Below are 288,358 nucleotides of genomic sequence, written 5' to 3' on the forward strand. Positions count from 1 at the left end.
CATTAATCATCTAAAAACAAGACAACTATATATATTTATATATATATATATATATATATATACACTTACAGTAGCCACAATGTCTCCAACACTCTTTAAATCCATATAAATTTGCATTTCTATTAAAGGAAACAGCAGAGTGAGTGACGACTACTTAGCTAGTATGTTTGTTTTTTTTTTCCATTTTATTGAATGCATTTTTCACAAAGGGTTCACCATGCTGTTTGCCGCGTGTTGAGCCCCCGAAGCTCCCATGCTGCTTCCTGACGTCATCACTCAAGGTGTTTTTGTTATTGTTTTGATTGATGGACCCCGAGGGGCATGAATTACATACTGTGTGTTCAAATGAATCCATCTGACAGAGAGTGTGATTCTGCTCCGTTTATAGTTTGCCATCATCGGCTATCAAATAAAAACACCAAATCATCCTCCTCTCAAGACTCAACAAAAGGTGGAGGATGTTCACAAGGAGATCCGGCACATCGCAGGTGAAGAGCGGGGAGGAAATGAAATGAAATGAAATAACATAAGAGGTGAGGTATTTCACAATAAGACTGTTGAAGTTGACAACACGTGCTCTTCTCCAGAGGGAATTACTGTATGTGGTTCTTGATCGGATTAATGCTGCAATATTGGCACAAGCTAATGCTGTTTGACTTATATCTTACGGTCAGTTTACCACAATGGTTTTGGTGAAAGGAGTAAACAACAACGTCATTTAAGGATACATCTACACAGTTTTAAAAAACGTCTTAGGCTCCGTTTTTAGTTTGAAAACGCTGTGTTTTTAGTCTCGATGGGAAACGGTGGAAATGATGGTTCTTATTGACCACGACTAGACTTTCAGCCGTTAATGAAAGGCTCTGTTACTACTTTTAGTCTCGTCATCTTCGAATTTTAAGGCGTGTTAGTTTGGATGCAGATTACTTCCTGAGCTGAAATGCCTGTCTGGACACAATCGATGCCGTTCTCTAACGGAAATGTAGTGGTATGAATACAGCCTCGGTTCATTATCTAAAGCTCATGGTGCCAAGTGCGTTTAGGGTGTGGCGAAATCCGCTTTTGCTACTTAAGCGGCACAAAAAAAACCGGCTGCGCAGTTAATCATTGGTATATTTAGCACTGGGTGTAAGATTGGGCCATTAAACCAAACCACTGACCTGAGAGACTGTAAAAATGTTCTGTCGAGCTAAGAGGAACAGGGTCGGGTCATAATTATCTGAAGGTCCACCCACATGACGTTTGTTGATTAACATTATAAATCGTGCATTCAAAAAAAAAATTAATAATAAAAAAAAAAGTATGCCTGTTTTTGTTTTATATGTCTTTATAAGAGTAGAAAAAGTCCGTCTGTCTTTTCTGACAGCACAGCATCACCATTTCATCATCATCATAGCTGTGATGTGCACGCAGCAGATCAGCTTTCTGTCTCTGTCACAGTGGGGACTTTTTCTGTGGCCTCTTCATAACCCTGCCGGGTGGATAGCAGTCAAAGAGGAACCTGAGACTCCCGCTTGTTCTCCAAGCAGCGTTTGAATTACATAATGTGGGTGAAATCCAATTGTCTCCAATCATCTCAGGCTCCCGCGTTATCCATCATTTTTATTAGTGCGGCAGTGAGATAAGACTTTGTTATGTTTCGCAGAGAATCCATTTTCACTTGAGAAAGAATGACAATTAAATGTGTTTCAACAGCGAGGTCACTCGAATTACAAAGCTACTGGACCTCTGCTCAGGTCGGCGAGACATGCATCAAACGGAAAAGACCATAAAGGTGATTTCAAAGCGGTCTGCTTATGGGGGGTTAAAAAATGTTCCTTCAAAAATGGAATTGGGATGACTTAAAGTGTGGCGCAGGCCCAGCAAAGAGGCTGTTGAACAGCACAGGGATTTATAAAATTGAATTTCAATGGCACATTGAGCAGTTCATTGAGAGCGTGCCAAAAGTGAGAATCCTATGACAGATTGAGACAAATCACTGCCCAAATGAGCTGACAACAAGATGCCTGAGGCACAGCATTACTATTCAATTAGCATTTAAGAGGGCTTTGGGGAGAATTGTTTTGTTCTATTTTGCAGATAAAATATGAGTATCTCTCGCAGATTTCTCATTAGGGCCACTTTGAGGGTAACTCTCGCCCCATTTATCTTCTCCAATGTGGACCCCTGGTGAATTGCAAGCTTCAAATGAAGAAGAGAAGAGACGCACTATTGAGTTACACTCATTGAACCTCAGAGTGGTAAGTAGTTAACTTCTTTCCCTTCAGTTCCTATCAGGATCGGCTGAGTTCATTGTGGGCGCCTGCAAACATGATTGCGACAATAAAAACATCCTCCCATTGCCAGTTTATTTAAGTTCTGATGAGTAACTCTGCCGGTGTCTCATGTCCCCTCCTCCCCGGCTTCATCATTCCATCACAGCTCATTTAGATTAATGTCGACCGTCTGTAATTTTATAACGCGGTTTTCTCGCCCGGCTGCTTGGTCTTGAAAGCGAGACCTCGAGCTGCAAAAATACCCGCTCTTATTTTCTTTTAAATCCAAACTCATCTTGGCCATCAGCTTATGCCACTTTAGTTCTATTTTGCATGTATCCATTATGCAGCCTTATAATGCATGAGAAACCTTTTCTCCAGTCTGATGGAGCATTAATCACTCTAATATGCCTTTGTTCTGATTATGGCAGTGGCCAGCTATGACGCCTGGGTTAGACTCCGTCCTGGGTTTCTCTGTGACCAAGAAGCCAAGTAACAAAAGAAAATCAGCAGAGAAAGGGCCAGTTAAAGCCCACGACAAAACGAGGCTTTAGCGAGCACACTTCTATTCAGTCTACCTGCATGCACCCTTTTTTTTCCCCGCAATCAATTTGATTTTCTCTTTTTAATTATGGCAGGATGATGATGTATGCTGCACTAATAAGACATGAATGGGAAATGAAAGGTCGGTGAGACCTAGATAAATGACTCCCATTATTCCACCAATCGGATAGGAGCCCCTCTATATGTTCTAATTTGAATGATAATAAAATTCTGAATTGCTTTGTCCTAGCAGGCCACTTTCTCCATGATAAGCAGCCTGGCAAGGTAACCTTGTCCTGTAACCCAGACTCCCACTGCCTTCTGAGACCTGTAATTGCTTTAAATGAAGGCGCAGAGAACACTCGTCGTTTAAGCCTGCATCTCGTGACTCAATTCCATTTTGATTTGACATTTCTTTATGAAACTGTAATGATCGGCAGCTCTCACTCAACCGTTATTTTTGAAGATGCGGTTATTGTTAAATAATGTATACGCACTGTACTTGAAGACACATTACGTCGGAGATGTCAATGTCAGACTGAATGAAGCGCAAGGCATCCGCTATATGTGTTTAGAAGTCCTAAATGAATACTTTATTTTTAGCCAGTCCGTTGGCAGCGATGGATAAGGTGGCTTTGTGGAGTATAAATAATAGATCACATTGTCCTCGTCTTGGAATACATTTGAAAAGCAATGAAATGTGATAAAGTGTCTCATCCGGGTTGTCTGATATTTGTGGCAGTCACTTGTGAGTTGACATGCGGCGCGCTGTATAGGTTACTGATGGCACAGCAGTGCAGGTCTCAGTGGGTCTATAGCACAGGAAAGACCAAGGCAAAACAAGTCGATCTCGGTGTGTAACTGTGGAGCGCGGTCGCAGCGGCTGTCTGTACTTAACACGTCAGACTATGACTAAAACTATGACTAAATAAGACCTCTGCCAGTGACAATGCACTTAAATGTACAATGCATGACAAAACAAAACACAGTAAAGCTTAATGGACTTGCGATCATCTTTCTTAATTTGTTTTTCCACTTATTGGACATCTATACAGTTGTTACAGTCAGAGACTGTGTTCAAACAAAAACTCTCGAGTGTCTACTATAACTTAACCCAGCTTTACTTTGATCTGTAGCTCAAATGAATTTATGAATCAGTTGCAGCAAGTTCCACCTTGACAGACAACATTACACTACTGTTTGCACATGTATCCACATGTAATTACAACAAGTCGTTCATTTTGACACCTTAAATACATTTAAACATTACTGTTTAGTGAAAGCTTTATTTTTTTTGTGTGACATTACTATGTTCAAATAAAGAATCTGAGTCGTCTCATTGTAAATTAAGTACAAAGAGGTTCGCTGCATAATTTACCATCATTTAAAAAGAATACAGTCACTCTAATCACCTCGTTAACACACATTACCAGATTATGCAATGAAAACTTTAGATATACAAATGATCACACTGTCAAAATATGTAAAAATGATATGGCAGGGCATTTTGCAGCATTTATTATTGTATGAACTATTCATCAAGTCAGTTTGTCGTTTTTTTCTTTATATTTCTGTCTGTCTCGTGACATTTTTCTGCCCCTGTATGATTAAATTAATAAACGAATAAATGATATTGAATGAATTGGATTGGATTACATCAATTTCCTTATTTTGAAATGTGTAAAGTGAACACACACACACACACGTTTTTAGTGAGGACACTAAATGCCTAACCCAAACATAAACCTAATTCTAACCCTAAAACCAGGTCTTAAACCATAAACAACCCTCGTAAAGTGTGACAGATTGTGAGGACCATGCACACACACACACACACACACACATGGATTCAAACAAATGAAACAGAAAGAGCCATGAAAAATCATTTCCTATTAGTTACTCATTTACTCAATACATTGTACAGTATATACAACCCAATTCAATATGGAAACAATTTTATATACACAAGTCAATACATATACATGAACACCTGTTTAATTTGCTGTAAAAGCAGCTTGGCAGTGATATGCCAGAGCCAATGGACCGGCTTTGTCTTGTGATTAACGGGGAACAACAGGTCATTCCGTGGATACTGGGAAGCATCATAGCAAATAGGAGAAATGTGTTTTTGTAATAAAAAGCAATGGTGTGGTTTTGTGGATTCATTTATTTTGATTAGGTCCAGCATTGTTCCACTTTATGAAATTAATTGAATTCCTCATGCGTTTAAGTAAATGGACGAACAAATTTATCAAGAGCCGGCAAACTGGTCTAATTCAGCTGTGCTATGGATTTTGCCATGGTGTCTGTGTGTTTGTGTGTGTGTGTGTGTGTGTGTGTGTGCGATATTTTGTCTGTTTTACAACTTTAAAGGTTTAAACTTTGGGTTTTAAAGTTTGGGTTAGAATTGGGTTTCTGTTAGGGTTACAGGCATTTAGTCGTGATGTGTAAGGTTAGGGCCTCGGGACTGCATTATGTCAATGAGCGTCGTCCCTGAGAATGCTGTACGTGTGTGTGTGTGTGTGTGTGTGTGTGTGTGTGTGTGTGCGTTGTAACAGTGTTGCCTGGTAACGTGCCTTTAGGTGTCACCATGTTAACTAAAGTTAGTTGATGCCATCGTGCACTGAAGCTTCTCCTGAGTTCCTGTTGACTTCTGCTTCTCAGCTCAGTCGTGACACCTCTGGAAAATGTCTAAAAACAGTTTGTTTGTGTTGTGGAGCATGTGCGGGTTTATGATGACGTGCTTTGTTTGTTTTTTTCACACGTTGAAAACTTGAGGATCTGGAATCTGTTCACGGATTATAACACCAGAGAGATTATCCCACAGCACTAGAGTGCTGCTCACAGACTGATATTCATCAGCATTCTTCATCTCTACAATTGCGGTGTTTACATTATCATTCTGTACTCCTTTTTTTCTTAAATCTTCAAAATGGTAATGTGTGTTTAAAATACAGAAAACATCACAATGCAGAAAATGGATCTAACTATAATATAACACAGGAGAACACCACTGTTTCTATAGAGCAAGATTTGACCCATAAAAGGAAGATAACATCATGTATTAGGTTTTATATATAGATATAATACAAATCTATATATAAAAGAACTATAGTTTGTTGCATTTATGAAATTTAAGGACTATACAAAAAGAAAACTGCTATCTTTTACCTGTTGAAATAAACCACAGCACTAAGTAGATCTACAGTACTTGAGTCCTCCCGTTATTGGTGGAAAATTGATAAAATATAAAGAAACCCACTTTGAAATAATTAAAACCATGTTTGGATTGTATGTAGTTCAGGCTTACGAAAAGCTGTATGTGTGTATGTGGATGCCAAAATGCAATATAACATAATTTAACGTGCACAAATGCACATGACTTAATTTCAGTGTTGAGAATGGCTTCCCAAATTTCAAACACAAAGGAGGTTTTTAAAACCCCGGTTCTAGAGGGACGTGAGAACTGATGATCACAAATTAGTTATTCAGGTTACTTCATAAACTACTATGAATATAAACATCATCTGCAATGGTGTATAAGTTACGTAGAGTCAAATTGGAAAAAAGGAAAATAAACAGAAATCTTTGCAGCAGATTTCTTGCAGCAACATTTGCAGCAGGTCACAGTTTTGTGCGCGCGCGTTCCATCCGTGTGCATTTGTGCGTCTAATTGTATCGTCTGTATTCGTAATGTGCTTCTTGCCGGCGCATATTGCATTGTCAGATGTTTCTTAACTTGCCCATGTTTTATTTATTTGCCGCACTTTTATAAGCCGAGCATGCGTTGCCAAAAGATTTTTTTTCTTTCTAATCCATCTGCCTGTGTTTTGTCTGGAGAACGTGTTTTCTTCTGTTGCAGTGTGTTGAGCTCTAACCGCACTGGTGGTTGAGTGTAAGCGTGTCTGAATTTAGCAGTCACCACCACTTTTTAGACAATCAGCTCTAAAAAAAAAAATCAGCTTTTTACAGACAATGTCATTGTCAGTATCTTGGTATTAGTAAGAAACAAAAACAAAAACGTGATTAACAAATGATTTATTGAGTATTTGTAACACAATTAGCAATAAATAAAGTCAGGGGGAGGGAAAGGAGCAGAGCTTTTCTTTTTCTTTAACATCACTTGCTCTTATAGGACATGATATGGTGGTATACCTGTTTTTATCTCTGAATGCTGCTCTGATATTTTCTGACACAGCCTTCAAACTATTATCTCTCTGCTTCCTTCCTCCTCACCCACCTCCACTTTCTCAACGCCCCGGAACATAAAAACACTCTCCACAAGTCCCTGTCTCAGCAGAAAATATTGTGAAATATAGTGATGAGGCGACACGGGGCGAGGGAAGTAGTAAAAACAACAACAGAAAAATCTTGGAATTTACTGCTTGCAATTTGTTAAAAAGCAGATTTAAAAAAATTTTTAAAGTCTTAACTAAAAATAGAAACACAAACTGTTTATGTGACAATATAACCATTTCAATTTTTTTTAAAGTGAAGAGGAATGAAAGTGTGCTTTAATGAAGCTAAATTTAATCCGAGTAAAGTAGTGATTATGCAAATTCCTCCACACAACAATGGGATCATCAATAAGAGTGAAATGCTCATTAGACTCAGCAAGCTTTAATATATGGATGTTATAGCTAATACACAAAGCAGATTGGTAAGCAAGCCCACTCATGCACAATTTCTCCGTTAATCGCTCCTCCTCTGTGTTTCAATGCATCAGCCGCGACGCATGTCACATCACATGCTCGTCTTACAAATGACATTAACATCCGCGGCTTATAGAACCAGCGCATGATAAATATAGAACATATCGTCGCACCATTGGAGCCCATTATTAAAGAAAAGGTCTCATTTTTATGGAAATCATCTGCTAAGCATTGTGACATTCAAAGAGTCATAATTACGTCGCACTTTGTTGTGCGATAAGACAAACACTATTAAAAGATCAACACTCAAGCCGGAGAAACTTATTGTGTTTGGCTCAGGTTTTGTGCCTCAAGGGAAATGAGACATTTCTGTTTTTTTTGTTTCCTTGCACCTCACTGGAGACTCACACACACACACACACACACACACACACACACACACACACACACACACACACACACACACACACACACACACACACACACACACACACACACACACACACACACACACACACACACACACACACACACACACACACACACACACACACACACTCACACACACACTCACACAAAGACGCACACAGCGAGATAAAATGGATGTTATAAACATATAAGAGCAGGGGTCTGAAGTGTAGGAGAGACACAATGAATACAACATTTCTTGAATGCTGTTCCCTGTATCTGTTTGCACTTGTATAAATCAGGCACAAATAACAGATTATGACTGGTTTGTAAGACATGTTTTAATGATAATAAAAACCGGCTGCATGCGCTCGAAATATTTGGATGCGTGACAGCAAATAGCTGCTTTCATGATAACAAAAACAGCCGCCTAAATGGCATTTATACAAACCAGGACAGGTGTCACACCAGTTTGAGCGATAATTACAAAAAACAGAAATCATGTGAAAATTGCTGTGTTATTAATGCACTGACCTTATGTACCAACCTGAAAAACAACGTTTTTACATCTTTTCTAAAAAAGAAAAAGAAAAAAAACTCTTATTTTCATCTTTTCCAGGGACTAGTAACTGTAAATAAAATCATAGAATTAAAAACTATTTATTGCAAATGAAAACCACACAGAAGAATATTTCTCCTAGGCTGCATAGGGCTCCAAAACATGTCAGATAAATATTGTTTTTTGCGTGGAAGTGGAAGTGGAAGAAACATTTGAAAAATGAAATATTTAAGGGAATAATAGGCTAAAAGTGTGTCTGCACAAAGGATGAAGATATTAACATATACTGAACAGTGTTACACTGCTGTTTCCAGTGAATTATATTGCAATCATTTCCGTTAACCCTTGGATGCACAATTAAAATCAATGCGTTTTTGCAATAAACTGGGTTGTTATTCTTCAAAATCTTTCAAACGAAGAGTTGTAATATTTTCATATTCCAGGTATTCCTCATAAAACATGTTTGTGACATGAGGCCATTTGCATTTTAATTTATTTTTTCCATTCATTTCAACTAAACGATCACCTGACCCTCCTCCGACAGCCTCCAGCACCAAGGTTTGGTTGGAAACATGGAGTAATGAAGCACTCACTGCTCCCTCCTCTCTTTTTTTGGACACTGTTCAGAGATATTTGTTATGAGCAAATCAATCACACTGAAAGAGCACAAAATAGAAAATTTTGAAAAGTTGAGGTTGAAGCTGTGCATTTGCGTTCATCCCAGGAGAAAATTGCACCCTTGAGTCAGGGTTGTAAGAACTTCAATAAAATGTTAATGACATCCATGATAATTGATCCCTATAGGAAGATTTTACAGCTGGCAGCGAACAGCATCCTTATTAATCACACAGTACAGGCCAGTGGGCCACTAAAACCGCAAACTGTTGTGGTTGATCAGTGTATGTGTGACATGTCATCACCTGCAAAGCTTTGTGATGTGACGTGGAGTATAAACGGTTCACTGTGAAGATAGATATACTCCGTGGCCTCTTTATTAGGGAAACCTGGACGCCTCAATGCATTTAAACATATAGACATGGTTGCGATGACCTGCTGAAGTCCACATGGAGCATCGGAATGTGCAAGAAAGGCGATTTAAGTGACTTTGAATGTTAGAAAGTCAGCAGTTTTCTGAAACACCAGCCCTTGTGAGATTTTCAAGCACAGCTGTCTCTATAGTTTACAAAGAATGGTCCGTTTAAAGACAATGTCCAGTGAGCGGCAGTTCTCCTTGATTAAATTTGATTCTTGATTTTAAGGTCAGGATTCAATTCTCAATCTTTTCTCTTACTCTTTTAGCACAGATGGGTCTAGTTACAGTCTAGGATCATTGGTTTTAACTAATTTAATTTTTTAAATCCGATTGCCCACATGGTGTCATGAGTGATATAATGTCCATCCTTTGTGTGCAATGTACCACACCTAGGGCCTTATTGTCAAATGTAAATAACTTATTAACAATATGAACGTAACAATAGCCAGTAAATGCTTAAATCCAGGGTTTTCCCCCATCAAATGAGGTATGTCTGGATGTCTGTCTGTAGATCTGAATCTCACCTGAAATCTTGGAGTACCATGAGCTCCAAGCAATGTAAATCAACCTTGTAGGTTTATCTGTCTCCACCATCCCTCCAATGAATTGCCTTCCTCACCAACTCACAGCTGAAAATAAAAAGAGGCAAAGCCTTTTCTTTTTAAGAAGTCGCTGTAGCGGCAGAAGAAAATGAGGAATGCTTAAGGGAAGTGGCTGAACCACAAAAAGTAAATTACAACGCTTCAGATACAGTATGGAGCTGTGAGAGTTTCTGAGCTGGGCTTTTGCTCCAATGTATTGACTTTACCCACCAAGATAATGACTTTTTTGGGGAGTGTATGAGGTCTCTGTGTCTCAACAGTGGGTAAGTTTCAGCCTTGGATGCTTTCTGTACTGATCTGAAGAGGATAACATTCTGATGGTGGTCAAACAGACTAAAAAATCCCTGAGTTAAAAGGAGTTTGAAAACACCAGAGCAACTTATCAGAGGGTGTCACTAGCTCGTGTCTAATGAGTCGACTGAACCCACGTTGCTACAGGCAGCTCATCCTGCCGAGCACAAGCAGTAATTCAAAACTGAGACAGTAATCGGTTAATGGGGAAAAAAAAAAAAAATCAATGTGGTCAATTTGGCAGCTTTGAGAAACAAGACTGTAGAGTGCTTTGGTGGCTGAGTTTCTAGAAAGAACACCACATATCCACTGCGTCCATAGTTTGATTCCAGCCACAGACCTTTGTTGCATGTCCATTTCCTGCAGTATTTCCCTTCACTGTCAAATAAAAGAAGAAATACCAACAAAAAAATATAATCTTGTGAAAAAAAAAAAATAAGAGGAAACATGAGTATGAAGAAAATATATTTTTTGTCCTTGACTGCCTCTAAGTTTGATTGCAGTTTGCTACAGGGGATGTTTTATTTTTCACTTGTGAAATGATCAGCACTGTCATTGTGAAATTACCTCTCTGCATTGTCTTAGACCCTCAAGCGTCTGACCTCTCTTTTCTATTCTCAAAGCTCACCGGCAGAGGCAGCGCGTCATCTATTTATTTATTGTCACAAAAAGCAACAGATCTCCCTCCTGCAGCATTTTAGATCTCTTAAAAAAAAAAGAAGGAGGGGGGGGGATAAAAGAGACAAGTGAATTCATCCAGAGGCCTGCAGCATCCAGGAGTGCTGTCTCACTTCTGATGGGCATCTGACGGTCATGTGGGCAAATAGGTACCGAGAAAAAGGGAAGTACAGCAAGGGGTTGTGAACTTTCCCTCTGTGTTTTTGAGTGGCAGAGTGTGCCCCCTCTCATGAATACCAAGGGCAACCTACTTCCATTATTCATCACCCAGCTGTTCTAAGGTGCCCGTATTTACACTTATATTGCAGAACCAGCAAGTGGCCTTTTCCCTTTTTAATACAGTTGCTGCGAGTACCTCGGCGACTTCTGCAGCAGAAGGACCAGCCCGAGTCGCTCTGGGGCCGAATGTGCGCATTGACGGGTGGCAGCCTGGCAAATTTATAAACAATGCCCGGTAATATCACATTTGCTGTATGAATTATTGAACAGAGTTTTATGATGCTTTTTAAAACCTTGAGAATTTGATTATAATTTGATTACAAGCCAGCTAGTTCCTGAGGACATCTACTTGATTATGTTATTCATATGGTTTAAACCACAGCGCTGGCCCTCGCTTTGGGGGATGTCTGAGGAATAATGAACAGCGGAGTTTACCAGAGCAAAAATCTCAATGCAGTATACAACTGCTGTGATCAACAGTCATTACATGGCCACCGGCCAGCAGTCCAGGCAGATGAATAACACATGAATCCCTGTTGATGAAACACTGGAGAGTAGTTACCAGTACCCAGCTGTCTCATTGAGATAGTATTCATCGCCAAGTGGAGCAGATCTGGTAAGCATACAGGCGAAGCAGGTGGTATGTAAGCCTCATGATACCACAGAGGCGGCTGCTAACAGGTTTGAAAATGACCTGGTCTGGCAAGCACACAGAGATTGTTCCTCCATTTCCTTAATAATTGCTCGAAAAAGACAGAGGCAGTTTGTTGGTGTGTCTTACACCGGCTGAGTTTGCTGATCACAGATATGCTCTCACTCGACGGCTTTTGAAGATAGTGTTGCAGAGCTGTCCCTGATGGCTTTAAAAATCTATGGCTGGCTACAGGACCTTGAGCTAGTCTATCTTGTGTAACGGTCAAGACTGCCCATGATTTTGGATTACACCCCCAATCCTGTGCCGCCGCCCCCCTGGGATTCAGGATGAGAACATGGTCCAGAGCAGAGACAATATGAAGTTACAGAACGAGACACAAATCTTGTTTATTGCATGTGGCCAGACTGTACGGGAGGTTTGGGCTTAGCTGGAAATAGCCATTTGTTGCTGTTGTTTTTCATCAATTTCCACCAGGGACACCTTTGGCTGACACCCTCTGAGAGACTGTAAACACATTTTGATGTGAATTATTCTCCTATAACACGGGGAGGCATGTCAGAACATCCGATGCTCCTTGTTAACAGTATTAAATTAACAGTTTTGCAGCAAAGTGAAATTTGATGTGTGACAGCAGCACACTGGGGCTACTTTCTAACAAGACAGCCTTGAATGGAGCACTTAAGTGTCTAACTTCCCGAAAGTTCCCAAAATAAACTTTCCAATTAAATGAAATATTTCAATGAAACTAATTTGGACCAAAAATCATAAATTAACATAATTATTAACATTTATAGATGAGACGTAATGAGTTATCATGAGTTATCAGTTTCTGAGCTCAAAATTAGTGACTGGGCATTTTCATTTGTGTCCCCATGATTTATTTCATTAGTGAGGAATTTCTCAACCCACAAAACCCTCGCAGCCATTTTAATCATCAAATTCAGAGACACTGCACATTATTAAATGCAATATTTAAAAATTAATAGGATAAACATCTCCTGATGAAACATTTTTCAAATTAACAACCTGGTTTTTTATCTATTTTTTTTCGATTTGAACATTTACAACAACTGAATAAATTAATTATACATGTCTATTACAAAAGGTTCCGTGGTTCCATAATAATTTTCAAACTGAAACATAACCTTAAAATTCACATTTCCCTTTCTTTCCCTTTTTTGGAGGAGCTACTGCAGTGCTAATGGATCCCCTGTGCGAGACTGTGAGGAGCAGACAGCTGTGCATCAACGTGTCTGCTCAGGTAAAACCAAGATGCTGATACATCAGAGATAAATGGGTCACGGCCGCTCAGGGGGACACGGAGAAGCAGACGGAGATGCAGAGTTCGAGAACAGTGGGAAAAGAAGGCCTCGGAAAGGTGCAGTGCATCATTTGCATGGCTGCCGCTTAAGTTGTGCTGCTGTAATTATTGTCGTCGGTGTCGTTGAGTCACCTGAGAGCGGCGGAGGTGATAATGTCATGGAAACTGCCTGGCATGTAGGGCAGCAGCTGCCTCATTTCTGAGCCGTTCCACATTTTTGCGCAGCGTCGTGAAGGAGATGTCATCGGAGCAGAAACCTATCTGACAGCTGAGAGTGAAATGAGGTGAGAAATCAAAGTCACATTCTATTTGAGAACGTCTCCGTGGTGCCTATCTGCACGCTGAGATCACCAACACCCCCCCATCCCCCGTCCCCCGTCCCCCACCCTCTCTCTCTCTCCTCAACTCCTTCCCTGTGGTTACACAGGATTGGCCCCAGTTCTTGCTCTGAGAAATAACATGTTATTCCTGAGCACAAGGAGCACAGATAAACATCCATCATGAACATGTCCTATAACTAGGTGCTTACACCCTCGATGCTGTGTAATAAATCAATTTTTCAATTCCTGGTAAAATAGTTTTTCTAGTTAGCCGACAGTACTGAAACGAAGACCAAAAACAGTCATCTTTGTTTAAAATCCCGGCCAAAGTCAGCGTGTACTATTTCCCCCACCTCAAACTGTCTTCCCTCAATATGGTAAATAGATAATAAAGCCTAATTCACACTGTCTGTGATCTATGTCTACATTTAGGCGACATGAATAGTTAAAGAAGCTTTGTTTTGAGCTTGTTACTTTCAACATGACCTCCCCCCCAGAGAAACTTGCATGTACACACTTTATAGCTCGGCACCAACAGGGAAGTAAGTCGTTGTTGGGCGGTGGGGAAACGAGCAGGATGGATGACTCCTTTCACAGTCTGACTATTAGTTTTCATTAAGCGGTCCAGGAAAACCTGGAGATTTATCGTGCACATTTTGCTTTAAATTCAGCCCTGCAGGGTTTCACCTGATTGCTGTATGGAACAGACAATGATCATCGCCCACCCGTCTCAACACTCCACTTCCATTTCCATAAATTCTCGCCGTCTGCTGGAGACCAGGAGCCTGTCATAATCTGCCGTGTCACAGCGAAGACATCCACCCCAGTTGGACTAGTTGCTCCAATCCCCAGCTTATTCTGTCAGGGCTTAGCGTGGATCACAGCTGACAGATCTGCACCTCGCGTCGTTCACATCTGAACACGTGTCAGTCATGACTGTTCAGGGACACTTCCCTGGGAGATAAAAACGTCTTTATATTTGTTCAGTCCGGGCAATATCGGGCAAATGTTCCCGCATCAGTGTCGCGAGCCATTGATTTCCTAGATGAGCCAACAGAGCCAGCGGGTCACTCAAAGTTGTAATATTCTTCAAATGAGCAAACTCTCACTGCATTTGCAGGAAAACATGACACAGATTGACCATTATTTACCCCGAGAAATAGTGAGATGAAAACGGAGGTGAGAAACTTTTGAGATGATTTGATTCCTCCTCTGTGAAGTGAGGCGTTAAGATGTTTACTTTGATATTTGTTTTTCATGTTTTATGACTTTGAGTAATCATTCGCTCATCTTTATTCCTCACGCCTCTCGGAGAGGGTGTGATTGTTGTCATTATGCACAGCCATGTCAAACAGCACGTCCAATGATTAATCTAAACTGGCGTTGTGATATAGGGTTTCCTCACCCACAGTGAGATCGATAACTTCTTCCTCAGCTGGGTAATGTCTGAGATTTCATTAACCTATTTAGAAAGACTCAACTGTCCTTAGTGAGTTATTATAAAAGGGTAAGAAGGCCAAACACATCCTTTAGCCCAAGATGACGCGCTCTCAGTTTGGCATTTTTACCCTCATTGGCCGTTAACCTGCAGAATAGAAATGACGATGATGATTTATATGCATTTCAATCAATAGCAGATAAATCCCTGTGTTTAGCCAATCAATAATGTTGCGATCCATCAATTGTATTTCACTATTCCCGTCAGAGCCGCTCTCCTCCTTTAAACAATATTTTGTATTCACTGCGCCAGTCGTGAATAAATGTTTTGCTTAGAAATTCTAAACCTCCTGTTCTCTTGGCAGCCATGTTACTTCAGACTTCCCTCATGATTTATTCATAATTCTTTGGTCCACGCAGCCAAACTTATAAGCAGCAGAACTGATGTATTTGATTTCTCTGATCACTCAGATACTGGAGCATGTTTTTCCACCTCTCAGTCTACTGTTTCATCCAGCCCTGATGAGAGAACTCCATCCTTTTTCCACAACATTAGGCTACAACCCATTAGCATTGGAGGGGTCTCTCTATTCGAGCCAAGCAGCCTGGTGCGGCTGTGAAAGAGGCCTGCTGTAGCCATCATCATGTGCATTTGAATGGCCTTGTCTGTGAGTCATTCCACCCAGTGAGCAGCTTCTTACTGCCTGTTCTCTGGGCGAGCAGCTCCACTTCTCCCTCTCTCTCCCTCTCTGATTGTTGCTCCTCTGGAGCTGAACCGCCTGCTGCTACTAGTCCCGAGGGACCGCCTGCTTCATCCATGAAAAAAAAAAAAAAAAAAAGACAGAAATAAAATAGACGAAAGGGAGGGAGTGAAAATCAATTTCTCATTAAACAAATTTGTAAAAGCTACGTCAAAAGGTGGTCAACATTTGATTTTTCCACAGGTTTCGCTTGGATGTGACCTTGAGAATGCCAAGTGCTTTCTCGCCAAACACAGTGCATGACCATTGAGGGGGAAGGTGTTGCTTCTACTCTTGATTGATAGTTGGGTCGTCGCTCCCTTCTCTTTCTAAGATGGAGAATAAGACGTGGTCTGAGTCAGCGTGACAGTCCGATTGTGTGGGGCTAAAATCTGGGTTTTTTGCTGAATTGAAAGACATGTAACATTTTTATGCATTAGAATATCTGAAAACAACAAGGTTCGCTACAACAACACTCTTTAAATCCATAGAAAACTATATTTATATTCAAGGCAGGGTTCTAGCCAGGATTTTATTTTAGTGTAATGGTAACGGCGAGGGACCGCAGCGACCAAGCGGGGGGTTGGCGCGGAGCTTTTGAAAATTTAAGGTAAAAATTGGCAATTCTAAGGGTACCCAAAGGGGGAGCATTGAGAAACAACCCTAAAACAGAGATAACAAATGTTTTATTCAAAACATCACAAAGCAGCTCAAATCTTATCTCATTAAGCACATACACGGTTGGTACTTTGAGCCCCATTTATAGAGTCACATTTAAGCTGAGAACTGGTCGAAGCATGCTTCTGAAGTTGTTTACGCCGGTGAAATTGATACACTTCAGCAAGCGGCAGTCCAGGTGGCCCGGCCTTCCAAGTATGGTTCATGTATGCTAACGTCATGATTAGTTCTTGGAATCTAATGGAAAGCGTGACGCTGCTGGGGATGGTTTCCATGGGCTTGGCAGTTGCTATGCAGTGATTTACTCACTGTTACTGTACTGTTATTACTCCAGGAAACTTGATACCCCTGCACCAGACAGAGTAGCAGCACGTCTGCCAATCACAGCGCGCAGACGAGGCGGCAAGCTTTCAAAGAGACATTCATACTTCGCCCCCGATGATTTAAAGTCCCTGTTTTTACGGCCCGCATGCGCCATTGTATTAAGGCCATTGCAATTCCATCCCAAAACAACATTTTTCACATTTGATCTGGCATTATAACACAATTCAGCAAATCAGTGGAAAGGGAACTTGGCTTGTAACCGGAAGGTCGCCGGTTCAAGTCCCCACCAGGTCGAAATGGCTGGGGCTGGGAAAGGGCTGGGGTACCCCTGAGCAAGGTACCCAACCCCCATTGCTCCCCGGGCGCTACTCAGTGTGGCAGCCCACTGCTCCTAATTCTAGGATGGGTCAAAATGCAGAGAATAATTTCCCTAAGGGGATTAATAAAGTATCTAAAATTTAAAAAAAATAAAAAAATTTAAAAAATACCATGCGCTAGCTACAACCCTGCAAGGTCATGGACGGTCTCGTCATCCATGATGTCATCCACTATTGTGAAATGACCACGAAAGCTTTACAGAACTTTCGCTTAATTTAAAGAGCACCACAACAGGCAAAATCCAACACACGCGACTCGAAGCTATAGCTGCGTGACTTCTTGTTACCTCCATATCTACCACAATGCACATTCACAAGCACACGTGGAACATCACAATGAGGAGGGGGAAATTCCGTACTACTCATTAGCCACTGTGTGTTTTGTTTTGCATTTTGGTCACAATTGGATCATGACTACTCTACTGCTGCTTGTTGTGCAGTCTGCCACCAGAGCATGGTACGTTCTGTTACTGTTTTGATTGACAACAGAACAGAAATGTCATACTGTGAGTGAATGAGAAGTAAATAAGAAGGCGGTTGTGTGAGGAAGAAGAATGTGAGAGAAACTCTCAAGTCCCGTCACAGTCCAGAGGAGGGAATGTCCTCTCTTGGCTGAGGAGTGAAATTATCCATCCCTATGTGCTCATACATCTTTTCTTTTACAGATGACCACCTTCCCCCTTTGGAATTGACAAGCACAATTTATACTCATTTCACTTCTTTCCACAGGCCACACAAGGGCTCTTTCCTGAGGTGTACCTGCCACGACTATCAATAGAATGAGTCGTCATGGGCTGGCTAATGCAGCCCACTCCCCCTGAGGTAATCCTTCAGAGACATCCCACGGCCTGTAAGAAATGTCAGAGCGCTTCTGCAAGGTTTTATCTATACTTGCATACAGAAACGGAGATATATCTTATTTGAACGGGATTTAATCTGAGCTCCTTGGCAGTGGTGAGTGAAAGTGTTGCATGTAGAACAGAAGGATGGGGCTGGGAATGCAAAAAAGTTTGTCTTTATTTCGAGACCGTGACTTCAGAAAAGCTCATGCCAGATGCATCGCAAACTGAAGTGACAGATGCAGTGGTCACAGGTTTTTCTCTGCTCAGATTACCACTTGTACTGTCACATGAATATTTACTGAATGCTGGAGCACGTGCTTTAATGCGGCTGACTTCATATAGGATGCTGGTCTTGTTACATTGATAATTCATTGTTCTCAGTGAGGCAGATTGGCTCAAAACCTATGAATAAAACTTGCTGAAGCATCTACTTTCACAAAGCTCTCACTATTTCTGGTTCCCTGTGGTGTAAAGGTTCCACTGGGAACTAAAGCACATACATTAGAGTCTTCTTTTTGATTGCACAGGCTAACAAAGCCTGGAAAACTGAAGAAATACTGATGGTTTCCGTTGTTAAAAATCATTAAATAAAAAACTCAAAAGACTCAACATTGTTCCTTTAGTCCAAAACATGAATTACAGATCCATTGTTGAAGAATTTGTGACATCTGAGAGTGCAGAGAACAACAACAAGAGAACTCCTCCGCTTAACACTATCTCTCCCAAGCCTGTCAGGGAACTTCAGTGGCCTTCACATACCAGAAAGGACATAAACACTCTTTTACAATTCTCTCCACTCTCATCTTTCTTATTCATTGGTTTATGCATTGGGTTTATGTGGACAGGGTCGCTCACCATCATTTCTAAGTTCCAACTTCAAAAAACACATGCTTGTGCAGGCTGCTGCAGACACATGTCGGCTCAATATCACAATATCTGTCAAACAAGGCCCTTACTAAGAGTATAAGGGTTTGCCTAAGGCCACTTTAATTAAATGACTTTTATTTCAAACATACAAACTTACTTATGGGTAGTACATAGGGCTGTCTGAATTAACGTGCTAATCGCAAGTAATTAAGGGACGACCTAATAACATTTGTTCATGTTGCTCATTCATCTCCCCAAACCTAATACACAGTCTGTGTGAAACAGTGAGAGCAACTAAACTAAACTAAACAATCAAATGAATCTCAGTCAAGTTCGTAAAGTAACTCTTTGCATTCATTTGCTTCCCAATCAAGATACAATTATACGGACTGATAGGATTTTAAACATGTGATAACAATGTGATTCATCGTGATTAACTAATGAACTTTTGCAACTGATCGATTAAGAAACTAAAATTATCCCTCGACAGGTTTGGACGTCCAAGCAGTTACTGTAGGCTGCTTCTCGACTTAAACGCGCCCATATGTTTTCCATTTATCGCTTGCTTTAACTATCATAGTAAACATTGTCTTGCCTTGACATATTTGTGTAAGTTATGTTACCTCTCTGCAGCGCTGAAGAGAAACGCTGGCACCCTTTTTTGACAACTCCTCCTCGTGATGCTTCAAGGCAAGAACACAAATCATTGATCGGCTGCCAAAAACTACCGAGTCGCGAGTAAATCAAATCTGTAAAAGCAAACATGGACACATGGTAAGAAAGATCATATAAATGTTGCTGTCGCCTCCAAAGAGGTTTGTGCTCAGCAGCCAGCTCACTAATCCCAGATGTTACAGCATTGTACTGTAAGTGTGCCCACAGACGGGGGGATTCATATTCAACGTTTCTGCTGAAAAGTGACAACGAGTGTCAAATTGTGTTGTCTTTTTTTGGAGGAAATATGGTTATGTACTGTACATTGGTTTTGTAAAGTTTAGTTCCATGTAAACACCTGCACAGTAGAGGTCATTGTTCTCCTCCCTTGAACGCAGCCCACGGGGAGATTATCAGTGTACTGTAAGGCAAACATTTGTCCACATGGTAACAATAAATGTGAAATTAAAGATTTGTTGTCACAGTAATACACAGAGCCAATATCCTCACACAGACGCAGACTTTGTCACTCTCTGTGAAACCTAACCTTCTTTGCTTATGTCAGACGCTGGAGGCCTGAGATCTAAACTGTGAGTCATAGGACAACGCGCCTCGTGTTTTCTTTCACAGAACAGGAAGAAAGATTTCATTCTGAAGACGAGTGGTGAAAGACATGTGGAAATATTAGGTTCCACTTTAGATCAGTGGATTAACAAGAAGTATAAGTGTTATTAATAATGAAGATTTAGAACACCTGGTATGGCTGTAGTATTTTTGTTTCATGAGCTGAAATAGAACTTGCGCATTTACCTGAGTGAGCAAAAGGTTTTTAAAGATATCACAAGAAAACCTTCATTATGAAAGTAAAATAAAACAATAAGACACATATTTCGTCAGCTACTTAACAGCTCTTTGCTCCGTCTAGACCAGTTAACACTAACATGCCAAATGAAATATAACACATCAATAACACAAAGCTTATCAAACGACCACTCTTTTATTTAAACATTCTTTGTGAACGCTCCGCTTTTGTTTTAACACTTATTCTGAATTTGCAGCGAAAGGCTCTTCGCTTTTTCCTGACTGAAATACTCACTTAGTAAGTCACTTACAGGTTGATGAAGCATCACCTTTCTATTTTGAAGGAGACCTTCAAACACAACGGGCCCCAACTCCTCACCTGATCTAATATCAGGCATGTTTTCATCTGTTGAATGCATGGCCGCAGATACTTCAGCAGTGGAATCATTTTCAGCTCACTAATCCAGCTCTGCACAAAAGCAGCACAGCAAAAGCTCAGCTTCCACCACTCTGTTCTCCACAGGTAGAACAAGGAGCTTCCTCCGTACATGGGGTGCATTTATTATGGTCCAATAAAGAAACGTTTCATTAATTCAACGAATATATAAACACATTTATTATTTCATAAATCCTCACTTGGTGATATACAAAGCTAATCCTCGGAGGTCACAATTAGAGCTTTTTCTGTCTATGTCTCACGTCCTCCTAAAAGGTACAGTATGTAAAACTTAGACTTATTGGTAAAGTTGCATGTTACAGGCTGAATATCCCTCACCTCACCCTTCAGTTAGCAGCAAAACATGTATAGTTTGTCCAATGAAGCCTCTGTAGGGGTCACACTGCTCCTGATAGAAATGTTAAAGGCTCATTCTGGGTAAACTAAATATTATACATTCACACAATCAGGTGATGTGTGCACAAAAAGTATAAATATTAATAAAACCCTGGGTTTACTGGTTCTTGTTACATTATTCATATTGTTGATAAATGATCTAAATCAGGCAATAAGGCGTCAGTGTGTGGTACATTGCAAACAAACGATGGACATTATATCACACATGACACCATGTACACAATCACAATAGGACCTAAAAAAACAAGTGAGTTATATTGACATGAAACCATTGATCCTAGACTAAACTAGACAAGTCTAGAAATGGCAGACCCATCTGTGCTAAAAGAGAGAGAGAGAAAAGGAATCGAATGGAATTGAATCAAATAGAATCAAGGGTTTGGAGACACCCCTAATGATTATTTTATCTTCAATTCATGCCCAAGGAAAAATAATTTCGTCTAAATTGTACACACTGTACCTTTAACGGAAGTGCAAAAGCATTCACCTTCTTTATTGACCTCTCTGTCTGACAGATGGCTTCATAGCTGCAAACACAAGTCCACAGAGAGGAGAGATGATGCCTCAACGCAAACAGCACACACACAATCAGCCCTTTAATAGCTTTTTCTTTTTCTTTTTTACCTTACACTGACTCAGCCATGGTAGCTGTTCTTTGTAATAACCACAGATACATTATGGTGAGCGTGCGGGGGGTGGGGGGGATGAAGAAATGTTCAGGAAAAACAAAGCGACGCTGCCGGATGATGCAGTCATCTACAGGAGCGAGGATGGGTCAATAACAGACGGAGGGACAAACTCTTGGCCCTGTTAGCAGAGAGTGGATTTGAGATGGGGATGAGCATCCTCACGGAGAGTTACACACTCCAGTTCGTATCTCACAAAAACACAATTTGTTTCATAAGGTGAGAAATGTATTATTGTCAGGGGCAAAGATCCTGCTTTGACGCTCTGGTATCTTGGACAGGATCAGAGGACCTGGACTAAACATAAAATCATATTATTCTATTACATCTTCATTTATTAACTGTGCGTTAGTGCAGCGGTACAGAGAGGTAAATGCTTCACGCAACATATTCGGCCATAGCTACAAAAAAGGGTAAAGATATTTTTAAAGGGAAAAAAAAAACAATATCGCCCTCTTTTCCTCTCATCTCATTACTCTCTCTCTCTCTCTCTCACACACATACAGTGAAATATTTGCAGTACTTTCAGGCCTGTTGTCTGGGAGACCATTCCTTGTTTAGATTTGTTGTCAAGGAAACAAAGATGGGAAGAAAATCTGTTCACAGAATTTTTTTGAAAATCCATCTGCTAGACTGGAACAAGTAGAAAAAAAAAAAAGAACATTGTCCAGTTGAGCCTAGTTGGACGAGTGCTTCTAATAAAATACATCTTCCAAGGGGACAGACGCTTTATTGATTTTGCTCCTGTGTTATTAATACAAAAATTGAACACGGTTGTTGTGAATAACCCAGTGAATTCCTTTTATTATCTGTTACCCACTGAGCTGGATATTGCTTAGAACACAATCTACCCTATACCTAGTTCAGGTAACCCTCTGAAGTTTAATTACCACATGACTGACCGCCCTTCTTTATAATTCCGGATAACTGGACACCCAAATGCCTGTAATCACCAATGATTACCAGTGAAAGGTTAAGCTGACTCAATCCCTCAACTCAGCTGGCTACAGAATCCAGGAAAACACTACAAAGACTGGGGGATTTGGGAGTGTGCTCGTTAGGGATGCTGAATGATCAGATTATTGCTGTGGGAGAGTAAAAGCATGTTATGCATAAGAAGTCACAGCTTTGTTTAATTGCAGCTGTGTTACTCGGGAGAGCAGCAGCAGCAGCAGCAGCAGCAGCAGCTGGACGTCGGAGGTAACACACAAACTAAATATTGTGCAAAAGATTCAAAGGAAAACAATGTGGCCTTAATATATTCCCACAGCCCAGTTTCCTCCATTTGCACACATCCACTGATCCTGTCGCTTCTTTGCTGTTCTACTACACTGCCCCCCCCCCCCCCCCCCCCCCCACAAAAGTTGACAATCACAAGTTGTGCAGAGGACGAATCGTTCATTCGTCCGGCGCGAGTATTGCCTCCGACGTGTCCTGGCTGCGAGGTTCAGGCCGTCGCATGTCTGGGATTTCAGCTCCGCCGAGGTTGTTCACCTGGTGTTGATCTGTGGCAATCAGGACGGATGGTGGCAATCAGATGCGGGACAGACTGCACACCAAGGACCTGAAAGACTGAACCCCAGTAATCTGCCACAAGCGCATCACGACTCATTAACGCTGGAGCAATAACAGTTCTTTGAGAAGCCTCTCCCGTGGTTTCTGTAAAGAGCAGAGGCCGAGGTGCCATCACATGCTGGGATGCTTCTGCGTGGCCTGGAACTCATCGGCTTCCCCCAGGTAACATTGGAGAGAGAGCGCCCTGTCAACACGACCAACACAAGGGGCTCATCTTACAGAGGCAGACAAAGGGGAGAGGAGGAAGATGACAGGGAGGGAGGGGGGGCGGGAGGGGGGTGAGGCGGCAGAAAGCAGGAGGAGTCCAGGGCATAGTGGGATGTGACAGTGGAGGGCATCGCTAAGCCTCATTTAGAATTCACTCCCTAAGAAGCAGCTGTTGCATCTTTTATTGGATGAACAAAGAAATGGCGTGCCATGTTCATACGAACTGTCTTAAGAGAAGCATCTGAAGGGACAGGGGAAACAGGCGTGAGTGTGGGATAAACAAAATTTTCATCGAACGCGCAGCTCATTATTCACTGCTCGCTGCTCGCTGCTTGTTCACTCCTGTACAGGCTCTAACCCCGTCTTTGTTTGGGTCAAAAGCCACCTGAGATGGATGGCCGGGAGACTTGTCTCCAACACCTCCAGACAAATCAATACTTTAGATCCTACTTTATTTCTGCAGTGCTCTTCTTTTCTCTTTCTTTTTTTTGCAAAATACACTTTTGGCACTCTTGTTCAGTCTGGGATTTATTTAATTAAAGCAAGGAATCATCGACCATGAAGTCTAATTACTGTAAAACAATATCTAAGATGCATACAATGAAGAAGACTGCACACTGCTGTGGCGCAGAGAATACATTACTCGGAGGCTCTGGAAATGGAAATAGAAATTGCAGTTACAGCCTCCCACTTTTGGTCAGCAGCCGTGAATCAGAAACTCATTATGATTTCCTTGCTTAGCATTTTAATACACTGTGAGTGTAAATAACACGATGCTCCACCACTATTTTTGAAAGCTTGTGGGCAAATTTGTCTCTTTAGAGTTGAACAGATTCGCAGAGAATGAAACTTTTAAACAAGTGAGCACAGGAGAGCAAATCGAGGGGCTGCATAGTGTTTCTATATCCACTAACAAGCGGAAAAATAAAGAACGATGCGGGTTACAGGTACAATTCTGTAGTTAGCATTTTAAAAATGGGTTTTATCCACGTCTGGTGACCTGCTCCTGAAACCTATGCATATACAGTCATTCTACAGTCAAATTAGCCATTTAATCATGGATTTTTAATTTTGTTGCACGCCATCATGTTGGTTTTAAAAGGGTGAACATATTTCACACAAGAAAATGTAAGATAGGTCTAGAGAGAGAGAGAGAGAGAGGAAGATAGTTCCACTTTCTGAGTTTATAGAAGAATATTAAAATAGCTCTTTATCAATTTGGTGTTGCCCTCGCATGACACTGTCCAACTCGGAACTCACACTGCCACACTTTCATTCCACACATTCTCCTCTCATTTCGTTCTTCTTCGCTGTTAAGAGTTGGCACGTGATTTACAGCGAACACTTTGGTCAGAGATGCAGCTGTGTTCTTACTGCAGGAGAAAACCTAGTCTCACATTTAGCCTCGGGTACCGTTCAAAAGTGGCCAACTCCCAGAGTTTTTCCACTTGAAGCGGTTTATGAGATTTTGCAGTGGTACGATCCATGACCTGTAAACAGATTCTCTGTTTTATGCTGATTCTGTGTGTAAAATCGGATTTTTTTCCCCTAAAGCCACTTACTCTGCTTGCCGTTTTCTCTTACACTGGCCTTACATTATTCTTTTATAAAGAGCCACACAGACCATGTTTATTTTTCATAGATGCATTGTTGATGAAAGAGAATAAGTAACTATGAATTGTGTTGAATTTCACCACCTGCACGTCTAACACCGTGCAGTCAGAAACATTGAGTTTGCAGCAGCAGTGATTTACAACAGGAGAGATCAAATCAAACCACTGCGATGCCGGGTTAAATATTAAAAATATGCGGCAATTTATGAAATGTATAAAAAAATATAATTACAGCATGCTAACGCACCGACATTTGCAGGAACTGAAATGCTGACCATAGTGAAGATAATACGCCGTTTTGATTTCATGTAAATCTCACGGGTTAAAACATAAACGTCTATTTCTCCGTTTCATTTCATCTGTTCAATTAATCAACTAAATCAAAAGAGGTTTTTGTTCGTCGACGATAACGAGCTTAGCTCGACACACACACACACACACACACACACATTTAATGAGATGTTTTCATGTCCGCTCACAGAATGGCAAAGCCGGTGGATGTCCACAGGTTCAAAGGCAAAGCTAGTTAGCCTTTCTCAACTCCCGACTCACTCACAGTAGGATGGGCAAGATCAATGGGAAAGTAATCTAAGAAATGTCAACCTTCTATTTTGTTTTGCCCTGACAAAGGCTAAGCAGATAGAAGAGGAATCATCACTGTTAATTATGAAGCCCATTAAGTTTTGATCCGTGTGAAAGGCCTGTCAATAGAAAGGTGCCATTATCACCCACCCATGGCCTGTTTTCCTTGAATTAATTTATAGGAATATGTCATGGTCTGTGAGTAACTGCTGCAACGATTTTCACATGGCAGGCGCCGCCGCCGCCGCACATATGGCACAAGAATAAATAAGTACTAAAGGACACTTTGAACGCTGTCGTTGTTTGTGTTGTGGCTGATAATAGAATAGAAATAGCTGCTTGTCAGGCGGTGTGATTGCAGAGGACTGTTTGTAAGAACATCTCCACTGGGCATATTTCAGGCATGCTTCACGTTTCCTTTCAACAGTTAATCACAATTGAAGCAGCATCACTGGTACTATATAGTTCTCTTCAGCCGTGCTGAAGGATGAAATATGTTCCCGGGACTAAAACAGAAACAAATTATTCACATAAAATGGAAATCGAGTGTTAATGTGATAATATTTCTCCTCCTCTCGCAACTAAAAGATACAGCAATGCATCATCCTCATCTGCGCGGCACCTTGAATCTACTGCTAGGTCAAAAAAAAAAAACACAGGAGAGTGATGATTCTCTTTGTTTGTGAGGCAGAAGAAGACAGATTTACATTTGTCAGCAAGCATGATAACAAGATTAGATTTTCCAATTTGATGTTTGGTCAAATGGTGTCAGCTGCTTCTATGATCTTGATGAAAAGTAAGTGGATTAGTACATCTGGACTCTGGAGAGGTGGCGAGTTGGCCGAGAGGGGAAGAGGTCGCCCAATTACCAGGGTTGTCAGTTTGATCCTTGCCAGTTGGAGCCTGCTAGTTACTGGAGGTTAGCCGGAGTCAAATCTGTAGCTATAGTCCACTCACCCCCTTCACCACTGCAGAAAGGTCCTTGGCCAAGAAAACAGAGCTCTCTAACACTTAATACTACATGGTAAGTACGAACGCGGCCGCGAGACGTAAACAAGAACTGATATGACTTGACAGAAATTACACTCGGGTGGCAGTTTGTAAGGTACACCTCTTCCTATAATAAATCCCGCCTCCGTGAAGGTTATAATGTTCAGGTATTTTAATTGTTTTACAAAGTTGTTTGGAGGACTCGCAGTGCAGTGGAGTCTATGTTATTTAGCTTGCCCTTACTGATACATGCGAGAGCTTTTTAAGAATAATTAAATCAAGGCCACCTGTCTGAGCCGCTCTCAATCATATGTAAATAGAATTTGCGCTCGTTATTCTGTGTTTTGCCACTAGAAAAGCATTGTGGCAACAAGAAAAGAAAAAAAAGTCATCCTTTATGTAAAGACCTTTGCATCTGAAGGGTCTCTTCAGGTTTTTTCAGTCACTGACAGTAACATGAAAGCCAATGTTGGCCCACTGAGCACTTTTATTCAAACTCGTATATCTGCGCAGCTATTGAATCGGTCGCCATGAAATTTTATAACGACATTTACAGTGTGCTTTGCTCATAATGTGTGAAACTATTGACATTCAGCCTCTGGCTTTCCTTTTGTGTGGTATGGGCCTGATAAATATGACACGAGATTAGCATCAGCGCAACGGCACAGTCATTGTCAGCATGTTGGCAGGCTGATGTCAACATTTAGATTACATGTTTGTTAGCTTTAGTGCAGCTGTCATCGCCGTGCCGCACGTCAACGCTTCCAACAAACAACATAAATACCATCAGGTTCAGTCGGATATTAGAGCGAGTCTTTGTGCGTCTCATCAGAGAAGCTGAGCGAACGCTTCCGCCTGAAAAGAATGGGAAAAGGCTATATGCACACTTTTTGTTTGCATATGCATAAAGCAGGGGTGAGCAAACTTTTGGCTCAGGGGCCACACATTGACTTTTAAAAATGTGACAGACGGGCCGGGCTGGGCACCAGATGCATACATATCAAACAATACAATACATTCATTTTATGAACAGTTCAGGCGACCCCCAGATGATCGGTTACATTAGTTTGCCCACCCCTGCTCACATGAAACAAATAGTCACAGAGCAACAAGAAAACCCTCAGTTTTATTAATAATGTAGAGTTTTTAGTCTGATAACTGGACAAAGCAAATATGTGTCGGGTACCAGAGCCCACTAAGTCATAAATACAAAACATTTTAAACATGAGTTTGCGTGTCCTCCCTGTGTTTCCTCCAAAAGTCCCAAAATATGCAATATGGGGATTAGGACACTCCTTTCGCCCCTACGTCTGCTGGGATTGGCACCAGCACCCTCCATGACCCTCATGTAGAGGATAAAGTGGTAGAAGACAGATGGATGTCCTTCATGGTAAAGGAGAAGCATTCAATGATCATGTCATCAGGTGTTGTGTTGCATGAGCTACAAAAAAAAAAAATCACATACACTGTTAAACGTCTACTAAATTCAATCCACTGTCAACCAAGCTTATACAACGCCAATATCAGCCCCTCACAACTCCCTCTCTCTGTTTGTCAGTATAGCAGTGTTTAGATCGTGGGCCTGCACTGGCTGCACACAGGAAGTGATTAGTTTTGTGTCCAGACAGATGGAGGCAACAGCAACTCTGCAGCTGTCACACTTTACTAGTGCAACGTTGCTGTTGCCTCTGCTCTGTCTGTCTTGACATAAAACTAATTACCGGGTTGAATTACAGCTGGAAACAAAGAGAAGTGCCCGCGCAAAAAGTTTCAGAAGGGAATTCTAGTGCTCAAAAAGCAGTTTAATGGGATAAATGCTTCTTGCGGTGTACTACACCTGATAGTATTGCTTAGTCTGTTCTCAAACAGAGGCAGAGATCAACGTTGGCAGCACTTTTCAAAAACAGACATCAAATCAAAACCAGCTGCGTGTACATAGCGTCATCGCCACCTGAAGCCAACCAGAAATGTTTTAGTGATATATTGTTTGTAGTTGGTGATTTAATAGGCCTTTAGTCACAAAGGATGTTATAAAAATGGAGATCGCCCTTGCAGGGAAAAGGGTTGTTCACCCCTGTTGTAGCCTGAAGGCCCACTGTAGTTTAATGGGACCTTGAGTATGCAGGCACTTTTCATATGTGACAGGACAATGCACTTTGTTTTCACTCACCAAAGCTGTTGTCATGCATCGGCACAGTATTGGTTCGCAACTGTAAATTAGTCACTTATGCTTATTTTGAATGCTGCTGTTGAGGACATGAGTCAGCTTGCTTGGACACTGAGGACGATACATCGATATGATATCGAGATTGTGACATGAGACACGATATTGTCGTAGGTTTTGGATTTCATCATATTGTGATCAAGTATCTGTGATGACTTTTTCCAGGTTTCAAAGGCTGTTCTCATCATATTTATTAAATTCAATACATTTGTGAAGTACACTAAATATTATTAATTCATCATATATACATTGCTATTTCATTCTAAGCCTAATTATTTGTGTTCTAGCACAGATTTGACCATATTTACACACGTTAATATCCTTCATTCGACAACATTCAAAAGCCAAAGAAATAAACCAGGTGTTATCTGAAATTAAAGGTAATAACTGTATTTTAAGCATGTTATGTGATCATACAACAGTAGATATTTTATTTATATTTGCATGTGTATTCACTCTCCTTTGAGATGCGCAAACATCTGAGAGAAACAACCTGTGTGCAGCTTTATATCCAGATATATCTTGTATATACGGATAAAACCTAAATATAATGAGATATTATTTGTAAGCCATATCACCCAGCCTTACCTTTAAACCTGACAGAAATATTGATTTGATTTATATCGTGGTATATTGTGATTTTGTTTACCCATATCGCTCAGCTCCAATGGCAAAAAGGTCATTACACCAAAGTTACTGTGTTATTGTGATAACTGTCGAAAGATTTAAAGTTAAACCAGCTTATTATGGTTTTTAATCGTTTTGGGCCCCGTTTAGAACTGGTATCAGAGCTCCAGTGTGTAACTTCTGACAGCAAAACACTGCTAGTGTCGTTCCCCCACGGATGACTCAGTATCTCACTACCTCACTAATGTTTCCGAGATCTTGGGTTGATCTTTTGAGCAACATTCACTGACATCTCACTTTAGTAGTGTCAGTCAGTCAGTCGTGATGTAAAACCCATCGCTCTGTGTCAAACACGGCTACACTACAAAACACGGAGAGAGTCGTGTGATGCGGCGAGGCTTCATCTGCATTGTCTGAACTGATTCTGACAATGGTTTGAATGTAAAGGACATTGAAATGACAAATGACAGCGTTAACATCAGTCTTCAGTGATCCCATCACGGCCAGATAATGATAAGTGCGACTAGTCACACCTGACATAAAAACGTGTCCGGGACGCATTTCCTTAGGCTTCACACTAACCTCACGACTGTTTGGGAGACAAAAAAAATGATGTTTTTAATGAGTCTGACTCGACAGATGTGTCTGCTGTCATCATGTGTGTGTGTGTGTGTGTGTGTATCGTTGTGTGTCTGCATCTCTCCCACTCCCTCTCTCTTTACGTCTCTTGAGGGGGGAAAAAAGAGAGGAGCTCACCTCGCACTGAAAAACAGTTTAACCTCGAGAAAAAAAGAAGTTATATGGCATTCAGATTTAATACTGTGGTGGTGGCTGCACATCAGACCTGTACTAAGCCTGATCTGCCCGTGATTGTTTCTCTGAGGACGGATGTTAAACCCTTTAGAACGGAGCGTATTGCAGACAAGGTTGTGCAAGTGCACTTTGCATTACTGTAATTACGCGGCCGTTTGTGCAAATAAATTAAAAATAAAATAAAAAATTCCAACAGTTTCTGAAAGCAGAGAAGTCGCACGTCAAAGCCAACATGTGGTTATTACATTAATTTTACTCGTGCTGTTGCAGGAAGCCAGCGAATCAGCGTCTTTGTCGCCAGAGATGGACAAAGTGGGAAAAATGCTTTTGGACAAAATCTGGTGTTACAGTGGGTATTTTTGAAATTAAAAGTTTTTGTTTTTCTTCATATTAAATTGTTAATACACTGCAGTAAACTATAAATAATTGCCAAATATTGAAAGTTATTCTGGGAAAAATGGGCAAAAGCACTTATTCACAGGATCGTTTTCTGGTCCTTTTATGGTTAAAATAAGCACACACACAAAATAAAAGTCCAGACGGACATTTTGAGGCTTAGGTGTTAAAGGGTTAATACCAGGTAAACAAGGTCTTTAAAGGGCAGAAAACAACAAACACTAGTTAATCAAAGAACAATTTCACAAGTGCAAGGAAAATATAGAAAGCAATTACAGGTGTTATACCTCGAAACCCTATAGCATACTAAAGTTTTGTGATATAACTATTGAAAACTGTCCTATCTAGTCACCATGGTAATACTAATTGTAGCTTTTTGCAATAAATAAAAAAATAAAATGTAATGTAATAACAGGACAGAAGTTTTCTTTATTTCTAAAGCCTGTTGTCATCTCCGCTCTCATCCCAAATGAGCAGACGACAGCATCTGCAGTCTGTGCTAAGATAAAGCTCTGAGGACTTGGAAAGAGATGCGGAACAAATCTTCCTCCACACACACACACACACACACGCGCACTCACACGTGAGTAAACGTGTGAGGTCATAAAAAGGTAAGACATTGTCCCTGTGAAATAGGGCACATGTCACAGCACAGCGCCATCACTGTCAGATGAGAACATTTTCTGCTGCTTCCATATTAAACGGATGATCAGAGCAAAAGAGAAATCCTTAAAAACAAATCACTGGCAGACAGACAGGATATTACACTGCGTGAGTACTCAGACAGTATTATGCAAAGGCGGAGGGTTCGGAATGACACTCCATTATTCTTCCAGTCTGTGTAAACTGTTGAGAAATACAAATATTGTTTATGGTTCATTGCACAGGCAAATAAAAAAAAAATGGGGGGGGGGTGGGGGGCTCTTTGTCTTTTAAGTGCATTACAATTGGAATTCGAAGCTGTTCAAATGGAAGGGTCATTAAAATGTTATCTCCTCACTGTACAAAGACGCAACGCAGGAAATGTTTATCTCATCCGCTGTATGTAATTAGACTGCATTTCCCCTGCGAGTAAGACGTTTATAATGTTAAGTTATTTAATTATGGCGTCTTCTGCTAGGTTAAGGGAATAGTTCAACATTCTGGGGAATTGTAAAAATACACAATTCACGGATTAGCTTCTTCGAGTGGAGTCATTGGTGTGACTTCGAAACGGCAGAAATATTTTATTTTGTGTTATTGAAGTTCATCGTCATATGTTTTCAACGCTGTGTTGTTCATTACATGCATTTTCATTTTCATTTGGCAGACGCTTTCCTCCAAAGTGACTTGCAAGTGATCAACATATTAAGGTTACAGTGTAATAGGAGTACATTCAATGTTAATAGGAAACATTCCACGAGAACAACAACACAGTCATTAGAGTTATGGCACAGTAAGAAAACATTAGGAGGAGATAAATATGAGCTCTAGGTAGGTTCAAGACCAAAAAAGCAGGAGTAGAGTGTGCTCAAGACAGTCAGTCAGTTAGGATATTTACATATTTGATGCTCATATTGAATTTACCAGTAAGAGTTTCATAGAAATCATATTTGTATTCTGCCTCTACATCTGTTAGGGATGAGGATTTCTAGCAAGAAAGCTATTCAATGGTTTTATTCCACTTCTACTACACATGAGAGTTACTGGAAATAATGCAGGGTTCACAGCGTGTTGAGCAAAGGGGAACAGACCGTGAGATGCATTCAGAGACCCTGGTAAATGTCATCACTTCTGCGGGATCTGCAGCGTGTTGAGCTTAGAGAGAGCAGCTTAAAGACGCATTCAAGAAACGTTCATTTTCATCCCTTCTGTCAACACACATGAAGTCCACTAACAAAATGCTAGAGTTTTTTTGGTTTTTTTTTTTACATACAAACTTGATCATATTGTATATACATATTTACATAACTTAGGGGATACCTGTCTAACTGTCATCCAAGAAACACATAAGTTTATCTCCCAAAATGTTTCCTTTAACCATACAGCATGTTGACATCATTCAGTCATTCATCTTCGACCACTTTATCCCCCCCATGAGGGTCATGGGGGGGTGCTGGTGCCACATAGAGACAAACAACCGTCCACACTCACATCTCCAGTCAATTTAGTAGAGGGGGAGAAAACCCACGCACACCCGGGGAGAACATGCAAAAATCAAGCCACTAAATACTGGTCACATATCAAATTTTTTGTCACTTAAATGTTAAATGCCATAAATAATCTTTGTTTATTTATATCTTGATCATTTCATGTGTGTGTAAGACAGAGAGAAAGAGAGAGAGAGAGGGAGAGAGTGCTATTATGATGACAGCCAATTAATTCAGCTCATTGGGGCCCAACCACAGTGACTCGCAGGCTGCATCAGTCATGCAATAAGGCCGCACTGGCATCAGGGAACGCACATGCGCTGGGCCCCCTCCCTCACGCGAGGAGGGGGCCCAGCGTGAAACAGCCTCACGACTTAAGGACAGCGTCGGCCGCGGTCGAATGCAGCCTGTGAGTGTCAAACTTCCAACAAAGCATTTAACAAGCACAACAGAGCACGGTGCTAACAGCTCATTCAAAGGCTATCACGGAGTTTACCCCCTACAAGCACACAAACAAACAAGTCTATTATGGTTGATGTAATGCCGCATTCAAAGGAGTTTTTTTAAAAAGGCAACTGCACATTGATATAATTATGGATGTAAGGTGGGTCACAGAGCAGTGTACAAGTAATTAAGGCTCCACTGTATGCTTGCCTCTATTAAATCTGACCACACTTGGACTATGCAGAATAGCAAGGACGCTGGGGAAGAAATCTGCAGACAACACTGCAAATGTGAAGGACTCGCGCACACACACACACACACACACACACACACTGCAATGCTCTCTGAATACATTTTTTACCCAATCAATGTTGACCATGAACAGCCTGCTGAACAGCTTGTAATGTTCTACGTGAATGCCAGGATTGATCGCAGATTATATATTAGCCGTTTAGTTCATTTTCCAAACGTCAGTGTGTGATAGTCACCGAACTGTGTCGCATCGGAGCATCTGCTTTATCTTCAAAAGGTCAAGAGGGAGGCCGTCAATGCTCGTCTGAGTGTCTTCTCATTCAAACGCACAGTATTTAACACTGTTTGAGACTGAGCTGTCCCACCAAAAAAGGAAACTCATACACATTTCTACCTGTTTCTTCAGACACAAACACATGCAGATTAATGTATATGTTCATTGTAGTTTAGAAATCTAGAGGTCAAGCTCTATCAAAACCTTACTGCTCCCAACTTCCTGTCCCTGAACTCTAGTCAACCTATTAGGGTTGGAGTTATAATCTGGACTTTGTGAGGGTCTCTAATAACCAGTGACGGGAAAGACTAATTACTGTTTCAATCGTTACAACGCTGTTACCGTTATTGACAATAAAATGTGGCGCGTTGCTATAATTAAGCTCACTGAAGCTTCCTGGTAAGCCAATCAGAGGCGGAGTTGAGCAGGCGTTCCCATACACATACACATACACATACACACCTGCACACTCGCAAGACATTATTTTTCCCCCCATTGAGCTAAAACGCATGAATTTATATGTAAAATGTACATTATGTTCAGGAACAGAGTGTTGACGGCACACACCCATAGACCGTATAACAGATTAGAGATAGTGAAACTTCGCTGTTTATTATGCATTCCAACACTTAACTTCACGCAGCAGCCCATAATTACAACAACAAATCATTTCTTCTTTTTATAAAACATAAAAAAGGTATGACAGCACACACACACACACACACCATATAACTTTGGATTGTTGCCTGGTTTGGTTTCCTAAACAAGGCAAATGAAGTGGATTAAAGTGTTTAGATATTGTACAGGACAGTTTTGTCTTCTCTGCATCTGAATGATCTGTCTCCCAGTGTACATTTTAGTTTACTTTACTACTTAATATTGTGTAAATCTGTTGAATACTCCCATTATTAATAGTGATATGAATAATTCTGTTGAGGTGTAAAATGAAAAGCCTGTTGTTGGTTTCCTTCGTAGTTTCAGTTCCGGCGTTCTTGTTTCACGGAGGACAGTATTATGTGCAACAACGGGTGTGTTTACTGTTCTGCTGCGTGTGCATATTAGTTGGAGGAACACATTTCACAGAGGATTGGGGGTTACATATGTTAGAACCACTTCATAAAGTGACTTTATTACTGTTCATAATGTAAAAAGCAATTTTCGGTTTCCAGGTTGTTAACGGTAATTCAAACAACTTTAAAATTTAACTACTTATCCTCTAGAGCTGCAGTGCATGCATCTGGACCAAACTTCATCATTTTACAACTTAACAATATTTTATCAAACTTTATAGCTTAATATTAAGCGAGAATCTGGTAAACGTGTAATTAATGACTTAACAACATCACTGCAGGAGTGATACCTTTTTAAAAGTGGAAGTGTTTCATAAAGATTCATGACTCTCACGTTGCGAACGGTGTAACATCATCAATTAAGCCTTGTTCCCGCATAACAATCCATCAAGTTGGGATTTGTTATGTTAATTAATTGTTAACAAATTGATGGTGGCCCAGATGCTTTGCAGCCCTTTGAGACCATTATTTGACAGGTTTGCCTGTAATTACAGGGCAGGATGGAAAGATAAGTCGCACTGAAAGAGGATCGCCTAAGAAGTTGTAGCAAAAAAAAAAAAAAAAACGGCGGATGTAAAAATAAATGAATACGATCACTCTGGTGGTCTGAGTCTGCGGTGTCATACGTGCCTGCAGCTTGATGGACCGCAGTACTGCAGGTTAGATGCAGGACGTCTTGGTGAGAAACAAATGATGAGGACGACCAGTAGGGCTGACGTGCTGCCTCTGCCAGTATTCTGCCTACAGAGGGCCATTACCCAAGGTCTGCAGCTGACAGATGAAGCCCTCCTACCGGTGCAGGGCCACGCTGTGATTTACAATATTTATATTTAACCAGAGAGAGATTAATTATCGCTGCCAAATTGACAGGTCCAAAGAGGTGAGGGACATTTCTGTCTGACATTGTCATTCCTCACTGTGCTTCCTGCCAGAGGGCATTGCTCCTGACCTTGGTCTACCAGGCACGTTGGGCATCCTGCGTCCTCTTCGTGCCTACTCCTCCCTGGACCTTTAATGATCCTCCTCTATTCTTTGCAAGGATTGCACTCACTCGCTCACCGCTGACACGCTTACAGCCCAACAACAGCTGACAATGTAAAGCTCACCTATGTTTTTTGATCATGGATCACGCTTTAATATAGACTCGTGTTCAAGTGTGTGTGTGTGTGTGTGTGTGAGAGAGAGAGAGAGAAAACACATCTTGCCCCAAGCGAAGAAACAAAAGAGCTATCACTCCACTCTGTGCTTTTCCACCCTCTTGGTTTACTGATGCCCTGCAGATGTCCTCGGCCACTTTTTATATCTAAGTACTGTACATTGAGTGATGACTTTTATTTTTTTGTCTTTAATGGCGTACACACCGTTTCTGTTGGTATTTATTCTGTGATCCATCATGCGGCAGACAGGATTGGACCCATCATATCTTTGATGTGTTTACTCTATCTGAGGGTAGGATGTAGCAACATAAGCCCCATTTCCACGACGTGGTTATACTGCATTTCTATTAGCGATAGTACGGGGTACTTTTCTTAGTGCCTACTGCCGGGGCCACTGATTGGTCGTCACAGAAAGAGGCGTGAGCGAGACGTCCGACACAAGAATCAAGCCGAACAATGCCAAACTGTAGATCAGTTAAAAAGACTTAACAATCCTAAAAACGTGGGTTAATCTCCAATACATACCAAAGGAAATGTCTAAAATCTCAACATTTAACAGGAGGAGTCGGGTGTATTTAGCGACAGCACTGCTGAAAGCAGCGATCGAACCCTGTCGCTGTATTTCAGCTCAGTGACTGTGTCAGACGGCGTCTGTGCTCCGGTCACGGAGGAAGTACTGAACAAATCTTTTTTTTAATTAACGGATTCTAATGATTCAGTTACACTGAAAACAACCGCTTTACAAGTCACTCGTTTGTGTGTGTGTCGCGTGTCAAACACAGTCAAACTGTGTAGAGTCACGGCTCACGAGGCGACATGAGGCGAGCAGGGACCATGTAGTGGAGACACGGCAATATACTGGTGAAGTTGCATGTTGCAGCTCTTCCTTCGCTTACAAGCATGTAGGAGAATCTATGGTGGCCTTGAGTTATCATTCAGTGCATTAGAAACATGATGGTCCAGCATGGCGGCCTCTATAGAGAAGACCTCTCCAGATACAGTATAAAGGGCTCAATTTGTGGTAATAAAAAAAAATAAAAAAATTCATACATTCAGGTGATTGTACACTCCGAAAACATTCAGCCCAGTGGAAATTAGTTCACCTAAATCTTACACATTGGACCTTTAATACTATGACATAAAATACATTTTCCACTGCGCAGATAATAAAAAGCCATAATATATCTATGGGCTCTGTGTTGTAAAAGCCAGGACAGTCCACACTGCAGACTCAACAACAAAAGCTGAGCCTCTAAAAGTCTTTGCATTTCCAGTTACACTGCTGCATACTGCATTTCATATCAAATCATTTAAAAAAAAAACCTTAGTGATCTTCTCATTGCCCAAATGTTTGTTTGCTTGTTTGTTTGTTTTTGATTTCCCGTGCAGTGACCGAGAGCAACGTTTCCAGGAATTCGAGTTAGATTTTCATCAGCAAGTTCAATTCACACACAGTTGTTGTGTTAGTCAGCACTTAACGCCGATGTCGCCCGTCTGTCAGTTCACCTTCTGTCTCCAGCTGAATAAATCACACGAACATAATTTAGCTTGTTATGTACCACAACAGGATCGTGTCACTGAACTTCCTCTTTGATGGGGAATAAGAGAACAAGTTTGGGAAATGCTCTTTGTTTAATGTTTCCTCTTTACCTCTCATCCTATACACAGTCTTGTATAAAGTACATAAAAGGGACACTTGAGTGTCTTTCCAGAAAATGACTTTAGTAAAAGTTGAAGTCACTTTTTATAATATTAATTAAAGTCTTAAAGTATATGACATTTACTGTAGTTTTCTGATATAAAATGTGCTTAAGTTTTAGAAGTTAGAAAGTGAGGAGTAAGGATTGAGCCACAGTAGCTCAGTGGTATAGCAAGTTGTCTTTTGACTGGAAGGTTGTAGGTTCAATTCCTGGTTGTCTTCTTCTGATTCTATTTGGTAGTAACGAGCAACAAAGATAGTTAGAGGAAATGTAGTGGAGTAAAAGTAAAAGTTGCTAGAAATACAAATGTACAGATACGTACATTTTGTACTTAAGTACAGCCACAAAGTATTTGTACTTTGCTGCATTACCACCCTGCCTGTACAACAGTTTCCACCTCACAAGTACACACTCGAGATCTCCTCAACTTTCTTTATCTCTTCCTTCGTCACCCCTCACCTTTGTCTCCCTGGTCTCATCTATCTGCGTTCAGTGCTTCTCACAGATGCTCACCTATGGCACTCTCCCCTGACACCATCACTTGCACTTTGTAGACTAAGAATCAGAAAGAAGGACAAGGTGCTAATGACTTCCCTTCAGTTCAGCCCTGGGGCTCGAATATATATATATATATGTCCTGACTAAATGCAAAGATTTACTACGTTAACATTTTATCTTCTTCTACACATGGGACGACGAGGGCTGGACAGGAAGTGCCATGCAGGACCCATAACCACCTTTACTAATCCAGCTCAAATTACCGATGGAAATCACTGACCCACAATGAGAGCGATTTAAGATGCAGCTCAGCATTTGCAGTCTCACCTCTCTCACTCTGTGTTTCTCTCTCTTTACCACCCTTACGTCACACCACCAACCCTCCTCCTCCTTTCTCTCCTCTCTCTATCCAAAGCAAGTGCTCCAAAAAGGAGTGATCACACCAATCCAGAGTGTCAGCATGGGAACAATTGACAGGCAGGTGCAGAACATTTCATAATGAAGGTTATTTATACATGACCCCGTGCAGAGCTGGACATGCTGCCTCATTGTCACCTAGTAAACACTCTTTTTTTTTCTTTTCTTTTTTCACACTAAAATTAGCAGGTGTAATAGGTTGTTGTTTGTCTGCCCTGCGGTAAAAAAAAAACAAAAAAAACAACGACAACAAAGTGGAGCTCAGTGACAAAAGTACAGTCGTTATTATTGTTGCATCTTTTACTTCAGGCCTTCGTTCAAACTCAATGAGAGAGTTTTAATGAACTAATCAGATTTGTTAAAATAAAGTAAGGTTCAGTAAAGACATTTGTGGTTAAAGGATATGCTTACGGCTACAGTACAAATGTGCAGCTTAGGGTTGCTCAGGAAAGGAGGCCAGAATTTTACTAATGCCGATCGGTGCCAAACCCGGAGTGAATTTGTCAAAAACCCATTTTAAACCCAGGATTTGATGATTTTGGGTATTTTTCCCTTTCCCTTTTACACACACACACACACATAAACACTCGCATAATTAAAAGCCACAAATATAAAGTTAAATCTGACATCAGTGATGTCAGCTCAGACTGAGACGTCAGTGACTCTCAATCCAATTACATTAATCAACCATAGAAAATCCATACTGAGGGCTGATGAACAATCTTTACTGCCAAATTACAGGGATGGCACTGTTATAATTGAAGCCGGTTGTGGCTGTCACTTTCTGCCTAATGAAATCATTTTGTTGAACTAACCCTCTGACCGTGATTATGACTGACATAATTATCTGTCTTTTTTAAAAGAATAAATAAAATAAAACATATTCCTAGATCGACACACTCTTCCGTCAGCGTTGGAAGTCTGCGTATAAAAATAGACGGCGCGAGAGATCAAGTCAAAGAGGACAGACTGATTTTCAAGGCCGGTCACCGACTTCACAGGCGCCGGAGACATTAAAAGGTCATACGTTTTCACGGGATCACTCGCTGAACACGGCGCCATAACATCTATACTTCAAAACAGCTCTCACTCCGTGCAGCGCGTTTAATTCAGTCGGCAAGGTCAAAGAGGTCATTGGACAAAGTGCTGCTCATCTTATCTCACCAACGGCCACATGCTGCTCCACGAGCGGCTCATCCGCCAACACAGTGCACTACTGCTCTCTACTGACAGCTGAAAGAAGGATTTCTTTCATTTGATTTGATTTTTTTTGCCCAAAAAGAGAGTTGCAGCTGCAATCACATCGTGTCATTGCCCATATCATGAGGGATGTAATCCCCAGTGAACTGAGCAGCAGGGTCTTATTATTATGAGATACACATCAATCTCACAGTAAATGGTTTTCTATTTGTTGACCATCACTGAAGACACACATATCCCCCTGCTCTGTGTATCTCCTGCAGGATCTGTGTCTGGGAGACGCTTGATAATAAACCTATCAGCTCTTAAAAGGATAATTTTGTTTGTGTGGAGTTCCATACTTCTTTTGGGACTCAGGCTGCAGAATCATATTAGTCTTACTTTAAAAGGGAAAGGGGAAAGAAAAACATCACAGCTAGTGATGCTGTGTTGTCTCCCTCTGGTGGTGTCTGGTGGCATTACAAGCTGTTCAAGCACAAGTCTCCATTTTCATAATCTGTACATTTTGACAGGTGTTACTGATAACATTATGGCTCTGCTCAGCTCATGTGAGGCATTACAGTGTGACAGTGAATCAGCATGGGCCCTGAGAGGGAGGAGGCTAAATGGAACTCAGACATCAGTCATTTGATTATTTTCACCTGTGATTTTCCAACTGTGACTCCTTAAAATGTCCGTCATGATAAATCCTCCCACTCTACAAGCTGTGAGGTTTTCAATGTGTAATCTGTTTGCGTCCACACTGAATTAAATTAAGAAAATGCTTAGATTCAGTGAAATAAACCAGAAATACGGGGGGGGGGACATGTAATCACAAAGGTTATAGGTTATACACATTTAAACAGCACCTGAGGCAAAGATGGTCCTATTCCAAATCCATCAGTAATCCATTTAGATTACAGATTAGGTTACACCAACAACCAAACTGTCTCTTCCAAATAAACTGTATACTGTATCTCATACCAGCACATCTGGTTTTTGCTCAAGTAGCTCAAGATAACACCGATAAAACTATTTTCTCCTAAACACAACACAGGTCCAAAGCCAAGCAGCATTTCATACAAACAAACACTTAAGTCACAGGATTCAACAGTGTGTTTCTTATCTTTCAACAACAAAACAGCAGCAGCAGCAGCAGCAGAGAGAGGAAATGAACAGCAGTGTTCATGTCTTACTTTGTGTGGCTCAGCTGTAGTTCATGTATAAATCCATGGTTTGGTTCCAAGCTAATGCTTCCTCCCTGGGTTTTGAAAACAGGTGGCATCCACACTTCCCTCCTTTGAGGTCTTCTTCTTTGGATTTTAGACTAAAAAGACCCTCCAGTGGTGTAGTGCTGCCCTCTACTGGCAGTCAACGGTTCCCCTCGTTGTCAATATTGTGATTATTACTTTGTTTGTTTTCAAACATTTGCTGCTTTACACGCCTGCTGCCACTGTAACAAACATGAGTGAAGATTATGGGATGTTGTCATCATCTTGATACTGTTGTGTGCTTAGTTAGTGACACATGATGAAGGGTCCAGTGTGTAAGAATTAGTGACATCTAATGTGGAGACTGCAGATTGTACCAAAGCCCTCCCTTTTTCCAAATGCATCAAGGAACTATGGTGGCCTTCACATACCAGAAAGGATATAAACACTGTTCTCCACTCTCTACTTTTTCACCCTCTCTGTCATTCCATTCTTCTTCTTTTTTTAGTTAATGCATCAGGATTGGTTTGGCTGGTTTGTCCATTCTCGCTGGCAAACATGTGGGTGCAAGAGGGCAGCCTCTGTAAAGCAAGGCTCTTACATGTTAAAAAAAACTAATTATACACTTATACAAACATACTTGTGCGTTTTATATTAAATGTTTGCCAGTAAACCCTCCTAAATGCTACACACTTCATGCTGACTAAGTTTGCACTGTCAGTGTTTCAGTGTTTGTTGGTTTGTGAGTTGGTGGTCAAATATGTGCTCACTCTAAATGTTAATACATTTGTAGACAGTTCAACATGCTTACAACTTCTTAAATTTAGCAGTTCAAAGTTGTACAATACTACAGGGCTGTCTTTTTGCACTATGCACCCAACCTTGTCATTTATGATTTTCGAGAGTATGTGCGCTACATGTTTTTCACATCTTTGTCCTTGTTGGAGGTTATTTTTATTTTTCTTTGCATCAAAAAAACATCATGTAAACAACACAATTGCTCGAGCATCCATTACACATTGTCAGTGTTCATCCACCGCTGACAGCTCTCAGAGGCCCTGATGGAGGTCCCTCTCTTCATCCTTTGATGGACTGGGTCCATTCACCCTACTCCACTATCTGCCATATGGTGTGCTGGTGGAAGAAAAGAGCGCTCTCTAAACTGCTTTTTTTGTCTGTGCGTGTCTGTCATACATGGAGGAAGGCCCATTAGAACAAACCACTTCTCCTTGAATGCTAATTAAACACTGTGATGGTTTTCTTGAAAGCTGCACCACAAGATGACTAACAACCTCAAAAAAAAACAGTTGGAGAGAAATGTGCAGAGAGAAGCCCAGAGAAGTATTCATATCCTTCACTTAAGAAAAAGTATGAAAGCTTCGGCACGCATTTACTCTGCTAATGTGTTTTTTTAAAAAGTTGTCAGCATATTTTACCTACAGCATTGAACGACCCTGTCCAACTTTAAGGTTGTTATATTAAATATACATTTTAGATCGTTCATAAAAGTGTATAATGTGCACATTTTCCATACAGTTCTACAAAAATAAAGATAGCCTAACCCTAACCCATTATCAGTCAAACACACTTTAATTAATGTCCTTAGTGGAAAACTGATAGCATAAATAAACATGAAAATATATTAGATGATTAGAATCAGGGAGGAATAAAGGTGAGAACTTAATTTTAATTTAAAATATTGGTATAACTCAGTTGATTTTTGCATATTTTAATGGGTTTTCTACAAATATTTTGTCAGACTTAGTTGCAGAGATTGCATGTTTCTGGTCGGTGTCTAATAACTCCTGTGATCAGTGGGGCAAGTCTGACTTTAAGACCTGCTTTACTGTCCCCTTCAACCGTTGAGGGGCCTCCTATATCATGTGTTTATAGATGGCACCCTGCCGAGACTTGATCGCTGAAGCGCCTCAGTGAGTGGAGCACAGCGCAGCTCCTCTCACATAGTACCTTATTAATATTATTATAATTAAACATCATATTCACAATTTAAAAAAAATTAACACATTATTTTTAGGCCCGTAAACCCATCACCGGTTCTAGCTCACTGTTAGCCTAATGTAAGAAAGAAGTCCTCTCCTTTTATTGTCCCTCCCCAGGAGTTCATCAATTAGCCTGTTACCACAGATAACATTGACTTAATGAACCGAAACTTTAACTAGAATATTACTTCCCTTTTCCCAAATTAATGAAGCTGCTAATTGTCCTAATTTGCGTCTGAAAAAGCCAAGGCATTACGGTTTCTCGCTTTGCTCACTAGAACCACCTCTTGTAGCTCGGGGTGTGTGAGGAAAATTACAGAGTGGACTTCTCCCGACATCAAGAGGTTCACTGTTCCTGGTGCTCGATGTGTGACAAAGACAAAAAAGAAGAGGAAACACTCCATTGTTAGGGAAAATGGATGAGCCTTTAATTACAACCACCATGGTGTCTCACTGCTTAGTTCACTGAAGTCTGTAGTGGATCAGCTACTAACTACTCTCAAAATAAATGTCATGGTAGAGTTAAAGTTTTAAAATGACTGAAAGACAGTGGGATGGACACAGTCGAGGAGGACAGAGGTGGAGTACTGAAGTATTCTACTCAAGTACTACTACTACTATTTTGATACAATTTGACTAAAAATGTACTCAAGTTAAAGTAAAAACGTAGCTTATTTAAAATGTACTCAGAGTAAAAGTTACTTATTTACTTTCTGTGTTGTGAAAACAGGACAAGGGGACAAATATCTCACATTAATTGTTTTTAATTAAAGGCAAACCTTTAAAAATGAAAGTGCTGACAAAATGAAGTATGTAAACACATAATGTATCAGTCAAAATGGGTCAAAGGTCACAAATGCTTTATCTTTCTCACTCAGGGACCTGAATTAACGCCAATTCACCTGTCCTCTTTATTCACCTGTCCTCGTTGTTCACCTGTCCTCGTTGTTCACCTGTCCTCATCATTCACCTATCCACATCATTCACCTTTCCTCATCATTCACCTATCCTCATCGTTCACCTGTCCACATCATTCACCTTTCCTCATCATTCACCTATCCTCATCGTTCACCTGTCCACATCATTCACCTGTCCTCATCGTTCACCTGTACTTCCAAAAAAACATACTTAAGTAAAAGTAAAATTACTGAATGATTATAAAAAAGTACACAAAAAACCTACTCAATTACAGTAACGCAAGTACTGTAATTGGACTACACATAGATACATGTTATCCTTGCTCTAAATATTCCAATATTTCCTAAATTACAAACAATCCAAATAAACGTAGGCAACATTCCTCTCATTTAATTACACATGAGAGACCAGTGTTACGTTCCACGTGGCATGTGTGGATGAATTGAAGTTCTAATACGGCATCACAGTGTATGAACAGGTGGACAATGAAAGTGAGATACGATACTTCAAAGTAAGACTGTAAAAGTAGTGTTGAATTAATTATAGATTGCTTGAGGGAATGGTTCCTCAACTGCAGTTCCCCGGAGATAACTGAGTGGGTTTTTAAGGCGTCCCCAGTGAAAAGAGGACTGGTTTAATTTCACTATTAAGTCTGCTTCATTTAGCAGAAATTAGAACAGTGGCATGATGTTTAATTATTATTATTGGAACAGATCTCTCTCTATTAAAAGCCCATGAGTGATGAGCAAAAAAAAAAGAACAGAAACAGTGTAAAAACAGTGTAATTCTAGTTCACAGTTGTAACCATGCACAGTGTATACACTCAGATGGTTATTTAAAGTTGAATAACCGCCGTGGATGTTGTTGCTGCAGGGATGTTGTTGTTTTTGAACGGTTATAAGTCGTGGTTGTCTGTAAGAGGTCAATGAAGTGTTATTAAGCCAACTATAAAATTGTTGTGACTTTTTGTACACACAACCACTTTTTTGTGTTCAATTGTGTATGGGTATTTTATTGTATAGTCATTGTAGAGTGTTACAGTTACAGTTACAGGACATACTGTCCAAGTGGAGATATCAGAAGACTATAATGTGAACACAATTTAAGAACCCTATACATATCTTACTGGTGTCAAATTTTGTACTTTTACTTAAAGTATATATATATTGTATGTGACGTCTTCCACACACTTGTGCTGAATGTGCAATATGCTGTTAAATGTATGTGCAGTAATGTTTTGGAGTGCATAAGAGGTTTCCAAGCAATATGGTGATGAGTGCAAAATGTGGCCATATGGAATGTTGGCAACTGGCCTTTTCTCCCCACTTTCTTTCTTTCTTACTTATTCTTTTTATTAACTGTGATTTATGTAGCTTTTATTTATTGATTGTGATCAATGTGGCACCAGTGAGGCAAAAATGAATTCTCCTATGGGGGCAAATAAAGTGTTTACTGTATATCGTAAAGAACATTTTATTATTTTATTTATTTTTATTTTAATGCATGGGTCACAGAAAGTTAACATAACTTTGTGTGTGTGTGTGTGTGTCAGGAGGTCAGTAGAAGTTGACCTCAAATGTTCCTCACACCTCCTCGGCCACCGCGGCCACGCCCACACTCACGCCCCGCACCAGATGGGAAATGTAGCCCGCATTTTTAAAGTCCGCACGCAGGTCTGCAGGCTGTTGCGCTGGCAGTCGCGCTGAAGGCATGAAATATTCATGTCGCCCCCAAAGTTGAATGGACACCCCAGGACGGAGAGCGTGCCGATTTATTAAACTAAGACCAGGCCTCATTAAACTGCTGGCGGCGAGGAAGGTCACGGTGATTTTCTTTACCAGTCCTTCAGTACATACAAAAACACACAGAGAGAGACAGAGAGAGAGTGGAGGGGAGGGGGGGTCAACGTCACTGCGTCATCTCAGATCTCCCCGCGGACTGAACCCCCCCTCGTTATTAACGACCTAATGAGTGATTAGCTCCAGTGTCGGAGCGCTGAGCGTCACGGAGGAAGCTGAGTTGTCGCTGCGCGCAGCATATGGGAGACGTGGACGACACTGGCTGTGACAGCGGTGTGTAGAGTTTGTGTCGGTTTGTCAGTGGGTGCCAGGGGACACCAGCTGATAGGCACAGGGCAAAGACCCCCCCACCACCACACCACCACCACCCCCGCCCACGTGACCATAAATAACTGTAGTCTAATTTATCTTCCTTGATCTGCTGCCACTTATAGGGCGATTAAAGCAATAATATGTGATCTTCTATTTACTGGGTATAGAAAAAAAAAAGCAACATGCACAGACTTAAAGGGCTAGTGTGTGAGACATTGAATCACCCACCTCCTTTTTCCAGAAAGGATGGGATTCTTCTTTATTTGCATATTACGTTTTCACTTCAAAATCCAAAACACACACTCTAGAATGAAAAAATGTAGAAACAACTGAAAACACCTAGAATTTCAGGCCATTTTTTAACTTCCAAAGACCTTTTGTGCACATTATATGTATAACATCACTAATGACTTGTGAAATGTGTCTAAATTAACTAATAATACTTCCCATAGCGATACTTATACGTTTTGCTATGGGAAATTTATGAAAACTAGTGTGCAACAACAAAGATGTCAACAACTATGCATTTTAAGTTGTCTTTGTATGTTTCATACTTTCAGTATTGTTTCATTGGTCTTTCTGCGTTGCTGCTAAACTCTTTTGATCACATGAACAACAAATGGGGGGGGGGGGGATCCAAGAAAGCTGTTTTCATTAATAAAGTCTCTGGTTTCCATACTACATATAAAAGGCTTATTTTAAGGGACTGATTATAGAATAGAGAAACTAAGTGATTCTTATTTTAAAATGATTATACAGTTACACAAACATATTATTATAGTTTTACAGCAATGTCATGAAACTAAAAAAAGTATTGATGTGCCTGCCTGTTACGCCATAAAACTAAACTTCACGTACAATTGTATGTACAGTTTCATATTATTCAGGCTTTAACTCCGCCCGAGTTTAGCTCAGTCATGTTTACATCCAGAGGAGTCACTGATGTTTATGACTGAGGAGACACTGATGCACAAGTATTAGAATATGTATTGTTATGTTTTCAACGTCTTTAACCGTTTTAATCTTTCCTTTATATATTGTTTGTTGATTTTATAGTGTGCTGTGAACATAATAATAATAATAATAATTATCATAAGAAGAAGTCCCTTATGCCCCATGCATGTTTTTGATCCCTTGCCACTTCCTAAAAGATTTATAAGTTGCCCTCGCTCATCTTATCAGTTCTCATGGACGTGATACCAGCAGGTGTGTCTCAGGCCTTGTCTCCCACCTGTTCCTTTTATTATTCTCGGGCAAATAATCATCGTCCACGTTTTACTGCTTGTTTGAGAACAAGCCTCTTTACCCTGACACGTCCTGTAAGGGTTAGAAACTATTAAGGCGTCGGTTGCTCATGAGAAACACGTCCAAGTCTGTTTTCCATGGACTGGTGGAAATCTCTGATGATGATGATGATGATGCAGCCTTGAATGATAATGTGGGTAAAAAAAAATACAAGTTCACTCTGAAAAGTTGCTGAACTTACTAATAAATGTGAAAGCATTTTTGGCTTGCACACTTGTTACTTTATTGTTGCTGTTTGTGGGATTAAGACAAAGTGACACGCAGCTCAGACTTGGGTTCATCAGATCATTAAGCTTCAGAAACATTAAAGCCACGCTCCTAAATGATTAATACTCTCAGTTCCCCCTCTGTGTGAGGATAATAACAAGGTCGTGATTGAGTTACAATGCACAATAGGAAGGGGGGGGGGGGAGTCGAGCATTGTCTGGTTGTTCTTTGACAGGGTCAGAGGGGATTGTGTGATTGGCTGCTGCGGGGCTGTCAGAGCTGAGTCCGAGCGCTGGGGAGTGACACTTAGGTGACTGCATGAGAGGAGGCTGGCTGTATATAAAATGCTGGCGCAGTGCAGCCCACTTCACAGACGAGGACATCAGCTTCTGTGTGACCTTTTCCCTGCATTGTGCACGACCTCAGGCCAGTACAGTGATGAGTGCAAAAGCAGAGATTTCAAGCTGGTCCGAGTACCCGGAGGATTTCGCCCTGCTGCAGCAGCGCAGCCTGGCCCACATCAACTCCAAAAGTTGGATTTCTGCAAACCCAATCCGTATGTTCTCGAGGAGGGACGCGCACGACGTGGGCATCCCACTGGAGAAACTTCATCCATCAAGTGAACTGCCCGAGTGCGCGTCGGCTGCAGGGATCACAGAGACAGACTGTGAGAGTGCAGGAGAGGGAGACAAGACGATCCACTACACTGGTCCACAGAGACACCGGCGGGTAGCAGCCAACGCCAGAGAGAGGAGAAGGATGCACGGCCTGAACAAAGCGTTTGACGAGCTGAGGAGCGTCATCCCGTCAATGGAGAATGAGAAGAAGTTGTCCAAATATGACACTCTGCAAATGGCGCAGATTTACATCACTGAGCTGTCGGAGGTCCTGGCCGGCGTGGTTCAGTCGGAGCGCATGAGCTCACCAGACAATACCTGCAGGAGAAGTCTGATCCAGACTCTGCTGCCTGCGGTCAGTGCGCAGGACCAGCTGATGGGAGGACAGCGAGACCCCGGTGCCTCCGTGGGCCACCTGTTTATACTTGGACCTACATCTGACCGGGGGTCAAATAAATCCATGGCCTCATCCCACTGCAGTGATGGCGAATCCTCGCATCTCAGTGACATGGAGGAAAGCCACAGTGGGAGACAATGACAGAACATTGAGCACTGATTCCTGACAATTTACACTGCAGTGACTCTTGTAGGAGAACCAAATACTACAGCGTGTAGAAATGTCCACCATAGTTCCTACATGTATTCTCCTTCATGATAACTAGCACTGCCAAATGGAAAAATAATGTAGAAACCACTGAAACACCTGAGAATGTTTGACTTCAGGCCACCTTGAACTTCCAAAGGCCTTTTTATGCACTTTATATGCCCTGAACATCACAAGTGACTCATGACTTTTGACTAAATTAAAAAATAATTATTTTGATATTTATGTTTAGCTATGAGTATTTTATGAAAACTAGTTTGCAACAATAAAGATATAGTTAAGAAACAACTATGCATTTTACGTTGTCTTTGTGTCTTTCATACTTCAGTCGGCAACATATTCAATACATTTCTATATTTTCCACCATGTGAAGCAGACAGTTGCACATACGGCGTGTTCAAAAAGCAAAAACACAATTAGGGTTGTTGGTCTTTTTGCATTGCTGCAAAACTCTTATTATGCACCGTGCACATCAAATGGGGAGGGGGGGGGGAAAGTCCATTTCAAAGCTGTTTTCATTAATAATCAGGTTTTCATTCAGCTTATCAACTAATTGCGATGTCACAGGGACCCACATCCTCTCTAATGTTCCAGCAGTGAAGAACAACATTTATTAAATGCTGTTTTTTTTCCCAAAAACAATCCACTGAGTAAAGCGACAGGCTCCACAGATAAATACAAGAACATCCGCAAGCCAAACATTTGACATCTAATGTTCCCAGTGAAGGGTGTTTTAAAGAAATGAAAAGGGGGGAAAAAAAGATCCCTCGTGACAATCCATCATGGTTAAAATTGCCCCTCCTTGTCTGTCTGCTAACTAATAGCCTACTGAGTAAATGTTGGGCTGCCCACACCATAGGGGAGAGGTGGCTGGAACTTTGCCAGGTCCTTAGAAATGATTTCTGCAAGCCTGTATTTAAAACTGCTGGGGTCCTCGGTGGGGGTGGCATGGGCAGAGGAGCTGATGGTCCCCTCCATCTCCTTCATGTCATCCATTGCCTGTGCCTGAGTACTGAGCCATGGCTGGATTAAATTATTCACATGGGGCTGACGCTGGCATCTAGGCTTGGGGTAGAGGCTGCAAGGAGGAGAGTGGGGATCGGGGTGATGAAGGGGTGAGGAGAAAGTCTGCAGTGGGGAGACAGAGGGAGATTCAGCTATTTTCACATCCCCATAGATGCACTCCGAGTTGTCCTTCCTGATCACACGAGGAGAGAATCTCCTCAAGTTGTAGTAAATGTTGTCATCCATGTCACCGTCCAGGTGCAGAGCCTCCAGGGAATGACACTGCTCATCCTCCTCCTCCTCACTTTCATCTCCCACAGCCTCCCTGCTGTTAGAAATGTGAGATAGTGGCATCACGTTTGGTACAGCGGTGTCATTAGAAGAGCATTGGTTGGCAGGCTCGTCCCCTGTCTGAGCAGAAACATCTGCAGAACTATAGACAAGAGGTGCAGCGGGCTGGTTAGTTGAAGTTGGGAGGACATCGGGGGACTGGGCACATAATGATCCTCTGTCGATGCTGAGAGGCTGAACAGATGAGCTCCCCACTGCAGAGCACTGCTCTAATATAATCCGGAAGACCTCAGGAGCACGAGTGGACAGGAAGATGAACAGTCCTGTCCCAGACTGACAGCGACGGCCTGCTTCAATGCTGAATCCCCCCTGTAATCACAGCCATTAATACACATCTGAGCAGAACAGTGTCTTTCTTTCTTTCTTAAGCGAAAACAGTTGTTTCAAATGTCTAACTATTGCTTTCAACGCCCCGATGTGTAAGAACTAGTGACAGCTAATAATGAGACTGCAGGTTGTAACAAACGGGGGTCTCCTCTCCCAATCATGCACAGTAGCTGTCACAATGCAGAAAGGATGTCATACTGTAGAAAGCACATGTTCTGACTGGTGTGTCAGTTCAGGCTGCTGTACCATGGCGACGCCATATGGCAGCCTCTGTAAACCAAGGCTGTTGCCCAAACTACATATTGAAAGACGTTTTCTACAGCTAAACAATTTTATTTTTTAAATGCATTTATATAAACATACTTTTCATCCTAAATGTTACAAAGTGGACCTTTAAAGATCTGTTAAAAAAATGTTTAGGTTGTCACTTAAATTAAGTTTCAACTTTACCTCAACCTGTCCGAATTTGCGCAATAGCCTGTACGGCCAGTAGTAGACCGTGTGACTAGTATTGCAGGTCAGCAGTATAATGGCCTCTTTTTCTGGGGAGACCAGATACTCCCCAGACAGTTTGCACCTCCTGGATGCTTCTGTGCTTAGGACAGTCACTTGGTACCGGTTTGGAGGAAGGATCAGATCTAAACACAAGAGAACAAACACATCAGCATACCAAGACTGCACATGAAAGCAGAGGATAATCCATACGAGGTCCAAGCAGCGCTTGATTAACAAATCATATAAAGCACATTTCATGTGCAGAAGTATGTATCCATTAGCAGATTTTTATTTTCATTTTTTTTAATCCATTAGTATAAGCCTCCTGACACCATCTGAAGAGCAAATTTAGATGAATGAAAGCTGAAACACAAAGTGGATCATTACACTGTGGCGATGTTTACATTGGTTTGTCTAAATCATATTTGCAAACTGCTCCCCATAATATGTCAACATAATATAATAACGTCAAGATGTTCAATTATGTACTTAAAATCATATTATCTTCCGAGGTGCTCCACCAATGTACACATTAAAAACCCTAATAGAAAAACCGCTGTGGCAGGATGCTCATTCCTGAACCAGGATTGTGTGGTGCTTTTATAATGTTATTTTCTTTAATGCTTGTTAGTCAATCGGCAGTTTGTATTACCAGTATTCCAAGATGAGTAAAGTTCATTGTTCTCCATGGTCAAGCAATTTCCTCTCTCCAAACCACCTTTGTCTGATTCTTCAGAATCCTTCTGTAAACACAGTAGCATGGTAAATAGGACGTCGAGTGTAAACCACCCTCTTATCGCTGCTTTATGGCCTCAGAGAGGTAAGATGCAAGAAGCAGCCTAGCTTGTGCAAGCACAAGAATAGGAGAAGTGAAGAGGAAGAAGTTGCAGATACAATATTCACTTCCCCATTGTCATATTTGTCACAGATTGTGGATAAGACATAATAACCCTGATAAGCGGAAAAGATTGGTTGAGTCTAGAGCTGTGTGATACCTGGAACGCTAGAAGACAGAGGGCACTCAGCCACTCCTGGCTTGTTGTAGAGGCCAGAGTGTAGATGCACTGTGTCGTGTGAAGGTAGAAAGCAATGCATCCTTCGGGGCAGGACTCCTCTGTTGCAGGGGTGACACTGAGGAAATCACTTAGACGCACAACTTTTCTTTCTGGTGCTTTGTGGCGACCCAACTTCCTGTGGTCAATGTTGTCCGTGTGTACACTGTAGATTTCCAACCGGCCAATCCCTGTGGAACTGGGTTTGTAGAGCACCATCCATACTTTCCGCCATGTTCTCTGGGGGTGAATAGGTGACTGTTTATAAATGGTTCTTTAGTACAGTTATGAACTAACTGGTTTAGATCTCAAATTTCTTTTCAGCAATGATGTAACAGCTATAAACAGTGACCTGCGCTTGCAGAGTTGACAGCCCTGGTTATTTTACAGTCTTTTCGCTTTGTTATGGTGCAGGGTGGATTTTATTTGGAAATACCCATCCAGAGCACCATAACTTCCACCACAGAGGTTGCGCAACACTTGTGCTTTAAATCATGCATGCCTTGATTATGGTATTGCATTACTAATGCATTCTGCATGTTGCTAAAATCTCAGTTTAAAAATGCTCTTTAATTTCTGAAAACATACACATGATTTTAGTGTTAACTAAGGGAAAATTTGATTGATTAGGTAAACCCTGAATGTTTATTATAAAACCGTATACAATAAATACAAGGCACATGCAGTTCAGAATTGTTAATCTAAGCTTAACTAATACTGACCCAACAGTCACACCTGAGGTATTTGTGAAACAGAGCTTTAATTACATCCTAAAAGTGGGCACAGGTAAAATTAGATTAGTTACTAGTGAAGAAAACAGCCAACAAAATGTATGCTGGCAAACTCCCTAGTTATTAAGAGTACCGTAATACAGATTTAAAATTTCAACATTTCACAGGGAGAAAGACAATTCAGTGACAGCTTTTTAACAGTGAGCTAAACTACTAAAACCCATATTTGTGAAAGAATAAGCAATACTCCCCTGTCTGACGTTAGGGATGGTAATATGAGGTTCAGATAGCATTTGCCAAGTACTTGATAACAAAGCCCTTCAGTTGCCACTTTCTTCACACACCAGCATTATAACCGTGAGAAAAACAATAATTGCTGAATGACCAAAAAAAAAAAAAAGGTTTCGATCTTACCTTTCCAAACTTGAATCCCTGAAGGTACACCAGCCCTTCCTTGAAGATGAATTCCATTCCTGCAAGTCGCTTCACTGATGCTATTACTGATTGGTGTTCTACAGCTCAGTGGTTTAAATTAGGTTTCTTGTGCCACAAGAGTAACTGTATTTGTTACATCATCATTGATTCGGTCTTACTCGTTTATGTCCATCAGGGCTAAAAGTGAAGATATCTCACATCTGCAGGTCAACTGTTGCAAAAGAGAGTGTTGCTGTCTTCTTGACTCAAACTTCCCTTTGCAGTATTCTGCTTGTTTTAGCAACTTCCTCACCGTACAAGAGCAGCACCACACCTTTCTATTTTTTCCAGATAAGAAAACGAGCAACAGATACAGAACAAAGTAGTTTTATTTACAATTTTCATTATTACCAAAAATCTATGTTACAAAGGGTACACTTATAGAATGGGAAACATTGAGGGGGAAAACGGTGCAAGATAGCAATATTTTTAACTGACTGAAGACAAAATAAAGCTCATGATAAAAATAAACTTCCTTAGTTCAGTGACTCTCAGTTCCGTTCAGATTTGGAGAATCTTCCCACAAATAAAAAACTCTTAGAAGTCCATTGAGCTATGAGCCAGGTAGTCTTTCCGCCCGATGTTGGTCACCTGCTTGGTCTGCATGGCTTCCAGTTTAGGACAGTCTGTGATACGATGACCAAGACCACCACAGAATGTACAACCTCTCTCCTCTGTAAAAAGACAACATTGAACATAGACAAAACAGATCAGCGATTGTTCCACACAGTCTGCTGTACTGCACATCCGTTTCCGTCTGGACGTGGCCTTAGTCTTGTGTATTAGCAAGCTGTCATTGAGTTTAACTCCAACATAACTACAACATGGGTAATGTAACGCTCAAGCATGTCTTGAATAACAGACCTTGTTCACAGGAGATATTTGTCAACATGAAATAGTACGTAAAACTCAGGTTTGCACTGACTGTATGTCGCTTTGGATAAAAGTGTCTGCTAAATGACATGTAATGTAATGTTTTTACCAGTAAACAACCAATGAAATGGTGGCCGAAGATTTTTGCACAGTACTGCACACATCTGTAAAATAGACAATTGGGCAAAACGGTGGACTGTGCGCAAGACCTACCCCCGATATCCAGCATGGTCTCGTCTCCCGTCTGGAGAACCTGGAGAACAGGCGGAACCTTCTGCTTGGCTTCAACTAGCAGCGCTTTCAGGTCCATCAATACAGACTCATCTACAGGAAAAGGAAAGACACACACCTACTGTTAACATCTATTCACTGCATTAAACCAAGATGAAAATGTATGTTTTATTTCCCTCACCACAGCCTTTATTGATGAACGTTGTGGCAATACCCGTCTTGCCTGATCGTCCAGTTCTACCAATTCTGTGGACTGAAAAAAAAAGAAATGTTTTTCAAACCAGCTCCACTAATTAAAAAGGAAAAATCAAAATACTATTCTACTGATTTTTAAGAGGCTGGCTCTTACCATAGTTTTCTATCTCCTCGGGCATGTCATAGTTCACTACGTGCTGTATAGCTGGGAAATCCAGACCTTTGGAGGCAACGTCTGTGGCGACCAAGACATCTTTCTTTCCTTCTTTGAATGCCTCTATGGCTTTTGTTCTTTCCTCTTGATCTGAAAAATGATCATCAAACATCAAATCAAGTAAAATGTATTTTCAAATACAATAACAAATTCAGAACTTCCATTCTGCAGTTTTGATATCAAGTTCTGCAATGTTTAACATTTGGAAGCAGGGTGCCATCTTGTGGTCAACAATGAGTGACATAAAGGCTGAAGATCTAACCTGAGGTGAACTTGATGTTCGGTTTGGAAAAATTCCAGATGTAATTCTCCGCAGACAGACTACTATGTATGTTAATGATTCAAATGGTTCTGTGTACCTTTTCCTCCGTGGATGGCCACTGCCTCCACTCCTTTTAGCAGCAGATACTCATGGATGGCATCCACATCAGCCTTCTTCTCAGCAAATAACAACACCTGTCATATGAGGATGATACATTTAGTAACTTTTGAGATGTTTGGGCTTTGTCGGTTAGTTACATGTCAGTGTAATAAAGTATAAGTACTGACTGGAGGTGACGTTTTCTGCAAGCACTCCAGCAGGTACACCATCTTGGCTTCCTCTTTGACATATTCCACTTCCTGCACAAACACAAAAGTCCAGTTCTCAACATGCACCAAATCTCCAATTCACACAACACCGGTCTGCAACAAAGAAAGATGAACATACCTGAATGACATCCAAGCTGGCAGCTCCAGCCCTACCCACATTAATAGTGATGGGTTTAACTAGCGCACTCTTAGCAAAGTTCTGGATCTTCTTGGGCATAGTAGCACTGAAAAGCAGGGTTTGCCTTTGCCCCTTGAAAAAACAGAAACAAACACATTTTAGGAATAATTTTGCATCATAACATCATCTAGAAAACTCACTTTTCATACTTTCATTTCGGTCTGAAAAAAAGAAAGGCCAACATTATTGGTCAGAATATAGACATCTTTGGATGTGTTTAAAGGATGAGCCCCTGTCTCTCAAAACATCAGGACCAAATCCAGTTGTTTTTTTAGGTGGTTAGGTGTTTAATAGCACCTGTAATGGTGCATCACTGTCTTCTTTTGGTCTTCTGGAAAAAATCATCCTTTTTCTCCTCCCATCTTTGACTTCCTCTCTCCTCACTTGTTTAAAATTGCAATGGCCAACAACAGCTTTGTCAGAAATACGTTTTTCTAATCAAGGTAAGGATTAACTTTTCAAAACATTTTAGTCTGCATCCTTCTTGAAAGGATTTCTATAATTTACCCTGTCAGACACCACAAGGCTGGTTTGACTTTATAATTCACTCTGTTGATGAGAATGTGGCGGTTATTGTGAGTTCACGCCATAAAAGGAGCACCTCACCTTGAAATAGGAGAAAATGGTTCTGATGTCTTCCTCAAATCCCATGTCGATCATCCTATCAGCTTCATCCAAAGACAAGTAACGACAGATGTCCAGACTCACCATCTTCTTCTGCAGTAAGTCCATTAGTCTGCCTGGGGTGGCAACCATCATGTGGACCCCACTATGATTGGAAGGAAACACTTTCAAAACTTGGCACAATTTATGACTTGGACTTTTAAAAATACAGTAGTGTTAATGCCAGGCTCTTTAGGTGGCCATGCAAAAAATTAGGTTGAAATGCTATCTGTAAACACATCAGGAACAGAACTTCAAATATTTTATCAAAATTGGTCATTACAGATAACAGATAAATGGAGCTAAATCATTGCTTTTTGTTTAACACCAGTTTACGCTGTAAAGTCAAACAGGCACCAAACATTTCACACAAATCTTGTCTCTTACTTACTGTTTCACGACCTCCATCTGTTCCTTGACAGACATTCCTCCAATGCAGAGGGCAGTGCGCAGCTGAGGAGCTCCCTCCTCCTCCAGCAGTTTACAGTAATATTCAATGATGCCATGCGTCTGCCTCGCCAACTCTCGCTGGAATAACAATAAAAAGGTATTACAAATCAGATTTACTTAGCTGCAGAAAAGGCAAGGTAGTGCATTTAATGGTCATGTTACAGTACCGTAAGAAATGCCATGTGATTATTTGGGTCTTTTATGGTCCCGAACAGTAAAGGCAACACTCAGTTTACATATTTATAGACTAAACAGAATCCTAACAGTGAGTTCAGACTCCATGACAAATTTCAAACTGTGTTTTGAATAAAATATGTTTGTCTTACTGAAGGACAGATGATCAGTCCATATGGTCCCTCTCTCTTAAAGAAAGGCAGCCTCTTTTCCTGTTCCAGGGAAAACATGATGATGGGCAGAGTGAAAACCAAAGTCTTTCCTGATCCAGTGAATGCAATGCCAATCATGTCACGACCTGAAAGACTAGACACAAACAAGGGTCGGGTCACGACTTCAAAAGAACTCAACAAAAATGTTCAAATATATTGTGTATTCTGCGCATGTTCTCCACATGCTTGCGTGGGTTTTCTCCAGGTTCTCAAAAACATGCAATATGGGGATTAGGTAAATTGGACACTCTGAATTGACCCTAGGTGATAATGTGTGAATGGTCGTTTGTCTCTCTGTGGTTTTGTGATGGACTGACAAACTGTCCAGGGTGTACCCTGCCCCATGACCTTCATGTGGAGGAAAAAGCGGTAGAAGATGGATGAATGGATGGACGTATATTCTACTCACACTGTGGGGATTCCTTGGATTTGAATTGGAGTGGGATGCACAATACCCTTCTTTTTCAAACCCTTTAGAATTGCTGCAAACACAATAAACATATTGTTGTTGCCAGTTATTTATCACATGTAAGAATTAAAGTCTTTGTAAAGAGAGTCAAAGAGTAATTTTACGAGCAAAAATGGGAGTTTGTTGTAACCTGGTGGAAGCTTCATTTCCCTGAAGCTTTTGATTGGAGCAGGGATTTCGTCTCCGTCAACCAGGATGTGAAACTTCTTCCTGACCCGCTCATGCCGTGTTTCTGGCATATTAAGGATATAACGGGGAGGCTTCCAGCTAAAATAAATAAATAAATAATTAAAACCCAAAATGAAACCACACAATCACAAAACACTTATATACTTATTTGATGAAAAAAAAACTCACTTTGTTTTTATTGGATCATCATATATGATACCTTTGGCCATTTCCTTTACAGACATCAGAGCTGACAGAGGAGAGTTCAAAGTGCACAGAATTAATCTAGCAAGTTAAACCATTTCTGAAGTAACAGTTGCTTTACATTAATTTGATTATCTTTGAATTCTAAGTTTAATTTTACCTCTGCCTTCAGCAACACTCTCAAGAATCTTCTCTTCCTCTTTCAGCTGTTTCTCTTTGGCCGACTCTTTCCGGGCTGTAGATATAAAAGCATATCATTGAACAATTAAGTCCCTGTGAATTGGACACATTAAAATGAATTAAAAACAGGCAACTGTCAAAATCCAAGCTAAATATTGTTGGAACTCGATACCTTCTGCTTTTTCCTTGAGGTGCTGATGCTGATCAAGGAGACTGACATTAGATCGTGGACCAAGACCCTCATCCTCGTCCCTCTGCTCCTCCCCACTGTCCTTGTGGTCCTCGTCCACTGCCTTCCCTCGCAGGCGCAGCATTTTCTTTAGCTGTGAGTTAAATATTTAACAATATGTATTGAATCTGAAATTGTTTTAAACTGTAACTGACATTAATATCCAGTGGAGATAGAAATTAAAAAACATACAAGGGTCTTTTAAATATACATGACCTTCACTGGGCAATAGTAAATAAATAGAATTTTAAGATCCTGCCAAAGACACTGCACAGATTGGTCAATTCCTGATCCACCAAATAAGATCATCACTGGCCCTGATACCCAACCTGGCAGAATAGACTTATCCTTTATGTCCAAGTGAACAATCACTTACCATTTGTTGTTTTCTTATCTTGACTGGAACGTATGGAACATAATCATCATCCTCTGATCCTTCTGAGCCCGACTGGGCAAACTCCACGTGCAATCTCTGTACAATCACATCAGCAACATCACTTATGTTACATTTTAAGTTTGTCTTCACTTTCTCCAGTATAAATCCTTCAAAGAAGACTTATCCAATACCTATACTACGATACACACATACAAAAAGCATGAAGCAGCAACCACGGTTGTAAAAACAGATTCAGTGGCATTATTTAGATACAATTGATCTTTATCTGTAATATTCTGGTATCTGTGTCATTGTTTGCTTCTGTACACTGCCTAAACATTTTACATCAACGCTGTCTGTCTTGAATCAGACACATGGCTTGTATCCACAAGATGCAAAGCCTTAATAGAGGAATATACCAAATGGCTCTAATCGTTAATTAATGTTGTCGATTAATTGTACAGATTAATGGTGGCACCTACGGCTTCGTTTCACTTTATAGTAAACAAAGCATGGCCAGAGAGAAGCTAACCTCTGTGAGGTTAGATAACCATGTGAGGTTTTGTCGCTCTCAGACTTTTACATTCTGACTTTACAAGCGTACTCTACCAACTCCTCGCTTAGTTAAGACGTATGAAGACACGTGTTCGTTATTGTAACACACAGACTATAAAGGGTTACTTTAATAATGTTCTTTATTACATGTCGTGCGTTTCTCTGAAACGTCGTAGTTACGTAGTCAATACTGTTAACTGTTAATACGGCTAACTAACAGTGAGTATCTGCTGCACTCCAAGCTTCTATATTATTCAGCAGCCGGAGTTTAACAGTTGAACCTCCAGTTTAAATACTTGTGAGAATACATTAGCTATGGCGACCAGTTTTCGACTAAGTGAATAAATAAATGGTCAGATGTTCGGCTAGCTAGCTGACTTTGGCTAGCATTAGACCGCGTATAGACGATAGCATGAGTCTTGCTTACCTTCCGAGGTCCATTATCGGTCTCCATTTTATGTAAGTATACAGTAACGTTCTCTAATAACGCAAGACACGGTTCTTATCACTAAATGTTGTTCATACAGATAGAAAAAAGCAGCTGACCAGTTTACGCATGAAAGGAAACTGTGACGCTGTGTACGGAAAGCCGGAAGGATCAAACCTCAAAGAAACGCAGGGTCCAAAAAAAGCGCGATTCAGTCTGGAGCAGGAGGAACAGGTGGTGCAGATGGAAGATGTCATGGAAACCAAACTCAAAATTGAACTTTGAAAGCAAACACCACACTTTCTTTTTGTCAAAACTGTATTGTTTTTAATCTTTCTGACCGAAAGATTTTTCACAGTATCAAAAGTGAATTTAAAAAAAAAGAAACAAGCCAACATACACTGGCTATTATTGGAATAGTATAAATCTACATTCGAAACATTTAAGATAAACCTCTCTACTTGTATATAGCCTGAAAAGCATCAGAGATATCATATGAAAACAAAATCTCAGCACAAATTCAGGAAAGAAACCATCTCAGAAAAAGCCATCAGCTAAAACATAGGACACTGGTGTACATCCTGAGGCCCTGGTCCCAAAAGTGTCAACTCTCCTGGGATCAAAAGATAATCAAGACTTGGACTTCACATAGGCTAGCTGAGGCGGACGGTGCCATTAAGGTCAGAGAACCTGGGGGGAGACATGACAAAGGCTCAAAAAGGCCCAAAATAATCACTCAGTATGTACAAGCATTAAAATTGACTGTCAAACAAGGCGTGAGGGTTCTATTGTTAAAATGAACAATGCACACCGGTGTACCGGCTGGGATGTGTAGATTGAAATAACAATTTGGGAGTGAGCAAAAACTGTGGCAAAAGACTTGTTCTATTGAGTGTGTACGGAATATCACTAAAACAGCATCGCTCCAAGTTCAACACCAATTCTTGATACAGACGCAACAGACGCATTTGCCAGATACAGGACAGGACAAAATGACACTATCATGCATTGGTACCTAAGTGGAGTAATATGTTCTAGATGCCTCCTGTGAGCACAACGTGTTGTACAAAGTAAATGGATATTTTCTCACAAAGTTCTATTTATGTTGTTGGTGTACCAAAAGCGGTCAAACATTTCATGTTTGTGTTTCCGATAATTTCGTACATAAAAGTTAACAGTGAGGTCATCATGTGCTTTTTAGTTCATCCATTACTGATTCCACAATATTTTATGATTGATCAAACTTTAAATCTAAGAAAAACTCTCAAATTAAAAGTTATCAACCACCACCAAAATGCACTTTTGCAATTTGCCTTGAAGTAAATTCAACACAGTTGTTCCCTGTATAAAAGTGTTTTACCATAACATTTAGGTTAAATGTCATGTGCTCCTTTTTTGTCAGTTGTGAAAGTATAAGAAAAATGGTCTGTAGTGTCTACAGAGGCTGGTGTGGTGAGTCGTAATGTGACAGAGGATGAGCACCGAATCAAATCAATTGAAATTCAGAAGTTTAACAACGTTAAAATGTCTCAGATTTTGTGATAAAAACATTTATTTCATGTAAGGTAATTGTTTACATACTACATACGTAAGCACATGGATGCAGTGGAGTCAGACTTTTTCCATTTTGCATCTCTCATTTAGTGAACATTGCAATAAGAGCAAAGAGTTGGCCTTGAGAATGATCCCTGGCTTGTTAGCCACAAGTTACATTTCAGTCTTCTGGATGGAGTATGAATTTGAACCAGGGTCCCTTGGCTTTGTAAAGAAGATAAGAAAACAGGGAATGAGAGAAGGCTTCAGGCCAAACAGGGTTGTACTGAAAGACTGCAAAGTTCTTTTCCTTTCTGGCACTCGTCAGAGTTATTGAGCTGCATTGGAAGGAACCTTTTTGAGGCTGAAGTTGGACCAATTCACTGCTACCTTCTGGCGAGTTTGTTTTGCAGAATCCAGGCAAAACCTACAGTCAACAAAGAAACAAACAAGAGGAAGGAGAAATAAAAGCCAGTTTAAGAGAGATGCATTTAATTCAATATCAACATAAACATTTTGCAGTTTTTTCCTTTAAGGTACTTAAAGATCTACCGCTATATTATACTTACCGTTTGAAGTATTCCACTTCCCGATCAATCTCATCCATTTCAGTTGGGTCCACATCTTTCGGGAGAAACACATCATCTGAAGGAAATAAAAATTCAAAATTAAATGCTTAAAAGATTGAAAATGAGGAACAATCATAACAATAGTGTTATAAGCAGATTTCGTCCCGTACCAATAGCACTGCTGGATTTTTCATTTTTGTTCTTGTTCTTCTTATTTTTCCCCTTGGCTTGTTGCTGTTGTTGTCCATTTGCTGGAATGGTGTGATGAGTTCTACTTTCTGCATCCTGCTCAGATCGACTTCCCCGCGTCTCCATGTCACCTTTACCTCTTTGTGCATTGTGGAGGCCACCATTCGCCCCATTTGCTGCATGTTTGGACAACCTGCCTTCCTCAGCTTTCTTAAGGCCATTTCTCTGGTTGTCTGTAGAATGCTGTGGTTGTTTGTTCCCAACCTTTGAGCCGTTAGAAGCATTTTCTTTAGACTCACTGACTTTCTGCGATTCGTTCCTGGAGACGGCTTTGACTGATTTACTGGAATTGAGCTCAGGCACAATTTGCTCCTGTTTCTGCTGCTGCTTTTTATTCTTCTTAGACTTTGCACCACCATTCCCAATAACTGTGTTCTTGGGATCAGGGGTGTCCTCCTTTGATTTAGCCGTGGCTAAGGCTGGCACCTGTGGCAAATTGTCAGATCCAGTAGACGTGCATCTTTCTGGTGAGCGAACCCTTATGAGTTTTGAGAGACTGGGGGTAGTGTGCAACCGCTGGATGTCCTTTGACCCAACAGTTACTCCCGATGCTGTGGTGGTGGTGGTATTAGGGGAAGACACAGCATTTGTGTCCTCCCATCCATTAACCAGATCAAGGTGGCTCTTAAAGGATCCCAGTGAAAGAGGGGCAAGGTCGAGGTCTATCTGCTGCAGATCAGAGGAACCATTGAGATGAGACAGTAAATGGTTGCCCTCCAACGTGGCTGCCTTCTTTGGGAAGTCATTGACATCCAGATTGAGGTCATACATACTAAACGAGGCCCGGATTGAGTCTTTGATAGTGTTCTTAATCTCTTCCAGCCGACTGGTAAGAAAACTGTTGACACGCTCAAGCTCCAGCTGAGGCCAGTCCAGCATTCGACTGGCTTCAGAACCATCAGGTAAGGGCTCATCGACAGGCTCAGATGGATTGGAGTGGGGGTCACTGCCTGCAGCACCCACGTTGCACTGCTGTGCTTTTTCCTGAAACACACAGAGTATAGGCATACATACTTTTACAGACATAATTCATTAACAGGCCTGTGTAATTTTTCTGGCATTCATCAAAGCATGTAGAACATCATGTGCATCAAAACAGACCAACAAAAAGCAACCAAATCTAGTTGACCTATTCTTTGATACATGCATCTACAAATTAAAGCAGTAACTTTAGAAGTCAATTTTAGGTACACCATTATTGGCAGAGTCTGTCATTTACACTTGGATATCAAATAAACTCTCTAATAAATCTCTCTCCAAAAAAAGACACACGGGACAAAACATTCATGTGCGGTTGAATGATATCACCAACAGTGCCAAACAAACATTTTCTGCTGTAGCCAGGTTCAAATCTTAAACACATATGACATATACTCCAGGTAAAAGAAAAGTAGCATCTGTTGTTATCATACCTTCTTCTTTTGTTTGTGTCGAGCCCTTTTGGCAGCCTTGGCACTGTTGACAGGTTTGGGCTCAGAACTGTTGATGAAGTCTAGCAGCTCGTCCACGTCTCTGTTGTCAATGACACCAGCCACAGTCAGGTCTGAATCTTGACGCTGAGGCAGCTCCTCTTTACGCCGGGTCAGACGTGAGCGGAGTTTCTCTCGGATCTCAGCGTAATTTCGGCTTGTTGGTGCAGCTGGAGGCTGAGATCAAAGAATATACACAAATATTGATATCTTGTCATGATGTCAAGGGTGATAAAGTCTTAGTTACTACTACTGAATTTCAAATTACCGCATTGTGTCCGAAGAACTCGCAGTAGCAGCAGTCACAGTACTTTCCATCCTTCTGGTTGGTGGAAGAAGAGGCACAGGAGCTCCTCTCAGAGCTGCTGTCTTCATCTTCCCCCTCCTCCAGTTCAGATGAAGGATGACACAATGTCCCATTTGTCATTTTGTGCCCCTTACATGCCTGATCCCTACAAATCAGAAGAAAATGACATAATGACACAAACACCCAAAAGGCTTTTGGATTCTGTGACAATTTTGCATACCCAGAAAGGAAGTGTGAAGATATCTGTCCTCACCTGCAGGCCCCAGCTGTCAGATGACCTACATTGGGAGGAGCCACTGTTCCTTGACTGTGCCCATTACAGGGATGGTTACAGCCTATTAAAGACGTGCCCAGTTTGCTGTGTTGTGTGTTCACAGCAGGAATGTGGGAGTTTTTGCACGGGCTGGGCTTATGTACAGACGTTGGGCTATCTGGACTGGGCGAATTAAGTTTGGCTGTCGGGCCGTGGAGATTTGGTACCAGCGGGGAGAAAGGAGCGTGGGCTGCCACACCCGTGCCCGACGAGGAGGTTACATGACCGTGCTGCGCAGAGTTCGGCTTTGGGGGCAGGAGGGAGGAATGCTGGGATGACAAGCCGGTGGGACTGTTGGGGGGAACCGACAAGTCTGTGTGTTGATGATGGTCACTGGGGTGGAAGGCTTCACCTGAACGATAGCAAACATCAACACAAATTAACATCAATTAAGCAAGTGATCAAGCAAGTCTATGTAGACTTCAGCTACTATTTCTGCTCCACATGAGTCGGGCAATTACCACTAGTGTCTTAGTTTGTAACATTTATGGGCAGAAATGGAATGTGCTACCTACAAGAACGTTTGTAGAGGTGCACAATGGCTTCAAAATTCAAGAAAAGGAGATGTTTTGACAGCAGCCAAAATAGTCAAACCAGCCAGAGCGCACGTTTTATGTTTTGAAGTGCAAGTTTATTATGCAAATAAAGAAGAATGACATCCTTCCTGAAACTGAAATGACACAGCTCTATTTATGGATTAACCACTTTTCTAGGAAGTTATGTTTAAAGCTGAGTGCACCTGGTGCACAACATTTGCTTCGTCAAAAAATAAAAATAAAAATACAATATGGCAAATTGATCAATATACTGACTGCATTTTACTGTCTCGTATAATGAAAAAAACATGAAATTATAAATTTAAAATACATTAGCAGGAACAAATGTTAAACAACTAACTGCCAAAACTGGGTTTTGATTAAATTAAATGCCACAGATCCCCAAGAGAAGAAGAGTACTTACCCGGGGGTGTTGGTCGACGGCACATGGTTTTGAAGTGCTTGGGAGTGGTTTTACAAAGGTCTGCTGAGGTAGACAGAGGGTTCCCAGCAGAAGATCCACTGGAATTCTGGGACGATGGATGACTGTAGGGACAGACTTTGGTCCCTGATGTTTTAGCAGATTTCCCAGGAGCTTCGTGAAGTCCTCTTTTCTCATGACAGACTGAACCCGGTGTTACACCTAGATGGAGGTGAAGAGTAATTTCACAAAATGTGATAATGGTTAGTGGTAGTAAAGACATGAGTTGTGATATCACAATATGTTGCCATTGATAGGAGTAATGACATTATAAAAATAATTCACTTCATACTTACTTGTTGATATATGTTAAATATCGAATGGATAATTTGTCTTTTATGAGAAACATAAAGCCCCTTTGTTGTCGTATGAAATATAAAATACGACAGATCGTTCTGAATTATTTAATATAACAACCACCCATAATGCTAACAAAAGTTACTGTAATGTACTACAGTAATCTACATTACAGTTACCTTAGTGGTAACCATGGTATGTAAACACAACTCATACCCATTGTTTCAGTCAGCACTTTAATAATTAATTAGATATTTAAACATTGAGCATGCACCAAGCATACACATCTTTACTTATGAATACTTTCACTAATATGATCCACTTGAGCAGTTGCTAAACTAGAAATACAACCACACATGTGGATCAGGTGATCTCCACAAGATGGTTTGATGAGAAGCAAAGGATCACAAGGAAATAAATGGCATTTCCCTAACCTAAAATAAACATGTCACCCATTCACATTTCCACTTATAATATCAGTACATCTTTCAGGTTTATTCTCTTCTCTTGCAAGTGGCCAGGTAGTGCACCGGAAATACTTACAGAAGAACACACTCAACACTGTCAGATCATTGAACAGTAAGGGTAGACTTTAACAAATTCTTCTTATTTTTTGTCCTACTATGAAGGGAGTACATTTGATACATTTATAATCTATACTTTTTTTGTAATCTAACATGATCTCAAAGTAGGAGAATTTGCTCCCATTAAGTTTCTTCTTTGGAGAAGTATGGGTACTGCTCTCTCAGAAGGAAATAAGATCCAGTCCATGACATGACCTAGACAGTATGTTGTAGCTTGGCTCAAACACTGTATATTCACATTTCAGCAAGAAGCCAGATTTTCCATGCTTGATGTTTTAACCTCTCTTAAGTATAAAGGAACACAATGTGCCATTTTGTTTAAACTAGTGGTTGTATAATCACAAAAATGTTTATTCATGTTTCCATCCTGTAGCTTATAAATTAAGGGGCGGAGCTTTTGACTAGGTTCAGTATACTCGGTTCATTACGCGTGAGTCAAACTACAAGGACATTTTAGTTTGTTGAGTCAGTCACTGTGTCAGGTTATTATTGTCAAGCATATTTTGCTTACATTAGCATACTTTTTTGCAAAGGTCAATCACATGTGACTTCCAAGGAGAATATAACAAGCATTGTGTCTGAAGCTGTGTGTGACACTTCTGTGGTATCAGCTTGCATTATCAGTTAGAGGCGATCACCCTCTCTGTGTTTAAAGTTAGACTTAAAACCTACATTTTTGATAAAGCTTATAGTTAGGGCTGGCTCAGGAAAAAACGGTCCCTTCGTTATGCTGCCTTAGGCCTAGACTGCTGTGGGAACTCCTGTGGTGCACTGAGCACTCACTTTCTCACACTCCTTGTATGAATATATATGACAGTAACCTTTGTCTTTCTCTCCCCTAGTTTGTGTTTTTCCTCTCTGTCCACATTCTGCAAGTACAAGTGGCTCCTGGGCCACAGGGACCAGATCCAGTTGCAAGGCTGCTAGTAGTAGTAGTATTGTCATCACCATTGTTAGGCTATGATTTAAAGTGAGATCAGTAAGAGTTTTTGCAAATAATGCTACTGCTTGTATAAAATGACATAATATTGTAAATATATCACGACTGATTTAAAACTACCCTTAATACAACTATTGCACATCTGCTCCTGGTCTCTCTCTTCCATCTCTACCTCAGCTAGGGTGGCCATTTCCATAGCACCAAAAAGACTATTTGATTTATGATACATCACGGTGTATGCGTAACAGAACAGGAAAAAAGTATTTGTATTTAATCACAACGAAACATCTGTTTCAAAACCGGACAACTGAGAATACCTTGCAAAGGTGTCCGTGCAGGGAAAGGTGAAATTGACACAAACTTGGAGTCTTTTGACCATTCAGAATTAAAAGATGTTTTACGTTTCAGCATCTCTGTTGGGTTAGCCGCAGCCGGCAAACAGGGCAAACAGCAGCAGCTTTTCCGTGCAAAACCAGCATATGGAAGCCTTGTTTACGTTTTTAACCCTTGATATATTAGACATATTTGATTGACACTGCTTTAAGCCAGTACTTACAATCCAGACATATGGTCAACCTTACCTCACCCCAACCTCTTTCCTTCTCTCACCACTTTCTGTCCCCAATTTTTACTTTCGCCCCAACCGGCTGAGGCATATGGCTGCATGTCTTTGAGTCTGGTTCTGCCAGAGATTTCTTTCTCTCTACTGGTGCCAAGTGTTTGTTCATTATGTGGACTGTTGGGGTTCTCTTCACTTCTCTCACTCAAAAATATTGTACGGTTTCTGCCTTACTATGTAAAGCTTGAGGCAATGTGTGATTTGGGGCAATACAAATAACATTTCATTTGATTTGATACAGGCTGTTTATTACTTGAAAAACATCCTATTAAAAACTATGGGCATGTCCTTTGATAGTCCTTTGCTGTTACTCTTCCACATCACTTTCTGTGAGGATGCCGTGACACATCCTCACAAATATGGCATTGGTTGTTCATTTATTATTTCATTTCATTACACCTGATGTCCATTGATAATTTCCACACAAGGTGATAAATATTCCGGTTGGACTATAATCAAGCACATATAATGGTGTCTGACCTTGATAAACAAATCACATAGTGTACTTGTTATCATTGTTTTATTCATATTAGTTGTTCTCTTCATTTTTAACACTTACTCTTTGTACTTTGCAATTATATGTGTGTTTTAACAAGTCCATCATTACACATATAATTCCAGAAACAAAAGCTTCTGCAGAAATGCTAAATTTTGGAAGATAATCATATGTGAAAAATGATCACATCTCATGACTAGTATGAAAGACATGTTTTGACGGTCAACATTTTATTTTAAAATAAAACATTCCATAATTATATTTAGCAAACCACTAGACCAGGCATGTAACATAATATGCTTAGTTCTGTAGTTTAATTAAGTGTGGCATTGTTTTGATTTAGGTAGAATTGGAATTTCATAATAAGTAGACAGAAATGCTAATAAAGCACTCACCATGACATGCTCTGAATCTAATGTAATTTGTGCGCATTTGACTTAACAGAAACTTACAACAAAGCCTGAAATCAAAGTTTGTGTTATTTGAATTGATTACTGCCACGGTTATTAAATGTTGTGTGGACCCATCTTCTACCCTGTGATGACTGACCTTGTTGTGAGTGTGATGAAGTGTTGTGGTTGCAGTGCTCCCCTCCACTAGTGTGAGCAGAGTTCCAGAGACCTGACAGTTTGTGGGCTGACAGGAAGGAACTCGGATCCCAGTCCACAGTGCTTTGCTCCGAGTAACCGTTCCCACAGCTCTGGGATTTACAGGAGGAAGAGTGTGACAATGGCATCTAAAGGAAAAGAAAGAAAAAAAACAACACACCAAATTATTTAATCATATGTCGACCAACATGGGCTCACTTTCTGGTAGTGTGTCTTAATTTGACTTAAAAAATAAACCATAGGTCCAAATTCAATTATGTCTTGGATGTGGAATTATTAAAGGCCAAATGTCTTTTATGTTTTGTGTTGCTTGAAGAAATGCTAAAACTGCCTTCATGGCAAGGTGATGACTATTCTCAATGTTCAAAATGTATTTTAGGGAAAAAGTGCCACACTGGCACAGACCAACTTGGTGTTCTCATCTTGTTTTCAGAAAGCTGGCTTATACACAATGCCCCAATCAAAATCTAGATAGGACAACATATCCCTTCTTATTAACCTTATTTGAAAGTAACTTTTTTAAGGCTGCAGAGAGTGATAATGCCGACACTTTGGTTCCATCTCCCACTTCACCTGCCACTGTCTCACCGCATTTCGTTTACAGACACTAACACAATCATAATTTTTGCAGTTTGACGACCCTACCCACGTTGTGGAGGTACTATGACGTAACGGAAAACACGCGCCTGATATCAAACAGAGTACAGTCGAGTAGTACTAGAACCGTATAATGGAAAAGTGCCAAATGTCTCCAGGGATATTACAGTCCATTTTCTCAAAATTGAATAGGCAAAATAGGATTTCAAGGATAGCCAGCAAACCAGCCACACTGACTGGCACAAAAGCTAATACAAAAATCAAAACAAACAAATAAACCAATAAGAGTCTGTGCAGGACAATTACATTCATAAAGACCGAATAAGCATATACTTTTTTTACCTATGTGCTACACGTAGCTACAGTACTAGCTGTACTAGTATTACCGCATTGGCACACTGTCCAAACTAAAGGCAAAAAGAGAAAGACAACCATTTCAAGTGGGAATCTGCACACGCCAAAAAATATATAAACCAGGCAGCACTGGTGCCCTACATCTTTTTCTTATCTTGGTAGCACATTGATGGAGAGTAACAACAAGTTTGAGCCAAACAACAGCAAAACGCCCTGAACACCGTGGTCATGAGCAGTCAGTAATAATAAGCAAGTCACCATTTGCATTTCATGTAAAAACAAAGGAAAGGGTATCTACTGTTGTTGTCGTAACAAAGGGAAACAGACTACTTCTCAAGTTATAACAAGGAGAATACATGTTGAAACTTACTGAATCCAAGCTGATAATTTAGTGTGAAAGCACATGAAAATGGATTACTCTACGCAGTGAATGAAGATGACATTACATCAGATGACAGAACCGAAACAAACAAGTTAACAAGTTAAAACAGTGGTAAAATTAAGTTGTTAAAAAATCAGATTGCTTTTATTTACCGGTGTCGGCTGCTCCTGCGTGCTCCGTCTTTCCTCCTCCTCAACACTCTTGCAGCAGCTTTGACAGATCCACAGAGGCACCTCTCCCAGCAGGGACTGAGACAGCGAGGGCACGGCATCAGCAAGCTTACGCCCAGGCGCCTCCCGCAATAAGGCCTGGGAGAGCGCAGGCACCGCATCAGCCAACTTGGTCCCGTGGCCCCCAGGGAGTCCATTCACAGAGCTTGCTCCCCAGTCCTTAAATTCACGGTGGCACAGGAGGCAGCAGGTGTGCATGGGCTAGGTATGAAGAGAATAAAGAGGTAACCAGTCAGTCAGCCAAGGTATGGTTCTGAAACTTAAACCCTGACCCGGTTTGCTTTTCCACTATGGGTTGTTTAAGCTGGGTGGCATCAGCTTCGTCAGCTACATAAACAGTGTAACATCTACCAGTAAATTCAAGGATTAAGAATACAACACAGTAACCAAAGAGCAACACCAAAGGACACTCAACAACAACAAAGGACACTCCGTATTTTTGTGTTCTTCCTTGGCTGTTTTGTAATAAACAGTATGTCTACAACTGGCGTATTTTGTTTTTTTCCAACTCCATTCCTGTTTTTGCCTGAAAGTAATGATTCTCTGACAAATAAATGGTCTGCAGTGTGTCTAGCTGCACCGTTTTTGGGACTGGATCTTGTATTAAGTACCCCAAAAGGGTCCCGAAAAGCAGGACAGTGCACTTCACAACTTTGACAATCAAACAATCCGAAAATGAACCAAACTATACCACTTGATATTGAGGTTTAATACATATTTTCCTTACATTTAAAGATATCTTAAAATTATCTGATACGAACCTCAAACTCAGACCCATTACATTCATAAAAAGATGGTCAGTTCGTTTCTTAATTAAGAGTAGCACATTTCTGTCTTTAATGTAAATATTTTACATTTTGGTGCGAGACGTGTATATACGGCCAGTCAAAACACATAGTAAGAGAAGGCTCGGGGAGTTATAGCGGTGCACCAGCCTTCAGCTTATAACATCAACTGAACTGCGATGTTGCTAACTGCTTAGTAGCCAGCAACACTGGCTGATCGTAACTCTGTGATACTATGCACTAAAACCTCCCACACATATGCATTCGCGGACTAAAATAAACAGGTGAAACGGTGTCGGGGACTGTGTTACCCTAATTACAGTCCCGGTGTATGTATTATAGCTGGCTAACAGATTAGCTCATAGCAAGGTAGTGGTCTCTGTGGATGTGTTCAAGTGTAGCACGCTTGCAGCACGCTAGCTGTAGCCCGGCTAGCCTCCTGGCTAATGCTAGCTAGCCTGGGCGAGTTGTAAACGCTGGAAATGAGACGACCTGACCCGTAGTACAATGTCACCTGTCCGACCAGAGGGGACGGGCTACAACGCCAGTCACACTGACTCAAAGCCGGCTGGCGTTGGCGATTCTGCTCGCCAAGTTGTGATCTATATTGTTTATTTATTTATTTATTTATTTACATCTCAAAACGACGCACAGCTCTACATCAACGACTACTCCGCTAAGACTAAAATAGCTTTCCCCGCTGCCCGCGTGTGTATATACCCTCACCTCTGCAGGATCTGGCTGCATTAAATAAAAACACAATGGAGGGATGCTGTGATTAGTAGACGGGTGTTATCATATATGCTAGCTAGCCTATTTTAAAACGAAAGGACTGCCTTGCTGTTAGCTACCTGGTTCGCTCTGGTAGTGGCCAGCCTATCCAGCCCAGCATCTCCACCGCCACCGCCTGCTGCATCGCCGGGAGAGACGGGGCTCTTCGGTGCGGTCTGCTGTCCAGGCACCATCTCCTTCTGGGCGACCCCTTGCTGCTTGCTTTTCTTCCTCGCCATTGCGACAGTGTTTATGATTCGCTTTGGCCAAGTTTGCACCAGTTTCGGATATTAAAGGAGCACACTTTCGTTTATTCTCGGACCTCAAAATGTTCTCTATCTCCTCCAGTCAAGACAACAGTCAATATGGCGGAGGGCTGGCACAGTCGGGAGTTCATAGGTTAAAGATAGTGTGGGCGTGGGAGCTTCACTCGCTTGCGGGGACTGCGACTGAAATTGTAAGCAGAAGGTGAAGCCATGCGTCGCCATTTTTAGTTAGGTCAAACCTCCCCTCCCACTTTCTTCTGTCAATTCGAAAATACTTTATTTCTTCCCGTGGGTAATTTAAAGGCACAGTTGTCAACAAACACAAAACATTTCAACTACGCTCTAAAAGGTTAGTCAATAATAACAATTAAATTATAACGCACAGCCAGTATTTACACAAGTATAAAGCATACTGTATATGTGTGAGATAACTGAGAACAATTAAACTGAAAATACTGCTCATAGTAGTTATTCAAACCACCCTTTAAGCACTTGAGAGAAATAACTTTTGTTATTATAGCCATTTGTTTGCAACAAATCTGTATTGTATGTAATAATAATACCTAATTTCTGTTGAGGCCTGTATACGTTGTGAGGGGGATAAATACTAGGGCTTCATCTGAATTGGAAGGACATACTCTGGGAGTTCTAAGTCACAAATCTGCCTTTTCCACAGGTCATGGGTTAGAGTGTCACAATTTCAGTTTCAATATGTATATCATTACGGGCTAATTAAATGCTGTATTAATATAATTTTTTAAGTTTAATTCACCAGTGTGAAGGAATTAGTGATGGTGAGACTGCTCATCATAACAAAGGGAGGACAGCTGTGCTCAACCCTCCCTCCCTTTCCCAAGTGATTGGGGAATATGGTGGTCTTTTTTTACAGATAAGGTACAGAAAATACAGAAAAGATGTGTGTTAGGACAAATACTTCTCTCTCTGTTTGTAGTATGACCTGCATTAAAATGCAAAATACATACTCTGGCTGGTTTGCCTATTCGGTTCGCTGTAGAAACCTGGCAGCATATGAGATGACTTGTGCAAACAGGTAATAAATAAAATTTCTGCCAATAAAATGCCACACACTGGACCTTTGACCAGGACGAATGAAGGACTATCTATCTTATGTTAGTGATTCCTGTCTCTCCTGCCTCTTCTGCTCCCATTCACTGCAATCGTATGGCGCTATAATCACACTGTGTCACATCTCAGTAGTTTTGTATAGATGTCTAAAGTCTAACAGGGGGCAGACAATGCAAGTGAGGAGCCTTAGTCTCTTTATGAACCTGCCCATTAACTTTATTTCATTCATTCATTCATTCATTTTCCTTATTATATACATTTGTCATAGACATTAAAAGATACAACACATGTAATACAACAACATGAAAATGTTTAAAGTGCTGCTTTCCTGCTTTAGGCACAATATAAAATGGAAAGCATATTGTTTGGTGGAGGCCAACATCTGTGTTATAGGACCATAACCAATTAATCTGTTATGGAACCTTGATTTGAATATACATTATATACTGATTATGATACTATTAAAAGTAGGAGGTTGAATGTGAGAAAAGAGTGGATCAATTCTCAAACCAGCAACTGCTTTGGTCACAAGCCAAGTTGTCTTTCCACTTGGCGATGGCAGACTTTAATGTTCTTAACTGAGATTAAAGCGCTGAATTAGTTTGTTGGATTAAATTTGTTTGTCCAGATGGAGACAAATTGCCACTGATGAAAATATGGATCTGAAAGTGAGGCAGGTGAAAACTGGGTGTGATGTAGCATGTAATGTTTTATTAATGTTCAATTAAATATAGTAACTGACTTGTCTTTAAAAAACTATAGTTGTGACTACTCTATAGTCAGCTTTACTTAAATACTTATGCTACTCCCTTAAATGGAGTCAAATTTTGAAATGATCATAAATAACCATGAAACCAATCACCAAATGTATATGAAAATGAGTAAATTAAGTTTAATCACAGTTTTAATCAAACTAACACTTAGACTTTCGCTAAACCTGTTTTGTGAACCAGGGCCATGTTGAGCAGATTAAATAAGGTCATGTCATATGAATACATGTCTGAAAAACAAAGGTGCAGACAGTGAAGGGGAGGGAGGGGACGGGGGCTTGACAGTGACGTTTACGGCGTTTTGCGATGCCTTCAATTACTTTCGGAAATTGTAATCCTGAAATATAATGTTTACTTTAATTGTGTCTGCTGCAGCGCTCATATTCTATACTATATGCTTGGTGAGAATACGTAATATCATAGTAGTCTACATCACAATTAACTCGTCATTTTACAGGCTCGGGTAAAGTATTGCAATACACAAACGTTGTGTGGTGGTTATTGTCACTTTAAACTAACAGTAATTCACAGCTCAGGTTTTTGCCAACAATAAATTACAACACATGACAAATCGTGTAAATAATATAGAGAATTAGAGTCTATTCCAGGGGTTCCAAACTCAAATTGACCTGGGGGGGCCACTAAATTTACAGTTTAAAATTATATCTTGATAATCCATCACGATGTTGCGTTTAAAAACATGTAGGATGATATTGCACACCATTTAAAATTAAAAGTGTTTGTTTTGATATATAGTTCACAAAAATCTGCAATTAAAGAGATAAAATAACAAGCTTATATGAAGATTATTATATGCTTATATGACGATATGGATAAAATATACTGTAGATGGTATTAATGTGATCTTGATGTACTAAATAAACAGGTGTATGTTGATCAACCGATACATTTTCTTGGCATTTAATGGATATCTTTAAAATATTTGATGAAATGATAAGACATATCTCTTAAAAAATGTAGTCGTGATGCAAAATGTAGATTTAAGAGAATACAACTAAAAAAGACGAGAAGCATGAGGACGAGTTTCAAATGTCCGAGGTTACTTGGGGTGCGTAAAGGCGGCGTCGTGTGTTGAGTGGGGACGTAGCAGCAGCAGCAGCAGCTGCAGCAGTCACACTCAGCTTCATCTCTCCAGGCTGCTGACGCTTGAGCCGCTTGAGCCGCTTCACCTCGATCACCCGCATCTGTTTTATTTACTCCCTCAAAACAAGAAAAGAAAACAATCAACAATGGAAGGACACGTTTGCAACATCCAGGTGCTTCTGCGGGCCGCGGAGTTTCTTGAGAGAAGAGAGAGAGGTGCGTATTTTGGTGGGAGCTGTCAGTCTGTGAAGGGGGAGGAAGTTACTTATCGTTAAACAACAGAATGCACAATGAAGCGGCTCCAACTGGACACACAGAACACACTTTGCATACACAATACAGCTCAATATCCCGGGAATTTCTGTGATATTGTTGCAGGGCGATAGTTGCAGGCGATCTTTCCCGTCTGACTCAGTGACCTACATATCGGAGGCATCATTGTACTCAAAGGCGCCAATCTGGGCCAGTTTGAAAATCAATCTGAGCGCTCAGTCGATGAAAGAGCGGCAGAAATAAAGGACGACGACTGTGCAGTTTTCCTTCAGTATTCAGCTCTGCTAACGCTGCCCCGCCAGTTTTAACCGATTCGTGTATGAAAGTGTTTGCATCAGGGCGGATAATTGCTGCGTGATGGCGCCAAAACCAGAAACAAACCGTCCAGCAGAAGATGCTGATGATGACAGCAGCAGCAGTAGGATGTCTTTGTCCTCAGTCTGCAGAAAACACACACTGTTATAATATTGTTATTAGTATTACTTATTTACTTACTAACTTTATCTAAACAAAACTCTAAGTGCTTCACTGTGCATTAAGTCCAATAAAAGCAAAAACATACAACAAAACAAAACGCTTCCAGATAAGTAATAACATAGATATAACAAAAGTAGCTGCTGTTACTTTTTAATAGCACTATTATATCATGAAAGCGTTAGAGCTGCTTCGTGATATTAAGAAAATATGTTGTGATAAATAATCAAAAACATGATTGTTGTTGTTTGCAGCATTCTGCACATAAAGAAATAGCCAAAAAAAGAAAGGCTGAAGCTCAAGCTTAGTACGTACCCATCAGCGCATAATTTACAAAACAAAACCCTTATAATTAAAACAAGAAAACTTCTCCAGTTTGTGTGTTTTTAAGTTGGAAAAGTTGAAGTAGTTCATTTTAATTCCTCTGTTCCACACATCATCCTTAACTGATGATGAGTTTTTCCCCTGACTCTCTCTCTTTGGTTGTGAACAGATTCTGTATTATTTTCATTTAAAACATACATCTTAAAAGCGCACACGTCCTCTAGGTCGTAAAATGTTAATGTCTGTAGGTTCAGGAATAATGCATTACTTTGGTTTATTATACGTAGAATAGAATGGGTGATGATTTTTATAGACCTTTTTGGCTAAATGAAAATTGCTTTTGGTGTTTCAAAGGTATTAGCACAAACTTCAATGCAGTAGGTTATATAAGGCATTAAGAGAGAACATTGTATATGAGTATACATCGTAATGTCCCCCTTAAAACATTTTCTGCCACTCTAGACAACAAAAAAAAACCTTAATACCTAAAACAGTTAAATTCATATCAGAAAACATGTTAAAGTTGTAATGTGTGTATATGGGTGTTGTGTACCTGCTGTTTCACAGTTCAAGCACTCGTTGTAATCTGTATATATATATATATATTTTGCTATGTCTATTATACATATTGATATCACGTGAACAATACATGTTCTGTATTTATTGCACAGCTAAAAAAGTGCTACATGTCATTACAACACAGCTGATTTGTTTGGTCTTTATTTGTTTGTTTGTTTGTTTGTTTGTTTCCTGAACAGAGGCAGAACACGGATATGCTTCGCTCCTGCCTCTCAGCCCAGGTCACTCTGATAAGAGGAGCAAACAGAAGAGTAAGAAGATATCTGCTGGTGGCAATAGGTGAATACATTACATAACGCAGCAACTGACACACACTGAGGGTGTGGCTGCACAGTGTGACACGCTGTTCTGATAAAGAACCCTTTCAAACACAATTAACTCAGAAACTGACATCACCAGGCAGCAGTTTCTGTCATCTCAGTGCTAAACAACCTCTTTCTCTCTCTCTCTGTCTCTGTCCCCGTTGCTGCAGGTCAGTTCACAACGAGCTGGAAAAAAACAGGTAATTCTTTTGTTTTGACCATAACATGAAACCTAGGTCAGACTTTATTGCGATCTTTAACGCCCTATTCAAACCTCACGAGTGGATGCTTGTTGTTGTGCTTCGCAGACGAGCTCAGCTGAGGCACTGCCTGGAGCAGCTCAAGGAACAAGTGCCTCTCTCGTCCGACTCCATGAGGAACACCACCCTCAACCTGCTGCGACGAGCTCAGCTTCACATAAAGGTAGACGCACCAACAGATGCTCTTATTGATGTTTTGGAATAGAGTCAAAAATAAAAAAATACACAATATTCTGACAGAAAAATAAGAAATGTTAAATACTAATGGACTGTAAATGTAAGTTAATGGCACATGACCTTTATTGCACAAGGAGGGGGAGGTGGGTTGGTGATATTGCACATTGTCTTAATTGCACAGGGAGGAGTATGTGTGAGTTCAGTGTGGTTATGGCTTTAGGGAAGAAGTTGTCCCCGAGTCCCCCAGTTTGTCCCAGTTTCTGATGGAACAGTAACTGTAATGTTTGCCACAGGGGCAACAGGTCAGACAGGGGGAAGTCAGGATGTGTACTGACGTTAATGACGTTTCTTAGCTCTGCTGAGGCATCAGGAGGTGTAAATGTCCCTCAGGGAGGGGAGGAGGGGGCAGCTAGTGATCTTCTGTGTTTTATTGACCACCCTCTGGAGCTCATCCCTGTCCCCTCCCTGGACTGCAGTCGAAGGTGCAGAGTGAGTAGAGTAGTGGACTTGGCACACATGCCAGTGTTTGGGTGGAAGAGGCACGGGGGCCAAGTTCCACCGTCTGTGGCTGGTGGGTGAGAGAATCTTTGATCCGGGAGCTTGTGAGTTGGGAGAGACCTAAGTCTGATAGTTTGTTGAGCAGAATATCGAGGATGGTGGTATTAAAGGCTGAACTGTAGTCAGTGAAAACGCATCCTGACGTTGCTTTCTCGCTGTTGCAGATGACTCAGTCATTCAGAGTACAGGGCTGTGGCGATGGCGTCCTCACTCAACCTGTTCCATCTGTTTCCTTGTGTTACTCCACTTTTGATGTCCAGTAACACGTTTTACCATCGAGTTTTTAACATGTTGCATTTAATGAACACTTGGTGCTGGCAGGGTTGGTAATTAGAAGATGGATGGATGGATGAATAGGATTGGCTGGTGCTTGGAAAGTTCATTCCTGACACTGCTCTATTCAAAATGAATTTCAATTCAGTGGACATTTTGCACAATCTGTCATTTATGTATTGCATATTTGGCCGTATTGTCTATAATTTTGCTCACTTGTTCTCCTCTCTCTCTCTCCCTGTCATACCAGAAGCTGCAGGACCAGGATGAGCGCGCCGAGCAGCTGAAGGACCGCCTGCGCTGGGAGCAGAGAGAGCTGCGGGTTCGGCTCGAGCAGCTCCAGAGAGGCAGCGAGAGGATGAGGAACAACAGTCATGGGTCGACTATGTCCTCGGACAGGTCCGACTCCGACAGAGGTGCGTCTCGCAGACACGAAAAGCGTCTCATCTCGACCTCTTTGTCATTTATTCACTCACTCATTCATCTTCTGTCGTGTTATCCTCCACATGAGGGTCGCGGGGGCGCTAGTGCCAATCCCAGCTGACATAGGGTGAAAGGCGGGGGGCCACATAGAGACAAACAACCATCCACTCAGGTCAATTTAGTGTCCAATTTCCCCAAATCTGCAGTTTTTTGGACTGTGGGAGGAAACCGGAAAAGCCGGCATATCAAGATTTATTTCAAAGGGCCGTACAACAGGTCTTGAAGACTATAATCTCTCTTCCTTAGAATTTTGAGCTCTAAAAATAGCAACCATGAGTCCACAGGCTTTGTTCTGTGCAGGTAAATAATAACGAAGCAGACGTCAACAGAGCAAGGTGTGATGTTTCCAGAATTTGTTTTAAGCTAAGCTTAAGAAATTTGGGGCAAACAAACTTGAACTTCAGAACAGAGCAGTTAGAATAATAAATGAAGTTGGACATCTGGTGTTTAGGGGGTAAAGTTAAGGAATGAACTCAGTGATGATTTGAAATGGTTTATAAAAAAAAGTCAGCTTGTGAATTGACAGTTCAGTACTATTATTATAATTAGATAAATAGGCAAAAATAAGCCATGCACTTCAGTCTATTCATTCTTTTGTTATTGACACGTTTGTGTTAAATGATCTTATGATATTCATTCATTCAAGCAAATTGGCAGTCCACGTTTACTACACTCTATCAAGCGATATCCACACTACTACATTTTCATTTGAAAACAATGCTCTCGTTTCATCACAGAGGATGTGGAGGTCGACGTAGAGGGCATCGTGTTCGACTGCGTGGACTCTGACGGACTGAGCATGACGCACACAGATGCAGATCACTGTTACTCCAGCATGGACAAAGCCTGGCTATGACAGAGCAGTAAACTCTACAGGAACTCCCTTTATGTCACTGAGATGTGAGAGGAAGAGGTGGTAAACATTCCAAAAAAAAACACACAGCAAATGGAGGACGAGACACAGCGGAGAAAGACGTTACTGTACAGCTGAACACTTTTTTTTTTCTTTTTCTTTTTGAACAGGAGTCACTTTTGACTTTTAAATAATGTCAGACAACAAGCTAAACAATAATGTTGGGTATGAATGAGCTGTGTCCATTTGCACTGAATAGCAGTTAAAATCACTGAGCTGGGATGGATGTAACATAGCACATGCACATACATATACATGTGTGTGTGTGTGTGTAATTGGCATCAACCGCTGATGTTTGTTTTTTTTCCTCCTAAGCCATGAGGCGTCTGTAGCCTACAATGATCCAAACAGTTCACTTGTCTTTAAGGACTTTTCTTAATCCACATAAGGGCTTCTAATTTATTCTCTACTACAGTATGTCTATACTGAATTCTGCCTTAAATCAGATTTGGTCTGGTGATCTATACAGCTTCCCTTGAGCACTAAGTTTATATCTCCGCAAACATCATGTGTAGCATGCACTTAAACATTAACCTGTGCTATGTTTTTTTTTTTTATCATCAAGTAAGTTCAGTCATGTGTTTTGTTCTTTTCCTTCTGTTGCACAAACTGATCATATTATTATTATTATTATTGCACTTGTTTTCAATCTCCAAAAAATTGTGGGTACATGAAAAGAAAACGGACGAGAAATGAACTTGTCACATTTGCACAATTATGTCTGGCAATTACATTAAACCGCCAAATATAATTTCTGGTGCATTCTTTTTTTGAGACTGCAGTGCGAGATGAACGTAGAGGAAGGTGCAAGAACTGTGTGAAAGAGACAACGTGTGAGCATTATAGGAGGCTCTTGCACAGATCTAATGAGTTTTATTCACTGTTAAAAATCAACTGATCTCTCTTAGTGTCTGTCGTCACGACTGTACACTTACGCTGCTTGTGCATTTGTCATTTAAAATGTTTATTATGCATGCAACACATTCACCACTCAGGCAGGTCATTCCTACTTGTAACGATAATGCAATTAATGCTGTATTACAAGTATCTATTTTATTCATTGCTATGTATTTAATAACTGAAGGTGCTTCACTTGTATATGCAAGATGCCTTATTAGCTTTTAATAGTATGTATGCATTCTTCTGTCTCCGCCCAGTAATATTATGTAGCATTTTGTACTGGTGTAATCTTTTTTTTTTTTTTTTTTTACTGAATAAATATTTTCTATATTTATGAGCCGTTTTATATGATTGTTTTACCGGAATTAAAACTCCATGGTTCCTCTCTTACCCACGAGTCATCACAGCAAGATGGTTACAAAAACACTGTCCATTTATTGACAATTTGATATTTAATTAATCAAGTAAGAGCAAAGCGTCGCATGGGTCGTATCATCTGATGTAATCTGAATGTACAATACAATTTTGACTTCAAATATACATTTTAAATTCAAGTGAAGATGTTGATTTTCCATTGCAATCAAATTATACCACAATGTCAACAGGGCTGAGCATTTATTCTGCCAACAACATGGACCCTTCTTCAGTCAGTGAACCTTAGCATTAAGTAGCTGGTGTTGTAGGATGATTAACTAATGAACTAAAAATATAACATGAAAGTAATTAAATGACTAAATCACGCAACAGTGCATTAATTATATATATAGATATATATATATATATTCTGAGACAATTGGACCTTAATAATCAAGTAATTATAATAAAATAATATGACAAATTAACATTGATAGGCACATGGGTCGAGCAAAAGTCTGTGGAAAGGTATCAAGGTAGGCAAAGACCTATCTTTTTTTTTTTTTTTTATGTCAACTAGTGCCGTAAAGAATTTGACCAGTACTTTCTTTCTCCAGGTCAAACTGGGATGATCTAATCCTTAGAAAAGGTCTGATATATTTGGCATGGTACAGAACGGGAGGCTGGAACAGGCTCTTGATCCCAGCTTCGGCCTTTTACGGTCCACCCACCAATTTCATTTGGATGCTTCCTCACAGAGGTGTCTACCCAGGACTGGGATCAGTTTATCTCACCCTGATGCTGGTCTGAACGATGAGAAGATGGGAAAGACAAATCTGTCTCAGTGTCAGCAGCTACAGAACCAGTGATTCAAGTCGTTTATCACACAAACTGTTTCTTTTGAGCATGTGAGGCCAAGTCTTTGGCTTTCTCCTTAGCTGCCATTGCTGTCTCTCTTGCCCGCTCTGTAGCTGTTACTGCTAAGGTTCTTGATGGAGTTTCACCTGCAGGAAAAAGCCAATATTTACCTTAATTTGCATAATCAATGTGCTTACATGTATTGGGGCTATGCCTTGATAGACTTGGAAGAGTCTCATAAAAAGACACACTTAAATCAGCCACTTAGGTTTCAACAGAAAGAAGGTGGCTGGATGGACACACTTGAAACATTTTGTAATCAATATTTTCAGGTTATTCTGATAGTAAAATGTGTGACATTCCAAATATTTTACATTTAAGATCAGCCCTGATTCTTAGCAGCCTACCCTCAGAGCACTTATGAATCTCTATTTTCTATTTCACAACATATTAATAGCAATTATAACAACAAATGGCAAAAATGATTAGGGTCATTACTTACACCTGCCTTAGTCTTAGTAACTGTCTCTGTTATGCTTTATCTTATATCTATATATTAACTATATTTGGTATAAAAATAAATAAATTGAATAAAGAGTTAGTACATTTACCTTGCATTTTGGCCAACACGTATTCAAACCCTTTCATTGTCTTTGTAACACTGGTCTTAAACCTTGCAAGACCAAATTCCTAGAATGAGAAGACAGAAAACACCTCTTGTAGGATGTGTACCATGTGTCAACAACAAATCGGTGCATTATCTTGTCAATTACAGATAAACATATCGGCTGTTATGTCACCATTTCAGATGCCCCACATCACTTCCCTGTGCTGTTACACATTGTAGTGCTCCACTGACCTGAATACCTCTAGAGAGCCCATAGACATTGGACGAGATCCAAGCTTCTCTTTTCAGCTCTGTCCAACTGTTGTTCTCTGGGTTAATTTGATACACACACCGCTCTTCCACAGACTGGCACAGAAAGCAACAAATTAAGACAACAACAAAACAAAAAAACATCAACAACAACATGTCATTAAATTGTGCAATGCTGAGTGCCTAAAAAATATAGGCACTTAGTTACCCTTAGAGTCACTAGAGGTTAAGGTAAAAGAAAGGTAAAGGTTAAAGGAGGTAGTAATGCCACATTGTGGTAAAACACCAAAGACGGAGTTACCATTAGTCGAGCGTGGCTGATGTTCCATGAGAGTGTGGTCATGGTCCTTTCCTGAGGGTCCACGATGGAGTCCTCAATGACGTACGCTGAGCTGGCCATGTGCTTTGGAAGGTACTTTTCCATCCAGCGAGGTGCTCGACTATGTTTGGTCAACAGACGCCTGGAAATCAGGCAGTTGGATGGAGTAACCTCCCGGAAAATGATGTCCTCAGTCAAAACATGATTACTGTGGGAATCAAGGAATTACAATTAGCAAAGACAATGTCTGCAACATGTGATCATTTTAACAAACTTTATTCAACTGCTGGACTACATGATATAAGTACTGATATATTTTGAGATAAGGTAGCAACAATGTAGTACATATAAATGTATGTAATATAAAGAAATGAATTTTATTGAAATTGAAGATAATGTAATTACAATCATCATACCATTTTGAACCACCATGTTTAAACAAGAGCCCACAATAGACAAACTAAACATCTTTTGAGCTTTGATAATAAATGAAGGCTACATAGGTTCACCAATACACAACCTCCCCAATAAATGCTGCTCAATTTTACAAACGGCACCTTTAAGGTAAAAAGTGCCTTTTAGTCTTGTGTTATTACACATTATGGTGTAAACAGCACTGATTAAGATGAACCAAGATGGTTAGTTTTGTGTCACGCATCAGTTCAAAAAGGTTTTGCATGCAAAATTACAAGATTTAAAAGTGGTTATATGGGCATAAACATGATTAAATAATTAATCCCAATATCATTCAGCATCAATATAGTGATATTACTGACTAAGTAATGTGCTTGGCAGCTCTCACTACTGCTTATCACATTACCACAAAAATTTGAATAAACACAGCAACTGCTGTCAATGCACACACCTGTAAGGGTTGGGATATCGTTGCCAGAAAGCAATACAGACTTGGTCCCAGGTACTTTTGAGTAAACCTGCGCAGCAGAAATATTTCACCATTGTTCCCTCTGTTTACTCAGCACCCTGTGCACATACACAAACAGAATGAATTAGTACCTGCAGTAAGTTTTACGACACTCACAATCGTTAACAAGCAGGATAGGTGATTTACAAAGAGGTGACCCAAACTGGCAAACTGTTCGGAATGTCTAAATTATTGTCTATTTAAATGTATTGTTTGTAATCTGTCTTTTCAACTTGTATTTATTGTGACATGTGTTGCCGACCTCTTCGCCAGCTAGGTCGCCCTTGTAAAAGATATCTCGATCTCAGTGGACTTTACCTGGTTAAATAAAGGTTACATAAATAAAAAATACTTTTCAAACTGGTGGGCATTGATCATGATTAAGTAAACTATCTTAAGCATTTTGTTAATGAAAAAATGCCAGTGTGCAAGGGCATGCTCAAGCAAACGTCTTTACAGGCAGATTTACCAAGTGTTTAAGGGAAGATATCTCTGTTAAAAGTATATTTAAACACCACTCTATCCTGCACACTTCTTGACAAACTACAACAAATCTAACATACAAAGACTATTGATGCATTAAACACTGCTCTGAGAATTTTACCTAAGAGGCTTAGAAAGTATAGTACGAGTGAACTATTTGAGTTTGCACAAGTTTATTTTCGAGCTGTATTATGCTATGAAGCTTGTATTTAAATATATTCAATGTTTACTTTGTTCCGCATTTTTATCAAAAAATATTTTAGGCACTGCAGTTGAGAGACAAAAAACATAGATGTTGCTGTTCAGTATGTTTATTTATGTCAAGCAATTTAGTGCATCACTTGTTATCAAACTGTTACATTTTTATTTATCAGACAATGAGGAGAAAAGACAGCAAAACATTTTGGCATTAAATAAATAAATCGGCATGGCTGCCTGTATTTCTCAAGAACACGATCAAATGCAGAAAGACCCATGTCAGTCGACCTCATTTAGTAGTATATAAACACACACACACACACATATATATATATATGGAAATGTGGGTGTATGTATATACATTTTAGGGAAACTGTACAATATGGCGTTTACACTGCCATCAGATTGGTCTATATATTGCATGTGGTATGTATAAACCAATTTCACGTACATCATAATTAAATTAAGTAAATATATTACTATAGATTCATCGTACATCAAAGGCACAAAGAGGCACATTTTTAAAGAATTTGCCAGATAAAAGCGTCGTGATGACACAAAAACAACTATCGCATTCAATGCCTTTGAATAAAACACAACAGCACAATTAGACACATTTATGGTCACACACTTAAATAGACATTAACACAGTGAAAGAAATAAGTTAAGATTACGAAAAAAGAACACCGTCACGTTCGTCACGTACGCACTGCTCAGCTTCCTCTTCTATTAGCATAGCATGAGCTGCTAGCGCCACTAGCCTAGCATGAAGCAAACCACATGAATGAATGACTACAAGTTAGCACCTAAAAACTACCACGACAGGACATTGAAGCGAGCAAACTCACGCAGCGGGCAGAGAGTGTATGTTACCTGTGTGACGAAAACATTCAAGAGGTGACTGTTTCACATTCGCGTGGGATTAAACTTCACCGTTGTTTCGACATGTCAACCGTGGGTGGAACTACAGGGAAGGTCAAATATGACGACACTTCCTGTGTAACTGCAGTCAAAAGTTAAATCCATGGTTTGGACATAACCTCTCATTCATATATTAGAGGCATATTGAAGGCATCAAAATCACAAACTAACAAATTAAACAAACCAAAATATGTTTTATATTTTACATTCTTCAAAGTAACCACCTTTTGCTTTGATAACAGTTTTGCACACTATAGGCCAGGGGTCTCAAACTCAAATGACCTGGGGCCACTGAGCATCTAGTCTGGCTAGTTGGGGTCTGGTCAAGGGGAAAAAGAAAGAAAGCGACTCTTCACTAGGTGACGATATTTCACAGAATTTAAAAATAAAGGTTTTTGTTTTGATATGGAACAATATATAATTCATAATAAAAAAACCTATTTATGATGCAAAACAAATCTATTCATGAAAGAAAACATACAAAAATAACTCATTATAAGCAGTGTTGGAATGTAACAAAGTATCTGTATTTATATAGAGCTTTTCTAGTCTTGATGAGCTGCTTTACACTACAGTTTTGCCACTTACCCATGTTTCATACTCCACTCAAACCCTTCAACATGGGGTTAAGTGCTCAAGGACACATATAGACTAGCAGGGCCAAGAATTGAACCCACAACCTTCCAGTTTGAAAGACAACTCACCCTACGACCCAATCCTAACTCCTCCCCTTTTTAAAACACTTTTACTAATAAAACTTAAACACATTTTTACCACAAAATTACTTTTTTATACGTAAGTACAGTAAATGTCATATACTTAAAGACTTTTACTTAAGTAATATTATAAAAAGTGACTTCAACTTCTACCTAAGTAATTTTCTGATAATATACTGGTAGGTACTTTGTACAAGACTGATTATAACTTGATATTATGTGGCAGGCAGATGAAATTGATTAGTGGGTCGTATGTGGTAGGACTGCTGGTTAAGTGCTGAGGCTGGTGTCTCTGATGAACTCATCATCCCCTGCAGCAGAGGCAAGTCTTTCTTTCCTGGGACAGTCCTCATGAGAGCAAGTTTTGTTATAGCATTTGACGGTTTTCCTAACTGCATTTAAGGACACATTCAATTCTTAAAATTTTCCAGGCGGACTGACTGACCTTCATGTCTTCAAGTAATAATGGACAGTCGTTTTTTTTTCTTTACTTAGTTGAGTGGTTATTTGCATAATATGGACAAGAGCAGTTGTTGAATAGGGCTATTCACTGTAGAACTGTGTACCAACCCTAACCCCACACAACAGATAGTCCCAAACACATAAGAAGGCATAAAATTCCACAAATTAAGTCACTACTGTCAAATGAAAACCATTCTCGGTGACAACCCCATTAATCTGACTGAGGGAACACCAGTAGAGTGCAAAACCTGCCATCAAAGCAAAAGGTGGCTACTCTGAAGAATACAAAATACAAAGACATATTTAAGTTTTCAATTTTCTTGACTACATAATCCCATAAGTGTTCCTCCATAGTCTATTAATGTACAGTGTAGAAAATAATAAAAATGAAGGAACTTATTTTGTTATATTTTGTTGTGTTTTACATTTCGTTGTGCCTTATTTAAGTGTGTTTTGTTATTTTTGTTATTTTATTGTGTGCCTTTAAGCCGGGAGTCACTGCAAAACTTTCCTCATAATGACCATTAAAATTCATGATTCTTCTTGATTCTTGAAAAGAACAAAAACTATACACTTTGAACACTAGAGGTCACTATGTGACAGTACAACATGCACATAAAGAGCAGTGGTTTCCACTTTTTCAAGATGGCAAACTATCAACCTCGCAATTTATATTCTGATAATTAAACAAGGCTGTGAAAAAAAATTAGCAAATGTATTTATTAATTTGTTATTTTGCTCCCCCCCCATCAAAAAAAATAAAATATTGTTCTTTTGAGGTTGACTGTCATTGGGGGACTTCAGGGGATCTGTTTATCTGTTATGGGAAGGAGTGAATTGCCACAATAATCGTATTTGGGTCGTATATTGTGAAAACAAATAAATATTTGATTACATAAAAGTGCACCACCTAGAAAATTGTAAATTTTTCTACAAGACAAAGGTAAATCAAACACAAAAAGAAAAGAAACATATCCATGGTAATTTTGGAGACCATGGTAATCACATATCGCCTTGAGCACACTGTAGCAGAGAACAGATGCATCATTTGTTCTGCACAGCTAAAATCAACCCTGAAAGCATCTCCAGTATGTGGCAAAATCCTTACACATTAGCTCTAACACCTAATGGGCCTAAATGCCGTGGAACTAAGTATAATATGCCTCTGCTGGTCGTCCTGCTAAAGGCTCAGAGCTGTTATAATAATCTGCAGCACATAAAAAGGAGTATAGGCTAAGCTATGCAATCAATAATGTGGGTGTCAAGAGAAACACGCAGCACAAAACACCATATATATTCTGTCTGCTGGAGAATAAATCACACTGTATAGGCCACATTTGTCTCCAATAAATACTTTACTGAATGTTATTTAGACTGTTGTGGTGTTTGTTTAAAATCACGTCTGAAACTTTGATTATAGGACTTGATTTAGTCTTTTTTCTTTCTTTCTTTTTTAAATGCACCTTTTGTCTTTGGTTTGGCTGTTTCCCAGCTACAGATTTTCCATAAGTTTTATTTTTTTTACCACAACAGCAGTTTTTGTAGCATGCCGTGACTTTCAATGATATACTGCACCCAGACATAATTTATCAGATATTTTACTATTCATTCACATGGAGGCATCATTTTTCCTCAATGTCAAACTAATGTTCATGTTTCCCCTGTCACAAACGCCACCAAAAAATACAGTCCATCAGTAAAGTGTAATAAATAAAACGTTGCATGTTTTAACTTCTTCCAAAACACCCTACCCAGTGCCTGATCCCATTCTCTAATGAAGACATCAAGAACTTGTTGCTCTCACTTCACACGGTTCACCGCTTTTCAATCACATTCCTTTGGACACAGAGTCCTGCTGGTCCATCTGATCGGGAACGGCTTGTTGCCAGGTGAACACAATTAACTTCCTGGCGGGACAGAAAATCAGCAGTAGCCGGCTCTGGATTCCTTAAATGCACAATTCAGCTAGAACACTGTAATTACTGAAAAAATAATTGGTTTAAGCTCGATCAAATGTTTCACCATTTGACCATAGAAGTGTAAGTGTAAACACACCGAAAAGCCCCAGACAGGCAATGCATATGCAGCTGAGAACGTTATTATTTGGACATTACTTACAAACAAAACACATTATACATTGTACCGAGTTACTTAACATCTGAGTAAACATTTTTCAACACAAATTTCAATAGGTTTGACGAATGTATTTTCACTAGTGTCATTCACAAAGTAAAGACTGTTACATAAGGCGATTTACATGCAAAGCCCTCAGAGACCAAGATATGTAAGACCACACCATTCGAGTCAAAAGGCTACTTTTGAACCACAAGCAACACGAAACAACGGTGTATTCAGTGTGTTCAACAATATTATACAGTACAAAAAAAAAAAAAGGTGTTCCTCTCATACAGCAGTTGGAGGGTGCCCACCATTACGGCCATTCAGAGTCATCCCTCTTATGGAACGTGTCCGGAACGAACCCTCTGGGTGGAAAGTGTCCGGCTTATCCTCACAACGGAAGACCATAAGGAAGCCGTTACGGTAATTTTTATTCATCCACCCATACAGAAGAGGGTTGATAAATGTGGAGCACATAGCCACGATGTGGAACAGCGTGTATATCAGTTTGTACTCCTTGAACCTGAGAACCAGGTCCAGATCACTGGCCAACTGAAACACATGGAAGGGCAGCCAGCAGATGACAAACACCACCACCACCAGCGCCAACATCTTGGTGGTCTTTTTGCGGCGGTTGATGCTGTCATTGCGACTGGATGGACTGATATGATTCTTCAGTTTGACCCAGATGCAGATGTAGGCATAGCTAATGACGGCTAAAGGGATAATGTACTGTAGGAGCAGCATTGAGAGGCTGTAAATGACTCCATCCCTGCTGGTGCCATGGGGCCACTTCTCAGAGCAGACAGCAATACGCAGGTTGATGGAAGGTATCTCTTCGTTGCGGTACTCTCTGAAGATGGCCAAGGGTGCAGCCAAGACAGCAGACATAGTCCAGGTGAAGGCCATGATGAGGAAGCTGGAATGCCACGTGAGCCGCCGATTGAGGTGGAAAACGATGCAGCGGTAACGCTCCAAAGCAATGACAGTCATGGTAAGGATGGACACGTGCACACTGAGGGCCTGGGCAAAGGGCACCATGTGGCACAACACAGCCCCAAACTTCCACTCATCTAACAGAGTGTAGACCAGAGTGAAAGGCAGGCACAGAGTGTTCACCAAGAGGTCCGCAAGGGCCAGGTTCGCTATGAAGAAGTTGGTCACTGTTCGCATGTTTTTGTAGTGAATAATCATGTAGATGACGAGAGCATTGCCCAGCAGCCCCAGCAGAATGATTAGCGAATACGCCGTTATCAGCGTGATCTGAACGCCAAGGTGCTTGGTGATGTCAGTGTGGAAACCAGGTGGGTGTACACCCATGCTGTCATTAAGCAGAGCCAGGGAATCGGTTCCACCAGCCTCCCCTTCCTCTTCTGTGCTGTTGGATGTGTCTGGTGGGCTCATTTTACTGGGAAGAAGCTGTGCTGGCTCCTGCAAAGGAAAAAAATGTATAATCATTTTATTGCCTGAGACACACCAAGCAGAATGTTATTCATTCAAGGTCTAAAAAGGAAAATCATTAAATTGTTTATTGTGGAAAAATGTATTTCTTTCCACATTTATAATGCACATAATAGTAACCAACCTACATTTAAATATGTACATACCAGCTAGAGTCTCATGAGGAACATGATCCCTCACTGGCTTCCTTTGGTCAAAGATTGTGTTTGCATGTAAATTTAAAGCCTGGGTTGAGGCCATTTCAGGGTTTTCATTTAATATAAGCCCTTCTCTTTTATGCTGTGCAATGCCCTCAATCACCCAAAAAAAATAAACCTTAAACCTTCCTCTCAAAAGGATTACAAGGACAAAATGGCATCATACCGCCAAGTATGTTATTAATCATCAGGGACTTTTTACCCTCATCAGTACTATGTGAACTGCAAGAGATTTGACTGAAACCAAATCTCAAAGACAGCAAACCTCCACCAAGGCTGCTTAGTTTCCAAATTCAGATCACTACCAAAAGAATCAAAGAATGCCTTCCCCTACCCATGACCCACATCTCCAGAAAATTCCAAATCATTCATTTACTGTTTGAGTTATGCTGCTCACAAAGAAACCCAAACGAATGAACCAAAAAGACAGACAGTGAAAAGTGACAACATATCTTCCTTGGCAGATGCGACATAATCATCCTCCTCATATCACCTGGAAAGAGTGGTTTTCTTTGAGAAGGACATATGATTAGTCCTCTAATACATGCCGCATAATTATTACAACAACTGCAGAATATCGCATTGAGAAAGGAGACGTTCTTTGGAAAATGGGACATGCATTTCACCAAGATGGCAATGGCTAGGAAACCATCTTGCTTTGAATGCACTGGTTCCCAAATACAAAGAAAAAGCTCATACTTCTTGTGCTATTCATATTCAAAAAAATGCCTTGCCCATGGCTTATAGCAACCAGTATTCATTTGAGTACAACAATGTGCCTAAAGGAATAGCCATTTTAAAGGCTGGACAAAAAAAGTGACAGAGGAAGCAGGAGTCAGCTAGTTCAAACCTGCATCATTAGAGTCGTGGCTGCTCGCATATGCAGCCTGCAGTTCATTAATGGAATAATGTGTGGTAAGCCAACACTCTATACAGAGAGACTGGTGCTGTATGTCTGCAAAAAACGATCTTTCTTTGCAGCATATTTTCTGTTAATTAAGTATCTTGTCACTCTGTTGTCAGTTTACCTGTGAGAGGCCGGATGAGAGGCTCTCACTGGATGCTGTCTTGCATATTTAAAAACCTAAACCAACGCCAGTGTTGACTCTTCACTTACATAAAGCAGATTAATACTAATGGCATCAAGTGACTCAGCCTTTCAACAAATGTAGAATTCACTGTCTGTCACAACAGGCCATTTAAAGGTCCAGTGTGTAAAATTTAGACAGGATCATTTTCATTTGGCAGAATTTGAAGATTGAACAATAATATTTAGAACCGAGTCAGCTCTACAGAGGCTGCCATTTTGGCTTCACAAGGGTCAAACTAAAGATCTTTTGAGTTTTGATGCTGACTGAAGGCTACACGGGTGCTCCAGCACAGTTGGAAGTGACAGATATTCAGCCTTCACACTGTAACACTGACTGTACGAAGCTAACAATAAATTACATTACATTACATTATTAAAGAGGAGAGCATTGAACAGACAATAGATTCTTTTTATTATCATTTTTTTTTATATTACGATCATTCCTATTGTGTTTTACACTATATGACAATAAACCTACCCTTGATCCTTGATTGTAGAAGAAGAAGATAAACAACACACAATACATGCACATATATATTTATCTATATATATACGTAGTATATATACTATATTGCCTTCAATTCCTTTGTTCACTAACATATGCTGTATATTGTGGACAATGTGTTTTGTTGATTTGCTCTGTGCACACAACATCTATTGCACGTCTGCTCATCTTGGAGCAGGGATCAATCCTCTCTGGCTCTTCAGGTTTTTCCCCCTTTTTTCCCCATTAAATGGTTTTTGAGGGCAGTTTCTTACCCGGACCAAGGGTAAGGAACAACGCTCCATGTACAGATAGTAATGACCACAGATTTGTGTATTTAATCTGTTCAAATGAAATTGATTTGAATTGATTTACAATTCACATCTAATCTCAACCAGAGCCTCAAAAATGAAGTTCTGTCTCATTAGGCCCAGGCTGAGGACTACTGGTCCTGGGTTAACACACACACACATACACACAACCCCCTAAAACGAGATGATGCATTGCAAACTACAGTGTTGATAACCAGAACGCATGAACATTCTGCCTGCACCCTCTGTCACCACAGTCTCACGGGGACGCGCAGCGTGGATTTATCAGGCAGGCTGAAGGCGATATGTGTACTTTTCCAAGCATCAGTAATATATCAAAGCACCCATTTCTCATCAGCGATGCAAATCCTTGACTTGAGGCGCTGTGAGGAGTCTGTTCCCGTACAACTGCCGGTGCACAATCACACCAAAGAACCGGATTCTAATGAGCGCCAAATTATGAGATAACTCAATCCAACTCAAATGCGATTGATGCTCCGTTCGTGCGTAATTTGTCGCCTTTTGTTTAACTTGCTGAATTGGCATTCAGCATTCAAATGTCTCCATATACGCTCCCGGAGCCTATTCAACCGACCTGACAGGTGCACACACAACAGTGTGGAACACAATGAATGTGGATACTTGTTCATCTTCCTTTTCTAAAGGTTTTTTCCCCCTCTCACATTACGCACCTGCAGTACTTTCAGTAAGTGCAGATTACGCGGTCACAACACAACAGAGAAACGAATACCTTGCGCGTCGGGTTTGCCATTTTTGTCACCAAACTAGACTCACAAAAACCCTCTCAAAGTCAACGAACGTCATCTACATGTTGATGGACTCACCTTTTGGCCCTGTATCTCCTTTGGCGAGCGAGTCTTCACTCAAGACTGGCGTGGAAACGCGGGTGGAAAACCCGAAGCTCCTCCCAAGCTGGGGCTCACAGCGCGCATCTTGTGGCTGGAGCGTGCGCTCCTGAGGCAGGTCTGCAGGATTCAGTCTGTCTCTGTCTCTGAGAGCGTCCACTAACATTCGCACCAGCCAGAGATTCTACTGTGGCTGCATGCAGGCAAGACATGCAGACACTCTGTGTGTGTTGCTCCATATACACAATTGAATATCACTGTTAGTCTATTGTGTACTTTTATGTGTTTATTGTTCACCTCTCTTCCAGTAATATGTCACACTTTATTACTGAAAGCCACTTATTTCTCTCTTTTCCCTGTGTCCGGTTACAGATTTTTGAACTTTGAACGACGATACACTGTAAAACAAATCCTCATATATTGCTTTATTTGGGGCTCAGTGTCACTGTCACATCTGATCTATGTTCTTCAGTCAGATAAACAGTGGAGTATAGTTCACTGTTGTTGTTTTTTTATTGTGTCAGATGTGAAGCAACACAATACAGTCCCTGCACGAAACCGCGGTCAGACTGAGCTGTTTCCCTCCGAAGACAGTGACCTCACAAATCTTGCTCCTGTGACCTCTCATGGAGAGATTAAATTTCTTGCTGAATGCATTGTTATTTTTTTGCGAGGGCAGTTTGAGAGCCAGGTGACTGTGTTACATGCCAATCATTTTGGGGGGGCGCGAATTTCAATTCAGATTTCATGATTCAAAGAGTGTCATTGACATGAATTGATTTATTACATATATGGTTATATGGTATTGGACCTGAAGCCATTTTACCTCACATGAAATCTGAAAAAAAACAACTGAATAAACTTCGGTATATCTCTCAAGGCTGTCTTTTTATGTTGGTTGAGCCGAATAGGTTTGTAGAATAGCTCAAAGTATAGGACAACTTCAGTAGGTGCAAGTAAAGCAAAAATTACACACTTTGAAAACATCCATCCATCTTTTACCACTTTATCCTCCACATGAGGGTTAAGGGGGGCACTGGTGCCAATCCCAGTTGACATAGGTCCATCACAGTACCACATAGTCAACCATCCACTCACACATTCACACCTATGGTCAATTTAGAGTGTCCACTTTGCCTAATCTCCAAATCTGCAGGAGGAAACACATGGGGAGAACCTGCAAACTCCATGTTGCAAAGGCAATAGTGTTAACCACACTTTTAAGAAAGAATAAATTGGATTCTAATGAAACAATACAAGTCTCCATGTGCTGCAGCTTGTTCATTCACCTTATCAGACCTGTAACACCTGTACAGGAAACATCAATAAGGAAAGTCCCGAAACACACTGTCACTTAAAATCAGGCACAGATAAAGTAAATAGAGTCTGAGTCAAACACCAATTCTATCCTCTGAGACAATGTGAAGTCGATACGATAACAGGAGATAATGTTTACCTTGAGCCGCGTTTCTGTATTTCTCTGGAAGTTCTCAGTGTCGTGGCTCTGATTCATTACTCAGGGAGGAACATTGTGTGAGAGCCTTGAATGCTTTTGGTGGGGTGCCACAATTTGCACTATAAATGCAGCGGCAGAGATTACCACTTATTGATTAGGACAGGCTTCCTCTCCGCAGTTTACCCTTTCAATTATGAGGGTCGTTCCTCTGACATGCACTGCAGGGTCACTCAGCAGTTCAGACTTGACAGGCCACTCTGATTTACATTTATCACCAATAAAGTGCCTCAAAAGTTCTGAAAAGAAAAGTCTTCACAGAGTCGATCACTCGTTTTAACTGCAGTCCTTGGCACAAGCTCACTGAAGGACTCCCCTCCATATGGCTGGGGAGTGGACGCTCCACTGGCCTCAGTCTGATCACAGCTTTCTGTCCAGCTCCCATGAGATGACTGGTGCCACTGCAGTGTCCTCACATCACGCAGTTTACACTGGAGCTGTTGTGCCTCTCTCACATGGGCTGCATACTAGTGGTCAACCAATTCCCCAATCCAATTTTGTGTCAAACTTGGTAGACAGAGACTGTAGCCTGTTGCAGATGACAGCATTTAATTCTTTAGTGATTTAGATGCAGAGTTAAAAGGATGGACACTGTTTGAAGGGTGCAAATTGGATCCAGTGGTGTAAACATTAGTGTGCAGTGTTCCAATTATACCTCCTGTTGTGCTGTTTCATTTATTCAAAGACAGGGTCAATGTTGGTGTGAGGAGTAATTTATGATCTCAGCCTGATCAAGTTGTGCGTTCATATATATGTTAAATAGACGGACACACTTGGAGTCACATGAAATGTGAGTGTTTATTTAAAAGCTCATGTTTACAGAGATTAGTACAGACTTTAAAAATAGGCTCTGGGGAAGATGGTTATTTTCTAAATGAAGTGGAATATATAAGTGCTTAACAAATTTATTAGACCACCTGACATAAAAAGGCGAAAACATATGAACTTTATTTGGCAAATAACTTTTTATACCCAAATTTGAGCCGGCTCACTAGTCTTCTTCTCTGAGAAGTCAGAAATTAAGTAATTAAGTATAACTTTCAATCACTAAAACTTTTTTTTTCTGTTCAGGAATGAAAGTAAATCACTATAATTTGACATTTTAATCAAGAAATAATAATGTGCTCTACTATTTACTACTGCCTTCTAAGTTTTTTTTGTAAAACAGTACATTAGAAAATTCATGCATAACAATAATATTTATTTTAGCATTAAAAATATCATTCCGGTTGAAGAGCTTTTACATACTGGTGTATTAACCATTATTATAATATGATTATTGTATTATATTATTATATGATAATTAACAATGCTGTTAGATATTTAGAGCAGCTGTGGCATAAACCTTACATTGGGTGGTGGTCTAATAAAATTGTTGCCTGTATATATACAAACTATTACAAATTGGATCATTTGAACTAGGAAATGTATATTAACCAGTGTTTTGAAGGTTTAAAGCTGTTTTTATTGTTCAGTCTCATCTTTATACATGTGCCTACCATTAACATTATCAATGTTGAATGTCACATATACTCTTCCTGGCGTCCACACACATCAAAACATAGACATATCATAATAACCACAACAGCATATCAAAAACATAAAAAACATCAGTATAGAATGATACCATGAAAGGCACTATTAAAATTTTTATAGTGAGGGCCATGTAGGTTATGATAATAAGCAGCAGCTTTGTAAATTGTAAAGCAGCAGCTTTTGTTAATGTCTGTTTTTAAATTGTCATTTTCATGGAAGATGGATTAAGTCAGAGTGAGAAAAGAAGAAAACTATCTGGCCTGTAATAAAATAATAGAATGTTTGTTGTTAGAGTGATGGACCAAAACAGGGGCGGGGCTGTGTTTTGCACATGCGCAGTACACGTTTAGCCGTCTTGAGCTTGAGAACAGCAACAGACACAGGAGTGCAGAGCAGAGGTGACAGTTCCCCGAACAGCTGATAAACGTGAGTTTAACAAAACGTTGGTCAGATATTAAACGTTTTTACCGCGTCAAACATTTGATGTAGTGTGTTGATGTTACTGAAAGTTGTTTTACTCGCTGTTGTACGGAGCTGAACGTCCGAAACCAAACAAAACATAGGATCTAACGCTGCTGTTACACGACAAAATAAGAAGCTAGCTTACTGCGTCCCGTGATAAATCACTCGCTTTCTAAAGTTTCCACGTAATGTGGCTCCTGTTAACACTTCAAATGGGTGCAGAGTGAACGCTGAGGAAGTGTGTTGGTGTTTCTTTGTGTTGGACTTACAGGAGACACACACTGGGCAGCATTAATCATATTATGTAATACTGTGAACTTTGTGTCCATACTCTGATTTTAATCATTTGCAGCTGACTCATCTCTGCACTGTACACTTGTTCTCAGAAAACGCCTAATCCACACTTTTGCTTTCATTTCCTTATTGGGATGGAAAGATTAAAAAAAAATAATAAATAAAAAAATCTCATGAAACAGTATTGTAAAGATATTAGGTCCACATGATGATATATATTGTGATGCTGTTATAGTAATATAGCTTTTAAAATCCTCTAGAGCCATGGTTTTTAAACTGTGGAACGTGTACCACTTATGACTTATGACTAGCATTATGACTAGCACTATGTGCTAGCACTTCATAGTTTGGTTTACTTGAAGCTCTTTCTTACTTATTTATACCCAAATGTTTAAATGCACTTATTGTAAGTCGCTTTGGATAAAAGCGTCTGCTAAATGACATGTAACGTAATGTAATGTAATGTACCACCAGTGTGACGAAAGCTTTCTCTTGTGGTACTTAGAGGAACATCAGAAATACTGTTCAACTGTATATATGAGGAATTTTAAGTATATAAGAGTCACCATATCTTTTTGCTTTTTAATGAAAAACCTCTTTCTCTTTAACTCCCACAGACGACACTCCCCTCGGTCTCCCGTAATTAAGATAAGAGTTTGGGAAATTTTTTGAAGGCTTGCTGATAAGTTTTAGTTTTGCTGTTGTTTACAATGGCAGGGCCTGCTTTCTTGTGTATATACTTGTTTCGAGGCTTGCATTTCGTTGCACTTTAACCCTAAGGTGTTTTGAATAATTTATATGTTATTATAGTTTGTTTTCAAGAAGGAAGAAAATCGATTAAAATCATAAATTGAGTTTGGTGTGAGGAAACCTTAGCCTTTGAACTATAGACTGTATACAAAAATAGATGTGTTGCAAAACAAAAGCCTGTTGTGAAGCCGTGCGATTTGACTGGTGCGGTGTCAGTTTTTGAAACTGGAAAGAAAACTTTGCACATCCCTTTTTTGAGAAAGAAAAGAAAATCAATCATCTAATAGCAGGGAGGCTTGCACACTGTCTGAACTGAAGAGTACATTTATTACTGCAATGTTTTAGTGGTAGGGAGCAGAGTGTGAAGGATGATTAGCACACATGGGATGATGGTCTCTATAGTTCCTACTTTCTGCTCCATTCCACTCCACCATTTTTTGTTAGATCATGTCACAGGTCCATGACAGTAATGATACGCCTTTTTCTCGTGATATTGTGAAATTGACGATATCATTTCATCCCTACTCCCTCAGTGTGACCTCCGAGGGCAGGACTCATCATCATGGCTGCAGCTGCTGCTGTCCTTGCCTCTGCTCCAGCCACCAAAGGCAGCCTGAGAGAGGATCTGACGTGTCCCATATGCTGCGACTTGTTCCGTGAGCCGGTCATGTTGGGCTGCATGCACCACTTCTGCAAACCCTGCATCTCCAGGTACTGGAGAACGACACACGGGCCGGTCACCTGCCCACAATGCAGAAAGGAGTTCACCTGCAAACAGTTTCAAACCAACTATCTGGTTGCTGCCATGGTGGAGAAGGTCAGGGCCACCACCTCACACACTTACATCCAGAACCTTGAGGTGAGTTCACTCCCCTCACTCTCACCCCCCCGTGCATATGTTTACCCATGATACTGTCTGTCTCCTTCCTGATCCTTATTCTCATTTACAGTGTGTCAGATATTTTTCCCTCAAGCAAACTGATCAATTGACATTGATTGATTTTTGTTCCTACTGCCTTGCATTCTCAAGTGACAGACATGTGTCCACTCTCATGAAGGTTATTGATATCTATATAATACTTGTGCTTTTTGTAATTGAAAAGTGTCAATCAATCAGGAAAAAATGAAAATGGCACCTGTGTTTTCTGCTTCCAAACATTAATAAGATTCAACAATGACATTTGTAGGCCAGAATGTCTCTCATGTTACATAAGCTAAACAAACTAACTCAGCTGGTATGGTTAATTAATTGAATTAAATGATTGCTGTCTATTAAAGGCTGTTTTTACACTAAACATTAATGAAATTGTGTTGTTTATCATGGATGGGACAATATCACTCTTTTGTGTCTGACACTGATATCACAAACTCGAGTATCTACAGATACTGATGTTAGTCCGATACAGACATTTTAGACCATTTATGAACTATGAAGCTGTGAACAACACATTTGTGCTGAATCATTCAAATTGTGTAACAAATATTAGAAATAAGAAATAAGATTAGAAATAGAAATAAAAAACAGCCCAAACTTGACTCAGCTAAAGTGCTTTTGCTGATTTTAATTTCATCTGTGCATAGTGAAGCATGCAATATAGAGGATTTTTGGATTGTATTGGATCCGTTACCACTCATTATTGATTGATATTCAATACCGATCAAATAACAACGTTAGGTTGATGAATCTATATATATATATATATTGATGAATCCCAGATTTGTATGTGAAACTTAAGTATGCACTGTGTGCTCTGTAATCTTGTGAGTTCCACAAGTTGAATGCAATCATTTTGTGTCTCCAAGTACTTCCACACCTATGTTTGCTTCACTTAAGTTTGAACATATCTGGTTTCAATTGCTCAGGACAAAGTTCACTCTGCGCTCACATTTTATATTACTTTGTAAGACAGGATATATTGTAAAACCAGAATAATAAAACAACCTGCACTTTTGGATTTGATGAAACTTCTGCAAATAGTTCCATCTTTGTAATATTTATGAAGGAGAAATATTAAAGCATTCAGTATCAGGCAGAATCTTATGCAACAGTATGGTCACATAGCTCTCTGACTAAATGTAAAGCTAAAGCACAACAGCTGAACTAGCTTAGCTTTGCACAAAGACCAAAGGTAATCAAATCCACTTTCGTACACCTCTAAAGTTCAATAATTAACAAGTTCTATCTTGTTTGGTTAACAAAAAAGTAATTATGGGATGATTATGTTTTTTGGTGGGGCACATCATGTAGTCTCCACGAGCTGTTGGCTAATTTTTATGGTGATGACAAGACATTTACAGGGAACAGGGAAGTGGAAATCATCCAAAAAAAACAAAACAAACAAACATGAACATCTGTCATGGATTAAGAAGAAAAACAAATCCACAGGTCAAACATATTTCATTTGTAGATACTACAATTATGATGCTAAATACAAAGTAGAGAAGCCAGAATCCAAAATGTTTTCATAATACATTTGTTAAATTTTTTAAGAGACACCTATTTCAAAGCATTGAAAACATTGTAAATGAACTTCAGGGACAAGAGAGAAGATGCTCTGATTGAGTCTGTGTTTTTTTATTTTTTATTATTATTACTTCTACTGAATCATTGCTTATTTATGTTGTTTTTCTTTGGAGCAAGACACAGAACAATATACTATAGTCTCCACATTACTGTAGATGTCCTTCTACAACAAGGTTACCTCCAAATCTCCATTGTTCACAAAACTTGTTGTGGCAGATGTTTTTTTTCCCTCCTTTTCCTCTGTGGGGTTTCATTTTGAAAGTTGGCTTCCTTCTTGTCAATATCACCACTCTGATTTTAATATCCCTGATTGTGACGAGCAGCAAGTGTTTCTGTGCAACATCCGTCCTCTACGCCGCGTCTGATTGGCTATTATTCATGATTTGATTGAGGCTATGATCACTTGATTGAACGTTGGCGTGCCGCAGCTACTTAGTATCATATTCACGATGTCATTGCATGTTGTTTGTAAGCCTTGCGTTTGAGCTCCAGATCATTACGTGGTCTTTTGTACAGCAGGCCTGACCTGCTAAACACTCCTTTTAATGTCTGGTTCGGCTCATTTAGAGATGCGGGTTCACAGTTCCTCTGGGTAACATAGAGGAAAGTTTAGGGTTGTAGTTTTCCTCTGTAAGCACATCGTGAACATCCCCCTTTATCCACTCTTGTCTGTGAAAAGGGTTTGCTTGTTAAATCTTGATACAGTTCAGACTCGTTCACAACAGCAGGACCTGTATATCTGGACCTGGCTTAAGCATTCTGGAGGCAGGACACTCACGCAGTCACTCCCTGAATGAATTATCCAGAGCTTTTCATGCCATCTTCTTGGATATTATCTGAAGCGACCTTTGTTAACCTTGGTGTTCTCACATCGGGCTCCTCCACACGATTTTAGGAGAACATCCGCACGTCAGTGGATGTTTAAAAAACAGCTGTTAGGGGGCCTATCCAGCAATAAATGTCAATCAGAGGCAGAGCATGGGCAGCTCTTCACAGAATATGTGTGTATGACAGAAACGCAGCGTCTATAAAATCAATATGCGGCAGAGACTTTCGGTGAAAAAGTGTTTTATTACACGACATTTAATCTTCCATGATTTACTCACCAAACAGTAAATCTAATGCCATTTGGTGGGTGATAAAATTGGACCCTGCACTTGCCGATACAGTGCAGTTTAATTCAACTCCCCAAAGTACTTCCAACTCCAGTTAGCTCAATATATGCTGGTTATTTGAAAAATAAAAAACATATTTTTATATTATTTTTGAGTTTTCTTTATTTTCTGCATTGCCTCTGCCACAGTTTCTGACACATACATGTTTTGCATATTGTCGTACAGAAACAACTGAGAGAGACTTTGGAGAACCATTGCCTGCGGAGGGAGGACTTCGTCAATAGTATTCGCAAAGAAAAAGACAAGATGGAAACAATAAAGGTGCTCTGCTCCGGGGGGGGAAGGGATGGTGGCACTTAACAGATAAGAATACATATGTCCCTCTAATGACTGTTTGCAAAATGTCACTGTGCATATTTAGTTGTGTTTGCAGACAGTTTCTGCTCTGATATGTAAAAACATAATGGTCTCATGCTTGGATGCATAAACGCCGTCCTCGCCGTTTGACTTGGTTGTGTGTGTCGACAAAGGAAACCCTTTCTCCTGTCTCTCCATCTCTACTCCATCTCTACTCCTACCATGTTTACATGAGGAAGAAACACTGAAGCACTAACATTGCTTGTGTACATGAGAAACTGTTGTTTGACACGGCGATGTCTGTATTGCTAAGTGGACCTTTATTGCCGCTTGCTTGTTTCTCCTTTGAAATGAGTTCTTGAGTGAGAGTTGGACCTGTTAGTGGTCCCGCGTCTGGATTGAAGTGTAACTGATTGTAGCTGAAATAAAGAGGGGTTTCAGTGTTAATCATCAGGTGGCATTCCTTAGTTTGTTTTGTAGCCTGGTCTTTGTTTATAAACTGCTTACATTCTGCAACTTAAAAATACAGACTTTACGAGTGTTCAGAGAGTTTATCTTGTTGAGCAGTGTATGAGTAAATGTTTGTACGGATAGTCACATGGAGCTAACATGAGTCATGAACACAACACGGGCGTTGCTTATGGTCAATAAGAAAGAATTCATGCAGACAGCCTTAAATATGGTAGAGAGCGGATAATGTGATGCGTATGATTTGCGAAAGAATGTTAAGAGCTTAGATTCTGCTTTTACTGCCAACAGAAAAATCCACATTATGTATCTTAGGTGTAACGCCCATGTGTCCTCCTCTCAGAGACTTGGAGCAGATCTGCAGGCTCGCGTCAGAGGTGAGTTCGGCGCTCTCCGTCAGATACTGCACGACGAGGAGACGCGTATGCTGGAGCAGCTGAGGAGAGAGCAGGAGGAGGAGCTGGAGAAGGTCCAGCACCACCTGGAGGCCTTCAAGCTGGCCATGAGGGAGGTGGAGGAGAACATGAGAGTGCTGGAGGAGGCGAGCGCTACCACAGAGAATATGGTATTGACTGAGGTGAAATCAAAGTTTATATTGTCACAGCATGTCATGTAATTTCAGTTGAAACTGGTTTTCTTTTTCTTTCTTTTTTTTAAACGGGATTTTCTTTCATTTCCCTCTGTAGCTCCCACAGAGGTAAGTGTTCATTTTGGTATTGCGACCACCTGTCATGCACCTATTTCATTTCTACATAACTTTGAGCTGAGAATAAATGATTGTAGGTTAACATTTTCTTTTTTTCTCCTCTTCTCTCTATAGACAATGTCCACAGGTGGATAGTGCTCCAGAGTTTGACACAAATGCATTCAGTAGCAAATACTTGGCACCTTTGCAGTACATCACATGGAGGAAAATGTTCAAATCTTTAAAGCCAGGTAACTTTTGAATGGTCTCTGGTGAAACTGAATAACAGTAAAAACACCATTGTTCAAATGACAGGATATTTATGTACAAAATATCACCATTAACATTTAATGAATACTTTCATCCCAAAGGTCTGTCCCCATTAACGTTTGACGTTGACACAGCGCATCCGAGCATCAGAGTCTCCAGGGATAAAACTGTCGCTGTCGAATATGACAGCGTGACGTGGCACACAGACAACAACAAGCGCTTCCTCCAGTGCGTTAACATTCTGGCGTCTCAGGGCTTCTACTCAGGCCGACACTACTGGGAGGTCGAAGTGGGCTCCAAACCCAAATGGGACGTGGGCGTGGCCTCAGAAGCCGTAGACAGGCACTCGCGGATCCAGCTGAGTCCGGAAAGAGGCTACTGGACCCTGCGACTCCGCAACAGGAATGAGTACTCTGCCGGCACCCAGCCCTGGACAAGGCTGCAGCTCAGCTCTTCCCCTCAGAGGCTCGGTGTGTTCGTAGACTGCGAGGAGAGGTGGGTGTCCTTCTACAATGCCGACGACATGAGTCTGATTTATACGTACACCAACGGGCCAAGGGGCAAGGCGTTTCCCTTCTTCAGCCCGTGCATTAGTGGCAGCAGTCAGGAGCCTCAGCCAATCAGACTCCTCCACTACCCACCTGTCGCAATGTCCGGCTAACAATCGATAATCAATGAAAGCTTTTCAGCTTGTAAGAGAAGTCCATTTATGTCCATTGTTTGCATTAGGCCTAGGGTCATACTTATTAGCCATTTTTGTCCACAGAGATGTGCTGATGGTTCCTTTCATACTAAAATGAGGATCTGTATCAGTCATCAAGTGTACTTGATCTCACAGGCTGTTCCAGTAATGGCAGTTTCTCAACAGCAGTTTGTGTTTTCTTGTCTTCTATAACTACAGTTCCATGCACAGTTAAGTTGAGCTGTGTGTTAGCCTCTGTCACGCTAGGTTGTGATACACCCCCCACCCCCCACCCAGCTTGTTAGCAGGCAGTGTCCGGCTTAGCTGGTCGAGCACTACTCTGAGTCTTCCTACCATCCGTGAATTTAGAAGTTTTAGTTCTATGAGCTGAGGGAGCATAAAATTGATCTCCTCATTAGCCCCCAAACACTGTACCAGGCTGAATTTCGCCATGGTTTCTGTCGTATGCTTCTGTGCACTGGCTTATATTTTTGTCTTGGTCTACACAGGAAGGTGTGAATTGTAGCAAATAGACCAGTCCAACCAAACTTCAACTGAACTTCAACTTGCGAAAGTGAATCATTGTGGTAATTGGACTAACATGTATTTGAAGTTTGGTTTTAGTGGGATGAACACTATTTTTTTGATTACATTTTTTTAATGTCATGTAATTGGTGGGTCGATCATGTACAGTCAGTTTGTACGATCACAAAATGTGATACGTCTGCGAATGGTCTGTGTGCACTGCTGTGGACATAGGCAGTTGACATAACCATGTTGTGTCACATGGAAAGTATAACCCAGACCAAGATAACACAAGACTTTTATCATTGTATCATGTTTTTTTTTTATCATATATATATATATGTACTGTGTATATATATGAAAAAAAAATCATTATACTCTTATCATTCTGCTGAAGCAATGTAATCAGAATAATTCTATAACATGTTCTGTAGGCTCACGTGTAAAGTTTTTACAATCGGCCTGGAGTTTAATCAGCGAGCAGTATAAGTGAATATAACTTTTCTATTCTGTTTGATTCAATGCTTTTTACTTTAGTTTACATACATTTATATTGATGTTTCACGACACTTTATGAGTTAGATTTAGCTGCTTCTATCACACCATTGCACATTCATTTGTATTCTATAAATTACATGTGCCAAGAACATGAGATGTAATGCACTGGACTGTTGATTTGTTATGTTAGTGCAAGAGGAATTACTTAAGTGCTTTTCTTCAACTTGCATTGTGTTCATATCAATCATATTGCACATTCTCTGTCACGTACAGATCAAGCAAAGTGCTGATGTAAGAATAATAAAGCAGATCCACGTTTTCATCTTTAAATAAACCGTCTTGGACTCTTTTCTGCAGCTGTGTCTCTGCACACTCAAGTGACCTCACTCGAAATAATCGAGGATGTTATTAAGCACCATCAAAGCACTGAGCTTGATGTGGATCCAAAGTCAAGAGTGACGGTGGAGGGTTGTTGACTCTCCTGCACCTGGACTGGGACTTTTGAACACATGAGCGAGCTCTGACACTTAAACAGTGAGAATAGGCGGGCGCTGGGTTATCTTCACAAACACACGAGAGCCCTGACGTCCTGTTTCCTGCTGTCAGGTGAAGGGTCAGATAAACAGAGTGACAGTGGTGATGCCTGTGTGCTGCTGGACGGCCCTCGGGGGCACGATGAAGCCGGATGCTGTTGCCTTCTCTGCTGACTGGAAAAGTGGCACAATGAACCACACCAGAGGGGGACCCATGCTTTTCCTGCACAGGAGCGACATGGGTATAGGGTGCGTTTACAACCCACATGTCACACACTGGTCACTCACTTCAGTGTACAAATGCAGATTGAAATCGTTCAACTCGCTCCTTCTATGCTGTTGCTGTTAACGGGCCACTTCACCCATAAAACATATTGTTTTTTTTTTTTACTAATTTCCAGAGATAAATGTGTTATTCGATCATCAGACAGTGGATCTGAGAGGCGTGTCTCATTCCCACAACAACAGAGGAAGTTGGGATTGAAATAAATAAATAAAACTGACAACAATTTGACGTCAAAGTCACTTCCTTCAACGAAAATAAAAGCCATACACTGCTCTTGAATCGCAGATCTGAAGAATAAATAAAAATAACATGTCAAATTCAATCCAACTCTGTGTTGGAATGTGAATTAAACCAACACATCAGCATCATAATGATTTCAAGTTTGTGCTTCACTTGACCAAGTGGAAATAAAACGGGTGAAACAGCCCTTTAATCTCATCCTGTCTATACAATTATTTTAGTTTTTGCTTAAAAACATTCAACGTCACCTAAATTTAACCTATAAAAAAATAAAAACAATCATCACGGTAACTAAGTAACTAAGTTACCGTCACTAAGTAACATGAAGTATCTACCACATAACATTTCCATGGTGTAGTTTATGTGCCACAGATCACATTTAATTGAATTTATTTGAACAAAAGTATGATACATATTAATAAACAATCACATGTATTCATGCCTGATTACATCTGTAGTCGAATATGCTGTTCAAGTAACACGATCAACACATAGCAGCACACAGTAATGAACACACAGTAATACACAGCTATACATGGAACACATGATGTGTTCGTGTAAAGTGCCAGTTACAGTATGTGAAGTGTAACTGAGATTTGCACATTATCTGTACATATTACACTTGGTCTGTTTAGATAACATGTTCATTCTATATTTTCAATAAATTAATCTTGATATGAAAGAATACACAATATCGTATCATCTTTAGCCCACTTTTTGTCAAGCTTTTTATGTTTGTTTTTGAATGAACGTGGGTTTCCGCCCCACATTTTGACGGCTAGGGTCAAATTCATCTCCATCCTCCGGCTGCTGTTTCCTGTGCTGACCCTAATGTTATCCTCAGCAACCTGCTGGTGAAGAAAAAGTGAAGCAAACTGAATGGGTGGAGAAAACCAGCTTCAAATAAATAAATAAATATAATATAACATGATAATAAGGCCATTAATAGCAGCCCTCCAAAGAATACAATAACAAAATGTTTTAAATAATAAAACTTTTAAATGGGCACAGCTCCCCCGTGATCCTCATTTGAAGGATAAAGCAGGAGAAGATGGATGGAAAATATTCAAATTATGGTTTGAGGTTCAATGTATGTCAATATGATGTTTATGCATTGCACAAAAATAATTATTGAAGTATCACACATGTAATCAATTAGTTTGACCTCATATGAAACATTTCTGTTTGTTGTTTTCTGTCCCTATAATCGTTTAAAACCACAGTTGACGAGTTCCTTTAACTTCCACTTCAGAGCAAACTCAATTTTGAATAATCCCACTTTTGTTTGTTTGTTTGTTAATAAATTCCGGTCCTAATTCAAAGGAAACGTCATGGATCTGTACAAGGACTGACCAGCCACATGGCACTCAGTGCACCGGCTCTATGACTAATGAGTTGGTGAATAATTTACATGAACACATGCTGCTTTGCCGTTCCATCTTCTTGTCGGGGCGCAAACTCCGATCTACTACTGAGAAAACTCTGGCTGCTGCAATCAAAACAAAACCAGAACAGGGACAGCCACTTCAAAGCAGCTTTGGCACAGTGCATTAAAGTGCACAGGCCCACAGTGAGAGAGTGAGCAGGCTGCATGCGTGCTCCACATCCTTCCTATGATAATACCAGTGGATCTGTAATGTGTTTCCTGAGCTGAGGATGGGCCGGATAGAGTGCTGGCACTACAAGGACGAGTCCTTGAGCCCTTAGTCTCAGTCTCTCAAGAGCCAGCAGGATTATAAACTCAAACCTTTTCATCTGACCCATCCTGCATGAGGGCTATTGTGCTTCTTTTTTTTTTTCCTTTTTTTTTATCATCACTGTTGTCTCAATGCTTAAGTGTGCAGTTTATTATATTGGACACTTGAGTGTTTTCATGCATTCACCCTCATCTGTTTCATACGCATAATAAGATTTGGTAAGTCTCTGGACGAGGCTTTATTAGACAATCAGCACGATTTAGTGTGTTCATTTTCCCCAGAAGCCGAAGACGCCGCGCGGCGCCGAACCAGGGGGACATTTTGATTACAACCATTCAATCACAGCGTAGTGGTTTCTGGTCAGGGAGGTGGGGAAACATATTCCCACAATAACACAAAATGATTCCTGTTATTCCACACACTCCTGATGTTATAGGTGCACAGCTCAGAAACCACTGTGGGTAATCCTAATGAGAGATTTGGTCTCATGTGACTGCTCAGCACTTCTGAAAGCTCAGTTACAGGAGACACGCTACAGTCAGCCAGTGTTGTTGTTGTTGTTTTAATGGATTTTCGAGTGGAGATTCGGCGTGCTATTGATTTTACGGCACGCTCATGGTGCTGGAAAGGAGAGCTGTCTGCGATTGATCATGCTGGCTCAAATGGGCTTGCTGGTTCTTCTGTGGCTCCATCACAGGCCTGACTGGAGGTCTGTACAGCTGTGTGTGTGTGTGTGTGTGAGACTTATCACCCAACTGGCCACACTTTGTATCCTCCTTGACTTTTCACTTCTCAGTGATTATGGTACATGAGTTTTCAATTTTCTGAATCCCTCTCTGGAAAATAAAACAGGGCAGACAGCAGCTCTCTACGGGCACGCTGCTCTCTCAGAATCAGATTTTCATTCACACTCTGAGGATTCCCAAAAGAAGATGGATGTTGGGTACAGAGGGGCTAAATGGACACGGACAAAGCTGGAAGAGCTTTGCACAAAGTGTAATGTTGTAGTTCCTCAAACCAGATGTTCTTTAGTGCCAATGCAGGCCACGCAGACGTGCTCGGGCTTTGACAGAGGAGACATTGGAGACATTATTCGATGGTTGAAGTTCTACGTTGTGTTGCTTTAAGTCAGAGGCGAGACAAATTGTTTGTAGATGAAAGAATCAAAATAATATTCCTCCAAAATGTCCCCGCTGAGGTGTGTCTTTGTTCCTTTGTGCTTGCTCCATGTGGTGGTTGTTCCTCCTGTGGTGAATTTAGTTCACTTCAAGGAGTAAAATAAATGAAAAAGCAATAGCAAATTGTTTTATGCTAAAGTGAAAAAGGAAAAAAGTTTTGGACAGCATCTGAAACATCGTACTTTGCTGAGTCTACTTTGTACAGTGTGAAACCAGTGTCAGCATGATTTTTATAGGTCTTATACAGAGGATGTGATGCATTAAAGGACATTTTGTCATGAAGGTTAGGGAGACGCCTTGTAAATTATAGTGGAGAGAGAGAGAGAGAGAGGAGGTGGACTGTAATCACTGAACTTGAATCACTGTAATGGTGCAGTGCTGTGTCAGGGGTCAACTCATCATGCAGATGATGTGTTTCTGAACCAATGTCACTCCATTTTATCGACTTAGTAAACAAACTCGTGCTTAAAACAGAGCAAGCTGAATTTCTTTCTTAATAATGAAGAAAACAGGATGCACATAATCAATTTGTGATCTTTGAATCCTGGCTTCTCTTCACTCTACGCAGTTTTTCACTGGTATCTTATTCTCCTCACGCCTCAGAAGACAATCGTTAATCTCAACACTGACGCGACGCGCATTGTGTGACAGCCAATGTGCTCTTAATAAAACGGTTTAAAGAGTTTATTTGAATAACACAATGTCTTGTGTGTTTAAATTGTGACAGTAATACATGTGTTACCCCCCCCCCCCCCCCCCCCCCCCCCCCGCAGCGCAATGACCTCACTCTGCTGCACATGCACACACTTGTCTCCCTGTATTTGTGGGGACGTTTGTAGACGTGATGCCTCCCCTCACCGCTCACCCATACCTTCAAACCATCAAAACAAAATGCCTAACTTTGCTTTAATGATGTTTTTCTAATCGTTTTTTTGTGTGCAATTCTAACCCTTAAACCAGGACTTAAATCACAAACAGCCATTATGAGTTTTAACAGACAAAATGTCCTAAATGTCCCAAGATGTCCTTGCCTCCTGTGGTTTACAAGATGTTGCCCCTCACAGAGATATACATACAAGTCAAGTACTTGTCTGTTTTTTATTATTGTTCGTCTCTGTGAAGTGTCCTAAATAAAATGCATTATTATATACACACACACACAAATGTGTTTTCATGTCTTCGTAGGGACACATCATTGACAAAATGCATTCCCTTAGTCTAACCTTAACATTTACTCATTAACCGTAACCATCACAACCATCGCACCTTAACATTTAACTTAACTCCTAAACTCAGTTCTAATCCTAACACTAAAACCAGGTCTTAAACCATAAAAAACATGGGGCCCAGACAAAATGTCCACATGAGGTCAAACATGTCCCTACAAAAATAGGTTTTTAGGTTTATTGGACCTCACAAAGATATAAATACAAGTACACACACACACACACACTCACAGGTGAAATGACAATACACAAGATGATTCAAACTACAGTGATGATGAATGTTTGCACAGCAGTCCTTGTCAGGACTCTGCACTGTCCTCCATTTATTTGTAACCTTATCCCTGTCCTTAACTAAAACCACTTCATGTCTAATTCTAACCATAACTCTAAATGTAAATGTAGATTTATGTGTCATATTAACGTCGTAAACCATATAAAAATAACGACAACAATTCATTTCAACCCACTTTATTTTTATGTTTCATTTAATTAGATTTCATTCTATTTAAATACACCAAAACAGTCAAGTCAAATTCCTTGTATGTGTAAATGTACTAAAAACCAATTCGGATTCGGATTCTAACCAATTACAAAAGGTTAGAATCAGAATTCAATTCAATTCAATTCAATCTAACATTAACCAGTTCTTAAGAAATGGGATTCTGCCCCATGAGGACCACAGGACACGCCTAACCATCACAACTAAGTGCTTAACCCTAACTTTTAGCCTAACTTAAACCTAATTCTAACCCTAAAACCAGGTCCTAACCACAAAAACGCCATATTTAGGGGGGGTACGAATGTGAGGACCAGACAAAATGTCCTCACTTATAAGTTTTTGGTCCTCACAAAGACACACACACACACACATAGGACTCGGCTTGTTTTATGGAGTAGATGGATGTATGTGCACGCGCCTCAGTCATGAGTCACGAGCAAAGGAAAGGGAAATCATTGTAAATCCCATTCAGTGCCTTATGCATCCTATCTCCAAATCGGGGGGGGGGGTTCTCTTTCCGTCAACATTTCGGCTCCGTCCTCTCTGTGAACAGAGCACTGACCGACACACGGACGCACACATACACACACACACACACGGACACACACAGACCGCGACTCACTGAGATTCACCTGAGTTTGTTCTCCATCCGCGGACTTTCATCCAAACCTCCGCGCCCGCTCCACTGGAGTTACTGCGCGTTCTCCTTCATTATAATCACCACTGTCAACAGCACTTACATTTATTTAAACTTTTTAAATATATATATATATATATTATATATATATAAAACCAGAAACCTCGCTCAGCATTTCTGGACCGGAGATCTGGAGATGAAGACATATTGTACGTGTTTCTGTCGGACGTGGATTGGAATAGCATTTGCCACAGGTGAGGAGACTTTAAACTCTCGGAGTCTGAAAGTTTGGAGCGCAGAACTTTTTTTTCTTTTCTTTTTTTTTTTAATAAAAGAAGAGCTCGAGCCGACTGTTTACACTGACTTTCAGTCATTATTGATCCCACGCTGAGCTTTTACTTTTACAGGGCTCACACTTTTAGAAATGTTGAGCTGGGGGGTTTATGTGTGCTGAAGCTGGGACCCACACTTGTTGTTGAAGCAGTTTCATGAATCGTCATTTTTAAGTTATTTCAAATTTCGTGCACAAAATATAACAACTTTAACTTTTAACATGAGTGTACTTTGCATATTTCAAAAACAGACACACATTTACACACTGTTTACATCATTATTAATGATTTAAATCACATTTATTTGTGATTATAATGTATGCTGTTTACCTTTTTATTACCATCTTCTGTTATTACCTTTATTTTGACTGTCTTCTGCCGTCGTATTGCACATTATCCCATTGTGGGACTAATAATGGATTATCTAATCTTAAATCTACTGTTAATGTCTGAGTTAATGAGTCACTAGGAGGTGACATGCTGGTAATTGTGTTTCATCATTAGTAGTCGTGCTTCAGTCATTAGCAGTAAAAAGCTGATTGTGTGGTGCATAATTTGATTGCCTATATATCCACATGTAAGCAGCATATTAAGGTCCTAATAATCAGAGGCAGCAGTGGCAGCAGAGCTGACTCATGTGGAGGACAGAGGGCAGATTCCTTCAGATCCCTGAGAAGAAATGTCAGAAAATGTCACCTCCGTCGGAGGCGAAAGCGACTTGTTTCCAGCTTGTTTTCAGAGTGATCTGCCTCCAAGCTTTGCTGCGTGCAGAAATGTCACGAGAAACCCGCACATCTTCATGTCATATTACATTTGAAATGAGTCAAAGCACCATGAGTTCACTGCCCTGTTGTGCATTAGCTGGCCCTGCGATTGATCCTATCCTCTCCGAGTGCACGACAGCTGAGTTATGCGGGCGGCTTTGCTTGTGCGGTGATTTAATGTGTATGTTGGGAGTTGTTCCTTGTGTCAAACAGCTGTCCATAAAGCCCAGGGAATATGTTTGTGTACTTGGGAGGAGGAACAGATAAACAGTGGCCCTGTTTTTGCCTCTCATAGCATCGCACAGCTATGGCAGAGGAACCGCAAACATTACCGAGCTTCTGTGATGACAGATTGCGTTACGTGTGGCAAATTCTTCAACTTTCTTCAACTTTCTTCAAGGCTTTGCAGAAGTGATGGCTCGATATCAGTCTGAGAGTTTTTGCTTTTTCTTCTTCTTTTATTTTGCGGTATGACCACATACAGACGGTCACTGCAGCGTCATGGCAGACGTGGATTTCTCTGGTCACACGACGTTGGTGGTGCACGTCTCTCTTTGTAGACCGTGCTTAATGAAGCGTGTATGTGGTATTTATGTGGTTTTCGGATCCAAACCATGGTTGGTGTAGTGATTAGCACCGGATTTGCGACCCAGTCGGAACAAGGGCCTTTCCGCATGGAGTTTGCATGTTCTCCCTGTGTGTGCGTGGCTTTTCTCCAGGTTCTCCGGTTTCCTCCCACAGTCCAAAAAACGCCCCCTCATGTGGAGGATAAAGCAGTAGAAGATGGATGGATGGATGGATGGATTTTGACATCTGATACTGATTCTGACAATCATATCAGCCCATCCTTATTTTGCTGGACCCTTAAAAAAAGAGAGAACATTCACAAGAAATACACACATCAAAGCTTCCCAATCATCCACAGTATGTGTCTTGGAACAGCAAATCTTCTTTCATCACACAAACCCGATGCGCCGTGTGTGGTTTCATCTGTGGAAAACCTTGTTTGCCCTGTTACTTCAACCACACAGGCTCCCTTCTTCCTCCTCAGCTGATGCCACTGAAACCACTGAGTAGAAGAACAATAATCCTGCAAGCAGGAAGAACCACTAGTTTCATATTAAAGACACATTTTTCAATTACAGCCTCCCGGTTTGGACCCGTGTGTGTGATACAATCAAAAATCATGATTTGTTTGCCTGCTCTTTGAAGGAAATCATATTTAAAGTTGTTTGTCTTGTCCTCGGCTTCAAGAAACTCCAAACAAGTGTCTTTCAGCAACAAATACAAATATTCTTGTGAGCTGGAGACTTGAGGAGAACATGATGAGCACACTGGGTTCACATTAGTTTGATCTGAAGGGAAGATTGGGGGTGGGGACGTGGGGCCGGTGTAAATGCAGCAGCTGCATTTTTGGAGATTTCACCGTGAGCCATTTTCTACCATCCTCCTGTCACGCTCTGTCTCTGCTTTGAATTAGAGCCATTTCAAAAACATTCATGACACAGCGACAGAGCTTCTGTCTCATTTGAAAAGAGACGCCTGGGATCAGCTTCCCTGGTACAGGATATCGCTGAAGTGAACTGTGAATTAGTGATTGAATCACCTCCTACCAGTCAAAGAAGCAGCTTTTGAAATCAATGATTTTTTTTTGTTTCTCTCTCTCAAGCTGAGAACTAAAGCCTGAACGATCTTTGGCTTACTGCGGGTCTCGGGTCCATGATGTTGATGTTGCTTTTAGCTGAGTGTTTTCTGTACGCATACCTCTGCTTGATCAGATCATTCCAGAAATCTGACCCTCAACTTTGGGTATTATTCTAGTCAACCACTTGTAGCGGCATAGTTGCTTTTGCCAACAATAGCCCCCCATTCTCAGCACTGATCTCAGGATTCAACCTCAGGAGTGGACACTCAGTGTCTCTCCTTCAGTATCTCGTTCTATCAGCTGGACAGCAGCCATGATGGAAGAGGAATTCTGCAGTTCTCTGCAGTGAAGTCCAAATAAATACAGTCCTGAGTCCTGTGCCTCACTCATCGCGGGCATGGGGTTAGTTCGAGCCTCGGGGCATTTAAATGTCTGCTCACTCACTTTCTCATTATGTTTGAGAACCCACATCCCAAATATGGCTCGAGCTGAGAGATAAGCTCTTTCAACAGCAGCAATGTGCAGCAGAAGCCAAATATGTTCAAGCTAGTGTTGGAAAGTTGATGAAAAACATCTGTGGTATTTTGGTTTCTGCGTTTCCGACCGGTGGCCACATTTTTACCAGAGGACTCTAATAATTAGTCCTCATTGAAAACTCTTTCAAACGGGTTGCCATACACATTCATCGTGAACCACTGCACACATCCAAGTGCTAATGGATGCTTTGTATATGAAGCCCAGCCCCACACGTCCTCCCTCGGGATGGATTGTAAGAACTTTGTTCTTTTATTTATTCCTCGAACACCGCAATGAGTTCAGCGTTGGACCAGCGCTTTGGTTCTGTATCTATGACGGACCTCAGTTCTACTAATCCTGTCAGGCTCATAAACACTCAACAAGAGTTCATTTAGTTTGTGTTGAAATCAAGAACCTCTTGAAATTCTACTGTCTTTTCGTGGTTTTTCCCACAAAGTTTTGAAACCTTCAAAAATCAAAGACTGCAGCTCATTTAAATTTGGCTGCTCTCCGCTTTAAAGTCATCGTGTGCAGCAGTACACCACTCCCCTTGCTCCTGCAACACTGGGCACACGCTGAAAGTCCTGTTCTGTAAGCATGTCAAGCATGCTGGATCTCCTCCATCGCGGAGAGAAGGGAAAAAACAGCCAAAACTTCCAAGTAGGACAGGTTAGGATGGATGATTTTGTTGGTGCGGCTAAAAACCTACAAATTCAATGTTCTGACCACGTTTTAGGTCGTTCGTCAGCAAATGTCAAGGAAATTGCATCTTTGGTTTTGGACGTAGCAGGCTCTGCTGCTGCAAAGACTGCTGTATGGTCTCTTGGTTGTAGCCATGACAACCAAAAACTCTTCACTGGAGATGATCTTTGTCCTGAAAGGTGGGCCATCACTGTCCTGTCCCACAAAAACACGTCCAACACAGGTCCACATGTTGAGTGCATGACCAAACTTGGAAGACTCACTGATGAGACCATTACAGTACTTCAGTGCATGTTTATTCTCATTAACCACTTTGACAAGCGCTGTTTCATGACTGTGAGCTTCTCACAAACTGTTAAACGGATTAAAGAGGAGTTAATCTAAGAGATTACTTGAAATGTGGAGTTCTGAGATTTGGTCTGAAATTGTTCAGAATGAACATCATTTTTCCTTTAGAGAGGAGGCACAGTTACAGGGGGCACACAAATGGGTCTAAGTGAATCTTTTAAGCTTCACATAGACGGATCCAAGAAAACTCAGGTGGAACTGTCGTTTGAGACGGTTTGATTCAAAACCAGCAGACCACGAAACTGCCAGACACTCTGAGACAAAACTCAAAAGCGACGAGAAACTCTAGGCAAATAAGACTGGCATACAAAACAGGAGGCAGGAACTAAGGGGGGGGGGATGGAAACAGACATCAGGTAAATGTACGTAAAAACAAGTGGAGTACAAGGTTCAGGAATGCAAAAGATCATAGGTGGAATGAAGGTTCACTGACAGGAGCAGGACAAACAGCTGCTCTTTTATACTCTGAAGGAAGTGGAGGTGATGAGCCAGATTGGTCACAGGTGAGCCTCAGGTGAGCCTCAGGTGAGCAATCAGCCAAGCCCAGCACCTGGGAGAAGGACAGAGGAGGAGGGAGAGCTGAGTGAATCTGCTAAACTTCTTCTTATTGTAATTGGCATTTTATCTACACGGTAACAGAGTTTAGGAAGCACTGAAACACTATGTTTAATGTGGGACAATGATGATGATAATCTCACCTCTCTGTTGCTCTCTTTGTCGTCGTCGCTGCTGTTGTTGTTGTTGTCATCCTCCTCTCGTGTTTCTGGAGATTGTTTTGTCCATTTATTCCATGAATACTTGTTTGATTATATACATTATACACATGAAACATGTGCCCTGTGATGTACCACAACGTTTAGCGTCGTATTGGGGTGTTTCTCCTGAAACCATTCGGTGTTTATGGAAAACCTTTTCAAAATGACAAAGAAAAAAAAAGATTGTTGTACGTTTTGCTCATCGACGGGGAGTGATTTACATTTCAAACACTCCCCTGAAGTGTTTTTGAGATAAGGACAAGTGCGTAAGTGGAGGGTTTAAGTCGCTGCACCTCGGTTTTGAGCGTTTCCTTATCAACAACAACAAAATCATTCATAGTAGTTTTGGGCAGGGGAGAGTTGTTTAATATGAGGTTTATGTCCAGTGTGATTTTTCTTATTTTTTTTCTTTGACGAAAACTGCAAACCTCTCACATTTTGATGCGGAGGTGCTGAGAGTAGCTCTCGGGAGCTGGATTTATAAGACTAACAGTAGTTTAGAAGTGTTTTCAAGGAGTAAAAAGACTCAGGCTTGGCGATATGGGGAAAGAATCTTATCATGATATACTTTTTATGTAATTCAACATCGATAGATATCGCAAGATAAATTTAAATCAATATTTTTGCCACGCGATATGGCTTATAAATAATATCTTGATATTTGTAGATATAGCACTTCTCACACCTTTTTATTTAATTGATGTGTTGTAGGAGTTATTGAGTGACATTTTAACTCATTTTGTTGATAATAAATAAGTATCAATGCAACAGGGGCCGTCATTACAGACACCTTATCACGATATGACGTCATCTTTTCTGGAGTCACACTGAAGTCTGACTGAATAACTCAACAAAAGGAACATTTTAAAGAACCATTTCTTCATGCTCACCTTCACATGCAGTGATCCGAGTGCATGAAATGAGAACGAATCCTTTGCAAACAAATGCAAATGAAGCGTTAGCCACAGCAGGTAGAGACTCTCTTAGCATTCTCGAAATCACTCTCCGACACTTAAAAATGATTACCATGCAGAGGAGGTTTAACCTATTGATTTATTTTCTCCTCCTTTTCATCAAGTTCGCACAGGTCGCTGTTTCTCACTGCAATCAGCAAAGAGACAGTATTCATTTCACTTATGCTTTTCTCACTCGAGCACTTGAGCTCTTTCGGTTCACTCGTGAGCCGTCACACACACACGCGCGCGCTTCTACCTGGTAGATGGAATTATTCATACGTTGCTTGTTAATTGAGACCGACGATGAGCATGAAGGACAGATAGAGAGAGAGAGAGAGAGAGAGAACCTTTTCTTTTCGTTGTGTCTTAAGCGGATTGGATTTGGAGACGTGCTTATCATTACAGGAAAGAATATAGATTATCTTTTGAGTTGACAGCTACAAAAACCTCGACGCTGTCGAGAACAAGTGGTGCTGCCAAACACTGCAGGGCAATTGCATTGTGGCATTTATTGGTTGATCACCCTCTGCTCTTTGAGAAGACAGAAACTGGATCTTGGGACACAACTGCTGACAGGAGGATATTACAACACACCGAAGACCTCGTGTCGCTTAGAAACAAGCATCATTATAACACTTACATGGAGAGCCACTATTTCTATTACATTCCAAGTGCTGCTCAGTCTCAGCTAGCTGTGTGTTGGAAGTCCATTTACTCCAATCACACCTCTCACGTTGCCTTTTGAGGTCACTTGAGGTTCATGGAGAAGAAACTAATTGCAAAGCCTGGGGAAATTGCCATTTTTTTCCGCTTTCGGCGTTGTAATAGTCGACCCGGCACGCAACACTCTGACCTTGTTTTCTGCGGCTCCTGCTTCAGTGATTTAGTTTGTGAATCTACTGTGAGATGACACAGTAGCAACGACTTATTCATGACCCACATCTTCAGGATTTAGATAACAAGAACAGTTATGGGGCTCCTTAAAGTTTGGCCTCAGCACAGTCACAGCATGAGTTCCAGGAGCCTGTCACCTATTTGTTTTTTGACATCTATAGCGCCATGTATGAGAATTGGACCGTGTACCAGAATATACGCTCGGTTTCTTTTCTCAGTAGGGGAAACCATTTCTCAGTGATAAAAAACGATGACATGCAAAAAAAAACCCGGTTCAGCACAGAGGAAGAGCTGGAGCTGTCCGGTGTGCCTGTGCGGCAGATACAGGAAGATTTAGTCAGGGACATAGGAAGCAGGCCCAGATGGTTCATCAGCGCATCCTTGATTTGGCACCCCTCCTCTGGCAGGATGTTGGAAAGGCCTAACTCCTCCACGAGTGGAGAGGACAGCGACGTTCTCTTCAGTCGGAACAATGAAATCAAAGCCCGAGCTGCCAGTCAGTCCGTCGCCTGGCTTTGGCCTGGCCTTGTGTCTCGGTGACAAAGGAAGGGAACCTGATTTTTTTTCAGACAGAGTGGGCGTGTGGTAGCCTGAGGCTGTTGGACTTCACATCCAGAGAGCAGGTCTGCTCCGTGGCCTGCCTGGCCTCCAGTCCCTCGCCGGACATTCATGGTGTTGCTATTTCAGAGCGTCTCCGCCTCACCTCATTATTATTATTATCAGAAACTGTGTCACTAGAATAACCGTTTGCCACCACCCATAGATTGCTCTTTGACCCTGACAGGGAAAATGAAGTTAAATTCCTGTTATTACATTCGCAGTCAAATCTGTTCAAATCCAACGTATTTATAAAGCACATTTACAAACAACATTGTTGACCAAAGTGCAAATCTTATTGCACTGGTAATAACAGTGGTAATAGTGTAGTAATTTGAAGGTTATGTTACAGTCGCACCTTTAATTTTCCAGGTATTTGGTTATGAGAACGCTCCTGCCAGTTTAATAACTGCACATTAAATGTTTAAAATCATCCATTATGCCCCCAAAAAACAAACTGTTACTAACTTCTATAGGAATATGATCATAATCATAATATTACTTCCCTATACACTGTTTCCATATTGTTACTGTACTGTAATGTGAGGACTTTCCCACACGTGGGGTCAGCATATAATTGTACAACAACAACAACGCAAGTACATTAATTACAGTTACTATATCAGTGAAAACCTTTGTGTTTTTCAATGACTCCCATGTTGTGTCCTTTCTGCCAAACTGAGACTCTGGAAAAAAAAAAAAAAGGAGTTTTATTTGCTGATACAAGGTTGCTCTTTTCCTCTTCCTGCCACGTGACTGATCAGAGACTAAACTACAGAGGAGCGAGGAAACACTGAAGGCAGCGTCTCCCTCGCTGTCCATGAAAAGGGGAAGTGAAAGAAGCGTCAACGTGATAAAGAAAACAGGAAATTTGCTCGTTGAGCTCCTTTCACACGCGCTTGAATTGCTCCCCCGATCTCGTAGCCCTGTGGAGAGAGGAACTCTCATCTCCATCCGTACCTTTGAGGCGCGACACTTTTACCTGCTGAGCATCTGCTTGTCAGTTCGGCTTTGCATTGTTAATTGACTTACGGCGAGGCGTCTTTCCTGTGTGTGTGTGTGTGTAAAGATTTATCTTTACTCGCCAGGTGTCCTCCATAGAATAGGACGCCCAGGTTTAGGGACTCATGCGACAAAGTCCCCGCTGTAAGTTGTGGAAAAGAGTACGGCAAATGAATGTATGGAGACCAAAGACATGAAATATGTGGGTATTTATGAGTTACAATTTCATGCTCTGGTGAATTTAGCAAGTCCATCTTACACCTGCATCAGTAAATGTCTCTACAATATTAATGATTGCCTTTGAGAATGTCTCTGCAGCTCGTTCCCAGTCTAAGATAAAATTCATTCAAACTCTCTGTCTGTCACTGCAGCCTTGTTTACTCTTTTTCTGTGCAGAATATTACATTTGCAGGTCAAAATAGGTAAAACGTGCACGTTATACACATTTTGTGGGAATTTAAATAGTAAAACAGCTACATTCACTTACATATTTTATTGCACGAGAAAGTTAACATTACACCGACTAGTCCTGCACGTTCGAGTACACATTCAGTTATCAGCAGAATCAGCGGGAGTGGAATCAAATGATTTGAGAGGCACGTTCATCTGATTCATGTATTTTTCAGCCCCACACTAATAAAGTCTGCTGCGTTCATTTTTTATTACTTTTTGCGGGAGGGTTGCTCTGTTTTATAGGATACAGCAGAGGATCAGGCAGGAAATGTGAGGGCAGAGAGAGAGAGAGAGACTGAATGATGTGCAGGAGAGGTTTCCTGGCAGGGGACGTTACAGTTGCATGGTTCACTTTTCGAGTGCATGAGATTTCTGTGGCTTTAGGTCAAAATCGGAACGCGAATGTCCGCCTCACTGTGCACCTGTGTATGTTTTGCAGGAGCCTGGGGATTCACTTTTTTTTCACTGTTATCAATTCCACATTTTTCCAGCATATTTCATGGTAATAAATTGTTGCAGAACTCCTCCATGGCGCGGCAGCGGTTCTCTGGTCCTTCACAGCTAAGTGAGGATCTACTGAAGGTATCCCTCCGCCACGCTGTTAGTGTTTACACATTTCACTCGACTTCGCTCCGTCAAGCCGGTATGTGGCGCTGACACATCAAAGCGCCGCCCGGCTCGCGCGCTGAGTGAACAGGCGCAATTGTCGTTGAGAAGTTCTGACTTCTGACACTTGGCTCGCATGTATACGTACATCTGGCACTTCCATCATGACAGAGGCATGCGGCACAGAGAAAACAGAGCGAGCAGCTGTGTGAGGCCATATGTCTGATGTATTCATCGCTATCTCATTACATGGCTTGCATGGCTGTTAACAACATGAAGCAAAACGGCTTTCACTGCCTCTTTCTTATGTGAATTACATTTTTACCAAACAAAAGCGCTTCCTCTCACTTGCCGCTGGTTCAAATATATCGATATCGGTTACTTTTCAGGTCGTGTTTGCATGGCGCGTTCAGCTGGAGGTGGTGACTTCCCAGCGGCTTATGAGCTACATTCGATGAGCTGTTACTTTGAGTCAAAACCACAGCTAATGACTGCCAGGAAATAGTTTCGCTCTGAATCTGCATTAACGGTTACATTTGGAAGTCCCCAGTGATCAGATGTCAATGCAACGAGCTGAATCACAATGTTTAGAGAAGCCGGTGGAGTCATCCTGAGCACAATGTGAAACGAGCTCCATGATTAGAGGCTGATTTGACGCATCTAAACGTGTGTGTTTATGCCTTCGTCATCCTGTGATAGCAGAGGCAATAAATCAACATTGGAGGACTCTTTTTGTGTGTGTGTGTGTGTTAGAAGCTATTCACCCAGAGCTGCAGCTTATCTCTGCACCAGCAGCTGGAATGCATGGGAAAAGAAGAGAAACCGGCTCAAATCTTTTTTTGGCTCGCTGCCCCGCGCTTCCATTTGCAAGGTAGTTGTGAATGAGCCAGTGACCATTTGATCATAGATGATCTCTCTGATGTTGATGATTGGAATATGGACCCATTTTGTATATTTGGCAACAAATCACATTTAATTTACATAATTCCACACTCAACTACTGTGTTTTTCCATTTCTGTTGCGTTCTTTGTTAGTTCCTCCCAGCACTTTGCCACTGATGTGTACTTTATGTATTTATTATTTTTGTTAACTGTATATCGTCATCGAAGCTGTCATCTGTGGATTTAACTAAAACGATGACTTCTCCCGTCTCTCACAAATGAAATGTTTTTGTGTTCCTCCGTGAGCAGCTGGACTAACATTACCCCCAGTTTGAACTGCTCGAAATGTCATGAATAGCTTTAGTGTTGCATTCATATGATGTTATATAAAAAAAAAAAAAAAAAAAAAAAACACGGCCTAGCTTTTAACAGGACGCAGCTGTCATGACCCCCGGACTTTACTGAAATATTAAATCATGAATTTGTTGTGGTTAATTTGCTTTTCTGTTTATTGGATTTCTTTGTTAATCATCTTCACATTTTAAGTTGTTCTGCGTCTTTTTTTCTTCTTCCATGTTTTAGCTGTAGGGTATTTGTGTGTGTCTTGTTAGTTCCCTTGTTAACTGTGTTATTTCTTCCTTGTGTGTCTGGTCTGATTTACTTCCTGTCTTTGGCCTGTTTACCATGTCTTTGATTGTCTGCCCCACCCTGACGTGTTTCACCTGCGTTCACTTATCCCTGGCCCTAATGCGTTTAGTCTCTGTTCTCTTTGAGTCTCTTAATCTGATCTTCTCTGCTGGTGTCCCTTCATGCTGCTGTATTTGTTCCTTGTGTGTCCTCGTGAAATTGAAACCCTTTCTTTCTGCTTTGGATTGTTTTTTTCATCAAAAACTCTGCATTTGGGATGTCAAGTAGGCCTAAACTTAATTTCTCTGAAACCACTGGATCTGGACAGGCTAGAAGTTGGGTACACACCCTTTAACCCTTAGTGTTCGTGCGGCAAAGATCTGTGCCGCAGGTGCACCTTTGGTAAATTGCCGTGCATGGGAATAATACACAACTCCTTATATGGACATCCTGGTCATCTGGACATCCATAGGTCACATTCAGGCTTTAAAAAGTCGGTTTTTGAGTCAAAGTTATGATTAATTTCATATCAAAGTTTTAGTCGTGATATAAAGTAGCAATAATTGTGCAGAAGTCACAAAAAAACCCGCTTTTTTTATTTTTGTTTTGCGCAGTAAAACGAGCCAAGCGAACTTTGAACTGTGACATATTTCCAAATTGCACAAATTCAGTCCGATTTTAAACATTTTGAGTACTTTTTGTCCAGGTGTGTTTATATAGTTGGTGAAAATGAACTAGTAGTCTAGTAGACACTCTGTATTGCACTTATTGTAAGTCGCTTTGGATAAAAGCGTCTGCTAAATGACATGTAATGTAATGTATTGCACATTCTTATAGCCTCTGTACAACTTGTATGTTTAAACATAGTAATGGGAAAAAACAGCCTAAATGCTCTGTGTTCTAAGGATTAATTTCAAAATTTTTAAAATATAGCAAATAAAAGCTCTGCTCAGTCCTTGACCATCTACATAACTGTTTGTGCTGACTGGCCTCCAGCTGAAACTGCCGTTCAGGAACTTAAGCTTTTAACAATATGTGAGGAATGTTCACTTTTTTTGACTTTACTCTCTAATGAGTAACAAGATAAATGAGGTAAGTGAGTCATAACAATCTGTCATGAAACACAGCATGAAAGGTCACGGCGGGAGAGCGTGTTTATTATCATGACAAGATACGTTATCAGCCATGAACTTGGATAAATTGACGTGTTTGGTTTTTGTTGGCGTTCGCCTCACATCGCTTTACATCTGAGCACCGTGTGCTTCAAATTATAAGTGACAGAATGTAAACACGTGCTAATGGAATTATGTTTGTTTTAAGCCATTTTCACGTAGCCGACAGGCCGACATGTCTCCCATATGTGATGCGAACATGGCGCATACGTTACATACACCGGACCCATATGGAAGATATTGATTTCCTAAACTAGGGTGAGAGTCACCTCCAGTATGTGAGGTGCACAAATGCCCTCGCATGGAGTTTCCCCGGGTTCTCCAATTTACTCTCACAGTCCAAAAACATGCAGAGGTTAAAAAGAAACTCACAAGTGAATGGTGGTCTGCTGTGTGATTTACTGGCGATGCCCTGCCTTTTGCCCTATGTCAGCTGGGATTGGCTCCAGCCGCCCCGCGACCCTCATGTGGAGGATAAAACAATAGACAGTGAGAGAGTGGGTGAGTGAGTGGGTGAGAAAAGACCTCCAAACACACATGTGTCAATGGCAGGTTTGGTCCCTCAGCCATGTGCAACTCAATACACGTTAACTATGACTTTACGGCACCTGTTTTAAGAGGTCCACTTAGGATGACAAATGATGTGTAAGACGTCCAAAGATAAGACAAATAATGTGTTTTGCACATTAGCCTCAGGGGTGTGGAGCACACAGTGCACAGGCATATTTGCTATAAATTCTATCAAATGTTTTTTTTTTACTAGACTTCACAGAGACTCTCGGCATGACTCTGTGTGGGTGTACCGCTGTCTTTCTTTGCCTTCGGCTGCGTCGACATATGAGTCAATCTTGTTGTACGATGGAGCATTTCAAATGGCCAAAGCTAACATCTTCCCTTTATGGCGAACGCCCCTCTCCTCCAGGTTTCCCTCCCCAAACACTGACACGTCGACGTCTCGTCTTTCAGGGCATGCCAGTCAGTCGTGACATTTGTTGGAAGAATTACCATTTACTCTCTGTCTGTCGGGGGGGGGCAATCTCTCAACAGATAGTGAGGCGAGCATCTGTCATTGACTCCAGTAGGGATTCAGATCAGAGCTCATCACGTTGTGTCTGTGCAAAAGAAGCGAGGAAGAATCATGTCACGTCAGCCTGTAAACTGGATTTCTATGACACCCCTGTTGTTATAGTACATTTCTGTACCAAGCAACAAGTTTTAATGACATCTGAAAGCAGCATGGAATCATGGGAACTGTCATGTTGTCTTGTTCGGTTTCAGTGGGAGAGCTTTGAGGGCGGCACAAGCAGGTAACAACAATAAGTAGTCGTGATCCATTAGTTACAAATACACACAATAAAATGAACAAACTAAAGACAAAAAAAAGGAAAATGTTTTAAAATAGGAAAATGTTTTAAAATACTTATTTTCTGTATGACAAAGAATTCTAAAAGATGGAAGTTTTTGTTTGAAAGTTAGAGTCACATTTGTGGGTCATGTGTTGCTGTGTGTGTTCAATATTTTATACTAATAATATGACGATGATGGAGGAGGAAGGAAAACATGATTAACTTCTGAATTAACAGGCCATTTGTCTTTCAAACACACTGAATGATTGTTTTCTGACAATGTTCCTGTATATACACGGGATGCATGTGGTGATTTGGTAAATCTAATGATTAATCAACCTTTTTTTTATATATCTTGTTGTTGTTGTTGTTGTTAAGTGTTTGAAGTCCAGCACTTCGTGATAAACGTAGGACTGAAGGAGGTGAACTCTGAGGTGGTCTGCTCTTTCTTAAGACAATAAAGATGTCAGCTGCACTGACAGGAAACTGACAGCTCCTGGGGTTGAGTTCACAGGCTGCGCATGTTTCTCACAGCATCATGTGTGTGAGAAAGAGTGGATAAAAGTGTGCTGTGTTGTGTTGTGTTGTGTTGTGTTGTGTTGTGTTGTGTTCTGTTGATGGGACTGAAGCTGGTAGCAGGTTCATATTTGAGCTGAGACAGTGCAAAGAGCTCTGGAGGTTTAGGGAAGGAATATCGTGCTTTATGTCATTCCCAAGTAGGGAATGATTTGTAGATGTCAGTCAATCCGTTTACATGCTTGTTAAAAGTCCAATTTTAGTCAGACTAAGACAATACTTTGGTTTTCTTAATGTCATGTAAACACATACAGTAAGTCCGACTAAAATCGAGCTAGTCTTAGTCAGACTAACATACGTGGATAATGCTTGTGAGAGAAAATTCTAACCTTCAGCCAACTTTAAGTTGAATTACTCACATATTCTTATAACCAGACCTGGTGTTCAATATTAACAGCCATAACTTAGGATAAGACACAAACTAGGCACCTTTCAGGGTTTCCTCCCTAGATACCGAGGCGCCAGGCATCTGGACCAGATACTCTATCTGGAGGCTTAGTAACTATATGTATCAGAGCTGGCACGCTGCTCGCGAGAATCTGCCATGTGATGCCTCAGTTTTCCTCGGATCTGAGCTGTCTACTATAAAATCTTTCAACTTCACTCATCACTGACTCCAGAGGTTCCATCATAGGTCATCTCACCTGATAAACAAAAATCTTCATAACAAATGCGATTCATAGTCCGATTATTCCTGCATGTATGTGCTTAGTCTGACTTGAGTGAGACATCTACCAAAACTTCCTCCCCGGTCTTTGACCTGGAAACTCTCCCACGTCATACGACGGAGGCGTCTTTCTTCAGACAACATGGCAACCACAATTAACAATGAATGTACAGCAGGTACGATACATACAGAACCACAGCGCCATCCATCGCACTGTTTGCTGTTTCATTCAAACTGATTCATGAAGCACTAAATCCTCAACATGTATTCGGACTCTGCGAATTGTCCGATTGCCTGTCTTAGTGAGACTACGCCGTAGCTCGATTAAACTCTGCATGTAAATTTACCAATTCTATATAAGCTATCCTACCGCTCTGTCCTCCAAGTGATATTTATTTTTTTTCTCACGATGTTGCGTGCTATAAAACATTATGAAGGACATCAGGGACGTACTCCGCACTGTCTCTAGCAGAAAAGAATCATGCATCAGTCAACAGTTTCTGTGGTAAGACAACTGTGGTCATGAGAATAATAACTGGACTCGGGTTTGTTGTTTCTGTCATGCTTGGTGTTGTTCTACAGCTGCACTTTTGCCCTAGAAACATTTCGCCGTAGAGGGACAATAAATTATTTGATTTTATTTGCAACCTCGGAAGGTTGCAAATTTGCAGGGATTAGATGATTTACATGTAGTTGTAAATCAAATAAAAAGAAATAAGATAAGCTGAGCTTCTGCCGCAAACTTGAGAGTGGTATAAATCCTCTCTGCAAAAAAAACTGTCAAATGAATCCCTTAAAACTGAAATTTTATAGTAACTTCATAAAATATCAACAATTTTGTATGAATCTTTTCTCAATCATAGTTTAGTTTAATTATAATAACAATGAAATCAAAAGAAAACAAGTAAGTTATATAAATAGCAGTAAAATCAGAATCAGAATACTTGCAAGAGGAAAAGTAGAACGGACATTCATTAAATAGTGTGGTTTTATTTGGCCGTATAAACCCACAGACCACATCAGGAAAAGACAGTGTTTGATTTTGGAGAGTAAAAGTTTATAACACCAACAATAACTGTGTACACTCACATCATCACTATATTCAAGGTTTTTCTGTGAGTTTCTGTCTGTTGTTGCGCTAATGACGGAAACTCAAGCTGATGGGTCTTCTTCCACTGGGAGCAGCCTTCACAGTAAACATGATTAACACAATATTTACAGAGGCATAACCGTCCTCTATTGTGCTCCCTGGGCAGCAGGATGTGCTGGACGCTGGTGTCCACAACGCAGCAGGTCATGACTGACCGGTGTGAGCTGTTGCATGTTCTCTGCTGCCGATGCCGAAGTCTGTTGTCCATCCTGTTCTATAATTGCTTGAGGATGAGTGATGGAGAGTAAACATGTGTTGCACCCAACCCTGACATCTACGGCATGTTTGTACTGTACGTCTGTGGACGGTATAATGTTGATGAAGTCACCGCTCTATTTGTCCTTGGGTGGATTTTGGCAGCTTTGTTGATTCTCCCTGGAAACTCGGCGTTTAATGCTGCAATAACTCGGAGCCACTTTCAACACAAACAAGTATGTGAGGGGTGAAAAATGGTGAAGGTTTTCCTTCATAAAAGCAAAGAAAGCCTCTGCACCTTCATGTGCACTCCCTCGGTTTGATGATATCCAGGTGGGGTTATAGAGATCATGGTGACATTTTCACATATGATATACTGTTGCATGACTAAGCACTTTTCACAGCCTGAGGGGAGAATAAAGTCAGTCCGGACATCGTCGTATTAACTAAGCAGAAGTCAGTGAAATCAATGCATGTGTGATGAATCAAGGCCAAACGGTCTTTGTGGATATAATGAGAGGAGGAAGCAGTTTAGTGGGTGGGCCGTGACTACTCTGTCTGGGTGTTCTCAGCGTGGAGCTTTACAGGTTGTAAATGTAATGAACAACGTGCTGTCCGAGCCGCTGTCGTGTCCCATTTCAGATTCCTGATGTGTTGCGGAGATTTGACAGCCCGAGCCGCAGCTCTGTCAAAAACGGGCTGTGTGTAACATGAATCTAATGCAGTTGCCATGTTCACTCCCTCAGGTCTGGTGACTGGCTTTTCTATGACTCCGCCCATCCTCGACGGCTCCAGAGAAGATCTCGTGATTCCAGTCTACGAAACACTCACCATCACATGCAGGTACAGTGTGTGTGAGTGTGTACGTCTTATCAGATAATGAGGACACAAATTGGTTTAAAGCCATTGCTGTGAGGACATGCTAACATTGTGGGGACATTTAGCAGGTCCTCACAACTTTAAAGGGCCTTTTTGAAGGTTAAGACTGTATTTTACTTTACTGTGAGGGTTAGAATTAGATTAGGATAAGGTGTGTAATTTAATCAAACCTAGATGTCCACACTAGGATTGTGGAGCACTGGCCTGGGGGAGTGCCACCTGTAGCAGCCCCCTCACTGATAAAATAATAAGGTAAGTGAGCATAAGATATGGAAGTAGGTTAGGATGGGTTAAAGGTTAGCTTTAGGCAAGGTAAGGGTTGGCATTAAAGAGAGGAATAATAATGGACAGGTACAGGGAAAAATGATGAATTCAAACAGAAAACTCAAATAAAAATGAAAAAGGGTTGAGTAATATTTAATAGTTAAAGGAATACTTCACCGATTTGCATTTAGATTTGTATTACTAGAATAGGGGTAGTACCTTTGAATAATTGTGCTCCCCAACCTCAGTTTCAAGTATTTTACTTGTATTTAAGTACAAGTCTGAGATAGGCCTGCCAGTACTGATAAAATACCTATAATAATTACACAACATTTTATTTATATAGCTCTTAAAGGGTGCTCAAAGATGCATCACATGTATTAAAATGTTATAAAACAAACTGCCAGATTTTCAGGCATTTTTCACAAATTAAAGGTGGCTCTGAAGAGGAGGGTTTTGATGAGTTTTCATGATTTTCATGTGATTTCATTTTATACTTGAATCCAATGACTATTCAGAGGTACATGTTATATTTCATAGTACATTTAGTTAGCAGGAGACTGTTTATTTGCATGTATACAAATCTCAAGTTATAGTTCTATACATTTTCTGACATGTTATAGACCATTTGCTTTGAACTTTTGCTCAGCAGAAATAACAAATCTACATTTTACACAGTATACTTTAGGAAAAAAAAGTATAAATATATGTAGCCTGTAAGTACCAGTAAATCTATTCCTTTAAATCAATCAACACTGTTTTGCCACCGCAGTCTCAGCAGTTCCAGTTCAGCTGGTCCAAACTCAGGTGGCAAAATAAAGATAATGCAGACTTTTCCTTCCTAATCCTAAAATTATAGTCTGACCATCACAACACAGTTGTGGCTCGTGTCCATGATGCTCACTCATGCCGACCTAAGCATGAGGAACAGGATGGTGACGTCACTTCATGATGTCTTTAAAAGGGTTCTCTGAGAGTCACATTAAGTCATGTGTTTGAAGACAGAGTTTGAGCTGTTAGGCGTGTATTTCTTTCGTCTTATCTTTGCTATAAATTATTGATGAACTAATTTCAGTCTAGCTCTGACATTTGGTTTGCCTTGTGTTTTGACTGAACGCTGGTGTTATTAATGAGGCCCCAAAATTACATCTTTTATCCCGGAGGCTTTAAAATCTGCACAACACACGGCGCAAAGCCAATTTGCTGCAAGACAAAAGCGGCATCTATCTTGACCAAGTAGCCGTGGCATATAAAATCACTCATAATAACCACCTTTTATCTCTATGAAAATTCTGCTGCAATGTCCGCTGCGAGCTGTCGTTCCATTCATCGTTTGGTTTCTGTCTTTGGAAAACTGGGGATACTTTGCCCAGCACAGGTCTGAAATGGTTTGCATGTAAAGCTCATATTTTCAGTAAGAATCTCCTAGGAGAGGAAGTCAGTTTCATTTTAGTCAACTCTGTCTTCACAATGTACAATTCTCTCAAATCCAGATAGATGGATCAGACAGACACTATTCACAAGGGCTAGAAAATCACCCACATAATACTTTCATTGCCCTTAGTGGTTTTTCCACTCATCACATTTTGGCACTGTGTCTGAAAAATGTGGATATTTGTAGTTGGCTGAGGCAGGTGGTGAAAGCACAGCTATCAGTTTTCAGGCAGCCATTACTCAACCTCGCTCATAATGCCTCCAGGTTAACATAACTGAATTTATGTGGCAAAGCACAAAGCAAACAAGGGATGTGTGCACGGATAGACACACACGCACACTTAGGCAGAACATGACATCCATTCAACTAATGTGAGTTTCACAGATGCTTTATTAAATTAAAACACTAATAAATTGTATCTATGTAGCCTCAGCTTAATCACAGTCCTCGGCTACTTTTGTTTTAAGCTGCGGTGTGTAGCTTTTTTTTGTTGTTATCATTATTATTAGTATTCTGCCTCTGTTTGGTCTTCGTGGACAGAAAATGATGTAACACTGTTTGTATGCGGTGTCCAGGCTCTGTCAGACTTGTCTGTGTACACTGACAGCGCAAACGTGGGCGCGAGCAAAAGCATTTATCCCGTCAAGCGTCTGAATGACAGTAGAGCTGGTAGAAGGCAGTTCTTAAACTTTATGCCGACTCCTCTTGGTCTTTTCAGTCATACTCCAACCTGTTTGCACAGGCAATGTTGCCTCTGTGTGTCTCGATATAAAATGAATCACTTCCTGTGTGGAGTGTGGAAACGTCTTTGGGTGACACGAGATCTAAACACCACCGTACTGAGCTGATAGCCTAAAGGCCCTGGTATACTTCCGCGTACATGCGTGTCACATTATCTCACTTCACCATCGGGTGGCGGTACAAGTCTGGACGTAGGGAATAGGACGCATTCCTACCAAAGAAGAAGAGAACAATGCTACAGCAAACAACCGTCGGGCAGGGGAGTCGGGGTGTCAACCGATTTGTGGGTTGCCAGGTTGAGGCTCGGATGACTATCCTTGGCGACTACTTCTTCTTCTGTCGAAATAGTTTTTCTGCTTTGTGGGCGGGGCTTAATACTCTACCTACCAGTGAGGCAGAAGTTGACTTGTTGACGCAATTCGCGGGTCCGTGTGCGGAATTATACCAGGGCCTTCAATCAGCATCATTGGACAATGATTTAAATGTAATGGACGTTTTTGTTAATATTACATTACAAAGTTACACTTGAAATAAGTGAGTGAATAACCTCTTAAGTTACAAATATTATTGATTATTTATCTTTCTGTCCTTTTTACCCTGATATGTTTTCAGGGGACAGCGCACTCTGGCCTGGGCCTGGCCTGACAGGACTCTGGCGGGAGTGGAGCTGACTGACCGTCAGACCCAGCTGTCAACGCCCAGGGACCCTAGGCAGACGGTCGTCTTAGTGAGCGAGTGTCCAGGACAGCATGGGTTGCCGTACTGTAAGAGGCTGGTCCTGAACCGAGCGCAGGCCAAAGACACGGGCTACTATCGATGCTATTACAAAGACGTCAAAGCCATCATTGACGGCACCACTGCAGTCAGCGTTTATGCCTTCATCAGGGGTGAGCCAAACACACACACACACACACACACACGCACACACACGCACGAATGCTGATGTAAGCTTACTTAAATTGAAATTGAAATTGAAAACTGAATGGCTCTTTCATCTTGCTGATGAGTCATAAAATCTTGATATTAAGGACTGTTTAAATTCAGAATCCCATGCATGAAATCAAGTTGTCAGGTTGGAAGAAACATCTCGTTTTCTAACCGTGACGTCGCCACAGTATGTTGTGGTGAGTCTGCACTTTGTGAGCTCTTAACTTGTTTTGGGATTAAAGTGAGCATGTTTCATCTCCCATTGGCTCAGCTCTGAACAATTTAGTCTGTCGTTTCTCTTTTCCTTGGGAGCCTCGGAAAGAAGCCGACCTCCTGATTAAATATGACTCCAATATCAAAACATGCCCCTGTGTTATTAGACCTGGAAGTTGTTGACTTTGCCTTAGCTACACACTGGGAGCTGGCAGGACTGAAGTTTAGGAAATTAAAGATGCAAAGCCTCTGATAAAGACAGGAATGAGCACTGTTTTAATTAGAGAAAGGATATGTTATTCCATTATAAACATTGGAATATAGCAGCATCTCTCTTTTAAATCGCCTCGTGAGGATTTTTATATGAATTGTCAGAGTTTCAAATCTGATTATAGAGCTGCAAAATAAAACGGGTTCTTGCAGCCAATCTTTTCTCTCCTGGTTTCATGGTGTGTCACATGTAAAGATCCAGAAGCGCCACTCCTGTTCCTTCGATTTTCAGCTGTCTGCAGGACTTAAGTGCAGCCTCCGTGTGTGTTGCTGTAAGTGCACAGAGAGACAGATGGCTGTCATGTAGGGGAATCTCTCCGGCCACTCCAGTCATGTGAAAAGTCAGTTTAACCCCACAGACAAGGTGCAAAAACAGTTTCCACAGAACCAACCAGGGGGCTAATCAGAAGCAGATGAAATCACAGCCCCAAATTAAACCCAGCGTGTGGGGAGATTAGAGGGGATCCAGGCATTTGGATTCAGTTATACTGGCAGACGTCAGCCCTTTGTGCTCTAAACACACATACACACATGTACACTAAGGCCCTGGATTTATTACTGTATTGTAAGCAATTGCATGCATCCTGGGTTACATGCAGACACACAAAGGCACATGTAAATATGTAATATTATGGCCTCACATACATTTTCATATCTAATCTCCCTCTCTCTACAATGGGACGACGGTAGCTCAGGCGTAGAGCAACTCGAAGGTTGTGGGTTTGATTCCTGGCTCCGCTAGTCTACATGCCGATGTGAATGGGTGAATGGCAAAAACTGTAGTGTAAAGCAGCTTTGAGTGGTCATCGAGACTAGAAAAGTACTATATAAATACAGACTATTTACCATTTACTATAACCAAAACCAGTAAAGACCTAAACCTAACCTTAACCTGACCACAATTAAAATCTCAGCCCTGAACTTAACCAGTTCTTTAGGAATGAGGTTCTGCCTCATTAGGATCAAGTTTGGTCCCCATGAGGACTACTGGTCCTGATATTGAACCCAGAAAAGGTCCAAAATAGCTACACACACACTTCTTGCCCTACAAAAACTGTAAAAATGGAAACTGAGAGCACAGTTGAGTATTATTTCTTTTAGTATCAGGAGTACGCGCACAAACGCCCTCTCGCAGCAGCTTCAAATGAATCTGAGAAAAAGTACGAGAACAATAGACTGTAGTCACGTAACATCTATGCAGCGTGTGCTCGCGCTGTGGGTGTATAAGGTTTTGTAAATGGAAATTGGTGAGCATTTTCTGTGATGTTTTTCATATCCCTGTTCAACAGAATCCGTGTGACTCTGTGTGACAGGATGAAACACAGCAGACACATTTCCTCTGCCGTCTTAGAGTCAAACTGCAAAGCTATTTAGAGGAGGATTAAAGCCCTCGGCTGCCTGTTTCTCTGCCGACATGTAATTTAGTTTGTGGGGACACTAGAGAGAGCTGCTGGAGCTACATGATAGTTGTGATAAAGCCTACATTTGGGGTCATTATCAGGCTGTGAAATGTCTACTTTCATAAAGTTACCTCCGTAATAGCTGCGATTATCCCTGTTACTGTCGGGGCAACCCTTTATCGGCTCCCTGCTTCTATCTGCATCCAGACCCAGAGCAGCCTTTCCTCAGGAGAGACAGCCACAGCAAGGGCCATGGAAATGCCCTGGAGACCATCTTAATCACTCGCTTCTCCACACACGTCATAGTGCCATGTCTGGTCACAGTGCCGGATCTGAACGTCACTCTCCACGCGGTTTGTGCACACACCACAGTCTCCTCTGATTCTCCAGTTTAAGCCGTCAGGTGATGCTGAATAATCTTTTTTTTTTTTGTCATCTCAGTATCCCACGCCTCTGGAGGGGAGCGGGATGACATGGGACAACAAGCGAGGCTGGTCCATTCCCAGACAAATCATAGACAGTGCGCCGATGCTCATCGGCGTCACGTGTGTTGCTACTCTTGGAGGCAAAGAGCATCAATCTGCCGACTACCTGATCCACACTACAGGTAAAAAAAAAAAAATTCATATCTGTGTTATTTTCTCCCGTTATCTTATTTGTTGATTAATGCAACAGTTGTGTGTGTGTGCAAAGACATTGTTCGTTTGTGTGGAAGCTTCCACTTCAAAATGCAAAACACACACTCTAGCTCAGGGTTGTCAAACTCTGATGACCTGGGGGCCAATGAGTGTCGGCTCTGATCAGGAGGGGGCCAGAAGAGAAAAACAACTATTCAGTAAATTCAAGTAAAAGTGCTTGTTTTGATGAATAAAACACATGTATAATGCAAAACAAATGTGGCCCGTGTGCCACCAGTTTGACACCTCTGCTCTAGCTGGTTTGTCCATTTGGGCTATAGAGCCCAAGTCTTTATATACTTATACAAACAAGCTTATGGGTTGTATTCTTCTTGCTTCTTTGGCAAAATGTTTGCTCTTTTAATGACGATAATAAAGCTCTACTCCCACCATGTTCAATTTCTGCCAGTAAATGCACTGGACCTTCAAAAGCGATGCCTTTTATGTGTGGATGTGTGAGTGCAATTAAATAAAAACGAGAGGAAGAGAAGTTATAATTCAATTTCACAGTCACTTCTCAGTTTTTGGGGGGGCGAAAAGCAAATCATGCCCACTGCTGCTGACCTAAAGCTGCATCAGGCAGAGTGAGTCTTTACTCTGAAAGCTAATGAAGCATTTAAACAATCAGGCAGTCACACTCAGTTGCTCAGACATCAGCAGCATGTGTTTTTCTTTCACCCCCTCTCATCTCCAGGTGGCTTGAATATCAGACCGTGGTTGCTATCCAAAGCTCCCCTGCCTTTTCTGTCTCATCTTGAATTGAGACTCTGGCGTAGTTCGTTTTAATTCCCTCCACTAATAAGATCATTTAGCACATGAATGCAAACAGTTCTCACTTGTGACGGACAAACTTTTTCTAAAAGTGGGACGGTTCTTCTGGTCCAAAGGAAAGTCATTTCCTTTAGTACAGCAAGAAAGGAAAAACTGCTGACAATGTCACCATGACCTCTTTTACTGTCTCCCTCCCTCCCTCCCTCTGTCCTTCTGTCTCACTATTTCTCCCCTCACCCTTTTTTATTTTTCCCTCCTGGACAGGAAGTCAGGTTTACGATGTCAAGCTGTTTCCTGAGGAGCCAGTGGAGCTGATAGTCGGGGAGGCTCTCACCCTGAACTGCACAGCGGTGGTGGAGTTCAACGCCGGAGTGGACATTCAATGGTCTTACCCTGGCAAACAGGTACAGAGTGTAGCAGCAGCAGTTGTTCACCCATAAACTAAACCAAAGCCTGACTTTAGAGGTTGTTTTAAGACGACTCGATTTCCTCTCGCCAGACGAACAGTTGGGCGGACACCAAACCTCACCGTGAAGCTCTTTCTCATGCCACAGAGGCTGTCAGTGTCCTGACCATCCACAGTGTTAATGTCACAGACACCGGCCCATACATCTGCAACGTGACCAGCACCGACACGACACACACCCAGCAGACTCAGGTCATAGTTCACGGTAAGCGCTAGCTGGGTACAGTTTGCATTCACTTTCAGATCTGTCCGTTAGTCGAAATGTCATATTAAACCTGTTCAATGTTTTACTCCTGAGAAAACACAGACGCAGGACCACACACATGGCGTTTGATCAAGCGGTTTCAGGGACGAGTTTCCAGGGATTTGGGATCTCACAGAAACTTGCATGAATTAACGTGACTTCAGAATAAATCTAAATCTTATACTTTATTAATCAGAGAAATTATTTCTCTGCATTTGACCCATCCTAGAATTAGGAGCAGTGTGGGCTGCCACACTGAGTAGCGCCCGGGGAGCAAGACATGGAACATGGAACAGCAATGACCAGATCAGGACTGAAATCTGGCCAATTATTATAGTGTGGGCCAGGATTAACCATATCTGTTATTAACTGCACAAGTAGTTCTGTGACACAGTATGTTGAAGAATCTGAGCTAAATGCTAAAATCAGAATGCTGACAGAGTTCAATCAAAGTCAAGTCAATGCTAGTTAGCATTAAACCAAAATGGAAACATCATCAACTTTCATTGAAACCCTATGAAAGAGTTAATGAGATATTGCTGTTTCACGTGGTGACATGAACCGCACAGACTAACTCAGTCATGCTAACTTCTCTCAGAGAGACCATTCATCAGCCTGGACTACAGGTCTGGGCCAGTGGTGGAGGTAACCGCTGGCCAGAAGTCGTTCAAACTACGCGTAAACGTGTCCGCCTTCCCCACTCCTGAAACACAATGGTAAGATGAGACCGTCCTGTGTGTCCATTCAGTGTAATTAGCCCTATCCAAAAGCATAATTAGGCTGTGTGTGTGTGTGTGTGTGTGTGTGTCCAGGTATAAAGATGGAAAGGTGATAAACCAGCGCCCGGAGTTCAAAATAAAAAGGATGAGGATGCACCTTAACCATGTTTTGGAGATCAAGGACGTTTGTCAGGAGGATTCTGGACTTTACACGGTGGCGCTGAGAAACAATGCTGCCGCTCTGGAGAGGAGACTCAACATCACGCTCGTTGTCAACGGTAACTTCTGGCCTGACTCACGCCAAACGTTTGTGTGTCTTATGTATAAAATTAGCTGAGGTAATCCTTTACATTGTTCCGGCAGCACGAGGTAATGAACAGTAATCCTGCATTATAAACACCAGAAAATATTGAATAGTTAAGATAATTAAAATGGAAGAACATGTACAGTTTAGACCAGAATATAGTGTATACATCCTGAGCATACAGTATAAACATTGCACTGATATAAATATGATTATTGGAGTAGCATGTGCTTCATAATAAAATGTTAAATGTGCAGCATTTAACGATCCTGTAAAAGTAAATGCTCATACAGTGGAGCTGATACCAGCACAACAATGGAATACGGTATCTATGCAATTGGTTTAATCATGGAAAGGCATGTTAAGTATGTATACTGATGTTCTATTGTGAGGTGGATCAGGCCAATCTATCCCAGGATTCATTGTTGTGCAACGGCGATGACGCCTGTGAACGAACAGCCGCTGCTTTAATGAGCTGCATTGTGTAGACAATGGACGCAGCCCCTGAAAAGGTCCACGTCTGCCGTCACCCACATTCACTTTTTGTTTGTCCAAGAAAAGAAATCCCATGTCTTATTTTTCACTCGAGCCGATGCTCTTTTGTAGCATCTTCAATAACTGACCTTTTTGTTTCAAAGAAAATGACATCAAAAGAACAAAGACATCTCCATGCGCGTTACCTTTTGACACTGACTGCGCCTTTAACACATCAAACACAATAAGTGTTATGTGCTGCTGGTACTCCTAGCCAGGTTTTCCCCAAAGAATTGTTGGAAAGTCTTACGACGTGAAGTTTTAGCTGTTACTAACAAGAAGAAATGACACGAGCTATGATGCACGAAACCATCGCTGTCACATTTTTTACATGTTTTATCTCTCTGTTTCCTTCTTCCTCTGTTGTATTCATTGTTAGCTTTCAGCTAATGTCACTCCATCCCAGTCTGTGCTTGGTTTTTACATGTGGTTTTTATGGTAATTTCACTCACGCTGTTGCAGGAAGCCGGCGTCTTTGTCGCCAGAAAGGGGAAAAAGTGGGAAAAAACACCCATAGTTTCCATTTTTTGCATGCCAAGACAAAAAAAATTCACATTTTTTTATGTAAAACATGCACTAAATTGTAAATAGCTGCCAGATATTGAAAGTTATTCTGGAAAAATGGGCAATAGTACTTACTCACAGGACATTTTGTGGCCCTTTATGTCTTTGAAAATTTCACACTTAGCAACTGCTGACTGTCAATCATGAGCTGATCAGGGTTGATGAGCTGTAACTTTGAGCGGATTATCAGGTTGCAAAATCATGTGGTGTGAACTAGGCTCATATTGTAGAGTAAACTGGGATCAGGCTGTGACCCTGAGTGTCATAGACGGCGCTGCAGATGAATTGACTGCATCTCCTCGTCCCCAGTGGCCCCGCAGATTCACGAGAAAGAAGTGGCAGAGCCGTCCAGTCCTTACCCCAGCGGCAGTAGCCAGATTCTAACGTGCACTGCCTACGGTCTCCCTTCTCCCAACATCAGCTGGCAGTGGAGGACGTGGGGCCCGTGTGTACCCAACAACACCCAAAGCAGACAGTAAGAAACACTTCTCACACCCACACACGCAGACACAGGTTGGTGTGTGTGTTTTTTGTGTAACCACTCACGTGGGAGGTTTGATCAAACGGGACAGAGAGAGATAAGAAGAGTGGGATGTGATGTGTGTGAAACATGGTGGGCCAAACAACAAACAGAGGTCGGCATGAAATGAGCGGCTCTGGGCGGGGGGAAGAAGAGAGGGAGGAGACGAGGAGGACAGATGAGGACAAGAGAGAGAAGTGGAGGTGGATGAAAAGGAGGATACAAAAGATTAAGAGGACAAGGTGGAGAAGTAAATAGAGGAAAGTGTGTTTGAGGTCAAACATGCTCACAGTATTGTGCCCATTCCAGAAATTTGATCTGGTTCAGCTCTCTCACCTTTACACAGACACACACACACACACACTCAGTGACTTATTGTGCGGCTTCGCCCTTGGCTTTTTCTCACTTTACTTTCTGTGGATATGAAGTAGATTTCAGTTGATTCTTATTATCCTTTAAGGCCGTGTGTGCTGCGACCTCTGCCACAGAATATTCCTCTAATATTCAACTGCTTCCTCCATCTTCCTTCAAGGCTTAATTCCTTTAGTTATTGCTGTTTTCTTGACCTTTTCTAGCCATGCATCACAAGCGCACAAACACGGCGCCCATCCTGTTCTTACAGACAGCACACACACACACACACACACACACACACAACAGTGGTCCAGTCCGGTCCAGTCCATTGGTGCCATTGTCTGCATGGACATCTAATAATGACATTTCATGGGCGTTGACTGAGGCACAGCTGTACTGACCTTTTCTTGTTTATATGAATTGAATTTTATCTGGTAATCTAATGGTCAAAACATGAAGTTTAGGACTTTTGCAAAAACAAAACTATCCACAACTCAGTCTGGCAAAGTTCTCAGATCGAGACCAAATCAATCAAGTCGATTATGGTCTGTTTTTACAGATATTCAGTGTATTTTATTCTCTTCAGTTCAGAGCATTATTGTCCCTCAAGTGGAGATTTGTATTGCATTTGGCAATACAAAATGTATTTTATTATTTTTTTGAAAACACAAAAAAACAGGACATAACGACATATAAACACACACAGCCTAACAAAATTGAACTTAAAATAACCCTGATCTAATTTAAAGGTTATAAGAACTGTCAATAAAGTGCAATTAAAACAACCCCAGTGCTCTTAAGAACTGTACAACTTGTAAGCATTTTGAATTTAACTGAATTCATTCAGAAGTGGAGCTTCACAACTCCTAAGTCTATCAAAGTACCTGAACCTAACCACATTCATAACCTCACAGTGGTTTTCATCATCTTGAGTGAACTCAATGTTTTTGTTTGGTTTACTACTCTCACCCAATGAGGACAATGTATCATGTTTCACATTACACGGACCCATTTGAGGACAACATGACATCATGGCTGGTTTTCAGGATGAGCTTTTAGGAATAGTTCTAATGTTCATTAAATGCAATCACTTGCTGATGATCCGTAAATGAAAATTGAAGCGACAGCTCAGAAAGGGGGGGGGGGGGGGGGGGGGGGACAGAGGACAGAAAAAACTACCCCTGCTAAAATAAAATCCAACGACCAGGAACACGTAGAATCCAAAAACAGATTTTTCAAAATGACTCGAGAGCAGCTTGCATTTTTTGTATGAATTCAGGTTTGCCTTGTATTGACACTACAATAAAACGTTTTAATGTACAGTATATGTGTACATTTAAAAAACTGCTGTTTTTACTGTCTGTAATGTACTGACAGTTTTTTTCTGACTGGGAAGTGAAGTTTGTGTTGCTTTATAAACTGTCCTCTCCCTGATTTTACATCACATAGCACCACAGGAGTTATTTATTTAAGGCAAGGAACAATGCATATTAATGAACATTAAAATGTAAATATGCCAGGCTGGAGCCTGAGGCTGATTTCTTCCTGTAGTCCCAATTGGCAGGTTGATGTTACAAGGGATAAACATGAAATTACATTCAGGGAATCAACAACAAAAGGGCATGAAAGCGCACAGAAATACAAAAGTTACATAAAGGAGGAAAGCTGATGATTCACTGTTAATTCATCCATCACTAAGCTTAAATGTGTTATTGATGTTGATGTTTCACTCAGCAGCTAAAAATGTTGATTTTTCTCTATGGACTCTGGAGTAAGAAAACGTTCCACCTGCACCTTTTGTTAAGTGGTTAAAATGTGTTCATATACTGTGTCTGTACAATTTACTGGATGTATTTATGGTGTAGTGAAACTGGCCCTGGTTAGTAAATATGGCTTTGCATTTCCAAAAGAAAATGCAAAAGGACATTTAATTTTATGTTTCATCAGTTCACATTTGAGGGTCTTCATAATAGCGACTGACGCTGTAGTTTTTCCATCAGTTGCCAGGACACAACATAATTGCCTTGGCTTTGGGATGCACCCTGACGCTCCGATGTGAAATGCAATCCAGAGCGTGGAGAGAGAAAAAAAAAAAAAAAAAGAAACTCATAAAACCTCAGGACGTCTGATCCTCATTCCCACTGCCCACTCTGTGCCGCGCATGTTGATGAGAGGACATGTCATGAACATGTCTGTGTTTGTCCCCAGGGTTCGAGGAGACAGGAAAGCCCATAGTGACAGGATCGCCGACTGTCAGAACTGGCAGGACATTAACTCGGAAATCGCCATGAATGAAATCGACGACGTTGAGACAGCTGTGGAAGTGGTGGATGGGCGACAAAAGGTTGATCCCGTTGCTCTTTGGAAAAATTCACTTTTACACATTTAGAAGTCAATCGTATTATAATATGAACGTGTGACTGTCGGATTTATGATTAAAGCATAACCTGCGAAGGAAGAAATGTATGTAAAGGGACTTATCCATGGACGGTGATGTGATTTTTATGTAAGCGTCCCAAATTTTTGAGCTCCAGAACCAAATTTGTCAATCAAGAACCATTTCCACAGTGGAAATATTTAGAGCAGTCTTCCTCTGCAGACTTCCTGTGGGGATCGCTTATAAACAAACCCAGAATCACATGCCAAGCGCACATTTGAGTACACACGCCTGCGCATGTACTGTATAAACCTCAACAAGAAGAGGAAATTATTACACACACACACACACACACACACACACATACGCTAAGTAACTTTGCCTCTGGTCGTCCTGTCGGCGCGGGGCCTGCTTTGTCTCAGCGGCACAGAGACTTACATGACAGCAGAGTGCACTTGCTTTTAAGATATGCTCGTTTCTCTTCCTGATGAATTAATGTCCACCTTCTCCACCTCACAGATAGTGAGCAGGCTTCAGATCCGCAACGCCACCGTATCTGTCATGTACAAGTGTTCCGCTGAAAACAAGGTCGGCAAAGATGAGCGGCTGATTTACTTCTACGTAACCAGTGAGTGTGTTATTTCACCCGTGGGCTGATTAACGTGACGACCTAACAGAGTGTGTCGGCTCCATCAGAGCCCCCTCTAATGCATGTATTTGTCTAGATTTGAGGAATTTGCCTTCATCCCATGTAACAATGGAGGGAAATAGAATTTGATTCTTGGTGTTCACAGCTTTAGAAAATTAGATTTAGAAAGAACAGAGGCAGCATTACTCTCCGTCAAAGAACCTGGGTTGGTTATTCCATGGGCCTCCTGTGCACAAGCTGAGGGCCGGCACCTACAAGCAACAGCCCCTGTTATGTTTATATATTAAAGGTCCAGTCTGTGATATTTAAGAGCATTTAGGTACCTTAGTTGCTTTAAAGAGGCCATCTTGTGCTACCATGTTTCTAAAGAGGCATGAATTGTTTTTAACTAAAGGCAAACCTTTACAAATTCAAGTGCTGACAAAATAAAACATGCAAACACATAATGTATCAGTCAAAATGGGTCAAAGGTCACAAATGCTTTAACTTTCTCACTCACTCAGGGACCTTAATCAATGCCAATTGATGTCCTCATCGCTCACATGTCCTCATCGCTCACCTGTCCTAATCACTCACCTGTCTTCATCACTCACCTGTCCTCATCCCTTACCTGTCCTCATCACTCACTAATCTGTCCTCATCCCTCACTGCCAAAGTTTCCAGTGTGTGAATGTAGAAAAGTACATTACTTCCAAAAAGACATATTCAAGTAAAAGCAAAATTACAAATTAAAAAAATTACTTTAAAAGTACACACAACGAAAAAACTACTCAATTACAGTAACATGAGTAATTTCCACCTCTGGAAGCCACCATAATTCAATGACATGCAAGTCTGCAGTCCCACCATTAAATGTCACTAATTCTTACAAACTGGACCTTAAATGATCAAAGTCTGAGCTTAGTTCCACCCTACATTTGTTCATTCATTTTCCTGATTCAGTAAAACAGTCTGCCTACATTAAACTTAACAAGTTACCAAGCAGTTAATATTTGTAGAGGATCTAGTCTGTTTGTCCTGTCAACAACACAATGATTTCAACCAACAGCAGAATACTGGACTCAGAAAATCACACGAAAACAGCTGTGAACACCAAAACGAGGAGGGAGCTCCGGTAATTTGGAGCTCTACGCATGGCATTAATGACTCATTTATGACAATTATGTGGACCTGACTAAAACTGTAGTGATGCAACCGGCACTGAATGTTGTTGTTGATGTTTAAAAATGTTTGTGAGCACCACAAATAAAAAGTTATTGCTATATATTCAAGTGAGGTTGCAGGATTGCAATTATCAGGCTAAGAATAGGAAAGGAGTTAAGGGGGGTTGGTGTTAATGTTTCATTAATGTACCCGTCATACGAGGCTACATTTCACCTGCTCCTCCCTGTGTCTTCACAGCCATCCCTGAGGGCTTCAGTGTGGACGTCCGGCCCTCTGAGAATCTCCTGGAGCAGGAGAAAGTGTCCCTGTGCTGCAGCGCTGACAATTACACCTACGAGCAGCTGCGGTGGTATCGCCTTGACCCGCGCGCCCTGAAGGACGAGCAAGGCAAACCGCGGGAGCTGGACTGCAGGAGCGTGCATCGCTACGCCGACATGCTTGACGGACAGCTCTCCTTCCAGGAGCCATCTAACAGCTGGGTCCTTGACTTCACCATCGCCTCGGTGCAGCTCCAGGACGAGGGTCATTATGTGTGCGAAGCTCAGAGTCGACGCATCGGGGAGAAACAGTGTCTGTTCAGATACATCTCAGTCAAAGGTGAGAGATAAAGGAGATGAACACCTCAGACAAAGACATACACTCTTAGCCTGGAGCAGCAAGCAGTCAGTACTACCACAGTTATTAATATCGAAGAGCTCAACCTTTTGCACTGGGAACATGAGATGGAGCCGAGTCTTGACATGCTGGTGGATCAGGGAACACTTACAGAGTGCCCACGCAGCCCACTAGGCACATCCACACATAATGGCGAGAGTACCTTAGTGACTGCACAGCATCCGTGTGGAAGTACAGAGCTGAGACGCTGCAGGGTTTGAAAAACACAAACAAATCCATTTTTCATCCATGTTGTGCTTGATGTAACCTTGCATCAGTGCCTTGAGGAGAGATGTTTATTTTAATGGGAGTTTTTGACGTTTGCTCTTTCCTCCGTCCTGCGAGACCTTTCAGTAAATACCATTTACATTACCCGGGCTTGAGTTGATTGTGTGCTGATCACACAAATGCAGACAAGTGACAGATATGTTTCCCCCCCCTCTGCCTCTCCCTCTCCCGCTCTGTCTCCTGTTTTCCTGTGTTTTTGTATGCAGCCCTGGAGGCGCCGCGGTACAAGCGCAGTCTCACCAACCAGACGGTGAACGTGACGGAGTCTCTGCGGATGGAGTGCGACGTGGAAGGCAGACCTCTGCCCCACCTCTCCTGGTTCAAAGACAACCATCCTCTCCACCAAATGTCAGGTGTGAAAATACACCTACACCAGGCAATACTTGTTTTCACAACAGTGCACCTGCCGAGCCAGTAGCTCCAAACACACACAGGTATGGGCAGCTATACTTCTAAAGACACTGCATTGAACCTAACCCACAATGCAAATGGGCAGTCTGTGACCAGGTGGGAAGGGAACTACTCAGGTGCTACTCTTAATTCTAGGAAGGTTTCTAGCAGAGGATTGGTTAAATGCAGAGAAGGAACTTCCCCCCGCGGGACTGATAAAAGGTGTCATTTATTTTTATTTAAATCTTAGCCCCAAAGATTTGAGCTAGGACTAGGTTTTCGGTCTCCATGAGGACTACTGGTCCTGACAAGGTCAGAAAATGTCCTGAAGTGGTAAACACGTGCACACACACACATACAACAGCTACTCATGAAGAGGTGCATGCTGGATCTTAATTTGCAGATTTCGCAGGTTCTTTTGTTCAGGTCAGTTTCCAGGAAAGTCTTCTCCATTCTGGCTTTGTATCATTTGTGTAGTAAAACAATAAGTTGTGTTAATATCGACACAAATACTGACAACTTCAAGCAGATGGTACCATTTTTTTCTTTTTTTTTTGTGGCCAAGTTGCATTATGATAAATAGTAATCATACAATTACAGAAACACACACACACGCGCATATACTTACACAAAACCACCCACGCACTCATTGTTATACTTGTGCAACTTGTCCAAACAGACACACACACACACACACAGACAAACACCCTACAGGCTGATGGATTTGGCTCATTAGTTTTCTCAGTGTGCATATCCTCTTACATCTGAAGGAGATGAGGGAGAGGAGGGGTGGGCAGTGTGGGTCTTCTGAGTGACAGCTGTTGCTCTGGGTTCACTCACAGGGGCTCCTGATATGTAGCTTGACATGTGTGTGTGTGTGTGTGGGTGGGGGGGGTTATAAATGAGCTCTGTCGTGGCATCCAGAGGTGTGACGAGAAATGTTACCAAAGATGTTGGGGAATTTATGACGTGAGAAGTAAAGTCACAGTGCACCGACCCGCAGCCACAGTGTGTGTGTGTGCGTGCGCCACTAATCACCCCGTGCCTCCTCGCAGGGATCCAGCTGCAGGATTCAAACCGCACTCTCAGCATCCAGCGGGTGCGTGAGGAGGACGCCGGGCTTTACACCTGCACAGCCTGCAACCAGCGTGGATGTGTCCACTCCTCAGCTGCTGTGAAGGTCATAGGTGAGACAGCCACACAAACACACACACAAACAAGCTTGCACTCCTATCTTTGTTGGAACACTTATTGCTATGCATTACATTCTTAGCCTCTTAAAATAACCGCGCGCAACTCTTTGAAAGACGTGACCTGACGTGGGGACAAACCAAACATGTTCTCACGAGGTCCTCACAAAGATAGACGTACAAGTGCACAGAAATACTCAGAAAGCGGCTGATAGAATACAGTCACTGGAACACACCGACTCTTCTCTGACACTCGCGTCACTGACATGTTTTTTCGCGTGCACTCAGGCTTGAAATCACACTTGCCCTCGAGCTCAGGCCTTCAACACACAGGCTGTACAGGTCTGCACCTAAATCATTCACCTCTTTTTTTGTGCTTTTGTTACACGGACAGTTCTCCACGTTTAATGTCAAAGTCACTGACTTCTGGCACGTTTCATGTGCGGGATGAATAATTTAGCAGAGTTATTAAAGAATGCTTGATATATTGAATATATGCTTATTTAGCACCCTGGTGTAACCTAACCCTCAGGTGACTGCAGGGGGAAATGGTGAGCTTTTTGTAATACAGCCCCCTAATGGTGTAAAAGAGTAAATAGATTTGTGTCATTTTCTCTGTCAAGGTTCAATCGACAAGGCCAACGTGGAGATTGTGATCCTCATCGGGACTGGAGTCATTGCCGTTTTCTTCTGGGCCATGCTCATCATCATTTTCTGCAACGTGAAACGGGTCAGAGTGGGCCACACGTCTTCCGGGTCTCCTCAGTCTGTGATGGAGACACTTTCACCTCTGCATCGCAGCATGACACAGTTGGCACGCAAGCGCAACCTGTTTGACCTCAGAGAGTCTGCAGCTGAGATCTGAGCCCAATTAGTCACTCCAGCTACAAACATTCATATAATGGGGCTCAAACTGCTTCTTATTTCCCTCTATTGTCATGTCAACATTCTCTCAAATTCTCTCTGGCATAATTCACACGGTGGCACCATCATTATCGAATTCTCTGTTTTGTGTTTGCGCTCGTGTCCGCTCACGTCCATCAATGCCCCTGCTTCTTTTCTTTTCTTCCTTTTCATGTATTGCATTTTTGTCCTTCTAACCTTTTCCTTTTAGATCTTTGCGTTTCCGCCCCCTCATCTGTTATTTGCAGCTCGACGCCATCTCTTCACCTCACAGCGCTCTTGCTCTATTCTCTCTGTGTACCTCAGGTTAACCCAGCGGACATAAAAACCGGCTATCTGTCCATCATTATGGACCCAGGGGAAGTGCCGCTGGACGAGCAGTGCGAATACCTGCCCTACGACTCCTCACAGTGGGAGATCTCCAGAGACAGACTGCGATTGGGTGAGCCGTCAGGAGAGAAGAGCGGATGAACTGATGAATGGTTGGATTAAGTACCGCATGAGAGGGGAGGAGGAGTGTTTGTGAGGGAATATAAGGGTGTGGAGAAGAGTGGGTAGATGGATGAAACTGAATTACTTTTCCATTTTCAGAATCCATAATGCCATGAGTTTGGTTTGCAGCCAGCTGGGTAAAGTGCTAATGTTAAATATGTACTCATTCCCAGCAAAGCTTTTCTTTAAAAAAAACAAAAAACAAAATGCCTCGTGGTAACACATCGATCCCACGATGGCAACTTATGAGAGCATGTTGTTTTCCAAATGCTGCAATTCAGGTTATAATTCCGCCGCTTTTGGTCTCTATGGTTTCCAGATGCATTTACGTTCTGCAACTGCTCTCAAACCACAGCTATTCCAGTGAGACTAAAAACAAGCCCACATAGATCAAATTCTATTGTTTACACGTTTTTTCCTTCCTTTCTCCTGGCGTAGGAAAAGTTTTAGGCCACGGTGCCTTCGGGAAAGTAATTGAGGCATCGATCTACGGCATCAGCAAGAGCAACAGTTTGGACACGGTTGCTGTCAAGATGTTGAAGGGTGAGATTTGTCTTTTTAAACTGTATATGTGCAGCTCTCGAACAGATTAAGCAACTCAAATGCAGATGTGTATGCTGTGAGTGCAGCACATGGCTCGGTCAGAGCGCACGCATTTAAGCATTACATAAACAACGAGAATGGGTTTTTTTTTTATGCACGATGTCGAACTTTGTGTGCGATTCAGACGGATCCACAGCCAGTGAGCACAAAGCCTTGATGTCAGAGCTGAAGATACTGATTCACATCGGCAATCACCTGAATGTTGTCAACCTGTTGGGAGCCTGCACCAAACCAAACGGTGAGCACACACATGGATTACACCTCTTTATACATCCATCCATCCATCCATCTTGTACCGCTTTATCCTCCACATGAGGGTCACGGGGGGGGCTGTGCCAATCTCAGCTGACATGAGCGATAGTTGGGGTCAGATCACCAGTGCCTCACAGGGTCACAGAGACATTCAACCATTCACTCAATTTAGAGAATCCAATTTACCTAATCCCCATGTTGCATGTTTTTGGACTGATGGAGGAAACCGGAGAACCCAGAGAAAACCCACGCACACACGGGGGAGAGCATGCAAACTTACTTTATATTCAATACACACAGTATAAATTTACTTTCTAAATTACAGTGGTTAATAATAAATAAATAAAAGTGTGGTCCTCAGCTGGTGTAGCACATCTACTTCAAGGTTTGCTGTGCTCATTCTCCTCTAACCTCCTGCGTCACCATGGCATTTTCACCCTGAAGAACACCTCACGTTCATCTGTAAACGCACTTTCAGATTCTCCTCCTCGTCTCTTATTTTAAAGGATATGATGTGCATTTTAATGTGATAGACATAGGGTTGTTTTGGCTTATTTAAATGAAACTGTAGGTCACATATTTATTGTTTACTACAAATATACACCTGCAGTTTTACGTCCCTCGTGCTGTGCTTTGCCGTCAGAGTGAATTCCTGTTTAATGAAGGGTTTACATCACTGCATTCACCCCCCGTACCTTTCACACATTTCTTTTTAACAGCCCAGCCACATTAAGATGCAAAACAACTGCCTTATTTCCTTGTCGGCTCTCGCCATTTGACCTGTAAATCATTTTGAAAGGTCTACATCTGAAAATGTGTATCATTTTCACCTTAGACCACGCTGATGTTCTCAGACAGAAAGCAGACGCAGCACTTTGTGATTAAAAAATATTGTGTGAGGAAAGGAATTTGTCGCTCGGTGAGCGCAAGAAATCATTTCGGTGTTTTAATCAAGTGAAGTGCGTTAAATGAAGATTGTGGCTGTTTGGGTTTTTTTGTTTTTTTTTTACTGTTGTGATTGAAATGCGTGTGTACCACCAGGTCCGCTGATGGTGATTGTGGAATACTGCAAGTACGGGAACCTGTCCAACTTCCTACGAGCCAAGAGAGAGTTCTTCCTCCCTTACAGGGTATCAGAAGACTGCATGAACCTTTCATCATTTTAGTTTAATTTTATTTCTATTCTTTGTCTTTTCTTTATTAAATATAATAACACTCACAAACTCAATGAAGGCTCGGGTCTCTTAGCACTAAAGACTGAAATGCACGTACGTGTCTTGAGACATCCTCTGCTGTCGCCTGCAGGTATGTTTTTTATACTTGCTGTGTCAGGCCGTTTTATGTTTTTTATATACTGTGCATGCATTATCTCTTGTGCGTCCGTTTTTATTTAATTTTTAATAATTTGTTGTAACTGTATTGCACAGTTTATGTCTTGTACTATGTCTCCATGTTTCCAATTTACCTACTTTAATTGTACATTTACGTTTTTAGTATCTGTTTTAGTACCGTGTAATGTGATGTCCTGGATTCTCTTTTCACTGAACAGTTGAACTGTTCTGCATATCTTTTTTGTTTCAATTATATATTCTCTTTCAATGGTGAGAGTGTTGTCTATCCAGGGATTTCAGATGAGAAATAGCCTCTTGGTTAACTCTGGCACATTTTCAATGTAATTATTTATTGGTTTAATTTAACACAGACTCTTTTTTTTGCCGTCGTTTCCCCCCCTAAGGATCGCTCTCCGAAAACCCAGAGCCAGGTGAGACGGATGATTGAAGCGGGTCAAATGGACCAAAAAGCTCGTCAACCGCCTTCGTCTTCTTCTCCCTCCTCTCCCTCCTCCACCTCCTCCTCCTCTCCAACCACCTGTCCCCAGACTCCATCATCCAACACAATTAATCAGAGGCCTGATGTGGAAAAAAGTGAGTTTGTTTCCACACACGAGAGTAAATTGGTAATGCTAAGCATTAGCGCCTCACACAAAGGTTCTCAGTCTGTATCCTGGTGTGACTGGGTCCTTTCTGTGTGTGGAGTTTGCATGTTTCTCCGCGTGTGTGTGTGTGTGTGTGTGTGTTTTCTCTGGCGACTCCAGGCTTCCCACAGTCCAAAGACATGCAAATTGATGTTCGGTTAATTGGAGAGTAAATTGCCCGTAAACTGTACGTGGGAATGGCTGTTTGTCTCTGAATGTTGGCTCTGTAAAGGGCTGGTGACCTGTCAAGAGTGGACCCTGCCACTCTTGTCCAATCTTTGCTGCAATTGGCTTCGGATCCCTCTGCAATCCTCAAAGCTTATAGCTGTATAGATACTGTGATAATAGATAGTCACTCATTCTCCTTTTTTCTCTTTGTGGTTGTCCCACTCCCTCTGTTTCCCCTTCCAGTGGACGACCTGTGGAAAACTCCTCTGACCATAGAAGATCTCATTTGCTACAGTTTCCAGGTGGCTCGAGGGATGGACTTCCTGGCCTCCAGAAAGGTTAATTGACATCATTTGAAAAAGGCAGTTCATGAGGTCGGCTTTACAGGCAGCAGGTTGTAACCTGTGTCATATTTTTCTCTGTTCTTGCTAATTCCAAAAGTGGACATTAATAACTGGAGCTGTGCAAGGATTCAGTATTGCAACCAATTATAAGCAACTTATAGTGTGTACTTCCACATACTGTGTAGATGTGCTGTTAGTGGCCACATATTCTTTTATGATGCATAAAGTGATGACTTATATTTGTATTCAGCTACAGTCTGACTGTCTGATGAATAATGAAGTCAAAACCCGCGAGAAGAAAAAGCAGTTATAAGTGATAAAGATATTAACGAACTGATGGGACTCACATTTGTCTCGCCCTCGAGGCACGTTTACGTGACAGCTTTGTGAATGATGTTGGATCTACTGCAGTGAGCCGGCTGACGGAGACACTGTCCAGTAGTGGTGCAACGGATCATCATTGATCCGTGATCCGTTCGGATCAATATCTTCGGTTCGGCACACACGTGATCCGCGGATTGATTTATGAAAAAAAAAAGTTGTGCGCACACAGCGTGGTCATGTCGAGCGGAGGAACGGAGGAGCTTGAACGCCGCGCGTCATTTAAACCCCTGTATGGGAGCATTTTGACTTCCCTGTCAAATATAATGACGAAGGAAAGAGGTTAGTGGATAAAACTGTGACGGTGTGTCGGCACTGTGGCACAAGAAAGCCACATGACAGTGGAAACACATCAAGCATGGCCACGCATTTGAAGCGACATCACCCCGGTGTTTCACTGACAGGAGTGACAACGAAGACTGCTCAACAACCGCTTTTCATCGCGGCATTTAAGCAGCCCTTAGTTACAAATCAGACCGGGCTAAAGCCATCACAAACGCTATCGTGTGTTTATAGGTGCAGACATGAGGCCATATTCGCTTGCGCAAAACGAGGGCTTTAAACACATGCTGAAAGTGCTTGAGCCACGTTACGACGGTGCGCCATCTCCAGCGAAAATACTGTGGCAGACTTTTTTTTGCTGATCCGCGGAACGATCCGATCCGTGACTCTGATCCACGGAACGATCCGATCCGTGAGTTTTTTGATCCGTTGCACCCCTACTGTCCAGTCCACCCACACTTAAAGGAATACTTCACCGATTTTTGTATTACTAGAATAGGGCTAGTATTTTTGAAAAATTGTGCTTCCCAAACTCAGTTTCCCCCGAGTTGAGAAATATCTTCATTCTTTTCTTTGTTACGTGCCCACCGGTGACACTTGGTCCTGTTAGCGTAACTGTTAGCAAAGATGGCGGACACTGTTTACATTCTGGGAATGAGGTCCTGTCAGCCTACGAGTGGGTCTAAAAAGTACTACAAATATTGAAAAGCAGTTTCAAGCCTAAATCCCTGTGCCTAAATCAACACCTGTGTTTTGGTTTCCCTAGGTTAAATGAATATGGCTCATACACTCCAGCCCCTAATTGCGTCCACCAGAGCAATTACACCAAATTGAAATGAGACAAATACCAAAAAAAATAGCCCATTTTAAATGGGAAACAATTACTCTTTAGCTTCATTAAGCAAGCATATTTTGGTTATGGGTTGTTCAATGATGTTTGTTTTGGTCTTTAAAAGAACCACACGTACCAGACCTCTCTTATCAGGGAAGGTTTCCAGGACTCTTCCTAGCATCCATGTTCCACCAGGTCTCCAGGAACAAAACTTCTCTTCTCCTGGTTCCATTTTTGACGCTCCTGTAAAAGTGCTCACGGATCCACCTCTTCCAAAAGAGATCTGAGATGTACTGGGTTTGTTTCCACCTACTCCTTGTGTAAACATCCCTTTTGTCGAACAGTCCTGGTGGGAGAACTGGTTTTTCTTTGAGGAGTAGCAGATGGTTTGGCGTCAACGCCTCAAGGTCGTTGGGGTCCTCCGACAGCCTTGTGATGGGGCGATCGTTGAGCATAGCTTCAGCCTCACAGAGCACGGTATGGAACCCTTCGTCATCCGAGGTTTGCTGACGGAGCACAGAGCACAAAATCTTCCTGATCATCCGTATCATGCGCTCCAATCGCCACCGTGATGGGACCCAGCTGGAAGGTTAAAGCTCCACTTGATTCCCTTCTTTGTCCTTTGTTTAATGTCCTCACGGATTGCTGCCTTGTTCAGCTGTCCCCCAACTCGTATAAGTCCTCCTTCTAGAACCGGATCCAATATGAAGATACTGCTACTTCTCTGCACTTGTGGCTTACCAGAGGTTAGCGCAGCAAATTCAGTGGGGAATTTCTTTCGCTGACAAAAAGTGATTATGGAGGTCTCAGCCTCCAAGAGATCTTCCAGCGTCACCTTCTGAGTCCCAAGTGATGTTGAGAAAGCTTGCATCTCCTTTTGCACATCCAACCTTGCTGTTCCATTAGCACTGGTGTTTGCAAGCTCCAACTCTTTTCTTTTCTTACTTAGTTTGAGCAGAGTTCCTTTCAGCTTAATGAGCCATGCAACTGCAACCTTCGATCTTTGCCAATCAGAGAAATGGGTCATCAGTTGTGATGTGGTGTTGGTGTCAACAAGTACTGCATTGACCGTCAGATTTCTCTTTACTTCTGGGTCGTCAGCAGTGACACTTATATCCACAGGAAATTTTGGCCACATTTCTTCAGGTTCTCGTAGGAATTCTGGGCCTTCCATCCATCTTTGCTTCACAAGATCTTCTGCCTTCAGTCCCTTCCATGGATGGGATATACCACACCTTCCCTGTTGTTTCAAACTGGTGCTGCGGCACTTCTTCGGCGTAGCCATTGTTAATGACATCAGCAAGAAAGTTGTTGTACTCCTCATGAAAGCTTACATCTTTCTGAAGTCTCCTTTTCAGACAATGAACACATTGCATGGCAACACCAAGGTTGTTTGGCATCAAAACATCTTTCCCTTTGAAAGGCAGTTGAAACGTGTAGTGTCCGTTCTGAAGCTGAGCAGAGTTTTCCCCTTATCTCCATCAACTTATTTTCTCCCCTTGACATTTCTTCCTGTTCTACAGAGGCTTGCTCATTGAAGTCGTAGTTGTACTGGCTGGTTAACAGTTCTTCAATTCTGTCAATAGCGATTCGGTTGGCATAGACTGAAGGGTGGTCACTTCCACAGTCACTACTTCCCTGTAACGGACCATTTATTACCCACCCCGGCAGGGTTCTGATCGCGTAGGGTCCATCTTCACCTTCACGACTGTTAATCACCTCCCAAGGCTCCATCAACTTGGAGGCGTTTGTGCCATTAACAGGTCAACATCAGTGTTTATGTTTGGAATGTTTACATCCTCCAAATAAGGCCACTTTCTCAGCTCCCTTTCGCTGATGAAGTTAGCTGTAGAGACAGGCATCTCTTTGTGTACACACTTTGGGAAGTGGATAGAAGCACTCATCAGAAAATCCTGAAATCTCCAGATTGTCAACAATGGAGCTTTCTACTGCATTATTATGGCCCAAGGTGCGGATATGAATTTTAAATTTGCGTCCTTCCACCTTCAACTTGTCAATGAGCTTCCTGGTGCAGAAAATTCCTGTACTTCGTGGGTCCAGAAAAGCATAGGTTTCAATAACCTTGTTTCCCTTCGAGCACTTCACCGTAACAGGCAAAATGGGAAGAATTCCATTGCAGTGGCCAGCCCCTGTAAGACCACAAGCGGAGGATGTTGTACAGCTGTCAGAAATCTTTGACTGCTCAGTATTCTTCTGATCCTTCAGAGTAACCCTTTCCTTCTCTCCAATGTGCAAAACACTGGGGTGCGTTCGATTGCACTTTTTGCAAGTGATGCGCCTGTCACAATAGCTCAAGTGTCCTGTGCACAAGCAACTGAAACACAGACCTTTCTCCTTTAGAAAGTCCAGTTTCTCCCTGTGTGTCTTTCTTCCCAGTTTAAAACATTGTTCCAAAGCATGACCATCAACATCACAATACAGGCAGAAAATAGAATCAGTCTTGGTAAAGGGTGTCACTTTGTTCTGAGCCTTTTCCTTCTTGTCACCATCTGGTTTGCTGCATCCATCCTCATTCTTGTAAGCGTCTGCTTTGCATCCATCCATCCTCAATGACCACTTGTGTTGCAAAGCTGTTTCTTCTCAGCTTCTCATGTTTGTTTGCTTCATCAGCAGGCAATAAACCAAATAAAGATGTATGTACCTGTTGTATTTTGTCACACAACTCATTGAACATGTTAAATCCATTTTCAACCTAATTTGCATGCTCTTTATCACCCATCAATTTAACAATCGATTATTTTACTTTGGACAGTTTGCCAAAAATAGACTTTCTTTCCTTTTCTAAAGTGCTTATTTTTTCAAAGCTTTGGGTGTGCTAATTTAACCACACGTTTTTCAGTGACAGATTTTACCCCTGCACCCACACCAAGCTCAGTCTCATGGCCAAGTTATTCTTTTTCCCTCTTCAGCCATAATGACCACGCAAAGTGAATTGGCTTATTAATCAATACGCCCGCAAATAGTTTGCGTTGCGCAACAACTCGTCTCGGCGCGCAGTCTGCTACCAATGCATTGCAATTACCATGACCATGGCCATTCATAATATCAGCGCTGATCAACACATACCCCAATCCAGCGCTGGCCGGCTTTGATGAATAGTGTCCCGGTGTGATGATGTTGGTATTTCGCTGGCCCTGTAGCTCGATCGGCAACTCCAAACATTTGCCCACCTCACATCCGTGGTTTCCGAACGAACACGTAAATACCCAACGTTACAGATCCGCGTCCCCGTCGGAATCGAACCCCGGTCTTCCGCGTGACAGGCGGAGATACTGTACTCCAAATCGAATCAGGTTTTCGACCTAAATGTACTGGCTAAGTTCTAAACGAAGCAGTACTGGTTGCTAATACGGAGGATTTAGTTTAGACGTGCGCCCTGTGCGCTCGAACATAGCAAAACGTAAAGTCCGGTAATATTACAATTATCTCGCAGGTTTATTTCCTTCATAAACATACAGCAGGAATAACTTTAACACATAATACACGTAACAAAAACAACAAACCGAATTGCTCACTACATCAAATCACTAAGGTCTAAATCAGCCTAAATCAGCAACACCTGTGTTTTGGTTTCCCTAGGTTAAATGGCATAACTTGGCTGACTCGAGGTCAACTGAGCCACACAGTAAATACAGCCCCCTAGTGGCACGGAGCAAAATTACATGAACATAATACAAAATGAATATGGCTCATAAATACAGGTTGCACACTTATTCTTGTTTGGACACTTGCATGGACTTCCATTTGGACAATTGAATCCTAACGTTCACCAGAGCCTCAGACATTAGGTTCTGCATCATTAGAACCGAGCTTCAGTCCCCATGAGACTAAGACAGGGTTTATATCAGAAAACGTCCTAAAGGAACAACACAAGTACACACACTTTTTAACCTTTTAGCTCAGGGGTCTCAAACTCAAATGACCTGGGGGCCACTGAGAGTCTAGTCTGGTCAGGAGGGGGCCAGTCAAGTGAGAAAAAGTCCAACTGTTCATGATATATGCTTAAAATCACATCAATATTCCATCATGATATTGCAATAACATTTGTCATGCTGTTTCGAAAAGAAATGTGTGTGTATATATACAGTATATCACAATAAAAACCTTATTATATGCAAAATAAAAAAATGTCAAAAGCAAATATTTTAACTGGAGTGGAGGGCCACATGAAATAGATTGAGGGGCCACATGTTTGAGACCTCTGTTTTAGCTCATCATGCTTGTAATTCACAAACACACACACCTGTCTGCAGTGTTGTGATGTATGTGTGATCGCGTGTGTGTCTGCAGTGTATCCACAGAGACCTGGCAGCACGGAACATTCTCCTGTCAGAGAACAACATCGTGAAGATCTGTGACTTTGGTCTGGCCCGAGACATATACAAAGACCCCGACTACGTCAGGAAAGGCAATGTACGGCGTCCCCACACTCAATATACTCACCTAATAGACTTGAGTTTATTATTCATCTCCTTTTACTGCGAGAACTATTGCACTTTTTTTTTCTCTTTTTTAATAACCCACATAATGACTACATTTCATATGCAGGTGTCTGGAAAATATCTTGTAATTGTTGTCTGGTGTTTTAATGCTCCCTCAGGCTCGTCTGCCTTTAAAGTGGATGGCTCCAGAGAGTATCTTTGACAAAGTGTACACCAGCCAGAGTGATGTGTGGTCTTTTGGAGTTTTGCTCTGGGAAATCTTTTCACTGGGTAATGACAAAACCAACTCATTTCATCCTTTCAAGAAAACAGGGTTTTGATGTTCTATGAGTCTCTCTCTTCCTGCCAAAAGCAATTTGCAATTTAATTTGTATGCTAACTTTTATCTGCAGAACAAACTTAAAAAACACACACACACACATATAACATAAAGTCTCCTTTCCCATCCCTGCTGCATGAGTGAATGCTTCATCTTCCTTTACTCCACTTTCAGGTGCATCTCCTTACCCTGGGTTACAGATTGATGAGGATTTCTGCAAACGGTTAAAAGATGGCGTCAGGATGCGATCGCCAGAAACTGCCTCCCCTGAAATGTAACTTTAAGCTTTAATTTATCAATTCACTCATAGTTTTTTTTTTTCAGTCAAATATTATTTGCAAGCTGACATTTCTTTAATGCTCTCAAACAAAAACTTCAGGATACTGTATAGGGTCAATTATTTTTAAGACCCTGAATGTTGTGTAGGATTTTGACGGTGCTGCTCTCTGCTGGTAGATATGGAATCATGCTGGCCTGCTGGCAGGGTGAACCCAAAGAGAGACCACCGTTCCCCGCTCTGGTGAAGATCCTGGGAGACCTGCTGCAGGACAACAGTCTTCCTGCAAGTTCAATTTATCAAGTTGTTTTCTTTTTATTCCTAGTTTGTTTGTAAGTTTCAGGGCTTTAACGACATCTTCTCCGTGTTGCCTCCAGGATGGGAAGGACTACATCCCTCTGAATCGCTCACAGAGCTCAGAGGATGACGGTTTCTCACAGGCTTCATCGCAGCCTCCGTCTGAGGAGGAGCTGAGAGTGGCCTGCAACACGCTACCCACCAGGTACTAGTACTGCACATATTACTACATGAAGACCATCTGTATTTTCAAACACACCATTTTTTTTTATAATTATGTTTTTTCTTCTCACTTTCTGATCAGGTATTATAACTGCGTGCCCTTTACCGGCTGTGTCTTTGTGGGACCCACCAACGCATGCCAGCCCAGAGTGAAGACATTTGAGGAGTCGCCCCTGGAGATGTTCCCACAGAAAGCTCCTCAGGTAAGCGCCCTGTCGTCTCATCACGTGACCCGGCTGCTGACATTTTCTGAATGCCAGTCGACTTTTAGAATTCTCTCCTCAGATAATCATCTTTAAAGTGACACTGGGGGTCAACGTAAAGCTATTTTAATTCATGTGATGTCAAACTGTGTCTCTACTCAGGACAACCAGACAGACAGCGGGATGGTTCTGGCCTCTGAAGAATTTGAGAGAATTGAGCACCAGCACAGGGGCGCCGCCTTAAAAAGGTAATTTTATATATTATTATTGTTTAACCCTCACAAAGAGATGTATAGATAGTGACAGGAAGTGCTTACTCACTGCGAACCGTTCTCTCTTTATCGGAAACATGTAGAACTGAGTCAGAGTCGTTCATGTGGAGTGAAACTGCAGTAGATCGATAAAGGAAGTGAGCGTCAGTGCCGTCTCGATATGTGTATGAGGCTGACAGTGTGTGAGCAACAGTGTGAGTCAGTAAAACCAAACGCCTGTTCTGAGAAAAACACGGAAAATTATGAAGCAACTTACATTACGAATTTAAAAAGAACAAACTGTTCCTACAAGTGACGAATAAGAACTTTTTTCAGGTCTGCGACAGTCACTGAAACAAAAGCAGGCAGCATTTAATTATTCTAAAAATAAAACCTGTTGTTTTCATAGCTTAGAACAAGCCTTTCACATATATGTATATATATAGAGATATATAGATATATAACTATATATAGCATCCTCTCTGGCAACAGCAGGGAAGATCTTACCATTAAATGTCACTTGTTCTTTACACACTGGACCTTTTGAGAGCAGCAATTACATGATTTATCACATGAATAATGTAAATGCAGGATCAGGGGTGAACATCAGTGATGAAAGTACAGTTTACAACACATCAGCAGCTTTATCTGTCCATTTTGAACCGTGCAATCCTGCTCGTGCACATGCATTTGGAAATGTGTTTGATACCCTGCACTCAAAGTGGCTGATGTTGTTTTGATTGTTTCTTTGTTTCCCTGTCCCCAGTCGAATGGACAGCAGCAGCAGCACGGAGCCTCTCACAGCCTCCCATGGTTCTCTGGGTCAAAGCAGCGTCGGTGCCATCAGCCCGTGGCACCGCCCCACCTTCTTCAGCCAGCTATCAGGTCAGACCTTCTACAACAACGAGTACGGACATCTGTCCGAGGGCTTCTGCGACTTCTTCTCCTCGCCGGACACTCCCTGCCTCGCCTCCTCTAACGTGTAAGCTCACCTGAAACGCGGCCTGGAAGAAGTGAAGGGGTTCAAAGCAGCTCAGCTGACGGGACATGTGTAGGATTTCACAACATCCCAGTGATGACATGTAACTAGTCGTTTATTAATGATCAGGTTATTGATCCTTATGGCCGGAGCTGACCTCTACTCATCTCAAAGTTCTTGTTTGCCTTTCGACAGACAAAGCTGTGCGTGTGCTTGATGTTTCTCTAACCAGCCACTGGGTGGCAGCAGGATGACAAAAACACATCCTCAGTATTTTCTATTCACACATTTATATTTTTTATCTTTTAATATACAGAGAATTCATATGTTTGTTCAGATTATGACTCATAAGGGAAAAAAATAAAGAAATTTATCGTCTCTCTTTTCTCCGTGAGTCAGTGTTCCAGCATCCCCAGGTTCTAGGTCCAGATCTTGTAATGCTGTGACAAATTACAGGTCACCATTAAGCTACAGCCTCTGATGATCCGCGTAATGAACCACTCAACCAACAAAAGCAGACATTTGTGGTTTCTGTGTCATGCAGTGGAGGTGGAGACGCTCGGATATGTGGCACCATGGACGGGGAACAAGTGACGGAGGTAAACAGAGTGATGTAGGCCGAATGAAGGAGTGACTCACACTAAGCACCGCTTATCAGTGCTGGACGTCAGCATGATGATAGCTGTGGCAGCTTAACACCCCTTTTTTACATGCTCTCAACACATATGACAAGCTGCGGGGTTGTGGAGATGAGCAGCGTCTTGGGTGCAAAGTCCACTTTCACAACACACAGACAGAATTATTACAGCCACTGCAGCTTAATGAGCGTTACGACATCCGAGGGTCAATGGGCAGTGTTTCTTTCTATTTTTTGCTTTCTTTGTCGCCATGGGAGCCTGAAAAGTTTGAAAACTTCAGATATTGAGATAAACTTCCATCTTACTCGGGCGTGCAGCTGAGGAATTTTGACCGGAGTGCATAGAAAAAGGGACAAATAACAAATTAAAACAATTACCATATCTCTCACTGCATCTTAATCCAATTCTGCTACACCTGTGAGGAAAATGGAGGACGAGAGAGAGCAAATTATCTTATTGGCCTCCTGTGAAAAGTCTGCTTACACCACAGATAATGGTGTTACATCAAGGAGGTCAATATTTTCTCAGGTGGTGCTTGGTATAAAAAGTTTGAGAACCACTGATCTAGAGAAAGAAAGTCTACAACAATCAGTGTCTTCTATGGTGCCTTTACTTGAGGAACACATAGCATTACATAGAAACTTGAGACAGAACTTAAAACGACCTTAACAGAGCAAAGACTGGCTCTGCTGGCCCGTTAATTATCACCAATCTCGAGCAGAAAAAAATCTGCAGTGACAATTGTATGAAAGGAAAAAAAAAAATTCCCTATTTACCAAAATCTTACAAGTTCTTCATGGAATAACTCTTAAGTAAACAAATTCATGTACCTATCATGGTGTTTAAAAAGAAAAATCACTGAGATGGAATAATCCAGCATGGATGAACTATATTGTATTCAAGGAATGATAGAAAATAAATGATCCCAGTGTAAAAAAAGCAAAACATCTACAAATACTGTAGCAGTAACATGAATAAAAGAATGTGTATGAAAAAAAAAAAGAATGACTGGTTTTAGTAGCAGCCACTGATACGGATTAATAAAAGGTGATTATAATCCTTCAAGATTGAGGAGTAAACCCAAAGGCACAGTCTGAATACTGGAGATGAAATAAACACAAAACAACACTTCCTTCAAATAATCACACCCTTTTGCAGTATTAGGGAAATAAACACAGTATAATTAAAGTGATTTTGTGTTTGACTCAAAGTAGGAAATGACGGGTAACATTTCACTTAGTGTTTAACACTGAACGTCAGCACAAATCTCGGCTATTTTCTTTGACTTGATTCTAAAAATACCAGCCCTCACCCACACGATTGAACCCTGACACCGATACTTAAGACTTCATCTCCACCGTATCAAAACAGCTTCCCTTCTCCTCCGCTCTGTCTGAAGATGCAGGAAGTGGACATGCGATAGTCCACGTCCGCACGTCAGTCGGGCTGATGGAAGCTGAGAGGAGCTTTGGTAACTGAGAAGCAGTAGTTGCGTGGTAGCCTGGTAGTTACATCGTGTGCTGGTGCCGCTTCACAAGGAAGTCGCTTTCAGGCAGGACTGGATTTAGCTAACAGGCTATCAACTTTGCACTTTATAAATAGAGGATGTGGGGCGAGAGCAATGAGGAGCCATCCTCATGACATCTTCCCGATCTGGATCTTCTTCCAGGCCTCTGAAGCAGTGAATATGCAGGAGTCGATGATGCCCGCGACTGTGAACGTCCCGCCGACGATGGCACAGATCTGCAGAAGAGCGAGTCGAGTCTGTGAGACGTTTCCTCAACAGATTATAAACGGCTTTAATATCAGCCGGGTTTTAATCGAATTGAATCACAATAATACATTACGCCGAGGCCTCGGTATGTGCCGGTATTCAGCATAACTCTGGTGCTGCTTGACTCAATCTTTCACCATGACTCATAATCACGCTATAAGCACAGTCATCTCCTACGCCTGCCTTAGGTCATGATATACTCAGACAACACACAAAGACAAATAATGGTGTAGCTCATCAGCTAAGCAGCCAATCTACTCCTGACCACATCATCAGTCAGCAGGAAACGTTCCTCATGAGGTAGTGCGGGCAAAATTCTACAAACTAACAGGGTCAGGTGGGAGTGGAGGCAGGAAGATGAACACGGGAGATAACAGGGGAAAAAATGTTTTTCCTATAAACAAACAAAACTGTTCGGAAAATACTTTTTCTGTCAAACTCCAACGGTGATTTTACTCACTGTCGTGACGAAGCGGTAGAATGGCTGTCTCCTCTCTGTGTACTTGACTGTGATTGGACTGAGGTCGTATCTGAACCAGATGGCCGGGATGATTCGGCCCGTGTGGCTGTAAGCGATATATTCCTGTGTGGATAAGGAAGAAGAAATAAAGACATTTTTCACCAACATTGTGAAATCAAAAATCAATCATTCCCCCAAACTGTGGGCCACAACCTCCTGGTGGGCTAAGTGGGTACTGCAGGTTGGCAATGAAAACATTTTCAGTTCTTTTTTTAATTAAGCTCTAAAACACATACAATATTATATAATAATTAATTTAAAAAAAGTTGCTCTGAAAATTGTTATGTTTATTATATTATATGAATCCATTACTAAATTTATAATCTGTTTGAAAGTTGTTTTTAAATGTGAATATGTAACAAAGAAATCATTTAAACTGATTCATTTTGTTTTTTCGGGCCAAACAAGACATTTGAGAACATCATCACTTTCAGGTTTGAAAAACACTGATCAACATTTTTCCACATTTTTGGACATTTTACAGACCGAACCCTTGCTTGAGAAAACAAACGCTAGTTGTAGCCCTAAACATTATTTTCCAACAGTTTATGACGTGCTTAATACATGTGAATACTGGATCATAGTCTTGTGCATTGATGACAGATGTGATTTTAGGTTGTGGTGGATAGCAGCTTTTAAAATGGGCCAAAACATTCTAAAGTTTGAGAATGGCTGTCATGAAAGAAACCGTTGAACAAAAAACTGTTTACATTCTGGGAATGAGGTCCCGTCCGCCTACGAGCGAGTCTAAAAACTGCGGAATTAGCGTTGTAGTTTCAAGCCTCGGACCAAGTGTCACTGGTGGGCACGTAACAAAAAAAAGAATGAAGATATTTCTCGACTCAGGGGAAACTGAGGTTAGGAAGCACAGTTTTTCAAAAATAATACCCCTATTCTAGTATTACAAAGCTAAATGCTAATCGGTGAAGTATTCCTTTAATTGAAATTGATAATGAAACACTGCACACTGAAAACAGACTTTTTGCTGAAGTCCAGGTCCTGATGTGTGCCTCAGCTGGACCTGTATTTATGCACTGGCCATGAGGTTTTGGATTTTGGTCAGGCCCTCATCCTCACTGCTTCACAGCTGACCTGGACTGTTATTACTACAAACTCCAAACCCGGATGTCAGTGCAGTCAACACAGTTCTGGGATGTATGTGTGTGTGTGTGTGTGTGTGTGTTTATGGTTTGTTGACATCTAGGCAACTTTTCCAGTCACTGTGGGTGAGCTTTCAGTTCTGGGTGGGTGAACAAGTTAACATGGCAGTACGTGCTCGGGCCATATGTTGGGATGGCCACGCTGCTTCCATGACGAGTGAAGAAAAAAAAACATGACTCAGTGGTATGAAGGATGGAAAGAAGAAAAAAAAAAAGCAAGGATACAGAACCTTGTTGGCGACGGTGTACTGGTAGGAGAACCTCTGTCTGCCTGAGAGATCTTCATACACTGTTGGGACAATCTTCAGTATGTAGTCATGTGAGGCCAGAGCTGCAAAAACAAAAGTTGTTTCATTTTTTAAAAGAATGTGGGTTGAAATGTCCAAACATGGATGTGGTTGTGATCATGACGCATCTGACTGGAGTTTTTTTTTCTTCTTCCTTTCTTAGGTGCAGTGTCAGCTGAAACCAAATCAAGGTTCCACTTGATTTGGTTTCAGCTGGCGTCCACCAGGCGTCTTCATTTCACTGCATCATGCGAGCACAGCCTTACTTAAAAGTCACACCGTGGTGGTTGTGATGAGTACATGTGCAGTGTGTGTGTGTGTGTGTGTGTGTGTGTGTGTACGTACGGTTAGATGACAGCTTGTCAGCCCCTCCCAGTGCGTTGAAGGCTCCTTGCACTTTTTGAACCTGTGACAAAAGAGAGAAAAGGGAGATTAGTGTTGTTCCGGCGGATTTGCTCAAACCGTCCAGGTGCAGGTTTCTGTGTGAGATCTGACCTGGAGCTTTTCCCCAAAGGCCAGCTTGTGGATGGTGTGGGTCATGTCAGGGTTTTGTGGCTGCGCTGTGGCACTGTGTGTCGAAACATGGAAGTTTCCTGGTACCTGGAGACAAACAGACAGACAGACAGAGAGACTAAAGTGGGGAACAGCACGAGCACCTGTAACACATTAACTTAACTAGTGATCAAGCCTGAACGCACTCGCGCTTAGTCGGAAACTAAATGGCCCTTTTGCCTCCGGAGGTACAAATCTATCCACTTTAACGCGTTCACAAATTTGCAATTATTCCACGAGTGAGAGTGTTAAATGTACAACTGCTGGGTTAATCATTTTAAAACGCAGTGACGCACAGAGTAGTGGTGTCACAAATAAGCCATCACAAGACCCAAATTTCACTATGCTGTCAGATGTAAGCAAAATCCTCGAGCTATTTCATTTAACATAACTCAATTTAGTCAAGAGGGAGAAGTAGGTCAGCCTCATTTGACTCAGACAGGGATCAGGGCCCCGTTTGACTCGCCTCCAAGACAAATAGGCGACGTACATAGTCCACAAACTCACGTCCCACAGTCTGATTTTTCCTGAAAGTGTTTCATTCAGTGTGTTTCCTTATGTGATGAGGCCTTACTTTGTTAATGGTGAACTCTCCCTCAAAGCGACAACCGTCGCCTTGGTTGAGAGGGATCTTCATGGAGTTGTCAATGAGACCGACCTCATGGCGGCCCATCTCATCCTGGATGTCCAAGCCCACCACTGAAAAAAACAACAACAAGAAAAACAGCACACAATTAACAATTAGACAGATAACTGTGTTAATCACAATTAAAATATATAAAGAACAAGAAATAATCTTTTGCATTACAGACTAATCTTGAATAAATACATTCTTCTTTATTTTCAAATAACTTATTAGAAATTTGAGTCCAATAATGACACAAACCCCCCACTAATATTTGTTTAAAACAGACTATAATTAAAGATTTTTTACAGCTCTATACCAAACATTTGGTGATTCCCTCAGATCTGACCTTTAAATAAAAAAATAAAATGAAATCACAAGTTTAACCTAGTGCTCACATGTCAAAAAAAACCTCATTACAGACTAAACAACTTGCTGTTATTCAATATCAAATTTTGACATCGAAGGAGTTAATCACATGAGTGTCATTGAGCCAATAGGAGGAGTAGAAGAAAACACAACTTAAAATGCGTGTGAAGCGATGAAAAAATGTCTCTTCTGACGTCACAGGAAAATGTGTTACTTACCACCTATGCCAAATTTGAACGTTTAAAAAAAGTTAAGGGTTTAAAAATGAGGTTTCTATTCAGGAAACATTCAGCAGCTGAATGTTGCTGTTCATGTGTATTTGTAGAATATCAACATACTTTCTGGTATTAAACCACGTGTTTAACCATCATGTAGAGAAGCAACATTTTCACCATTTTGGTCTTTTACACTGTGTGTGAGTGTGTCTGTGTTGTGTTTTGAGAAGCTGGCACTTGTTTAATGTCCAGATGATGTAAAATGCACGGAATAAATATAAGACCAGACAGTTTGCTCTATGTTTGACTTCAAGAAGACGACCGGTCCAGCTAAAACAACACATTTACTTTTTAGTGTAATAAATTAAATTTTTCCACATCCAAATATCGATATTGATACCATATCAAAACTTTATCTTTAATCACTACCCAGCACTACCACCCTGCGACCTATAATTGATTAACTTTTTCGAATCAAAAAAACTTAACAGGTAGATTCCATTATAATGAGAATAACCATTAGCTGCAGCTTCTTGGCCACATTCAACAAGCAAAAACACACTTTGACAGAAAAATAAAAGACTCATTTTCAATATCCTGTAGAGCATAGCCCACAAAGTAAACACATCGAGTCCAAACACATCTTCTCTCTCCGTCCGTCTGTGTTTTTCCATCTCGACTGACCGCACACCCTCCCCCACCCCCGCCCCCTGCAAGCCGCTGTGCACTGGCACACTGGCAGTGGCCTATTTTCAGAGGCTGCTGTGCTCAGGGTTGGCCAGCAGTGCAGAGAGGGATGTCTAGAGGATCTGTGCTAAAAACATCCACATAGCGTCGGTCTAACCTTTGACATTCAAGACAAATTTGACCTCCCGCTCAACCTGATCTCCTCTCGATGCCGATCTCAAAATACAGTGCACAAATCAAAGTCTGCCACTGAAAGTGTGGGAGCTGGTGTTTCTCCTTTTTAAGACTTTTGAAACATGTATAGTGTGTGTGTGTGTGTGTGTGTGAGTGTGTGGATGGGATTATTATTGTAAGGGTTTTACATGAGGCTCTACTTTTCCATGAAGTCACAAATCAAGACCAAGCGACCTGTAAAGGTCATTGGAGGGAGACGTGTTTAACTTTGGAAACCGTGGTGCAGAGCAGAGCAGATAAATAGTCAAGAGGGATTTTTTTTCCATGATGAGAAGAATGTTTTCTCTCTCCCAAGTAAATTTGTAATGTGTGACAACCTGTTTGCAGGCCTGGAAAATAAACTGTTGTATAATATTAACTCGCAGTGGCGGGGAGGGAGGGCTGAGGACCATTTTTGCTCATTACATGCAGCTGCACTGTGGTTACACCAACGCGCTTCGCCTGATATTTCAGAGAGCCCCACATTTCTGCAGAAAAAAAAAAAACAAAAATAAACAAAACCAGCATACATGTAATCACCGTCAAACGCTTTCATTGAAAGCGGCAGGGGACGTCCTTTGTTTAGAGAACAGATGCCAAAAAACACATGGGCACCAGCTGTGTCGGCTTAACCGAGTCTCTCTGACACAAATCTGGACTTCATTTTTTCTCATGAGTCTTTATTGGCTTCACCATTTTTGGATATTGGTCCAATTTAATGACTGTGTGTGTGTGTGTGTGTGATTTGTCAGTGGACATAGTTTCTGAACAGAGTCATGATGAGCAAATAGCCGGTGACGGCTCCGGCCTGCTCACTTCATTGACATCAAGGTACAGTAGATGAGCCAACAGACTTTATATATCAAACTCAGATCACAGCTGTGTGGCAGCACGAGAGCAAACCGAGCATTGGTGGAGCATTGGTAACTGGAGCACTGGTTGCTGGTGTTATTTACAGAATTTTAAGAATACAACACGGCAGTGTAAACAAGCGAGTATGTACCGGATCTGTTCTTCAGCGCAGCCACTCCCAAACTAATGCGGCACACTTTACCGACCAATTAGGTGATTTGTGTGAATACATTCAGTGACACCGGCTTTACTGGGTCCACGGACTGTTAAAAGAAAACCAGGTCAAAAAGTAGGGCTGTGCAATTAATCAATTAAATGATTTAAATGAATTTAATTAAACACGCCCCGTGTTTGTGTGCCATCTGAAGCATTTACTGTACATCAATACAATTTTGAAATGTGAACGAAATGTTTTTGTATACAAGAGGCACTTTTTTTTTTTTTACTTTATCTGCAAAATGTGAAGGTTAATGAAAGTTATGTCTGCACTATGTGAGTCCCAATGTGAGTTCCTCAAGAGAAGGCTTTTTTATTTCATTTCTGAAGTGAGTTTGAAGATGCACTGTGCAACAAGCGGAAGTGAATCTTTTCTGTATATGTTCAAAACAGGAAATATGGTATTACTACTTCTATGTTTTCAATGTACAGTACATAATGTATTAGACCTAATATTATTAATGCCAAAAGAATAGTTATTATTGTTATCCATGAATTTTCATGTATTGTTTTACAAAAAAAATAAAAAAAACAGTAAAGCACATTATTATTTATTGATTAAGATCTCAAAATATAGTTGTTTACGTGCATTCCTGAACAGAAAAAGTTAGTTTTAGTGGTTGAATGATCCACATGCAATACCTTCAATATGTCAATATGTCGTGTTAAATGAGAGGGAAGTATAATACTGTCTGAAAAGGGAAAAACAAACATAAACAGTGTGGGAAAGACAACACACAAAAAGGAAAAAAGGGAAGTGTTGCAGAGAAACTGAGAGTTGTATGTGTACATATATATATATGTATATACTCACAATCACAGTGTAAGTTTGGCAAACTGATGTTTAAACTCACATCTATCTTCCCACCACTGTCTTTATCAGGATCATCCACATACAATTCATTTACACTGTCATGGACGGAGAAAAGAAATCAAAGGTTAGAAAAGCGGAATACAAAAGCAAATACGTTTTTTCCCCAGACATGCCCCTAGCAAACCACATAAAGAGTCAAAGGATTAATCCTCTGCCAAATTTCAAGTACAAAACACTTGTGTGTGTCTCTCTGTGTGTTTCATTTCCTTCTTGTCACACCCTCCCCAAAGTAATCCCTTATTACACATGGCCAAGAGGCTGACTCATACACAGAGCCAATTCCCAGTGACAAAATTGACCCACGTTCACTGGTTACAACAAGGGTCAAGCAAAATACATCATAATGTGAGCAATAATGTTCACAATTAAGTCAATTTCAGGTGGCAGCGGGGTAACAGGATGTTATGTGGTAAGCGGCAGTTGTTGGTGGGGGGGGGGGGGTTGGTACGATACGTACATTTCAGTGGCTATGAATCCCGTCAGCTCAGACAGGAACAGGAAAATTATGAAGACACAGCAGAGGATGGAAACTGTGGGCAAAGAGGAAGAAAGTCAGATTGAATGTCTTGTTTATACTCGAGCCACCGCTGAGCTTACACATGGCACTTACTTTCATACTAATCTCACGTTTCAATAAATGACGCAATCCAAGTGGCTGACCTAAGATCCTGACATTAATGAAATCATGGCAGCTATAAAATCTTTTCCTAAATAGCTGTTTTACTGGCGGTGTCAAGTCTGCCATTATGTAGGTTTTTAAGCATCTTCTCACACTAATTAAACATTTTATAGCAGCACAACAGGCAGCCATTACCGCATATCTGCTTTGAAAAAGGTGAGCTCATGCCACGTACAACCTTTTAAAACTCGAACAAATTCGCAGACAATTACCCAAGACCAAAAATGGCTGTTCTCGAGAAGCTTGAAGGATTTAACAAAAAGCTGTACAGGGAGCAGAGAAGGAATATTAACTTTAAAAATGAGGTGTTTTTTATCAAGTCCGAGCCAAGATAAAGTCTGGGTTAGAAAAAGGGGAAGGAGTCAGGCTGCCTGTTTCATTTCATGTGTCAAACAAATCAGCCAAGTGTCACATAAAAACAATGTCACATGTTTTCGCGTGTCCGTGCAACTGTGGCCTATCTGTGGCGAGAGTCTCGATCAGAAAGCGTGTTTACATGACGACTGTCTCCTAGGATCGCACCATCACATGACCTTGTGGTTGATGAAGCGTCACTGCCAACCTTGTGGCTGACAGAGGCTTTACATAAAGTGGTGTTCAACAGGGAGTGTCGCTATGACACACAGGTCACCAATTCAGGTTCATCCAAAGCCTTTTGAGCCTCAGGGTGCAATGGTGATTACCAAATATGAGAGTAATACACTGCTATTGGTTTAGACTTAAACAATAGGGGAAATGATTCATTGAGATCTCAAAATTAAAGCCTGTACATGAGATGAAAGGGGCTCAGAAGTTGCTTTATTCTAAAAGCCCTTTTTTATCAGAGCTGTGACAAATGACTCAGATACACTAACACGATGAGTCAGTCTGAAACTAGCACATTTCAATGACCAGATGTTCTATTTATTTTTGTTCTGCTTAAAAAGTTCACTTTTTTTTAGGTCAGTACAAACAGGGCAAACAAATATTCAAAAACATTTCACAGATATTCAAAAACAAACAAAAACATTATAAATCATTTGCTATTGGGTCAAACAACTGATATACATTATGTCTACAGTGTGTTGGGCTCTGGCAAACCACGGTAGAAAAAAAAACCAGATGTATTGTTCAAAGTAAATACCATAAAATTGAACCCACAGGAATGTGACCCTAAACCACAATAACAAAAGCAGATGGGGTTAAATATTTGACCTTTTGTAAAAAGAGGGAGCCTGTTTTCTGGTTGCCTCTGGTTGCCTGGTTGAACCAGGCAAATCAAAATGTAAGCAAAACTGCTGTGTGTGAAGCAATTCAGTTCTCTAATATCCAAATCACATGCTCTCACCCCTAGACAGAGGATGGAGACAGGAAGGGAGTCCACTCCATACAGGAAGAACTTCCTTATGGGTGGAAACTGTGTGCGTGTGTATCTTTAGAAATCTCATTCTACTCCTTGTCATCCACAAAAGTGTTTGAAATTGATTAAAACTGTTCCCTATCTGTCAGTGATTACACTGTTTGTCCACACTGTCATCAGTTGATCATTTGGTTCTCCTGTGCACTGTCATCACATGGCCAATGAATAATCAACAAAGAGAAACTGACGGAGCCAAAAATGTGTCATCAGGTGTTTTCTATTCTATTAAGCTGTGAATAATGAACACAATCCCTGATTAGACAGTGACATGTTTATGACAAACAGGAAACACATGACCTGACAGGAAAAAACACACACTCAGATCTCCACTGATGACTTCTCAGGTGCCTGTAGGCAGTGAAAGAGCATGATCATTAACATTCTTATCATACTCAGTGTGCTAAAACAGGTACTGCGCAGTTAAGTTGTACCTTTTAAAGTGGGACATGCTGGTACTTGAAGTACAGCTGTCATCCCCTCCCTGTTCCTAAAACACTCATCATGTCAGTCATCTAAAAACAGCGCACTGATGGAAATACACTGTTTAAAAACAGTAACTGAATTTAATGTTGTGGCTCATTAGTGAACATCTGTGACCTGTGATAATCATGAATGGAGACGAACATTAATATTTCTTATAAGTGAGAAATCCTTTCTAGCTCACCCACATATAGTCCTTTCTGATTAATTATTTATAAGTAATATTAATGTAAAGTCATTATTTTTCACTAAAAAATGGTGCAGACAGAAAATACGAGCTAAAAACTCAAAAATATTAGCTAAAGAGTCATAATTATGGGATAACAAGTCGAAATTATAAGACAAAAAAAATCATATCTTATGGTCAAAATTCAAAAATATCAAATCTGTGGTGGCTCACACCAAATATGACCTAAAAACTCGAAATGATGAGCTAAAAAGACAAAATTATGAGCTTAAAGGTCATAATTATGGGATAAGAAGTCAAAATTATGAGACAAAAAGTCAAAATGACAGTCGAAATTCGAAATGATAAAACGATAAAGAAAATGTTTCCTATCTGTGATGTTTCTGACCACGATAAGTTTGTCTCCAAGTAAATAGTGTTACTATCTTTGAGTTACAGCTTTCTTCTTTACTTTTTCTCTGGTTATTTTGTTTTCAACTAAAATAAACACAAACTGTTATGCTACTGAAAAAATTTAAACTAAATGCTACCCATAGCCTTGTGCCATTTAAAGCTAAATTAGCAAGTAAAACAGTAGTAGCTAATTCGTTTTTGAGCTTAGCAACAAAGAGTCTGGCTTTGTTCAAAACAACAGACCAGTGGCACCTGAAATTATCACCAACACACAACATTCAAGTGTAAAATAAATATTATGTGTCAATTTAACACTTTGTCACCTCAGACTCACGCTAGTTGTTTCTCTTATCAGTCTAAGTAAAGGCTAAACTACAAGGAGCCATTTTCATATATTTAAGCACACATTCATGAGTCAGTCCTTTCAGCTAGCAAGAACGCAAATAAGCACATTTTAAAATAGTAAGAGAAGCAGAAGTTGGACTTTATTTAACCAAAACTGAACCAAACATTTTTGCACACTGTTGCAAATTTTATTCAACATTCCATGGTTTTAAATATACATGTGGGCAATTTGTTATATCAACATATCAAAAAAACCCTGTCAAAAGCACAGGCTCATAGTTTTGGCCTGTTGTGTGTGTGTGAAAAAGTACTCACTGAAAGCTCCTGTGTATGTGGGCTGGGTGAGATCTTTTGGCACTTTCCTGTAGATATCAAATCTGAGCGGGGAAAGGAAGAAAAAGAAGGAAAGGAAGAGTGAGGAAAAAAACAAACAAACGTAAACACACTGCGCGCTGACAAAAGAAGCACATTCTGTACCCATAAGGCTGTGCGATATTACAGAAGAGAGGTGGAATGTTTGCTGTGGACCAGTGCCATCACACTTAACATGTCCACCCACACACACACACACACACACACACAAAACCATTATACCTCTTTCTTTGAATGTGTGCTCTGTCATTCTGACCTGACCCCAAAAAAGGACTCTCAAACATAGACACGGGAAAACGCACACATATGAAAGGAGACACACAGCAATATAAACACATTGTTAGGTTTACATGGCGTTAAGTGAACTAATACAACATTGGACAGTAACTGCAGCAGTGAAATATCCAGTCGTAGATGCTAAAATCTTCAACATCATTTTACCACCAGTGGATTGTGTGTAAATCGGTGAATCAGAAGCGCACACAAACAACTGTGTAATATTGTTGCCTATTTGGGGAGCTAAGTAGGGGGGAAAACTACTCAACACCAAAACTATTCAGGTTCATGAGTTCTTACGCATGTCCTTTTTGGGCAGTGAAATGTTTTTGACCCCAAACTTCACTGCCGATTGCACAACCACCACCCACTTTCTCTTCTCAGCTTTCATCGCACACACTACGCTCTCCTTCATTCCTCGTCTCCATCCAAAAACACTCGCTTCACATTTCTCCCACCAAGAGGGTTTAGGGATATAATCACAATTCCAGGTCTGGTCATAGTTCCCTGCTCTCGCGTCTTCATTTTTTTCAAATCAACTGCACAAGAAATCCTTGGATCCTAAACTCCTCAACCAACATTCTATCACCTCCTGGTCTGATCCACATCTCTAACTTCTTGCTCCCATGCCCCGTTAGTTTTAGATCACTGTGCTCTCATAGCAGGACTGGCAGGATATGTGGGACAGACAACCCAGGGAGCGGTTGCCGGTATCAGGATCAGAATAACTTGACAACTCATACTGTAACACGCTTCCTGAATGTTAAGCTTCCACATGCACAGACAAAGTCTCCTTCCTCACATCCTCTCCACCCAGACTCAGTATACTGATCTCCTGAGACGACCAGACAGGTGGAGCACAGTGATGTAGCGCCACTTTCGTGTGATAACCTTGAAACTTTTGTTCATTATCCTCTTTGTGACTTCAGTTCAAACACTGCAACCTCGCCAATCAACTGTGGATTGTCCTGTGAAGAAAAGACACTCCTTGAAACAGTGTCACCTCTTTTTATTTAAACTACAGGACTGTGTCAGGCGGGTCAGGAACAAAACAATACATTTATTTGTTAAATGTGAGATGTGATTACACTTTTAATACAGTGGCAGTTACTTGAAATAGAGACTAAGAGGATGTAGAAGAAGTACTTATATACCATTGTCATCTTCACTGTATGGATACAGTCTGTATGTGTAGAAATACATAAAAAATCCATGTTAACTAGGGCTAGATGATATAAGCAAAAATGTAATTGTAATTTTTTTTTTATTAGTCGATTTTTATCATAATTGCAATAAATGTCGTTTTTACACCAGAGTGCAAAACATTTCACACATCTGAGCTAAAACTTTCAATTATCAGTTAGGTCTCACATCGTATGAATTATAAATCACTATATACTGAACATTTTGTTTAGATATGGGACAATATACTATTGCTCATCGTGATAAAAAAAACCACTTCAATTACCATTATCGTGTAATCATGAGTGGAGTGAAAAAAATTCATATAGAAAGGTCTACCTCACAATATACAGTCTCGATGATTTATTTATTTATTTGTATTGGAGAGACTCATCTTTCACCATGGTTTATTATTAGGGCCCGAGCACTCACACAGTAGTGCAACGACTTATTGATCTTAGTTAAAATCCCTTGCTTTTCACTAAAAGATACATGTATCCCATCTGCTTTATGTTTAATAATCAAAAAAAGTATATTAACTCATATTTCTCCAGTCAACGCAATATCTCTTTTGGTCGGGATAATCGTGACAGGAAGCTTTGATATCGTCCCACATGCCTACATTACATTTGTTATGCTGATACGTTGAAAAAAATGATATTGTAATTGCTAAATTATTGTCTAGACCTACTGTAAACCTATACATATGAGCAAGGACATTACTCCAGTTTTCACTTCACACCTTCCATGACAAGAGAATTGTACAGGTGAGTATTGTAGATACACAGAATATATAAATTACACTAGAATTACGAAAGGAAATACATTGACTTCAACATATTTTTCCAAGTGTAACATGCAATCTAAAACGTACTGACTTCACTTTATAAATCTTTACATTTAAGCCTTTATATTTACCAACATACTCTGTCCTCAGTATATTTGACTTATCCTATCACACCTTTGATACACATATTTATTTTTGGGTTGAATGAGTACTCGGTGTCACTTAATTGCCCTCACTGAGAACACTTTGTGCCATGAATATTGATGAGGTCTCTTGAGAGTTCACCTCCTGGTCAAAAGCCTTTCGTAATTTCCTGAATTACAGTCAACACATCTCCCTCTTCTGTAAAAGGGCGCAGATGTTTTGTGTTCAGTGAGGACATGATGTACCAGTACCCCTCTGTTGACACCATCGAGTGCAAGTGCGGGGCCGTATTTCAAAGAAGGAGCCCTCGCTAAATGAACCAGATCTCGCAAATGAATGAGAGCGAGTGAGTCAGCGTCTCATCCATTATACGCGTTTGGTTCAGATTCATCCTCTCACATGTGAGGATGTGGGCAGCAACATGTGCAATTCTGTGAGTCAGTTTCTTTCCCTATAACTACAGCAGCATCAGCGGGAGCCAATAAACAATGTCATGTGCAACTCGGTCATAAAAACGTTATATTCAATCATTCAGTATACATAATACTTGAAGTGGGCCAGTACTGTCCAATACACACTATTACTATTTTGAGTACCAGCTTTTTTTAATTTGCATCCCGGCACTTCTCACATGATTTCTGTTTACTTTATCTGTCCAATTAATTTTTATGTTCATTATGTGAAATTCACCTACTCTCGCAAGAGTCCAGTGTTTGTTTCTAGCGTCTGGAGTTTTTATTTTTTTGTTAAACAATAACAATGTATGCTTTCTCTATATAATTTTAAAAGGTGAAGGAAGCACCAGTAAACATTTTCAGACATTTTCTGATTTTAAAATGACTAAACAACTAAACCCTTAATCGGGAAAATAACTACTAAAATAATTATTAATTATTAATAAAATAATTAAAACAATTTAACACAGTTGAAATGTATAGTACTGAAGTATTTGAAGTGTGCCTCAACACAATAACAGACTGAAGGAGAGCTGAAACAATTACTCGGTTATTAATCGATCACTAAATGAATCGTCAACTATTTTGATAACCGATGAATCCGTTTGAAGCTTTTTTCATTATTAAAACAAGATTTCTGATTGTTTCAGCTTCTTAAAAGTGGATATTTTCTGGTTTCTTTGCTCAACATAACAAAGACATAATTAAAACTGAATCATTTTGGTATGAGGATAAAAACAAGACATTTGAGTATATCATCATTTCCAGGTTTGGACAAACACTGAGCGACATTTTTCGACATTTTCTGACATTTTATGGACCAAACGATTCCTCGACAGATTACTAGATTGTGAAAATAATCGTTAGCTGCAGCTCTAGACTGAAGATTTTAAAAAAATGACAAGAAAGGTCTTGTAATGTGATTTGCTGATAGAAAGAACGCCATAACAATGTTGAACAGGCAAAAGGGATTTAGTCGAGCAACATTCTGTAAATACATACCCTACACTAGCATATGGCATAATTTATGGTAATCATGACTAACACCCTGGTGTTTCTGAGAGGGTGAAACAACCAGCTACTTGGTCAACTGAGTTATTTCCAGGTGTTGCAATGCAAGTTTTGTAAGATCACTGTCGGAGAATCAAGACAAGTGAAGCATCCAAACAGGACATGACCACTTCATAACTCAATGATATGTCTGCTCTTACACGGACCTCAAACTCAGGTAATCTACTGGAGTGGCACAATCAAGAGAAACACCACATGACGTGATGTGTGCCGGTAATTCCCTTTGCTCATTGCATCACGGCTGCGCTCTCCGGGTAAAATGACAGCAACTGTTGCCAGTCTGAGACTCAGACATGCCATGTGTGAGCTAAGGCAGTGGTCAATTTCATAACGGTCACCATGATTACTACAAATCCCTGAAATATTCATTTTTCAATGACGTAAAACAGAGAAAGCAGCAAATATTCACAGATGAGAAACTGGAAATTGTTGAGTCACTCTTTTATGATGAATTATTATTATTGTGCTGTTAGGTCTTGAACAGAAACTGATTACAGGCTCTGTCAAGCAATACTATCAGACATGGGTGAGGGAACATTTATGTGTATAGACTGACAGTGCAGGGATAAGAAGAATTTATTATTATGTCAAACTGCTGAATGATCATATTTTTTGAGCATTGAGTCGAATTCACTTTTGACTGAAGATTTTCCATGTGTTTTTGTTTTTTTCAGTCATACTCCAACCTGCTTGCAGCTAGTGCAATGTTGCCATTACCTCATCTGACTTGGGGCGGAACGATTTTGAAATATCCAATTGTGATTATTTTGACTGAAATGACTGTTGCAACAACACATCATCAGTAGGGTAAACATAACCTGTCTCGTGGAAGTCTAAACCCAGCTCACGTTCCCCATTTAAAATACTAATACACTGTGTGCAAATCTGTGTGAAATAAAGATGTTTCCTTCTGTGTGTAGAATATGATGTGTAGGTCAGGATAATATTTAATCTAAAAATGGTATCAATTAATTGTTCAGCACCAAATTTACACAATTAAAAAGTTTAGAAATTGGGTTTCAAATCATGTCAAATTCATAGATGGATAGATTGATGTCTTGTTTTGTTGGACAAAACACCTTCCTATAGTGTCTGGGAAGTTGTGATGGTGATGCCTTTTTTTTTTTAAACAGACTAACCAATTCTAACACCTGTAATAAAAATCCTCTCAATTTTGACAAAGACTGGAGGGTTTATGTGTATTCAGAATGTAACATTACCACAGAGCGGCCAGTATCTGCCCGGTAACAATGTGCTCATTCAACAAACATCCTGTCCTTTATTTTGATTAGGGTGTGCTCTATTGTCAGTTTCAACAGCCCCACACAAAAGGTGCGACTATCTCTGCGTACAATATACTATAGATGAGCTGAATGGATGTGCACTGCCTGCAGTCTGGTGTATTTTTGACAGTTGTTTATTGGTGGCTAATGGTCCTGAATGTATATTGAGAAGATAGGTGAAGGTGATGTCACTGTAATGACTATTGGTCACAAAATGGACCACAGGTACATGAAATTCAGATGAGATAGAGGATTATTGGCTGAAAAAGTATTTAATCTGCACAAACAAAGTCAAAAAGAAAAGAAAAGCTGCACAGATTACATAATAGTTACAACTATTCTCACTTGTGCCACATGGACACATACTGGATATAAATCTAGGACCACATACTGCGGTGACACAACTGTGATTTGAAAATTCAAATCTATTCAATTCAATCTCTTTTTCTGTGTCCATGCAGCCCTGAAAACAAACCTCTGAGTCACATCATGGGAAAAACATTAGACATGAGTCACTATAACATGGCAATCAGAGTAGAACCAAATGTTGATGTTGTAATTTACATGCAACACTCCACAGGGCCACTTTTGTGCAAATTGTGTCTATTGCAATTATATCCATACCAGAAGAAATGAAACCATGGTTGAACACATAATGTACATATCAGTCGTAGACGTTTTGTAGAGGTGTCGTAGAGGGATTAAGGAAAAGGGAAAGAACAAGGATGAGAATCAAAGGCAACTTCTATCTGTGGTAATAACTTCACTGTGACTAGTATGGATTGTAGATATCTGTGACATCATTCTTATTACTCAAATCACAGTTTCAGATATCTGCAATCCAGTTTTTACTTGTCAGAATGGCGTCACTGATGACGACAACATATCAGGAGATCTTGAACTTGATTCATGGCTAGCCACAATGACGTTGTAGATATCTGAAACTGCAATAAGAGTCCAGAACTTAACTGTAGATATCTATAATGACACAACCCATACAAATGAATGGCAAACGTAGCAGTCAGATATCTGCAACTGTAGTTTTGCAACTTTGGTAATGAAAATGAATTTGATGTGAGTTGGAAAATTGAAATCCACATGTCCTCCCCATCCATGTCACCTGATGCAACATACACACGTATGACGCAAGTTTGCGTTGACTTTACATGTAATTTGTTCAAGCAACAGGTTTTCACTGTGTTTGGTGTGAACATAGATACAATGCCAATTGTACTGTTCTACCTCAGTTATAGGGAATGTTTCTCTATTTTTAAGTTGTGTTTGAGGTTCAAAATAATTAACTAGTTTCCTCAATTTTCATTCAGAACTCGAAAATAATCATTTACCGTGATTATTATCTGATTTTATTTTCCTTAATCGCCATATGGACACAGCCCATCCCAATTCTGACGTGTTGCAGATTATTATTCGCTAAAGAAAGTTTGCACAAACAAAGGAGAGACCGCAGACAAACACTCATTGAGCGACATACCTGAGGATCTACTCTAGCTGCTCTATAACCTAAACGACAATGTGACCCATTCATGGCAATCGTGGGCTGCTCGTTAAAGGCGATGCTGGGGCTTCCCCCCCTCCCCGTTAATTCATCCACAGCCCCGCCGCTGCCCCGCACGTCATAACCCCGGTGAAGGGAAGAAGCCCCGTACTCACCTCCTAACATCGAAAGGCATGGTGACGATGATGTTTGCACGTTTGACTATGGAAGTTAGCGAACAAAGCTAAAAACAACGGGTTCCAGCACGAATCTCTTCAACGCTACCGGTTGTTCGTCGGTACCGGGCTGACGTCAGCTTAGGACGCTTTGCAAAAGCTGATTGGCTGAGAGTGACTTCCTGTTCACGATGATTCTTCTTCCGCCCAGAAGCCGTCGTCGATTTCTTAAAGTGACAAAGCGGTTTTCAACATTTTAACGGTAGACCGTATACTCACTACAAGGAAAATGCAACGTCATTCTTACAAGTTAAAAGTAGAGTAAAGTCATTATGACGTCACCTTTGTCATTCATGTATGGGGTTTGTCATTATAGATATATCTATAATTGGGCTGTAAATTGTAGATATCTTTTATTCCAGTTACAGATTTACAATATCATTATGACTAGATACAATTCAAGTTAACCGCTTTGGATTGTGGGATGTGTCGTCCATGTTTGGGTCTATCGGTGTCGGTGGTGAACATAAACAAAAGCTGTGTTGTCATCAACAGTCACTTAGACTGATTAGCATGCTTAAAAACAACAAGGGGGAGGGGATTACCAGAAACTACAGTTTGTGACTAGTCAAAATACCATTACAGGTAGTCACACTTAGTGATGAAATGTTAAAAAGGCTTGCCATGAAGACAGAGGCCCGTCAGTCTGCACGACTGTTGTAAAAATATATATTTAATGTATGGTAATAATAATAATAATAATTTGGCTAAGCAAGTAATACATTTAGATAGACCATATTTTTTCCAAAAGGATGTTGTTTTCAAATACACAATTCAAAACATAGTGTACATATCTTTGTTCTGTTTCATTCACCGAGTGACCCCCATTAATCCCTTGAAAATAATAATAATAATAATAATAATAATACTGGAAATTAAACTAAGTACTCTGATTAAGTACTCTGAGTATTATTTTAGGTTTTATAAGGTTGACCTGATTAGCCATAATTTGATTTAGAGAACATTGTGAAAAACCATAACAAATGTCATTGTAACACATTCTTCCTGTTTAGCATGCACTACACACACACACACACACACACACACACACACACACACACGCACACTATAATTATCCAGAAAGTTGTTGTCGGTAATTATATCATTACATGTATTATTACCTTAATTATTATTATTGTTGTTATGAAGAAGAGAACGTCCCTAACCTCTTACTACTCTTAGTACACCGACCTACATACTGTATGATAAAAAAAAGAAAAAAAAAAATAATACCTTTGAACCTTGGCTTCATGAACATATGTTGCTAGGTCAAGTCTTTATGCAAACAAAACAGAAAGCATGTTGCTTCATTGAGGAAATTGCCTTGAAAACCTTTTGAAATGACAATTTGTGTGTCAAATGACTCTGTTCATCGACAGCAGGAATCGATTCACACAAAAGTCTGAGAACATTGTTAACTTGATAAAAAATAAATTTTAAGTGGTGGTCAGTTCATGTGTAAGTTAATTCATTACATATGCTTATTTTGCTTTCACTAGGCTCAACATTAAACAGATGAAAAGAAAATTCAATGCTTGTTCTAACGCAGTTCAGAATTTTACATATTACTTGTATCCACATCCGATATTGGTGCCTAGGTATTTTGCACAGATTTAGACTGTCACAACCCACAGTGAGGAGGCAGAGAACTTCAACCGTCACATAGGAAAATCCAGAAACTCCATCGTGTAAGGTTTTTCCCATGAACACGTAATTTGTACGTACAGTATTTGAAATGAAATGGCTCATGTAGCTAACTGCCGTTGAGACATCAAAATAGGACAGACACTGTGTTTTCACAACGATTGCTCAGATGTTGCCCATGGCGACAATGACAGTAAATAGTCAGGGGTGACAGCAAGTGACAGCGAGTCCACACCACAGGAAATGCCTCTGTCATTCTCTGTTCCACTTCCCTTTCTGGATGAGAGCTACACTTGGTTATGGGCCAAAATGATGGGAATTGAAAACAAAGCAACAACTCTGGCCCTACATTTAAATACTTTGTTGCCCACAGTCCACCATAGAAACATTTAAATCTAGGTTATTATTGTGAGAGATTTGCACTGATCACTATCATTAACAGTTTCTGTTTGTACAATATTCTGAGACCAAACATGCCAAATACCAATGGTCATTTACTGGCTAAATTTGGTGTGTTTCCCTAGGTGATCATTGTACTCAGCTCACTCTTTTTCAGGTGTTTAATTTCATGCACCTTCGTCCATGACCTGGGGGGATGATGCATTTACACTTAGGACAGATTGTTTGGGTACAGCCTGTCTTCAGACCCTCCTTCCTTGTATAGTATGTAACATTCCTGCCTTGTGGCAAGTGCCTCACAGTTGACTCATCTCACCGGAGTGTGAGGTTTAACCGGATGGATAGTTTTTGCACTCTGTTGTGATTGGTTGAGTTTCTGTCTTTTGAGCTTCCCCTCCCCCTCTTTCTTTCTCACATAACACCATCCATTGCTTAAAGTAAAACACAAGGCCTCAACAGTGTGAATGTGGATTCAGCAGGTCCTCACAGTCCTCTCATGTTCAACTTACAGAAAAGTGAGAACGACGTCACTGTATGTTTATCCTCATCTATAGGGGCATGAGAAACCACGCTCCTACATGTAGTGTGACAGACTCGAGTCAATTTAATACAAGCATATTTTCTTATATGTATGTGTTAGATTAAAACACAATCAAATGAAACAGCTGTAACAGGATTCTGAAAGTAGGGCATGTTTACAACACTACCTGTTTTTAAGCTTGCTCAGTAAACATTTGTTTCACAACAAAACAATCCCGGCATGTTTCTGCTGTGTGTAGTTCGAAGACACAAGGCATGAACACACCCTCTTCTCAGCTGGCGCCTGTCTTCTGTCAACAGCGATCCTCCGGGTTCCTTATTATGAGACAGCAGTGCTGTCCACTCTGAGTCAGTAAACCACACCAACAAATGAAAAGGGTTTCCCAGGGTGACTGCCATCATGTGTTTTTCCCCCCTTCTGATATACACTGATTTTGGGAAAACCACCCAGCTGTTTCAATTAGGTTACAGATACAACATAACTTACAGGTCAAGAGTTCTCCATCTGCTGTTGTCTTCCTGGTACACCAGTGTTTTTGTTTCTCAGCATGTGGAAATTTACTGGACTTCAGATTTCTATACAGTGATTAACTTTTATGGTCCGCCTTTGCTCTCGGGGCATTGAACACTATGTACCTCTGACTAATAAAAACAAAGAATAAACTTTTATGGTGCCTGTGGCAGATATTTACTTATTATCTTGTTATTTGTCAAACTCTCAGGTGAAGAGGCAAAATTGAAATCCAATTAAACACTAACATCATGGAAATTTTGACACATTCCTTTTATGCTGTCATACAGATGCAGACACTTAAAATGATAAAATCCAACAGTTTGACAAGTATAATAACCTGTGAGAATGTAAACAAAATTCAGCCAATTGTATACCCAATATAGGAATAAGTATGCAAGTGCCTAAAAAACATGTCAAAAATATATCAGAATGAATAAATTTACCTAGAACTAAAACAAGGTCTTTAAAAGTGACTATACTGAGGACTATGTGGAAACTAGTTTAAAAAACAAACAAACACAAATACACTCACTCACTCACTCACTCACATGAACACTGAGATCATCACCTATGACTAGTGATCTGGGCCCAACCCATAATGTCCTCATAAGTGAATTCATACTTTGTGCCTTTGACCTTTGTGACCAGATACATATGGGCATAAACCAATAAACAATAAACAAACCATATCTTTGTTTTATATTGTTATGTACTGTTGAGAAGGCGAAACAAACAGACAAAAAACAAAAACATATCAATACAGAAAGTAAGTAAGAAAGAAAGTAAGAAAGAAAGAAAGAAAGAAAGAAAGAAAGAAAGAAAGAAAAAAAGAAAAAAAGATAGAAAGAACTCTTGACACCTGACACCGCGTGCCCGCGTACGTGCGCTACGCGTGTACAAACATGTCACGCAATGTGCCCGAGCCCCGTTGTGTCCGCTGAGCTCGGGGCGGGCGCGAGCAATGACGTGAGCAGATTTGGCAGGACGCCAGGAGAGGCGGGTCCTGACGTCAGTGACCTCGTTCACAAGCACGGTCGTATATAAACGCCATTCACCGCGCTGTGAAGCAGAAGTTACTCACTGTTCAAAAGTTGTCAGAAGAAAAACGATATCTGGATACAACTCAGAAGAAGAGGGAAGGACTAGAGTCGATAGTCTTAAGCGTTTGTTTTTTAATCTTGTTTTAGTAACGAGGTTATTTGTTTTTAACCGGAACAAAGGACTTTAACGGTCACTTCGTAACTAGAGAAGAAATTATTTTTGACTTGTTTTCCTGCCACTCGCGCTTTTATGTACTTGGATTTACTGCTTTTATCCTGCCGTCCTACTATGGTCATAATGGAGGTCCCCACCATCGACTGTGCGTCCCTGCGTGCCCAGTTGAAGGGCGCCAACCCGGGCTGTCTGCTGTTGGACTGCCGATCGTTCCTCTCCTTCAACTCGTCCCACATATCGGGCTCCACTAACGTGCGCTTCAGCACCATCGTGCGCCGGAGAGCCAGAGGGGGTCTTGGCCTGGAGCACATTGTCCCCAATGAGGACACTAGGAACAGGCTGCTGACCGGAGAGTATCACTCTGTGGTGCTGCTGGACGACCGCAGTCTGGAGCTGAGCCAGGCCAAGAAAGACGGCACGTTGATGCTGGCAGTCTCGGCTCTGTGTCGCGACCCCTGTGGAGCCAGTGTTTTCATTCTTAAAGGTCAGTTTAAAAGTGTGTTTTATTGTGCAGCGCAGTTGTTTTACTGTCTCCTAACAACGGGGCAACACATGCGGATTACAGCTGTCACCAAACCAGCTGGTGCTGCGAGTAAACAGTGATCCAAAATAGCCCCATGAGCAGTTGGCACCTTCTCACAGACCTATACTTAGTGCGGATGTGTCTCTGTGCTGTGATCTGATCCCGTTCTCTCTCTTCTTTCGTCTTTCTTTTTTAGGTGGCTTTGAAATATTTTCCACTGAGTATCCAGAGATGTGCACCAAACCGTCCCCTCCTCAAGGTCTGAGTTTGCCCCTGAGCTCCAGCCGCCCTGAGAGTGCGGACCCAGGCTGTAGTCCATGCAACACTCCTCTATATGATCAGGTTTGTGTGTGTTTACTATTGATAGATAGACAGACATACTGGGGAAATGTTTGTGTTATTCCCAGATAGTTAACAAACTATTAATATAAAACATCTAAACACAAGAATACTTTATATAACATATTAAAGAGGATATACAAATAATAAATTACTACAGCAGCTATACAAAGAAAATGAATACAGTATTTGAATACAATTTGAAATGTAAGGACATATGATGGGATTATGTTATGTCATGGAGCTCCAAATGTTATGTCATGGAGCTGATGTTGACTGTCTTGTTTGTTTTTCCTCTGTCTATAGGGGGGTCCTGTTGAGATCTTGCCTTTCCTGTACCTTGGCAGTGCTTATCATGCCTCCAGAAAAGACATGCTGGACTTGCTGGGAATCACTGCTCTCATTAACGTCTCTGCAAACTGCCCCAACCATTTTGAGGACTCCTTCCTCTACAAGAGCATCCCAGTGGAGGACAACCACAAAGCCGACATCAGCTCCTGGTTCAATGAGGCTATCGAGTTTATTGGTGAGTGTGTCCGCCGTTTTTACACCTTTCTATAAGTCAACTGCCCCAAATGTTTGCACCTTTCGCTACTGCCTCCTCCTTGGGCTCATTGGTTACAAAAGGTTACACCCCCTTCCCCCTCCCCCCCTCCTCACTCTTTGACTCCCAGATTTAAATTTTAAAAAGTTCCCTCCAAAACAGACCAGCTGGCTCGGCACAGACTCCCCACTTCCAACACAATAGTGGTTACATCATCACCACCTCTGAGGCGTAGATAAAGGGCTGCCCCCTTTTAATGAATCGTGAGGCTGTGGCCCCAAACTAGTTTTGTAGTGGACAGGATGGCGGGGCTTGAATGGCCCCCTCCACGCCACTCTTTGTTCTGGCTAAACAAAAGGCAATTTCTCCTCACTCACTGTCGGCCTTCCTCCCAGATCAATAGCCCCAGCAGGGGCCTGTTCCCCTCCTTTGTCTCCTCTGACTGCCTCCTTTGGGGATAACCCCCCACAAACTCACACCCCGCACCCCTATTAACGGTGTTCCTGTGTTTATAATGAGCGCTGTTGAATTTAAATAGTAGCTGAAAGTGTTGCAAGGACTTTTGTGTTGGTGGTTTCCTGTGACAGTGTTAAAACCCTAATTCTAGATCTTATCTTCCATACAGTGCACTAATCTGGCTTTCTCCTTTCTTTACCCTTAGACTCGGTGAGAAACAAAGGAGGCCGTGTTTTTGTACACTGTCAAGCAGGCATCTCCCGGTCCGCCACCATTTGCCTTGCCTACCTAATGCGGACCAACCGCGTGAAGCTGGACGAGGCCTTTGAGTTTGTCAAACAGCGCCGCAGCATCATCTCCCCCAACTTCAGCTTCATGGGCCAGCTTCTCCAGTTTGAGTCCCAGGTCCTGGCCTCGTCGACATGCTCATCGGAGGCCGGCAGTCCGGCAATCGGCAACAACAGCACGGTCTTCAACTTCCCCGTCTCCATCCCCGTACACACCTCTGCTGGTCAGCTCTCATTCCTCCACAGTCCTATCACCACCTCTCCCAGCTGCTGAGGAGAAGAAGTGGGCAACACAGACTTTGTTTGGACTTGAACTGCACCACAGGAGTGACTCGAGTCAGAGCACAACACAAAACACGCAGTCCTGAATATGATTCGTTTTGTTTTATGGTGATAATTGTATATCACAAGAACGACAGAATGTGAGCTATTGATCAGGGTTCAACTCTGATCTGCTCCTTACATCTCTGTAGGTCAATCTCATAATTTCAAAGGGAGATTTGATGACTACCAATGAGCAGTATTGATGTTTAACCTTTTAAATGTGAAAGTCATCCGCAATTCAAAAACCTAGATGAATTGGGATATGGCTGGAAAAAAAGTTAAGTTATTCCCTTTTTGAGGAAATTACGAGTATCTGAATATTCTTTATTCAAGTGACATTTTTTTTTGTCATGAAGGCAACTGCTTTTGATAATCACAACCAATCCTTTAAGCTAAACAAAATGGAGAGGGCTAACAGTTGTCTCAGGAAAGTTGATACATCCTCTCACATGCCCAGCTAGCTTTCTGTACTGGTCAAAGAAAGCAATCTGAACCTGTTGTGCAAAAAGACATTGGAGTTACTTCTTCACACGACGAACAATGAATGTAAAAACCCCTTCTTCAGTGTAGATGTGGCAGAAATCTTCACGTTCCGTTGGAGAACTGTGTGGGGTTGCCAATTAAAATGCCAGCATCTGCCTTCCAAGACATCATCGCGAAACTTTGACGATCCTGACAAATCGGGGAAAGTGACCATTGAATACCTCATGTTTCTGTACTGTGTACTGTGGCGCTGAGGGAGACGGGAGCCCCGAAAACTACTAACATGGGGCCAGGTAGTCCTCAGTGTCTGGATTCTGACATATTTATTGAACTAAAGTAATATATTTCTTTAACATATCTATTTTTTTCACATGTTTGTCTAAATATGTTTTTGATACTGTTGAATAAATCTCATTTGACTTTTGTACTCTGACATCTGCTCATTTTTTCATCTGTTATATTGAATCACTTAATTTAATAGAGGAAAACAAGCAAATGCGCATATTTTGAGTAGCCATGCCAGAGACGTCTTTACACCATCCCTCTATGCTTTCCCATGCAATGGAATCCTATATCTGCAGAAGGATTTTGCCCTCATAAGACGCATGATGTCATAGCATCAGCCATTGTTTGGGCCACACTCCCTTTCCCTCTGAACCCATCTGAGACCAGGGTAACAGCAGGAGGCTTAAAGAATCAGCCCGAGGATCCCTCCCTCCGCGGCCACAATAGGAGCAGCTGCAAGGCGTTTGGGAAAAGTGTGACAACTAAAGAGCTTTCAGGGCTCAGTCAAGCACCGGCCTTGTGTCCGCTGCCTCACACGCCAATGGGGAGGTGGAGACTGACACGGCCGTGAAAGGGAAAGGAATATGTTTGGGTTGCAAATTAGCTGAAAACATCAGCTGTGACCCTGAGTGGGGTATGAGAAAAAAACAAACTTCCTTGAGTTTGTTTTTTTGACGATGATGATGATGATGCCCTGAAGAACTTCACTACAACAAAACAGCATTTGTGGGTAAATCACTGCCATGTTCGGGGAACTTTCGCAATATGTAACGACTGAAGAATGTATCCTGTCACCAGTCTCGTATCTTCCAGGACTAAAAATGTTTGTCCCTGAAAGAAAGCACCACTAATGACAATGCCTCTGTGATGAAAGGCTCATTCATTACGTCACCAGCTTCCTCGGAGGAGCTGTGGTTTTGGTGACATATGTGCTACCCCCACTCCCACCAGCCCACCCTGCCTTTGTGTCTTTAGATTCCCTGTTGTCAGGAAGGAGGTTGGCAGGAGTGTGTGCTCCTGTCTGCGTCTGTGTGTGTGTGTGTGTGAAAAAGTCGTTAGGCGTCTTTTATAATCTGACGAGGGGAAGAAAGCCCTCAGTCAATTGCCAAGTCTGGGACATCACATCACTGTGAGTTGATGTGTTTGTGTGTGAGACAATGTCAAGGCGCTCTGCAACAAAAGCTTTTAACTCATGCAAAGAGCAAAGGTCAAACTCTAGACTGTCCTTATCATACACCCTCACATTTTCATTCACTATCTGTGAGACACTATTGACCATAACGTCATTTAGTCGTCAATTGACTTACTCTTACTCAACTTCAAAGTAACTTTAATTTACACAGTCCCAAAGAAACAATGATTATATAATGTGTCAGACTAAGTCCCATCCCTTTAAATCACATGAGTAGGAGCTTTCGGTGTTCTGTTAGTTTCGCATCACGCTGGTTAAACTGTAAACTACGTACTTAATGGTTGAAAGTAGCATATTTCTATTGGTGATCCACTAGGTTCTAGTTCTTTCCTATATATATACATGGAATCACATAGTGCTTTATGTGTATGAAAGGTTTGCTCATACACGCCAGGTCTCCAGCTCTTTGCACCATAAACAGTAGCGCTCTAGGTCAAGATGGTGGTTACACAGTAGATGCCATATAACTCCATTACATTCACAGAAGAACGTTGAACAGCAGTTACATCACAGGGCAATGTTTTACTAGAACGTGTGTGTTTACACATGACACCTACTGTACGTCTGTCTGTCCATCGGTGGAGGAGATATGTTATTTCAGCCATGCAAATGAAACCATTTTTATTTTACTTGACTTTTTATGAAAGAGTGTTTGTGTTGTAGAGTTTGCTCTCCTGACGTCTTCGCTGGGATCACAGAGCTCACATGTGTCCAGCATCTGAGAAAAAAAAAATGTTGTTTCCAATCATCCAACAAAAACACCTACATTTCTTGACCAACCACACTTCACTGATGTCCATATGCCATGTAAGGACCCTCAACCCAGTTTACATGGTTGCTCCTTCTGCACTGAATTCACAACGGAAAATCAAATGTTTGAGGGTGTGAGTTGTTATTCTAATCAATTTAATAGTTCAGGAAGCCACAAACAAACAGCTTGTATTGTAATAACACTGAGCATCAAACCCCCATCGTCTATGCGGAAGAGCTCGCAGAGGAACAGGAACGCACATCAACGGTGTTTAAACTGACTTCCTGTGTGAAGTGGTGATGTGGCTGCTGGGTCTGATTGCAGGAGGGTGCCGAGTAATTACACCCCTCACACTTAATCGTACCTTGAAAATGGATTAAGTCTCTCTCTCTCTCTGTCGCAGTCTCACGAACACACACACATTTGTTCTCACACTCACAGTGTACTGGTGCACTGGGTGAGAAGATTTAGGCCACACATTGATGTCATGGCAGAATACTCACCTTGCAGTAAATCTGTAAGAGGATTATGACTGTGACGAGGGGGCCTTTGTAATGCCCAGCGGCAAAGCATTGTTTCAGCGCTTACATAACCCTTCACACATACACATATTGGACAGCTACCCTTATACGGACACTGCCTCACTTTACTTGGACATCCTAACCAAAGCATATTACCTAACCATAGTCAATGCCTAACCCTTACCCTAACCCTAACCTAACCAAAACCATAGCGTGTGACTTTTAAATGTAAACTTATGTCCTGTACATTCAAATCATTCTCAAAAGAGTTCACATGGCTCTCCCTGTGTTTCTCAGTATCGCAGTGTTTAGATCTTGTGTCGCCTGGTGGGTTAGGGTTAGGGTTAGGCAACAGCAACCGGCAAGATGACTGCAAAGAGGTTGGAATAAAGTTTCAGAAATGAACGCTACAGCTCAGTAATCCAATCCTTCAGCAGTTTGATGGGATCAACCAGTGGTCTGCAACCTCTAGTATCAGAACACCCCCTCTCTAACAAATTCATCTGGAGCAGCAACACCTATTTGACCCACAAAATCGCTGCGCCAAGACTGTGGAACAATCTTACACAGCATGTTAGACACGCCCCTTCACTGTCCACTTTCAAAACACATCTTAAAACCCATTTTTACTCTTTGGCTTTCAACCCAGTATGAGACATTGTTTTTTTTATTATCTTTTCATAGTTTTATTGTATGACTTTTTCATTTGCGTTTTTATTAATACTTTCTACAGTATGTTATTGTTTTATTGTTTGTTGTCTAGGCCTATGATGTCATTTATTTATCTCTGTTGTACAGGACTTTGTTTCAGCTGTTGTTTTTTAAAGTGCTTTATAAATAAAGTTGGATTGGATAACATCATGTATAAACCGACAAAAACACTGCTAGGCCTATTTTGTAATAAAACACAGACCTATGTAGACCTATGTATGTCCTTCCATTGTTATTATTTGTGTATTATGCTTGAGAAAACCTGCTGGCATAAGTATGTGGATCTAAATGTGTACTTCTTCACGTAAATGTTGGGAGTATTTCAAACATCGGTCTGTTGATGTTGGGGAGGTTTTTAAATGTCACATTTGACGTAGACAAAGGACGTGACGCATGGGTTTAGTTGAGGAAATATTAAAACACTTTAATCTATCGCCTTGATCTCTAAATAAGAGGTGTTCACCTTTCTTTCGAAAACTACAGGGAGCCACTGCAGAGGGGCTGAAGAGACACAAACACTCCCTCAGTCAGGTATGATAGTATTGCTTGACAGAGCCAGTTTTCATACAAATAATATGACATCATATCGGTTCACGCAGACTAAACAGAGTTAACGAAGTTACAGACATACATCGAATATACTGGATAAATGAACTGGGCTCTTACAAGTATCTACATCTACCTGACGTTCTGAATTCTTGGCAATTCCACAACAAAACTCCGTTCCCGCAGACAAGCTGCTGTTTCGTGACAAGCGCCCGAGATAGTGAGATCTGTGACATGATAGCCGAGGACTTGTATAACACAAGGAATGTCAGGATATTGCGAATACGGCTGCAGTGAAGTGGCTTTTCCTTGTCAGCACGGCTCCCCTTCCCATTAACAACCCTGTCTGGAATGTTAGACGGTGGTGGAGGGGGAGCAGGAGCGATGGCAGGAAATCTCATAAACGATGCATGCATGATATATGTTATCTGTTTTTATGCTTGTGGTATTTTCTCATGGCTGCATGCACAATCGTTTTACAAATGACTTGTTATCACAAAAAAAAAAGCAACAGATATTTGAATAACAGCCAGATTTACGCGCATGTAAAACCTCCTACAGCCTCGTTCACCCCGGTGACTGTGAACAGAGCCTGTATTTTTCCACTCGCTGGAGCTCGAGGGTTGTGTTCACAAGCAGAAATCAGATCCTCTGTGGAGTATTCAAGGAATGTCTGGCATCCTGTCTTCTACGTTGAGTGCTACACTGTGGGCTGGTGATGTCATGACATATGAGCAGATATATATTGCAGAGCTATCACCTTTCATACTTTTCGTCTTCTTCTTTTTTTTAAAAACAGAAATTAAACTGGAAAACTAGAATATTAGATTGCGCAGTGTGTTGTTGTAGATCCATAGAGCAGGTAAAGGAAAGAAGTTTGGGTTTTATCAGTAAACTGTGGCCTGAAAAGGTCATTGACCGCCATGCTGTGGTCAAAGCCAAGGCAAGAAGCGATACAAAAAACAAACAAACATCTCTCCATCTCAAATATTGCTGAGCTGATTCATCCATTTGACTAGTGTGACATACAAATGTACTGATTATACTGCATCAGTGGCATGCACAGTCAATTCAAGGCACAGGGGGCCTCAAATGAAAAAGGGCACCCCAAATAATTATTAATTGAAAAAAAGCTGACATTACAGTGGCAAATCTTGTACTTGTACTCACCTGCTTTCTACAAAATGAATGCACAATACATTAAAGCTGCCTCAAGTTACCTTTAATGAAAAATTGAGTCCACATGTGTGCGTTTTAATCCGGTGTTTTAAGTGGGTTTGACGGTAATGAATGTGGGGCTTTCCGAATGCACTGAAGTGCTTTAGAGTTTCATCTAACACTGCTTTTGATGCAGTGGGGATTTTTGACTGACACGCCAAGGACAAACAAGTTCAAGAATCACATCTTTTGGGTTCCTGACGTATGAAGCAGATATACCAGGAACATAAATCATTTGAAAGGTGTAGGCAAAAGCAAACACGGGACGTCTAAACTCTGACCCCCCCCCCCCCCCCCCCCCTTTTTTTTTTTTTTTTAGTTTGTGTGGCTGTCTAACAAGCTGCAGCAGGTCCTACATGACAGTGAAATGATTACTATTCAAACGCGCTCACCGCTGGTCCTCGCAACATTACAGCACTTTGAGAGAAAAGAGACGGACTGAAACAGTGCAGCGAGCTGACACCTATGAGATATGTTTGTCGCGTGGTTACAGAGAGGATGTTTGTTGTCATTGTGTCCATCTTTCACTGAGGAAAGTGATCATCCTCCTGTGTTGGTGACAACTAAGCTCCCGGCTCAACAACAGATAACAGCTGCCCCACTTCTTTAGACGTGACGGTGACGTACAGTGTGTGTACTGTCAATATATTTACTGCAAGCTCGACAAACATCTGTAGCTTACATTTTCAGTAAAATTGTTAAAAAGTTTGAATGTGACGTTCAATTCTGTGTTTAAGGGGAAAATGTCTGGCTACTTTGAGTTTTATATATATTTATATATAATATAATGGCTATTTTTCTCTTGCCATTAGATAGCCGTTTATGGCTGGAAAACTGAAGGTTGGGTCACTTCCTAAATGACTCACTCCCCACACCAAAGTTCATAGAGGAAATCAGCAATTTTACATCAGCAAGGAGTTGTTGCTCCACTGCTGCCTCCAACAGGAACTTCAAATGTATTATTTTGTGACTTCAGGTTTTGAAATCCTTTATTCAGATTAACCTAAGTGACATAAACTAACCAAAGGAGCCAGTGCTAACCCTGGGAGCTAAAAAAGCAGATTTTCTGGTGAGAACCAGTGTTGTATAGTAAGTACCTAAAGAGATACCTGAGTAAAAGTACAGGCATCTTACCAGAAAATTACTTTGGTAGAAGTTGAAGTCACTTTTTATTATATTACTAAGTAAAGTCTTAAAGGATATGACATGTTCTGTACTTACTTAGCAAAAGACATTTTCTGATATAAAATATACTTAAGTTTTAGAAGTAAAAGTATTCAAAAAGTAAGGATTGTGGGATTAGGATTGTGCCATGGTAGATCAGTGGTAGGGCAAGTTGTTTTTCAACTGGAAGGTTGTGAGTTCAACTCCTGGCTCTACTAGTCTATATGTGTCCTTGAACAAGACACTTAACTCCATGTTGAAGCGTGTGAACGAGTATGAAAGATCATCAAGACTAGAAAAACACTATATATACAGACCATTACCAACTCTTCTTCTTATGATTTTATTTGGTGCCAACGAGTAACAAAGATCGTTAGAGGAAATGTAGTGGAGTAAATTTAAAGTTGCTAGAAATGCAAATAATAAAAATAAAGTACAGATGAGTCAATTTTGCACTTAATTACAGTAACAAAGTATTTGTACTTGTAATCGCTTTATAAAGACGGAACAAGCTTCAGTTTGAAGTCAGTGCTGACAATTTGAGAAAACTATTTCAGAAAACCTGAACTTTCCCTTTAACCTGTCATATTAAATTGGATTAACCACCTCTTTACCGGTTCACCTTATGATCATTTTCAACATCTAGTTCCATTTTGCTGCAGTAATGCGTGCATAGTAGAGCTATTTTAAGAACATGTGATTTGTAAGATGTAAATATCTGCTGGGCTGAATAAGTGTAATTCTCTGATTCAGAATGTGGTGAACACATGTGGGATTAACACCAGCGCCTCCCCAGTGGTAGAAGATGAGTGAGAGTGAGTGAGTGAACACAGGAGAACATACAGATCCTCAAAAGGAGTCCTCATACTGACGAACATCTCCTTCCACATTTACTGAGTGTGAGCGCCATCTTCTGGCAAAACACTTAGTCTCCAGTAGAAGTAACAGCCTCCACATAAACAGACCTGTGTGTGTATCTGGACTGTTTAAGTCAGGGCTCTGCAACCTTTGTATATAAAGAGCCATGTATGTTCCCTCTGAACCCATATAGAATTAATCTGGATACAGGTATACTTTATATATAAAATAACAATAGTTTGTTGCATTTATGAGATTTAAGAACTAGAAAAAGACAACTGTTGACATTTCATTGCTGTTTATACACAATGAAATCTCTCCGTGTTTGAAATAAAACACAGAACTATGTAGACCTTGTCCTTCCATTGTTTTTTGGAAAATGAATCAAGTTAAAAAGTAACCCACTTTAAAATAAATAAAACAATATTTAGATTTTATGTGGCTCACGCTTGACAAAACCTGCCTGACAGAAGTATGTGGATCCAAAGAAGTACAGGACTCCACGTGTACTTCTTCATTTACACAATACTTCAATACAAAGCTTTTTAATATCACGTTTGACGTAAACATTGGATGTGACGCACAAAATACTAAAACGCTTATTTGTCGCCTTGATCTCGAAGTAAGTGGTGTTCACTTTGAAAAGAAAAAAATGAAAAAAGGAGCCACTTCAGAGAGGCTGAAGAGCTACATGTGGCTCTAGAGCCGCAGGTTGCAGACCCCTGGTTTAAGTCCATCAACAACAGATGAGGGGACTCTTATGACACAATCAATATTCCTTCTTTGACATCAGAAGCCTCAGTGGTCAACATCTGGAAGGTGATTTTATTTGTGTGATCAGCAGATGTTGCATCAGCCTCTTCCTGATAAAAGTGTGCTGTCACATGATCACTATTCAAATTTAAACTAAAAAAGGCCAAAACTGCTGAGCTAATCTGCATGGACAAAGAGACTGGTCAAACCTGGGTTATTCTGATTCAAACGGTTGCCTTTTGACCAGTACTGTTAATGAGTAACTATGCTGGTGCAGGGGCTGTTCAGAGGGACTTGAACAATTTGCATGTACATTCACTGACAAATGTGAAAACGTGTTAATGATCAACTTTGTTTTTAACTGCAACATAGGAAAAAAAATACGAAATGCTACTTACACAGCCTATAAACTGTAAGTAAAGCTTAAAGGGCTAGAAGTGTTAAATTCTTACATTAAAGTTAATAAAAGTCGTGGTGAACATTTTTCATGCTGGCAAGAGAAGAAAAAGAACAGGCGTTATTATGAACACTGGTAATAGCTGCACTCCACACAGGCATATTGGAGTGTTGTGGCTTCACACCCTGGAACAGAGCCATCATTTATTATAAACACCAGCGCTCAAAATGTCTGTTTAATGCCTATTTAAACATGCACATTTGTGAACATCTGGCTGGTGAACAACAAGCTCTGTTTTCAAAGCACTGCAATTATAACAATATGTCTGCTCTCTCTCTCTCTCTCTCTCTCTTATTAATTATAGTTGTACCATATCTATTAGTATTTTGAGCATTTTTGACAGGCTGGTACAGAAGCGTATATTTTGCTGCCACACCAGCAAAATAAAAGCAGATCACTATCACGTTATAACATGATGAGTTTATTGTGAAAACAATAAATTTTGCACATTCTTTGATTGACAGGAGACATTTTTCTGTATAATTATTTTGGTCTTTTTATACAATTCTAATATTTGGTTAATAATGAATCATTACAATGTAATGCTAAAATAGTTTAAATAAACATTTTCTGCATATTTACAAGTAGTTTGTATGCAAGCCTTAATAGCTCATACTTATGACTTAATAGCTCATACTTATGACTTAATAGCTCATAGTTATGACTTAATAACTCATAGTTATGACTTAATAACTCATAGTTATGACTTAGTCTATCATAGTTATGACTTAATATCTCAGAGTTGTGACTTGATATCTGATAATAATGACTTAGTATCTTCTGATTATGACATACTATCTCATAATGATTACTTAACTTACTATTATGACTTAGTATCTCATAATAATGACTTAGTATCTCATAGTTATGACTTAATAGCTCATAGTTATGACTTAGTATCTCATAGTTATGACTTAATATCTGATAATAATGGCTTAGTATCTTCTGATTATGACATACTATCTCATAATTATGACATACTATCTCATAATTATGACTTACGTTCTTATAATTATGACTTAGCCTACTATGTCATATTTTAATTTTCAGGTTGCAGAAACAGGCTTCCATAAGTTTGGGTATCAGTTTGATAATAATGAAACACTTTTGTCCCTTCTCCCTCTCTCAGCGTCGCCACAGCAGATGATCCGCATATTTATAAACAGATATTTTAGCCATTTGAACCGCTGATATAACTTTGTATTTTCTTCATTTTCCAAGGACAACATAACTTGGGTGTCTCTGCTTAACTCAGGGAGGATTCATGAGTGTGACTGTGAGGAGTGTTTGAGCTCATGTGTTTGTTTCACGGTCATTCCTGAACGTGTTACTGCAGACTGACACGTTTCTCAGCTCACCTCACAGTTGCCTGTTCGCGCTCAGCCCTCAAGGACAACAGGAACGTTACTAAGCACCGCCCACTTCTCGCTCTATCACACACACACACACACACACACACATGCGCGTGCCAACACTCTCCCTCCTCTTAGGTTGTTTTTTTATTGGACAGAATGAAAAGATAACAGTGGCCACGTGCTCATGTTTACATATTTTCAAATTTCAGGCGGGATTTTTCGTCTTAATACTTAAACACAAAAAAGCAGAGAGAGGCAACACACTGTGAAAAAGAGCAACTGCACGAGAAGATACGCTGTCAGACTTTACTTTATTCATTTAATGTAGTATTTCTTTTTTGAGTGGAAACATTTGTCATAGTCAAACATGGGAAATAACCAGTCTTCAAACATGTGCAGCCCCTTCAGTCTGTACGGTTTACCTGTCTCCAACAGAGAAGGTAAGTCTAATTTCTTCATGTTCCAAATGTGCTATTTTCTTAATGATTTGACTTGATTTTGACTGTGATTAAATCAAATCAAATACATTTTGATTACACAGAAAATCCATATTGATATGAGCCACAATTATTGTTTGCTCTCAAGTCACAGTGAGTATTCTTACAAAAATGCAGTTATTACATTAGCCTCTTACATTGTAATTTGTGTGTTGAGTGTTAGAAGATAATATCCATTTGTCATCATTTCTGTCCATATACACTCACTGGCCACAATATTAGGTACACATGACATGAGGTACACATTTATTACATTAGCCTCTTGCAATGACATTACATTTCTATTATAATTTAATTTGTGTGAATCCTTCCTAAAATACATGTGTTAAAGGTAATATCAGTTAGTTTCATCATTCCTGTCCATATACACTCACTGGCCACAATATTAGGTACACATGACACCGAATATGATGGGAGGAATGGCAGACAGTGTGGTCTGCTGCTGCTATAGCCCATCTGCTTCAGGGTTTGACATGTTCACGAGCTTGTCTTTCTATCAGCCTGGACCAGTGTGGTCATTCTCTGCTGACCTTTTCGTCCAGAGAACTGCAACTCATTAACTGGATATTTTCTCTTTTTTTTTGACCATTCTTTGTAAATACTAGAGATGTTTGTTTGTGCATCAAAATCCCTGGCACCAACATCCATGTCTTAAATCAACTTTATTCTCCATTCTGCTGCTTCTGATTTAAACTCCAGCAGTCTGTCCTCACCCTGTTTACTTGTGTATGTGATGGGATGATTAGATATTTCTGTTTACAGGCAGTCAAACAGGTGTACCTAATAAAGTGAATATACTTGTATTTAGGATACATGGTTAACAGTTTTCTTCAGTCCTACAGTTTAGCACAAAATAAAACAGTAAAAGCACAATCACAGTTAATTGCAGGTAAATTGATGACATTGAAATTATAAAGAGGATAAACAGCCAGCACACATAATTGAGTGTTTATCAGTACAGTTGTTACAGTAAACTTATTTTTGCTCAAATATCTGTTCCTGAATTTTGAATTTTCCATTTTTGGTGTATCGTACCACATCTTATATCCATTAAGCTTTGTTATTTGTTGTTCTAGACAGACAGGAAATGCCTGTCACTCGTTTGCTGCTGCTGCTGCTGCTGCACTCAGCCCCCGTGTGACTGGGAGAGGTTAAAAGAGGCCGGTGATGTCATAGTTTTCCCAGGCTCCTGTGGAGTGATGGGAAAAGAGAGACAAAATAGTGGTGAGAATAGAAAAAGGAAGGTACAGGATAAAAACGGTCATAATGAGAAACATTCCATCACAACTTTGGACAGTCCCTTACTAGTTTACGATAAAAAACCCTCAAACAAATCATTTTCATCATTTATTTATTTTAGATATTTTTTTTACATAATAATAATTGAATTTTTATGTCATTTACTTTTATTACATTCAACACCAAAAAAAAAGCCGTACTTAGAACTACGTGACCACCAACATAGCCATTATTCATATTGATTGACTTCAATGTTGCATGCCTTTCACTAAATCTTTTAAATACACATGAGCGCTCCATTGAAATCGAAATTGAAGTTTTACTATGCGTCACTAGGTGGCGCCACCATTTTACTCTGACCTCTCCAAAGTGTGGGCTGGGCAGCAAAGAGAGCTCAACACTACAGATGATCTGACTCTGGCTAAGAGAGAGATGAGTTCACTGGATGTTTGCAGCCAAACGTAGCTCTGCTTGTATTATTGTTAGGTCATAAAACGAGTGACATTGTTTCAATCAAAGCATCCATTGTCTAAATGTAAACCCACGCTCAGTGAAGCAGCTCCATGTGTTTTCACTGGAAGAGGCCGCTTCAGCCTGGAGCAAGCAACAGGTGTGGTTGTGTAATCGTTGTCCAAGGTCTGTTCCTATTTTTGACGGTGCTGCTGCCGCTGCGGGGCCCGCCTTTGAAGAGCGCTTGTGCTTAATATATGTGTGTTGATGTATGTTAGAGCTCTACATCAGTGTTGTCCTGCACTGATAACATCACACACACACTGACTGTTAGAAGGAGGAGGATGAGAGTGGAGAACACAGTATAACCCAGACGATTGAATTACAGGCCGGGCTTGGTCTGGTACTCAAGGACCATCATCGCGGACTGCTTCATTTGTTGTTTTCAAATCTCAAATAATTTGTGCCACGTTGAACGAAGCATCTGAAATGTACGTTTGAATGTATGGAAATAATGTGTGTGTGTGTGTGTGTGTGTGTGTGTGTGTGAGAGAGCGAGACACTTCGATCACATGCAATGAAGCTCCTGAGAACCCATAAGTGGAGGCAGTTAAATCAGCGTCGTCTTAATTATTCAAGACTGTCTGAGTGTGTGTGTGTCTATTTGTGTGCAAGCTTGTGTTTTTGTGACAAAGAAATTAAAACAGATGACCATTTCATTTAAATCAACATTTTTAATGATGAATTAAATGCTATGACCAGGTCATGGCAGTGGCACAGCCTTTCCTCTTAGTGAGGCTTCAGGTCATTTTGAAATAGAGGTGAGAATCACAGGGTACCTATCAATATATTGTGAGACAATCATATAGCGACACATCACGATGTCTGTCTAACTGAAGAAAACAAAACGTCCGTGAAAAGTTAAAAGTGCAGGATTTCTCTATAAATTCACAACATAGAGAACAAAGTGCATAAAGTCCTTGTATTGAACGTGGATGGAGCATAGCTTTCTCCACCATTATCCCGCTGTAAGCTCCTGGCATATCGATTATTGTATTGCGCGAGGAAGGAGGACGATATATCACCAAATCGATATTTTGACCCACCCCTATTTTGAATATTGATAATAACAACAATACTAATAATACAATCTTGTTTGTACTACAATGTTTATTTGACCTAAACTCCTAATGAAAGATTTACCATTTCTAATGTAGGAAAACATTTCCATACACTTTCAGTTCAATGTCTTGTCTTTTCCCTTTAATTAAATGAGCTTCTGGCAAAGAAGCTAATTATCTAATTATCTAAGTAAGAATATATATATATGTACATATATATATATATATATATATATATATATATATATATACATATATATGTATTCTTACTTCCTGTATATATTTATATACTTCATGTTTATATATATATATATATATATATATATATATATATCCCCTGGAAAACTAGAACTTCATATGACTGACTGGTCTATGTGAGTCAGTGGGAGTTGTAACATCAGTATTTTTCTCGTTTTCACCCAAAAAGTTGGTGGAAAGACACTCTATGGTTCAAAGATCTATGATCAAACTATTTTTAAATCCTGCAGCACCTCAGCAGAGTGCGTTACCATTACCATTTTTAAGAGACGCTGGAATCAGGAGACGTTTTGCTTTAAAAGATCATCAGCGAAAAATTAATCAATCAAGTTCTTGCCAATGCATTTTTTAACAGTGTCAGCCCTAAATTACATCTTTAGCTCAATTTTCAATGTGACCCATAATGGAGCGCAGGGAAATCATTCACCATCTTCCATTAACTGCGGTGAATGGAGTCACTCATCCAATCCCATCTGGACTGTGTGCCGCTCGAAGGCTGGCAGCGGACAGCTCACATCCCTTATCGCAATCTCAGCTTCCGCCGCTGAAGTCACACTTCAATAACGCTTTCTCCTTGTCTTGTCCCCTCACTTCCAAGCAGGGGAGAGAGTTTGGCCGTCCACAGGACTTTGAGCCGGATGTTGCCCGTAAAACTCGGGCCTAATGTGTGGAAACACCTGATAAGGGTTATAATGACAGAAGAACAATTGCTGACAAAGTCAGTCCGAAAGTGAGAGCCAGATTCACTGTCCTATAACCCAACATTGTGTTTTTCGCAATGTATCCCAATATTCCACCAATTCCTGCAAACTGTTTTGCGACGTGATGAAAACAATTCAGCCATTTATTTGCCTGATGGAACTAATAGTCATGTAACATGTTAGATACACGTTAAGAAAGGAAGTTCTCATATTTACAAGTTCCAGAAATAGCTCCGTCAGCCAGCACTGTCAGTATATCAGTGTCCTGTCCGAAGCTGGGGCCCTGCAGAAGTTTCCCACACGTGTCACAGGCCAATGTCATGACAAGAGAGGGAGAGAGAGGGAAAGAGGGCCAGGGAATGGGAAGGGGGGAAGATTAGGGGGGAAATAATAAGTACGATAAATGGGAGCTTGCGTTAACAGACAAAGGGACTGGGCTGGTGGTTGGGCAGATGGCAGCAGTGGGACATGGAGAACAGGAAAAGGGGCACAGATGGGCGGAAGCACTCAGTGGTGTAGACGTGTTAAAGGTGAACCAAGTGTCTGTGAAACTGACCCCGATATTCACCTCCTTCCAAATCAAATGCAGAGGTTATGCAACGTGGTGTTAATGGCGTCCATGGATTCCAGGATTGTAAACTCTACCTGTTGTTTACCTGTTTCGACATTATTAGCTGCATACTGTACATTGTAATGTCCCAGAGTGTCCTGGACAGGAGATCAGTTTACAGAGTTCTTCCCTGACAGTTGTCTTTGATGTCTGGTATGCAGGTCCATCTATGAAGTGAGGCTCCAGATAGCGGCGAGTGTCCAATCCAGGCTCGCTAGATTTCAATAGTACTAGAGCCAACTTTGAACTTGGCTCACTGGTAACCCTTCACGGCCTTAGATTAAAGAAAAGACACGGACGGATTCTGCACGAAACTCTTGGTGATGAAATTGTTTTTATTTCACTTCATTGTTATTTATTTGAACATTTGAGATTGCTTTGAAGGAATACAACAAAGACAAACTAATCATCTGTTTCATATTGCCATCGAAGGGAAAACAAAGATTTTGTATTTCTCCAAAATATATATAATATTTTCGGTCCCTTTGCTTCCATTTAAGGAAATAACCCAGTTATATGTTTATTTTTGTGTTGGACTCTAAATGGGTTGGCCAAAACAAACTAATCTGAATCATAGGAAAACAGAGGGTGTCTGGCTCTTTGCCTCGAGATCTGTCCCTGTTGCTGCAAGTCAGCCATAAGGAAGAGCTGCTTTTCCATGCACATTGTTTATTTTCCTAATTTCTTTGACTTGGTATGCTATGATAAGACTGGATTCTCATTATCTGCTTCTCCCTCCTTGTTTTCTGAACAAGCTCTGACACGAACAGCTCAAGAAAAAGAGAGGCATTTTGAATCCATAAACGTTATAGAAATGCATCTATAGGAATAAAATAAAATGGAATCACAATAAAACATTTTGAATCCTCAAGATTTATAAAGACAGTTTTTTCAACCAGAAATGCACAGACACTTATCCCCCAAATCCACATGTTTTTGGACTGTGAGAGGAAACCAGAGAAAACCCTCACACACAGGGAGAACATGCAAACTCTATGCAGCAAGACCCTTGTTACGACGGGTTGCGTCGTAACGGGTCGCGAACCTAGATCTTCTTGCTGCAAAGGCAAGAGTGCGAACCACTACACCAACCGTGTGGCGCTCTATGGAAACATGAGTTACAGAATCGACACCATGCTTCTTTGGTAGAAGAGCTGAAACTAGTGATAGAAGTAGGTTGATTTTCCCATTGACTTCCATTCAAACAGAGTTAATTTTGTCAGTTAGCCCCATGTTAATAAACTTTATTTGTATAGCACCTTTCATACAAGGATTGCGGCTCTAAGTGCTCTACAATGGAAGGAAAATAAAATTTAAAAAAAGAAAGGAGATGCAAACACAACAATAAAACACAACACAGGGTTGAATAAAAAGGAGCCAGTTGAAGGCTAGAGTAAAAAGATGATGGTGTCTTATTTCCTAGGCTTCACTCTTCAAACCGAAGGAATATATCCACAACAAATTGTGTATATATACACAATCTATGTCTGAATCCCTGAGATGGAGACATGTCAATATGAACTTCTGCCAAAACACTGAAGTATAGACTCTCCGCATAGATGTATTATCCTTCACAAGACACTCTCACTTTGCAGTCACAATTTGTCACTATGATTAGTGATCACTGAGGTAAGACCTCATCTAGCACGGAAGAAGGAAGTGTGGATGTGCTCAGTGAAGGGCATCTGTCCAGAACCGCACAGGAGTCACTGCACACCTCAGCTTCAAGTTGCTCCATAGGAACTGGGGATGGATGGCAGCTGTTTCCCTGGAGACCTGCACTCAGAGAGCCTGCTCTCTAATTACCGACGCCCACCCAAGTCACTCGCAAGGCAGGGAGCGTGCCTCAGCTCAAGACCTAAGCACAGCAATAATGAGCATCTCTTTGATTTTACATTCCCACTTTGCTCAGAGAAACTGCTGAGAAAGAAAAAAAGAGCAAAACAGCTGCAGCTGAGGCCATGGAAACTGGAAAGGAAACAACAACATAATCCTGGCATGAATACACAGCTGTCATGACAGGTAAAATGTTTCTCCTGCTGAGGACAGACATGAATAGATTGTGCAGTAGCATCCACTAATGTAAGTGACATTATATCAACTAAAGGAACCCCAGCATGGCTTCCTTGCTCTGCTCAATTCTTGTCATGCTACAGGAAGAGACAACACTTATTAAAGCGTAATAGGTTCTGAAATCACGCTTGACACAGAAAACAACAGCAGATTATTACTGGACCTGCTGCTGCACTGCTGCTGTTAGCTGCTTGGATGTCTGTCGTGACAGTTGACACGAGTGACTCATGCGCCCAGAGCTCTGGAAGGAAAACGCTTCACTTATGTCCCCCAGAGTGTCAATGATGTGATGCACAGTCCAGTGGAGAACAAAAACTGCTGCGCGTTGCAGCCTCTTGTTTTGGCTTGGTCAGAATTTAATTTGCTTCTAGATGTGGTGATCTGCTTTGGGACGTGAGCCACAGTTAGAGAACAGAAACTGCGACAAAAATCAAATCAATAATAAGAAGAAGAATCAGCCATAACATGAAGACAAAGTTAGAGTTACATTGTTTTTTTTTAACATTCAATGCTCACACGCCAAGAAATTCTGTAACACAGCCGTTTCCATGAACCTTGACGACCTGCGGATCAGTAAGTTTGGTCCAGTTCTGATTGTTCTGCCTTCTATGGGACATTTGGCGCTGGATAGCTTATATGTGACATGTAATCTCCAGAGAGGAGCAGAGCAAGGCTGCCTGGTGGAAAAAAGTAACAGAAAAGATCATTTTACCAACACTACGTCAGTTTTTGAAAGTGGAAACTAGGGATGCATGATAATGGACTTTTTGCTGTTATCTGATATATTGGGAACGTTTTTCCCTGCTCGCCTCGCCTCGCCTCAGCACAGCACGGTTTAGGTTGGTTCTGCACTATAATATAGTACCTACTCAACGTGGGCGGAGTCATCACTGCACGGCTGCATGAAACGTACACACGACACACACTTACGAGTGGCAAGTGACTTGTAAAGCAGTTGTTTTCATGAACTGCATCATTAGAATCCGTTAATTAAAACTATTTGTTCAGTACTTCCTCCATGACCAGAGCGGCAGGGTCTGTGAGGGCTCACAGTACACCCGACTCCTGATGAGATTTTAGATATTTCCCTGGTAATTGTTGGAGAGTAACCCACGTTTATAGGATTGTTAAGTATTTTTAACTGACCTATAGTTCGGCATTGTTCAGCTTGATTCTTGTGCTGGACAGCACTCAAAGGAGTCGAGTCGAGCTTGTGGAGACACACACTTTTGTCATGAGACTGACATAATGTCTTTCATACTCATGTCGCAGCAGATGTAGATATATATTTATTCCACTGAGCAAAATAAATAAATGTAAATAAAATAATATTTGTAGAGGGTGCCAAATAGGTAGCAGCCTATTTAGCCTACTGTTGTAGTCATTAGTCATATCAGCACATTTTAAAGGACACATTTTAACTCAGTTACAGTGTTTCCCAGGCCTGGTCCTCAGGCAACACGGCCCTGCATGTTTTAGATGCTGCCCTGCTCCAACACACCTGATTCAGATGAACAGCTCGTTATCCAGCTCTGCAGTAGCCTGATAACGAGCTGTTCATCTGAATCAGGTGTGCTCCCTGAGGACCAGGCCTGGGAAACACTGACTTAGTGGATCAAAAATTGCTCAAACAGTTTGCAGTTGTCACCCGCAACCAGGCACCACGTAGTAAGTAAGTAAAGCTTTATTTGTATAGCGTCTTTAAAAACAGCAATTTACAAAGTGCTTTTACATACATAAATAACAAAAATACACAGAAAAGGAACAAAAGCAATGAGAATGAAAGGATGAACAGATAAAAAGACAATAAAAAAGACAATAAAAAGACAGCATCACATAAAAGCAAGTAAGAAAGATGACACTGAATTAGCAAGCCTTATCTCCGCAGGCAGGCCGTTCCAAAGCCAAGGCGCTCTAACTGGTTTTGAGCCTCGGCCTCGGAACAGTTAAGAGAGACCCGCCTGCGGATCTAAGGCTGCGAACAGGCTCGTATGGGGTCAGCATGTCAGTGATGTATTCAGGGCCTTAAAAGTGATCAGTAAAATGTTAAAATCAATTCTAAAACGTACGGGGAGCCAGTGGAGTGAAGCCAAGATTGGAGTAATGTGATGCCGTCTGTTAAAAGGAAAAAGAAGGTGATGGCGAAGGCGACGGTAGCTCAGTGGTAGAGCGACTCTCCCTTCAACTTGAAGGTTGTGTGTTCGATTTCCGGCTGCTTGGGCAAGACACTTAACCCCATGTTGCTCCTGACAGCTGTGCCGGTAGCATGTGAATGGGTAGTGAAGAAAATGGGCTGTGTCAATGGGTGTCAATGGGTGAATGGCAAAACTGTAGTGTAAAGCAGCTTTGAGTGTCATCAAGACTAGAAAAGTGCTATATAAAATACAGACCATTTATCACCTAATTTCCTCTAATCATCCTCATTTTCTAAGACCTGACACTATAGCGACTAGAACCATTAACTCCTGAGGAAAATGTTTAAATAAATCAAGCAAGAAGTGAGCACATTTTCTCATAGACTTCCATTAAAACGGAGTTCTTTTTGCTCCCTGTCGGCTAACTGCTCATACTTTCTGGGCTCCACTTTTCTGACTGGGAGACTATGTCCATTTTTATATAGACAGTCTATGTTTACCTTACATGCTATTGCTGTACAGCTCCAGTCTTGTTTTTGACTGTAGAGAGATGAATGGAGAGTGGCTAAAGTTGGACGGAAAAATATTATGTAATGTAGTACCTGCAGCCGTATATATATATATATATATATATATATATATATATATATATATATATATATATATGTCCTTTCCTTTGGTCCTAGGCTGTTGTTGAAAGTGGTCTTAGATGTCTTTTCGTGCACTGGGGGACCACAGAGTGTAATAATAGCTCAGGTATTTTGTGTCATAACCCTAGGGTCCTCCGTGAGTCGCTGAGCCCTCTGCGGTGTGCATCACCAGGCGTGCTGGTGCTGGGTGAACGTTTTGTTAGTAGAAGGGATGTGCTAATATTTGATTTTGGAAAAAGTTCCAAAAACAAGAATGAAAAATGCTTTGGATTTTCATCCGTTGTTATTGTTTGTTCCAGTTATTCCATGATGTAGTCCGCAGCCTTCTGAGGAAATGCTTTAGAAAAAAAACCAAACGATGTGTATATTGGTGCAGTGTTTACTGCCCTGTTTACCCTCACCCCTCCAACACACACACACACACACACACACACACACACACATACACACACTATAATATACAACACACTTCATATTACAAGAGTGATTAAAGTTCCACTCCTCTGGAACATTAACTTTGATAAACTGCTGCTGTAGCTGTGGTGAGAAATTATATTACATGATCGCAACATGAAAGAGCAGAGAAATTGATTCATTGGTGGAATGTCTCTGGCTGCTCAGCACTTCCTACAACTGCCTGCATTTCTCTAATTAGATTTTGGATTATTTTAACCCAAATATTTTAGATTAAAGCAATTTAATTTGGAGGTTAGAATTCAGGAGCTTGAAGGCAAATTCTGGCGAGCCTTAAATGGCTTTTTCTTTTTGAACTGTGTCATAAATTGTAATGATGTTGACCGGCTTAATTGGGGTCCTCTTAACTATAGGTTTGTTGTTATATACGGTTTATACCACATGATTTCACAGCTTCCCAACCTCCATTAATGCCTGACAGGATTAATGTGAATTTGGCACGAGGCTTTTTTATAACTGCGGTTCTGCAGTAAAAAAAGAAGCTCTGGCTAAACAGCATCCTTCCCACCTCCATTATAAGCTGCCACAAAACACACACATTTATACTGGTGTATACACACACACACACACACACACACACCAACACACCAACATCACTTGTGTTTTTATAGCTTTTTGAAGAATCATTAAAAAACATTGAGCTTCACCTCGTAAATTTTATGGCTTGACCAGAACATCTATTTTTGGAGTGTGGCTGACAGACGTGAGGCTGCTGCTGATTGTGTGGGGTCATGTTAAAGATGACAAAGACCTTGACATGCACACCAGTTAAGACGTTCCTGTCCCTCTGTAGCAGATACTGGACACCAGTCAGAGCTGTGATTAGACTTCATGCATGACTCCATGTGTTTTCCACTACGGTTTAGACACAGCGTGAATAAAAGATGCAAGAAAAGGGAACTAACGAAGTCCTTGCTTTAGCTCATAAAATTAAAATTTCAACATGTTATTACATATTTAGATATTACAGATCATGCATGAGGGGGATATTTTCATTTTGCCACAATCTTAAGATGCTCATGTGTCTGATGGCTGGATGAACTTGGCTTTGTTGTTCTCAGCCGAGAGTATTTCCTGCGTCTCATTCGGTGGTGCATCCGCTCCTCATCCCCGAGAACAGTAAGACAATGGAACAGATGGAGGAAGAACACTGTCCGTGCATCTGGTTAAATGCATTGAAAGGCCATTTTTAGCACGTCTCCCACTGACAGAGAGGCCTAAAACAACACTTCAGTGGAGCTGTGCCACTGTTTCATGTTGCACTGCTGCAGACTGCCGAAACGTTTTGTGCAACACGGATTTACTGACAGCTTACGACAGTTTACAATGTCAATCGCGCTAAATATTTTAAAACAACCTTTTTCAATGTCATCGCCACCTTCCACTGTGTAAGAGAACAAGGGTTCATGTAATGTCAGAGCCTGACATGTTATGTAATGCCATGATTTAGATTCCTTCAGTGGAAAAATGAACCAGGAAATTCCTTGAATCACAGTCAATCCATTATCATTACAGTTATTAAAGACCTGGGACACGTGCCGTGCAGGTACAATGTTCCTTCTTCTATTCTATTACAGCTGGGACTCTTTGTTTCATGTTGTTTCCCATGTTTCCTTTCACTTTGATGAACTGATCATCAACACTATGTGAACTCATTGGACAAAGGCTTGAAGGTAAAGGACAACATTTACTTACTTTTTTTAAGTGAAACCAATTAAAGAATTATGGCAGGGTCTGATAAAAAATTATTTAGTGTGCTCATTTATACTGGTTTTAAACTGAAAAGAACCCAAATTACTGATGAGCTATTATTAACTGCTTATTAGTTTCCCGCACTCTTGTACCATGTTCATACCAGTGCCTTGTTTTCCCAATTGACACCATTTGCCAGTGATTCGCTCCGTAGTCGTGTTTTTAATTTACAGAAATCTGAAAGTGCACAAGTGGAACCAAGCATGCATGCACTTTGTCTGCACAAGATGGCCACAACATTCAGACTCACGATCTGAGGATTTGGAAGTTAGAACAATCTGTGAGGGCATCTACCATATGGCCAGAACTCCCTCTAAAATGGCTCCAATTAAAGGCAAATGTTTTGCTGTTGCTTTGATTTAAAACAGAGAATTCTTTTTTTTCCCCTTTTCACTGTTTCATCATGTTTGTGAGGGACTTTTTTTTAAAAAAACAAAACAAAAAAAAACCCTGATACAATGGCTTTGGCAGGAGTTGAACTTTTTGAAAAGCAGGTGCTCGGACTGCTAAGAGTCGAGCAAATGTAAAGACGGGAGCACACGTTGGAAGCAGATGTCGTTGAGAACAGCACTCGAAGAAAAAGAGGTGACCAGAAAAACATTGTTGTGTATGAATGTGGCTCATTGTGCTGGCCCATGTGTGTTTGATGGAGATGGTTGTGTTCACAATCGAAGGTGGGTATGACTCACTTCATCCATTAGATCAGTGGGACTTGGACAGGAGCCCTCCCCTGATACTGAGACCACCGCATACAAACCCTCCCCAAACAGCCATCTGCTGAGCATTTCTACTCTGCCTTTGAATCTTTAAAAAGAATTTAAGATACTGCAAATGTAACACTTTGCCGTCCAAGGATCAGCCACTGCACTGCTCTGCGTGGCAGCGTTCACACTGCTCCGGGCCAAGTTTCCTTGAGCGAACCAGGCACGTCTGCCCCTGCTTCTCTCAAAATAACCGTGTTTGCTGTATGGGCTCTCGTGAGATTGCTGCATCACAGATGCTCGATGCCAAGAAGGGGGACAGTATACATTACGGTTCACGCCAGAGCAAAACATACCCATTTGCATCCAATTACGTAAAAATAGATGCAGCTTTGCAGTTCTGTAGTGTGTGCCCTTCACCGACTTTTGTTAGTGTAAACCGCAACTCTTGTTTTCACACATCATACGGACTGTAATCACAGCAGAATGTGCAGCACTTGCCAGATTAAGTCATCTACTGCAGTAGTACGGAAGACACTAAACTGTGTGTACTTTAACTAGTTTCATCCTTTTATTTGTCCTTAAATTAAGCAACAATACTGAGGAGGCAGAAACATTTCTGCACACACCCAACAGAGTTGTAAATGACTGAAAGTAGAGTTCCTTGCCTTTGGAATAAAATAAACCAAGCAATCATTATACTCTCATTTGCACCCCGCAGTCAGCACTCAGTCAGCAAACCAAGCATCATCAGGAGAAGCAGCACTTGTTACTGCAGCTATGCTGTGTTTACAGGGAAAGCTTGATTGCAGACTCCATCGGTGCCTCATATTTTCACTTCCTGTTTTAATCCCCTTTGCCATAGCAGCTCTTTCTTTCTGAGCCAGTGGTAAGGGCGTGGGGCGTGGGGGGGGGGATTTCACTTCTGCTTCTCTTCACCCCAAACACTATTCACTCAGGGCTCACATAAAGAGCCAGGCCACCATATCCTGCTAAAACAAACAGCATTGAGGAGGCAGAAACAAATGCTTTTGTCTCCGAGTTATATTTAGTCCCAGCCTCCCTTCACCCAATCGCCATCTCTCCTGAGACTTACAGCATTTGCCCTCACTGGAGTAAGAACATGAGTGAGAATGTGTATCACCGTCCGTGGTGGCAGCTGCGGGAAACCCCAAAAGGCACTTTTCCGGTGTGTGCGACATGGATCGTAAAAACACCACAGCAAAACTTCATGCGCAAGCCGAAGAGTTAAAATACCAAAGTAATGTCTTATGTTTTGGTCACAATCTGAATATTTCGTTGACCTCAAGGACACATAACTTTTCATGCTTTTTTTATATCTCCACCAGGAGGCTTTTGAACTGCGTGCTTGACACACAGCTGCTGCAATGCTTCAGGCCCCTAATCTTCCACGATGGGAGACTCATACTCTGTCCAGGCACTCCCTCCTCTAATGGTCTCTGTCCTGCAGGCCCTGCAGGCCATGACTCCTCAGAGAGCAGTGTGGTCCAGAAGACAGGAAGCAGCTTGAGAGGAGCCCAGCAGTCAAGGCTATGGGAGGGCAGAGGATAGGGTGGGAAAGAAAGGGGGGATTTCCTCATATGGTGCTTGGACTTTTATCAAAAGTGTGATTACGTGATTTATCTAGAGTAGATCCCCTGATTTTGAAACATCCAGGAGGAGATGGAATAGAAGTCTCTGATTGATTGACTTTGTATTCAGGTCACTTTAACCCCTTTGAGGAAGTGAGTGGAAAACAAAGCACGAGTCAAACAGTGGTCCTTTAATCTCCTCTTTTTTAAGTATATATATCATAGAGGTTTAGACTGTGCTGTCTGCAGGACCTCCTTCATGTATGCAGATGAAACCGAAACTCTTACTTTACAATGAAACATCCTCTTCACAGCGTGGTGTTTTGCACCAGGCTGCGCCACTTCATCACTGGCTTTGAGTGAATTATCAGGGCAATTATTCAGAGGCGGTGTTTCACTGTGTCTTTAAAGACATGCAGAGGGGAGCCTGTACACTAAAGAGCGGAGGGGGCTGCTGTGCGTCAGTTTATAGGTGTCTGCCTGTCGCAGCGGATTGCTTTTTTTTACATTAAGACGAGCGCGTCCACGCTCCAGCGCGGAGATACCACGCAATTTGAAGGCGCACTGACACGCAGACTGAACCGAGTCCAGTCAGATCCTCATCAGACCGCGTATACATGGATGGACAGAGGCGCACTACAATCCGAATGAACTTGTCAGCGAGAAAATTCTGGATGTAATGGGGAATACGACACCTAAACCCTTAATAGGTGAGGCTTCTTTCATTTATTTCTCTCATCTGTGAGACTGTCTTGTACAGTGCAGACACAAACACGCACGCGAAGCGGCGTCCGTGTGAAACAGCTTGGTAGCAGGAGATACACATGGTTTAGTCCTCGATGTTCCTCCACACTTGTGCTCGCTCTGCGCAAAGACGCGCTGCCCATCACGGCGGAGAAGAGCGTGATTCCAGGGAGCGAGTCCAAGCCAGAGCGCGCTCCTTTGGAGCAAATGATCCACTTTTTTTTTACTGGATTCAAATCAAGCAAGTGATGCAGCGTCAGATCAAATAATAATACTCGTAAAAATGTTGATTATGAGCTTAACTTTTTTTACTATCAGTCCTCTCTAAACATTTAATGAATGGATTGAGAATTATTCAAGACTGTAACTTTGAGGTCCATTCCAAAATCAAATTGGTTTCTGTTTTGTTGTGTGTCACCACATGTGAAGCACTTGCTGCCTCCTCTTTCTGCCTGGTTTCTGTCATCTGTGACAAAACCACAGCACCTACCATAGCATTTTGTCAATCTGGCTTTCATTTCGCACAGTAATACAATTTATTTGTGTCTGTTTTCAGTCATATTCACGGAAAGATTACTGTATTGCTACCAACGAATACAGGACAGCAACCCAAACCACACACCATGAGCAAAACAAGATTTATAACAAACTAGAATTACATAAACATGAATTATTAAACATCTCCATTCAAAAAAAGACACAACTAAACTGGCTGGTAATATTCTGGAATTCCCGCAAGTATGAGCTGTCTTGTGTAACTCATGTTACCAAGAATTCATATAAATTTGCATGCAGCCTCTGTTTTTGCTTAAAGCTGCATATTGGAACATCACTAACCGAACCAATGTCATGCCACAAGAAGCATATTACGTGATCATCACTTCCCCATCGCTTTGATTTAATGTTTGTCATTCTTCCACGCCCCCAACAAACCCACTCCGTAGCTAAATGATGTGGTTTCTGCCACCAGAGCCAGCTGACATAGTAGGGTTTGGACTGAGAACAGTTAGTCACAGAGCAGCAGGAGCAGCCTGAGTCCTGCTGCTCACACTGTACATGGCTTTCATTACAACAGAATTAATACAATATCTGCGTTTTGTTGGTCTGTAGTGGAGATGTGTGCCGGATACCAGTGTGTATCGTTGTTTTTTTGTCAGCGTTGAGTGATGAAAAGGTCATGACCCACAGCTGCAATCTTGAGTTTTCAGTGATGTCACTGAGGTGTTTTTTTTTACCAGGAAGCTTATAGTCACGACAAATAAACAAAGACGTAACAACATTTCCTCAGGATCCTCCACAGTGAACAAAGGAACATCCCGGCGTGATGAACGTACACTGAGAATAACAAGCCTGATCGTCCACTGAGGAATGCACAAAATCAGTTTTGCATTTCAAAAAGCTTCCCCTGGCACAGCAGCAGTGTGTCTTGTGCAGTCCTAGGGTTTTGTGCATTTATGTGTGCTTTAAAGAAACACCAGCTGAGACTCCGGTCCTGTTACCCAACTCTTAAGTGATTGGGACACATGGATTCTAGGAGAAATATGCTATATGTGAATTTGTTTGACAGCAGCGGCCTCCGAGCTTCAGCTGAACTTTACACACTAACCACAATGCACATCAGCCGCCTGGACCAGCCTTAGTGTCTCTGCTGTTTTTTTTTGCTGTTTACATCTCCTGTCATTGACCAAGTCCCACTTTTTTTTACTCTTTGTCAACATTACAAATGAATGGAGCGCCCCACTTAATATTGTCTCTCCTCACTCTGCTTGCGAAACAGGAGAAAACTATTACATCATACCATGCTTGTGTATATAATAGAAAAGAATACCATGTACAGACAACCTGCATGTTTACATTGCAGGGGCTTCTTCTTCTTCTTCTCTGGTGCATTGCTGCCGTTACTTGGCAAATTACTGCCACCTGTGGATGAGTGAAATAATGCGACACTGGTGGCGTGTACCCACGTGCACATGCATGTGTACAAGGCTAATAAAACGGTGACTCATTCGTAAAAAAAACATTGCTCTGTAGAGCTGCTACGCATCCAAAAAGTCAAGTGGGGACTGACAAAGACATCTTTTAATACAATCACAACTTTAATTAATAAACAACAGTGTTTTTCACAGCTCGCTAAATATTTAGCGCTGTAAAACAAGTGAGGCACAGACTGGGGCTAACGTTGGCTGCACTGCGAGCTGTCCCTTGCAGCATGATCCGTTGTGCTATGCCTTTCATCTAATAATGGCAAGTGTCTATATCAGTTCTCACTCTAGGTCCTTTGAGTGCAGACTCACAGTACATCACTGTCAAGGAGATACAGAGCCTAAAGGCCTATGATCCAGCCCTCATCATGCTCGCACTCCATGCGCTTCAGCCAGTGAAAAGCCACATTTTTCTGAGGCGAAAGGAAGGGGGCATCATTTGAGATGTTACAGATGTTCTCACTGCTGCTGCTTCAGAGTTTAGAATATAATCAGTGACAATGTCTAATTAAGGAAACGTGCTGTGGAACATTTCACTGACTTATTGTATTTACGGCACTTCACAGTGGATATTTAAACAGAAATGTAATCACACTGACTGTGGCCCCCGAAGCGGCGCAGAAACACAGCCTCCCTTTGAATATTGTATTTCAGTCTATATACCATAAACACTCGTCTCCAGCACTCGTTTTAGTTCATATTAAACTCAAGCGAACCGAGCTCCGCTGAAGTCAGCTTGCGTCATTTGATTTCGGATCCTGTGTAAATCATCAAGAAATTCTTCCCCCGCCTTGGACATTAACTCCTGTGAAGATCAAAGATTATGCCTTTTATTTGGGCTTCTCCACGCTGATGAGACACTGTGGGATTCATTCTCCACTTCTGAAGAGAACTGTTGAGGAATGAAAAGGGTAATTCAGTGCTTGTTTATGCTGTAGGCAAAGGGTGTGTGTATAGCCCATAAATAAGATGGAGACCTATTGCATCTCCTTCTTGTTTTTTTATTTTTTATTTTAAGTTTTTAAGGTTTTTTCTCTCCCTCCTGCGATGCTGATAATATTAGCTTTGCTAAAAATCTGTGTTGATTTTACATAAAACAAACACTGCCTTTGGGGTTTTGTCTAAATTTACTGTGATTCACTTCTGCGATATAAACATCCCATATGGTTGTGGCAGGAGGACTGATTTGGTTTTGGCTTTTTATACTGAAAATGTGGGTTCCATCCTAAAAAGAGGCTTTTTAATGACCTTTTTTTGGGTGAAACAGAGAGGCTTCATAGTGTCAGTGTGGGAAAGGAAGTGTGTGGGACTGTGGGCTCCTTCACATAACTGGCCTCTGCCCTCTAAACTAACTGCCATGGGCCACTCGCAAACGAGTCATTGTGTTTGGATGACTTTGCCTCTGTATCCAATAACCGCTGTCACTAATAACGTTACGAGCTTGACCTTTTCTGATGAGTCACACACAGAAGACAGCGGTGGTACATGAGCTAACTAACAGAATAAGGCAGTGGTAGAGAATACATCAAACCTCCATTTGTCAGCGTGTAAAAAGCTAGAGTATGATTGGGTTCGAGATACAGTTTGTATGATTTGTTAACAAACACACCAGAAAGCAATCGTCCCTCTCAGCTTCTCACATGGTTTCATTTTAGTGAAAAATTCAAATTATCCAATATCACATCGAAAATAAAAGATTAAGAAGATTAGAGTCCAAAAACGGAACATATTTGCTTCCTCTCTTATCTCACATAAATCATCTGACAAGCCCCAGGTTAAATAAAACAGTGCATAAACTCTTCCAAACTGGCTGCTACAACAGCAGCATCACTCATCGATGCTTCAGTACTGATGATGATTAACTCCAGATGAAGGTTATAACATTATGTTTGCTGTGAAACACTCAGAAGAAGGGGAAAATCGTTTAATTATGTCCGACTGTATATCATATTTTCAGACAAAAAGTCTCTTTAATACTTTAATACATAATAGTTATTATACAGGACTCTGGGATTTGAATACTTTCTCCATTTCAGCCTCTTGTTTTGTTGATCGAGTTGAAGTATTGATGGCTTTCTCTCTTTGCACCCCTTAGATGCAACTCTGCAACCCCGCCCTGTGGCCAGCCGGCAATACTACACCATGCCTCACAATGGGGCCGGTGTGGAGAGGAGAACGTCTGCTCCTCCGGTCAGCATCAACGTGGAGTCACCGCGCTTCCACCCCCACGCCAAAGGCAAGAACATCAGGCTGGATGGGCAGCTTCGCCGAGCCACGCGCAAAAACAGCTTCTGCAATGGCATCACATTCAGCCACCGGCCTGTCCACCTCTATGAGAAGGTTTGCTCTCATCTCCTGTTGTAGTTGTGGCTAGAAACTTAAAAGCTTAGAAGTATTATTGATTTCCTCGTTGTTCATTCAGGTGCGTCTTCGTCTGACTGGTGTGCACACGGGCTGGAGCGGAGCGCTGCGCTTTGGCTTCACCAGTCTGGACCCCAGTGAACTGGTTTCCACCGACATCCCCAAGTACGCGTGCCCGGACCTGGTGACGCGCCCCGGCTACTGGGCCAAAGCTCTGCCCGAGAGGCTGGCCTTGAAGGACACCGTGCTGTCATTCTGGGCCGATCGCCACGGAAGAGTTTTCTACAGCATCAATGAAGGAGAGCCCATCCTCTTCCACTGTGGGCTCAGCATTGGCTGTCCACTCTGGGCCATCATAGATATCTATGGCATCACTCAGGAGGTCACGCTGCTCGGTAAGCATTTTATCGTGCTGTTTACTCACTCGATGGAAGCACTCCTGTAAAACACTCATCGCTTTTGTCGTGAGTGCAGCCAAGAGAGACAATCGGGAGGAGATTCATGTACGGAAAGGGAAGTGAGAGGATAAGCATTTCACAACAGGCTGCTTATATGTTTTTGGCACAATAGCCATATATGTATATATATATATATATACATACATATATATACACCAAAACAAACTACATTCTGAACATAGCCTTGAAAATCATGACAGTAAAATACACTCACAGCTAAAAGGAAACTTTTATTTCATTCAGTAGCTCCATAGCTGCCACTTTATGATTCAATGACAAAACTAATCCAATCAGTGCAGTCGATTCAACCCAAAACTTATAACTCACCATTTTGCTCCTTTTTTTTTTAACTCTTACTACATCTCCATAATGTCCATCACTCTCTGCCCCCGCGGTTTCTTCTCTTGTACTCAGTGGGGGTGTTTATCTCCAGTCTGAGAAGAGCTATGTCCATGTTTGGTCAGGACAGCAGATCCCAGGAGCTTTGGTGTGGAGGGTGTTCGCGGGGTTGGGGGGGGCAGTGTACTCAAATACTCGTGCCAGATTTGTTTATATCGGCCCTGAAATTCAGCTCCGTCAACTGGTTTTGTGAATGTGTGTGTGTGTGTGAGGAAATGAAATAGGGAGGAAAATAAACTGGTGAATGTCAAATAAGCTTCTGGCTGACAGAGCTGATTTGTTCTGAAGACTTATGCAACAAACATCACAATATGACTGAACACTAAAAGCGGTGTTCCTCTTCTCCAGACACAGCTCTTCTTTGTATCTTGTGAGAGTAAACAGAATGTCTTCGGGGTATGAGTTGTTTCCCCATGCTTTATAGGAATGTACTATAGAAAATGAATCATTGGATTGGGAGAATAATCAATAATGACATCAATCATTAGTTTCAGCTTTTTATAATAGGCTTATGGGGAAAACCACACACAGAGAGGAAAAAACAAACACAGTGTTTCAGGCGTCATGGTGGAAAAATATAAAAGGATGTGACCCCGAGTTTCCTCGGATCGTCTGATCATATGATACATACTTTGTTTGTCCATCTTCTCCACCACAGAAAGCACGTTTGCTGAGAGCGTAGGCTCCAGCTGCCTGAGTGCGGCCCGCCTGAGTGCCTACCTGCCCCAGAGTAACCACGACTCGGCCAATTACAGCAACAATCAGCTGGAGAACAACCAGACCGCTGCTGCCAAGATGGCCAACCTCCAGCTCAATAACTACACTCAGCTCATCCCCTGCTGCTCCTCCTCCACCTCTTCGTCTTCCACACCGTCTTCGTCTGCTACCACTGGATTCAACGTCCCGAGGATGGTGCGGGGCCTCCCGTCCCCGCTGGACAATGACTTGCACTTTCACCCAATCCGTGGCACTGATGTAATACTCTCTGCTGACCGCTCAGCTGCCTGCATCCACTTTCTGGACAGCAGCCGGACTCTGGTGTTCAGTGACCGGCCTCTGCATGTGGGTGAGACTTTGTACGTGGAGGTTGGCCACCTGGGCCTGCCCTACTTTGGAGCACTGCTGTTCGGTTTAACATCCTGTGATCCAGCGACTCTACACGCCGGGGACCTGCCAGCAGACCCGGAAGTTCTCTTGGACCGTAAAGAGTACTGGGTGGTGCACCGGGACTTTCCTATGCCTTGCTCTGGAGACGTGCTCAGCTTTAGTCTGCTGCCCAGTGGGGAGGTGCACCACGGTGTTAACGGAGTGGGACGTGGCAGGTTGCTCTGTGTGGACTCCTCTCAAGTCCTGTGGGCCTTTTTCACCCTGCATGGGGCTGTCAACAGACTCAGGATACTGGGTAGGCTGGGTGTGTTTCTATGACGTGGAGTCAGATGATATCAAAAACCGAAACTAAACTTGTATTTAATCTGGTGCATGCACAAATCAGTTCATTTTTGTAATTATTGTAATTAGATAAGGCGGATATACTTGAATGTAACAGATATAATCTAGGGGTGGGAATCACAGGGTTATGATGATAGGATACACGATACCAATAATATCACGATACAACGATTCTGTGATAATCAAGATATTGCGAGTCAGTCAGTTAGACAGACCTCTGTCCACGTCATGCTCAGGTCCATTAAACTCTGGCTCGTGGTCCTCCTGCTCTCCGCTAATGGTCAGCATTACAAGCAGGATTTCTCTATTTATTCACAACATAGAGAACAAAATGCATAAAGTCTATGTAACAGCACAATCACACCAGTAAAACGACACAGCTGAAAGCAGGTTGGAGTATGGCAAATAAGTGCCCGAGAAAAGCTCCAGAAGTCAATTCTGCTGCTCAAAAAAACCCAGATGCTCAGCAGTTTGATGGGATAAATGCTTCTTGTCGCCGTCTGCCCCTGCACTGCTGCTGTACACACACAAACGCTCCCTCAGTCTGGTCTGATAGTATTGCTTGGCAGAGCCTGTTTTCGGAAAAAAAAACGATGGAGCATACAAACAGTATTACTTTGTTTCATTTCACAAGGACAAGAGAGAGGTTTAATAATGACATTATTCAACAGCTGTTACTTGAACTCTTTTAGGCACCAGCTTTAGTCAAATAAAACAGGATATCTATGGTTTAGCTGCATCTTTTAAGCCAAGTCAAGCTGCTGCTGGTGCAGCTCTTTTCATTCAGCTCTCCATTGACGCAGATACTTCACAAAATGTTGAAAGTCTGCTTTGACATTTTAAACCCCCCCAAAAAGCATCGTCTTGACTCCAGACGAACTTGGCGATGTATTTTTTCTTCCCAGGCTGAAGGAATGCAGTTGAGTCATTTTGGTCTGCGTGTTCCTCTCCAGCTTTGAGCTGTGACCTGTTAGTCCTACTCCCACTACTCCCACGTAAACTCCCATCGGCTCAGATCACATTCTCGCTGGCTTCTTGCCATCAAGCAGACGCATAAAAATCACCCCGTTAAAGTGCAAGTCGTAGAATTATCTAGGCTATATCTAATCTGATCCAGGTCAGCCAGCGTAGCGTAACACTCAAGGACACACTGGGTTGAAATGATAGAGACTGCAGTTCATTTTACATACTGTGTAAACGCCGCTTAAAGGCTCTGTTCATGTGAATTTATCTTTGTGCCACAGGAACTCTACAGTCCAGTCCTCCCCCAACGTCCCCCAGCACAAGTTCTCAGAGCAGCAGTCCAGATGACAGTGACTCAGACCTGGCGTTCAGTGTCAACCGGTCCTCTTCCGCCTCGGAATCCTCTCTGGGTACGACGCAACTCAATGTGGTCATTGCTGCAGTTTGTGGAGAAAAACCTCACAGGGTTGCAGCAGGGAGGCTCTTATTGTGTAGTGTCCCTGCTGGACTGTACAGTATGTGCCAGTGGGTCACAAGGTGTTATGTCTCAGGACTGAAGGGACAACAATAGACCTTTAAGACTCTAATGTAATGTTTTCCTTGACTTGTGAGTCCATAATCAAAGGTCCCGTTTTAATTAATCGCTGTAAAATAAGCCTTTTATACGTACTTTAGGCATGGGCCTTGCTTGTGCTGCAGCATGAACGGACAAAAGAGCACAGTGTGTGCTTGTGGTTCTTGTTTTGAAGAAGAAACTTTCTATGCAAACAAAAAGGAATACATACTTTGTGGCAAGTGAAGGCTTGAACTACTGGGAAGTGAAGGGAGTGAAGTGAAGGAATCTGCTGTTTGTTACAATCTGCAGTCTCACTTTTAGATGTCACTGAGTTTTTTTTTACACACTGGCCCTTTAAGTCTGAAAGTCACATATGAATTGTTTTTATTTAAGTTATAACTTCATGACTTGGTATATAGTAGCGCTGCAATGATTGGTCCTTTACCAACGTTGTCAGTTGACAGAAAAATGAACATGAATCTAACAGTGAGTCATTTGTTTCCTTTTTGTTCATGTTTATGCTTCACGGATGAGTAAATGTGCTGCTTTTCTTTCTACCATGAAAGAGAATAGAATAGTTTTGGGATTTGGACGATGGGTGTATGAGACATATGGATACATCAGCTAAATTGATCGATATTTGTCTCTGTTTTATGACGGTTAAAATCCAAATAAGTGAGGACTCTTATATTCAAATTTGAATGTGGCACTCCTCAAAAACAAGCCTTAACTGTGTCCACTCACATTTACCATCTCTCTCTCTCTCCATCTAGTAACTGCTCCCAGTTCTCCCCTCAGTCCTCCCACCTCTCCCAGTCTCTCTGCCTCAGAGCTGCCCTCTGCTGGGAAAAACGGGGAGTGCTCCATTTGCTTCGACCAGGAGGTGGACACCGTCATCTACACCTGTGGACACATGTGCCTGTGCAACGACTGCGGGCTGAAGCTGAAGAGACAGATCAACGCCTGCTGTCCGATATGCAGGAGGCCCATCAAAGACGTCATCAAGACGTACCGGCCGTGACAGTTCACTACGTTCAAACAAGGAGCTGTGACTTCCATCACTAGACGCCGCCAGTGTTTCCTTCTCAGGCATCGTTGACGACAGAACTCAACCCCAACATACTGAGATTAACCAGGATATAACTGTGCCTATATATCCATTCTGTATGGTAAAAATCATATCTGGAGATGGACTTGGCTCTGCATATGCTTCACCGCATCAAAGCACACAAGCCTCTATATTTTGGCTGAAGAAGAAAGGAGGCGGAGAGATGAATCATGTGCTGACATTTTGTATTCCTCATTTGATGACTCTTATTTGCTAAGCAGAAAAGCCTGTTGTGAATATTACTGTCCTCGCCGCCATCCTAGATATAAATAGTGTATGTGTGCTTCAGCAGAACATGTAGACCCTAAGTCTTTGACCCCTAGTGCCTTAGATTTGTCACGTTGTGTGTGTCCAAGTAATTATGCTGACAACCTTAGCCATATTTCCGTGTACAGTACCAAATATTTGTGATGAAGAAAAAAGAATAAAGGCACACGCGTGTGAGACTGACGTAATGCAATAAAGTGAGTGCTCTAGTAAGTGGAAAGCTGTAGTTCATGTACGTGAATGTATAGTGTCTTCTGTGGGTTGGGTTTGGAAAAGCATAAAATGAAGAATCTGGGGTTTTGCACAATGAGAGATAAATAAACGTGGACTATGTGTGATTAAAACGCGTCTTGTTTTAATAATCCTCTGCTAATTAGGACTGTACTGTTACTTTTATAGGAAAATCTGTCATATTTGACTTCTTATCAGGAGTTAGACTAGCAGAAGTTTGTGCATCTATTATCCATGAATATAAAGACAATTAGTAGTGAAAGGAAACACAATTTTAAAGGCAAATCAAGCAGTGGTGATAAAAAACTTGGGGAAGATGACATTGGGAGAGATGCAGGGCTAAGAAAGGCCTTTTTTAAGGTAGCACGCTTTAAAACACAATTGTGCTGCACAGTGCATAAAAGTCAGCATAATAAACAAGTGTAATATCACGTCAAGTTTGTTAAGTTTACTCGCTCATGTTTTGTTTTCGCATGCACTTCCTGTTTTATTTTGTAGTCACCTTTCCCTCTCTTTTCGGAACCTGACTTCCTCCCCTTCAGCAATTTCCCGCCACTGTGATTGTCTGCCCCGCCCCTGCTGCTTAAATGGTCCTGGTCTTCCCCTGTCATGTCGCCAGTTCGTATTGTTTGGTCCATGAGTTACGTCGTCAAGTTTTTCATAGCAAGTTATTCATGTTTCCCTGGTTTAGTTTACTCGAAATGAGATTTGTTTGATCCTCTCGAAGAGCGCCTTTTGTTAATGGTTTTTGGATCCTCCTTGAGAGCGTTTTTGTTTATATTCTTATTAAGTAAACTTTTGTTAAACTTTACATTGACTGTGAGTTGTGCATTTGAGTCCTCCAGTCTCGTGTCTAAAAGTTTAAAAATTTAAAATTTACGGAGTTCACAATCTAAATTATAAAATTGAATGCTAAGTGAGGAATCTGTAAAAGTGTGTGTTTCTAGATGTTTTTGGAATGAACAGATTCTGCTTCTCTGACCAACGTGTGGAGGTGGAGCACGGTTGGTATGAATGAGATACTTCTGAATTTAACTGTACATCTCTATGTCGCAGCATATAGATCATTGGCCTATTACAGGATCAACAGAGACGGACAACCGTTCACACCCAGGACCTTTATAATGAACTCTAACCTGCTTCAAACTGAGAACCATGATGCGTGTGTGAGGGAACAGTGTCTACTACTGAAACTTTTGTGCCAGACTTTTCTCTATTTTGCATAAAACAATTGAGTTATGACACAAAAATCCCTTTTATAGTATCTCCCCGTTCTCTATTCCTTAAATAAACTGCAGGAGAGCTAGAACACAATGATGACGAAGACAGTTTTATCTCGGGAAGTCTGGTCCCAATCCAGCTGATTCTGACTGATGTTGCTCACATTTCAGTAACTCGACTTCCTGTGTCATTACATGTTAAATACTGATTGTCACTGGGAAGAGTAAATAATAGTCTCTTCCACCAGGGGGTAGAAAAAATCTGTGTTCTAATCAAAGGGCTCGCATTTCTCCTCAAATATCAGAAAAAACAGCGCTGTAGATTATATTACCAGACTAAGAATAATCTTGGTGCCACAAAACCCTTTCATATACACCTTAACCTTTTTATTTTTTTATGTTACAGATTAATGATTAAAAAAGTACTTGTAATTTGGACTCTGTTAGTGCTGGATTAGCTCTGCGTCGTAAGGACATGCCATTCAAAGATAATTATCCAAATAGGGGTTAGGGTTAGAGACATTCTCTCCTTGGTCGTTTTTCTTTTATTGGAGCTGTGTCTCCTCACAAGACAGCGACTGACTGTCTGCTTCTGGAACATCTCTGAAGACACTGATAATGCAGATAAACCGTAACAAACAGCCAGTGTCTCTGGATCATCATCAGACCCCCTCGGGGCCGGTGCCTCGGTTGGAAGTTAGGACACTTTGGTCACACAAGTTGACTTCATGACCACGTATCGCACAATCTCTGAGATTGTGCAAAATGAAACGTCACTTGGAGACTCACTGCCCACTGTATGTGACGGGTGACACGGACACATTTTGCCCTGAAATAATCTAAGGCTGGCAATCAAGGATGGGCCAGGCGGTGGAAATGGACAATTATTATGCCAAGTTATTTTTTCCACACATTTACTTTATTTATGAGTACATCTTAAAAACATGTTGCTTGGAAATATAAAAAGCTGATATAAAAATGCTGGTACGCATTGTAGCATACAAGTGGGTCAGTGTATAAAAAGTTTGGCTGATGCAAGCATTTGAACAGTGTGTCATGTCTGCACTGTACTTTACATTTTTACAATTTGAGGAAGTGACCATAGCCGTAAAAAAAGAATGAAAAAAAAGGTGACAAAAATGTGTCTGTTTTTAATAAATCCCTGCGTGAGCACACATTTAACAGACAAAGTTCAATTATAAAAAAGTTCATTTTAAAGACATCTTCATCCGTATGGTGAAGATTTTCACCATCCAAGCCTAAATCTCCAAAGAGCTTCACCAGCGTGAACACCTTATTATCCAATACAACAAACTCTGGATGTTGCAATAAAGAGGCATCAGACTCAGCGAATGCAAGCCTCTGTTAGAGGACATTGAATTTCCTCCTCCATCAGCAGTGGCCCAGAGTTCCTTCTCTTTTCTGGAAAATAGCAATGACTGGAGGTCATTTATATATATATATATATATATATATATATATATATATATATATATATATGACTACATGGTCAAGCAACGATGAGACCTTTTATACAAGAAATGAAAGTATGGTTTTACTTCGACTGTAATTAAACATCACGCTTGATAACTTCCAAACAGGTGAGTTGCAGCTCACCTGTAGACAAATACACCATAGTATGAGTGTCCATCTCATTTATACTGGTGAGGTTTTTGTTTATCACTGTGAGTGTCACGAAGCGTCAAGTCTTAGGTTTTAAGTCAAGTTAAGTTCATGTCACTTTTGGTGTGGACTTGAATTTCACTTCCCCTTTTATTTTGGTAAATGTCATGTCTTCCTGTCGCGTGGTTCCTTCAGGTGTTTTGACACATCTCCCCTAATTCCCTCATGCACTTCACCTGGTGATCCTTTAGTAATCACTCGCACCTGCCCTTGATTCCCTCTCCCCTATATAATGTCCCCAGTTCCTTGCCAAGTCAAGTCTAGTTTAGTTTCTCCTTCTGTAAAGAAGTGATTTTGTTTTTCGCCTGCCTTCTCAAGAGGAAATAAAGACTCTTGAATCATTCGTCGCGTCTCCTGTCTCGTGCATTTGGGTCCAAGCAGTGTCTTCACCGTTCCTAACAGTGATTATAAATCAGTATAAAATGATGTTCCTGTGCTGATCAGTTGAAGTACAGCAGGGGCAAACGCTCATACCTTGGAACAAATGTACTTTGTCTGGTTTTAGCAGCAGAGACAAGGCTCCTTCACAAAGTCTTCTTCTTTATTTGTCACCAGGTCACAGGCAGAATAAACGTGTCTGTGTAATTCAAAGTCTTGTGAAATTGGTCTTTTGAATGTCAACAAGGAGGGTAAACTATTCAGGAGCAACTGTTCTAATTCCTGTGTGGCTGCATGTCTCCAGCTGTGGAGACGGACCAGATATGCGTCCGCTTATCAAAGCTGTTTTTTGTCTCTGAATCGTGTCTTTGGGTTGTGGAATTGTTGCTCTGACACAAGCACAGATTTGTACACATTGTCCCGTGGGCTTTGGGAGTCTGTGGTGGGCATTTTACTGTAATTAACAAATCAAATCGATAATCTATTCATCAAAAATGACATTTTCAAAGCATGATGGCTGTAAAAAATTATAAATTTTCTCTTGTATCTTGTTTTTTACTCTTTGCAAGAGTCTCTGTTGGACACAAGGGACCATTTATATGGTTCAGTTCAGGAAGACACTACAGCAAGTTATTAATGGCTGTGGTTGTAAACATACATTTTAAATAAGGTAGTATAAACACTGGTTCGTCCTTGACTTTGACAACAAAAAAATATCATTTGTAAATTTTTATCCACATCTATGTTTTTCCCTGAAATGACCATGATACTTTTTCAATTCAAGATTTTTTTTTTTTATATAGCCCGACATCACAAACAAAATTTGCCTGTTAGGGCTTTACAGTCGGTACAGAAAGTGACACCCTCTGTCCTTAGTCCCTCCCATCGAGTGTGGAAAAATTCCACCAACAAATACGTACTTTTAAGTAATAAAAAAAAAAACCAACGTGCTGCAGCTAACACAGTAGGAGACTGAGCAGGGCTGGATCCATGTCTCTTTAGTTCAGGTGTGGTTAGGTTGAGTGGATGACAATTTAAGGCAGTAGAGCAGTGTTTGTCTACCTAAAAATGAACCGTTAGTTCAATGTTTAGTCTCTTTTTAAGGAATCTTTAGTTTGTATGCGCTTGACTATCTTCACCAGTGTGTGTGTGTGTGTGTGTCTTTGTGCCATTCACTGCAGGCCAACAAGCTGGGTCAGTGTTCTATAAACTGCTGAGGACCGTTCCATAATCTGGTGATGTTTTTGTTCACTAGTTTATTTTTACATAAGTGTGGTTGTATAAAGTGATCAATAAGAGCAATCCTGATTTCACTGATTTCTTGGGTCTGACTGGGAGATGCACTCTTGCTCTCACTGTTAAAATTGGTTGCCAGCAGGAACAGGAGAAATTTATCAAAAGGTTCTCGGAATAAAGGCTATGTCTGCTTAAGTCTACAATATCTTAAGAACACGATAACTATTTTTTTTTTTTTCTTGCCATTAGATGAAGTTAGTTAATCACTGTGTCATTGTGACGTCAGTGTTGACACAAACTCACCAAACAAGACAGCAGAAAGCCAAACACCGCCTGTATGTCCACAAGATAAAAAAAGTATTGTTTTCTGGATGGGCGTTGGAGTGGGTATAAACTGTTATAAACTATTATTTATCCCCATGGGCCAACTTGTTGCGGAGGAGCCCAACATTCACGTTACACAACATTCAATCGTGTGTTAAACAAAAACAAATACAAATCTTAAGAATATGATGTATTTATCGCACGGTTAGACGGCCATTTCTGGAGTTTGTAAACTGCTAATTCCCCTCTCCAGCATTTTTACCTGGTGGAGACATCTGCATGAAAGACAGACTTCAAACTACAAACTCACACTATAACATATCTCAACATCCTTCTGGAGGCAGCAGTGGATTTAAAAACTGTTTGTGACGAAAAGTAACTGATTTTCACCATGGGCTGTAAACAAAATTCACTTTCAGGTCAGAAAATACCATCTAATAGATAGACTTTTTTTTTCCTTCCGTCCCCGATGGCAGCCATGTTATCAATGAAAATCAGTATCTGGTCTACAGTCGGGTCCATAAAAACGGTCGTGCATGTGGCAGATTATCCCTTTAATATAATGTAAGACAGTCAAGGAATGGTTGCTGTCATTTTTCAACAGTTTCACATGAAAACCATGACTGACAGGTCAGTCTGGATTATTTATTATTCCAAGTGAAAATAAAGTCTCATCCTTTCTCTCTCTCATCCACTGACACTGTTCACCATCACAGGCACCATGTGGTCAGGAAAGGTTAGACATATCCCAGGAACACCCTGGAGGTATCTCTTAAAATTTGGAACAAATGTTCACTTGGACTCAAAGATGATCTTAGTGGAATTTTGCTGCTCAGAAATCAAGGTTACCGTGACCTCACAGAAAGAATCTCTTTACTACCTCTTATTACACAAAACATGAGGGGGTTTTTTAGGCAGATTTTCTTCATCCCTTCATTGGATAAAATAGTGATGATTCATATACTGAAGGTCAAAGGTCATCTTCACTTTGACATCATGTTTTGCAAAAACACTTTATTGGTCTTAACTCAATTCCATAATTCAGGAAACAGAAGGGGAGATTGTGATCATGTCCCCTGTAACCATGGTTGGCCAAGGCATCTGAACACGAGGCAGCTTTTCGAATGAATACAAATACATTGCTCAGGACTCACTCACAAACAGGGCCTTTATTCATTCATTTATTCATTCATTCATCTTCTACCACTTTATTCTCCACATGAGGGTCGTCAGGGGGGCGCTGGTGCCAATCTCAGCTGGCATAGGGTGAAAGGCGGGTACACCCTGGACAGGTCGCCAGTCCATCACAGGACCATGCAGAGACAAATAATCATCCACTCTCATACTCTCACCTACGGTCAATTTAGAGTGTCCAGTTTGCATTTTTGGACTGTGGGAGGAAGCTGGAGAACCTGTAGAACTCCATGCAGAAAGATCCATGTTCTGGCCGGGTCGTGAACCCGGGTCTTTTTGCTGCAAAGGTAAGAGTGCTAACCACTACACCAACTTAAGAAGCTATTGTTGATTATATATTTGGAATGAAATTAAGTGTGAATTTTAAACATCAAGAAAAAGAGCTACGGTGTTTGTCACTGTGAAATCAGTGCAGTGGACAACGATGATCACAGCAACTAAATGTAATCATTTCTTTGGGGTTTTCGGGTTTGTTTCTTGGACACATTGAGACATTTGTACATGTCCCTGGTCGCCTGCGGGGCTTTGAAAAGCTGCATTTCCCTGTATTTTGCAGATCAGACTGTTGCTTTATAAAAATAAATTAAAAAGTATAGACATGTTTTCTTAAATTTCTCCACGCATCAGTGTTTTAAAGCATGATAAAAAAAAAAACATTTCTTAACCATTTACTCTTATGTCTTGTTTTTCCACTCTGTGCATGAGTCTCTGATGGACACATGAAGGCGCCATTTCCATACACATGGAAACCTCTTCGGTTCAGTTCAACAAGAAACTAGAACAAGTTATTAACGAGTGCAGTTAATAACTTGACTTTAAAATAAGGTAGACTGCTGCACCACCCACACCAGTCAGCCGGAACTCATGTGAGGATTGATGAGATTGGTACAGAGAGGCTGCTCAGGGCGCAAAGATTACGCACAATTTTTACATCTATATCTGACCAAAGGTGTAGTTAGTTTGATTTTATTAATAACCAAGAAAGAAAACACGGGGCCACCCGTTGCTGTGCGTGAGCTCTTTGCATTCTCACATTTCCATTACGCACAGGAGAGCGCTCACATGCCTCCTGGTCAGGACGAGCTCTCTTGGCAGAAATGGAGCAACGCGCAAGCAAGACGCCCCGGTCACTCATAACTGGACTACACGGAGTACGACGCTGAAACACCCTCCTTACCATTTTTTTTCCCATTTGCTCCTTTTTTTTTAATTTCCCTGCGTGCGTAAAGTGTATGACTATACTTCAGCCATGAGCCCATGACGTCGGGAGTCGCGTCCTGCCGCTCCAAGAGGTCCCAGCACTTGAAAGTCCTTGAATCTTTGTACTGTGGATATGTCTTTTCTTTCTCTCTCCCTCCCTTCATCTGAACCTTGCTCCGCTGCCAGCATGGCCGCAGCAACCTGAGGAGAGGAGATGGATTTAGAGGTGAAGGATGCGAACGCGTCGAACTGTTTGTCACGGAATGAGAGCGACCACCGTGGACTGAGCGCCTCACCCCCAAGTGGAGTGTCCACTGCGCTGGCCAGCGTGCTGATCTTCACCATCGTGGTGGACATCCTGGGGAACGTCCTCGTCATCTTATCCGTGTACAGAAACAAGAAGCTCCGGAATGCAGGTGAGGGATGAGGACAAGAGCAGGTGTTTGATTTATTTGAAATTGACCTACTTTTTGTTTGTGCATGAGCAGGGAAAGCAGATGTAATGGCCAATATTCCACTGTGGACATTAAGTTATTTATTTGTTTGTTTGAGTACATAATACAATATATGTTAGATGCCAGATTATAGCCATTGGCTATAGTTTAATCCAATGTAGGCAGCAGGATGGTGGAATAAGAGAAAACACTGAAAAGTAACAATAAACAAAATACACATGGCAGGAACAAAAGTATCTACAAATAATGAGAAGCAGCACAGGCAGGAGTGTTGATATTTCATTAAAAATGACTGACGTGAAAGAGAAATCATACAAGTGAGAAATAAGACAAAAACTCTGACCCAGGGAAAATCATATGATATATTGGATAAAAGATTATTACGATCCAAATCACCAAACCCTTAAACCTCTGTGAAGAATATTTATCAATGCAGCGTTTCAAAGTGGAAAAATAAAATACAATCTCACACCATGAAATATGACAATATTATAGTGTGTTGATGTTACACACGTACACAGTAAGTATATCAATTTACATCTACAGCAAAGTCAATGACCCATAGGCTGTGATATGTCCTGCTCTCCACTTTTCATTCATAACTATAATTATGTAATATAAGACGTATAGTGTGTGTGACCTCTGTCTGGCAGCGAGGCTGCTGCTGCTGCTGATTTTCAGTCCTCCAGTCCCAGTGTGATGGAGTTTCCTCAGCCTCGCTTGTCTGCGTCTGCATCGCTTCATGAATAATAACTCCCTCTCTGTGCCGTCTGGATTTAGCCACGGTTTCTTCACCGCAGATGAATCACTTTCCTCCTTAGATCGGGACCTGTATGCCACCGTGAGAGGACATTATTGTGTCCATGGCCTCTTGTGTCACTGTGTGAGTTTTAGGTCCATCACAGCCTTCAAACTCCTCTTGTGTTACTTCTGATGGCTCCTGACAAACAGTATAGTGAAGGCATAGGGAATGTTTATGATGATCACTTTGACATATTTCTCTCTGTCTGCGATTGTGACAAAGAAAGCTGTGGCATATTTGAAAGAGAGGAAAGACATTTTTTTCAATTATGATGAGCAACACATGTCATTATTTCTTGAATCTTTCATTAGCGATTATCACTTTTAAAATGTCTATTTGTTCATTGTGAGTGTGAGAAATGAGTTACACAAAGAGATATATCACAGGATTCTCCTTTCAAACGAGAAGTCGAAATCATACAAGACCTGTGCTTGGCCGCTTCACTGGAAGCTACCTTTAGAAAATCTCGATGAGTTGAAGTTGTTTTAGTAAATGTGTAAGTCTTCGATATTTGTGCTTTGGTCACAGATAACCAGTGAACACACTGTAGTCCAAAGTTATGCGCTATATATCTTAACTCCTACGTTGAAAATGTCTTTTATATTTAGGAATGTATGATTGAGTTGCACTATTACATCTGATAAGTCCAAAACATTTCAGTTCATTTGCAACCAAAGGAGGTTTGGATGGGACATAGAACTAAAACATGTTGATTTTGTTGATTGTTTCCAAAACTAATAACATTATGAAACCCAAAGCCTGTTTGTTGTTTTCTGTGGAAAACCCCACACGAATGCAGTGACAGAAGAATCAGTCACAGACAGTTTAACCAGTGAGGCGCTGCAGGGTCTATGGTTTAAAAGGTACAAAATCACGATGCATGTTTTATTCACAAGTCACAAGAATCGTTAAAAAACTGCATAAAAAGCATTTTATGATTGCACCCCATGATGTTCTTTCCGAGAAGAACGGCACCAAACATTGAGACATCAAAAACTCGGACAGTGAAAATCAAGAAAACCTTATGTTGAGACGAAAGACTAAAACAATCAGCAGTAAAGCACTGACAGGGTTTCTGATTTCGAAGGTAGAAATCGAAAGAAAACATAGAAGAAAGAAATAGAAAATGATGCACGTAGAAATCATGATGCATGTTTTATATTAGTATAGTCACAAGAATCATTAAAAAAAACAACACAAAAACTAGTTTGTCATTTCACGATTACACCCCATGATGTTGAGGAGAGCAAACATTGAGACATGAAACGAGGGACAATTCCAAAGACTTTTCCTAACTGGGAAAATAAAAATCAAGACTAAACTCAACAATCCCAGCATGACGCTGATTGGAACGTGCAGAATCATAGGCAGCAGGATTAGGTCAGCAAATGCTTTCGGAGTGGCAAGCTTTTAATTACAATTTGCGATACATTGCGTAACACATCCAGCCTGCGCCTGTGTGCACCAGCCAAAAGCAATTTGGTCAGACGTTTAGTAGCCAGAAAAATAATTTGATTATCTGGTTTGCAAAAAAATTATGACACAGTTCGCTGGACTTGAACAAGAGGCAGGGCTAAATGGCCTGTTCAAAAGTCTCCTCTCAACACTGGCAAGACTCTAAACTGTGCTCTGATGCAGACCTCATGTCACTGTTCTCCGTCTTTAATTGGACTGACTGAATGGCAGACCCGGTCACACAAGAGTCCATCAGCAGAAACCCTGAAACTCACTCAATCTCATTCTGCGAGTGTTCTTTTTTTCATTCCACGTGTCTCCTCGAGTCACCGAGATTGTTACTGTCCTCAGCCTATCAACAATCTCCTCTCTGTTCTTATTTATAGGTTTGGCTTCCTTTGAATCAATATTTAATTGTACAGCGTCTCCAAAAGGAAAACAATGGACAGAGCTGAGGAACACTGCGCAGCTGCAGGAAATCTGTCGCCAGTGAAATTCACTTTCTCTGATAGATGGATGTTTTGTTAAGGGGTGACAGGTGCAGTGTTAAAGGACGGCGTCCCCTGGGCCGACAAAAACGCATGATTTATGACCTCCAGTAGGTACAGACTGCGCTTGCTCGTATATTTTGTGGGGGAATCTGTGTCAAGCAGCCAGCCGGGGAAGAATTCCATCTCCTCTCTCTGCCACACACTATTCTGACTGCCGGTTTGCTCGCTCTCACACATGGGCAAGACCCTTCCGCTCTGCTTCACTTGGACATACTCGCCTTGCGTGCTCCCTCATGATGTGTCCGGCCTTTACGAAAGAAAACACTCATGTGCACACATTTGGGAGACGCTGGTGAATCTGAGTGATGAAATAAAAGCTGTATGCAACACATATAGGGGAGAGGAGAACTGGTGAACCATTCTCTCCCGTGTGCAGATCGGCCTGCCAATGGGGGTTTAAACACTTCCCACTGGGGTTAAACAAACTAAAAATAGGGGGGGGGGGGGGGAAGCATATGTAGGAAAGAATGAAATAAAGATTCTGGGTATGCACAGCCAATGTTAGGAGCTGTGGGTCATGGGGGTGTTTAAGGTCAGGCTGGGAATTTTGTGAAGTCACACATCACATTGAGTCACTGCACAGTCGAGAATAAAACCTCGAGGGGGAGGGGGAGGGGGTGTTTAATAGAGTCAGTGGACTTGTGAGTCAAACCAGAACCCGATCTAAATTGACAGCACAGGTCCAAGGGGAATATCACTTAGCACACCACATTAAACACGTCGTCCTCTCCTGGCCACAGAATACTGGGCGACATTTGGCTCTCTGCTGTGGGAGGTGTCAGATTAGGATTATCCGACCACACCTCGGTCAAGTGTATCGTGCCATGTTTACATTGACTCAAAAAATGGATGTAGTCTTCTGCTTGCAAAACAGCATCCTGTTTAAAGGCGACATAGAATGCTTGTATCACACATATATGTTAGTTATGGAGGTCTACTTACATATATTAACTTGTTTTCATGGTTAAAATCGTCCTAATCGCTGCAAACGAGCCGATCAAAATATCTCCTCACTGACGCTCTCGTCAGCCGCGCTGTTTCAGACCAAAACCACACCCCCAGAACCAGGACTGTGTTGTGATTGGCCAGCCAACGAGAGCTTTCCTACTGTACTGTGATTGGCCAGGTACCTGGAAGTGACGTAATAGATAGGCCAGCTCTCAGATACACAGCTCCCCCTCTGGCACGGTGGATGCTCTGCATCTCAGCAGCTACAACGAGAGTAGTTCTTCTTCTTCTTCTGCGGTTGAATGTACGCAACCGGATGTGCCCGGACTAGTGCCCGCACCGGGAGGTGGTGAGAGGAGTGGTGAGGATTTCTGATGACGACATCAAACTACGGAAGTGCCGATCCGCTTCGCAGAGCCCAGGAAAACAATACAACACTATTTTCTCAGCAGTGGCTGAACTGTTTGTTCTGAAGCTTTAGGGTTTCATAAACGAGGTAATGACGCAGATACACACACAAACGCAGCGTTAATTGGAGCTTCCGGTCTATGTGGGCTTTAAAGACTTGCAATTTAAACTGGAAATTCACAGATGTGCCGGCAGCCAGGCACCTGCTGTCCACTGTGCACCGTGTTTTCATCGTCTATTTTCCTCTTAATGTAAATATCATTTACATAATCGACATCATAATTCGATTGGAGAAGACCTGAAACTAGCGATTGAGACGATTAACTCCTCAAGAAAATGTGGTTAACTGCAGGCTCCATCCATTTTTATACACAGTCTTTGATTACATCTAATCTTTCCTTTCTAATGTGGTGAGATTTTTATGCAAGTCTACAGAATCCACAGTCCTTTTTTTGTGACCGCGCTCTCACAGCAGACTCTTTTTGAGTCTTGGTGGTCTGATTTTTTTTTTTATCTAATACCCTTTCAGACATCGGGGGTCAGATTGGAGGACAGCCTTTGATGATGACGCTGGTGTTTTGGTTCACACGAGGCCGCACTATCACAACATCTTGAGTCATTTCGATGTTAAACCTTTTTCCCTGTGGCCTCATGAACACGGGTTAATGAAGTATATAGTCACTACTAATTCCTCACCACTTCCCAAACGGTTACCTTTACTTATTCACGATCACTCGACTGACGAAGTCAAACGTAATCTAATTTTGAAAAAAAAAAAAGGCACTTGTAGTAATAAGCCTCACACTGTTGACATTCATCTGGATCCAAGCACCGCCAGCTCTCCCACACAAACATTTCATCTTTCCTTCAAAGGTGTAAAAATAGAGCTGGTTGAAGTGAAGCGTAGCATATCACATTTCCAGTATAAGTGGTGGCGCAGAGATGGTGGGTTTGACGGAGGCACATAAGCCCCTGGGATTCACATGTGCACACAGTGATGCAAGTTGTGGGATTGAAAGTCCTCCTCAGCTGCCACGCTTTTGTTTTGTATCTTCTGCCTTGTGTTTATCGCTTTACGCTCACGTCTTTATTCCCTTCTTGCTTCGCTGCAGCTCCATTGTTACTTTCCAACATTGTTCTTTTTTTAAAAAAAAGAGAACTATTCACTCAACATGAAGGAACTATATATATATAATATAAATATGCTATAAATATGCTCAAGTGCAGTTTTATACCACGGATGGTGGGGGTGATGAGAGGAACCTCCTGGTGTGATTCTGGTGAATCAGAGCTGAGTTTTGATTTGTGTTTCTTCTCAAAAAAGAAATGAAAGCAAGAATCTGTTGATTTGATGCAACATATTTCTTGATCGACAGTTTTCTGGGAGCAACACAGTGAGATCAGATAATGGTGTCTCAGGATTTAAAGGCTGAGTGTCAGCTGTCCCTGATGGCCTGTAACCAGTCAGGATGCAGGTTTAAATCCATTCAACTCACACTTGATAATAATAGGTATGACTCTATTCTGGTGTCTCGGCACGCGAGTGTCTATATTGGTGGCACTTTTACGCTAAAACAAAAATTTTGCTCAGAGTGCTGCAAGTTTGGGTGCGAGGCGCCTCACCCTTTAACGCCTAACCCAATGTCCAGAATGTCCATCTGGACTTTTTTGATTATTTTAACCATAAAAAGACCAGAGAATGTCCTGTAACTAAGTGCTTTTGCCCATTTTCCCAGAATAACGTTCAATATCTGGCAGTTATTAACAATTCACTGCATGTTAAAATACTGTTTTAACAAATTAAAATGAAGGAAAAACACTCTAGTTTTACATGAACAACAGATTGTGCGTGTTAAATTTGAAATTTGAACAGTATAACACGTATTTACAAAAACATTTGTCTCAATGTGCAAGAACAGGCTAAAAAAATGGAAACTATGTACACATGTTCTACCAACTCTCTGGCGACAAAGATGCTGATTCTCTGAGGGAAATTACCATAAAAACCAAACCGTCGCGTAACTACGTTGATAGAAAGTTAGGCTTGTGCCAACATGTCGTCAGCGATACGCTCGGTTTTAAAGGGTTAATTTGATTTATTGAACAGCCAGAGGTAAGAAGGTTCGTCTTCTCAGCGGTGTTTTAGCATTTAGCTCATTCTTGTGACAATAAGGGGGGGGGACACAGAAGATTCTGGAGCATGGTCTGTCTGGCCAGCACACATGATCACACCGAGCCACATGATGCCAGTGAGGAATCAAATCTCTGCACTATGGCAAATGCACACTGTGAGCATCACAAACACAATCTGACAGATATTGCCCACTGAGCTAGAAGATGAAGAACAAATGCTTTATTTCGTCAGGCTTAAGAAACGACTTGTATTAACAAGTAACATGATGCATATTGCATTTAATGATGCATACAATTGTATACTCTTTATTTTCTTTAGGACTTAAGTTGGGCAAGTAGAAGTAACATTAGACTGTAGCTGTGCTGTATTTGTGGTGCCCGGGATTGTAACGAGGATTTGACCGTTGACGATTGATGCCCGACATTTAACGACTTCAAACCCACTCCTGTCATATCTGCTCATCAGCGGCGTTGTTTCAGCTGCTGTTGGCTCATGCGTTCACATTTTGTCTTCATATTACAATCACCGAGCAGCACCCCCGACATCTTGACACTAAATATAACAAATGAGCCACGTTATTATTACAGATTATTGGCAAAAAGTTATTTATATATTTATTTTCGGACAAATTGTGTGCTAAATGCTAAAAAGCTTTTAAAAAACCTGAAAAACCAGCTCCAAACTCATCTCTGTTATCACAAACCTAAGCTCCTAAAAAGTGTAGCTCATGAGTTATTGCACAATGTCTCCTCAAACCTGATCTGGCACTTCTTTTACAAAACAGCAATTAAATTGCATTATCGTTCAGTGTATGTTCTTGGTATCTTAATTGTTATCTGACACAGCATTAGAATTTGATTTATTGTTTTATCCCCCGCTCAGAGCAGCTGCACTGTAACAACATCAGACGTCATTTTCTCTGAAGAGAACCAGTGTCATACGACCACAGACTCAGACCCCAGGAGGACAGGAAGTTGTTTTGATATAATCGAACGTTAAAATGACCCATGTCCTGCTTTTTATGTACTAATCTGCTCTGTCTTTTGTCAGGGGAAACGCAATATTAAAACAAAGAACCATTTGATTTGCGCAATTTCATTGCAATGGACGGTCCAACAAAATCAAACAAGTGATTATTGTGGATGGGAATCCATCCAAAAATATCAAAACATTACATTCACTACTATAAATATGAACGTCATGGTGGTGATAAATGAAAAAGGTAGGAAAAGTTTGGGCGCCATAAATATCTGGACCACATTTCTATCCCACAGTGGTTGAGATTTACAGCTCAAATCACACATCGAAATCTTTACTGATATAAATAGATAGATATATGTAAAATACACCAATGAAACCAAAGCCACCCACCAAATGAAGGCTGGTTCAAAGTCACACAGACAGTCAAAGACTGTGATGATTAAGTGTCATATCAGTCTGAACTAAAGCACCGCAGGGCCAGATTTGATAATGTGAAGATTTCCAGGAGTTCATTTTCAATTCAGACCTTTTTTTAAACAGTAACATTTATGCAAAAATGCACTGTTTTACAAGAATTACATTTTCATTGTCCCAATTATAATTTTTAAATGGAAATGTAACCAAATCTAAGCCACGCAGGAGTGAGAAAATGCTATGCTAATGGGGGCTAATGGGGGTGACTCGTGACAAGTCCCTCCCTGGCTATAAATAATGCATTATAAAACCGAAGCTGCGGGCCTTACACAATCTCACAGAGGGCCGCGATTGTCCTTTCGGGCTGGACTTCAGACCATCATTGTAAGAAAAGTAATTGGTTGATTTTTGGAGCAAAAATCAAGAATATTCTCCTGGATCCAGAGTAGTTCAATGGAGAGTTTATAGTTAAAGCCTCACCATGAGTCTGAGAAGGAGCACAAGGCACAATCATGCCAGTCTTTTATGATGGAAATCCCAGTCATACTCCAGTGAGCCACTTTATTTTAACAAATCCAACCCAGGTGGAGAGTGAAAAGGCGTAATTGTGTGTCCAGTTCTTGTTTTCTGTGTGTGTCTAAACCTTTTTCTCTTTCTCCAGGCAACATCTTTGTGGTAAGTTTGTCTGTGGCAGACCTGGTGGTGGCGTTATACCCCTACCCTCTGGTCTTGACAGCCATCTTCCACAATGACTGGACCATGGGTGACCTGCACTGCCAGGCCAGCGGCTTCATCATGGGCATCAGTGTCATCGGCTCCATCTTCAACATCACGGCCATCGCCATCAACCGCTACTGCTACATCTGCCACAGCCTCCACTATGACCGCGTGTGCAGCCTGAGGAACACTTGCTGCTTCCTGGGCCTCACGTGGCTGCTCACTGCCCTCGCCACAGTGCCCAACTTCTTCGTCGGCTCGCTGCAGTACGATTCCCGCATCTACTCCTGCACCTTCGCCCAGACGGTCAGCTCATACTACACCATCTCTGTGGTGATTATTCACTTTCTGATCCCGCTGCTGGTGGTGTCTTACTGCTACATGAGGATATGGGTGCTGGTGATTCAAGTGAAACACAGAGTCAAACCGGAGCAAAGGACCAAACTGAAACCAAGTGACGTGAGGAACTTCCTGACTATGTTCATGGTGTTTGTGCTGTTCGCCGTGTGCTGGGCACCACTGAACCTCATAGGACTGGCTGTAGCCATAAATCCTGCCAAAGTGGCACCCCACATTCCTGAGTGGCTATTTATCACAAGCTATTTCATGGCATATTTCAACAGCTGCCTCAACGCCATAATATATGGACTGCTAAACCAAAACTTCCGCAAAGAGTACAAGACGATTCTGCTTGGTCTTTGCTTCCCGCGTTTGCTCCTCATGGAGACGTCCAGGTGTGCTACAGAGGGCCTGAAGACGAAGCCCTCCCCGGCTGTAACCAACAATAATGTAGCAGAGATGAATGTATAAATACCTGTTTCGTGTGTCTGGAGCCTCATTGTGGAAGTCTGCTATGGTTCACCAAGTGCCTTTTCATACGGTGTTTGTCATTGAAGGAGAGGACACTGTTTCGTCATGTTTCTGTCAGTCATAAAACAACCATCAGTTTTCATCACCGGTGCAAACTACTCCTTTGTGATACCAGCCCTGCGCTCTATTGAAAGCTATGATGTACAGCATTTTGATATGAGTCCACACAATCCTCACGTTTACATGCACAGTTTAATCGAGCTGCGGCCGTAGCTCTACTGAGTCAGGCAATCAGACAACTTGATACGTCCGAGTATACGTGCGGAGGAAAAAAAAAACAATTTATTGGCCGTGTATGTCTGACTCCGCCTCCATAGGTGGCGCTGTATCTTTCTAGTGGGTATTGAATCAGTTTCCTGTTGACATTTACGTCACAGAAGAACGAGGACGTGATGGATCGTGCGGTGGTTCTGTATGTTTCATACCTGCTGTTCATGCTAATTGTGATACAAATTAGGTCGAGCATGGCTCTTGTGGTTACTGGGTTGTCCAAAGAAAGACGTCGCCGCCGCAGTTTATATGTCCTCTCCTTCCACTTCCGGGTCAAAGACCGGAGAGGAAATCAAGACCTCAAGTCCAACTCCAGTCTGACTAAGCGCATGCATGCAGGAATAATTGGACTATGAATCGCATTATCCAGGTATGTTAATCTGACTTAGACTAACGTGTTTACATCAAGAAAACCAAATTTTTGTCTTAGTCTGACTAAAATAAATCAGACTTTTAACATGCATGTAAACAGACTGAATGTGTTTTTCAGTATAGCGGTGTTTAGATCTTGTGTCGCCCGGTGACATGCCCACACTGTACACAATGTAATGTAGTTTTGTTTTTTGTCAAGATTGTCGGAGGCAACAGCAACATTGCACTAGTAAAGTGAGACGACTACACACAGGTTGCAGTATGACTAAAGACACAAAGAAGTCTCAGAGGTAAATTCTACTGCTCAAAAACGAGTCGTTAAATAAACATAAACATAAGCATAAACACCTCTTGCCTCTGCCCTCCCCTGCTCTGCTGCTGTATACACACAAACGCTCCCTCAATCAGGTCTGATGGTAGTGGAGCTGTTTTCAGATGAAGGACTGATGGATACAAATATAGTTAGACCAAACAGAAGCAGAAGGTTACCAAGTTACACACTGCAGCTTTGAAGACGGACTCACTGACTACTTAAAGTGAAGGTAGAAAAGTACAAAAAAAAAAAAAGCCTTTCATTATTCACTGAGAATAACTAACTTTTGCACCATGGAGAGGAATCAGTTGCAAGACTTGTTTCTCCAAAATCCCTCAAACAGATTTAGCACATACCATACAGCCTATTTTTGGATGAGAGGCTTTCCTCTTGAAGTCACACCGTGGCATGTGTACATCACATGCGCTGCCTATTTGCACTGTTTGACCATGAGTGAGCCGATGTCAGTGAAGTAGTGAAAACAAAATAAATATGTATCATCTATTACCACAGTGTCTTTGATCTTTTACACGGTGAGATGTTCATGATGAGAGAATCTAAGGATATGAAACTCTTAATCTGACACTCTTTCATTCAGTTCTTGGTTCAGTTTTTTGGATTGGAGTGATTTAGAATGTTAATACACGTGTGTCGGTTCATAAGTTGAATCTCATATTTAGTTCTCAGTGTGTGTGCATATCCCTGGGAGTATAGTAACGGTATTATTTCACCAGTTTGTCTTCTCACCCGCAGGCTCGTCCTCTGAGTAATGTTACCCTCACATAAAAAGCGCTGGGAAGACATGGAGCAGCGTTTGCTCTGGTTTTAACTTGAGGAACTTGAAACCGGAGCAAACACTACAATTTCAGAAGTGGCTTTGTGTGTTAATGGCAGGTATGCATTGTTGTCTGCAAAGTTCAGTTCTCTCATACATTTCAGACAATCCGTCTGGGAAGCAAAAGTGTATCCTCAGCGTATAGCAGCATATTAGCTTTTCAGACTGAAAAGTTGAAAGGTCCTATAGGCGTCCCCCCGGGGGCCCTGGAACCTGAATGATTTGGGGAATGGGAGAGGAAAAGACGATAAATAAAACAGGGTGTCTTGTATATTAAACGCCTCAGGGACATGATATGCATCGGGAGCCAGAGATGAAATTTTCCGATTGTGCAACTGTGCCCGAAAACATGTCACCCGAGCTGAGATGAGCTCTGACAGTCGAGCAGCATAACTTTCACGCGGCGAACAAACTATGAGCGGTTCACCTCACAGGGAGCCTTCAACATGTCAGCGTGACACATTCTTGATATGATGCACTGTTGCTGGAATATTAAAGACATTTTCACATTCCTGGTGTCTTATTTATAAATATTTCAGCACATCCCTCATTTGCCGTCAGATCTTTTTTGTATTCTGCTGCTAAGTTTTGGATACGTCGTCTGATGAATGAATAAACTGAAGCCTCACAGACGATTAGAAATGCAGGAACATGAATCCCAATCCAATCTCGGTGAGTCAGTCAGGTGCTGTCAAAGTTTCAGAGCAGCAGCAATCACACAAAATGGTTTCTGTTGCCATGCAGTCTTCGAGTCAGTGTCTCTGATGTGGAAGAAAGAAGCAGTCCACATGCCAGCGCAAGGTCAGCCACAGATGAGTGGCTAAAGGGGCTTGAGGGGAGATGGCAGTGTTGGCTCGACCACACCAGAGTCAAAGACTAATGGCAGGGTCACCCTTCTTTTTCTCTTTCTTTCTTTCTTTCTTTCTTTCTTTCTTTCTTTCTTTCTTTCTTTCCCTCCTTCTTCTATTATATGCATTCTGTTCCCTACTAAGACATCTAAAAATAACTTCACTTTGGAAAATGGTGTTTTCTTCTTCTGCTTTTTTAAGATGAGGAGACTGATAAATGCTCTGCTCCGACAATCATCTCTGATGCTGATTTATTTGCATATTATATCTGGTTTGTTTAATTCTAACAAAAACAAACAAATAAACATATATATATACATATATAAAAAATAACATGGTGACTGTTTTCTCTCTCCATACAGAGCAAGAAGTACTTGTTTACACACACATATATCTTTGTAAGATAAGAAATGGCGTTTTTAAACCAACCATTGATTAAAACAAAAAATAACGTGGCAGGACAGATATTCCCTAGAAGATAAATCAGGAGACAATCCAAAGTCTGGGATGAAAAGCTGAAATGACTCGTCTCTCCAACCACACTGTCATTTTGCCTGTGATTTAATGTGAAAGGCAATAGCTTGTGGAGACATTTTTCTTACAGTTAAGTTCAAGGACAGTGTGAGCTATCTGTGCTGTCCCAGGCTATAAGATCCATCATAACTCGTCACTTCATTTTGCCAATTTCACTTAATGGATGTGGTTCTGTCAGGCTGACAGTCACATTCTCTTTCTAAGAGGGCTTTTCTTTATTTTTCCCTCTGTAACATCAGCTTTGTTTAGTCCTGCTTTGGCTGCTGCTCTGCAGCTTAATCCCTACATGTTTTCATATAAGGATATGTCAAAGTTTTGTATTATTAAATCATGAAGTTGTTTTGAATCAGATGCACCGTTGTCTCATCTTTTTAAAGAGAAACAGAGATGTTCATGTAAATATGTCACTGGTCATTTATGCCTAGACAAAGAACAAGCATAAACTGAAAGCCATGTGGAAAAAATAATACTCCTCTCTTCCTCCTTTACTGGTTCATTCCCTTCTCTTCTAGAGAGACCTCGCAGAAACACATTCTCATTTGTGGGAGCTAAAGATTATTTCCACAGTGGTGGAACCCTGTCACAAATGTGATTAACACAAAATGGACGCACAATGATAGTGTGACAGTGACATGGCCTGATGGTTGTTCCTCTTGTCTTTCACAGAGGAATTTCCACAGCTCTTGCACAGCATTGCATTTTCCAAGCAGTGGGGTCTCACTGTGGGTCTGCTGCCACAAAAGCAAGTCTCCTAATGGATTTTGTGCATCAGGTTTAGCTCTCCCTGTGTTCTCATGCATATGATGAATTTGTACATGTCCCGGCGGGCTCAGGGTCACAATAATATCAGGAGGTTTCGAGTGGTTTGGGTCCAGGGATGTCAGGCAGTGCAGGAAGTGGGGGATGATGGGGATTATTTGTGTCAGATTTATTGTCTTTATTTTTATGATCAGTTCATACACAGAGAGCTGGAGTATGAATGGATTTGTAAATATTTATTTCTATTTCTACTTCTGCTTGACAAAATGCTTGCTGAGGCCCGAGTTCTATGTAACTGGCTTGAAGAAGATCTTTGATTCACAATACACAAGTCATGTGTTCACACTAAGTATAATCAACTACACATACTCAAACGCAGAAGTACTTCTTTTGAAGAGGAACAGCCTCGGACAGAATTGCTTACAATTCTTTTTATTATCAGATGATATGACACTGATACAGCAGAGCTTTTAAAGCATATTGAGGTGTCGACCTTGGCGTCAGAGGGTCACAAGTTAAGTGCCAAGAGTTGTGAAATGCTTAATTGTTTTCGCCTATAACCTTAGATTTCTTTTTAGATAATTCCTCTTTCTGGGCCCAGAATCTTAATTTAATTGTAATCCCTTAAGTGTGTTTTAAAGGGAAAATCAATGCTAACAAAGGTTTGAAAAGTGCAGTGTGAAATACACTTATTTGATTTCTGGCAGATTATGGGCTCATTGAACAGCAGCCAGGACACAGTATGAAAACCTGTGCATTTTCTGCTGCTTTAATCTCCACATGAGAGTCGTGGGGTCCAATCCCAGCTGACATAGGGCAAGAGGTCACCAGGATTACTGCAACTCCCTCTACTTTGGCATTGATAAATCACTGATGTCTCGTCTGCAAGTCATGCAGAACGCTGCAGCACGCCTTCTGCCTGGGAAGTGCAAATGTGAGCATGACACACCAATATTGGCCTCACTCCACTGGCTATCAGTTGGTTTTAGGATTGATTTTAAAGGCTGGCACCTCAATATCTGGCTGAACTCAGAGCATGTAGGTCGGCTAACCAACTACTTTTAGAAGTCCCAAAGTCCTTTGCAGTGGCAGCTCCTTGGCTCTGGAATGCCCTGCCCTGCCACGTTAGAGGCGCCCAGACTGTTGGGCATTTTAAATTGCCTCACAAAAAAAAAAGAGCTTCTATTACTCCATCTGGTTTAACACAGGTTGAGTTGGACTCCCAGTGTTTTGGTTTGTTTGTTTTGCTTCTTATGTGTTTTTACTACGCTCTGTATCGTTTTTAAATGTTTTATGGTTTTATGCTATCTATTTTGACTGTTATTATTTTGTTATTTGACGTCATTCTGTACAGCACTTTGGTCAACCTTGGTTGTTTGTAAATGTGGTTTGAGTCGAGAGTTGATTTGAGTCCATCACATGGCAAACATACAGAAATAAAAAATAAAAATCACTCTCACAGTCTCACTTATGGTCAATTTTGTGAATCCAATTAATCTAATCCCCAATTCTACATGTTTTTGGACTGTGTGAGGAAGTCAGCGTACCCAGCGGGAACCCACATACACATGGGAAGCTTCATATTGAAAGACCCTCAAACCGGGATCTGAACCAGTGACCTTCTTGCTGTGGTTGCAACAATACTAGCCACTTCACTACCGTGTGGCCCCAACATGAAAACCAATGGTGTAAATAATCAAATAACCGATGGCTGCGTTCCATTTAGCTTCCTCAGTTTCAGGGTGCGTGTGTATTCATGAGTAATAATTGTGTGCTTTTCCTGCTAAAAATGTGTCTCATTGGCTGCTGTGATTAGATGGTAATACATAATCAGATGAGAAGACTTACTTTCATTGTGGTAGCAAGAGGAAACCATACACCAGCTCATACATTTGCTGACATGAAATAATACAGTTAATCATCCTCTCACCATTCGTGGCAGCTGTAAGTGAACAACTATATGAAAATCATCGAATATCGTACTCTAATTTCAAAGGGAAACTTCATTTACCGCAGTGGTCCTGCACTACAACACTATAAATATGACCTGCAGAAGGACACTGTTGCTTGATCAAAAACAACAGGTGTGCCGTGTGGGGTGCCTCTGCTTTGACTGAAAGCACATGTGACATGTGGAATGCAAAAGGCATCGGAGTCCAGACACAGAGAGAGAGAGCCATGAGAAACACTACCAGAGGGTCAGAAGTCTGGATCCATGAGGAAGGACAACTTGAACTTGCAGTAGAAGACCCTTGAATGACCACATATACACACTGCAAGTCCATCGAGAACAAGGCTTTTATTTTTTGAACCCGTTGTTTTATTCAAATTCCCAAACCCACCATAACAGGATGAACATGTGCGTCTAGTGACTGCACAAGCTTTGTCTTCTGTGATTTGTGCTTTTTAGCCCAAGGATCACTGCAATAATCTCAAAGAATTCATCTTTTCCATGTGTTTCCAGAGTAAATATATCCAGGGAATTGATCTGAAATCATTTCTAATAGTTTGTTTATATATTTTTGCTGTGCCACGAGAAGAAAAGATACGTTAGAAGACTAATATTTGTTTTTTGCAGACAACAATAAGTACAGTCAAATCAATACACATGAGTGTATTGATTGAGAGAGAGTGGGATTGGTGCAGATTAATAACTACAAAGCCCTTTGTTCAATAACAAAAGAATCTAAGTATTTTAAGCAATTATCAACATCGAAAAAATTGTTTATGCTCTTGCTTTATGTTCTTTATCAGTTTCATCATAATAATTCCTTTGACAGACACAAAAATGCAATGACGCAGTGTGCGAGCACTGAGTATATAAAGATGTCAAACCCTAACCCTAACCCTAACCCAAAACAAAAAGGGCAGAACATAATTGTAAAAAAAAATTGTAGAAAATTTTTTCTCACTGCTTCATCCTGCAACAGATCAGAGAATAATTCATTTCACTGCAACAATGCACCATGTCTTCTGAGTCAGGGTTTGGTCTTCTGTTGGGTAACTCCTCGTGATTAGAATTGCCACAATGAGCAACATGACTATTGAGAACACACTTCTCTGGATTGTTCTTAGTGATTCTCTCCGGTCTCCTGTGAGCGTCTTCTCACATGAAATGTGTTTTGAGGAACCTGCTGAACACGTGACCGTCGAGAACAAAGCCAAAGCCACTCACTGACACTCAGTGATGGAGATTCAACCAGAAACAGCCGGTGCTCTGACACTAAAATGCGTATAGTTGGCACCAAATGGACGAAATTACTCTGTCACATCTGCAAATTGAACCAGAAAAAGTCTGCAGCATTGCATTATTCAGGAATGAAGGGGAACAAGAGCACTGTACATGGGCATTGTGCACGCACTGCCATGAGGACATGGAGGTTATGTCATGTCATATTTTTAATTCCTGCAATAAATGATCCTTTAATAAAGGATTGACTCATGGATTTGTGTATTTACAGCCTGGCTGTGGGAAGAAGAGGAACAGAGAGAAATGTCAGCCTAGGACTTGACATTAAGTGTTTTCATAATAAGAACACACAGTTCATACTTGAAGAGAGTACTTGCTCTTCAGGCTCTGAGCCTCATCACAGTGAAATAGTGGATTCTGAAGTGTCAGCTTTAACATAATACTTTGCCAGTCAAGGGATATATAATGATTTATGGAAAATGATATTTATTTTTCTTTGGTTGCTTTGACCTGTATGATCATTGTCCTGTAAAATGATGGCATGCATACAAAGAGTTAACATTAATGCCAAATTCTTGGAGAGTTCTTGATGTGCTGAGCAGTCATAATGGGCGTGCCCCAACTGTAGTGTATGGACTCACGTTTCATGCCTGTAGATCAGGGGTCTCAAACTCAAAAGAGGTCTTTTGGGTGCAAATGAAGGAAATGGGAAAAAGTTTTAACAATGTGGGAAATTAGTTTCGTAGCACAATATTCCACCGTAACACAATAATGATATTCATGATGATATTTCACAGAATTTCAAAGTAAAAGTGTTTGTTCTGATATGGAAGATACACAGTTCACAATTAAAAGAACAAAAAACAAAAACATATTTACGATGCATATTGAAATCAAATATTCAATAATAACATAAGGATAACTGTAATAAAAACACTACACATGCTCATATATATATATATATATATATATATATATATATATATATATATATATATACATATACATATGTTAATGACAATAGCTAAAACTATCAATTGCAGCACCAACAGAAGCTTAAACCAATTGTTAACCATTAATACACCACTTGTAATGAATAATATAAACCAAAAAACGTGGCCAATATAAAACAAAGCCCTTGCTTGAAATACATACACATAAAAGGATTTTCTCAGGCTTCAAAAACCAAGTGATTTTTATTTTTTGAGTGATATATAAATGTACTTAGTCTATATAGTTTAATAATGTTCTGCCAATAAACCCTCCAAAAGGTTTTATTCTGGAGCTGGTTTGTATAATTTAATATGACTGTTATTACTTTAGTTTTGCTGCATGTCTGTCTCATTGCTGAGGAATGACGCACTAAGCCTTATTACGCTGCTACGTCTGATCTCGCGAGACTAGACCTCGTCATGTGACGATCCCGTGACGTGACTCTTTGCGGAAGTGACAACAGTGCGCAGACGAAGCTAAACGTAAACATAAGTTGTCCTCGTTTGCGCGTTTATATTAACACCAAGCCTCATATCAGCTCAGCAATGGACGGACCCGTCAGAGCGCCTTCAGACTACGCAGCCGGACCTCCACCTTATGCCAGAGGGTAAGAAAGCACGGCGTTACAAACGTTATAAACGAGCAGCTAGCATTAGCTCAGCCTAATTTAGCATCCCGGTATGTCAGTGAAGACACGCACCTTCATGTCCCTGCTGCAGTCAAACTGTCTCTGCTGCAGTCAAACTGTCCCTGCTGCTGTCAAAGAGTCCCTCATTTGTGACACTACATTTTAAGTTCAACCGTATTATGTCCCCCAAATACACATTTTCACTGAAATAACGTAGGCTGAAATGTAGCGTTATCAATATCCGGTTTTCTAAATAAAATAACAGTAAGTATATACAACATAGAAGATAATATTAAGTTAATTATATTGTATTGCCTTTGCAATTATTGTCAATGCTTCTATTTCTCTTTTTTGTCTCTGTGTCTTAACTGGATATCATTGTAAATGAGCGTCATCCCTTTACTAAGTATACCCATGTCCCTTTTAGTAGAAATAAACCGTGTCTATCATTTATATTAGATTGGTTGAGAGACAAACAATCAGGTGTCCCACATCTGGGCGTTGTATGAAAGTGTGATAGTATGGGTGTAAATGGGTGAATTGCAAAAGTAAGTTGTGTAAAGCAGCTTTAAGTGGTCATCAAAACTAGAAAAGCCAGTCAGTCAGTCATCATCTACCTCTTTATCCTCAACCAGAGGGTCGCGGGGGGTGCTGTGCCAATCTCAGCTACATCGGGCGATAGGCGGGGTACACCCTGGACAGTTCGCCAGTCCATCGCAGGGCCACACACAGATAGAGACAAACAACCATTCACTCTCACACTCACTCCTATGGTCAATTTGGAGTGTCCAATTTACCTATCCCCACATTGCATGTTTTTGGACTGTGGGAGGAAGCCGGAGTACCCGGAGAGAACCCACGCACACACGGGGAGAACATGCAAACTCCATGCAGAAAGGCCCTTGTTCCAACCGGGGCTCGAACCCGGGTCTTCTCGCTGCAAGGCGAGAGTGCTAACCACTACACCACCGTGTGGCCCAAAACTAGAAAAGCACTGTATAAAATTAAATATAGACAATTTTCCCATGTACCAAAGTGCCAGCTTTGCATGTTTTACATGCTTAATTTTTGGAGGTTTCATCTGATGTACAAAACAATTCTGCATACATTTCAGCAGTGACTGTTGGGTTTGAGTTCAGGATTGTTTTTGATTGTTTGATTGATTGTTTCGCTACCAGAGTTTACAAACGGTTTCATTTAATTTGGTGTTAACCCACATTACAACATTAATCAAGGACAAGGGACATCCCCACATCAGGAGATAGCATGTCTTGATCTAGTCACTTCTCAACAGTGAGGTGGCTGTTGTATGAACTCATCTGACTCATGAACTTATACACCTCTGCAGAAATGACGGCTCCCTGGTTTCAGCCCTCAAGACACTGCTGTTCTTCACTATCCTCATGGTCACATTACCCATCGGACTGTACTTTGCATCAAAGGCGTACATCTTTGAGGGTAAGGTTGTGGCAAATGTTTGTAACACTACCTTGTTTGTACTTGCAGGTCAGCATGACCCCCTGGTGTTATTCTGTTTCAGTGATAATGAATGTGGAAGGAGGTTGCTGCCACAAGCTCCTCTCTTCAATTTCTTCCAAGTCTTTGCTTTGTTCCTGATCAGTTTTGTATTGTAACCAGATCCTGACTGATTAGGTTTTATTGTTGTTATCCAATTATTGATATTATTCTTGCAGAAAATCTGATTATGGTTTAACCTTGTGATTAATCTGCAGACCATTTTCCAGAAATGTAGTTCTGTCTTTGTTGACATATTCCCAAACACAAACATATTCAGTATATTGAGTGATGTAAGGGAGAACAAATTACATAAATTACTTATTAATTTTCACAACATCTGCATTTTCCAATTAAATATGCAAGGCACAGACACACCTGGCTTTTAAAGGGTGTGAAAAGCAAAATTCTTCTTGGCTTTACACCCAAAACACACCTAAAATTGAAGTTGGACATTGCCTTATTGCACTTGTGCCACACATTTAAGAGCATGCGCTATAGATTGTCTAAATTGGGTCATGAGTCTTTCCATCTCTATCGCTGAAACATTGTCATCTATGCTTGGAAAGGTGTGAAGACAGGTAAATTCCCTCAGGACAAGATCCTCTGAACCTTTGTTTGCGGTTTAAAACCCAAAGATTATATATTATAATAGATCATATTTACTTTTTTTTTATTTAAGTGTATGACAATTTGTTGTTGGTTTTTATTTTTTTGAAACACAATGTAATGACACCACTATTTGTAAGTTATTCACAAGGGGCTAACATACCCCTAAAATGACTCATAGACCCACACAGGATTGTTATTACGAACACCTGTACACATGTTTTGTATGCACTTCCCCCTTCATCCAATCACGCAGCAGACATGTTGTCATGAAGATCCAGGTCAGAAGATTTGAGTAAAAAATATTTCAGTCTCAGATTACCTGGTTTGTGATTACAGATTACTCTTGATCCAAAGAATTTGCTTAGAAATCTTTTTTTTAAAGTCTTTTTTAAATTATATTGCAAGTAGACCCCCATTATACCACCTTGTAGCAGCATGTGTCCTGAATCATTTTTCCCTTTGACATGGCTATGTGACTGTAAGCATAGAAGCAGAACAAAAGTAGTTTGGAATGTACAGACCAGTTTCAGGGAAGTAGTAATAATGGTGAATAAGGACTCTGACGGAGGTGGTAGTACAGATGGAACATTATGCATCCCAACTTCCATGAACCAATCTTTCAGGAGCAAGTTTCAATGAATTAAAACTTTTTCTCACCTTTTATTTTGAATATCACAGCCTGTTAGAGCATTTTCATTCCTTTATTATGGCCACAGTTTATACTTGTATATTGTAATGGCTGCTTCCAGCGTAACAGCATGTAAAAAGGTCAAACTGAGTAGTTCACTGGCCTCCTCAGTCACCAGATCTGAATCCAACAAAAACATCTTTTTGCAAATTGACAGCTGAAAAATCAGCTTAAGCTCCGTGATGTTATCACATAAAACACGGAGCTGATTCTCAAAGGGTGTTTCCAGCACCATGTGACAAATAACTGAGGCTAGTTGGAGACCAAAGGGTGAAACTATGAAGTGTTAGTGTTCCTAATAAAGTGATCCGTACCCTTACATATCCGTAAAAGGTGAATATCAGGTAATTAAATAAAAAGTAGTGGTAAAACAAACCAGTTTGAAGCAGAATTATATAACTGTTTTGCTTAAACTTGGCTTGATGATATTACAACTATTTGGACAGTGTAAAGGGATTCCTTTAATTATGGTTCCCTTTTGGCTTTGTTTTGTGTTATTCTCGTTTTTTTTTGTTGCTGAAAATCAGCATAAAAATTGCAATATTCTATATCCAGAAAAAAAAGCGTATTATAGCAAGGCTTTTTATGATGTCACGACACAACACCAGCTCTGAGGAAAAGTACTTGTGTCCTTACTGGCATCTTGTTATAGCCACATCATTTTATGACAGTGACCAAAATAGGAACCAATAGTTACACAAATATTGTCTGTGCCTGTTCTGTTGCCTATTGAAATTCAATTTAGGATGATTAGTATATCAAATATGAATGAATATTACACCAGATAACAAGACTAAAACGAGACATATTGGCAAAATATGAATATGAAAAACTTTCACTTTGACTCATCCTCTCCTCTTCGCCCCTCTTGTCCCAGGTTCGATGAAGATGTCGAGCTCTGACAGCTACTTCTACGCCGCCATTGTTGCCGTGCTCGCTGTGCACGTGGTTTTGGCTTTGTTTGTTTATGTGGCCTGGAACGAAGGCGCACCTAAAGGCAAGGGCAAACACGAATAAGGCGCGTCCGTATGAGCTCGCAAAGACCTGTGGAGACAGATAGACGTGGAACCTCACGGACCCCCTACACCTCGGGCTCCAGCACGAAACATGACGACATCTTCCAACCTGACAGTTAGGGGATCTACTTTGAGCTTTGTGGTTAAAGCTTAAATCTAGTGTGTAGTTCTCGGGGCCGGGGGAGTAGAGGCTGTTGGATGTGTATGTGTGTTTGTTGTTTTTTTGTCACCAGCCTCAGCAGATCTGCTTTCTGACTTTCTATTGTATGAAAATGTAACTTTTGTTGGCAGAGGGCAGCCCATATTTTTAAAGAGATTTTCTTATAAGTTGCCATCTGGCTAAGTTCTGTGAAGAGTGTGGAATGCAGAGAAACATCTCGGGCTTTTGATAATGCATGCAGACACACACACACACTGTATGTACTTGTACTGTGTATGTACGAAGGAGTTGGTTCCAAAATACAACACTGCGTCTATTCTTTGAATATTTGTGCTACTGAATAAATCATACCGTCCACAGATTTCACTTCTTATCAGCGTCAAGTTATGATTCTAAACCCATATGTGCTTAAATGTAATGCTGTATTTTGGAACACGCCCCTCACAATGTCATGTCATTATAATAATATCATCCATTTGTTTGTTCTGTCAAGTCTTTTTTTTTTATATAGATATTTTGAAACTTCAGACTATTTAATGTTTTGTATTGAATATGTTTGGTGAGTTTGAGGATCGAGGAGATTGTGGTGTAAGTCTGTGTGATTGAGATGAGAACAGTGAACAAATAAATATGGGAAAACAAAATTCTTTAAATATACACTCATATTTGTTACTGATGATGTCATCTACAACACCTTTATTTATTTAAGTATTTTCTCTGCAAATGAATGAGCATCAACGTGTAAATATGCTAGATTATAGCCATTGACTAATTTACACATGTCGCCCCTTGGCAGGTTGATGGAATAAGACAAAAGATTCATGTGCATATGCTGAAAGGAATGAAAAAACTAACTCAAAGGACTTCATGTTGCTCTTCATATACTACTGCTACTTTATCCAAGTACCATTCAGCTAATTTTATTGTGTCGTTCCACCTGTTTTTTTTTGCTCTCTGTCCAAAATTTCACCTTTGATCGCAAAGGTGACCAACACTGCTGCAAAAACCTAACAAGACCAATATTTGCATCACAATTTCAATAAAACAAGACTTCACACACCCACGCAATGAACATCTAGTCTGACTGCCCTCAGGTACAGGGCTTTGAATAGAAGCCTGATTCCCACAGCCATCACACCACGCTGAGTGGGATCACAACTGTTTCATGATCAGAACCGTTTTATGTCTAAGAGTGGATGGGTGGTGGTGAAGTATGCTGAGTTTATTGTCTGTTGCTGTTGTTGCCATGTTGTGAGAAAGAATTTCACCTTGGAGACAATAAATTCAGAGTCGTAATAAAAAAAAAGAGAAGCAGCATATGCTGTGTTGTGGTTAACAAGGACAGACGTCTAGTTATTATAAACTGTGTGTGCTGTAGCAAGGCAAACCAGGAAATAAAGGGACATTCAGTTTCAGGAGGTTGAGGGACCAAAATTTAAAGTGACTGGTACTGAAGTGCTTTTTTTATATAGATAAAATGCACATTTGCCTCATTTAATTGCACTTAAATGTGTAAGAAAATTGAATAAATCACATTTATTATTTTTACACAAGTCTCAGACACTAGTGTGGTTAGAGAAGGTAGCAGATCATGTTTGTACTTTGCCACAACCAGCATGAGAAGACTATAAGTGTAGTTATATCATATCACATGTGTCTCAAGAGATATCCACTGTATATCCAAAGAGATTTTCATCTGATATACAGACAAAATGGCGTGATTAAAAGTAATAAGACATCATCAGATTGCTATATTGATATCATTATGAGGCGTACTGATTATTTTTGTCCAACTACATGTAGAATATATCAGTATATACACAGTCCATACATGTGTATGTAAATGATCAAGCATGTCTGGAGTAACATGGCTTAATAGACCCTTTTTCACAGGGTCCATTTTTATATATATATATATATATATATATATATATATATATATATATTTATATATATACATATATGTATATATCATATCTTATCACATTTTCCCAGCTCAGTAAATCATGGTTTTTTTTTACATTTTATTTTTTAGAGCTTATTTATATACTGTTTCAACCGCTCGTTATATGTGATACGACAGTACAGCTTAGCTCATTCAAATGTAGGTCAGGGAAAGCACATTTGTCACAGATGGAGGAACTTGCTTATGCATTTATCTGAGAAGCAAACGAACCAGTACATTAAGTCTCTGGCTGAAAGTCATTCAGTGTGAACTTGACTTCTGCTTCAGCCTGATGTGCAATAATAATAATCTCATAAGGACACAACTCTTTAACGTTATGACATTGTGGTATTTGAATGTGGTAATATGGTGTGTGTGTGGGGGGGGGGGGGGAGAAGACATTCACTCTTTGATTGACTGCCCGAGATGACAATTAAGAGACACTTTCCTGACTTTTGCAGAGGATCTTCACTGTCATGTGGTGGCAGGAAACTGACAGTTTGTCCCTGCAGACGACACAGTATGGAGGCCAGTGCGGGGACTGACAGATGCTGGGACTTAATGACCCGTTCTGCCTCAGAAAACATGTCAGCAGCTGACTTCTGTTTGTTTCACTCGGTGCTGATGTGCGGCGTCACTCTTCAGCAGCATTCGTTTGCAGCTCCCACACTGAGCGCTGTACAGTTTGTCTGTTGCAGGACAAGGCCAGTGTCGGAGATGAGGTGACAGGCCTGTGAGTAATCAAACGGATTAAGTCAGCAGACCTCACATAATTCTCATATGCTTGCCCTCACGGCATCGCTAAGTTGCTGCAAGGGCAGCCTCAGTTTGGCGCTCTTTTTTCATTTATCGCACATTAGCAGGTTGGGTGCATTTGTGTCAGGGCGATGAAAAACAGGCCGGAGAACACTAAACACTTTACTTTAGTCCGGGATTACATAAACACGACGCGACAACGCTTCAAGATTATTTAATTTTTGGTGTCCTGCCAAGCCAAACAATTCTGCAATTCTCCAATGTGATGGCATGTTTATAACCTGTAGGAGTCCAAAGATTCAAACAGAGATGGCCCTGCAGTGTCATGGACTGTGTCTGGGACTCCAGCAGGTGGCGTGCCCAGCAGCAGAAACCTTCAGACAAGCAGCCTGTCAGTGTTTAAGTAGAAGGGAAGAGAGAGGGCAGTAGAGTGCTGTGCTACAGCCGCTAGGGGAAACATCATGATCATCCCACCACAGGGAGCAAACAGAACACAGTGAGAGAATAACTCATCTGGACACGAAAAATTATATCCACCATTAAACAAAACCAAGGAAGGATTTGATTTGATTAGTCTGTGCTGTTACTCCCACGAAACCTCTGTTTTCAGAGAATATAATTCAGCCTCAAGAAACATAAGAGCTGTATTGTTACTTATTTGTCAACTTATTACTTGCCACTGTATATCAGGGAGTACGTGTGCAGTATATAACTACTACTGTGCAGGGTTTTTAATAAGACCCAAGTTCCTGTTTTGATGTTGCTGACATTTTGTTTGTGCAGGTGATTTCCTGCACGTCCCAAGTTTGGCATATGTTATCACTTTTTTTGTGTGTGTTTTAAGTGAACGGGTAAATCATATTTAGCACTTTTTATTATTAATACTCTGCACCTGTTCCCCAAACAAAGAGTTCTTGCGGTTCCTTGACAGAAAGAAGCATCACAGTCCCAGTGTTTGTGAGGCCAAGAAAGTCAGGTGACCATGGTGCCAAACTGTGTCTTTCTCATACAGTATGTGCTCTATAACGTCCCAACTCTGTGATGGGAGCACAGTCTGAAGTCTTGGCCTTACACTAGAAAGGATTTCATTTCAAAGAGCTGGATATACATCTATACTCATAACTCACATCTATTCATCTGTCAACATTTCTAAGACCCGTATAATCTTTGTCTCAAATAACATACACATAATATACGTAACAAATAACAATCCCGACTGTTCTGTCTGCTTAGGCTATTATTTATTTTCTCAACTGACATATTGGAGATTTGAAACATATTGTCTTTGGCACTACAACACTCTAAAATATAACATAGTGTGTCCAGACTACACTCAGTCGTCTCGGTGCAAATCAAGAAACTACAGCCGAACAAACTGAACTCGTTTGTTTTAAATACATTTAGATTTTCTTATAAAAAAAACCCTTCTTTTTTTTGCATTTTCCATACATTGACAGGAAATCACGAACATACTGTACCGCTCCAAAGATATGAGAGCGCCTCCTCGTCATGAACATGCTATGTCATTGATTTCAAGGTTTCCATAACAGGGGCGTTTGTGAGCTGTGCTTTCCTGGCACACATGAGTATGAGATGTGTGTGGGATGTGCAGGATGGAATGATTTTACACGTCACTGTTGAAACAGGTTTAAATATTTGTGCGATTTACACTGACGACTCCTACACCTGCCAGTTTCATCACACGGCGGAGGTGCTTTGACGCTACCCATATTATTTTTCTACCTCCAGTTTTTTTAAACTCAGTAATATATATTTACAGTTTTGACGTGTGTGTCAGGGAAATAATCCCCTCTTTTCTCCGTAAAGGCCTACAGATTACAAATGCTCAATGCAAATTTAAGACAGGCTTATTTCAAACACTTTTCTTGTTGCCAAGTGCTTTATAGAAAACTAACAACAGGCATGGATATAAACAACGATTAACAAAACTAGAAAATTCCGTGGCGAAATTTCGGGTGCGGGACTTGTGCTGGTAAAGGAGTAACATTTGGGTGGATTGAACCTTTAAAACTTGAAGTATTTAGACAAAGTGGTATTTTGGTGGAGTCACCCTTTAAAGGCGACATAGAATGCTTGTATCACACATATATGTTAGTTATGGAGGTCTACTTACATATATTAACTTGTTTTCATGGTTAAAAACCTCCTAATCGCTGAAAACGAGCCGATCAAAATATCTCCTCACCGTGCGCTCTCGTTTCAGACCAAAACCACACCCCCAGAACGTGGACTGTGTTGTGATTGGCCAGCCAACGAGAGCTTTCCTACTGTCCTGTGATTGGCCAGGTACCTGGAAGTGACGTAATAGATAGGCCAGCTCTCAGATACACAGCTCCCCCTCTGGCATGGTGGATGCTCTGCATCTCAGCAGCTACAACGAGAGTAGTTCTTCTTCTTCTGCGGTTGAATGTACGCAACTGGATGTGCCCGGACTAGTGCCCGCACCGGGAGGCACTATGGTGGTGAGAGGAGTGGTGAGGTATACTGATGACATCATTAACATACGGAAGTGCCAATCCGCTTCGCAGAGCCCAGGAAAACAATACAACACTATATTCTCAGCAGTGGCTGAACTGTTCTGAAACTTTAGGGTTTCATAAACGAGGTAATGACGCAGATACACACACACAAACGCAGCGCTAATTGGAGCTTCCGGTCTATGTGGCCTTTAAAAAGATTCTGACTCTTAAGCTGTGAGGATCCAAACTGGGCTGGGTTGTGATCATTTCAACGATCGTCTCCCATTCATGTGTATGTGGAAATTATTTGCAGTTATTTGTAATTTTTGTCGCCATGGTTGCTCGAAACGCTTAGAAAAGTAATAGCCTGCCATTCTCAATCAAACAGCATGTTTTGATATAGGATGTGTGGGGGTTTTCTCAAAACTGTCAAACTATGACAGTTTAGTATGTTGCCCAAAATTTAGTATATCATCCAAAATGTGACGAAAATGTCATAGTATGTCATCCAAAATTTGACAAAAATGTAATTGTTTAGTATGTCAAAAACTTGACAAAAATGTCATAGTTTAGTATGTCGTCCAAAATAAGACAAAAATGTCATAGTTTAGTATGTCGTCCAAAATTTGACCAAAATGTCATAGTTAAGAATGATGTCCAAAACTTGACCAAAATGTCATAGTTTAGTATGTCGTCCAAAACTTGACAAGAAAGTCATAGTTTAGTATGTCGTCCAAAATTAGACAAAAATGTCATAGTTTAGTATGTCATCCAAAATTAATTTGACCAAAATGTCATAGTTTAGTATGTCGTCCAAAACTTGACAAAAATGTCATAGTTTAGTATGTCGTCCAAAATTTGACCGAAATGTCATAGTTTAGTATGTCGTCCGAAATGTGACAAAAATGTCATAGTTTAATTTGTTGTCCAAAGTGTGACAAAATTTCATAGTTTAGTATGTCGTCCAAAATTTGACCAAAATGTCATAGTTTAGTATGTCGTCCAAAACTTGACAAAAATGTCATAGTTTAGTATGTCGTTCAAAATTTGACCAAAATGTCATAGTTTAGTATGTCGTCCAAAACTTGACAAAAATGTCATGGTTTAGTGTGTCGTCTGAAATGTGACAAAAATGTCATAGTTTAGTATGTCGTCCAAAATTAGACAAAAATGTCATAGTTTAGTAAGTCGTCCAAAATTTGACCAAAATGTCATAGTTTAGTATGATGTCCAAAACTTTACAAAAATGTCATAGTGTAGTATGATGTCCAAAAACAAGTACTTCAGACCTGGGATTGAACCAAGCACATTCTTGCAACAGTAATATAGTTACGATGTACTAACAACTACGCCACCATACCACTCAGGTTTTCACAGTAAAATGTAATACTTTAGTATGTCGTCAAAAACTTGACCAAAATGTCATAGTTTAGTATGTCGTCCAAAATTTGACCGAAACGTCATAGTTTAGTATGTCGTCCAAAACTTGACAGAAATGTCATCGTTTAGTATGTCGTCCGAAATGTGACAAAAATGTCATAGTTTAATTTGTTGTCCAAAGTGTGACAAAAATTTCATAGTTTAGTATGTCGTCCAAAATGTGACAAAATGTCATAGTTTAGTATGTCGTCCAAAATTTGACCAAAATGTCATAGTTTAGTATGTCGTGCAAAAAGAAGTATTTCAGACCTGGGATTGAACCCAGCACATTCTTGCAACAGTAATATAGTTACAACGTACTAACAACTACGCCACCATGCCACTCAGGTTTTTATAGTAAAATGTAATACTTTAGTATGTCGTCAAAAACTTGACCAAAATGTCATAGTTTAGTATGTAGTCCAAAATTTGACCGAAACGTCATAGTTTAGTATGTCGTCCAAAACTTGACAGAAATGTCATCGTTAAGTATGTCGTCCGAAATGTGACAAAAATGTCATAGTTTAATTTGTTGTCCAAAGTGTGACAAAAATTTCATAGTTTAGTATGTCGTCCAAAATGTGACAAAATGTCATAGTTTAGTAAGTCGTCCAAAACTTGTCAAAAATTTCATAGTTTAGTAAGACTTCCAAAACTTGACCAAAATGTCATAGTTTAGTATGTCGTCAAAAACTTGACAAAAATGTCATAGTATAGAATGTCGTCCAAAATTTGACCAAAATGTCATAGTTTAGTATGTCGTCCAAAATTAGACAAAAATGTCATAGTTTAGTATGTCGTCCAAAATTTGACCGAAATGTCATAGTTCAGTATGTCGTCCAAAATGTCACCGAAATGTCATAGTTTAGTATGTCGTCAAAAACTTGACCGAAATGTCATAGTATAGTATGTCGTCCAAAATTTGACCAAAATGTCATAGTTTAGTATGTCGTCCAAAACTTGACAAAAATGTCACAGTTTAGTATGTCGTCCAAAATTTGACCGAAATGTCATAGTTTAGTATGTCGTCCAAAACTTGACAAAAGTGTCATAGTTTAGTATGTCGTCCAAAATTAGACAAAAATGTCATAGTTTAGTATGTCGTCCCAAACTTGACAAAAATGTCATAGTTTAGTATGTCGTCCAAAATTTGACCGAAATGTCATAGTTTAGTATGTCGTCCAAAACTTGACAAAAATGTCATAGTTTAGTATGTCGTCCAAAATTTGACCAAAATGTCATAGTTTAGTATGTTGTGCAAAAAGAAGTATTTCAGACCTGGGATTGAACCCAGCACATTCTTGCAACAGTAATATAGTTACAACGTACTAACAACTACGCCACCATGCCACTCAGGTTTTTATAGTAAAATGTAATACTTAAGTATGTCGTCAAAAACTTGACCAAAATGTCATAGTTTAGTATGTCGTCCAAAATTTGACCGAAACGTCATAGTTTAGTATGTCGTCCAAAACTTGACAGAAATGTCATCGTTTAGTATGTCGTCCGAAATGTGACAAAAATGTCATAGTTTAATTTGTTGTCCAAAGTGTGACAAAAATTTCATAGTTTAGTATGTCGTCCAAAATGTGACAAAATGTCATAGTTTAGTAAGTCGTCCAAAACTTGTCAAAAATTTCATAGTTTAGTAAGTCTTCCAAAACTTGACAAAAATGTCATAGTTTAGTATGTCGTCCAAAACTTGACAAGAAAGTCATAGTTTAGTATGTCGTCCAAAATTAGACAAAAATGTCATAGTTTAGTATGTCGTCCAAAATTTGACCGAAATGTCATAGTTTAGTATGTCGTCCAAAACTTGACAAAAATGTCATAGTTTAGTATGTCGTACAAAATTTGACCGAAATGTCATAGTTTAGTATGTCGTCAAAAACTTGACAAAAATGTCATAGTATAGTATGTCGTCCAAAATTTGACCAAAATGTCATAGTTTAGTATGTCGTCCAAAACTTGACAAAAATGTCATAGTTTAGTATGTCGTCCAAATTTAGACAAAAATGTCATAGTTTAGTATGTCGTCCCAAACTTGACAAAAATGTCATAGTTTAGTATGTCGTCCAAAATTTGACCAAAATGTCATAGTTTAGTATGTCGTGCAAAAAGAAGTATTTCAGACCTGGGATTGAACCCAGCACATTCTTGCAACAGTAATATAGTTACAACGTACTAACAACTACGCCACCATGCCACTCAGGTTTTTATAGTAAAATGTCATAGTTTAGTATGTCGTCCAAAATTTGACCGAAACGTCATAGTTTAGTATGTCGTCCAAAACTTGACAGAAATGTCATCGTTAAGTATGTCGTCCGAAATGTGACAAAAATGTCATAGTTTAATTTGTTGTCCAAAGTGTGACAAAAATTTCATAGTTTAGTATGTCGTCCAAAATGTGACAAAATGTCATAGTTTAGTATGTCGTCCAAAACTTGACAGAAATGTCATCGTTAAGTATGTCGTCCGAAATGTGACAAAATTGTCATAGTTTAATTTGTTGTCCAAAGTGTGACAATAATTTCATAGTTTAGTATGTCGTCCAAAATGTGACAAAATGTCATAGTTTAGTAAGTCGTCCAAAACTTGTCAAAAATTTCATAGTTTAGTAAGTCTTCCAAAACTTGACAAAAATGTCATAGTTTAGTATGTCGTCCAAAACTTGACAAGAAAGTCATAGTTTAGTATGTCTTCCAAAATTAGACAAAAATGTCATAGTTTAGTATGTCATCCAAAATTAATTTGACCAAAATGTCATAGTTTAGTATGTCGTCAAAAACTTGACAAAAATGTCATAGTATAGTATGTCGTCCAAAATTTGACCAAAATGTCATAGTTTAGTATGTCGTCCAAAATTTGACCGAAATGTCATAGTTTAGTATGTCGTCCAAAACTTGACAAAAATGTCATAGTTTAGTATGTCGTCCAAAATTAGACAAAAATGTCATAGTTTAGTATGTCGTCCCAAACTTGACAAAAATGTCATAGTTTAGTATGTCGTCCAAAATTTGACCAAAATGTCATAGTTTAGTATGTCGTGCAAAAAGAAGTATTTCAGACCTGGGATTGAACCCAGCACATTCTTGCAACAGTAATATAGTTACAACGTACTAACAACTACGCCACCATGCCACTCAGGTTTTTATAGTAAAATGTAATACTTTAGTATGTCGTCAAAAACTTGACCAAAATGTCATAGTTTAGTATGTCGTCCAAAATTTGACCGAAACGTCATAGTTTAGTATGTCGTCCAAAACTTGACAGAAATGTCATTGTTAAGTATGTCGTCCGAAATGTGACAAAAATGTCATAGTTTAATTTGTTGTCCAAAGTGTGACAAAAATTTCATAGTTTAGTATGTCGTCCAAAATGTGACAAAATGTCATAGTTTAGTAAGTCGTCCAAAACTTGTCAAAAATTTCATAGTTTAGTAAGTCTTCCAAAACTTGACAAAAATGTCATAGTTTAGTATGTCGTCCAAAACTTGACAAGAAAGTCATAGTTTAGTATGTCGTCCAAAATTAGACAAAAATGTCATAGTTTAGTATGTCGTCCAAAATTTGACCGAAATGTCATAGTTTAGTATGTCGTCAAAAACTTGACAAAAATGTCATAGTATAGTATGTCGTCCAAAATTTGACCAAAATGTCATAGTTTAGTATGTCGTCCAAAACTTGACAAAAATGTCACAGTTTAGTATGTCGTCCAAAATTTGACAAAAATGTCACAGTTTAGTATGTCGTCCAAAATTTGACCGAAATGTCATAGTTTAGTATGTCGTCCAAAACTTGACAAAAGTGTCATAGTTTAGTATGTCGTCCAAAATTTGACCGAAATGTCATAGTTTAGTATGTCGTCAGAAACTTGACAAAAATGTCATAGTATAGTATGTCGTCCAAAATTTGACCGAAATGTCATAGTTTAGTATGTCGTCCAAAACTTGACAAAAATGTCATAGTTTAGTATGTCGTCCAAAATTTGACCGAAATGTCATAGTTTAGTATGTCGTCCAAAACTTGACAAAAATGTCATAGTTTAGTATGTCGTCCAAAATTAGACAAAAATGTCATAGTTTAGTATGTCGTGCAAAAAGAAGTATTTCAGACCTGGGATTGAACCCAGCACATTCTTGCAACAGTAATATAGTTACAACGTACTAACAACTACGCCACCATGCCACTCAGGTTTTTATAGTAAAATGTAATACTTTAGTATGTCGTCAAAAACTTGACCAAAATGTCATAGTTTAGTATGTCGTCCAAAATTTGACCGAAACGTCATAGTTTAGTATGTCGTCCAAAACTTGACAGAAATGTCATCGTTAAGTATGTGGTCCGAAATGTGACAAAAATGTCATAGTTTAATTTGTTGTCCAAAGTGTGACAAAAATTTCATAGTTTAGTATGTCGTCCAAAATTTGACCGAAATGTCATAGTTTAGTATGTCGTCCAAAACTTGACAAAAGTGTCATAGTTTAGTATGTCGTCCAAAATTTGACCGAAATGTCATAGTTTAGTATGTCATCAGAAACTTGACAAAAATGTCATAGTTTAGTATGTCATCCAAAAGTAATTTGACCAAAATGTCATAGTTTAGTATGTCGTCAAAAACTTGACAAAAATGTCATAGTATAGTATGTCGTCCAAAATTTGACAAAAATGTCATAGTATAGTATGTCGTCCAAAATTTGACCAAAATGTCATAGTTTAGTATGTCGTCAAAAACTTGACAAAAATGTCATAGTATAGTATGTCGTCCAAAATTTGACCAAAATGTCATAGTTTAGTATGTCGTCCAAAACTTGACAAAAATGTCACAGTTTAGTATGTCGTCCAAAATTTGACCGAAATGTCATAGTTTAGTATGTCGTCCAAAACTTGACAAAAGTGTCATAGTTTAGTATGTCGTCCAAAATTTGACCGAAATGTCATAGTTTAGTATGTCGTCAGAAACTTGACAAAAATGTCATAGTATAGTATGTCGTCCAAAATTTGACCGAAATGTCATAGTTTAGTATGTCGTCCAAAACTTGACAAAAATGTCATAGTTTAGTATGTCGTCCAAAATTTGACCGAAATGTCATAGTTTAGTATGTCGTCCAAAACTTGACAAAAATGTCATAGTTTAGTATGTCGTCCAAAATTAGACAAAAATGTCATAGTTTAGTATGTCGTGCAAAAAGAAGTATTTCAGACCTGGGATTGAACCCAGCACATTCTTGCAACAGTAATATAGTTACAACGTACTAACAACTACGCCACCATGCCACTCAGGTTTTTATAGTAAAATGTAATACTTTAGTATGTCGTCAAAAACTTGACCAAAATGTCATAGTTTAGTATGTCGTCCAAAATTTGACCGAAACGTCATAGTTTAGTATGTCGTCCAAAACTTGACAGAAATGTCATCGTTAAGTATGTGGTCCGAAATGTGACAAAAATGTCATAGTTTAATTTGTTGTCCAAAGTGTGACAAAAATTTCATAGTTTAGTATGTTGTCCAAAATGTGACAAAATGTCATAGTTTAGTAAGTCGTCCAAAACTTGTCAAAAATTTCATAGTTTAGTAAGTCTTCCAAAACTTGACAAAAATGTCATAGTTTAGTATGTCGTCCAAAACTTGACAAGAAAGTCATAGTTTAGTATGTCGTCCAAAATTAGACAAAAATGTCATAGTTTAGTATGTCATCCAAAATTAATTTGACCAAAATGTCATAGTTTAGTATGTCGTCAAAAACTTGACAAAAATGTCATAGTTTAGTATGTCGTCCAAAATTTGACCGAAATGTCATAGTTTAGTATGTCGTCCAAAATTTGACCGAAATGTCATAGTTTAGTATGTCGTCCAAAATTTGACCGAAATGTCATAGTTTAGTATGTCGTCAAAAACTTGACAAAAATGTCATAGTATAGTATGTCGTCCAAAATTTGACCAAAATGTCATAGTTTAGTATGTCGTCCAAAACTTGACAAAAATGTCACAGTTTAGTATGTCGTCCAAAATTTGACCGAAATGTCATAGTTTAGTATGTCGTCCAAAATTTGACCGAAATGTCATAGTTTAGTAGGTCGTCCAAAACTTGACAAAAGTGTCATAGTTTAGTATGTCGTCCAAAATTTGACCGAAATGTCATAGTTTAGTATGTCGTCAGAAACTTGACAAAAATGTCATAGTTTAGTATGTCGTCCAAAATTTGACCGAAATGTCATAGTTTAGTATGTCGTCCAAAACTTGACAAAAATGTCATAGTTTAGTATGTCGTCCAAAATTTGACCGAAATGTCATAGTTTAGTATGTCGTCAAAAACTTGACAAAAATGTCATAGTATAGTATGTCGTCCAAAATTTGACCAAAATGTCATAGTTTAGTATGTCGTCCAAAACTTGACAAAAATGTCACAGTTTAGTATGTCGTCCAAAATTTGACCGAAATGTCATAGTTTAGTATGTCGTCCAAAACTTGACAAAAGTGTCATAGTTTAGTATGTCGTCCAAAATTTGACCGAAATGTCATAGTTTAGTATGTCGTCAGAAACTTGACAAAAATGTCATAGAATAGTATGTCGTGCAAAAAGAAGTATTTCAGACCTGGGATTGAACCCAGCACATTCTTGCAACAGTAATATAGTTACAACGTACTAACAACTACGCCACCATGCCACTCAGGTTTTTATAGTAAAATGTAATACTTTAGTATGTCGTCAAAAACTTGACCAAAATGTCATAGTTTAGTATGTCGTCCAAAATTTGACCGAAACGTCATAGTTTAGTATGTCGTCCAAAACTTGACAGAAATGTCATCGTTTAGTATGTCGTCCGAAATGTGACAAAAATGTCATAGTTTAGTATGTCGTCCAAAACTTGACAAGAAAGTCATAGTTTAGTATGTCGTCCAAAATTAGACAAAAATGTCATAGTTTAGTATGTCATCCAAAATTAATTTGACCAAAATGTCATAGTTTAGTATGTCGTCAAAAACTTGACAAAAATGTCATAGTATAGTATGTCATCCAAAATTTGACCAAAATGTCATAGTTAAGTATGTCGTCCAAAATTAGACAAAAATGTCATAGTTTAGTATGTCGTCCAAAATTTGACCGAAATGTCATAGTTTAGTATGTCGTCCAAAATTTGACCGAAATGTCATAGTTTAGTATGTCGTCAAAAACTTGACAAAAATGTCATAGTATAGTATGTCGTCCAAAATTTGACCGAAATGTCATAGTTTAGTATGTCGTCCAAAACTTGACAAAAATGTCACAGTTTAGTATGTCGTCCAAAATTTGACCGAAATGTCATAGTTTAGTATGTCGTCCAAAACTTGACAAAAATGTCATAGTTTAGTATGTCGTCCAAAACTTGACAAAAATGTCATAGTATAGTATGTCGTCCAAAATTTGACCAAAATGTCATAGTTTAGTATGTCGTCCAAAATTTGACCGAAATGTCATAGTTTAGTATGTCGTCAAAAACTTGACAAAAATGTCATAGTATAGTATGTCGTCCAAAATTTGACCAAAATGTCATAGTTTAGTATGTCGTCCAAAACTTGACAAAAATGTCACAGTTTAGTATGTCGTCCAAAATTTGACCGAAATGTCATAGTTTAGTATGTCGTCCAAAACTTGACAAAAGTGTCATAGTTTAGTATGTCGTCCAAAATTTGACCGAAATGTCATAGTTTAGTATGTCGTCAGAAACTTGACAAAAATGTCATAGAATAGTATGTCGTCCAAAATTTGACCGAAATGTCATAGTTTAGTATGTCGTCCAAAACTTGACAAAAATGTCATAGTTTAGTATGTCGTCCAAAATTTGACCGAAATGTCATAGTTTAGTATGTCGTCCAAAACGTCATAGTTTAGTATGTCGTCCAAAATTAGACAAAAATGTCATAGTTTAGTATGTCGTCCCAAACTTGACAAAAATGTCATAGTTTAGTATGTCGTCCAAAATTTGACCAAAATGTCATAGTTTAGTATGTCATGCAAAAAGAAGTATTTCAGACCTGGGATTGAACCCAGCACATTCTTGCAACAGTAATATAGTTACAACGTACTAACAACTACGCCACCATGCCACTCAGGTTTTTATAGTAAAATGTAATACTTTAGTATGTCGTCAAAAACTTGACCAAAATGTCATAGTTTAGTATGTCGTCCAAAATTTGACCGAAACGTCATAGTTTAGTATGTCGTCCAAAACTTGACAGAAATGTCATCGTTTAGTATGTCGTCCGAAATGTGACAAAAATGTCATAGTTTAATTTGTTGTCCAAAGTGTGACAAAAATTTCATAGTTTAGTATGTCGTCCAAAATGTGACAAAATGTCATAGTTTAGTAAGTCGTCCAAAACTTGTCAAAAATTTCATAGTTTAGTAAGTCTTCCAAAACTTGACAAAAATGTCATAGTTTAGTATGTCGTCCAAAACTTGACAAGAAAGTCATAGTTTAGTATGTCGTCAAAAACTTGACAAAAATGTCATAGTATAGTATGTCGTCCAAAATTTGACCGAAATGTCATAGTTTAGTATGTCGTCCAAAATTAGACAAAAATGTCATAGTTTAGTATGTCGTCCAAAATTTGACCGAAATGTCTTAGTTTAGTATGTCGTCCAAAATTTGACCGAAATGTCATAGTTTAGTATGTCGTCAAAAACTTGACAAAAATGTCATAGTATAGTATGTCGTCCAAAATTTGACCGAAATGTCATAGTTTAGTATGTCGTCCAAAACTTGACAAAAATGTCACAGTTTAGTATGTCGTCCAAAATTTGACCGAAATGTCATAGTTTATTATGTCGTCCAAAACTTGACAAAAATGTCATAGTTTAGTATGTCATCCAAAATTTGACCGAAATGTCATAGTTTAGTATGTCGTCCAAAACTTGACAAAAATGTCATAGTTTAGTATGTCGTCCAAAATTTGACCGAAATGTCATAGTTTAGTATGTCGTCCAAAACTTGACAAAAATGTCATAGTTTAGTATGTCGTCCAAAATTAGACAAAAATGTCATAGTTTAGTATGTCGTCCAAAATTTGACAAAAATGTCATAGTTTAGTATGTCGTCCAAAATTTGACCGAAATGTCATAGTTTAGTATGTCGTCCAAAATTTGACAAAAATGTCATAGTTTAGTATGTCGTCCAAAATTTGACCGAAATGTCATAGTTTAGTATGTCGTCAAAAACTTGACAAAAATGTCATAGTATAGTATGTCGTCCAAAATTTGACCAAAATGTCATAGTTTAGTATGTCGTCCAAAACTTGACAAAAATGTCATAGTTTAGTATGTCGTCCAAAATTTGACCGAAATGTCATAGTTTAGTATGTCGTCCAAAACTTGACAAAAATGTCATAGTTTAGTATGTCGTCCAAAATTTGACCGAAATGTCATAGTTTAGTATGTCGTCAAAAACTTGACAAAAATGTCATAGTATAGTATGTCGTCCAAAATTTGACCAAAATTTCATAGTTTAGTATGTCGTCCAAAACTTGACAAAAATGTCATAGTTTAGTATGTCGTCCAAAATTTGACCGAAATGTCATAGTTTAGTATGTCGTCCAAAACTTGACAAAAATGTCATAGTTTAGTATGTCGTCCAAAATTAGACAAAAATGTCATAGTTTAGTATGTCGTCCAAAACTTGACAAAAATGTCATAGTTTAGTATGTCGTCCAAAATTAGACAAAAATGTCATAGTTTAGTATGTCGTCCAAAATTAGACAAAAATGTCATAGTTTAGTATGTCGTCCAAAATTTGACCGAAATGTCATAGTTTAGTATGTCGTTCAAAACTTGACAAAAATGTCATAGTTTAGTATGTCGTGCAAAAAGAAGTATTTCAGACCTGGGATTGAACCCAGCACATTCTTGCAACAGTAATATAGTTACAACGTACTAACAACTACGCCACCATGCCACTCAGGTTTTTATAGTAAAATGTAATACTTTAGTATGTCGTCAAAAACTTGACCAAAATGTCATAGTTTAGTATGTCGTCCAAAATTTGACAAAAATGTCATAGTTTAGTATGTCGTCCAAAATTTGACCGAAATGTCATAGTTTAGTATGTCGTCCAAAACTTGACAAAAATGTCATAGTTTAGTATGTCGTCCAAAATTTGACCGAAAAATGTCATAGTTTAGTATGTCGTCAAAAACTTGACAAAAATGTCATAGTTTAGTATGTCGTCCAAAATTTGACCGAAATGTCATAGTTTAGTATGTCGTCCAAAATTAGACAAAAATGTCATAGTTTAGTATGTCGTCCAAAATTTGACCGAAATGTCATAGTTTAGTATGTCGTTCAAAACTTGACAAAAATGTCATAGTATAGTATGTCGTCCAAAATTTGACCAAAATTTCATAGTTTAGTATGTCGTCCAAAACTTGACAAAAATGTCATAGTTTAGTATGTCGTCCAAAATTTGACCGAAATGTCATAGTTTAGTATGTTGTCCAAAACTTGACAAAAATGTCATAGTTTAGTATGTCGTCCAAAATTAGACAAAAATGTCATAGTTTAGTATGTCGTCCAAAATTAGACAAAAATGTCATAGTTTAGTATGTCGTCCAAAATTTGACCGAAATGTCATAGTTTAGTATGTCGTCCAAAATTTGACCGAAATGTCATAGTTTAGTATGTCGTCCAAAAAGAAGTATTTCAGACCTGGGATTGAACCCAGCACATTCTTGCAACAGTAATATAGTTACAACGTACTAACAACTACGCCACCATGCCACTCAGGTTTTTATAGTAAAATGTAATACTTTAGTATGTCGTCAAAAACCTGACCAAAATGTCATAGTTTAGTATGTCGTCCAAAACTTGACAGAAATGTCATCGTTTAGTATGTCGTCCGAAATGTGACAAAAATGTCATAGTTTAATTTGTTGTCCAAAGTGTGACAAAAATTTCATAGTTTAGTATGTCGTCCAAAATGTGACAAAATGTCATAGTTTAGTTTTTTAAAAATCACGAAACACTGCATAATAATTTCCACATACACATGAATGGGAAACGGTCGAAAGATGGATAAAAACCAAGCCCACGTTAGAGCCTCACAGTGTCGTCATACTAACGTAGAAATGTGGTTGGAACTTCAAACGGGTCGCAAGACTTTTCTCACCTAAGTCAAAGTTTTGCTCCATATTAAGGCTTTTAAAAAATCTCAGTTTACGTTTTGTACTTTTTTTTGACGTTTCCTGATCTTATAATGAGTGTGTATTGCGTTCGTAGGCGTGGCACTAGAGTGGCACACTCTGCTGAGATCCAGAAAAATAATCACAAAAATCTCTGAACTCATCTCCTGCCCACAATTTCCAACCTACACAGACATGTTTTACATCAACACGTTGCTATGGTTGCTGTCTAACCCTGTGTGTTGTTTTCATTCTTTTTCCTATGACTTGCAGTTTTTCTTGAAATCACCTAAAAGTGCAGAGAGTTCTGGTCAAAGCTCTCATTCACTCCCATGTTAAAAGTCTGGTTTGGAGTTTTGGAAAAATCAAGACTAGGGTGATTTTAAAACTGTAATTTCTCTGTCAATTCACACCCGTTTGTCACCAATTTAAATGTGGGAGCTGCTAAAGGCCTCCTGACGCTTAGCAGAATAAATGCAGTACGATTACAATAGATGCTTGCGCTGCAATGCATTCTAGTGAGAACTCTAAGTTCTAACAATGTGCTTATAATTATGTATTTGCTGGCTGTCGCTTTAAAACGAGACAGTGCAAATGTGGGAACTCCTGAGACCAGTGCAATTTCTTTTGAGGCATGTCCTGGAATTAGTTACAGCGACTCCAGTGTCCAATGTGTTGTCAGGTATTGCACAACATTTCACTTCAAGTCTAAGCAAGTGAGCTATGCTAGACGGTGACTTCAAAAGAGTTAAATTTAAAGTTAAGTTCAACTTTTTGCCCCTAACTGATTTCCTTCATCGAGGTTGGGGCAGCGTCGAACAAGTTTCTCTCCTGAATTCTGTTTCCAAAGTTTGGGCACACGTTCATCACAGATGGCAAAAGAAAAAAAAACCTGGGCAGACCATATTTTTTGTTGTGTGTTTTTGGTTCTTGTTGAGTACAGTAAATAGTGGCAAGATGCATCCCTTACACACATGAATAGGTTTTGCAAAACGTCAGTAAATCGGACTAAACATTTACTGCCACACCATTGATGTTATCTGATGTGTTATCACACCAGGTTTGTCAAAAGAACCAAATAACCAGACAATGATTATTTTTTTGATTTGAATTATTTTTTCATACAGTGTTCCAACATCACAGTACAATTACAGTGTCTTCGTGTGCCCAATCACTGTCACTCCCCTGAAGGCTGGACTGACTCAGACTCGTGCCATCTCAAAAAAGCGGAGGCCACTTCAACATGTATGAATGTGTCCAAACAACACGTGATCATCTCACAGCAGTTTAAGACCTAAGAGGTTTATGAGAAACATAAACCTTTTCATATCTTCAGATCGTCTATTCTAGTCTTGTTGCTGCTGTGTTTGGCACCGCGGCTGGGCCGGGATTGCGTTGGTGACCCAGGGGCCGATCCTGCTCCCTTCTTCCCTTTCAGGTCACATTCCTCTGGCTTGCTGCTGCTCCTTTCCACCGCTAGGTTGTCCTTATTCTGTTTGTAAGCCGCCTTGCTGTGGTAGGGGTGGAAGGACGAGTCTGTGCCCTCAGACAGAGGGGAGAGGTCGTAGCTCGGCACAGGAGGGTAGGCGGGCTGGACTTGGTGGTGCCCGTGAAAATAGTCATCATAACTCGGGGCAAAGGGCACAGTGGCATCTTTGGAGTTATTCCCACCAGCCTGTTGACGTCTTCTGAAGGTAATGCCCTGGCGACACTTGGTGAAGCCCAGGTGGTAGACCTCTATGAGGTTTAGGAGCAGAGACACGCTGGCCACCCCCAGCATGAAGATGATAAAGATGGTTTTCTCAGTGGGTCGGGATATGTAGCAGTTTACCACATTGGGGCAGGGCGGTCTGTCACATGTGTACATGGGCTTCAGTTCAAAGCCATACAAGAGATACTGAGCCACAATAAAGCCTACCTCAAACAGGGTTTTAAAAATCACATTAAAGACATATGTGCGTAAAAGCTCCCCCTGCAGGCGCACTCTGCCCTTGTCATCCCTCACCAGGGCCTTTTTGTGGTGAGCTCCCACAATGAGGGCCTGCTTGTCTGAATGATGTGCTTGTTCCTTCGCCTGCTCCTTCGCCTTATGCTTTTCCTCCATCCGCACGAGATGGACGATGTGCCCCAGGTAGATCAATGTCGGCGTGGACACGAAGATGATCTGCAACACCCAGAAGCGGACATGGGAGATGGGGAAGGTGATGTCATAGCACACATTCTCGCAACCAGGCTGCTTGGTGTCACAGGTGAAGCCCGACAGCTCGTCACTCCAGACTTTCTCCGTCGCAGCGCTCAGGATCAGAATGCGGAAGATGAACAGGACGGTGAGCCACACTTTCCCCACCACCGTGGAGTGCTCCTGGGCTTTTTCTAGGAGCCTTCCTAGGAGGTTCCAGTCCCCCATAGCTGAGTGAGCCCAGACCTGGGACTGTCAAAGCAGTGAAAAGAGTTCAAATACAACAACAGTCACTTTTCTCTGATTTTTGAATGATATATCAAGTAAATCTTTTCCATGAAAACATAAACCTAACCTAGAGGTCAAAGCCAGCATCAGTTAAGCTTTCAAATGTCTTACCTAAGTTCAGCAGCGTTCAGACCAAATGAGTCTCAAGGGAGCCAAGTGACTAAGTGAGCGTGGGACTCGGCTGCTGAGCAGGTAGATTGGCCTTTTCCATGTGGACTCAGAACAGGATTATATTTACTTTAGGAGGGTATATATTTGGCAAGTGTGGACAGGGTGGGGGGGTCGTTTCCAGTCATAAGTCTGTGGCTGCTGGCCTTCAGGACCCAAGCCACAGCAACATGATCCACACGAACTGAAATCAAACACCAGGCAGATGTGGTGGAAGTGTGAATTAGAAACAGTTGAGTAATGTTGGTATTGTCCTGAAACACGCTATGTTATAAATATATTCTGCTTCTGATGGATGGACGGCACAGTCAGACGACAGTAATGTGGTGGGTATATGCTGCCATGGGGAAGATTAAACTGATACCTGCTGACTTGTGCCAGGTGGAATGAGCTGAAAAAAAATCTATCATATCTAGTTTCAGTTTAAGCCTCTCAGACTTTGTAAGTCACGGTAACAAAGGGAAAAAAATATATAGAACACTTAATTTAAAAAGTAAAGGTGAAGAGGTTTTTTAAGAGTGTAAGTAGTACTGTGTTCCCACACAAGATAGCCGTAAACAAACTGCAGCCTTTGGCCACAAAATCCACCTTAAATTATTTGAATTTGGTCTAAATTTATCTCCAGAAAATCCAGAGAGAACATTCAACGTCTCAAAGAATCACACATAAAGTTATATTTACTGGTTGGACCCACCTTGTTAGCTCATTCATCTCCTGTGGCGAAGCACTACACGTCGTTGAGGGTCCATGGAGCTGCTCTTCATCGCTTACAGGCCTCAGAGCAAAACTGATCTTCTGGCCCCCAGCGATGCCCATGAATGGGCAGGGAGAGTGGTGGTCTCCTGCTGGCCTCCACCTCTGTCCACACCAGCAAATCCCCCGAGTCAGTCTTCTGTCTTCAGATTCAGCTCAGGCAGGAATCAGGATCCAGGCCCCAGGGTCTTCCACTGAGCACAACACATGAACACAACCCACTGGATGCACTCGCAACCATGTCTGACTGACCTGCCTGCTCACCCTCCCTGCTCCTCCTGGTTAAATTTGGCTCAGGGTAAACTCTGCAATATAAACTATTAAAGCCCCCCTACTCTCTGGGAAGAGTGAGTGACGGGGCAGCTGGCCAATCGTGTTGTCTGGTGAATCTGTCTGACCACAAGTGCCTTGGGGGTCTAAATATAGCAGGAGGGTCTCTCCTATCATGGGGGGTTGTGGGGTAGGAGTCAGATGAGTAGCCATTTGCATCCTCAACTTACAAATCACAATGGCAGGAAGGGAGGAAAATGTTCAGCTTTAGAATAACAGCAGTCCCTGATTGGAGGAACCAAACAGAAGAAGACTGCAGAAAATAATCATTTTTTTATCAATTCAGGAAAAACTCACTGTAATAATAATAATAATAATAATAATAATAAAAAAAGTCTGTTTGAGCAATTGTATTTGTCAAATTATCAGGCAATTTATTTCACCATGTTACATGATATACACACAGTATATTGCGTTTTCCCCATTTTTTTTAAAGGTACAGTGTGTAAAAAAAAAATTGCATGCTACAGCTGAATATCCCTCACCTCACCACTCACTTCCACTCAGAACCTATGTAGCCTTCAATTAGCATCCAACTTAAAACAAACACACAAAAAAGTTTAGTTTTGTCCATTGTGGGCTATTGTAAGAACACAATTGTGGTTCAGACAAATCGGCTCCTGATACAAATATGAAAAGCTCATTCTGGGGTAATGAAAAGTGATCGTACACTTAAAGTAAAATGAGGTCATTTCTTTTTTTAGTTTCAATTACTGTCAAATAAACAGAATTTCACCTACATTTTACACACTGCACCTTTAAATCTGTATTGTTTACCTTGATGTAAACTGATAACATTAACATACAGGGTTTCTGTATGCATTACAGTGTACATAAAAACAGGTTAAGTTCATCACATACCAGCGTATGACACATGATCAGAGACAATAAATGTTAAAAAAAAGGAGGCCAAACTCAGACATTCACCAGCGATAACTAGAAAATAAAACTGCAGTAACATAAATAAGTCATATATACAAGTGCCTAAATATGTTTTTCAATCCAAGCTAAAGTAAACGGCTAAATCTGAATCTGATATGTACAGTACCGGGAATTACCTTAAAGCGAGACGAGAAGGAATAAATGAATGAGCAATTGTAATTGTGCAGTGTCGTCAGTTCAACATCATGACTGAAATAAAAGTTGTTAAATGTTTAAAAGTCAGGCTGTGGAAAAGTTTGAGAGAAAACTATTTAAAATGCCCTTTCTCTCCCTTCAAGCTGGCGTTACACAGTGTGATGACAGTGTGTTGTCGAAAACCAAACATATTTGGTTTTCTAGCACCAATAGTAGCAGCCTTCTGCAGAAAAAAAGTTGGCGTATAAGCAACAGAGTCCGAAGAAATCCAAGCATCTGCCCACTGGCATGGAGAAACAATACTGTTCCTACAAGCCGTGCTTTGACTCAGACTGGAATAAATAAGATACAAAGTAGCCTTTTTTAAATCTTAATAAAAAGGTTGACTTTCCATCCAGCATTTTCTTTTTATATATAGTAAACTCTACCCGAAACCATGTATATTTGACATTACTGCAAAGCACTTTCCAAACTTTATCCTCCATTTGTTTTTGTTTGCTCTCCAGGCGTTCGCCCGTTGAAAACCTTTTCATGAAGACTTGAAGGAAACATCTTTGAAATGATTTATTCACGTTTGGTTTTCAGAACGTGCTTTCAAACGGAGCCAAATTACACGGAGGACTCGGGAAAAGTCTGTTGGATGGTGTGTCCGTGTAACTGATGAGAAACTGATAAGCGAAACTAGAGTCAGGTTTCCAAACGGCAACGTTTAGAACGCATAAATATTCATGTTCAACTTCTCATATCTATGTTCTGTGTTTCATAAATGCAACTATTCTGGCACAAATGTCAGGCGTCAAACCAGGACAAAAACAAGACACACCTGCTGCATTTCATCTATACAGATTAAAGCGATCCGTCACACAACAAGAGCCCAACTTTGACGATAATAAATGGAAGCACAATCCTCATAGTCATGGTTTGTTTAGCCCAAGCAATCATCCTACCATGGCAACTTGGCAGCTCTTCTTAGTAAAATGAATTAAAGCTGCTTCAAAGGGGGAAGAAAAAAAAAAAAACAACAGGCAAAATCCAAACAAATTAAGGTAAATTTGGCAAATTGTGGAAGAAAAGAAGATATTTTCCCTTAATCTTCACTACTGGCTCTGTAAATAGTTTAGACAAATTTAAACAGCAACTCACACTTGAGTCAGTAAAACAAGAACCAATAGGTGACGCATAAATACACATATATACATATGTACATGTGTATATGTATTGGACATGTTGGATTAGTTTAATGGGAGACAAAAAGGCAGAGTCTCAGAAAGCAGAACACCTCTCAGCCTTCTCACTCGGGCTCTTTTTGGTCACAGTGAACTTAGACTTGAGAGGGTGATCTGCTATCAGCTGATTGATTTCATTTTGCCTGTAAGAAGACAGTCCTCGACTTATCCAAGCCGCCTTGGACTCGTCCTCAGAACCCCGAGAGCAGCGTTTGCAGGCCCTGCCGATGAGGTATGCCACCTCGGCCAGATTGAGCAGCACACACACCCCAGACACCGCCAGCATGAACACAGTGAATATAGTCTTCTCTGTCGGCCTGGAGACAAAACAGTCCACTGTGTTGGGGCAAGGGAACGAGTCACACTTCACCAAACGCACCATCTTAAAGTCAGGATAGATCAAGTAGAAGATGTAGAGGAAGGCCACCTCAAGGACAATGCGAAAAACGATGCTGATCATGTACGTCCACCACAAAGCTCCAGTGATCTGAAACTTCTGATTCTTGATGTGCTCCAGCTCCTTGGGGCTGGCGCGCCCCGTCCTCTTCAGGATCTTCTTGTCGATGTGGCGGCGGTGGGCCACATGCATGGCCACCAACAGGGCAGGGGTGGAGACCAGGATGAGCTGGAGCGCCCACAGGCGGATGTGCGAGATGGGGAAGAACTGGTCGTAACACACGCTGTCGCAGCCGGGCTGCTGGGTGTTGCAGGTGAAGCCGGACTTCTCGTCTCCCCAAACGCTCTCGGCAGCCACAACCAGGACCAGGATACGGAAGATGAAGATCACGGAGAGCCAAACGCGTCCGATCCCTGTAGAGTGCCTGTTTACGCCGCTGATCACGGCATAAAAGGACCCCCAGTTCATTTTTGACTCCAGGTCTGAAGAAGAGGGACAACAATTTAGTCAGGATTAAAGGGACATTTTATTCATCAATGTTAAGAAAATATGCTACAAAAGAATATTATGGTAAATAAAAAAAAAATTCAAATAATATTTAATTAATTCATATTTGCATAAAGTCACATTTATATTAATGGAAGACAACATTATAAAAATCACTGGGCTATAAATCACCCACAAACAACTTAATAATGCAGTAATATTCGGTTGCTTATTAGTTTTTAGAGGTTTACCAGGCTTAGCCGGCAGTGCAAGCGGCGTAAGCAGCGCCGGGTCCGAAGAAGACCATCTTGAGGTGTGGCCTGAGCATCGAACTGGATTTGTTCGACAGACAAGAAGTGCCAAGTCGCCAGTTGGCCGTATAAAGACAGGGGCGATGGCTTACCACCGTGCCCCGTCACAGGACGCAACAAATTCGAAGCCAATTGCGAAACATTCGCCAGGACACGTGGTCAAGTCACCCTGTATTAATACTCTACTCCCAAACTGACCTACAGCCCAGTTGCAGACAGATTGTCAGACTGCCAGACAATTTCTCCAAGACACCAGCAAGACATTCATCTCATGACTATTTTTTTTTCCTCTTACGATGTGAGAGATCTCATTGTTTGCAAGAAAGGTTACAGATTTGACCAGAGTGCCCTGATGAAAACTCAAAATGACTCGACTTCACTCTGCAGGAGGACAGGAATGCAAAACAAGTTATACGTCCAGCTGACAGGCATGTCAGCCGTAAGTCACACAAACATCTGACCTCACTGCACTCTCGCTGTTAGTAAACAGAGGGAAAATTACAGTCCGTGTATTTTACCTTCCGCTGTGGTGGTACACACAAATGTGTACAGATCAGGTGGAAATGAATGAAAATATTGTGTTTTTTATGAAGCCAAAAGGCTGGACAGAGAACACCATGCGTCTGGGAAATGCTAATCATTCCTCCGCCACTAGCCACTGCCCTGCACCGGAGCGGTCATATGCTCTTATATAAACCATTTACATACAATGGCAGCCTTTATTGGGCTGCAACAAGACTCTTTAGAATTCAGATCAAACGCCTCGATTTCCGCCTACCCCAGGCAAAAGAAGGAATCTGTGTGGACACAAAAGGCCTTGGCCTGCCACATTATTTATTGTGCTTGGCAGAGAAGGGGAGTGAGGGAAGCTTTTTTTTTTTTTTTCTGACCTGAGCCACTGTCACCGAGAGAATAGTCACTCACAGGTTTGAAGATTAATCTGAAGAAAAAAAAAATATAAACATGGTGAAAATTAACATTTACAGACAAATGTACTGTAATTGAAACCATTGACCCTTTCAATTTAGTTTTTAGCCATTTGTTCAAGCTGTTTTACAATATTGAAGCAGCATTTCATACGCATTTATAACCCCTAATTTTTATGCCTGATTCCATCCTTGTGTGTGTGTTTTATGTATTTTCAACAGCAAGTCATTTCATAACAAACTTAATTCTGGTGTCTTGATATTCATGAGCACATTTATACCAAAGCCTATGCCAAGTGGGACAAATATCCATTCATTTTGGTTAAAGGTTAAAAGGCTACAACCGTCTCAGCCATGCTTCTGACTGAGCGAACACAATATATCAACAAAACATTAGCTTAACTTTCAACGGATTACAAATTATTCTTTTTTTGGGAGCTTTCACATATTGCTTGAGTCAAACTCCTCCTCACAACAGTAGTTATTTACAGTGACAACAAACTGAACGCCAAGTGAAAACACAATGTGGTCGTTTGTCATGTTCCATCAGATGACCTATGGCAGTTCACTGTGCCATGAGCATTTCTGCGTCATTCATGACAGATTTAGTGGGAGGGGGTTTGCGAGGCCTGCTAATTCTTTGAATGAACTAAGCCTCATTTATATTCTCTCGACGACTACACAATAGAGAGATGAGGTATGCCAGTGTATATATACACACACACATCTTTATTACAGCAGTCAACATATTTTTACATGGAGTAAATAATAGATCTGCCACAGTTCACTGAAGATAGGGATACAAAAAAATGAAATGAAGACTAATCTAACTGAACATAGAACATAGTAGTAGAACTAGTATAAATCAGCACCTGATGCAAACTTCCCTTATTTAAAAGAGGGACAGCAAAACACAACTATGTCTAATAGGAAGACATATATATATATCGATATATATATACTTGTGTGTGTATATATAAATATATATGTATTTTTTTCTATATATAATATATAGATATACATATATATATATATAAAAATATTAACACTTTCCCATCAATTCTTTGAAAAGACATTAGATTCCTTATCTTCTACAATGAGAATCTTTTTTGTAGAACATTATTGAATTTTACAGAAGGTCAAAACAGAATCTTCCAAGTTCAAATAATCTTATAGAGCATGTTCACTTTAACACTCACATTCAATAGACAATTATGTAGCCTTTACTGTATGAACTGCAGTCCTAAACATTAAAATACACAATGCAGATATGTTCTACTGCAGTAAATGCCGTTCTCATTATATTCAAATATCCTCCATTTATTGTTGTACTGCAAAGTGCCCATCACAGCAGTTTGTCAAATACTCCTAAGTCCTCTGCATGTTCACTTGTCAATAGAAAGTGCGTGATATATTTAAAATGTGTCTCAGGATTTTTAGACAAAAAAATCAAGCATTTCCTGCTTTTATTGCTCCCTCTTGTTTTGAGCGTAGCACGAGATGAGGTATTTGCCCCAGTCAGAGTCCTGTTTCTTCATTTTATGTTGAACTGTGCCTAAAAAGTAAAAAACAGGATTTTGAATGAATATGAAATGTGCTGCTAAGGTCTCACTTAGATTATACTGCCACCTACTGTAGAAGTAACACTGAAAGTGTTAAAAAAACGTTCCAAACATTGACTCCACATACTTTTTGTGAAACTGCCTTTCTTCAGTTCGCTGTGTTTCGCGTGTCCATTCTGGGCCAGTCTCAAAGACAGTGATGCTCCCCTCCTAAAAGGAATAATAAAATAAAGGAAGCGTCTTCAAAAAAGTATACATACTGGGGTGGAAAACATTTTTATTTGTATACAATTTTTGAATGACTTTGTGGATTAGCATAAAAACAATTTACATTACAGTCCACTAGATGGTGCAAAGTGTTCACTCTCACTGGAGCTGTAGGGTGAGTATATCGCAATATATGATTTTGCAAATACTCAGTATTTTGCAGTATCATGATAATATTGTATCGTGGTGTCTCGGGCAATGTCAGGCAGTGACACAGAACTACTTTATAGAAATAAATACACACTCTTACACATAATAGCCAGTTATATTAGATATATGGCATGTTTTAACAAGATACAATCCATCAATAAATCTTGGTGACTACAACTCAATATTTCTAAACTCACAATGAAACTGTTTCATTATTTCATGATTCACAAGTACCTCATAGCTCCGAGCTTTCCCTTTTCCAAAAACAGCTCGACAGTAACGTTTGGCGCCTGTGGGTAAAGTCTGGCATAAAGTGTCCTGTTGTGCACCATGTCTTTGAACCAGCCCACTGACTCCTCAGACCAGTCTGTCCCGTTAACAGGCGTCACCTGCAGGGCGACAGGAAACGAGACACAAAATAGCATGAACTGCGATAATTCATTTCCTTTATCACTGAGCAACAGATAAGGCCGTGACTAATCATGTGGACAAATGCCAATGAATGAGTCTACGCTCTCACAGCACAGTATTTAACCGTTTCCGTCTATGCAAATCCTAAGAGGGATAACATGCGCGGATAATCTTAAAATGGAGATTTATGTACTAGTTTATATACATGGTGGGAATGAAGAAGCCTCTAATGATCTGGAAAAAACAACAAAAAACTAAACACAGCTTACATTTGCAAGTGAGACCTGTACAGCCTGAAGTGGAAGAACAGCCATTTCTGGGGTCAACTCCTTGATGCACAGCAGTGACACACAGGCAGTGTCACCATGGTCCAGCCTCCTCACCTCCACCTTGATCGAAGTCTCACTCCCAGCACCATGACTGGAGTCATCATCTTACATCCAACAAAACAGAGCATGGCAGGTTAAGTGCAGCAGGAAGTTTCCAATTGGCCACATGCGAGTGAAGTGACACTGCTACCATCTAGAGGAATGCATTTGCAAAACCATTCCAAAAAAAACAAACCCACCTCCAATTACACCACATATCTTCGTCACCTGAGCCCTGCACCATTGTTCCTGTTTAGGGAACCAGCCCATTACTTGGGTTCCAATGTCTGGAATGCAGTTCTGTTCTGCATATGAGCGACTGGCTTTCCAGCTGCTGCAAATGAGAGCAAAAAATAATGACAACCAGAAACATGTGGATTATTAAAAAGGGGGGGGGGGGATCTACAAAGAAAGCTGTAATAAAAAAGGGATAAGTGGCTCTGTAGGTCCTGTAAATGCGATCAGGGAATCAGCAAGGGTTATGAAAAGCTGAGAGAAAGCAGTGTAGAGATTAGAATCCATGATGAACAACTTACTCTGCGACAAGGGCCTGCAGCCCGGTGAAGGAGTCTGCGTGCTGGATATAAAAGTTGCTTGGGCTGACAATATGTGACACCAAAACCTCAATCTCTTTAAACCTCCGGACCCGAAACTCAGGAATGGTAACACTGCTGCTTGTTGGGGTTTTCGCGTCAACATAATTGTCCTCCCTCTCAGATTCTGTGCACTGGGAAGTTTGGGTTTTCCACTGGATGTTTACACAAGAGCTCTCCACTTGAGCAGCTGTATTTTGGCAGCCTTCATTTTTTGCTGGGCTGTCATCGGTGTGTGCTTGTTGCACCTCAGTTAAAATGTCTCCAATATCCCACAATTCAGTCTTAGTTGCAATCAAACACGTGTAGGTCAGCGTGCCGCTCGATTCCACTCGTTTGACTCTGAAGACGGGGCCTTGGTCTTCCATATTAGCACACAATGTTTTCCGGGCTTTTGACTCGATAACATCGTCTGACTCAACGTTTCTGAATTGGTAGCTTTGGGTTTTGGTGTTAGACGACATAGACTGTGGCGAACCTGAAGGGTGTGTACTTCTATTCCACTCCATCACAGTGACCTCTTGTGCACCCACGTTCTTAGCTTTGGCTCTGAGGAAGTGCAGCAGCTGAGAGGATGTTTGTTTTTGGTGTTGCACCTGGAAATGACCCTCCCATCCCCAGCTAATAACTGGTGTTAATTTTTTTGGTTTTGGATTACTTAACTCTGGGAATATAGCTTCTAATGGTGGTAGTAGTAGTGGTGGTCTCTCTGGATTCACCTTGGGGCTCTGATTCATGGCAGGTTGCGGAATCACATCATCGCGTTGGCTTTTCTCCTCATAAATAACAGCTTGTTCATTTTCTTTGACCCTTAAGTGACAAGATGAGCTCTTAGTTTGAACAGCGCTGTTGTAGCTGGACGAGATGCAGTAGATCATGTCATCCTCTTGGGCTGCTACAGGCTGGGAAATGAGGAAATGTTTCAGCTGCTGAAGGGACAGTGTCCCTCCAAGCACCTGGACTGATTTCACAATAGAGCTTGCCATGAGCACGTTCTGCAACATGGGCCCAAACTTGAGAACATCTGTTATCATGATCCGCTTGTCTCCAAGTGACTGAGGGTGGTTTGTTCTCATACCCATCTTGACAGCAGGCTGGACACAAACTTGTGGCTCTGTTGATAAGAGAAGCAGGAAGAGGGTTTTGTAAAGAAAAACTGCACTTATTTTTTTTAATTTTTCTTCCCTGGATAGTGGCGGTACACAAGACAACATTTATCTTAAACACGGAAATGCAATGTTAGGTACTGTTCACATTCAGAAATGTTTGAGCGCAAAAATTCATTGATTTAAAAAGGAAGAAGCACATATGGGTGTGATACTGTTGTGAAACACTTTTCCAAATGACAACATGTCAACGCTTTTCAAAATTGGCAAGAGCTTTCAGAGCGTCTTTTAAAGCATATTGACACTCAGGCAAAATAGATAGGTCAAACTGGTCTCTATCCACTCTGAAATAAGCTTTGCAACTGCAATCATTAAGATGAAGCTCCTGATGTCGAGCAGCAAAGCTACAGGAAGGGAAATCAGGTGCTACTAATACATTCATCTTTGTTTTTTTTCCTCTTCTATGGGGTTTAATGTCAGCTTGCATCTATGATGTTGCCATAACTACCATCTTCTGGAGTTAGGAAACTACAACATTATCCAACTGGTCACATTATTTTGTTTCTCTCATCTCTGTGTTCATCTGTTTTGATTATGTTCAAATTCAAATTGCATTGGTTCACTGAGATAACTTAGCAATTTTCCAGTCAGGTCAGCAGCTCCCAGAATTTGGTTTCTTGGTAACATGCAAGTCCTTGATTAGGAACCCCTTTTATTGTGCAATGTTTGACACTACACAGACACGCAGCTAAAATGATATGATTAACTTCTGACTTACCAGCTACAAATTCCTCCAGTAATGCTGAGAGTTTGTCTATTGTACGGCATTTTGCATCCAGAACATTTGCCAGGTCAATGAACACACAGGCTGGAAGAGATGAATTCAAGAAACCTTGGATGTCGTCATAGGCCTGAAAGAAAAGTGAAACAACCATAAGTTGTTGTTTTTCTGTTCATTATAAAAATGCCAGTAAAAATGTATTCTGAGCTTAATAAACACATGAACACTTGACAGTTTAAAACAAATCAGTTATTCCTACAGACTGGTTCAGGACCCACAGGTCAAACTTTTATTGGCTCACTCAATCAATTTCTATTTTTAACTTTTATTTTAAATGTATCAAAATACATACTGTTGCAAATCATCCATCTCTTGGAAATTACAGGAATGACAGCAAACAAATTGCTTTTGCTTATTTATTGTGCAATATATTCTTGTCACTTTTTATACTGTGAATTTGGTTGTGATGGTTTGTTTTCTCTTACAAAAAGTAGGCATTTATACAAGAAGTTTGGTTTACGCAAAAATAAACAAAGTTCTTTTTTAAAAATGAGACATCCCATTGAACTCTGACCACATAATGTCAAGTGTCTCCATTGTGTTGCCAGTCAATAATTGAAATTTGCACCACAGCTCTGGAAACAAATTACAATCAATTATCAATCATTGTTATGAGTCCCATTGCTATTGGCAATCTCAGTCAAGTCAATTAAACCGCCTAACTTGTTATTTATCTGGTTAGGGACATAAGAACCCAGCGTGTGGCACGTGCAAACACCCACATAATGATGCCATGTAGCAAACAAACAGCAATTAATCTCACCTTGCCGATGAAATTGTTGAGTTCTTGTTCTAGTGTTTTCTTGGCGTTTTCCAGCAAGAAAAGCTTGTAAATTAGCAGCACTTTATGTGTGTCTATAGAGGACTGCAGGTGGTGGCGGCGGGCGAGTTGCTGTTGCTGGAGAGGAGTCATGGTCAAAGGAGCGGGATCCGTGTCCGTGTCCGTATCTGCTGCTGCTGCTGCTGCTGGAGCCCGGGCTTTGACTCGCGCGGCTGTTGGCTAATGCGCGCTAATTAGCTAATGCGAGCTAATTAGCTATTTAGCTAGGTGGAGTTACTCTTATTAAATATTTACTGTGACGGTGTTAGGCTGACGACCTCCGCTGGTACTCTGCTGTTTTGCTGTTTATAGTTAAACTTCTCCTACCCCTTCCTCCCCAGTAAACCACAAGGGGACCGCAGTCTTGAAATCTGTTGTCACGTTTGCCGTAGTCCTCATCAAATGGGAAGATTCCGTGTAAAGTTACGTTCAAATCATTCAAATTCAAAATCAAAAAACTTTATTGATCCACCAAGGGGAAATTCAAGTCCAGTGACTGTTTGTATTTTTATTTTATTCTCATTTCTTAACTGAGCTGTTGTGAATGTGTGTTTCCCCCCCTGGGGGAGGAATAAAGTCATTCAATTCAATTCAGAATTTACAGTGGTAGATAGCGGTAGAGATAGAGGACACACACCCGGAACAGTACAAACCGGGACAACAACACATAGACAGAAAGGCTGTATTTATACAGCTTAAGAGTTGTCTGTGGCAGATTCCCACCCTAATGTTTGAGTATGAGAAGTTTGGCTTATATAGCCAGTTGTTTTTTAGATTTATCATCACTAATGTGTGATAATGACTAATGTGTGATGACTATTGCATTATATAAATGTTAAAAAAATACATGCTCTGAAATGTATTAAATTGCATACAAACCCTTTTTTTTTAACTTTTATGATACACATCTTTTGTTAACTTGACAAAGTAAAAAAGAGACAGATAGAAAAGAAATGGATCATTCTGGTCACATGCATTATAACTAAAGTAACATGCCTGAGCAGGAGGTACAGTTATTTATGTTCAAAGAAAGGGAGTATATGTTAAAAGTCATCAGGAAAATGACTACGTTAATAAAGTACACATATGTGGAAAAGTTACTTGAGTACATAAACAAAGAATTTGTACCCCACTTACCAAATTTACAAACGTATGCAGGCATAAGGTTATGAGCTGGAGAGAAAATATTAAGGACGTGTATATTTCAGTGATGTGAGGCTGTAGACCATGTCTTTACCAAACTTTCCCACTTTTTTCAAGTTTACAAACCATTGCAACCTAATTCACTATACAGAGTGTAACAAGAGCACATTTGTGCATAATCTATCACGTCATTTTATTGCAAAGTCTCACACAACCCATCTGTGTTCCCAGACTCTGGGAATGACCGGTGTAGACCATCATGTCTTGTTTATTTACATAGCACATTAGGGCTGATGCTGTAAGAGCAGACAGGGATTATCTATGGTCTATCATGGATGGATTCCTGCATGGAAAAAAAGGACGTGATAGGGTCAAGTGGCTCCCAAGAGCCTGAATAAAATTAAAGTGGTCCAGACTCCACTAAGCTGGCCAAAAAAATAATAAATAGCAAAATACAATAAGAAGAAAATTCAGAAAACACACGGCAAGGGATGTATAAATATTTGCACCATATAATTTTTGTGTCAGTTGATAAGAGTGTGTGGAAGGAGCATTTTGCATTTGTGAAATAAAACTACAATTTAGGTGTGCACATTTCTGACTAAAAGATAAAAATGAGTGAAGGTGAGACAGTACAGAGTATGATATGTACTACATTTGAGGAACAAGATATCAGTGATGCAAGATAAGATTGTCTCTATAGAAACAATTTTTTTTATAGCACCAGGTTTAATTGGGCAACGATGACAATGCTTTGCTTGTTTACTGGAAATACAGTTACCCTAGAGGGAAAGACTGACAGTGATACAACTTTTCAGAGCGCTAACAAACAAGCTGCTGCTGATATCTAAATACCAGCTACCATTAACCGCCAAGAAGAAGAATGAACACAATTTGCTACTTGCATTCCTATGGTTTTACACCTAATACTATACACACAGTGTTCTTTTCTTCGAGTGCTCTTTGTTTGAACTTGTCAAGCTGCTACTTGATCTTGTACCTAAATCTTGTAGGTGGGGCAACAGAGATATTTCTTAGTTATATTGCTCAACAACTAGATCAATAGACATCCAGGTGGTTTTGATACAAAAGGTGAGATCATATAACAGTGGGCAATGGGGTCATGGGCCTAAGAATTGCAAAGTGGCACTTTGCTTTAGTTTAAAGCAGAAGCATGAGTCAGACGGCATGAGAATTTCTCAACAGGATATCCTCCAGCAGTAGTTTCTCCCCATGTCATCCAAAACTAGTTGCTGTGTAATAAAATCCACAGAATTTATGATTGTTTCGCCAGACAGTCACCTCACCCCACTGTCTGTAGATCAACAGGATAAAATTAACTCTATTCATGTGTTGTTGGTAGAGGGGATTTATTTTCTTGAAGTAGAGGATGCAAATCTAGTCACATTTATTGTACAAGGACACAATGAATGGTAGAGGCCTCTCACTCAGCATTCTATGCCATGCTGGGATTCAAATTGTGCTATAATGAAAACAGAATTGTTCCCCATCAAACCTCCGTGATTTGTTTTGCATGTAAATAAAAGCATGGGAGTGCATTTTCTAAAATGAATATTGCTACAATTTTCCGGTTGTTTCATACAGACTGTTTATTGCGTACAGCGTGTTTGTTGTAAACAGTTTTTGATTTTTGACAATTTCAGAGCCACATAAATGATACAGATTACAGAACACAACACAGTTGCAAATAGCATAAGGTGGATCTTGTATATGCACACTGTCAAATAAAATTAATGTATTTAAGAATATATATACATATGTTTATACAGAGACTCCTACGAGGTTTGTTATTGACGTTAAAGTGAGCGTTTGTGGTGGTCAACACTGATTCTGGGAATGTTGAGCAAGATTTTGCAGACGTCATAGAAATTTGAGTCAAGGTTAAACTTTTGGCTGCAAACAAACAATTTCCAATGGTGGATGGGCTAAAAGTTCCCCGGGTGATTAGTGATTTGGCACGAGCTGCAACCAAACAGCTTGGGAGTCAATAAAGCCAGTTTCAATCACGACAATTCGCTACGCAGGTCACACGGTGGGATACATGTCTGACAAACAAGTAATGGGAAGTGGAGTCACAAGAGAAGGCTTTGAAAAATGTGAGAAGATGCATGTGTCCCATTATGAAGTCATTACAGCTTTACTTAACTGAAAGTCTGTTTGTTTTTACAACCTAAACAGCCATTAAGCTGCACTTCTGTAAATGCGTCATGCAAAGGCAAACTCACAGGACTTGTGCTCCAGTTGCTATGGTCTGCTCTGCCGTTTCTCACATGCAGTATGTTTATCAGTGCACAAAATAAACTCGCAATCACACTACAAATGGTATTTGTGTGCAACACAGTTTCCTGGTAAATATAATCAAGAAAGTTAGTATTACAAATACAAATAAAACAACAATAAACATTTGCCAGGAGCGACGTGCCTGTGATTTGTTATGAAACAGACAATAAGATGAAGAGCTTCTCAGATACGCTGTCATGTTGACTCTACTATCACCCGAAAAGCATTCAGTGCCACTCATATCAGGCAGTCTTACTTTCAACTCGTCTAGAGTTGTCAGCCACTTGCTGTCACAGCAGTTGAAGTAATTTCCACTGATGAACATGACACGAAGGTGTGCAGATATAGCACTAATGAAAGAATTGTTTAAAGACACTAAACGATTGTTCCGTATGTCGATTTCCCTCAGAGGGGAGCAGCCTGAACTGGGTATGCTATCAAGGCGATTGTTTGACATGTTCAGATGAGTTAATGCTGGCATGCAGGGTAGAGACAGATCTGAGCTGGTCATGTTTGTTTCACTGATAATCAAGGACTGCAGGGTTTCCTGCACACCATCCAGTGCACTCACGTGCATCACCATGTGTGCATTTCTTGCAAGATTGAGGGAAACCAAAGAGGTTTCCTGAAATGCATTAGCATTGAGCATTTTGATATTGTTTCCCTTAAGATTTAGGTGTTTCAGAGTACTGAGCGTCTGGAAGGCAACGCAGGACCCATTGAGGTGAATTTGCTGTGTTGATTCCGAGCTTCTTAAATGGTCCGTATGAGCACAGGGCTGCACTGAATTGTCTTGTAAATTGAACGTTTCTATTTGTGTGAGTGCTTTAAGAAAGAGCGGGGAAACGTATGCAAGGCCATTGCTCTGCAGGTTGAGGTGCTTTAAGGAGGGAAAGAAAATCTGCCGATGGTATGCTCTATCACTGTACTGCCTCACGTTCCAGATGATGCTTTGCAGACAGTTGTAACTGAAATTCAGTGTTTCCAAAAATGTGAGACGGCTCAAAGTCTCCAGTGGGAAAGACCTGAAGTGGTTGTTGCTCAGGTCCATATAAACTAGTGGCATTAGCCTCCAGTTTGAGTGCAGGGTATTTTTTGTAACTATTTTCTCATTCATAATCTCATGATAAAGATAATTTACTTCTGATACCATTGCAGCTTCTACATTCAAAGCGCCAAGCATGTTATTCTGCAGATGAAGGTGCTTCAGCTGGTTCATCTTTGGAACAATTGGGAAATAAAGGAGTTTGTTGAAACTCAAATCAAGAACTTCAAGACTATACAGCAGGTCATTTTCACGCGACACAAAAAACTCCACTGAATTTCGACTAAGATTCAGGTATTTAAGTTGATGTAATGTAAAATCACAGATTTGTGCAATGTTATTTTTGGCCAAGTTCAGCATCTCTAATTGGCTCAATGGTTCAAATGTCCCCTCTTCTATCACTGATATCAGATTGTTCTCCATAGTAATGGCCCTCAAACCTTTACTCTCTTTGAACAAGCTGTGCGAAAGTCGTGTTAAAGCGTTACCCGTCATCTTAAGTTGATTAAGAGAAGATTTGTTTCGAAGGTACATCGCCGCTGAGTAATCACTCAAGCCATTCATTGATATGTCCAAGCTCTTCAGTCTACCAATGGATTGGAGAGCTTTGCTGTTGCTGCCAAGGTTGTTGTCCAGCGCATTTCTGGACAAATTCAATTCTTCAAGCTGAGCCAGGTTTTCAAAAGCCCCCTCAGAGATGAGATCCAGCTGGTTGGAGCTTAGGTCCAGCTGCTGCAAGTATGGCAAAACAACTGTGTGCAACTGTCTGATGAAGTTATTGGACAGGTCTAGTCTTCTAAGCCTTACATCTAAATCCTGAGGGACAAAATAGAGGTTCTGGTTGTTCCAGGACTGCTCCTTGAAATGGAAGGAACATTAATCATAATCAGAGTGTGGTCCATGGAAATCACAGTCAAACTAATTTAGCAGATTCTTAGATCTTTAAAGCTGGAAAAAAAGTGCAACTTAATGGATTACACATTACATCACAACGATGTTTACACACTTTACATTTGAAATGAAGCATCTTGAACCTACCTTTGGATAATCAAATGTCAGTCCAGTTATATAAATGTCATAGCTGAGTGACCAGAGGAGTAGGACATTAGAGAACATGTGCCTAACCATTGTTCCTCAGCTGCCGCTTCTGCTGCTGTTAAAGGGTATGGTACCACCACTGGTGTCAGAGCTCATATACACACGCTCACATACACATCTCCTCTTATAACCATGCTTCATAAAAAAAAAAAAAAAAAAAAAAAGGGTGAGCGGGAAAACATCTGTGGACACCAGATAGACACTGTTGCTATATTTAGACAACAAAGGCCTGGCCACTGGTACATCACTTTCTCTTCAGGCTTAGGAAAACAACCTTCTTTAATTAAATACTGTTCAATACAGACAAAGCTGATCATATTTAGGTGTTGAATACACTAATTCACTTTAAAGTTAGTAAGGAACCAAATGTTATATTGTAACATGTTTACACTATGGCATATTATCCAGTTTAACAGTTTAACAACTTTAATTATATATAGTATTCTATATTTACATGTCAGACAGGAAAAACCCATCCTGGTGGGGTGGGTGGATATAAATGTATACCTTTGTTTGTTCCTGTCATAGTCATAGGAAAAATGGAAACCATTCAAAAATAGACGAGAGGAACAAATAAACAGAGTGTGGAGGTGGAGCTGGAGGGAAGCAGCCCAGGTATAAAGAGACATGCAAAAATAGATCGTTGAAAGGACTTTTAAGCAAACCGACCTGGCTAAATATGTTTATAAAAAGAATAACGGTCCTCATAAATGCTGTCAGGAGAGCAGTTTAATTACAAAGTTGTGCATTTCCCTGAGATAAGTAACATCCAACAGTTGGTTCTTTATCAGCGTGCCCTCACAC

General features: G+C 40.7%; 16 protein-coding genes and 2 pseudogenes across 20 annotated transcripts; 8 read left to right on the plus strand and 10 right to left on the minus strand.

Moving 5' to 3' along the window:
* The first annotated feature begins 48,083 nt into the window (after positions 1–48,083).
* On the plus strand, positions 48,084–48,849 carry atoh1b (atonal bHLH transcription factor 1b). The gene has a single exon (XM_058649035.1). It carries the CDS (start codon positions 48,133–48,135, stop codon positions 48,847–48,849), a length of 717 nt encoding a protein of 238 aa, XP_058505018.1. The 5' UTR covers positions 48,084–48,132.
* dok3 (docking protein 3) lies at positions 48,355–53,446 on the minus strand. The gene is made up of 5 exons (XM_058649033.1): positions 53,291–53,446; positions 52,089–52,385; positions 51,746–51,836; positions 51,049–51,236; positions 48,355–50,580 (listed from the first exon to the last, which is right to left on the minus strand). Exons 1-5 carry the CDS (start codon positions 53,345–53,347, stop codon positions 49,741–49,743), a joined length of 1,473 nt encoding a protein of 490 aa, XP_058505016.1. The 5' UTR covers positions 53,348–53,446; the 3' UTR covers positions 48,355–49,740.
* A 215-nt stretch (positions 53,447–53,661) lies between these two features.
* Positions 53,662–59,899, minus strand: LOC131472086 (probable ATP-dependent RNA helicase DDX41). The gene is made up of 17 exons (XM_058648944.1): positions 59,740–59,899; positions 58,758–58,853; positions 58,325–58,475; positions 58,133–58,207; positions 57,958–58,018; positions 57,731–57,867; positions 57,541–57,613; positions 57,072–57,225; positions 56,687–56,823; positions 56,239–56,401; positions 55,573–55,704; positions 55,413–55,484; positions 55,223–55,319; positions 54,804–54,953; positions 54,636–54,707; positions 54,437–54,547; positions 53,662–54,024 (listed from the first exon to the last, which is right to left on the minus strand). The coding sequence occupies exons 1-17, from the start codon at positions 59,764–59,766 to the stop codon at positions 53,888–53,890; spliced, it is 1,845 nt and encodes a 614-aa protein (XP_058504927.1). The 5' UTR covers positions 59,767–59,899; the 3' UTR covers positions 53,662–53,887.
* Positions 59,900–60,816: 917 nt separating this feature from the next.
* On the minus strand, positions 60,817–72,230 carry fam193b (family with sequence similarity 193 member B). Its single transcript, XM_058650294.1, has 10 exons — positions 71,940–72,230; positions 70,226–70,504; positions 68,682–68,868; positions 65,140–65,358; positions 64,120–64,531; positions 63,828–64,011; positions 63,503–63,736; positions 62,012–63,074; positions 61,842–61,917; positions 60,817–61,699 (listed from the first exon to the last, which is right to left on the minus strand). The coding sequence occupies exons 1-10, from the start codon at positions 72,096–72,098 to the stop codon at positions 61,603–61,605; spliced, it is 2,910 nt and encodes a 969-aa protein (XP_058506277.1). The 5' UTR covers positions 72,099–72,230; the 3' UTR covers positions 60,817–61,602.
* Positions 72,231–75,097: 2,867 nt separating this feature from the next.
* On the plus strand, positions 75,098–80,930 carry mxd3 (MAX dimerization protein 3). The gene is made up of 6 exons (XM_058650496.1): positions 75,098–75,301; positions 76,915–77,014; positions 77,208–77,237; positions 77,346–77,460; positions 78,556–78,721; positions 79,526–80,930. The coding sequence occupies exons 1-6, from the start codon at positions 75,232–75,234 to the stop codon at positions 79,642–79,644; spliced, it is 600 nt and encodes a 199-aa protein (XP_058506479.1). The 5' UTR covers positions 75,098–75,231; the 3' UTR covers positions 79,645–80,930.
* An 83-nt stretch (positions 80,931–81,013) lies between these two features.
* On the minus strand, positions 81,014–85,629 carry prelid1a (PRELI domain containing 1a). Its single transcript, XM_058650495.1, has 6 exons — positions 85,486–85,629; positions 83,875–83,990; positions 82,992–83,217; positions 82,673–82,786; positions 82,425–82,503; positions 81,014–81,959 (listed from the first exon to the last, which is right to left on the minus strand). The coding sequence occupies exons 2-6, from the start codon at positions 83,964–83,966 to the stop codon at positions 81,838–81,840; spliced, it is 633 nt and encodes a 210-aa protein (XP_058506478.1). The 5' UTR covers positions 83,967–83,990; positions 85,486–85,629; the 3' UTR covers positions 81,014–81,837.
* A 1,496-nt stretch (positions 85,630–87,125) lies between these two features.
* npy7r (neuropeptide Y receptor Y7) lies at positions 87,126–93,399 on the minus strand. The gene is made up of 2 exons (XM_058650119.1): positions 93,218–93,399; positions 87,126–90,260 (listed from the first exon to the last, which is right to left on the minus strand). Exon 2 carries the CDS (start codon positions 90,231–90,233, stop codon positions 89,115–89,117), a length of 1,119 nt encoding a protein of 372 aa, XP_058506102.1. The 5' UTR covers positions 90,234–90,260; positions 93,218–93,399; the 3' UTR covers positions 87,126–89,114.
* Positions 93,400–96,630: 3,231 nt separating this feature from the next.
* Positions 96,631–105,071, plus strand: trim105 (tripartite motif containing 105). The gene is made up of 7 exons (XM_058649229.1): positions 96,631–96,713; positions 98,327–98,652; positions 101,658–101,753; positions 102,601–102,834; positions 102,944–102,954; positions 103,078–103,193; positions 103,314–105,071. Exons 2-7 carry the CDS (start codon positions 98,356–98,358, stop codon positions 103,871–103,873), a joined length of 1,314 nt encoding a protein of 437 aa, XP_058505212.1. The 5' UTR covers positions 96,631–96,713; positions 98,327–98,355; the 3' UTR covers positions 103,874–105,071.
* Positions 105,072–105,553: 482 nt separating this feature from the next.
* Positions 105,554–159,013, plus strand: flt4 (fms related receptor tyrosine kinase 4). Of its 2 annotated transcripts, none has more exons than XM_058649228.1 (30): positions 105,554–105,699; positions 128,145–128,241; positions 131,330–131,604; positions 133,735–133,880; positions 133,969–134,134; positions 135,240–135,379; positions 135,475–135,646; positions 136,284–136,401; positions 136,498–136,682; positions 138,116–138,281; positions 140,889–141,024; positions 141,577–141,685; positions 143,108–143,467; positions 144,019–144,165; positions 145,258–145,389; positions 146,016–146,122; positions 146,602–146,737; positions 147,226–147,330; positions 147,515–147,628; positions 148,684–148,772; positions 149,378–149,567; positions 150,029–150,123; positions 155,936–156,058; positions 156,246–156,357; positions 156,581–156,680; positions 156,863–156,968; positions 157,061–157,185; positions 157,285–157,405; positions 157,568–157,653; positions 158,423–159,013. In XM_058649228.1, exons 2-30 carry the CDS (start codon positions 128,165–128,167, stop codon positions 158,640–158,642), a joined length of 4,158 nt encoding a protein of 1,385 aa, XP_058505211.1. In that variant the 5' UTR covers positions 105,554–105,699; positions 128,145–128,164; the 3' UTR covers positions 158,643–159,013. The 2 variants fall into 2 exon arrangements, with proteins under 2 accessions (XP_058505211.1, XP_058505209.1); XM_058649226.1 differs by lacking the exon at positions 105,554–105,699 and adding an exon at positions 111,156–111,467.
* An 852-nt stretch (positions 159,014–159,865) lies between these two features.
* ergic1 (endoplasmic reticulum-golgi intermediate compartment 1) lies at positions 159,866–178,504 on the minus strand. 3 transcript variants are annotated; one of them, XM_058649230.1, is made up of 10 exons: positions 178,342–178,504; positions 171,416–171,477; positions 168,075–168,147; positions 167,558–167,652; positions 164,141–164,265; positions 163,510–163,614; positions 163,360–163,420; positions 162,958–163,058; positions 161,508–161,630; positions 159,866–161,016 (listed from the first exon to the last, which is right to left on the minus strand). In XM_058649230.1, exons 1-10 carry the CDS (start codon positions 178,359–178,361, stop codon positions 160,909–160,911), a joined length of 873 nt encoding a protein of 290 aa, XP_058505213.1. In that variant the 5' UTR covers positions 178,362–178,504; the 3' UTR covers positions 159,866–160,908. The 3 variants fall into 3 exon arrangements, with proteins under 3 accessions (XP_058505213.1, XP_058505214.1, XP_058505215.1); XM_058649231.1 differs by lacking the exon at positions 171,416–171,477 and having other exon boundaries at positions 178,342–178,493; XM_058649232.1 differs by lacking the exons at positions 167,558–167,652; positions 168,075–168,147.
* Positions 178,505–182,561: 4,057 nt separating this feature from the next.
* dusp1 (dual specificity phosphatase 1) lies at positions 182,562–186,102 on the plus strand. Its single transcript, XM_058650506.1, has 4 exons — positions 182,562–183,197; positions 183,433–183,578; positions 183,882–184,101; positions 184,781–186,102. The coding sequence occupies exons 1-4, from the start codon at positions 182,789–182,791 to the stop codon at positions 185,134–185,136; spliced, it is 1,131 nt and encodes a 376-aa protein (XP_058506489.1). The 5' UTR covers positions 182,562–182,788; the 3' UTR covers positions 185,137–186,102.
* Positions 186,103–209,960: 23,858 nt separating this feature from the next.
* On the plus strand, positions 209,961–220,364 carry neurl1b (neuralized E3 ubiquitin protein ligase 1B). 2 transcript variants are annotated; one of them, XM_058650521.1, is made up of 6 exons: positions 209,961–210,443; positions 214,555–214,799; positions 214,882–215,215; positions 216,336–217,088; positions 218,371–218,499; positions 219,419–220,364. In XM_058650521.1, exons 1-6 carry the CDS (start codon positions 210,413–210,415, stop codon positions 219,664–219,666), a joined length of 1,740 nt encoding a protein of 579 aa, XP_058506504.1. In that variant the 5' UTR covers positions 209,961–210,412; the 3' UTR covers positions 219,667–220,364. The 2 variants fall into 2 exon arrangements, with proteins under 2 accessions (XP_058506504.1, XP_058506505.1); XM_058650522.1 differs by having other exon boundaries at positions 209,963–210,443; positions 216,336–217,079.
* Positions 220,365–227,134: 6,770 nt separating this feature from the next.
* mtnr1c (melatonin receptor 1C) lies at positions 227,135–237,551 on the plus strand. The gene is made up of 2 exons (XM_058650635.1): positions 227,135–227,902; positions 236,296–237,551. The coding sequence occupies exons 1-2, from the start codon at positions 227,701–227,703 to the stop codon at positions 237,159–237,161; spliced, it is 1,068 nt and encodes a 355-aa protein (XP_058506618.1). The 5' UTR covers positions 227,135–227,700; the 3' UTR covers positions 237,162–237,551.
* An 8,216-nt stretch (positions 237,552–245,767) lies between these two features.
* On the plus strand, positions 245,768–250,601 carry vma21 (vacuolar ATPase assembly factor VMA21). The gene is made up of 3 exons (XM_058648970.1): positions 245,768–245,942; positions 247,312–247,421; positions 249,656–250,601. The coding sequence occupies exons 1-3, from the start codon at positions 245,881–245,883 to the stop codon at positions 249,793–249,795; spliced, it is 312 nt and encodes a 103-aa protein (XP_058504953.1). The 5' UTR covers positions 245,768–245,880; the 3' UTR covers positions 249,796–250,601.
* Positions 250,602–268,801: 18,200 nt separating this feature from the next.
* Positions 268,802–271,363, minus strand: LOC131472765 (gap junction alpha-3 protein-like). The gene is made up of 3 exons (XM_058650209.1): positions 271,038–271,363; positions 270,287–270,527; positions 268,802–270,139 (listed from the first exon to the last, which is right to left on the minus strand). Exon 3 carries the CDS (start codon positions 270,113–270,115, stop codon positions 269,033–269,035), a length of 1,083 nt encoding a protein of 360 aa, XP_058506192.1. The 5' UTR covers positions 270,116–270,139; positions 270,287–270,527; positions 271,038–271,363; the 3' UTR covers positions 268,802–269,032.
* A 574-nt stretch (positions 271,364–271,937) lies between these two features.
* Positions 271,938–282,376, minus strand: LOC131472766 (uncharacterized; annotated as a pseudogene).
* A 2,382-nt stretch (positions 282,377–284,758) lies between these two features.
* LOC131472789 (transforming growth factor beta activator LRRC33-like) lies at positions 284,759–287,687 on the minus strand. Its single transcript, XM_058650241.1, has 2 exons — positions 287,495–287,687; positions 284,759–287,314 (listed from the first exon to the last, which is right to left on the minus strand). Exons 1-2 carry the CDS (start codon positions 287,582–287,584, stop codon positions 285,440–285,442), a joined length of 1,965 nt encoding a protein of 654 aa, XP_058506224.1. The 5' UTR covers positions 287,585–287,687; the 3' UTR covers positions 284,759–285,439.
* Positions 287,688–288,311: 624 nt separating this feature from the next.
* The window catches only part of LOC131472901 (tumor necrosis factor ligand superfamily member 13B-like), a 1,949-nt pseudogene continuing 1,902 nt past the window's right edge, over positions 288,312–288,358 (minus strand).

The sequence above is a fragment of the Solea solea genome, chromosome 14 (genome assembly GCF_958295425.1).
Source record: "Solea solea chromosome 14, fSolSol10.1, whole genome shotgun sequence".
NCBI lineage: Eukaryota > Metazoa > Chordata > Actinopteri > Pleuronectiformes > Soleidae > Solea > Solea solea.

Excerpts from the sequence above, each read along its gene's own strand:
- ergic1 (XM_058649230.1), bottom strand. The coding sequence starts at position 178,361 with ATGCCTTTCGATGTTAGGAG. Across the intron at positions 171,478-178,341 it reads ATGCCTTTCGATGTTAGGAG|ATTTGATATCTACAGGAAAG; the intron begins GTGAGTACGGGG and ends TTCCCCGCTCAG. Across the intron at positions 168,148-171,415 it reads CACATACACAGGAGCTTTCA|TTTCCATCCTCTGCTGTGTC; the intron begins GTGAGTACTTTT and ends CTTTGCCCACAG.
- LOC131472789 (XM_058650241.1), bottom strand. The coding sequence starts at position 287,584 with ATGGTTAGGCACATGTTCTCTAATGTCCTACTCCTCTGGTCACTCAGC. Across the intron at positions 287,315-287,494 it reads TGACATTTGATTATCCAAAG|GAGCAGTCCTGGAACAACCA; the intron begins GTAGGTTCAAGA and ends TTCCATTTCAAG.
- npy7r (XM_058650119.1), bottom strand. The coding sequence starts at position 90,233 with ATGAGCCCACCAGACACATCCAACAGCACAGAAGAGGAAGGGGAGGCT.
- fam193b (XM_058650294.1), bottom strand. The coding sequence starts at position 72,098 with ATGGCGAGGAAGAAAAGCAAGCAGCAAGGGGTCGCCCAGAAGGAGATG. Across the intron at positions 65,359-68,681 it reads TTCATCACACTCACAACAAG|GTGTAACACCGGGTTCAGTC; the intron begins GTCAGTCATCAC and ends ACCTCCATCTAG. Across the intron at positions 61,700-61,841 it reads GAAGTGGAATACTTCAAACG|GTTTTGCCTGGATTCTGCAA; the intron begins GTAAGTATAATA and ends TGTTGACTGTAG.
- mtnr1c (XM_058650635.1), top strand. The coding sequence starts at position 227,701 with ATGGATTTAGAGGTGAAGGATGCGAACGCGTCGAACTGTTTGTCACGG. Across the intron at positions 227,903-236,295 it reads CAAGAAGCTCCGGAATGCAG|GCAACATCTTTGTGGTAAGT; the intron begins GTGAGGGATGAG and ends CTCTTTCTCCAG.
- mxd3 (XM_058650496.1), top strand. The coding sequence starts at position 75,232 with ATGGAAGGACACGTTTGCAACATCCAGGTGCTTCTGCGGGCCGCGGAG. Across the intron at positions 77,015-77,207 it reads ATATCTGCTGGTGGCAATAG|GTCAGTTCACAACGAGCTGG; the intron begins GTGAATACATTA and ends CCGTTGCTGCAG. Across the intron at positions 78,722-79,525 it reads CAGGTCCGACTCCGACAGAG|AGGATGTGGAGGTCGACGTA; the intron begins GTGCGTCTCGCA and ends GTTTCATCACAG.
- dusp1 (XM_058650506.1), top strand. The coding sequence starts at position 182,789 with ATGTACTTGGATTTACTGCTTTTATCCTGCCGTCCTACTATGGTCATA. Across the intron at positions 183,579-183,881 it reads ACACTCCTCTATATGATCAG|GGGGGTCCTGTTGAGATCTT; the intron begins GTTTGTGTGTGT and ends CTCTGTCTATAG. Across the intron at positions 184,102-184,780 it reads TGAGGCTATCGAGTTTATTG|ACTCGGTGAGAAACAAAGGA; the intron begins GTGAGTGTGTCC and ends CTTTACCCTTAG.
- flt4 (XM_058649226.1), top strand. The coding sequence starts at position 111,410 with ATGAAGACATATTGTACGTGTTTCTGTCGGACGTGGATTGGAATAGCA. Across the intron at positions 138,282-140,888 it reads AACAACACCCAAAGCAGACA|GGTTCGAGGAGACAGGAAAG; the intron begins GTAAGAAACACT and ends GTTTGTCCCCAG. Across the intron at positions 156,969-157,060 it reads TGCAGGACAACAGTCTTCCT|GATGGGAAGGACTACATCCC; the intron begins GCAAGTTCAATT and ends TGTTGCCTCCAG.
- LOC131472086 (XM_058648944.1), bottom strand. The coding sequence starts at position 59,766 with ATGGAGACCGATAATGGACCTCGGAAG. Across the intron at positions 58,476-58,757 it reads AGATAAGAAAACAACAAATG|CTAAAGAAAATGCTGCGCCT; the intron begins GTAAGTGATTGT and ends TTTAACTCACAG. Across the intron at positions 57,614-57,730 it reads GGAAATGAAGCTTCCACCAG|CAATTCTAAAGGGTTTGAAA; the intron begins GTTACAACAAAC and ends TTGTGTTTGCAG.
- neurl1b (XM_058650521.1), top strand. The coding sequence starts at position 210,413 with ATGGGGAATACGACACCTAAACCCTTAATAG. Across the intron at positions 210,444-214,554 it reads GACACCTAAACCCTTAATAG|ATGCAACTCTGCAACCCCGC; the intron begins GTGAGGCTTCTT and ends TGCACCCCTTAG. Across the intron at positions 214,800-214,881 it reads CTGTCCACCTCTATGAGAAG|GTGCGTCTTCGTCTGACTGG; the intron begins GTTTGCTCTCAT and ends TTGTTCATTCAG.
- vma21 (XM_058648970.1), top strand. The coding sequence starts at position 245,881 with ATGGACGGACCCGTCAGAGCGCCTTCAGACTACGCAGCCGGACCTCCA. Across the intron at positions 245,943-247,311 it reads CCTCCACCTTATGCCAGAGG|AAATGACGGCTCCCTGGTTT; the intron begins GTAAGAAAGCAC and ends ACACCTCTGCAG. Across the intron at positions 247,422-249,655 it reads AAAGGCGTACATCTTTGAGG|GTTCGATGAAGATGTCGAGC; the intron begins GTAAGGTTGTGG and ends CTCTTGTCCCAG.
- atoh1b (XM_058649035.1), top strand. The coding sequence starts at position 48,133 with ATGAGTGCAAAAGCAGAGATTTCAAGCTGGTCCGAGTACCCGGAGGAT.
- dok3 (XM_058649033.1), bottom strand. The coding sequence starts at position 53,347 with ATGGAATTCATCTTCAAGGAAGGGCTGGTGTACCTTCAGGGATTCAAG. Across the intron at positions 52,386-53,290 it reads AGGGATTCAAGTTTGGAAAG|AGAACATGGCGGAAAGTATG; the intron begins GTAAGATCGAAA and ends ATTCACCCCCAG. Across the intron at positions 50,581-51,048 it reads GCAAATTCGGACAGGTTGAG|GGGGGATTCAGCATTGAAGC; the intron begins GTAAAGTTGAAA and ends CTGTGATTACAG.
- prelid1a (XM_058650495.1), bottom strand. The coding sequence starts at position 83,966 with ATGGTGAAATATTTCTGCTGCGCAGGTTTACTCAAAAGTACCTGGGAC. Across the intron at positions 82,787-82,991 it reads TCAGCCACGCTCGACTAATG|TCTGTGGAAGAGCGGTGTGT; the intron begins GTAACTCCGTCT and ends TTTCTGTGCCAG. Across the intron at positions 81,960-82,424 it reads CGTGTTGGCCAAAATGCAAG|GTGAAACTCCATCAAGAACC; the intron begins GTAAATGTACTA and ends TTTTTCCTGCAG.
- trim105 (XM_058649229.1), top strand. The coding sequence starts at position 98,356 with ATGGCTGCAGCTGCTGCTGTCCTTGCCTCTGCTCCAGCCACCAAAGGC. Across the intron at positions 98,653-101,657 it reads CTTACATCCAGAACCTTGAG|AAACAACTGAGAGAGACTTT; the intron begins GTGAGTTCACTC and ends ATTGTCGTACAG. Across the intron at positions 103,194-103,313 it reads GTTCAAATCTTTAAAGCCAG|GTCTGTCCCCATTAACGTTT; the intron begins GTAACTTTTGAA and ends TTCATCCCAAAG.
- LOC131472765 (XM_058650209.1), bottom strand. The coding sequence starts at position 270,115 with ATGGGGGACTGGAACCTCCTAGGAAGGCTCCTAGAAAAAGCCCAGGAG.